Source organism: Pteropus medius, unplaced genomic scaffold (genome assembly GCF_902729225.1).
Source record: "Pteropus medius unplaced genomic scaffold, Ma_sr-lr_union100, whole genome shotgun sequence".
Lineage (NCBI taxonomy): Eukaryota > Metazoa > Chordata > Mammalia > Chiroptera > Pteropodidae > Pteropus > Pteropus medius.
In genome coordinates, this window is record NW_024354875.1 from 42702361 (window position 1) to 42931908 (window position 229548).

At 37.9% G+C, this 229548-nt stretch overlaps 4 protein-coding genes, 2 non-coding genes and 2 pseudogenes across 8 annotated transcripts; 3 read left to right on the forward strand and 5 right to left on the reverse strand.

Annotated features, from left to right (window-relative positions):
- Positions 1-5778: 5778 nt before the first annotated feature.
- On the reverse strand, positions 5779-103246 carry USP13 (ubiquitin specific peptidase 13). The gene is made up of 21 exons (XM_039856004.1): positions 102997-103246; positions 81312-81437; positions 75375-75435; positions 67497-67618; positions 62485-62627; positions 61004-61188; positions 54620-54714; positions 53351-53538; positions 49037-49108; positions 48567-48660; positions 40386-40511; positions 39124-39277; positions 36925-37099; positions 31257-31345; positions 28861-28983; positions 27470-27496; positions 24110-24253; positions 22529-22695; positions 20786-20939; positions 10425-10509; positions 5779-8728 (listed from the first exon to the last, which is right to left on the reverse strand). Exons 1-21 carry the CDS (start codon positions 103162-103164, stop codon positions 8635-8637), a joined length of 2592 nt encoding a protein of 863 aa, XP_039711938.1. The 5' UTR covers positions 103165-103246; the 3' UTR covers positions 5779-8634.
- Positions 84418-84592, forward strand: LOC120597522 (small nucleolar RNA SNORA81). The gene has a single exon (XR_005651404.1). It is a non-coding gene; the product is annotated as a small nucleolar RNA SNORA81 (small nucleolar RNA).
- Positions 103247-122064: 18818 nt separating the features above from the next.
- On the reverse strand, positions 122065-134929 carry NDUFB5 (NADH:ubiquinone oxidoreductase subunit B5). Its single transcript, XM_039855843.1, has 6 exons — positions 134761-134929; positions 129190-129278; positions 128107-128173; positions 127246-127307; positions 126144-126250; positions 122065-122734 (listed from the first exon to the last, which is right to left on the reverse strand). Exons 1-6 carry the CDS (start codon positions 134882-134884, stop codon positions 122614-122616), a joined length of 570 nt encoding a protein of 189 aa, XP_039711777.1. The 5' UTR covers positions 134885-134929; the 3' UTR covers positions 122065-122613.
- On the forward strand, positions 123325-123443 carry LOC120597267 (uncharacterized; annotated as a pseudogene).
- An 88-nt stretch (positions 134930-135017) lies between the features above and the next one.
- On the forward strand, positions 135018-150087 carry MRPL47 (mitochondrial ribosomal protein L47). 2 transcript variants are annotated; one of them, XM_039855841.1, is made up of 7 exons: positions 135018-135174; positions 137860-138005; positions 138546-138606; positions 141653-141749; positions 144858-144988; positions 146179-146274; positions 149748-150087. In XM_039855841.1, exons 1-7 carry the CDS (start codon positions 135077-135079, stop codon positions 149869-149871), a joined length of 753 nt encoding a protein of 250 aa, XP_039711775.1. In that variant the 5' UTR covers positions 135018-135076; the 3' UTR covers positions 149872-150087. The 2 variants fall into 2 exon arrangements, with proteins under 2 accessions (XP_039711775.1, XP_039711776.1); XM_039855842.1 differs by lacking the exons at positions 135018-135174; positions 137860-138005 and having other exon boundaries at positions 138546-138666.
- A 220-nt stretch (positions 150088-150307) lies between these two features.
- On the reverse strand, positions 150308-171434 carry ACTL6A (actin like 6A). Of its 2 annotated transcripts, none has more exons than XM_039855838.1 (14): positions 171244-171434; positions 163857-163933; positions 163521-163695; positions 161572-161672; positions 160601-160698; positions 159011-159105; positions 158627-158733; positions 158443-158532; positions 157260-157321; positions 156851-156965; positions 156620-156700; positions 154705-154800; positions 152129-152215; positions 150308-150792 (listed from the first exon to the last, which is right to left on the reverse strand). In XM_039855838.1, exons 1-14 carry the CDS (start codon positions 171266-171268, stop codon positions 150712-150714), a joined length of 1290 nt encoding a protein of 429 aa, XP_039711772.1. In that variant the 5' UTR covers positions 171269-171434; the 3' UTR covers positions 150308-150711. The 2 variants fall into 2 exon arrangements, with proteins under 2 accessions (XP_039711772.1, XP_039711773.1); XM_039855839.1 differs by lacking the exon at positions 171244-171434 and adding an exon at positions 170603-170752 and having other exon boundaries at positions 150309-150792.
- A 13907-nt stretch (positions 171435-185341) lies between these two features.
- LOC120597346 (uncharacterized) lies at positions 185342-185460 on the reverse strand (annotated as a pseudogene).
- An 18834-nt stretch (positions 185461-204294) lies between these two features.
- LOC120597520 (small Cajal body-specific RNA 1) lies at positions 204295-204460 on the reverse strand. The gene has a single exon (XR_005651402.1).
- Between the last annotated feature and the right edge of the window lie 25088 nt (positions 204461-229548).

Sequence of the window (229548 nt, forward strand, 5' to 3'; positions counted from 1 at the left end):
ACCTAGGGGTGAATTGTGGCTCCTCTATCCCTTGCATAACTCAAACATTTATGTTTCCTATCTCCACTTTTAAATGTGAATTACATTAATTTCCTCAAACAGCTGCTTCACTCTATGTGGAAAAAAAAAAGCAGCCCAAGGTTTGAAAGGTTCTTTGCATTTCATTACAAGACTCCATAAGGTAATATCTTACCTATCCAATACTTTAGGGCTCACAAAGGATTTACATGGTTTCCGCCACCCCCTCCCACTCCCTTACATCTCATAATAAATCATGCTGCCTGATAGTCATCTTAATGAATCAGAACTTTGGGAACTGATAGTTAATTTCAGTATTGTGCCCTGTAGAACTAAACTACTGATTCTCAGTAGGCCCCCTGCTTGAGTTTGCTCACCTGAGTTTAGAAGAGTAGAAACCAGTCAGTAGAGCCTTCTGAGCCTAAGTTCTTTGAAAGAGAAACAGAAGGGAAGCTAACACTTACTGAATATCATGTGCCAGATTTCTAGACCAGAGGTTTCTACTCTGCCATTTTAACCCCAATGGGCACCTGGAACCTATTCCTTCACCCTACTACTAATGTATCCCATCCATAATTAATATTATTTTAAATAATGAATACAATAGCACAACTGTGCCAGGTGGAAAAAAAATGTCTTATAGATTAAAAACTGACTAAAGATCACATCTAATACTAAAAATTGCAAAAACTGACCCTGGAAAAAAGTAGGCTTGAGATATGTTATCAAGATGATGGCTAACCCTGCTCATAATAAAATCTGCCACTGATTAAAAATTGACAAAAGAATAAAATCTTGACAAAACTTGGATTTGTATAACTTGGCCTGTGGTAAAACTGGACCCAGTGGAAATAATGGCTGAAAAAGGGGAATCTGCAATAGCAAAAGTTATAATAGGGAAATTTTACTGAAGACCAAAAACTAAAAGATAATTCGGATTGTTTTCATAACATTTACAGAATACCAATTAAACTAATTTCATTAAAATAGAACAGAAAATGTAAAAGCTTGGGAAGAGTTCGACTAGATTACAATTTCATACCTTCCCTCTCCTCAAATCCCTAATCTCCCCATGCTGATGATATTGCTTCCTTCTTCCCTGAGAAAATTAGAGCAGGCAAGAGAAAATTCTGACTCAGTGGCCCTCTATCTCCTCACCACTACATCTGAGCTCCAGGTCTCTGCTTCCTCCCATTCCCGTAGATGGGATTCTCAAGCCTTGTCTAAAGTCAGCTCTGACTTTGGCACCAAATCCCATCAAGTCTTCCCTCTCCTAGTTGATTGCAGCTCCATTAGTTAGTTATTCAGAACAAAAACTTTAGAGTCAGCCTTAGCTACTCTTGTTCCCTCACACTCCACATCCTATCCATCAGGAAATCCTACTGGCCTTACCTTCAAGTGTATTCAGAACGACCATCCCGACTACCTCCACTGCTACCACCTCATCTATTGGAGCCATCATCCCCTCGCACCTTGCTAATCGCAGTAGCCCCTACTTGTATGCCTGCCCTCGTATCATCTAGTCTAAACAACGAATGATCTTCCTGAAACTTTGGTCAGATCGAGCCACTGCTCTGCTCAGGACTCTATAAAGGCTCTCCATTGCACTCTCGTGTCAAGTCCTTCCGATGGCCTCCCAGGCTCAGGCAATCTGGCCCCTCTCTGGCGTCCTCTCTCATTACCCTCCCCCTCATTACCTTCTATCAAACCCTTCATCTCCTTGCTGTTTCTGACAAATGAGATATGTTCCCACCCTGGAGCCTCTGTTCCAGCTAGTCCTCCTGACAAGAATATTCTTCCCCAACGATGTGTTTTGATGACTCTTGCACCTCCTTCAAGTCTTGGTTCAAATCTCACCTCCAAACTATGCCTTCCCTGAGTACTTTATTTAGGACCGTCATCTGCACCTCCACCCATGCTCTACATTTTCTTTTGTTCCATAGCACTTAATATCTTTTAATATATTATATAATTTACTTATTTCTTATATTTGGTATCTGCTGCTCCCTACTGGAAAGTAAACTCAAGAAAGGCAGAGATTCTTGTCTAAACTGTTTAGTGATACGTCTAAAAAAAGCAATGCCTAGCACATGGGAGATGTTTTATATTCATTGAATGATAAACCACAATATATAGATTAACAAAATTAATTGGCTCAATAGAATTATCTCTAGCAAAATATTTTTGAAAAAGTCATCAATTCTGGTGTAATTCTTTAAAAAAATAATTTAAAAAATTTTTTAATTAAAAAAAAATTTTTTTTTTAAGTTTTTAGACTGAAACAAAGGGTCAAAACTTCCATAGTCAAAATTCTGATGTATATATATGGGTTAATATGGTGATGTAAAATAGCAGAATAAAAATATCCTGGGTCCACCACTGTCAGATGCTATAAATAATACATCTCAAATATCATCAGGCCCACTGCACAGATGAGAAGACTGAGTCTCAGGATATGAAGTGCTTATCACACTCACATAGCTAGCCTGTGTTGGGAACAGGATTTGAACTTGTCTATGTGCCTATACTCTCACCATTATGTCACCCTGCCTCTCTATGTCACTGACTTTCCCTCGTAGATCTTTAAATAATTATTTGTAGAAGGATGAATATAACCCACCATTTTCCTATTAAATTTCCCCATTATGACTAAAGTTTGTCACTGACTACACTTACAAAGCAGGACTGTAATTTCAAACAGCGCATACACACACACTGGTAAGGGCATGATGGGATATAGCAAATGAATGTGAGTGTAGCTGGCTTGTACACATTATTCTAAAAACTTTACCATTCTCTGAATCATAAATCTCAATCGTTTCCTTCTTCCCTTACCCCCTCCCCAAAACATACGGCACAACACTGAAGTTGGTAATTTTACTTGGATTTTAAAAATATATGTTCATTCTTTTAAAAATTGTAAGCATTAAATGAACATATTTTAAGTAGCAATTAGCATACTCTATATGGTAGGCAAAATAATGCCCTCCAAAGATGTCCACATCCTAATTCCTGAAACCTGTGTTATATTACATGGCAAAAGGAATATTGCAGCTGTAATCAAGTTAAGGATCCTGAGATGGCAAGATTATTCTGGACTATATGTATGGGTTCAATGTAATCATAAGGGTCCTTATTAAAGGGAGGCAGGAGAGCCAGTCAGAGATGTGACAATGAAAGCAGACCCTGGAATGATGCCAGTGCTGCTGGGAAGCCATCAGCCAAGGAATATGAACAGCTTCTAGAGGCTGGAAAATGCAAGGAATGGATTCTCTCCTACAGCTTCCCTGTTGACACCTAGATTTCAGACCTATTTTCAGACTTCTGACCTAATAAATGTATGGTCTTAAACCATTAAGTTTATGGTAATTTGTTTCAGCAGCCATAGGAAACTCACACAGTCTAGAAACATGGTATCATAGAAATGCTGAAATCTCTTGATGTAACTAGAGTCAATTCTGCTTATACCTGCATTAAGGAAGTCACCAGCAAACTGAGAGCCAGGGAACCACAGAAATGTTTCAATTGACTCCAATATTCAACTCGACATCAAGTAGAGAAAGTCTAAAAGACTTCAGACTTCTCCCTGCCTTGGAACCTCCCTCCTTCACAGAGGTTATGTTTGCCATCGCTGATATTCCACTGCTGATGGGAAACAGACAGACTTGGCGCCCACACAAAGAAACCCTAAAAAGAAATAAAATTAGTCACTATCTCAAGTTACCCATTCCGTTGATGAATGAGAACCTGCAAAGGACAGAATTAGTTTACTTGGCATTTTGGAAAAGAAAAAAGAAGAGCCATCAAGGGACCTCAGATTGTGAGAATAGCTTTTAATTTTAAAACAATTGAAGCAATAAATCATCCATCTCACTTTCCATCACAGGCAAATACTCTCCCAAAACATTAGAGATATTTTAAACAACAACTGTGACTAGTGCAAAATAAAATAAATACAAACTCTTTCAGGAGCCAACATCACAACCTGATGGGCAGGTGGGCGCAGGCGACAGGCTGAGCCTCTGCCAAGGCCAAGAGGAGAGGCGCATTTAGAGCAGCAAGATTTACAAAGTATTTCAACACGCCCTGCTCAACGGACTGAATAATACCTGGCGAGAGAAAACCACCAGAGAATGTTGCCTGAAGTGAAACGAATATGCCCAACACCTTCATGTGGGCTAACATCCTTGGCACCTGGAAGTTGCTTGAAAACTAAGTGCACAGTTAACAGTTTCTAGAAAAAGCTGAAGGAACACAGTTCAGGGCTTATCTGCTTTTATTTTTTAATTGGGGTCTTATACTGGTTTTTTATATAGAAAAATCCTCTGCTTTCTGGAAGGCATTCTGAGCCTCACAGTGCTCCCGATTCTAGAGAAAATATTTGTGTTGCTTCTATCTGGATGCTGGGAGAATTACTTTCCGTACCTAAGGCATTTTGCTGCCTACCCCACACCATTAGTCTAGAGCAGCACTGCCCAAGAGAAGTACAATGAGAGCCACATGTCTAATTTTAAATATTTTGGTAGGCACATTAAAAAAAGATAAAAAGGAGTAAGTGAAATTTTAATAATCTTATTTATTTAATATATCTAAAATATTGTCATTTCAGCATGTATTCGACATAAAATATTGATGAAATATTTTACATTCCTTTTTTTGGGTACCAAGGCTTTAAAATCGGGTGTGTATTTTATACGCACAGAACAATCTCAATTTGGATACGCCAAATGTCATGAGGTCATTAGTCACTTGTGGCGACTGACTACTGCATTAAATAGCGCAGGTCTAAAGAATCTTAATACAAACTCTCAGGATGATTTACTGAGTCGAGAATCTCTGTGGCACTGTGTAGGTCATCTTATACACCAACTTAAGAGTAGAGAACCTAGTTCTGTACCTAAGGACTTATAAACTAAGGTAAAGGACAGAATCACATTGTATCTAACCCTCTCCCCTGGTTCTGCCCGTCACCTGCCATCACCCCGCAGGTTAGGTGATTTAGCAACTGTGATGTCTATACAAGATGAAAAGACATCTTTCTGTGATAGACAACTTTCTCAGCACTGATCTGGGGGATCTTAGCTAGAACTGAATTAGAATAAGAAATTATTCTATATATGTGACAGATTTAGCTGAAGGTAGTTCTCAGGCTTTTCAGAGTGGGAGATGTTTTCAATGGATTTTTCATTTTTGAGAGGGATGGCAACAAAGGATCATCTTGCACACTGGGAAGTGCAGAGTTTTGGGGGTGGGGGGAAGGGACTGATAATTACCAAAGAAAATAATTATTCCAAAAAAGTCGGAACAGAAGTCAGAGTGGGGACACTAAAAATGAGACAGGTTCTAAACTGGAGTATTTGAGCTGTAACAAACCAAAAGCATAACATCTAACCTCTATGTGATCCCTCACATCTCACATGACTGACCCCAGTAGTAACCATAGGAAAATAAAAATAGAACCAACTTTTAGGGCAGGAAGGGACTTCTGAACTCATCTGGTCTAACTCACTCATTTTAAAGAAAAAGGCCAAGAGAGGTAAATAGACTAGGCCCCATCACTTAGAGGCAGAGTCAGGCTACAAATCCAGGTGCTCTCACCATGAACTGCAGGTGAGGCTCCGTCCAGTTCAGGTCAAGGGAATAAATGATCCTGGAAGTCACAGGCTCAAGCTACTCGCACTAGACTTCCTACAGCCCAAAGTGAGCACAGGGAAACCACAGGCACATTCTCTTATGGGTAGGAGAAAACAGCCAAGTCAATTCAAAATATAGAAGCAATGTTGATGTAAAATTGCACTAAAACATGATTCTTCCAATAGTCCATTCTACATACATTTTACTCCCTTAAAAAAAACAATTTGAATTTCCGATTAGTTATACGAGCATTTAGATAAGTTGACAAAATAAAAATTTTGATACATTATAGTTTCCAAGGACACATTGAGATTTTACACAAATGGATATCAAAAGATATTTACAGCAAAAAGTGCTCGCTTTCACACATACGCCCACACACAGTAAGAATTTCACAATTATACCACCACACCTCACACAGAGGACTCCTAACAGGCTGATAATCAGTTGACAAAATCCATACATTATTCCAGTTTTCAGTCACAAATAATCTCGTTTACATACACATGTAAAATGAAGCAGTATGTTCCAAACTTTTATTCCAGGGAAACCTGCCTTGTATATATGAAGGAAAACATATAAATACATTTTAAGCAAGAAAGAAATTCATTATTTGTTCTAGTTTTTCCCCAACTCTCTATCTGAAATAAAGAATAGCACATATATAAAATTCTGCCTTGTAGAAATAGCCCTTTGTTTTGTGAGGCAGGAAAAAAAAAAGGCAGCCATATTATACTTTTTACAATATGTTTAGGCATTTAAAGGGCTAAATTTATTTTTCTACTTAATTAAGTTAAATGTTATGTAGCCTATAATCTTCTATATTGATTTTACACCATTCATTTTGTAAAGTTTTATTATAAAATTATTTTGTTCAAAATACACATGCTATCTTTGTCCACATTTCAATCCAAATCCACAATCACTCCCCATCCCCACCCCACAAAAGGCCTTTATTTTATAATAGCATTGAAAACCAGTCACTTTTGATGTGTGTTTGAAATCATTATTCTATGACACTCACTCAGCCCTAAGGAGACAAGATTTTGTAAGGCTGCTCAGCGTGAGGATTTTATAGGAGTCAAGGACTCATGTAAGAGTGGGACTGCTTTAGGATATCCGAGTCAGCATTAAAAGGTGATATCAGCGGGCAGAGTTGAGTAGAGAATTACTGCACCATGAGCTCCCTCCTTATGCTAATCTCACTTGTTCCCAAATTGAAGAACACATCAGGTGAGAGAAGGGAGGGAGCACACCCTGCTAGGATGCACCCCAGCACACCGCCTGCCAGTCTTTAAGGCTCATCATATCAAATCTCACCTCAAAGCACAGTGGGAAAGAGAGCAGGTGTCATCACACCACTTTGCAGACAAGGACAGTGAGGCACAGGGAGGATGAGGGACTTGCCCAGCTAGGGAAAGCACTCACGTCTCTGGGCCACAGGCTTGGGCTCTGCGCTCCTCACTCACACTGCATAACTGATCTCTTGTGAGACAAGCTCCCTCAGAACTGGCGTCCTGTTCACGACTCACCGTGTATCATCCACCATCTGTGCTGCACTTCGCCCAATTGGTTCTACATTATTTTCCTACAGTTTCTAGAAAGATCCTTTCTACCAATCAGATGCATGTTAAGCAGACAGCAACAAATCCTTTTTCATTTGACTGAATAATCTGAAATAGAACTCCAGAGAGCTTGGAAAGGGTATAGAGCAGTAGGAAAATTCTAGAGCACTATTGTTCCACCTTTTCGTCACATTCGAAACTCTAATCTCAGGCTGCAACTAAAATGCTGAAATACCAAATGGAAACGATGGTCTTTCGTAATGTCTTGGAAAGTTTCTTTGCATTTGAAACCCCTAAAGTGCCCAAGATCACACCATTGGTCACAGCAGACAAGCAAGTCAGAAGTCAGAGATGAGACTCTGGCCCCAGAAAACACAGAAATGGAGGCAGGCAAAGAGCTCAGGGATGAGAAAAATCACAAATTTGGGGACTTGACATGATTCTAAGGAGTTTTCATATGTTAGGTTAAGAAGCTATAGGTTATTTTAACTAAAAATACACACTATACCTAGGGAGAAGGACTGCTGAGAAACAGAATTCATCTACCTTTGGCAAAGAGTAATACTGTGCTGTTATGGAATTCTGGCGTGGCACTGCCAAGTGTCACAAACCCAAATGAATTCTTGACAGCACTTAAAGGGACGGCTCAGCCCTTTTTATGCCTGAAAATCTAAGTGGGGAAATAATTTTTTAACTGCTCCTGAGTTATAGTTTCTTTAAAATATGTACTTGCTTTTTCCAGCTATGCTTAATGCCAACTGTTTTAACCTTTAAAACCCAACCCATCATAGATTTCCTCATTGACTATGAAGGTCTCAACACTCTCAGTCTCATTCTCACACACATCCGTACAATCATATTCTGAATTTTGATATGATTAAATTAAAAATATCTTTCATTGCAGATGCTCTAATCTACTATACATGGATAGGTCAGAAATTATTGTGTACAATGAAAACATTATGTCACAAATAAAGCCCAACCAAGTTACTGATTTTTGATATGAAACAAGAGTGGGCTTTTCATTTACTGCGTGTGAAGGCCACATCACTGGCCCCATTACTTGACTTCTCTGAAGGCCGCTACCACTGACCCCCAAAGCAGAACAGAGGGCTGGTGACACATTTTTGTTTTTGACGTGCCAGTGGGAGATCCCCCACCAGTAATAGGAATACTTTTTTTTAATTATCCTCTCCTTGAACATTTATAAAAAGAAAAATTATCTACAGTAGTTTATTATCACTAATAGAAATTTCTTCCCAGTTCTATTTCAGAAGACGTCAAATGATGTTCTTTAAATAAACTATAAATACCCCATGTACTCCTTCATGTCTGGCTGTCCCAACTTCTTACTTTTTTTTTTTTTTTTTTTTGTTAAAAAGGCGTATGGCTTCTCGCCGATTTGCACGTCTGAGGTTTAGCTTGGTATCCTGCGGTAAAAGTACATGTAGCCCAGGTCTTTAGGGGGTCTTTCTGAGGCACAAACTTTGTGGTCGTTGTAGATCACCCATCTGAAAACAAAAGACAGAAGCATTTGATGGATTTAAGTCCATTCTAGGACACCGTAGAAAAAAAAGTTACTGCACCATACTTAAAAGAATCAAGATGTTTTAAGATAACCAAATTCACATTTGTTGTATAAAAAGGAACAGAATGCTGGTGGGAAATTATAATTGCTTTTTTACTCTCAAGCTCAATCAAAAAATTGTTACTAAAAGACCCTCCAAAGATTTTAAACCCTTTGATCTCATAATTCTGTTTGTAGAAATCCTAGATACTATCAGAAATTGAGTCAAAGAATTATGAACAACGATGTTTGTTACAGCCTTAGGTATAAAAACTAAAAATCAGAAGTAAATGGCCATGCAGAAGTAAATGGCCAAGTAAATGGCCAATTGTTATACAACAATTAAAATGTCTTCAAAGAATATTTGGTAAAGTGAGAAAATAATCACAACATATGAAGTGATAAAAAGAAGGTTACAAAATTGTATGTACTGTGTACATACTTTAAGCTTTTAGAGAAGTTACAAGTACATTTGTATATTTATATGTGGCATGTATGTATATAGACATATATACCATCTCCCAATGAAAACCATAAAACAGAGAAATATATCAAAACATACACAATGTTATCTCTAGGCTTACAGAAGACATTTTTGTATGTTTTTATACTTTACCAATTCTGTATAAGTAATTTTATTGCTTTTTAAATTATAAACAATTCCCCTTAAGTATTTTTAAAGGAGCTATCATGCTTGGTAATAAAAAGAATTCACTATAAATCAAGTCCCTGTGCTCGATTATTTTTAATCAAGTGAAGACAAGACTATTAGGTACACCGAAAAGGAACACGATCAAGTGCTAAGTGAGAACTGATCACCCCCTGCCGTGTGAGGCACGGGGTGCGAAGTCAACATCCTATAGGAGAGGCCAAGGCTACATGTTTCTGCAGTGTCTGCATGGCCCGAGCACTGCCTCAAGCAGGAGTGCCAACCCACGGGCCACTCAGTGGGGTGCTCAAGGAAGGGAAACCAGGGGAATCTGTGGGGATCTAGCTCAGGGAGAAGGTTCTGGGGAGAGCAGCAGATTTACATCTCATAACTGTCTCATTCCCAATTCACCACACGTCTAACTATTCCACTCAAGCAGAAGGCTACTGCAAGGCTGCAGTAATGCAAAACACTGGATGCTCAGGGTTACCAGATAAAAGACAGGATACCCAGTCAAAGTTGAATATCAGGTAAGCGACAAATAAATTTTTAGTATAAGGATGTCCCGTGTAATATTTGATACATAATTATACTAAAAAATTATTCATTATTTATCTGGAATTCAAATTTAATAGGGCATACTGGTTTTCTTATTTTGTTGGCTAAATCTGACAATCTTATGAAAGTTCAAAATATGACATATCTTCTGCTGCAGAATACACCTTTATTTTGGGAAGTCACCTTGGTATGATGGTTGAGAGTGGCTCTGATTATCAGCTCTGACACAGCTACTTACTAGCTAGCTAAGATTAAGCTATTCAGCCTCCTTAGGCCTCAGTGTCTTGATGTATAAAATGGTTTTAAGAGTATATCCTACAAGACCATTGTGAGAATCAAATGAGATAACATATGAAGCACCTAGTAGAGTCCCTGGCACACAGTAGGCATTCAATAAAACACAGATATCATTTACTGTCTAAAAAAGACTCACCTTCCTTCCTTTTTGATATGGCAAACATAATGGCCACTCATTGTAGATGTTCCCATGTGACTGATGAATGCAAATAACTCGTACACTAGGAAAGATGAAACAACTCAGTTATGTGGCAACATTTCTAGAAATCAACAGCACTTCTTATCAGAACTGAAAGCCAACAATAGTGTAAGTCAGCAACTGTTTAGTCTGAAAAACAAAGTCTATTTACCTGCTGTGCAGAGAACACACATACCCATACTGACACCAAATTCGGCCTATAAATTCATATCAAAGCAGGACATAAACAATCAAAGTACAGTGGACATTAAATTCATATCTGGAAGGGTTTTAAAAATCCCATGGCCCAGTCTGGTGGCAAGTTCATGGGCCTAAAAGGGTAGTCATGGCTCTGTCACTTCCATGCAGCATGAGGGCTTGCATATTCATTTTTCTAATACTCAATCTTTATTGTATTTTCCAAAGTATTGATTCTAGACAGGCCCTTTCCCTTCTCCCTCCCTTTTCCATTCTTTCTCTCTCTTACTGTTCACCCGTGCTCACCCCACTTTTTCAGCTGTGACTCCCCAGTCCTCATCTTTCTCACCCTCAGCTCCTCCTCCTTCTTCAAATATTTGCCACCAGGATACAACTCTCTTAGTTGTACACTTGCCTCATTGGCTTCTTCTCATATCCCTGACCTTTAAACTTTGGTGACCTGGGGCTTAGATGTCAGATCTTTATTTTCTCTATCCTGACTCTGGGTGATATCATCCAGTCTCATGGCATTAAATTGAATTATTTTATTTCCAGAATGTTTATTGCTAATATATGGAAATACAAATGAATTTTGTATACTGATCTTGTTTCCAACAACCTTGTTGAACCTGTTTATTCATTCTAATAGTTTTTAGTGGATTTCTTAAAATGTTCTAAATACAAAATCATGTCATCTGCAAATAAAGACAGTTTTACTTTTTCCTTGCTAATATGGATGCCTTTTATTTCTTTTTCTTGCCTAATTGCCTTGGCAAGAACTTCCTGTTATAATGACAAGAGTGAATATCCTTGTCTTGTTCCTGATCTTAGGGAAAAAAGCATTCATTCAGTCTTTCACCATTAAGTATAATATTAGCTATAGGTCTTCTGTAGATGCCTTTAACTAGGTTGAGAAAGTTCCCTTTTATTTCTAGTTTATTGAGCAGTCTCCCCTCAGCCATATCCATTCACCCCAGTCAATGGTGATTCCATTCTTCCAATAACTCAAAAGAAAATCTTGACTTTCTCACACTCTACACACACCCAATCCATCAGCAAATCCTGTCAGCATCACCTTCAAAATTTATCCAGAATCTAACTACTTCTTACACTTCCACTAGTAACCCCTGACCCAAGTCAGCATTATCTCTTGTCTGAATTTTTAAAACAGCGTCCTAACTGGGCTCCCTCCTTCCTCCCTTACCCTCTACTGACTAGTCTCTCATATCGCTGTCAGAGTGATTTTTAATGGAAGTCAAATTTTGGTTATTACTGTCAAAAATGCTCCAGTGGTATCTTATATCTCGGAGTAAAATTTTACACCTACAATGGCCCAAAGGTCCCCCCACCTCCTCCCACTGTCCCCCTCACCCCATTCCAGCTACTCTGGCTTCCTAGCTGCTCCACAAACACACCCAGCATGCTCTGGCCTTCACAGTTACTATTCCCTCTATCCAAAACTCTTCTTTCAGATGTCACATGACTCACCCCTCACTTCATCAAGGTCTGATATCAAATGTCATGTCAGAGAGGACTTCCTGAACAACCCTCCTTTCCACCTCACCCCCACCCCTGACCTTGCTTTACTGTTGTTCATACAGAATGAAGTAACACCTGCCATTCCACATACTGTAATGTCTCTCTCTTTTTATTCCAGGGTAGAATATAGATCCACAATGACAAGAAGTTTGTCTGTTTTGTTTACTGAAACATTCCAGGCACAGAGAGCAATGCTTAGCATGCAGGAGGCACTTAAAAAGTAGTTATCGAACGTATAAATGAGTAAATGAAGGAATGACTCCTTTCATTCCATTTCTTGATTTGTTTTTATATCATATATTGTATTTTTATAAACCACCTACCAAAGTATAAATTGAAGTATAAGTTAGTAAAATAATTATTTTAAAGAGAACTGAATCGGGAAATTGTCTGTCCTACCATCAACCAGCTATCACAACAACTGACAATCAAAAAAAATCCCAGGTTTGAAACCAGAAACCAAGTAAAAAAATTGTCAGTGACAATCATTTTGCCTAGCACTGATTTTCTGAAATTGTGATTGAGGGACCCTACCCTGCTCTGGCCTCCTTTTTGCCCACCAACACAAAGCACTCACCTCTCACCCAGTAAGCAAGAGAGGATGTGGGCTGAGACCTCTTCAAGTTTCTTGACCCTAGCTGTTTTTTTAAAGCTCTTTTGAAATAATTCTATATTAAATTCCAAATCTTCAGTTTGAGAGATAAAGTGCTCGTCTCTCAAAATGCAGTTACTGTCTTAGAATTTTCATGAAAATAAAGAGAGGTCATGATACCCCAACCAACCCCTTCTGCTCTCTAAAACAATGACTTAAATAATTGCTCAGAGTATTTAAATGGGCACTTCCCACCATAAGCCAGGGTGACATCACTGAAACATTGCTCAGACACCAACACAGCAAATGGATTAACAAAACACATAGACGTACAGAAAAGGATAAACTCATACACCCAACACACTCGAACATGTCATTTAGCCCCCAAACACATTTTTCCCCTCTTTGGTTATAAACAATTCAAATGTATACTCAGAATCATAAAAATAAATTAGAGAAAAAAATTAGCATATATCTTAGTCCTACAATTAAAATTAACCATGTTTATCAATATAAGCACCCACCCCATGCATTATTCAAGACCTCCTGCTAGGTACCAAGAGCAAAAGAAAAAAATCTCTCGACACGCTTGCAAACTCTCAATTAATATTTTTTTCCAAAGAGAAAGTCAAGGTGAATAATCCAGAGCAGGAAGCTACTGCTAATTCTTCTCCAAGTTCCCAGAGGTTCCCGTCTAAAAATGAGCATAACTGCATTCGCTCTCAAAAAACGTACATACCTTTCTTCATGTAGATAGCAAAAGCAGTGTGAGGAAAGGTATATCATTTTTTAAATGTTGACGTTCAATAGAGAAACTTTCTAAGTGCCCAAAGAACCTAGACAAAACTGCTAACCCACTACGTCCAACATTCTGGTGAATGGTGTCCCTCTAAATAGCCAGAATTAAACAGTGTCTGAAATTAGCATCCTTCCCTCTCCCAACAAAACTTATCCTTCTTTGACTTAGGGAAATGTTCCCAATCTTTTTAATAAGAATTTTGTAACATCAAAATTTTATCACCAACACCTCCACCCAACATCATAGCAATTGTATTCTGATTTTATTCTTTGAGAAAGCAAAGTATATGAAAAAAAGTCAAAAAAGTATATGAAATTGGGAAGTAGAAGAGGTAGGCAGCATGCCAACTCATACGGAAGAATGGCCACCCAACGATTATTTAGGGTAGGGACCAGCACACTACGATGACCCATAAACCAAAGCCAGCCCAGAGCCTATTTTGTGCTGCCAAGGAGAAAGGCAAGAAAGAGGGAGATAAAAGTATGAGACGACAGGTATGGCCTACAAAGCCTAAAATATTTACTATCTGGTAAAAGAGAAAGGTTTGCTTGCCCCAGACTAGTGGAATAAACTTAGTTCATTTCGCTGCTTGCTATTGATTAAAGATGCCAGATTTAGTGAAGTTACTTGTTAACTTATAGATTTTGGTCTGGTAAAGATAAAAAAAAAAAATTCTGTCCAGTGGAATATATAACCTCAAGGATATATGGTCCTGATAGACGCTAATTTTATGTCTAATTCATCAATCAAATTATCTTTAAATATACTAGCTTCTCAAATGTTTTTGAATCAGTAATCACAGCTAACTGCTTCCCTTATTAATGAGTCAAATAAAATCTGGTATGTGCTCAGTTTGTATGCATCCAAGGGTCATAATCTTACCTTTTGAAAATCACGATTTGATAACACATAATGACCAAAAGCAACTCTAGATTCAGGAGTGCAGTTAAATTTATATTTTATAAACCATGGCAGCATCTCCACAAATCTGAAAAGCAGTAGTATCTCCTAAGAGTTAGAGATATTAATCAGTCTCAGAGAGTGCTCAAAATACAGAAACACCAAAAGACTCCTTGAAATAATCACCGAGCCCTGAGGGGCTCTGCAGTCTTCTGGTGAGAAATCCAAACTGAGTTTTCCGGCTGAATCTTCCTAACTTGAACAGTCTGTTTCATTACCTATCCTTCACTCCCTCTGTACTACAACGGAGAAAATATCATCCCCAGTTTACTAAAATTTCACTCACAAACACCCTATATCTGCAAATAATTTCTACCCCCACAGCTTGATTTAGAAAACTTCTCAGTTCCCAAAAAGGAAGATTTGAGTAAATTAATAACAGCTTAAAGCAGCCGACAACATGGAAAGACTCTTACAGGGTCTAGAATTTGCCTCCCCAACCTCAGCCTGCTCAAAATGACCAGTCCCCTTTGATTTCTCTTTGTTATACTAAGACTCCAAATAGCAAACACTTCCCTCCAAGCTTAATAGTTCTCAGTCATTCATACTTTAGTGTAAATTAGTTTACTCCACAGAGTGTCCTCCTCTTAATTTTCCATAGCACCACTGTGGGAGGCAGGGGCACAGGGAGTGCATAACTATAAACAGGTACTGGAATGGAATGGGAATTAGAGCTCAGGTGCATTAAGTGTGTGTGGCTTTAAAGTAGACCACTGGTGCTTTGCTACCCTGTGTGGTTGCGCCTCCTGCTCTCCAGACCCTATTCCTCAGGGAGCCCAGCAAGCTGGGGGCCCCGCCATCATGTAAAAGAAATGGTTCTCTGCTCCCCTTGCTGGAAAATCTCAGCTGTAGCAGAAGATGTCTGAACCATTCCAGCGACAAGACTAGAAGGTGCCAGGGCAAGTTTTGAGTAATCACAGTCTAATCACCTCGTGATTACATTGGCAATCAGTGAGTTCTTTTTTTAAAAAAATTAAACGCTCATTAAGTGCAACACAGAAACAAAAATGGTTTTGCAAATGGCAGAAGCCCAGATAGGTCAGACTGAAGGCCTGAATTCCCACATTTTTAAAATATTTAAAAATGCAACAGAAAGTGAGATGCCAGCCCTAAAATGACGATAGAGCCTTCTGAAAAACAGACTCCTGTTTCCATTCCAATATAAAAACTTTGAAATAAGGTGACTCAATAAGGGGTAAAGGAGAAAGTGCACAGGGCTTCAAAATCAGACAGACCTATATTCCAAGCTGGTTCTTGCACTAGAAGTCACTTATGGGAGCCACCATTTCTTCATCTGAATACCCTGCTATAAGGAGTAGAGGACACAATCAATAAAGGCCAGCTACTATTTCACCAAGTGTTAATAGCACTAACCCTTTTAAGCCAATTAGATAACATTTAAATAAAAGAGTTTCATGCAATGACATTACTTCCTCATGCAAAAAGATGGCAATAGTGATTTTTAATTAACATATTCCCTAAAGGAAGAATTTGATACAAATGCTTCTTTAATCCCTGTCCTTGTAATAGTCACTTTTTTCCCAATTCAAGCACCAAACTTGTTATTATTTTTAGTATTTACCTGGTTTAGTCATGTCTTAATAGACACTGTCCTCCTTCTTAAGACAACAGTAACCTAATCTTGCTTTTAAAGTGTGGTTCTCAAATTTAACCTGACCTAGAACCACTTGGAGGGCCTGCTGAAACACAGATGGCTGGGTCCGCCCCCAGAGGTCCTAATTCAGTAGGTGTGGGTGGGGCTCAAGAAACTGCATTTCTAACAAATTTGCAGGTGATGCTGATTCTGCTGGTCCAGGACCACACTTGAACCAGTACTTGAGCTTGGAAGGAAGATGTCTCTACTCTCAGGCTCCACGCACAAACTGTGACCAGGGAAGGGGTGGGCACATGTCTAAGTCTCCAATTCTCAGGACCTTTGCTGAAAACTCTGGGACAAGACTCTTTCTGCTGGATTTTAACCTGGAAAGATACAGCTTTGGGAGGTACTACCAGCCATCTTATGGCCATGAGGGAGAGCTCATTTGAGACTACAACCAATCCAGAGGAAGCAGAGCCAAGGGGTGCATCTAGATAAAGGGTTTGAGTCTCGTAGTCAAAGACATGCCTAGAGTCAAGTCTCCCTGGGACTTGCTAGCTTGTATAGTACAATACTTCTCTTTTTCCTTAGACAAGTTTGGCTCAGCTCTCCTGCCACTTACAACAGAATCCTGAAAACTAAGGTTGTTGGTTTTATTTGGTTTGTCTGTCTGTCTGTTTTGGCTCTCCATTTCGCTCCCAAATAGTAATTACCCTTATCTTTAAATTGTCTTCAATATACTCCATGTCAAATGTCTCAACCAATTCACCAACTCCCTCCTCTCTCCCCACCAAAGGTCAAAAGCAATGTCTTGGGAATGTAAACAAACAACCTACCTACACCAAATACACATCTCTCCAAGTTAACCTATCAATTCAATGTAATTCTAATCAAATCATGCATAACAGCCAATGACAAGATCAGGAACTTTCCAAAATTCAGCAGTATATAACATTTTAGAAAATACAATAGGGAAAATTTTATTCTAAGTAACACAGAAAATGTAATTCTGATAAATAACTAAATCGGAAACACATAGGACGTTTATAAAGAAAACCATATCGCTTTGCAGGGGTAGGAGAAGGAGGACATGAATCATAGGAAAAGGATAAAATGTTTCTGGCCAGAAAAACTCAATATTGTAAAGCTGCCAGGTATTCCCAAACTAATAGATAATACATGAAGCTCTCATATGGATCAATAAAAAACAACTTAAAAACAGGAAAATGGGTCAAAAGAAATGAAGAAGTGATTAACACAAGAGAAACAACTAGGTGATAAAGACATGGAAGAACGTAGAGTGCTCAGCCTGACAGCTCTGTTGGGAGGGATTGGGAACAGCAGAGCCACCAATGCTGCATTTCTGGGAGGTAAGGTAATAATCTGTATTAAAACCTAAAAAATATGCTGTTTTAACTCAAAAACTTCACTTCTAGGAACTTACCCTAAGGAAATAATCAAATGAGAGCCCAAGAATGTTCATTACAGCATTATTTTTAATAGAGAAGGAAGGAAGGGGAAAAAAAGAAACTTAAATGTGAACAAATGCCTATTACCTGGATAGAGGTTAAAAGAGGCATTTGTTATACTTCTATGAACAGAATACATCCTTTAAGAAAAATTTTTTAAATCATTAATTCATCTTCTGAATGTGCAAATAACACCATTATTTGAAACTCTTTCTATAATCATCTTTTATTTAAATAATAACTTAGTTGGCTTAGAATTAGGTATATAAATTATTGTACACTGATACAATGTTATATTAATATATATCAATGATCTAGACTTATATGTATGCCCATGGTTAGGGGAAAAGCAGGTTATAAAATAACATGTATAGAATAGAATGTTATATGTTTTATAAATATATATATTTTTATTCATGTTTATATATTTGCAGAGAAAACTCTAAAGAATATAAATAAAATATTAGCAGTGGTTACGACTGGGTAGTAGGACAGTTGAGTCTTTTTTATTTTCTTCTTTTCATATATCTATGCTTCCTCAAGTAGCTAAATTTATTATATATCCTTTTAATTATATGAAAAACAAACAATATTAATGTTAATTAATAAAAGATTGATATTAATGTTAATCTTTTTTAAAGAAGAAGAGAGAAGTGACTGATGTGTTCAGGCACTAATGTAATAAAGTATAAGAAATCATCTTTTTCCTTTTCTGTGAGGTATGCAATGTAACACAAGGCCAATACCTCCACATGGCACTTAGTGGAGGCAACAAAAAGAAGGAAAAAAAACTATCCCTATGACCCCTGGTATTCGTTTAGTTCCTCATTCATTCATTCATTTGCTGATCACCTTCCATGGGCAAGCACAGTGCTGGAAAGGTTACTTTAAAAACATCTGTTTTATAAAATCAAAGGCAAAATGCATTTATTGTGTTAGGGTGGTTTATGTTTTTTGGTTTTTTCATAACTAAATTTTTCACCTTCTACTGCCCTTAGATTCTGCACATCCTGTATGTGATCTCCCATAGTGCACCGCTGTCTCTTCCCCCACCCCCACCTACAAGTATCCTAAGTTCAGGGGCAGTGAGGAATAAAGCCACAAAGTTTGGTCCATAGTGCCTTTAAATTAATCATGTTGACATCCTATTCAAGGATGCAACTCAAAAACCAGTAGTGCCAGGAATATCTGCAGATCACTCTGAGTTCAGTAAGTCCAAGGAGGTGATGTGGCTGTTCCATATCATTAATGACTATCTAAGGGAGTGGCTGGCCCCTCCAAGCTCCATCAGAAAATGGAAAACTCTAATGATCAGACTCTCCCTCCCTCTGCAGCCAAGTATCTTGGCAGCTTTACAATGGCTCCATCTTGTGGTTTATCCTTCTGTGAAAAAGATTCACCATTCCCAAAGAAAAGTCCATTACAGGAAGTCAAAAAAGCAGTGAACTGATGGATGTGTAACATAATAAATTCTGCTCATAAATTATTAACTCATCCTTTACAGCTCTTAATATTTTAGGCAAGCCACTGATTTCTGAAAAGTAATACAAGACCCTTCAGATGATTATGGAAGTTAGGATAATTATACTTCATCCTTTCTTACCAAGACAGTGAAGAAGTTCCTATTTTATATAAAAGAAGAAAGTTTCCCTCCTATCCTCTCTTATCTAGAGCTAGATCAATATATACATGTTAGGTCTGATAAGACCATCACTGAGTAGAGCTATAGCCATATGATTATAGGAATAAATGCTGCTAATGTAAATTTAATTAAATCTAATTATTTTTTACTTGGTACTTTCCATGTGCTAAATACTGTGAAATTTATAAAAGTAAAATGGCCTCTGTCCTCCACAGGCTTCAAGTCAAATCGGAGACACAGATATTTACATAAATAATTTTTATTGCAAGATGAATTTGACACCCCTAATAACAGAAGAACAAATACCACATTATAGTGGCCCCAGGCACAGACTCTGGAACAGAATGCCTGGATTGGAATTCTGGTTCTACCCATCACTAGGAATGTGATCTTGGCAACCAACCTTCTTTACCTCAGTTTCTTCATTTGTAAAAATCCACCTCACAGGGTTATTGTGAGGATTAAAGATGGCACAAATGGAAGTATTGTTAACATTAGTATAATTATTACTAGCATGGATGGACTGATTATGACAAGGACCTGGGAAAGCCATCCAAAGAAACGGCATCTGTGGCCAAGTTCTAAATCATGGTGAGGATTTTACTGTGCAGTGCTGGGAGAGAAGAGCATTTCACAATTAAGGATTAACCTGAGCAAACACCTGGAAGTAGCAAAAAGAGGGTTGATGCCAGGTGAGTAGGCTAATGCTGTGACTACAGTACCAGGCATCTGAACTACAGGTGGAGGGGGAGGGATTCTGAAGAAATGACAGTGAGGATGAGGTAGGCTGACATCTGACTGGAGGATGTGATGAATGCCAGGCTAAAGAGCCTGAACATTATTCTGTAGGCAATGACAGTTCAAGAAACAGGCTATCACAGTGATGAACATGGACTCTGGATATGAATCTTGGCTCTACTTCATAAGAGCTGTGTGATGTTGGGCAAGGTACCTAACCTTTCTGTGCCTGTTTTCTCACCTGTAAAATAGGTATGCTAAGGATTAAATGACTTTATATGTAAAGTGCTTAGAACAATGCCTGGCATGTAGTGACATATATGTGTTGGCTATTAAAAGGTAGAACGTTGGCCTATAGTACCTCTTCCTGCAATCCTGACAGCCCTTCAGAAAATTATCCGCAGTTGGTATGGGTAATGATATTCAGAGTCAAGGGTATTCAACTGCTTTTCAACTGTTCAAAAAATAGCAACATGAAAATAAATATTCTCTTTTGGACAAAAACTCCCGTGGTCCCTGAAAAAAATTATCTTAAAGGATAGAAAAAGTCAAATCTGGCACTAAACAAGCACACACTCTCCTAGGGTGACAGGACTGAGTTTGTCCAAGACTTTATCAGATCACTGTGGCCACACAAAGTAGCAAAATGCACCATTTAGGAAAAGATGGGATTTGTGCTAACTTTTGAATGATGGCAAAAGTTTTAATATGAGCAGTGAGAGGGAAGGCCATGAGCCGAATGTATAGTCACAAATGTTCACACAATTGCTCAGGCAAGAACTTACTTCCAGATCCATCCTTGACCCTAGGTCCTTCAGGCTTGGCCTCAGAAATAATGTTTGCATTGGCATTATTCTCCATCTCGATCACAAAGTCACTGTCCTCCTCAAACTCAGGGTGGCTAAAGATCCAATCCAGTGCTCTTTCCAGGTTACTATTCTAATAAAATAAAACATTTTTATAGTGTATACAGTTCCCAGGCCTCATTATATCCTGACTGTTTGAACCAGGATGTCAAGCAGCTAGGGCGGGAGGCCTGAATTCATTAGTCCTAAGTGCCTCTGAGTAAGAAGCTCTGACTCTGCATATAAAATGTACTTGGCATTCTGCAAGTCTCCCAACCGAGGTCTATAACTAGATTCACTGGATAACAGCTCTGAGCAGCAGATCAGCATTCCAAAGTCCATATCAGTCTTAGCTCAGCGTTTCTGTACACGGATGCTGATAATGATGGGGTGCAGAATGCCAAAAAGTATGACATTTGTTTCAGTGCAGCCCTAAGGCCACAATAATTGCACACACTACATTCTCTACCAACTGTATATTCTGCAGATAACCATGCAAGGTAGAGGGGTGCCAACATGAATACTATCCTAGTGCCTGTTCTCCCCAATGTTGGCAGATTGGTTTAACTGCAGTAGAGACAAGATTAAAACCTTGATTAATGATGACAACACTAGTTAGTTAACATTATTTAAAACTGAACTCGATGAAGTTCAAACCAATTGACCATAAAAACATTTCCATCTTCCCCTGTTTGTGATATTACTGGTGGGGTAAAGAATTTGTTCAGACATAGAATCTCTAATGAAACAGTCAGATAAGTAAAACAGTGGGGCATGAGCAAGTTCCCCAAGTGAAACAAACACTGGTTTAGATTTCTCAAGCATTTTAAAGGGAAACATTGTTCCAGCCACATTCCCATAATCCAGTGGAGAGTCGCTGTGACCTCAGCAATGCACCCCAGCAGGCAACCAGTCAGGGCAGGCAAAAAGGAACTGGTAGCAGGCAACTACTCAAAAATGGAATATGGTGTGGCAAGGTTTTTATGGTCAATTGGTTTGAACTTCATCGAGTTCAGTTTTAAATAATGTTAACTAACTAGTGTTGTCATCATTAATCAAGGTTTTAACCTTCCTCTCAAAATTAAACAGATATCTGCACTGCAAAAGGAAGGCTTCTATCTATCTTCTAGTGTCATGGTCCCTTCTCTCCTGACAGTATCAAAAAGTTCATAAATACTGGAAGAATCATCTGTCTCTACGGAGAGAAACAGAAGCAGAGAATTCCAAGGAGCCATTCACTCGGTCCTCTATGAGGACTTTTGAGGAACATTTCTACAAGATCTTGGTATCAGAAAGGCATAATTTCTCCTAAAGAACTGCCTTACTGACCACAGAATCTCACGCACCCCTCTTTGCTCCAAGGACACCGAAAGCTCCAAATCAAATCTCTGACCCTCTAGAATAAACATTAATATGATACAGTATTTTTTTCAGTTTGGTCATCTTGCCCCAGGTGTAATATCTCCCTACATTTTTTACCTCCCTTTTCTTAAACTATCTATATAATTCCCTCAATCATTTATTTGAGCTTTATATATATACTATACGCAAATCTCTGTGGGCCATGGTGGGGTAAGAGTGAGACAAACATGACCCAAAATGATCAAAAGACAGTGGAAACTGTCAACTGCTACTGACAGAAATACAAAGAGGGTATCCACACACACAGTCTCTTATGCTTACCGTTGCTCGTAGTGCCTGAACAGCCTGATTTCGATGAAATCCCATGGAGGTAATGATAGCTACAATCTCCTCTGGAGGCTGGTTATCCAACCCAGTAGCACCAAAAATAGAGGCTCCAGCAGAAGCTGCTCCTCCATAACCAGACATGGTCAATGGTTCAGCAAAATCTGGGGAAAATAATCACACTTAGGCCTTTTTCTTTTTCTCTTTTTTTTTTTTTTTTTGTCTTAAAATAAACAACGCCTCAGAGTTAGGAAAGAAAAATATTTACAAAATTACAATTATGAAGACAGTCAGTATTTGGCATAAGGATAAACATATAGATCAATCAGACAGAATTGGGAGTCCAGAAATAAATCTATATATCTATGGTCAAAGGATTTTCAACTATGGTACCAAGACCATTCGATGGGGAAAGGATAGTCTTCTCAACAAATGGTTCTTGGACAACTGCATGTTCACATGCAAAAGAATGAAGGTGGACCTCTACCTCACACCATATACAAAAATTAACTTGAAATAAATCATTGACCTAAATGTAAGAGCTAAAACTACAAAGCTCTTAGAAGAAAATGTATAAGTAAATCTTTGTGTTTTGGGGTTGGGTAATGGTTTCTTAGATATGTCACCATAAGCACAAGTAACAAAAAATATAGATAAATTAAACTTCATTAAAATTAAAATCTTTTGTTTCCAAAGACACCATCAAGAAAGTGAAAACAACCCACAGAATGGGAGAAAACATCTCCAAATCATATAGCTAAGGTACTTGTAGTTAGAATATAAAAAGAACTCTCAGAACTCAACAATAAAAAGACAAATAACCTTATTAAAAACGGACAAAGGATTTGAATAGACATTTCTCCAAAGATATATAAATGTCATGTTATTTTAAATAACATGAAAATATGCTCTACATCATTAGTCATTAGGACAATGCGAACCAAAATCACAATGATACCAATTCAGATCCACTGGAATGGCTATCATAAAAACAATAGTAACAAGGGTTGGTGAGGATATGGAGAAATTGGAACCCTCATTCCTTGAAGGACAGGGTAAAAAAAGTAACTAATAATGTATACAGGATTTCTTTTGGGGGGACAAAAATGTTCTAAAATTAGATAATACTGATAGTTGTACAACTCTGCAAATATACTAAAAACCGTTGAAATGTATACTTTAAATTGGTGAATTATCTCAATAAAGTAGATGAAAGTAAAAGATAACTAAACAGCCCCCATTTTCTCATGTACATTTTTTTATTTCAAGTCTTCATCATCTCCTAGCTCGAAGTATATCCCACATCTTTCCAGTGGTCTTTCTGCCACTGAATTATATACTTTGAAAGGTGAATTATATCTCAATAAAGCTGTTATTTTAAATTTAAAAAAGAGGAAAGACAAACATTGTGACTTTGCAATATAGGCAAAAGTAGCCCTGCCCTCCTCCCAACTGCAGTAGACTATGAGCTAAAAAGTCATTTACTGGAACACATCCAGAGGACATGGAAATATCAAGTCTTAGCATCACTGAGGACTGCATCAGACTCCAAAGCCATTCCATTTTCCAACCACCTACCTGGCTCTTCCATGTGAACAATGATCCAGTTAAAAGCCACCTCAGCTCCCATATTTCCTGTAAAGTACACAGCCTTTCGACACGCTTCTAGCGGGAAACCCATCTCAGCCAACTGCATCACCGATGACTCATCAATGTCTGATGCTACAGAGGACAACAGGATATTTTGGTGTGAAAAAGTAAACTCTCTTTCTTCTTGTCTTAGGTTCTCTTCACCCCTTTGTCCACATGCTATCCACAGAAAGTGCTATTTTGTTTGGAGTGCAAATGGTGGTTTCACTTTTGTTTTGTTTTGTTTTGAGCCATCCAAATAAAAAGCTATTTGAGTTGACCTAAATCTTTGACCTCAATAAGAACCATAATAATTACCTGGACAATCCAAGTACTGAAAAACAATTCAGTAATTTTGTATGGGAAGAATTAGAATATTCCCAGAACCATTTCAGCCTCCCAAATCATATTCAAGACCTTTACAGCAGCCTCTCTTAAGACTGAAATTTGAAGATAAATTATTTATAGGCCAAAAAGGCTGTTCTTTACATCTCACAGGAGGTTCTAGCAGGCCTTAAGGTGTATCAGTAATCAAAGGAAGTAATCAACTCTGGGAAATGGAGAGTCTAAATGTCAAGTACAAAAGAAAATGTTTTTTAATTGTGTACTTTTTGTTTGTTTGTTTTACGCCAACAGCACCTGGTCTTCCTAGTAATTGTGTACGTTTAAGATAGTAAAATAGATAGCTTTACAAATCGAACTTGGGCTTAGACACTGAGGGTTTTGTTTTCTTTTCTTCTCATAATAATATATAGATATTGGTAGAGATGTGTGTATACATATATATAACTATGTATGTATAGACACGTATATATAGAAGCACATATGTATATACATGTACAAACATATGCCTATAAACCTACAGGTGTGTGTACATACATATACATATATTTACACATGTGTGAATGTGTGTATATACACATTTATAGGTTTGTATGTACATATTTGTACATGTATACACATGTATGGGCTTATATGTATATACTCCTACACGGTGCTCTCAAATTATAATAAAGGGGAAGGACAGGAGCACAAACATGTCTGTCTCTTATGTTTTCCATACCCTGAAGTCTCAAATCTACTGAAAGTTCTGTTGAAGATGGCAATTAGTAGAAGAATTGAGAAATAGAGGTATCTGTTCTACAAAAATTATATTGAAAATGTGTTTATCAAAGTTCTCTGTTATAAAGAACATACACGTAACATCCTATGAAGGCCAAATTTTAAGAAAGCAATGATGTAGAACAGCAGTGATTCCCAGACTGTCCTACGGTGTCCCGGAGTCATAGGAGAGAATCATTAAACCACAAAACAAGGGGTTTCCATGGTCAAATAAGTTTTAAACCTACATTCTCTTTATTCTCTCCTTAGTGACTCACGATGTGCATTAACATAGTGAAGACCCAAAAGTCCTGTAATAAAGACTCCTACAGTAAAGAATCTAAGAAACTTTCTACAGGATGCCTTTTAGTATCTTGTTAGACTCTAATGTTCCCTGGAATGCGGTTTAAGAAGTGCAGATCAATAAGACGTGTATGCATGTATAATAGCATATTAGATTGAAAAGACATACTTCTATTTTTGTAAAAAATAAAGTGACCCAGGCATAGATAAAAAATAGCAGAAAGATATATGTCAAATATCACAATGGTTACAGATGAGTGATGCAATCATAGATGACTACTATTGCTAACCCATAGTTCTTAAACATTGCTTTACTTTTATAATAAGAAAACAAAGTTCTTTCTTTTAAAAATCTAAGAAAGGTAGGGTGCAAATAATTATATTTTTCTCCTGCTGAATGTAGGCAACTGCTGATAAGACAGCAAGTTTAGATCCAGTAGGAAATCAATGGCCAAACCATTAAGACCGAAAATGGCTGAGTGCTATGGTCAGAGACGAAATCCTCTGGCACAGTCAGTTCTAACCACCCTTGGGGCAAGATGCTGCAGGCCAGCTCTCTGCAGGATCAGGAGCAGCCAGCAAACTTCTCACATTCCAGGAAAAGTCGAGTGGCACAAAAAAGCACACTTGACTCCTAGCCCTTGCTCTGGTCTTAACTCTTGGGTTTCTGAACTTTTCTAGGTCTCAGTTTTATCCACTGTAAAAGGCACCTGCCCTGCCCTTCTTACTGTGATAATGAAATGAGAATCTGAGCCCTGAGGCTGCCCTGTGGGATTGCTGGTGACAGCTGCATAAGAGGGGCATGCTGGGACTATCGGCACAGAGTTCTGTAATACTAAATTCTAAGCCTGAATAAACAGGCTGTCGAAAGAAAGAGAGAGAGAGAGGGAGAGAGGGAGAGAAAGAGGAATGGAGAGAGAAGGAAGGAAGGAGAATCTGGGCTTTATATAAATAGTAAAGTTCTATACAGGTAAAAGAATTTGTGGAATAATAAACGCAATGTGACTAATGGTTACCCTTCAAAAGTATTAACAGCCATTGTTATTATTACAATCAGATTATTCACAGACAATGGTTTTCCCAAGACGCTTGCTGACCCTAACAGCTTCTTGTAGCAATCAGCAAATCAGAATCGATCCAGGAAAGGAAGTGTATAGGTCTAAGCCACATGATCAGTCATGTGCAACATAAAACACTTAAATTTCTAATTAACAAGAGTTCATCTCCAGAAAGGCTTTAGACAAAAAAAATAGAAAGTATTCAGTGAGAGTACTTAGTGTTAAGCACTCCCTCTTCCTCCTAATTAATATCTAAATATTCATTATAAATAGTTAATTTTTTAATGTTCTTTTTAGAAGACCAAAGAGTATCAACTCCCACAGGATTAAGAAACTAAAAGGCTACCAAATTAACACAAAATCCAATGAAACTAATAACCTTGAGAGTATTAATACCACCACATCCTGTCAGTTTTGTGTCTTCAATATGTATTCAGCGTCAAGACTATAAAAAATGACTGGCCACAGTGCCATAACTGCAGAAAGAGTCCTCCTCATGTGACCAGAGAGGGAAGAAATGGCATCATTAGCCCACCCCCATTCACTCATGAGGAACTGAGGCTCAGAGAAGTAAATTATTCTAGGCCATGCAGTCATAAATGGCAGAGCCAAACTTCCAACAGGGCTGGCTGGCTCTCATGCTAATGGTCACTCTCCCGAGCTACAGGGCCAATTAATCACCATGATACTGCTTTACATTTGCTGCTAAGTCAACTTAAGACAAAGAATCATTCCCACCAAGGAAAAGCTGAATAAACACACATACAGAACAATAACCCTTTACTGAACCCCCACATATAAATGAATCAGACCAATAACAATTGTAGGACATGGGGAAAATACATACGGTCTATCAGTTGGTTCATCAGGCGATCTGGAAATCAAGAGAGGGCAGAAACCGAGATTAAACCATGGTAAAGTGTTTTAGAGGAAAAAAAAGAATCAATGCAGGGCACACCCTAGCTCTGTCACCCCTGGGGACCCCACACTGTTGTCAACCTCTCAACCCTCCACACAGACCACACCAGCCTGTACAACACAAAGTCATTACAGCAAGGAGGGAAGATACCAGGTGTCAGGCATTTACAGCACATAAAACATGATGCTCTGATTATCATCTTAATGAACTAAATCATTTCTCTCCCTACATTTCTAACAACCCTATATAATTACAAATGAAGGCCTCTATTATGAAAGCAGGAGCCGTGCTAAGAAAGCATCTTGTATTTCCCTGACACTCATACTGATCTCTCCTTTCTCAAACCCCTTTAATGAACCACCTGAACCACATAACCCAGACTGTGTCACAGTAGGTCTTAGGTCTCATCTCTACTCTCCTACTCTGTGCTTTAACATTTGACTTAACATTAGAGCATCATGTAACAAAGATGCCTACCTTGAATCCTATCTCGCTCCTCCTGGATTCACCTTACCCTTCTCCTATATTCAAACTAAGTCACCAATAATATTCACTGCTCAACTGATGGAATACCTTTGGGTAGAGGAGCCCAGAGTGCTCTATCAGTATTACTTATCTGACCTAATTAACTCCTGAGGAAGGTGAACAGAGAGCAGCTAAGCAAGCAAAGCCAGAAGGAAACTGACTTCATGAGAATAAATGAGCGAATAATGAAACCAAGATTTTTCGACACTGTCCTTGGAACGACAACTGGAAGGTAACTATTTTTTGCATGTCCTTATCCCTTAAAATGTTAAGTATTCTGAACAATGACCAATTTAGCATTCACAGAGTGAAAGAGAAACTCAAAGAGCTTTCGTGCTATAAAACAGTGACAAAGCTGGGGAGGTGAGATGTGGGCAAGTTTTTTAAAACCAACACTCTCTGTTGAATTTCCCCTTTTGGCTGCTCAGAGGTACTCCAGAATGACACAGCTCCCCTAGACTAAAATCCTTCTCTCCACAGGCGCTTCTGGGCGATGTACAGGGATGAAAAGAGGCAAACTAAGAGGCAACATAACCTGAAAACTTTCTGGAGATTGGCTGCCTCTGTTGCCAGTGATTTCCACAGGTCCACTTCAACTCATGATGGGTTTATGTCTCTTCCATGTCTATTTTAAGTTTATGGATGCAGCCAGGCCTCACTGCTGTGTGTCTATTGTGGGTTATAACACAGGAAGGCAGCCAAGGGACAACAGAGTGGTGGGAGAAAAGTGACTATTCCAGCAGAGGAGGGTGGTGGGAACTGGAAGAGAACATTCTCCTGGAAGAAGATGATACCTTTTGAGTCATCAGGAATGACTATGGGGGGGCTGATGTCCGGAAGTTCCTCCTCTCCCGGCTGTAACCCTCGAGCTCGGAGATGGCTGATATCAAGTAGATCTGGCATATCAATAGAAACATCTGCAAAGTAAGAGAGATTACATTCACTGAATCCTCCAAAACCCAACAATCACCTCTTAAAACCAGCACCACTAACTCTACGTGCATGTGTCTAGGCAGAGCTAAGGGAGGCTTTTCAATTCCCTGGAGTAATTAATCATTGGACCAGTAGACTCATAGAGACTGATTAGATTTTAATGGAGAACCAAGGGAAAGTACAGAGGTTGGCAGGATTTCACACTGAACAAGAACAAATGGAATAAGCCAGAGGTCACAAACTGGCAGCCCATAGAACATTTGTAGCCAGGACATTCTCTGTTTGATGTTTTTAAAATGTTAGCAACAAATTCCAATTTTTAAATCAGAAGATTTAATTTAAAAATCTAGATTTCCAGCTTATCTTGAAAAACAGAGAGCTGTAGCATATTCTCATATGTGTGCCTTCTGTCACAGACCCCACTGCTCCCTACTGCCCCCATGAACCTGAACATCATATTTGTGCTATTCTGATTCTTATGGTAGAAAAGTGTTTTCCTAACTCATGTCTTTCTGCAAAGTGACATACCTAAGAAAGATCAAGATAGCAAGCTACACATTTCTTATAGCCAGACCACTTCTTTAATTTACATTATCACCCTGTCCTTGTTAGACATTTGAGTTTGCAACTGCTAGTTTATGCCTTTTCTCAGATCATGATGAGTAATGTAATTTAGCTACGGCAATAAAAAAAAAGATTGACATTTTAAAGAAATTACTTGAATCTCGACTGTATTATTCTTGGGGTACATTTTTTTTAACTTCTCAGCTCAGTTGTTACTGTGCTGACTTACTCAAATATAAAATTTATCAGTCTAATATCCTGTTGAGATTTAGTATTGCATATATTCAAGCATAATAATAAATGGGCTCAAAGGTAGGTGTAGGATATGTCTCTTGGGCTAGCTAACAGAATCTGAGAACACTATCCCCCAAACCAGTTATGATGTCAGGTACATAAATCCCATTTTAAAACAACACTCCCAAAAAAGGCTAAGTTAAATATATTTACATAAACCTCGGAGACAGAAAAAACAAACATAATATCTGGCTCACCAAATCAATACTATTATTCCTTAACAGAAAAATTCAGGTTCATTAACGAAAGCTTTGGACTCCTTTAAATTCAACAAGCCTATGAAAGCTCATCTGAATTTCTGTTCCTTTATAGGAATTCCAAGGACAAAGAAAAATAAGAAAACTGTTTCCAAAGCAATTCAAAGCCTTAGAAGTCCGTTTTCTTCCAAGTACTTCCCAGGTCCATGAAGGAAAGGCTGAGTGATAAGCATCCTGCCCTCTGCCCTCCTTCCTGCCCACGAAATTATTTCCACCAAGAAGAGTGAAATTTGCCACAGAATCAGTCACAGCCCAGCATAATGTCACAAAGCAAACAAGTGCTGTGCAAACTGTTAGAGCTGGAGGCTTCTGGGAAATGGCTCCAGCCGATTTTTCATTCTTTTTACCTATCCCCTTCAAATGAACAGAGGAGTAGTTAATTAACCAGTATAAAACTTGAGTAGTTGTTTTTTAAATGCTCAGAAACATGAAAACTTTAAAAGACTGGTAAACAGTCTGAGGTACTTGCCCAATAACATGCTTGATATTAGATCACGATGGTGGGAAAAATGTTCTCATGTACTGTCTGGAATGTTAACCTCTAACAATGGTCAAGGGCCTTTAAAATTAGCAAGAAAGCTCAATTAAGCCAAAGTCACATCCCTTTTTTGTCTGTGTAACGCAACTGACTATACTCATTTTATTATTTATAAGATTTGTATAATTTAAGAGAATGTCATTAGCCACACCTGCCTGCTTCAGAAGCAGAGTAGAGATGCTAAGAGGAGAATGTATGTTCCATTACTGGACTTGCACCTCCAAGTGTGGTCTTTGGACTGGCAACACCAGCATCACCTGAAAGCTTGCCCCACCCAGACCTGATGAATCGGCATCGGCATTTTACCAAGATCCCAGGTAATGCTAATGTTTGGAAAGCATTGTTTATTTGATAATGTGGGGGACCTGTCTTCACTCCTAGAATCCACAAATTCCAGACTCCATTACTTCAGAGGTGGATTAGCATGTGGTAATTTTATCATCAGTGCGTACCTTATTTCTCTTCAAAAGAGAAAGGTGGGACTAATGGAAAAAGAATGAAATGGAACTGTTTTTGGTAGCCAACTACATGAGCTCTTTCACATGCCATGTTTTGTAAATGGCTAATTTGATGTTTTAAGCGAAAGCATGCAAAAGATACCTACCAAATTTTTTGGGAACCCAGTCAAGACCAAAAGTGAACTTCTTTATCTGCACTACCAAGTATTCAGGGAATGAGGCAAAGCGAGATGTTCTGGGAGACACAAAGGGATTATATCAATGAAACGAGACAATAAGAATTATGAATACAGTTCATGAAGCATCACAAGCTTTGTTCGAGGCATACCTGGCAGCTCCATTGACTTAACTGAAAAGGAGAAATATGCAGACATAAGCTGATACACACTCACCCACTCCTGCTCATTCATCCTGGCCTTTTCCTAAGAAATAAAATGTTTAATGTAGGAGAACGTTGTCCCTTGAAAATCATTTAGGGCCCATTGCAAAACTATTACTTTTACTTTACTGTGGCATTTTATGCTTCTGAATAGTGCTTTTCAACCCTAAATATTAGTTTTTTCTAAAACCCTTGCTGGAATTTAGTATATATGTTTGTAGGTGTGTATGGTTTTGTGTACATTATGTGTTTGTATGTGGGGTTTCAAGACTCTCCCCAAGCAATCCTGACACCTCCTCTCTCACTGAGAATCACAGAATTGGCATAATGAGGCTTTTATGGAACTTTGGTTGAGGCTATTAGAAATGGTCACATGGAACTTAAAGGTATATATATTATGGATATCTAAAATATCTAAATCTGTACCTTAAATTTTAAAATTAATACATATGGTCAATGTATTGAGTTTCCCTTCAAACTTTCAGAAAGGTAAATTGCCTGGACTTGAGTTTGACAATTTTACGCAGAGACTTTTTACTTTGTACAGCAAATTCATGCCCTGGTTCCAACCCATTCTGCATTTACTATCTTGGTTATAACAACCATTTCTATTTGAGTGTCAACGTGGGTGTGGTAAATATATGTAAAAAAAGAGAATTAGCTGTTACTAGGTACTATAGATACTTCTTAAAATAAAAGATTCTAGAAGCCCTCCCCCAAAAATCCACTTTCCACATCTAAGTTACCAACTTCTCCTTGGAATGCAGCCTCCCAGAATTCAGAAAACAAATGCACTGCTGCCCCCTACTGCGGAAAAGAAGTCACAGGACAGGGACAGAGTACCGAAAAGACAGAAATTTGGGTTTCAGATATGCTACTTAATACACTCCAAATCTGGTCAAATCACTGACCCTCCCTCACGTTCCATTTTCACATCTACAAAATGAATTTATTAATAATAGCTACCCTCCAGGGCTGTGCAATGTTCATGCAATTATTTGAAACACCTGGCACACTAGAATATACTGTTTATACTTAAGGAATTAGCATGATTATTTTGTCATGAAAGAGCTAGAGTCCATGAGGCCTTGGACACTGACTTAGTCTGTCGCTGACCTGTATTTTGCCCCGGGCAAGTGACTGAACCAAAATCTGTATCTCAAATTCTCCATCACGATGACAGTAGAAAGGTACAGGCAATAACATAAGGGAGTTCTTCAAAAAAACAGGAGCTTAACCACCTTAAGGAACAATCTATTTTGATCCTGGCTCACTCTCCAGAAGTTATGTATTATCTCTAATTAAGTTTTCCTATCTTCTGAGAAGCAGTAATAAACATCACTCTTACTTAAATATAATTAAGTCCTCGATTTCACCAAAACCCAGCGAACTCAATCTGGTATTTTCAACTAATGTAAAAATGTCACTTCTCTGACCTCTTCCTCTTACATTAGCTTAAAATCTAGAAAATAAATAACAGTGAAATCGACCAAAAGTCACTAGTAAATCAATGAGTTCCAAAATGTGATTGAGGAGCCCCAAGACTCTTGTGGTTGCTCTGTGATGAAGGCTGGGGTAGGATAGGGGAGGGGGGATAATTTAACACTTTCTTATGGGTAACTACCAATCTGAGAGTACCAGAAAGCAGTTAGCTAGCTATACAGTGCCCACATTGCATCTGCCCTGTTGGGTAAATATTTTTTAGTCATCTTTGTAACCTCTATAGTCTCAAGTTGAATCACACCTGTAGTAACTGTGTCATATATATGTGTTCATATCAATCTCAAAATACTTTGCATTCATTGATTGCAGGTTTGGGACATCAAGTTTGTTAGTTTATGAAGCACTTACTCTTAGGTTTCTAAAATTAATTCCTGAAATTACAATTTTTCTCGAAAAGTTATGTTTTTAATAAAGACCATTAGAATGTAAATCATTCAAAAAGGTCTAGGTAGACACACAGCAAATTTACTTCAAAGAATTGTTATGGAAATTAAATGAGTTAAGACATATAAAGTGCTTAGAATAGTGCCTGACAAAACAATTGTGTTGTTGATTATTTAAAATATGTCAATTGTTCATTAGTTACAATAAAGGCAAAAATACTATGAAAAAACTTATTTAAAGAAAACATACAAGCTGTCCCTCCCCCCACCAAATTAAGATTGTCCAGTCTATTAAAAACTGGCAGCTAAAAACAAAACAAAAACAATTCTATCCCTTCCATGAAATACGGTGAAAATAATTAATCAACCACTTACAAATTGCATAATCCAAAAAAAAAAAAAAGGAAAGATGAAAATAATGGTAATAACGATTACAGCATATATTTACTCTGTGCCAGACTCTATAAAAAGCACTTTACATGGTTTATCTCACCTTAATCCTCACCCTGACCCTACGAAGAAAGTATTATCCCCAGTTTACAGATAAGGAAACAGGGGTTTAGAGAAGTGAGGTCACTTGGCCAAAGTCGCATGCTAATAAGTTCTACAGTGGGAATTCAATGCTGCCCATCCACCTAAAGTTTGTGTTCTGAAATCCCACACTGTGCTTTTCTTTTCATAAATGATCAAAGTCAAGTAAAACTCTCTCTCTATGGACCCTTAATTTGTGAGCTGCTTGAGGACAGAAACTAGGTCTCGTTCAGTCACTGACTAGAATACACTACGCGAGCAACAATATTTGCCAGGTGAATAAAATTCCAAACATTAATATTCTTCTCAGATACTGTCTGTTTGAGAGCATTTAAGGGAAAGGTCTTTATGTCTGGTCCTTCCTGACCCAAGGTTTACCAAGATCCTTAGGGCACCTTTTGCCTCTTCCTGGCCTTTCAGGCTCTGGGTCTAACACAAGAAAAGTTCAAGGCCTCAAAGTAAGATAACAAGGAGATCATTTCCGAGTTACAGCCTAATGCTGGAAAAAAGAAAAAGAAAAAGAAAAAAGATCTTTTAGGATTCCACCAAACTGGTTTTCCCAAAACCAATCTTTGAAACATGATAAGGTACAATAAGAAATAAGTAAGGTTATTTAAGGATTATAAAGCTCTAAGAATAAGCAAATAAGCAAGCATGATAAGGAAGATGGGGCAACATATAACCCAGGAATTAAGAGGTTAAACTTTGAACTCAACTGACCTGAATGAGTACCAAGTCTGCTACTTACTAGCCAATTACTTCTCTTTTTATTTCCTCATCTGTAAAATGGGAAGAATAATGGTACCTACCTGAGAATAGTGCTAAAAGGATTAAATATAATTGTTGGGAAGTGCTTAATTGACACATGACCTGGAATGATAAATGTGAAATAAAAGGTAGTCACTTTATTATCCTAAAATATTGTTTTTTCCTTTCCCACAAAGACTGGTTTTCAATTATTAACAACTGTGATACATCCAGTATTGTTTTCATGTACATAAGAGCACCTGTCTATATAAAAGACAGAGTAAAAGGAAAAACATATTTAATATCTCCTGTTAAGAATTAGAGAAAACAGAAACCCTCTTGGAGAGTCAGATAGTGATGTCAACGCTGCCTTCAATTAAATATTTGTAACATTTGAAGAGAAAATCAGGTCAGCAAACATCATTCTTCCATTACAGGTGGAAGGAGGACACTGGGTAGTGACTTTGCCCCGGGAAGTGGACACGGGAGAAGAATCCAAATCTTTTGACCACTAGCCCAGGGGTCGGAGACTCCGTCTCTGTAGAGAATCAATGCTTTCCACCTCCATTTTAAAGGTCGGCCTTTTGCAGGTGATCAGAAGGCACCTTCCCGCAGGCCAGTATTAGAACATGTCACACCCTGTACTTCTAAAATACGAATCCACTTTTCTGAAGAATAGAAAAGGTGTGGCTAAGTGGACAGGCAAATGAAGAACACTGTGCAGAGCACACCTGATGCAGGAGGCTTTCTAAGCTGCCAGATCCCCAGATCACTCCCACCTCCCATACAGTATCGAAATTAAAGTGCAAAGAAAAAAATATATTTGAGGAATCTTCAGCTATTGTCAATACTTAAAAGTAAAAAAAATATATATATCAAATCAACACATCGCACACCTTAAACATACACAATGTTATATGTCAATTATATCTCAACCTGGAAAAAAATTTTTTAATTGTAATAGTGTGTAGATTTCTAACTGTCCAAGGATGTCTCCAAGTTGAAAGAAGCTATTCTCACATGGCTAACATGCCAACTCACCAACTATCTGCTAGGACACACGTGTGCACACGTACACACACACACACACACCCTAAAACTGAGCAGTCCTAGGATGAAAACTTACTCTGTGATGGATAATTGATAACTGAATGAACTATTATTAATTCTCATTTGGATATGAAGAACCATTTTTAAAAATTATTTTAAGAAAATGTGGTCTCTTTTTAGCTTCTAAAATAAATTCTTTTTGTTTTCCCATTTTTAACACATGAAGTCCATCACTGAAACAAAGAGGAAACCTGAGGGATGGCTGTAGCAGAGAATAAGTAATTTAGGTTTGACTATTACTTGAGGTTGATATAAAAAGACAGCAGTAGCTCTTCCATCCTTCTATCCGCTTTATATCAAGCAGAGCTCAGTTTTAGCCTAGAAGAAAAATGGCCAAATATCTAAAACTAGTGAAATTCGCAAACTTTCAGAGCCCCCACCCCCATTTTAAGTACTCTTTTTCCAATGATATGAAGTGTGTTGGCAAGGACTTGACTGTATGAAATCAATTAAAGTGTCGAGTGGAGAAAAAACAGATTTTATGTACCTGACAAGGAGGCTGACAATGTAGAAATAGAACATCTGCTGCCTAAGTCCCAAGCGGCTCATTTGAACATGCTCAGGAGACCTAATGTCCACACTGATATGCCCCAAGACCCCTGGCCTCCAGGTAGGAACACAGTCGACCAAGTCCTAAGCCAAATCTTTAATTATGGAGTTAAAATCTATCCCAGTGTAGTTTAAATATTGAAGACTATCATACATATTTTTGTAACTTCTTCATTAATATCATTCTTGCCATGGGGGTGCGGGTTCTTGGTTACATCCTCTGGGATGGATGGATGGATGGATAGACAGACAGACAGACAGATAGATAGATAGATAGATAGATAGATAGATAGATAGATAGATAGATAGATAGCAAATTCCTAATAGGATAAACCACAACTTCTATTTTTTTAAAAAAAAAAGGCATTTTTCTACCTAACATGTAATGTAGATTATAAGCCTGTTTTATTGAATAGGACTCACACAAGTGAGGTCTATGACAACCAGGGCTGTGTAAATCATAATCCCATCCTACCACACAGGAACAAGCACACACACTCTTAAAACACCCTGCCACCTCTACTCTACCCCAGTTCCCCTCTTGAGGCTTCCTCCTTACCCCATTACTACTGCACAAGCACACACACGTGCACACACCACACACACACTTACTTCACTCCTGCAGATTTTGCCTGCAGGGCGCTGCTCCAGAAATCATCAACATTCTCTGGTTCAGAAAAGGCCTGAAGGCAGGCACTAAATGGTATCTTCGCCCGAACCAACTCAGGAAGGGGTCTTCTGTTTGCTTCTGCTTCCCTTCTCGTTAATTCATAGGCGATCAGTTCATCTGAGTAAAAGAGCAAATGAATGACTCTGCAATCACTCTTACTTTCCTGAAATGAAAAACACCCCCTTCGGACAATCTTCCCCGAAGGCTTCTGGGCTGGCATAGGGTTGCTTGCTTGCTGCCCTTCGCTGATCCAGAGAAGCCTCCAGAAAGGCTGTTCTAAGGTTGTCTTTAGAGTGGCACTGACAGGCTGCATCAAGCCATTCAAACTTTTTGGCCTGTTCCCCTTTGCAACTGACAGGAGGGAACTACGAACTCTGACCTAGATGAGAGGCCAGAGTGATGTGTGTGATATAAGTTATGCATGAACCTGGTTTCTCATTTAGCCAGAGGTCAAGGCTGGTTTACCCAAACGCAATCACAAAGTCCAATCACAAAGTCTTCACACCAGAGAATTTCACACCAAAAGAGACCCAAGGGCTCACCTCTTCCCAGGCCCTTCACAATGATTAGATGTCATGGAGGGTGTGGGCCAAGGAGCAGGAGCAACTATAAGGGCTGTAGTTATCCACAGCACACAACCCGTGATACTGACACTGCCCAGACTTCAGGAGGGGTTGCCCAAAGCCTCAGATATCAGAGCACCCAACCTAGAATGCCTCCCTATACTATCCCTGTTCAAATGATTAACTACCAAGGGAAAAAGAAGTAAGTACACTGTGAAATTCCCAAGCGTCAACAGATCTGCTCTTGAAAACTACCTGTAAGTCAAAATTTTATGTAGGTTTTGAGTGGGCCCTTCTGGGAATTCCTTCTGTGTTACCAAAAAAAAGGTAAAAAAAAAAAATCACTCCTGATTCAGTTTGTAGGCAGACAAATGCAGTCATGTGTTTTCTTAAACACATCTGACTATGCTTTTAAAATTTATACCCAGTCCACCATCAGTTTATGTTGTACTTATATCTAGGATGCTAGCTAGCATTCAGTGTTCCCAATGATCAGTATCGGGAGACAAAATTGTCAATCTCCTTCCTGAACAGTTACCACTCATTAATAATAAATAGTGAGTTAGAAAGGATCATAATACTGAGCAGAACATGTAAGTCAGTGCACCCAAGGTTAGCAAGAAAAAGCAATTAAGCCTAGTTCTAAAAAGGAAACAAACCACAGACACTCTCCCTCGTTTCTATCTTGTATAAAGGGTAAGAATTTAAAAATTGGTCAAAAGCTTCAGGAGTTTATAGAAAATGGAAATCATTTTACTTCAAAATCATCATAATTATCACTTTCCAATTAGCACAATAAAGTGACTCTCCTCCCACCCCCACCCAAACAAAAAGAGGAAAAAGGGCACCCAGGGACCTTTGGACTTTATAGAAATGACCCATTCACAGAAAAGAAGCTACTTAGCAGATAATTTGCCTTTTTCTGCTTCTAAAATGTTAATTCTAAGTAAAATCGTTTCTCTGTTCTGCCTGGAAAGAACCAGATTAGACTGACCAAAGGAACCTTCCCTCAGACCCCGACCTGGCTGCAGTATCGGCCTTCCTCTCACTTCCAAAGTCCAGTCCAGAGACCCCTCTAATGGGTGTGGGGCCTATAAACAGCCCTGCCACACTTCGTCTGCAAAAGGCATTGGACATACTTGATTGCCAAAGGTGGGTTATGTTAAGAGATCTCTACTTGAATGGTTCACATCAAAAAATGCATTTCTGATCATTTCCCTCAGACTTTATAGCACAATCTATGAGTGATAATGTTGAAGAATTTTCCACACGAAGTATTACAAATATTTTCCCCCAAATTAAGCTGACTCCAAGCCAACCAGTTGGTCAAATTTATAGGCACTAAAATACGTTCCATCCACAACTCCTCTGCAGAAATTGTGATGGATTTGACTCTTCTCAAAAGAAAGTCATATGGGGACTGAGGAAAAGATGACAAGAGACATACAAACCAGACGCCATCCAGGCAGGGTCTACTGCTGATAGAACTGTGCAGTGGATTAATTCGTCTGACCTCTGCTTTGAAGGTTTTCACATATAAAGAAGCACACTGTTAATTTCCCACTTTTGAACTGTTACCTTTGTTAGTTGCTGCCTCCATGGCAACAGGTAACTGCATCAAGTAATCCACCCTCTCCGTATAGCGGACTTTTCGAGTCTGACAGCACTGAATACGTTCTTCCACCAAAAACCGAAAAACATCACTTGGGTTTTCCGAGCCAATGCGGTTCCTCTGAAGGTTGGATTATATCAGATTAGTGAACTTATAGATATTAACCAATACATAAAAATTAGCATAAAATCAAATATAACTCTCGTATAAAGACCTGGTATTATAAAACATTCTCCCTGGGCATGCCATTTCACCAGGGTACTTTAAAAGCAAAACACTAGTATTTACCTAAAGTCCCAAAATGGGGACTGGTTTAATAAGTTATGATTCAGCATATGAATTAATATTATGTAGCCATTAAAAGTCATAGGAGAGGGACTGACCTAGACAGAATTAGAAGAAAGGAGATGAGGGAGCCAAACTAAAGAGAAAGGGGAAAAATAAAGGACCACCCTAGAAAATTTAAGGCCAGGTATGATGTAATTATATTGATGCATTCATATAAATTACATACAAACAAAAAAAGACATCACTCTATATTCAAGTATGTAATTATGTGGCCAAATGTTCACAGCAGGTTAAGTGAAAAACATTGCTTAGAAATAGCATGTAGAGAATTAATAAGTGTGCCTGGAAAATGAAGAGTAGTCAGACACCCAAATGTTAACATTGGTTGTTTGTAGGGGCTAGTATTATTGGTGATTATGATTTTTTTCCTTTGTATTTTTCTACATTTTCCACAAAGAACACATATGTAATCAGGGGGGAAAAAAGTGGTTTTTTAAGAGGAGAGGAAAAGGCCTTTAATCATGAATTCTCAGTGGCTTTTAAAAACCACAGAATGTAATGTGATTCGACTCTGCTGTGAGCAAAATATGATCATCTCTGAGTGGTGGCAGAAGGATACCAAATACCACACAAGACTCTCAAAAAGCTCTGTCACCAAAAAAAAAAAAAAAAAAGAATAGTAAATGAAATAACTGACAAACACTTCTATAACATATTAAAATTAAAAAGAGAACAGGCGACTCAGAAGTGCCTAGAAAACATGGCATGGGGCACATCAAGTGGGCTGAGCAGAAAGCCTCGAAGGACACAGATGATTCTGATCAAGCTTGGAGATGTAGGTGAGGGGGCGGGGGCATTCTGGCCAAGCCAGAGTGAACTGCACTTAGAGGCTGGGCATACTTCTTACAACCCTTTTGAGCATTTTTGAAGACTGACTCACCTCTACTAAATTCACTAGGTGCAAGAAAAATTCCTGGGCATCTTGCTGTCTATTAGAGGAGAATTCCGGATGACTCTTGCTTACAAAGGCCTTAAACATGCGTGGAGAGATCCCATTCTGTTGAGGCTAAAATATAAAAATAAAATCAACTTGGAATATTTTCATACACATGAACAGCATGAAGTAGCAAGCAGAGTGGGGAGTACCACAAGCCCTAATTTTCAGATGAGAAAACCGAAGCCCACTGAAGGTAAATAACGATAACACTAACATGCATTGGATGTTTTTAGTACAATACCAGGCATCGCACTCCAAACCTGTTTTGAGAACAGGATGGCACTCTTCCTGTTAACTCGAAACTAAAGACTCAAAACTAAAAATCCCCTTTCTAAAGAGAAACACTAGGCCCATCCTCACTGGACTAACTACACAGTGGCCAAAAGAATATGAGAGAAATTAGGGTACTTGGAATAAAAGGAAATTACCTGCCCCAGGTAACCACTGCAGAGCTGCTCATAAGCACAGGGAGTTCTCAGAAGTGTGCCCCTCACCTGGAGAAGCGGAAGGAGGCTGGCTGCGGCTGCTAGGATGGCAGAGTGGAAAGAGAAGGCAGCGGGGACATTTTTGGCAGGACAAGGACATGTGAACTTTCCCCAAGGGCTAAAAGAATAGCTCAGAAGGCAGCCAGGGTCCTCCAGAAAGGACAATGCATAAGATGATGGAAGGTCAGCTGGCCAAGGAGTCTCAGGGCAGGATCTAGGGTCGGGAAGTCACAGCATCAGCTGGACAGGTCATTAGAAAAGATCCTTACGGAGGTCCTTAAGGGGACGAGTGGGGGCTGGAGGGCATATCTAAAGAACCACTAATGTGTCCTCACAAAAAGGTCAGCCATGACAGAAGACACACGGCAGTTAAGAGGGAGCCAAACACACTAGCCTGGTGAGAGGCTCTGCCTCCTCTCCAAACTTCCCATCCCTTGATCCTTGACTCTAGTGGAGCAAGGACAAAAAATTACCAGAGGACGCTGATGCTGACCCTGCTACACTGCTGGTTTCTGAGACTCCTGAACTTGGTAGGGGGAAGAAGCTTTAAATTAGCTTTGATGTGAACTGGACTTTTTATTGCTGGTAATGTGCAGGAAATCCAGGTGATCTGCCTGAGATGCTCTGAAGAGGCAGAATAGGAAGAGTTCACACGGCCCCTGAGGACAGGGATGGGCTCATGATAACACTATTTCCTGAGTCTCCTCCAAGTTCAGCCTATCTAATAATGGTGCTACATGTCACCATATTTAATACTCACAATAGCCCTATAAAGAAGGTACTACCGTTATCCCCATTTTATCATTAGGGGAACTGAGACTGGCAGAGAAGTGCCAGATAGGTCTTCAGACCTTACGAGACCAAATTACCACGTAGCTAACAAAGAACAGAACCAGAATGGACTCCAGGTTCTGATTCAGGTCCTGGCTTTTGGCAGCATAAATGACACAAACCTCACCTTGTCAATCAAGCAAAAGAAGTAATCCATATGCTCTCTGCAGATGTGTGACCTTCAAACCCCAACATGCTCAGCTTCCAGGCCATGTTCCCCTCCTCTGAAGTCCAGAGAACGTGCTATCTGGGCCATCACTGGGCACAAGGCACAAAATGCCCCCTACTTCCTTTCACTTTCAGCCTACCTCTGGCCTGTCTCCTCAGCCTGACTGCAGTCTGGCAGGCGGAGGCCATGTGTCACATGTCTTGGAGATCTCCTGGACATTCAGGTCAATGCCTAGGGTCTGGAGACCTAGACATGTGTGCACAATCATGCAGTCAGATGCCAGAGGTGATGAAAAAGCAACCATAGCCATCACCCTGCAGCCAAGGGGCGGCTCTACATAGAAAATCTCTCCAACGCACATGTTCTAAGCAATGTTTCTAGTAAAACTCAGGTGAATTTTCCTGTCCTGCTGGAAACAGATCTGATCTAGCCAACCAGTATTTACTGACCACCTACTTCCTGTAGAGCACCACTGAGGATTCTGCCCTCTGAGAGCTGACAGACAATGGAGGAGATAGGAGACAACACACGGACCTATAACAAATGTGAAAGAACATTGCAGAGGATCTGAAACAGTGCTAGCAGCTCTTAGAGGAGAATTCCCCAAAGTGGCAGCATTTGGGTATCTGAGGACTTGGGACCTCTACATATGACCAGCTTATACACACACACTTGGCTTTAGATGTGCTTCCAGCACTAGGTGAAGACCAATTTATACCTGTTAATAAATTTTACTACTTGCATACACGACTCTGAAAACTGTAAAATTATAACTTTCTTTGCTCACAGTACTGATGCATATCTAACATAGTATCAGCCAACACGAGCATGCAAAAATAATCCTTATATTTGTACATTATGGATAACATTCATTCATTCATTCATTCATTCATTCATTCATTCAATAGAAATTTACTGAGTGCTGTAAAATGTCAGACACTATTCTGGGTACTGGGAAGAATACTTACTAGGCCCAGGCATAGTTCTAAGCACTTTATATGTGAATCTTGCTTAACTCATCCATTCTCACAAGGTGATTAATAATATTATTTTCTCCACTTGACAGATGAGGCAAGTATTAAGTAACCAGCCCAGGATCACACAGCTAGAAAAGTCAGTCTTTCTCTGTTTCTCTGTATGTGTGTGTCTCTTTCTCTCATGTCCTAGCACTGCTTGTTACACACATGTGCCTAGTTCTCATCCCTAATTACCAACTCCATCTTACCAGGTGCCAAAAGAGAAGAAAATATGTCTTAGACTCAGGGTAAGCCCTCTTCAAACCCACATACCTCTGGAGCCAACATTACTGACCAGTCCAGAAATTATTTCCCCACACTCGGTAGTGTAGAGGCACCACCTGGAATAAATCTTTCACACTGTGTGTTCCTGTTTAGGTGTTCACCCGAGCACGCACTCACTGCCTGCACCTGATGCTGTTACTTCTTACAAGTTGTGCTTCGAGTTTGACCGTGGCTGCCAGTCACCACCAAAGCAGCTGTTTTGGAAAGTTCAACACGTCAGTAAATTCTGAAAGACCGCCTGTTGCTCTGTGCCACCATGTGGACATCCAACTGAGAAGAGACGTTTCAGGAAAAACCCTGGTGAACGCCCAGAAACCGTTCCCCAGACACTCAGAATGAACAGAGGCCCAGCTTCATTCATTCCCCTCTGATGCCTCCTCTCTTTCTGTGCCCATTTCATTTCTTTTCCCTCAACTGACCTTTCTTAATCCTTTGTTCAACAGTCAAGCTATAGCTTGAGAATTACTGATCATCAAGAAGTTATTTGAAAAAGCTTCCTAACCAGCCCTGTCCACTTGTTCCCATGCCCCACACCAGTGCTATCTGATTTCAGAAGGGAGGTCTAACAAATTCTTATGCTCAACTATTACTGTGTTCACTTCATATCTTGTATATTGGAAAGTTAGGCTGTAACAAAGTTGAGTTCTAATATGATTAAGCTTCCAGATCTAACTTCCAGCTTATAGGAAACACAAGCCAAACAATAGCTCAAGCAAGCAATCTTTAGAGCAATCCTGGGGCAAAGGATCCAGCTCCTTCAACAAATCAATAGCTTGCAAAAAGAAAAGGAGGAGACTTTTAAAAGATGTCTTTGATACTGCAGGGAAAAATCTAGATATGGACTGGGTATTAGATGTACTAAGGAACAACTGTTTATTTTGTTAGCATGCTTCTAACACTTTAAACAACTTTTAATGTGATATTTATGTTTAAAAAAAGAAGGTATTCTAGTTAAAGATGCATAGTGAATATTTATAGAAAAGGAGGATGCTCAGATTTTGTGTTAAAATAGTTAAGAGAAAGGAGAAGAAGAGAAGGAAAAGGGAAGAAGAAGGGAAGGAAAAGGAAAAGGAAGGGCTGAGTTTAGGGAGGACTGATGAAACCAAACTGGCAGAACGGTAATTGCTGAAGTCGCCCAATGGTACATGGAAATTCATTATACTTTGCTCTCTACTTCTGTGTATATATGCAAATTTAAATAATTTTTTTAAAAGATCAGGCTCTGGATAAGGCAGTTTCTTATTTAAAAGAACTAAAAGCCAAAATAAGAACCAAAAAACTAAGTCAAAAAACTACGTAGCAGTGGGTCGGTGACATTACCTGAGTGTCCCCATGGGCCTATCACCACATAAGATAAGAAAGACCGAAACTGACCAAGAGTCAGGCATGCCTTCAGTAAGTACACACTCTCTTACTGTGAGGTGGTTCTCAAATGCCTAAAGCAATGGCTAGCCTTGACAACAAACTGTAAGAGGAAGCCCCAGAGCGTCTCCAAAATAGCAACCACCTAAGGAACCTGTCATATTTATAGAATACTGTACTTACTTTCTCCATCAGCAATTGCAAAACAGATGAGCTAAAATTAAAGAAAAGACTGTGGTGTTCAGAATCTTTCCCAAATGCTTACACAGGATTTTCTGATGAACACAGCCAGACACTATTCAGTCACAGTCCCTTGAGCCAAATGCTTTAATTAATAAACAAGCAGCAAGGCTGAGGCTTCGTATCACATTAGAGCAACACTTGTGCAGATATTTACAATGTAAGACCATGAGAATGAAAAAAAGACCCATGGCAGCCTGCCCCCAATACACAGGTGTATACCATCTATTGATTTAAACTTTTAAACTTAAACTCTGGACTAGTAGTTTCTAACCCAGGTCCAAATCCCTAAGCTAAAGGAACAGAGGGCATTCCCAAGCTATTTTTCATATTTCAAAAAATGAATTAAAAATGTTATATCTGCCCAACCTAGGAAAATGGAGGTTAGTGAAAACAAAGTTTTTAGTTTGGGGCTAAAATTATATCACCTCCAAGTAGAAGACTGGTTATTTCATGCTGATTTAAAAAAAAAAAAATACTAAGACCAGCAACTATGTATCAACGATTATTTAGATGGAAAATCAAATGAATTGTCACTTAAGAAATATATTTGTTCGGAATACAGACTTTAGAACATGTTATCTTCAAAAGGAAAAATAAATTATAGTGTATTTAGTCTTAAAATGTGTGAAAGCACTCTTAGAATACATAAAAATCGGGAACAATTTTTGAAGAAAAAGTATCCTTTTATAGAGAAGCAGTTTTATCTAACACAGACACAATTTAATTTCAAAAATGAATTCCAAAATGTAAATAGAAATGGCAGTGCCTAAAACAAATACTGCAAATCTTTTTATAGATGAAAATGTATGTTAACCATGCATATATAAAAACTAGATTTCACTTTGGTCTGTAGCAGACCAATTTAATACCAGAAAGCATATATTCTAGAAATAACCCAAGATATGACAGAAACCCAAGTTACTGAGCTACCTGGTAATTCTGCAAACTTTAATAAGCGCCCCTTTTGTCACCCACCCACCACCATCCACACACAGAGGCAATGCAAGCCTGAAACAAGTACTGGAGCAACTGTTAGGGGAGCAGGATACTGCAGTGGTCACACACACAGACTTGGGCCAGACTACCTGGTGGAGAGCCCAGCTTTTCCACTCGCTGGCTTTGTGACTTTAGGTAGGGCTTCTCAGCACCATTTTCTGCATCTGTAAACACGCAGGAAGAGCCTGGCCTTTCATAAGCACTAAATGACGCTAGTACGCTGGTGGTGATGGCCCTGTAAAAAGGCATTCCTGCCACATGGCTATGACCCCTCTCTCACACTCTCTCCCTTCCACCACACATTCCTCTCTTAATCTGTTCTTTTCTCTGTCTCAGCACATCTTCTTTCCTCTCTTGGGGCATGTTAGGCTCATCTACAAGTTGCAAATGCCAGAGGCCTGGGACAAGACTAAGGGACTCCTGATACTTAAGAAAGATTCTCACAAATTGCTTTCTCTGACACCAATTGACTATGATAATCCTGATGGCCCATAAAGTAAAATTCTCTACTGTCAAGGGGAGTGAGGATTTTACTATAAATTACTTGTCTATTCAAGTAACAGTTTGAAACTGACACCTTCAGGACCATAAAGTAAATCATCTGGCCAATTCAAGCTCATTTTGAACAGTAAAGGGACCCTATGATCATGGCACCTCAGAGCAGGGAAAGGATGTTATACAAGTCATCTAGAACAGGGGTCATACATCCAGATACCCAGACCACCAGCCAGAGCATGAAACACAAAAGACTGGAACCAGCTGGAGATTGTGTGTCTTGTGAAGAAGGAAGGGCTGCTACTCAGCTATGGGCTACTGCTTTCAGGCCTGGAACTGCCAGAGGTTTCCACTGTTTAAAAGAAGCTGGAAATACAGATATTTATGCGTGAACCAAGCAAAACACCTGCAGGACATATATGACCCAGTGCTGACAGGTTATGAACCTTGAACCAGACAGAGCAGGGGTTCCCACCTGCAAGGCTCAGACCCCTGGTGGTCACAGAGCTGCACAACGGCCACTGAATCCAAAGGCAGGTAGGGAGCAAGGCCCCCAGTCACTGCTCGCAGGCTGCCTTGCTCACACAGGAACTACTTTTTTATTCCTAATGTAAAAGGGCTTGTGATATTACCGAAACCAAATTTTACTTCCAAACATTGCTAAATTGATAAATTTTCATTTCCCATTTTCTCAAATGAGAAGATTCCAAAGCACAACAGTCACGTAACGTACACAGAACTTATTTAAATTAGAGGGGATACCTTCACACTTGCAATATTCACAACCGCCACCTAGACCAATTCTGCCACTTGCTGAGAATGAAAGGTTACATGACTTGCCCATGGTCCCGCAGCCCCTTTCAGGGCCAGGAGAGGAAGCCAGGCTTCCGAGTCTAAATCCAGTCTCGGCTTGTTCTCTTTCACCAGGGAGGGAGGACTCTGCCCCAAGAGTGGCCCAAGAAGAGAGTGCCTGAATGAAAGGTTCACAGGAGCTCGGAGGTAGAAGCAGCCTGGATAATCTGATACCCTAGCCCTATACGCAAACCATCTCAACTGCATCCCAGATGAGGCTCTTCCTGTCGTGGGTGGACAAGGAACTCACTATCTTGTAAGGCCGAATAACAGTGCGACTAGAAAACTTGTCTTCGCGTCACCATTCTGATCTCCTGGCTTGTCCATTCAGAATGTCTATACCCTTCTCCACTCTCCTCACAACCTTCTGCCTTCTACCCACCCCCAAATACTGCCTCTACTCCCTCTCCCATTTGCTCCATTTCCCCAACCAACTGGCTTCATTACAAAAAAAGTTCGTTTACTTTCGATTCTTGCTCTCAGTCTGCAGGCATTAGTTAAGGATGACTGACTTACGATGGGGGCACAGAGGTCAAATACTTGAGAAACAGAGTTGGAAGAAGTTGCCCATGAAGTCAAGACAGGGCACTCTGAAGGCAAAGCAGGTGATGGGGAAGTGGGGCACACATTGCATTCAAGACACCTGCATCCATAGGAGTCAAGGCCGCCAGATGCAGCTGCACAAGCTGTGCACGGCAGAATTCCAAGAGCCCCACTCAAACAGACCAGGTTGTGTAACAGAGCAGCCCAGGGAGGGGTCAGTGCCCTATCCTACAAGCACATGGAAAAGCACGTCTGGCTATTAGGACAAAGCACATCATTTGACTACTCTATTGATTAATAATGACTGAACAGCCAACTGTGTTTCTCATGCTTGAGTGTGCTTACAAATCCCCTGACAGCTTACCAAAAATGTGGACTGCCCAGCCCTCCCCAGAAATACAGAATCCTCAGCTCTAAGGGGGCCAACGAATGCATGTGCTGTTTTTCAACAACCAGCCTCTTGAGAAACCCCAGCAAACAAAGCTGAGGATTTGCAAAAGAAAGACACTATAAGGGCCAAGATTGTGTTAGGGAAGATATTTATATTTTCATACAGTTTATTCTTTCCATCTCAGCTCTATGTTATGAAGAATAATGTTCCTGAAGACCATTAATGGTGGTCTTCATAAAATCCATGGAACAACTGTGACTAGAAACCCCACACCTGGCTATTCCTTACCACAATTTTTAAGGGCAGACGGACACCCTAGACTCTGAAATAAAATAGCTATTCTGACAGCTTGCTAAATTTACAGCCACCATTTGCCATATCATAGGAAATCTGCATTCTAGCTGGTGATAGTCCCTCCTCCCTACACACCAACGTGGCAATCACTCGGACACATACCTTATGTTCCTCCTTCATCACCTGTTCAATGAGTTCAGATTTCACTGGAGGCTTTGAATACTGGCCTGAGAGAAGGCCATGTCCTAACTTAGTCCTGGACAGGAGAGAGAAATAAAAACAAAAAGGTCATTGTTGTCCCTTCTTAGAGATACTAATATTATCTATGAATTTCAATAACTGCAGCTCAATTTCTCTCAATTTCTCACAAATAACATTTATTTGATTCTAATTGATACTGGTTCCATTTTCCAATTTTCCTCAAGTATTTTATAGATAATTTTATTTCTTCCTTCTTATAAAAGTAACATATGCTCATTTTAGAACACTTTTAAAAATACAGAAAGTAAAGAAGAAAAGAGAATTTCCTTTAGTTCTACAACCCAGAAAGAACCACTATGAATGCTTTATTAAAAAACTACACGTTTTTAGTGTAGGACACTACACTAAAATAACTACAATTGGGCACTCACATCTGTGTGTTGAAATCTTGTGTCGGATCTAAAGGAGAGTAGTCAAATATTCTTGGAAGATTTCCTACGTACCTAGAAAATGAGAAGTGACAGTCAAAACACAGAAATGGAGGGAAGTACAGAACCAAAATCATCCTAGCTAAGATCTTCTTACCTTTCTGTCAAAATTAAATCATCCACCTGAAGGAAAGTTTTTCTTGAGCTCCTACCTCTGCAGCTGCATTCCTTGCCCTCCCTAAAATGTTTATGCTTCTATCAGTGGGTCTCAACCCTGGGTGTGAGTTAGAAACCCCTAAAAGAGTTTCTTAAAAAACTACGAAAGCCAAAGCCACCCACAGATGTTCTGATTTCACTGCCTGAGGCTGAGGCTCGGGAATTGGACTCTTTTACAAGTTCCTCAAGTGGTTCTAACACTGCCAGAATCAACAACCACTGTCTTATGCCATCGCAAATGCCATCTGGAAAATAAATGGTAAGGTTAGGAACTGCTCCAATCATGTCAAAATAAATAATGATGATAATAGCAATGATAACTCGTTTCTTGAGGATTTCCTATGTTACTTGGTTGAATCTTCATTACAACCATACTAGGAAGTGATTAGTATCATTACCTCATTTGAGAGGTGAGAAATCAGGGTGCAAATTCATTAGGTACCTTCCAAAGTTACCCAAGGGAAAGACGGATAATGCCCAGAGTGGCTCCAAAGCCATGCTCTGAACCACCCTGCCGGCTGTACCTGCCCAGGCCACAACCCCTCCTTCTGACCAGTTTATCCTCACGACAATGCTAGCTTTACCCACTCACCTCTAATCTCAACATATAATCATTCCTTTCACTTAAGTTCATTTCCTATTCCACACTCTCTGCTTTGTTATTTTTCTTTCCCTGTTCAGGCTCTGAGTTTCTGAGCCTGAAATTTTAGGCAGAAGAATCCAGAAGCAGATCCCTTTCTTTGGCCCTTCATGCACCCTGCTCTGCCTGCTTCTCTGATCTCATTTCCACTCCTCTCCCCACCTACAATGCCCCAGCCACCTGCCCCAGGGCATGCCAAGCTCACTCCTGCTTCAAGGTCGGGCCATCTGCTGCCTCTTTCCCAGAACACTGTCTCCACAGATCCTTGCTCCTTTTTGGGTCTGAGTAAAAATCACCTTCCACCCTTCCTAATTCCTTGTCACCTGACTTTCTTCTTGGCATTCATCCTATTTGCAATTACATAACATATTTATGTTCTTGTTTATTATCTGTCTCTCTAGAGATTAAATAGAATTTCTGTGAAGGCAGAGACTTCATCTATCAAAATCACTGCATCTCTAGTACTAGAACAGTATCTGACATGTAAAAGGCACTCAATAAACATATGTTGAATGAATATATTTATAATGAGTAATCACATAACCCATTTCCATAATTTACTACCTACAACCCAACAGAAAAATCATTACTGCAATAAAGCCTTAGCAGAGAACCATGACACACTAGTAGTTAGCAATGACCTCTAATTAGAAACCTCAACTACTGGCACCTGCTGTCTACAAACTCAAAATTTGTATTTCAGACTACGTACCTACATCAAAATTAACAGAGCACACTTCTCTGGGGACAGTCCCATTCAAACAGCTTGTGGATGTATCACAAGGACAACAATTCCATCCAGAAATTTTCAACAGACCAAGAGCCAAAAATAGGGAAACCAAACTTTGGAACTAAACTATGCAGAGCCAGAGGATACAATGATGAATTCTTAGTAATAAACAACATGATAAAACTCACCAACTCTCTTACTATACAATCTTTATCATATCTCAAAACCTGACAGGATAAGGGGAAAAAAACTCATGGGGAAAATGAACATTAGTGAAAAGGCTTATGTTTTCAGGCAAGACTAGTAAAGAAGAATAAATTTAAACAGGGTGAATCTTTGATGTCAAGAAAGTCCACTTTGCTAGTAAAAAAGGAATTCATATTCCTTTTCTAATCAATGAGAAATTAAATTAACATGCAAAAGTAATGCTAGATAATTTTTTAAATACATATTATACCTTCAGTTTGTAATCTAGTGGTTCTCAAAGAAAAAAAAAAACATAGTTCTGCCATCTGAGAATCCACCTTAGTTGTCATTCAACTTGTATACCAGTTTATTGAGATACGATTTTTATCAGAATTATTTTGAAATGTAAACTGGGTCCAAGTGGCAGAGTATCAAGGAGTCAGGACAAAGTTTCCAAATTACACTGTGGTTGTGCATAAGTCATTTAATATCTCTGTGAGTCACTCTTTCTACTTACAAGAGGCACTGCTCCTGGACCAAACCCCACTAAGTTAGTCCCACTGGGGAAAAAGGAGTTTGAAGAGCAAACATTTCAATCCGGTGATATTTGGTAAAGAGCAGAAAAACAGGAGACGAGTATAAATAATAACTTGCTCATGTTCTAACATCCACTGTAAATGTTTAGAAAATAGATAATAAAATATTAGATTCTAAATTTAAAATTTTAAAACGCTTGAAACAAGACTGCGGTGAGGAATGAGAACCTTAATTCCAAAACACAGACGTGAGTTATATTTTTTCATTGAAGAAAATATTCAGAAAGGTAATTGTTTATCAAACTTTGGAGTGTAGGAAGAATTTTCAAAAACTAAAGATTATAAAGAACTAAAATTTTTGTTGGGCTTTATAACAAAAGAAAGCAAATTTCTTCCATTCTAGTTTAAAAGAAATAATAATTATATAATACCAACCATAAGGACATTCCTTCAATATTTAAAAAAAAAAAATCTTGGGGCATGAGACATATAAGATGAAGCAACACTGTTGCCCAATCAAACGATAATACAAGTATGACATATAGGTAAGAACTAATAAAAATAATAAGTTGTATAATGCATACCTTTCAAAAAGTTTTCTCATCTCAGAGCTTCAAATCTGTTCTTCCTTCTATACAACACCCTCTGTCCCCACTCCTCCCATGCATCTGTCCTGATGTGTGTCCCTGTGTGTCCTTTCTTCAGAGAGATCTTGACCACCTCCTTTCCTTTTCCTTCATAGAATTTACCATGTCTATAACCATGCACTTGTTCTTATGAATATTTACTAAATGTCTGTTTCACCAAGTGGGGCCAGGCATCGTAGCCCTTTGTTTTCCACTGAACCCCCGACACCCAGTACACTGCTGAGCAAGAGCAGAACCTACTCTTTCCTAGATGAAAATCAGACATGGAAAACTGACCATAAATTTCCAAAACCAGAAACAGGTATAAGTTCTCAAATACCAAGAGAGAAAAGAAAGGTATATCTGATGTACTTGTTATTAACCACTATTAAAGTCATTGGCATTTCAACTCCATTGGGTAAATTACTGCCCTGTGCTGCTACTAGTGTGCTGTCTGCCCGTCTGTCTGTCTTAGCACACATATATCCTATTCCATATTGGAACCAAGGTGGAAAGCTACCCACTCTGGAAAAGACAAGAGACTATTTTCTAAACTTAGGCAGTAGCTGCCCACGACTGCTCCAGCCACAGGTTCCGGTCTCTGTGGCTCCCTGTCCTAAGCACAGTCTTGGGAAGAAAATGGCCACAGAAACAGCTGCTCTGGCCCTCGGTGTGGAAGAGGAAGACAGCCTTGGACGTGCCCAGGTAGGAAGTGCTCTAAGTCAAGGTCTCCCAAACTATCTGAAGTGAAGGGCCAGCTTTTTTATTTCAACTCGCAGATGATATATTTTAAAAAATACAATAAAAATAAGTTATTAGAAAAATGAAATGCCACTTATAAAACATGACAATGTCAAATTGCTACAAAAATTTCTAAACGCTCACTCTCGATTCCCATCCTTATTATTCAGCAGCGTGAGGACCAGCACCAGTCTGTAAACCACATTTTGAGTGGTAAAAAAAGGAAAAGCCTAAATCCTCTAAGAAACTCCACTCACCAGAGGGCAACATTGACCAACGAGTTCATTGAATCTCTCCTAGCGCATCTATAGGAAGAGATCTGGCAGGCTTGCTGTGAAGATTAATGATTAATATTTTCTTGGCATAGAGGATGATGTTCTAAAAATAGAAGCCATTATTAACATGGCAGATCCCTGTGGGAGGTTTTTCAGTGTACAAAGCTCTCCTTATCTCACCTGATCCTCATGACACTTGACCAGGATTCTTGCCCAGCTTTAGTGCAAGAAGTCACACCATGGAAGATGTGGCAAAATGTCCTGCAGCTGATGAAGATCGGCTTCCCCATCACATACTGACTAGACTGGACCTGGAAGGATCGGAGGGCAGTGCTGTGCGCCAGGTCTGCTGGGAGAGGGGACTTACGCTCTCTGGAATTCCGGGATGCTGAAAATGGCCTGCATGACAGAACTGAGATAGCAGCTGTTGCCCAGGTTCTTGAGGCCCGTGTACCCCGGACCATACATGGGCTTCAGCTTCGTCCCTGTCTCTTGGATCACTTCCCATTCGCTGACTCGCGGCTTGATGTCATTGTCCCGGAGCCCATTCTCTGTCTGGGGCAAAGTCATTGTAAAAAAACAACTTTAGCTGTGATTATCATTCAATGATCATGTCCCATGAATTGTTTCTAACAGCAATGGAAGTTCCTGCCTTTTTCCTCCCCAACTAAACAGAAGAATAAACGACCCAAGTAAAAGACACTGAGAGAGAGATGGTTGCACAACAATGTAAATGCACTTAATGCCACACAAATGTACACAAAAATGGCTAAATGGTAACTTTTATGTTATATCTATCTTTCCACAATAAAAAAAAAAAACATATTTAAAAGATTTAAAAATAAAAGAGAGATTGAGAAAGAGATAGGAAGAGGAAAGAAGACAAATAGGAATCAAAAAAAAAAAAAGCAAGTAGAATAATTTCAAGAGAAGATAAAACACAACACAGCAAACAAAAAGGCAAGGTAGTTGGAGAGGAAAGTGGAATAAAACCAGGGGGCTTGGGAGTGCCTTGAAATAGGTGGAAGGCTTTAAGAAGAGCGGAGAAAATAAATTAACCTGTAGCATGAGTGAAAAAGAAGAGATAGAAGGAGAGCATGAGGAAAGGAAGATGGCCTGCGATGGGGGAAAGAACACAAAATACGCACATTTAAAAAGCTCAAATTTACACAGTCATGATAGCAGCTTGAAAACAATATTAAATGAAGCAAAGCTTTTCCATCAACATAAATATGTTGGCTTATTCTTTCCACCCCATAAGAGCTCTGCTTCCCTCCCTGAAATTAATTAAAGTGATGTTGGTCACAGATAATTTTAAAGGTTATCTTTCCGTACCTTCTCCCTTAAGTGAACAAAGAGTGATTCATGCAACTCTCCATCAAAGGAGATAGAAATTTTGCACATAAACTCCAACTAAAACAAAACGGTACTTGACAAGGTACCATTTTTATTATACCATAAAAAAATCTAAGCTGGTAATCAAAAGAAAATGCAAATTAATTACATTCGAGAAGTAAATGTAAACATTTAAGGCCTAAAACCTAAAAAATGAAAATTCATGTTAGAGGAATTCTATATTAAATAAACCAGTTTCCCCTAACAAGGTAAAAATAGAGACAAAAGTAGATGTTCTCACCCCATGCATATGGAGCATATCGATTCCAAAATGCGCTAAGTGCTTGGCCAAATGAGGATCCAAAACAGGCTCTTCTTCTTGAAAAGAATAAACATCTAGAGGGTGAGAGAAAATAAGCACTGAGATTTGTAACCAAGTCATTCAGTACTTAACATATAATTTATTGAGATCTTACTATGCACGAGGCTTGGATTGTGTCAACGAACAAAGCAAAAACCTCTTCCAAGTTACATTCAACTGGGGAAAGACAGATGATGAACAACAAACAATAAATGGGTATTTTTTGTAAATGTACCCATATATCAATTCTTTTGACATTTCCGGAAGTAATAAAAAAGTTTCTGAAACTAGAAAATAAGACAGCAGCGTCTAAAGTTAGAATAATTTAAAATTAGAAAAACGCAAACACCTGACAGTTTAAATACTAAAAACATCAACAAAAATCTCTGAACTAATAATTTAAACAAACATATCCGTATTTTCCATCTATGACAAGTGACAGAAAAATGCCACTCAAATACTGGCTGGAAGGTGAAAATGACATTCCCTAGACACTTGAACTTTGGTGATTACTAACTAGTGAGAGAGTTTCGAAGACACAAGACTTAAGCCTCTAATTATCAGAGCTCTGTTTGAAAATAATATGATTGCTAGAATTACATTATTGGCACTGGCCTAGAATTCTGAAATCAGTAAAAAATCACATAGTACCCTATGGTTCTTAACTCGTCAGATTCACGCCACATGGAAAAATTAACATTTCCTATCTCCAGTTATTAACTGCTCCAAAGATACAACATGATTGAGTCAGACATCACAGTTATTTCTTACCCCAATGACAAAAACAGTTTAGTGAGTAACATACAAGTAATCTAAAAATAAACTGTGATCCTTAAACTTGGCCATAATGAAAAATTTATAAATATGTCATCATAGAAAAGAAAATTTGAAGTGAACTCAAGAGGCTCAAAGTCCTGGCTTCTAAATTTTTTCATTAGGAAACTTACTTTATCTTCAACTTCAGCTCAGCAAAGGCAAGGCTTAGCTCAGAAAACTACTGTAGCAAACAAGTACTGCCTGACCAGTGTGACCCACTCCTGCCCCCTAAGGTGACTTTAAAATTTGGAGTCAAGAAGCACATTTAGGAAGTTTCCAGAGGGATCCTCCCAGGAATAGCCCAAGCAGTGCTTCACAAGTAACTACACTCACTTTAGAAGGAAACCAGTCATTGTTTTGTTTCAAGTTAAATAACAAACTAAACCATGGAGAATGTAGAGAGATCCACAGAAGGAAAAAGATAAAAGTTTTAGAGCATGAATAACCTATTGATGTAGTAAGAATGTTAGAAAATGGTACGTGCAGTAAGTTTTAAAATTAACTAAGGAAAACGTTAGAGAACAGAGATGGAGACTGACATCAAGACCGAGGATCTATAATGAATTACATCAAAATGGTAATAATTTGTTACCTCTAAATGAGAATGCTTCTTTTTTGTGGTTGTTAGTTTTTGCTTTTTTCTCAAAATTTATTATAATATTTTGATTGAAAAAAATTCTTATAAGCAATTCCCAAAGATTAAAATGATTCTGTTGGATGGTACGGTATTAGAGTACGATTGCTCGTTACTGTTCATCCACATGGGTTAATTTACTCATTCATTTACTCATCCAGTCATGTATTCAACAAATATTTACTGAATACCAAATTTATACAGACATTGACAATATGTTGTTAAATAAGTCAAGCAGGGTCTCTTCCCTCATAAGTTTAAACTTTACTATTTCAAACAGTCTTGGAAGAAATGCTGGTTTGGTATAAAGGACCTCAGCATACATTTTCTTGGATATGGTTCAGTCATGTGACTTTAGGATCTCTTCCTTAGCCCCCAGAAAATGTTAGAAGTCCAAGTCCTGCTCTCAGATTCCCACACAGGAAAGCAAAAGGGAGAGAGGGGTAAAGATGTACCTCAACAAGTTCTTACATCCAGAAAAAGAAACAAAACCAGGGAAGCCAGCTTTGCTATGTTCTCACAGCTCAAGTGGAGAGAAAAAGAGAACCTTTGGTCAAACACCAAATAATAAGTCGGTAGACGGATCAACGGGTCCGATCGGCACCCGACAAATCGGCATCATCCAGAAGGGAGAGGGAGGAGGGAGGAGGGAGGGAGGAGGGAAGGGAGAGGAAGGAGGTGAATCAGAAGCAAATTTTACTGGTATATCTTTCTCCATCTGTTTACTCCACAAATATCTACTAAGCATCTACTATATGTGAGTGGCCATGCCAGAAGGCAGAGGTATAATAGTGTACAACAAGCATGGTGCTTAGGCCCTGCTGTCCAATGCGGCCACCATTAAACAGTTACAGGATCTTGTAAAAACCGCTATGATGGAGCAGTACAAGGTGCTACAGAGGCACACAGGATGGGCACAAGCTAGGTCAAAACTAAAATGAAGCTGTCAATGGCTTGATTCCAAATCTTCAGGCTGTGACAAACTCAAGGGAGCTTAAGCCCAAGTCACAGAACGAAGATGACTAAAGAAGAAAAACCACCTTGAGATGCTATTGAGCTAGTGCAGGGCCAGTGAGACAGGCAATTTCACAGCTGTCTTGGGCATCTCTGGAAGACTCTCCTGCAATCACCCAAGGCACTGAAGCACATTCTTCGGTAAACTAGTTTCCATGATGGAAGAAAAAAAACATCCTTTCCTTCTTCCATCCCTTCTCACCCTCATCCCACCAAGAACCTCATCCTTGCTTTGCCAAACCAATATCTCGTCCCACAGAGGAAAGCTTTTTGTTTGTTTCTTTGTATGGTGATCTGTTTCTTGGTTTGTTTGTTGTTATACCCATGGGGACCGAATGGAATTTGACATGGGGCCCATTTTTACTATCCAGGCCACCACAATGGCCTAGCCTGAGGCATTAAGGCTTCTTGGAAGAACTAATTCTGAGTTGAGACCTCAAGATGAGTAGGAGTTTCTCACTGAACAGGTTATATCCTTACAGGGGAGAAGGAAACCAGGATAATCAGATCATGCTACCATTAAATATTTGACCTCACAACCTGCTTGGATTCCATGTTTACTAAGCAATATTCTAAATATAATTCAGTTTCCCATGGGGAAAGAATGTACTAGTCAAGCAGACATAAACATCCCACTTACAGGCAGTTGAATTTTTCATTATAAACTAAAAACTAAACACCCTGAGTCTGAGACTTTGTCTCCTGTAAGTTGGATCAGCCTCAATTAGCCTAGCGAGTATGGTAGACAGGACCCTCAGCGGTGGCACTTGCACCAAAAGGTGGCTACCCTGCCCCCAGACGAAGGGCACCCTGCCCTCCTGGGCCACAGCGTACACAAGGTTCATCATTAGATATTTAAGGAAACTTTATCTGTTTTCATTCACTTATTTGGCTTTTAAATAAATAAGTTACAGTTACCAATCTATTAAACACAGAGTTAAAAGAAACTAAAATACAATTGATGCATACCATAAACTTTTGTAAAATGATAATTAGACTGAAAATAATCATTTATGTTCAAACCAATTATGCACAAGATAAGCAAAGATCAACTCCTGATCCTTTTTCAAAAAGTGATCATTATTTCTTTCTTTATTTATTTCTTAAATAAATTCAAGAACTCCCATCACAAGCTGTATGATCCACACTGCTACTGTGAATATTTTATGCATCTATGAATAAAACAGGAGTATTTATTCAAATACTATCAATTATTTGATAAAGAAAACCTTAAAAGTTCTTCTTCCTCTAAAAAAAAAGACCTAACTATGGCAGGTAATGGGTTAATATTCTTAATAGCTAAGATGTTGAAAACCAATAAGAAAAAACACCTACACACAAACCTACTAGAAAATCAACCTAAGAAATTCACATTAAGAACTATGAACGGCTGAAAAGACTATGAAAAATATTCAGCCTCAGTAGTAAAGCAAATTAAAATAAGATACCAGGTTAGCAAAGGTTTTTTAAATTTTTTAATACCCACAGTTGTCAAAGATTTGGTAAATTCTTATCCATTGCTGGTAGGAATGTAAGTTACTATAACTGTTTAAAAAAAAAAAAAACTCAGCAATTGAAAATTTAAAAGGTTCAATCTTTTGTTCATAGGAATTTACCCTAAAAAAATCATCAGATAAACACCCAAAGATTTGCAAAAGTACAAGGATGTTCATCAGAATAGCAAAAAATGACATCAACTCACAGGGCACAGTAAAGTGATTTATGAAACTATCATGGGATACTGATGAACATTTAATGACAGAGAAAAGATAATTTAAAGTTAAATCAAAAAAATCAGGTATAAAACTTTATATAGTGTGATTCAATTTTTGTAAAATTATGGGGGCAGGGAGGATGCGCGCATTTGTATAAGGACTGATCAAGGCCTTCAAAAAGAAAAAAGGCTGAAAGAATATATCCAAGTTGTTAGAAGTGATTTGTCTGGCAGGTGGTATTACTAGTGATTTTTATTTATTTCCCTAAACTTTTCTCTGTTTTCTAAATATGTTACACTGAACATCTGCTTCTTGTATAATCAAGGGGCAAATATAAAACTCACTTCCTCGAGCTGAAAGGAAAGAAACTTCAGATGTACTCTAAATTGTAGTTTAAAAATAAGTTTCACACGAGAAAAAGGTTTCTGGAAAATTGAAGATGCGTAGAAAATAGAATTAACCTTTGCCTTTATTATTAGCATACATTTAAAAATCTAATTATTTAAATATTCATATACCAGATGGTTCATTTAACAAAAGTATGTGGCTTAATATGTGTATGATTTTGTATGGAACCCAGAGATAAGACATAGCCCAGCTTTCAAACTTTGTATATTTGTATACAAAGCCATGTATACAAATAGTTGTAGTCTTAGACAGGATTTGCTAAGAGTTAGACTTCTAATAACTGGTCTTATCAAAGTACTACATAAGACAGCATAGAAAGCAAAACAATTGAGTTATTCTCCCCTTATAATTTCATCCAACAGAATTCCTACATTACAAACCCTTCTCTCTGGTCCCCTAAAAGGACAAGGATGGTTTCCTAATACAACAGTCATTCAACACGGCAATGATCTGCAAGTACCTTGCTGTAACCCACATCTAACCACAGATCCTGAATTTTCTCTTCAGATTCTGGAAGTCTTAGGATTCAACCTGGCTTGTGTAGAGATTTGTATTTTTGTTTGTTTGGGTTGTTTTTGGGGCGGGGCTGGGGCGGCGTACAAGCACCTGAGACTCTTGCAGCTACTTTTCTCTGATAAGTTAAGTCCACCAACTTTGAAAGGAGGAAAATTATCCGATATGTGAATCAAAAGAATCTTGACATAAGTGCCAGCCCTCAGTTATAAAATAAATGAGAAACAAAACCAGTTTGATGGAAAAGGCATGGTTGACAAGTGTACCACATTTAGCAAAAACACCCTAGCAAATTAAGCAGGCTAATTCAGTCATAGAATGATAACAGAGAAAAGTCAAATGTCTTTCTATTTCTCCTAAAAAAAAAAAAAAATCACTTGACCTTAAAGTAAAAAGAAACAGAGCTTAAAGCCTAGAAAGATAGAGAAGATGAACCTAGATGTTGATCTGGAGTGACACGTAGTAAATATTTTCAATGAGGCTTAGATGATTTCTTATAGCCCGTGCTCAATATTTAAGTTTCTCATTACTTACCGTGATATTATTTCCCTTTTTCTTCACAAAATGGTAGAAAGAATTAACTATAAACACAACCAAACGCTAACATTTAAAGCATGCAGTATGAGAGCATAAAGGAAAAAAACAAAACAATTCTGAAGCTGACAGTACATATAGAAACCAATTCTAATCCTCGCTGCACATAAACACCATTGTTGCCAGCTGACAGCAGGGATTCTGAACACACAGTATCCCTGAAAACCCATCTTCTCCATAATGAATCCATTTGTTCCTAAAATGATACTAATCCAAATAATGAATTCTAGGGCTTCTGCCTACTGTTCTTAATGGTAGGTTTGTTTGTGTACATTCGCTTCACAAATCCTGGTTCCTACTTTTGCCCTCTTAGCCATACAGAGATATACAGAAAGATAATAATAAAAACAGCTAACTTTTATTAAGACCTTACTGTGTTCACTGGGCTAGAAGCTTATGCACTTAGCAAACCTATGAGGGAGGTACCATGATTATCCTCAAGATGAGGAACCTGACACTTAAAGGATTTGAAAACTCACCCAAGACTTGATGACTAATAAGAGACAGAATCAGAATTCAAACCTGACTGTCTGAGTCCAGAGCCCACACCCTCCAATCCTGGGATTAAGGCGCTAGTTAAATCTAAAAGGGAGGCATTGCAAGTTCCCAGAGGTGTACAGGCACACTCACCTGCCCCGTCAGGAGTGATGGTTCCCAGTTTCACAGCTAGAGGGTAGCCCATGTCTCTGTAATGCTCCAGTGCATGCCCGTTACCCCCAGAGCTGTCGAAAAACCACTTCCCACACAGCACAGAGCCGTCAGTCAGATTCAACCAGAGGTTTTCTCGCAGGTCACACCTGGCACACTTCCAACCACTGGAAAGTCATTAGAGAGCAGTTAGTACAGCTGGAATGCAAGGCATAATTAGAAAATTAACATCCAAAATAATGGAGTGTCTCAAGCTGGGGGCCACAAGAAACAGACACTGGAATGCAAGACCCCTCCCAGAGCAGCAGGACAGCTCAGTATCCTGCCTGCCACGCAGATGGGGACTAGCTCCTCCCACCTCCTCGATGACTCTTTCACTTTAGAAAACTGACACAACCTGAGGATGGGAAGGGAGGTCATTTTCTTAATATTCCTATGTGAAGGACAGTGGAATTTAAATAAGTTTAAAACATTAAGGATCTCATGTATATAAACATCTAAAGTTAGAAAGTATTAACCACACCTAGGAAAACTAGTTTAAACGAAAACCTACTACACAGCAAAGCTAAATTAAGTAGAAAGAAAATCACCTTAAGTGAAAGTTAAAAGTTGCGTATATGCCAATTACCTTACAGAAAAGTTCTATCACTTAATTCTAATAAATACCCTTCAGCATCAGTATTATCAGGCCCCCACTGCTAACAGGAGAAGCTGAGGTTGTGTGCCTTCGCTAACACCACATGGAATGGGAATGCAGTACAGTCAGGATTCAACAAGACTGGACACATCTCTAATCCATTTGCTTTTTCCTTCTAGCACCTGCCTCTGTAAACACACCAGCTTCTAACAGGAGATGCTAATGTAGCCCAAAGAGCATTCCAGCCAAAAATGTGACAACCAAAGACTGTTGTAAGTTGGGTTCCCCAAGAAGCAGACTCTGAAAGAAAGGTCTGAATGCAAATAGGGTGTTTGGAAGGTGATCTCAGGAAGCTCCATAGCAAAGTGGACTGGAAAGGGCAGAAAGGCACCATGGGCAACTGGGGCTCAGTCCAGCTGGGGAACTCCAGGAGACCGGTATCCCGCCTAAGGGGTAGGGATGTAGGGTATTTACCCAGCCCCTCCACAGTCACTGGTTGAGGGCTATTCCAGAAGGATAGGAGGGGGCATTAACTCTGCTATGTTTCTGACTGTCCCATGTACAGTCCTACCAAGCTCTCAAGAAAAGCATTACAAGTGCTTTCAACTGGAAGCCTTAGTGGGGAATGGGCTCAGGGGGATGGGCTGGCCATGCTCAGCACCTACTACAAAGGTACGAATAATTTTTAAGAAAATTTTTTAGCTTATTTTTTAAATCATCTGATACGAAAATATCTAACTGCTAATTCTGAGAAGAGGTAGAAAAGTTAAGTATCCCTTTGGCCAGTTTAGGGGGATAACGTTCCATTTCGCTATCCGATGCTCACCTTGGAGGAATCCTGACTCCGTTGTCCAACTGAGTGAGGTTATTGGCATACTTGGATACTGGCAACTCACTTTCCCATGTGTCTGGGTCCTGCTTTCTGTAGGGAGACTTTGAGCTAAGAACTGCATCACAAGCAATTGTTACCTGTAAGACAAACCCAGATGTAACATATTGAGTTTAAGAAAATAGCAACTTCTATAAAATGAATTTTAAAATTTATTAATAAATACAGCTTAAGCCAAGAAAATTCAAATGGTACAGTTATCGCAAAAGCAAGGTCCTGGTTTCCTGACTGCAACACATTCTCCCTGAATCAAGGTTTTGTCACTGGTCTGGAATTTGCAGTAGTGACAATGACACAAGGTAGCAAGGTACCAAATCTAGTTTGTAAGCCCAAATGTAGGAGTCAGATTTCACAATTCCTACCTCTTAGCAAGCAGAATGAAAGGTATAAGGTGAACAATTTATAGGGGTGAAATTAGCTACCAGAAAGCCTAGGATTTACTCAAGTGGTGTGTTTTCCTCCTAACAAATACACACCCAGATATCCAATATCCTCAACTCATCACACAATGGCATGTGGTCAAGGGCACTTGAATGAAATGCAAGCAGTGCAGCTCCATTACTTAATCTAGTGCAAATGTGACCCTGGATAGGGACATGCCTAGGTGTCTCTGTGCCAGACCAGTCCACATCATGAGCAAATCTGTGATGTCCAGCTTGGTACCAACTGACCATGGGAAAGGGAGGACAGATTCTCTGCTTTCCCCCAAACCCAATTGATCCTAGACATATGCCTATCACCACATTTGCTATTTGCTTAATCTTATATCTTATTCCTAGCTGTCTTTAAAAACATTTTCTAGTGGGAATGTAAAATGGCACAGCCACTTTGGAAAATAGTTTGGCAGGTTCTCAAATGATTAGAGTTACCATATGACCCAGAAATTCCACTCCTAAGTATATACCCAAGATAAATGAAAATATGTGTCCACACAAAAACTTATACACAAATGTTCATAGACGCATTACTTATAATAGCCAAAAACAACCCAAGTGCCCATTAATGAATGATAAATGGGTTAGTAAAATGTCATTTATCCATAAAATAGAAAGTTATTCAGCAATAAAAAATGAAGTACTCAAACATGTTACAACATGGATAAATCTTTAAAATATGTTAAGTGAAAAAAAGCTAGCCACAAAGAACTATGTACTGTATGATTCCATTTATATGAATGTCCAGAATAGGCAAATCCATAGAGCTGGAGAATGGATTAGTGATTGCCAGAGGCTGCGGGGGATGAGAGGTTGGGAAGTGATAGCTATAGAGTAACAAAATAATTCTAAAATGAGATAGTGGTGAGAGATGCCCAACTCTGAATATAATAAAAGCCACTGAATTATTTTTTAAAAATTTTTAAACAAAATTTTTATTTTACATCACCAACATCTTGCACAGTTAGCTGAACTTCATGCAGAATATTTTCCCTTGGGTAGCACTGACAATTGACTCTACAATTGATTAAGAGACAAGAGAGGAAGTTCCCCCAGCTGCTGTCCCACCCCTACCTGGCCCATGGGCTATTCCTATCAGTCCTGCATCCAAAATCTATTTGGAATCTATGTCTTCTCGATTTCAACCACACCTATCCTAGTTCCAACCACCATCACTGCTGCCCAGATGGCCCACAGCAGCCTCCTCACAGTCTCCTTTCTTCCAGAAGCTAGAGTGATCTGCTGTGAATATTAGATCTTATCCTTCCCCAGCTTAAAACTACAAGGTTATACTGAACACTACCAACTGACGACACTGGTCCAGGCATCATCAGGAATAAGGAAGAGGTCCCCGCTCTCAAAAAAGTTATACCCCATTACAGGTCAGGCACTCAAAAATATATTTTAAAACCTTTTAAAAGAGATACTCCCATTCATCTCTCACCAATAAACACTGTTACATAATTACTCTCTCTTTTCAACTATCAAAACTCATCTCTTACCCCTTCCAGGGCTGCCCACACCTAGAGAACAGAGCTGAGTTCACCACCAGCCCCTTCCTGATTTCATGGAGTTATTTATGCCACCTGAGCACTTCTGACTAAGCATCCAAATCTTTTTGGTCTGGCCTGTTATTACAACACCCTTATTTCATTGACTACCCTCAATCCCCTCCCAGTCCTCATCTGAATTTTCTCCACTCCTAATAGATCCTTTTTGAGAGTTCTGGTTTGCAATGCGCAATGATTTTGACCAAGATTTGCATATAATATTCTTTTCTTTCAATACCCTTCCTTGTGACACTCAACAAAATTTCCTTAAACTTCTGGACTACTAAAACACACTGAGCTAGTGTTTCCAGAATATCATCTAAAATCACTAGCGGCCTCTTTTATGGATCATAGCTGAAGGTTAGGATCCATCATCCTGTAAGTATACTGTGAATTATCTTTCCCTAGATTTGTTATCTGGAGTGAAGCGAGAGACCTTGTTACTGGTCCTGGCTCCACTCTAAGTCTCTGTAGGCCTCAAGTTCAATGGGGTTCTAGAACTAGCTCAAACTGGTTCACAGATTTGATTGTTAAATATTAAGAAATTCTACAATACGGTTGTTAAACACAGCCATTAATAAAAATTAAATTCTGTAAACCTACCATTGAATAAAATATATTTTCAAAGGTAACGAACATTAAAAATGCTTTGCAATTGTTTTACTATATCTCAGTTATTTACATCTGTGTTATATAAATGGTGGGAATTCTGTATAATGGTAGGCTACTGAGTGTCTCTTCCCAACACTGCATTCAGTGCCATCATGCTGTTAGCCTGAAACCAGCCATGGTGGTGGTATTTACACCACAGAAATTACCAAACAAAGCAGGACTTTTCCCTCAGGAAGCCAGTTGCCAACCATTTATACACACCACCACTGCCTAAGTTCCTGATGTTTAAAATGAAGCACTGGATTCCAGATTGTAAGATCCCTACTGAGCCCCAAATGCTATGTCTCTGTGAACCCCACGTTGCTAAGTGGTGGTTTAACTTTTTGGTAGAATCTAGAGAGTAACTACCTGAAACTGAATTTTTTCTGTGCTAAGATGCTCAAGAGATGAAGGAAGAGTCACCTGGTTGAGTGATTCTGAGCACAATAATTTTTGTTACTTAAAACTTTAAAAAGAGAATTATGAAACACCAAAAATGTAGCAAAAACATGAAAGAAAATATAGTAACTATCCTTTTTTTTATAGAGATAAAACCTATTGATTACCACCGGATAAATCCAGGCTTTTCTTTCAATCTCTCCTTCCTAATAATTCTTTTTTTTTTTTCATTCTTAAAGAATTTCTTAATTCTAAAAGACTCTTTATTAAAAACTATCATATATATTTCTGGATTCAGATTTCTATGTCACTGCACTTTTAAATAAAAGTATTCACACTTCGAATTATGTTCTGAAATATAGGAAAAATTAAAAGCATTTAAAAACTTTTTTGTTAACTTTTCACATAAAGACTTTTTCTTTATAAGTAAATAAGAGAAAAATCATTTCTCATGACATTTATTCACAACGTGCTTCTTTTCTGACAGCAGACCTAAGAGTTATATTAAACAAGGGCAATAAAAACTCTCAGTATTACTGAGATATAAGCTTTAGTATATAGTATCAGGTAATGAGATGAGGCAAGACCATTTCGTCCACTCCTGTATTTTTATCCTTGGTTACAGCCATATGGGTCAACACAGGGAATTGGAGAAAGCAGAGGTAATTTAATTCTGTATGCACTGCTGAAGGTGTGCACTTAGTACTAAAAAAGATATGTTACACCTAATAATGAGATGAAAAAGCTATAATACCTAAATACAGAACATTTTCACTTCTATGGTCTTATATTTAGGGATAAAGTAAGTCAGGGGCAAAAGAGGTTGAATTGTAGAAACCTGGCCCCTAATGACCTGGGGACCCCAAGCACAAATGTCCCCTCATGGCAGGGGCAAGTGAACAGGTAGCTGAGAGAGAGTCACCCAAAGTACTGAAGACTCTGGGACCTAAAGATCTGGCTTTGGTTCTGGCAGAGTTTGAGAAGGGAAAAAAAAATGAACTGGCATGTCCACACTCAAATCGACCCTGACCCCTGACTCCACTGCCATCCGTGGCCAGGTTCTGAGAACTCAGGCTATATACACTGGAAAAGAGGGTAAGAAAGGGAAGACAGCAAAGGAAAGAAGGGTGGAGTGGCCGACACAATACAGGAAATGAGGAAAGAACGGGAAAAATAGTTAGGGTCCCCGTAGGAACTCTGAGCCCATTTCTGGGATTTGAGAATTGAAGTGAAATAGAACCCGGCTGCTTCCCACCACCACTGCCACCCCCAGCTTCAAGTTGTTTGGGAAGATGACAGTCACTCTACAAAAATGAACTAAATTCTAAAACCTAGAAAAGAGTCTTAGACCTCATGAGGAACGAAACTGAAAAGTAGGTTTGCATTACCAGAGTTCCTGCAGACCCCTGATTTGTAAACGTTTGGTTATTTTTATAACGTGTTGCTGTTGTTTAGGCAAGGGGACTCTTATTTTTTCCCCAAACAAAATCTTACGTGGAAGGCCAACACGCAGAAGACATAAAAACAGTCACTCCTCTGATCAGAAGACAGCCCCTCTGCAACGGCCCCTGCACACCTCAGGGGCACAGGATGAAAATCTAAGCAACAGATGGTGAGTCACAGGCAGCAAGAAGCCAGCCCGCCTGGAGGAGGACAGCCTAGGGAGCATAGAAGCCCAAACAGCACCAGCAGTAACAGGGAGCGGAGGGTAATTGGCCTAAAGCTACTGAAATGTAACCCTGCAAGCCCTTTCACAGAGAAGAAGCGATATGCTTATGTTCGAGCTCATTCTTCTCCTCTTCTCTCATTCAACCCTTCCCCTCCCCACCCCCCAGTGCACACACACCACACACGCACACACACCTGACACAGAGAGTCACGCGCATCTAGCTAGCAGCCGTGCACACTCACTGACCAGGGCAGGTAACTCCTCAATATTTGGTAGTGCTATTTCATAGTGGTCTGGGAATATAACAAGTTTGGCTTCATCTTCATATTCATAATCGTCGCTATTTAAATCGTCATCAGTATCTAGATCTGAGGAGAAAACAAAAACAAAGAACAAGACATGAAGAAAGAACATTCCACACACTAAGGCAGCACTCACTGGGAAAGCAAGAAGTCCACAGGGATGACAAACCAAGGGTGTAACATTTACAAGACTTTCTCCTCGGACACGACCACCCACCTGCCCCAAATCGGGAGCAAAAGGCCTTTCTGCCTTGCCTAAGTTATGAATACTTATTTATAAGTGACAAACGTATAAAGAAGACTGAGTCATATCATACAGCTTTACAGTTAAAATAGACATATGTATGTGCCATATATTCAACTCTTAAAGATGTTTAAAGGACCAGACTATTCATTATGGTTGGCTGGATACCTGGTTCCTGATTTCACAAGAATGGGTTGGAATGTTTTTCACAACACTGTAATATGGAAGAACGTGCATGGCTTTGAGAGTAGATAAACTTAGGTGCAGTTCTGGCTCCAAACTTAATGTTACTTTGGGCAAGTCACACTCTTCAATTTAGTTCCCTCATTTGTACAATGGAGATAGTAACACCTATCTCCCACACTTTATATGCAGAATCAATAAGGAAGTGTAGAAAGAGACCTGGCACAGAATAGGTAGTCAATAATGGTAGCTATTATTTAAGAATAAAATTTCAATTTCCTTCTTTCTCTCTCTCCCCCTCTCACTCCTCCTCCCCCTCTAAAGGCTATTTGAGATATTGCATAGTAAACCAGAGGGGGTGAAACCAGGTAATATAAATGTCCAGTTGTCCTCAGTCTGTGAAGAATTTTCAGTAAGAAAGATGAGGTCCTCTGGGACATTATCTATCAAGTCATTGCCTCTTTGCTTGGCTAATCTCTGGTAAAGGTTAGGTGAAGGCTCAAGCAAATATCCTGTCATAATATTTACATGGACATTTCAGCCTCATGTTCACATGATGCCAGCATCCCAGATCATGTTTGTATATTTAGATGTTTGGAACTATGGTGACAAAGAGGTACTAAACCATATTCCACTCTCACACACAAACCCACACATAAACAGGTACACAAACATGAGCTCTGCAGATAGGAGAAAGATATTTTACTAGATGAAGCAGCCAGCTGAAAACCAAAGGATCTAGATTCTGTTATTGCCTTGTTGTTTGCCCCCAACCAAAAAACTAGTATCTTTCTGTGTATAGCACTGCTCTTGAATTCTCAAAGAAAGGCAGTTTTAAGTGGAAAATGAGATACGGCTAAAACACGTCTAAACATTTCAATGAAAGACTCTAAATAATAAGAATCGGAAATGCAAAAATATAGAAACAAAACTATTCTTAGATAGCTATAAGTGGTTAGTTTGACAAAAGACAATGTTAAAGGAGATTCTAAGAGTTTAAAAAGCCACTGAAGGCATTTACTTAAAGAAAGATACTTTACGTGTCATAAAAATTTAAATGCCCCAATATCTATAATGAAAAAAACAGAACCTAAATGTACAATGAAAATGGTGTTCAATTCAATAGAATGTTATTTAAATTATATTTATTTGACTATCTAGAAACATGGAAATGTTTATGCTATGTTAATGCTAAAAATACAAAATTCATCTTCATTATAAAGACAACTTCGTAGAATTTATGCTTATAGATAAGAACTAGAAGGAAATCCGAACAAATGAAAATAGTGAGTGGGTGAACTTTTCTCTATTCTTAAATTTTTCTTTATTATTGTATATAACAATTTTAAGTAAGCAAAGTACAAATTTTTTGTTTTCATGTACAGATTCGGCTTATACAACATATTATCTAGGTGTCTCTTTTCCGCAGAAAATATACTCATGTAATACTAATTCAAATCTTACCTAGCCAAAGACAACAATAACGTAAGTCCAAAAAAATCCCACTCTAACACTTACAAGCTATGTAACACCGGCCAAGTTCTTTTAAGTTCACTTTCATAATGTGTACGCTGTGGATAATATTATCTAGCCCCACAAGATTGTTGAGAGGATTAAACAAGATAAAGTTTTAAGGCACCTCGTATCAGACCAGGCAGATGTTAGGGGATCCATAGACAGTAGCTGCCATTACCATCGCCAACATCATCATCATCTTCTCCACACTCCTCACAACACAATCAGAAGGGCCTTCTCATCCCTGTGGCTGCCCCAGCTTCAAGGCAATCCTGAAGTAAGTTTCAGGAAGACCATGATATGACGTGGGGCTCTGCTATGTGATCTGAATGTGGAGAAGATATGAACTTCGAATTGAATGCTTCTTCATTGTAAACTCTAAGAGCAGGAAGCAGGTAGTTATTCACTTTCCATATCTCCGGCCCCTGTACAATACCCAGCACACACCACACACTCAGCAAATGTCTGTGAAAGGAGACTTCAGAATGTTAAAAACCCAATGTGCTAAGGACAACAGCAAAGCAAGAGCATCAAAAGGGTCATTATGGTTTTGGATTTTTTTTTTAATTAGTAACTCCATAGTGTTTTAAAAGAAGCAAGACTGCTGTCGTGCAAAAAAAGCAGAACTTCATTGGGCTTCTTATGATTTACTTTTATTTTTAACTCAATGGAATGGAAAAAGACCTTCATCTTTCCCAAATATCTTAATCCAAATTAGGGAAAGTCAGCAGAAGTAACCTATACTCTGATTTTAAAGGACAAATCTAAGTTTTCTCCAGAACATATATATGGCCCCACAATCCTAAGTATAAATCTATAATTCCAAAATTTCTCTAATTAGAATCTCACCACCCCAAAAATGTCTAGTTGAGGAACCTACAAATAACCATATGCTAGGGACTGCTAGGACTGGGACCCCCCAATTTTCCCATCAGTCACTCTCCATTGTGACTGGATGAGCTCCTTCTTTAAGTTTAAAAAAAAAATGTTTTTTAAATACTTCTTCCCCAACTCTACTTCAATGATCCTCTCAGATTCCTGGGAGATGTGGCTGGACCACACCCAGTTCCAAGCAGCAAACTTTCCTAACCTACGAAGCAGCACAGTGGAGGAATGGAGCGCTAAGGAAAGCCAGGGCTCTGCTGCCCACTTCGGAATTCTCTTGGCCTGATCAAGTTGACCTTAATTTGTGTGCTGGAGGTGAGCAGTATGGCTGTTTCAACGCTGTGAAATCTGACCAACCATTACCTTCAAAAGAAGTTACGGGAGGAACACCCCTTGAGCCCAGACCCTGTTGCACGACCTGCTTCAGAACAAAGGGCAAAATGGAGTTCGCTGGACCCACTGGTCATTATAGGCACAGGTGAGATTTCTGAACAGATACGTTCCTGGAACTTTCCACAACTGTTCTGTTTTCAATCTATTTCCCATCTAGAACGAATGCCAGGGCGAAAGCCAAAAAAGCGGAATTTAAGCGGTCTGAGGCTGAGTTCTCTCTTCAGACACACAAGACCCTAACTCATTCACTCTGATTTATGAACATTGGGGGTAGGGGTACTTAATAAAAATATGACTATTGAACACCATTTTTATGACATATCAAAGATATGATATGTTTTTGAGATCCGTTAGCAGTTATTTATACAACTATACACATTCATAGCTTTATTGTAAAAAATATATGAGATTAGGCCAGAATCACGTCAGAAGTCCTGAAGTATTTCCTTGAAGATCCTGAACTCCTTTCCATCCCCTCTTCTCTCCTCCTATCTCATAAAACAATACATTTCATATCAGCTGATTACCAAATTTCACAATCTGTCATATTGTTTTAAGTTATCTTTCTAAAAGACAACCTAATAGTGTCCTTTTCTAGCTTGAAACATTCACACAGAGCTGCCCACATGGTCTTGGGTCACAGTGCCCTGAAGCATCCCAGCAATTTCTACACAGCAGCCGGAAGCCAAAAAGGATGCCTGGCAGTTCTATTTATTTAGTAGTTAGGTCCCAACAGCTTAAGTATTTATGTTCTGACTACTTAAGAACCATTTTTTAAAAAATAATACATCTAAATTGAAAAAAAAAAATACTTTTTATTTCATTCTTAAATAACCACAATTCCTTACTAATAGAATGTGTGCACCTGTTGGGCTCTGCACAACTTCTCTTTGAGTCGGACTGGACATTGCCTCCCTTTTTCCTGTTCCACATTTATTTTTACATGGTTCTTGCCTTTTACCATAGAAACCACCAAAAAAACAGCTTCACAAAGAGAGGAAGTTATCAAAAGTAATACAGGATACTCTAATAGTAAAACTATATGAGCTAATGGTTCATGCAATGTTCTAGCATCACTGTGTTCCCTTGAAGACTTAAAATTCCCCAAGGTGTGCCTGTGAGTTCACTGCAGCACCCTGGGTGCCTTAGAGCACAGTTTGAGAACCAAAGTGTTAATGGCTCGCCATTGCCTACAGAAAAATATCTAAAAGCATGGCATACGTAAAGACTATCCTTGGAAAAACATACAAGATATATGAGGATGTATTTGTCTCAGAGGAGACTGACAAAGGAGCTGAAAGACAGGGAAGGGAGAAAAAGAAACTTACTTTTGCAATTTTAAGCTTTGTCCATGTGTTATATATTCAAAAAATATTTTTAAATTCTAAATGCAAAAAGAAGTATAAAATTTAAATGATTCGAAAGTTACCCATAACTGTCATGTTGATAAAAAAAATTATCAGCAAAAACTAGAGGGAAAGATCCTTAACTGTGATTTCACTAGAATGAACTTCAAGGTAAGTGGGAAAAAGAGTGACCTGACTGTTGAGGGCAGATGGTGCTCAGGAGACTTGGGTAAGCCATTCAGAACAAGCTAATGGCCTCAGTTTCCCTTACGAAATCAATATTAAAGGTCATAACTGAATGATTCAATGGTTTCAATGTGACTGCTGAGCCAGTGGAAGAGGAATTATTCACAAGTCATCAAGTGAATGGGCAGGGGGTTTCTATCCAGGAGAAAGCATTAGTCAGCTACATCTGTTCTATGAAAGGAAAGAAGGGACAGCATGACTACATTTCGATAACAATGAAAAAGTACTTTTTAGTTAAAGAAGCAAAAAAGACTGCAAGAGTGTTCTGAGTTCTCTTCCTCTTCATGAAGAAACAATCCCAGTGTCTCTTTTAGGGAAAGAGTCTGTGGCAGAGGCTACTAGCTGCCTCCAGGTATCCATTCTCTCCTTCTTCCTTAATAACAGACTTTATTCAATAAAGCCAGTTAACAGAATTTACTTTCCAGTCTCCTGAGTAGCACATGGTGTGGCCATATGACCAAGTTCTGACCAGAGAAATGTAAACTGAAGTGTTGCTCAAGGATCTGTGAGAAGGCTGACAAGAGGAAACTGACTCCACTGGGAGATTAAATTTCATCCTCCCCCTTAGTCTTCCCTACTTCCCAGATCTAGGGTGTGATAAGCGGAGTTCCAGCAGCCATTCTGGACCATGAAGAAACCATGAAGTTAGAAATCACAAGTCACCAAATGATGACCTGGATGTTGACTTGACTGTTGAGGGCAGGATGGTGCTCAGGAGACTTGGGTAAGCCATTCAGCACAAGCTAATGGCCTAGTTTCCCTTATGAAATGAATACTGAAGGTCATAACTGAATGATTCAATGGTTTCAATGTGACTGTTGAGCCAATCATTGCAAGCCAGGATAGAGGGCGAAGCAGAAACATGGGAAAACTCTACATCCTGACAGAACATGAGGCCATCCCATCAGCCTGGACTTGCTCTTTCTTTACATCCTCTACAGGAGAGAGAAATAAACATCTATCTTATTTAAGGCCACCAATATTTTAAGTTTTCTGTCATATAAGCCTAATGTTTTCATATAGTCCTCCACCGAAGTTAATTAACAGGCCACATCAACTTGAAATCAGCTGTGATCAGGTTGACAGGAGAAAAGTACCTGCTACTGGGAGATATGAAGCATCAGTTGAGGGGCCTGTAAATCACAATTTGCAAAACCAAATTCTTACTGGGATGAAGTAGCTAATATGAATTCATGAAGGAGCCAATATAAACTCATGAAGCATCTGGGTATAACACAATAGAGAGAAATGGACTGGGACACGCCCTAGAGTGCTAATGAGGCTCAAATTTAATTTTTTCAAAAACTGGTACAGTCTAAATACGACATTTTTGCTGGGCTGTGAGTTTTAGGCACACCCTGTGGTTTTCTGAGATATGTCATGTTCAGTGAACATTGAGAGCAGCCTGTAGAACACATCCTGCTAAAATGAAATGGTGGGTTAGTGCTCTCAGGGAGCAACAGAAGGGGTCCACTCACACTGTGTGAAGCACGGAACCTCAGTGCTTACCTCTGGATTAATTTCTTAAAACAGTTACATGACAACATCGTCTATTACCAAAATAATCACTAGAGAAATCATACCTCAAAGTCTTTTGAGGAAAAGGTTAACAAAGGTTAAAGGAGAAGGTGGAGAATCAAAGCAGGAAGCCAGCTGAGTTCCATGACTGTTTCCAATGGCTTCACTTTTCAAATAATGAATGTGCCTTTTTATTACAACAGTAGCATATGTTTGTTATGGAAAAAGTTAAAAACGGATATGCAAAAAGAAGAAAATAAAAGTCACCTCAATTCCACCACCAGGAAAGAACTACTATTAAAGATTTGAAGCATATTCTATCAGACTCTCAGTCATGTATATGTACATGTATATACATAATAGATATGCATGCAGATATATATATACACATATATGTGTACAAATTTTTACCAAAATAAAATCATAATATGCAAACAATTTTGAAATTCCTTTCAAACAATAATCCCAGGCATTTAAGGATTTAAAGGTGCTTAGTCAAACATTATCCAACTACTTTTTCTCCTGGGAAAACCACATCAGAAGTTTCGTATGAAATATGATCATGATAACATGATACAGAAACCAGTACTCATTTGCATAAGCAAAACTAGCTCTTCTGAATGAGGGAAACAGAAAATCACTGCTACTCAAACACCACAGTATAAACACTGCAGGCAAGATCCACTGATGGATAATAAAAGTAGCAGACAAAACTTTGAGGAGAAATAAGGTATTAGCATAGTATCGCTTCCAAGACATTTATTAACCATACTGTAACTTTACAGTGGAGGAACCCAGCAGACACTCCCTAACAAGTGACCAAGGTTAACATCACTAGTATGAAGACACAGCATAATAATGCCCCCTGACATCATACACTGAGGAGGGCCCACCACTCTGTGGTATTCTTGCCGAAAATGCAAAACCTCAGACTTATTATGAGGAAACATCACACCAACCCAAATTGAGATACATTCTATAAAATAACTGACCGGTACTCTTTAAAAGTGTCACAATTGTTAAAGACAATAAAAAAAGAGTGAGGAACTATCATAGATTGGACAGGATTAAGGAATCAAAACAACTAAATGCAACATGGGATTCTAGAGCAAAAAAAGACATTAGTAAAAAAAAATGGTGAAATCTGAATAAAGCCTGTAGTTTGGCTGATACTAAAATAATAAAAATGGAAAAACTATCTCTTCTTTAAAGGTAGTGAAAAAAGAGACAGAAGCAGAATTGCAATTACTCTCCAGTCACTGCAAGTATAATTGCTTCAAAACACTAACCCGACTAAGAGTGCTAAAAACATCTTTCACAACTAGGTAAACACAAAATAGAGGCAGAATATCTCAAGTTAAATTGGTTGTGATCGTCCTTACATCATAGAGCAATAAACAAACCTATTACTCCAAAACACACCCATGCACACTCACACATGAGTGTACACACACACAGAATCTGGCACGCTACTGATAAGTATGTACATTACCTAAAAAAATCTTGGAATTCCTTCTTTTTGGTAAAGCTCCACCAGATGCCCCTTTTACCTTCTGAAAAGAAAACAAGAAATTGTTAAAAATGCAGCATATGGAACAGGCAATTGGGGGGTGGGGGAAGAGTACATCTCAGAGGTTCTCAGTTTTTATAAAAGTCCAGAGGAAATATTCAACTTGGATTAGTGACTGAAGGATAAACAGGAACTTGCCCCAGGTCAATGGAGGTAAGTGAAGGACAATGCTATTGTTCCACCTGATTATTTTCACCGTTATAAAGAAAGCACTTCTGGAAAGGAAAGTGGAAGCAGGCATCAAAGTGAAGTAGATGCTTCAACTTCAAATCGGCACTTTCTCCCAAGAGGCTGGAGTCCACACCCAATGCTGGAGCTAGCTAGCTACTCTGGAAAGACGGTGGCAGCTCCAGGAGGGGAGGGAGGCTCTTTTTCCCCTACTACCTACTGGGTCCCTGGTGGTTGGCCCTGGGCATGCCCACAATTGTTGAAAGAGTCAATAAAAATTGATACATAGTCACTGATATTTTGGTCAATCTACACAAAAAATTTTACTCTCAAATAGGATTATAAAAATGTTTGTTTCCGATGGCCAAAACAACATTTCCACATTGTACGTTCTTTCAGCTGATAGAAGAGAGCACGTTTCCAGCACACTACAGGGTGAGACTCAAACCCTAGCAACTTTTCACATGGTCACATGTTATGGCAGCACCAGGTCTTGCTGTTTCTTTGGTTTGTCTTATTAGTCCCAAGTCTCCTTTCCCACATTTTATCATTCGGCATTGAAGGCTGACTCATCTATGTGCTTCTCACATTACATTTTTATAGTTTCTACTATAAGTTTACAGTTCACATCTTAGGAATGTGAAAATTATTGAACACTTTAGCTCAAGAACCTGTCTCTCCAAATACTAATGCCAAATTCATGTCACCTCTCTTAGAATCCTTCTCCTTCATGGTCTCAGTGACTCTGTTCCTCTCTCCTCCACTTATTTGCCTCAAAAAGGGATAAAATAAACCTGTACCAAAGGCAATTTTAACAATCCTGGCAGTCACTTGAAATCTCTCTACAGAAGTATATGGTATCCTTTTAATTGTTCTAACCTCATTGTCCTCTCCATTCTTGCCCAATGGTGGAGGGAAAAAGGAGATGAGCTACATGAAGACCTGCTAGAACATGAGGCTCAGTGATGTGAGATTTATACCTTAGACTTGAATTAGATCTACTTCCTCTCAGGAAAAAAAAAAAAAAAAGGTCTTCCTTCTAAGGACCATTACCTCTGTACCTGCGTTGGTCACCACTAGAAATCAACAGCATTCACAGAACCAGATCTCCTCAGTTAGCAAACATGATTCTACCCATGTGTCAGGCTCTGTGCTGGCACTCAGGCTGCAAAGTGAATGAAGACATGCTCTCTCCCTTGAGGAGTCCACCAACATAGTTGGGGAACTTATATGCAAACAAATAGCACAACAGAGTCCAGTAATGGTCCAATCCTATCATAAGGAGGAAATGAGAGTTCTTCTGGGGTGGAGGGTGTGGCCAAGGCCAGTCACATAAGAAGAGCAGCAAACCTAGCATATAGTAGCTGCTCAGCAAATATTTGTCGGAAGGATGATGGATGGATGGATATGCTGATTGTAGGAAATGCAACAAGTCAAAAAGGAGTGGAGATAGAAGCAGGACATCCCAGACAAAGAAAACAAGTATGAAGGCACGAAATCACGATGTGTTCCAGAAAGAAGTGGTTTGCTATGTCTGGAGCACAAAACTGGTGGATTTAAGAGTGAGGGTTCAAAAGGCGACATGGGCCAGATCATGAAGGGCCTTGTAACCACATACAAAAGAGTTTGGACTTCATCCTGAAATAAAGGGAGAGACATCAGAGCTTTAAGCTTCAGTGTGCCACAGATGAACAGATCTGTGCATTTTGAAAGATCACTCTGGGTACAGCAGGCAGACTGGGTGGGACTGAATGCAGCAAATTTGAAGGAAGTAAACCAAGCGGGAAAAAGGAGATAGGCTAGTCCTTTTGTGGGATGAGTACTCAGATAATAACGGCAGGGATGGAGAGGACAGGATGGATTTCAGAGCTATTTTGAGAGCCCCAGACAACAACACTTTGTCACCAGCCAGTTATGGAATAAAAGCAAAATCCAAAGGATGTCTAGGTCTCCAGAATTCAAGACAAAGGACAACTCTGAGAAAAAGGACAGACAGCTCAGTCAGTCTGGACGCACTCAGCATGGAGTACCTATGAGATGTTCGACTGGAAAAAGGTCAGAGGCGAAGGGGCAGACCTTCAGCTCCAGAGAGAGACTGATTTGGATTTCACCAGTTCAGAGATGGTTAAACAAAGATCCGGATGACACTGAAAGGGAAGATCAGCTTTCAGAGAAAGAAGACAAGAGGGTCAGATGCCATCCTTGGAAATGCCAATATTCAAGGGCTAAATGTAGAAAGTGATGCTGGTGAAAGTGAGAAAGGGTGGTCTGAAAGGCAGGAGGAAAGCGAGGAAAGAATAGTGCCCAAGAAGGCAGGGGAGGAGTGGTTCCTTTCAAAAGGAAAACAAGTTCAAACACTCAAAAAGTCAAGAAAAATCAGGGCTAAAACAGATCCACCAAGTGTGCAACCAAGAGGTCACTGACCACCTCGGCAGCTGTAGTGGATTAGCAGGAAAATCACTTGGACTGCAATGCTAAACTTAAAGGGAGGTTTAGAAGAGATAAGGAAAGTAGAAGAGTTCTTAAAGAAGCTTTAATTGAAGGGTGGGGTGACAAAAAAGGGACACAAATTAGAGAGACAGCTTTTGTGGTGCATTCCCTTTTAAGGTGAGACAAATAAGCCAGAAGAGGGAGAGGCTGGAGATGCTAGAAGGGGTGGAGTAAATGAGGGAGCAGGTTTCCCAGGACCATGAGGACAAAGAGAACAGAGCTTGCTGCTGAGAGGGAGGAACTGGATGCAGGTGAGTTCCCAGGAAGCAAGAAAGGAGTTCAGGAAGTTGCTGTCCGGGGGTCTCTATTTTCTCTGAGAACATTTTCTGAGAACCATGAGGGAGGTCCTGGTAAAGGCTCGAGGAAAGCATCCAAAATCTGGAGTGAGAGAGGGTATACACTAGGTGTGCTAAGCAGTGGACGGGGGAAGGCCAAGAATGTGACACGGTCCCAAACCCCAGGGCAGCGGGGGATTCCTAGCAGTGTGTGCATGAAAGCAGAGGATGCTACTAACAAGACAACAGGCTGGAATTCTGGAGGGTGGCTAAGGAGGCAAGACAAGGAGATAAAGTCAGTTGAAGGTATTGGTGAAGAGAATGTTTAAAGTCATTGACTCTGAGAAGCAGGCTGAACAAACAGGGGAAATGGCTGCCTGGACACGTCACAGGTCTGGAGGTCTCAAGGAGGGAGAACAACAGATCAGAATCAGAATAAATGACTGAAAGAGCTAAAGTGAGAAAGGGTTGTAGTCAAAGAGTAAAATATTTATCTCAAAATTTCAGAGGTAGAGCTCACTGTACAAGTTGGCCAGCATTTTACAATTCTGCCACTAGCTTTGTGACCACAGCGAGTTATTTCAAGTCTCTGGGCCTCACTTTCATTTTTCTCCCACCTAACACTACTAACGCATACTTGGGACAAAGCAGACTTCATAAGAATTGCTGTATCCCACCTAACAGCAGTAAATGTAAATCATATAATATTAGGCCAAATTAGATTATTTTAAAGCTAATCATTGGGTTTATGGCTTATCTGATCTCCTGGACTTTCTTCCTCTTCTTTCTCCTACTCTCTCCACTGTCCAAAATTTAAACAGAGAACATATTAGGTGGGCTAGGGTGAGAGATTAGATGAACTTCAAATCAGCATTGACGATTTAGAAGACCCCAGACAGACTACAAACTATTCGGACTAAAGTGAAAGTTGAACAGTGTTGCTAAATACAAAATCGACATTTGAAAATTAATAACATCCCCAAACATCATCAATAACTAATTAAAATGCTTAAAAAATAAAAGATAGATGGAGATCTGAATAAATAGAAAGGTATGCCATGTTAAATTCAATAAATACATATGACGCACTTACTATGTGCTGGGCATTGTTAAGTGCTGAGGACACAGAAGTGAACAAAACAGACAGAAGTCCCTGCTTATACAATGATATAGATTATAAATTAATCTACAAATTCATTGTACCATGATCATAATTCAACAGGATTTTTTAAACTAGATAAACTGATTCCAAAACCTATAGAGAAAAATAAGTTTCTAAATTCAGGAAAGTTCTGGGAAAAAAGTTAACGTGGAAACAGTGCTTGCTCTACCAGATATCAAGTTTCGTCACACCAATGCAGAAAAATAAGATCAACAGAAAAGAACTAAACCCCCAACGGACCCAAGTATGAAGAACAAGTTAAAACATAAAAAAGATGGCATTCTAAATCACTAGGAAAAACTGCACAACTCTAGTAATAGCAGGACAATTGGTTATCAATATGGGAAATAAAAAGTAGATTCCCTCACTTCACACAAATACAAAATAAATTATAGATGGATTAAAGATCTAAAATGTTAACATACACACACATGCACTTCTAAAAAAAATTAAAGTATTAGAAGAAATATCATTATGACCTTGAGTCGGGAAACTATTTCTTAGACAAGATACAAAAAGCGCAATTCATTTTCAAAAGTTTAGTAAATCTAACTAGATCAAAATTCAGAACTTCTGTTCTATAAAATAATTAACAAAAGTAGTAAAAAGTTTTTGTATCCACAATGTAAAAAGAACTAAAACTTTTAAGAAAAAGATAAAACCCATAGAGAGATAGGCCAAAAATATAAATAGGCAACTCAGAGAAGAGAAAACCAGAATGGCCAATAAACATAAAGATTTCAACCCTCACGGAAGGAAATGCCAAATATTTAGATGCCACTTCACAACCGTTATATTGGCAAAAATCAAAAGTCTGACCAAACGCTGGCAAGGCTGTGGGAAAACAGGAGTTCATAGTCACTGCAGATAGCAGTATAAATTGGTGCAACTACTCTAAAGAAGAATTTGGCAATATCTAATAAAAATTAAGATAAGCATACCCACAGCCGGCATTAGCACTTCTAGATATACTTCCTAAAGAAATCTTTGTATCCCCAGGAGAAATGGAAACAAATGTTAATTGTTGCATTGTTATGAAGCAAAAAAGAAAAAAAATAAACAATCTAAATGTTCATCAGTAGCAGAACAGAATAATAGAAATGAGGTACTCATAAAATGGAATACCAAACAACTATTAAATTGAATTAAGTACATCCAAATGCATCACAACATAGATTTCAAAAACAATGTTGAAAGGGAAAGCTTTACACAGAATTATAGATAACAGAATTTATCTACATCTTTAAAACATATAGTCATTCTATATATTGGTCATGAATACTTCAATGTAAATAAAATATAATGACATGCATATGAATGAGAAACAACAAATTCACATCCATGATTACTTCTGGGGAGTGAGGGAAACAAAAAGGACTTGAACTTTCAGGAAAGTTCTTTCACCAAAATAAAAATAAAAAAGTCTGAAACGAAAATATCCAAATAGTTTTTATATCTGATTTTTGGACTCGTGAGTGTTCCTGGCATGATTTTATGTACTTTTCTATAATTTTTATTTAATTTTTTTCAATCAACTTGTCTTCTTAACCCCAATCAGAGGTTTAGAGGAAGAGAAAGATAAAACTGGTTAAAATAAGGTTTAGAGAAGTGTATGAATTTCTACAAATGACCCTGTATTTATTTCTCATCATCAAAGAGAAGCAGAAGTTATGTAGGCATAGTAAAATCTCCATGTGATAAACACACTAAGACAACATTACAAGAAAGATATCAAGGCCAGTTCTCCAAAAGTGTATCTCTCACCTCTCGCACATGTCTTTTCAGGTGCATGTATACACTCTGTCCAGTTTTTCGAAAATGTCTTTCAACATGTTCCCTTCCAAAGGCCAAAAATGTGTTCATGCATACATAGAGTCCACCTTCTGAATTCTAGAAGAAAGAGACAGGTTACACATTAGCCAAGGACGCCTACCCAAGTAGTCTAGAGATAGAGAAAGGGAAGGGGAAGGGAGACAAATAATGAAGACGAAGCGTGGCAAAGGCCACCTGGCTGTCACAGTCATCTGCAGTGACCCTCCAAGGGCTCCACAGCCACCCACAGCGGCAGTGTCCGCCCCACCCCTGAGTTCCAGGTGCTCCTGGACAACTGAGCAGTCTCACTGACAGGCGAGGTACTCAGGCCCCCTGGGAAGTAAACATGTTTGTCTGACTCTCCAAACTGGGGTAAATGATGATAAGGGACAGAAGAAAGCTGGCAAATGATCCAAATACCATCACTGTAGTGGTTTATCAGCATTCATCCTCATTTGTCAGTGTATGTTTCCAGGAACAAAGTTTTTATATCCTTTTAGCAGGACGAGTTTCTTTAAAGATATCGTTCTCTCCCTTTGGTGACACATGATATTTGATGGTACACGTTAATATATTATAACAATATATAAATAATACCTTAATAAGTAGATACTAAAGGATAAAGCCCTATAATAATCATAGCTACATATTTATTGCATGCCTAGTAAGTGCCAGGTGCTTTACATATATTATCTCTAATCCAAACAACACTACAAACTGCTTCTTTTTATTTCCATTTTACAGTTTTTGAGAAAACTATGGATAAGTCACTTGCCCAAGTTCACACAGCTTGGAAGTGTCAGAGCTAAATTTGAATCTATTTCTCTTTATCCCTCTATGCAGTATTTCAAATATTATTTAATTACAGACATACTGCTACAATGAACAACCGAAAATATTGTTCACATTTTAGATACCAGATTTTCCATCCCAATCTCATCGCTCCTTTGACTCTGCCTAACATGCTTCTCTGTAAACTTAGCATCTAAAATTAGGCATCGCTGCAAGTGGATATTTATTAAGCTCCTGTAAGTCTCCCCACTCCAAACTGAAAAAAAAAAAAAGTTACTTAAATGCCTGTCAGAATTGCCAACAGACATCTATCAAAATTCCTCACGTTGCACTCCAGTAGAGCACAAAATTACAATATTAAAACAGATACTGATATGAAAAATAATTTTTAAAGTTCTAATAACTCAAGATTGTTTATTTTTTTAATTTCTAATAAAACTGTCTAACATTGTAACTGTGGTTTATAAGTCAGACACAATGAGAAGACTATAACAGCGTTAGTTAAAATATGTGCCTCTTACTGTAGCATATACATTGCATAAGGCAAGAAAAAGACATAAAAATCTCAAAGAAGGAAGTAAAATGCTCTCAGTTTGCTGATGACATTATAGTCTAAATGGAAAATCCTAAGGAATCTACACACTACTAAAAATAACTAGTGGAACTAATTTGTGACTTTAGCAAGGTAAATAGACAAAAACCAATTTCAATTTTATATTCTGGCAACAAACAAATAAAATTTCTTAAACTTGACTATAAAATAGCATACAAAAAGATCAGAATTATATAGCTTCTGGATAACTTTTTCCCCTTTAATGAGATCATTTGAATAAAATTAGGAAAGGTCTTCAACTAGAGGCAACACATTACATTCATTTGCTCAATAAATTAGTTAAATATTTTCAAAAGATTTTTTAGATAAACATGTTCTTTTGCATTGTCATAACCCTTAAGAAAAAATATTTCATCATTATAATGGTCAGTTATTCATTAAGCCTATTAAATTGAGCACTACATGTGATTTAAAAAGAATAATAACACTTCCATTCTTTTCCAATAAAATGTAATGGATCAAAAAGAATGCAAACCAGAAGAAATACTGGGGAAAATATGAGATTTATAACCAGAGGACCTGAACTACTACTAATTAGCTCTGTGGCCTAAGACAGGTTGTCACACAGTCTCTGATCTTCAGTATCTTCTTCTATGAACATGGCTGTACCTATAATCCTCACCTCACAGGATTTCATGAAGTTCAAAGGGTATGAAATACATTTTGTGCTGTAAAGCACTACATAAACATTGGTAATTATTTATTGTAAGCTAAAAGTTCTGTATGCTACATGCATCTCCCATTATCTCAATAAATTTATAATTGGAGGAAACAAGCAGAAGGAAGAGTAAGGTGAGTCTGACAGCCACACATTTGGGCCTAACAAATATTAGGCAACTAGTGGGAGAACCAAAAAATTAGCAAGCAGAAAAAGAAAAATGTTTAAGTTCAGATTCAAAGAAATGTTTTGAAGAAAAATATAGAATAGCTATATAATACAAAAGTCTATAATCACTAAAATAATCATAAAGTCTTTACTACTTCATTGCCAAGAGTTTTTGACTTATTAGGGAATTTGATAAAAATTTAATATACCAAACATTTGTTCTCAATTTCTAGAATCACTTGATATAGTCACAAAGTCCATAATCAAAGAGAAAAGTGCTTTGGCACTCACAGACAAATGGCCACACATAGAGAAAGATTCCATTAGAAATATCCCCAGGCATCTTCCATCAGAGAGACATGGGCTGACCTCTGAAGCAGCATATGCCCCTCCACTAGTAACTCTGAGATGGAGCACCATCCAGAGAATTGGCTAGTAATTCTAAAAATTCAGGACACACTGAGACAGAACACACTTTAAAAGCTACCCCATATAGAACAAACAAAAAACCCAGCCTAATGATCACTTTCTTCCCTCTTGTCTTATTAATGTCTAAATATTGATCCCATAAGACACTTTCACAAAGTCAATACTCCATGCCATGTCCAGCTTCTTTCACTAATGATGACAACTCTATGCTGACAAATCTCTCTCAATTCCTTTGCGACCGAAGCACAGAGAATGGTTTATCACATGGGATACAAGCTAAGATAATTGACTTTTAAGAGTTTTTGAACTCTCAACCTCATCCTCAAATTTACCAGCGATACTCCCACAAAAATCACCATACAGCACTTGCCACAAGTGCAGCCAAGAAATCGGGCAGGACCTTCTGTATAAGCACAATGCTAAAACTGCAGAAACTAGGATCACATCTTGGTTTTTGTGAAAATGCCAGCAGAGCACACACAAGAAGAAAAGTAACTGAACTAGACTGTAAAGACTGGAGTGGACCGCCTTCTAATGTCCAGTGTCCTTTGCTTAAGATTTGGTGTAATACAGCTTTAGAAAAAAAATGAAAATAAAATTTTTTAAATCAGGCAGGTTTAGAGAACTGCACCAACTGACAGTGAAATGTAACTTGAAGAATAAGAAGAATACGAAATAATACTTTTATCAAGTCATGGTGATTTATTAAAATAGATTATAAATGAAATTCATATATATTGGGTTAATTTTTTTTAAATGGTAACACAACAATGGAGAGTCCAAAAGGATATTCATTCTATGATAACTGCTTAATATATGTCAAACCGCAAGAAACACAAAAATGAGAGGAAAATCGCTAATAAAAGTTACTGGTGCAGTTAAACATCAGTATAGAAGAAAATTAACCTAGATCCACATCTTATAACAAACACTGTGATAAGGTCCAGAGAGACACAAGAGATAGCATTTTAAAAACTAGAAAAGAGCAGAATAACATATTTATCCCACTTATGAAGGGGAAAATAACTTCTGGCCAAGAAAATACAAAAACGCAAAAGAGATGGTATAGTTAAGTATAAAAATATTAACATATAAACACTAATGAACAAGTTTTATACCACAAAATATAATGAAATAAATAGAAAACCAAATATAACGGATTGGGTAAATATGTAAAGTATAATGAAGAAAAGTATATCCAAACTATGTAAAACTGATAAAATTACAAATGTCAACATTCAAGTTCAACTTGGTAAGAATTTTTAAGATTGTTTAGTTTTAACTGTGAGAAAACATTAAAATCAAATCATGACATCTTCTCTATCTCCTGAAGCAAACACATTAAAACTATCTCAAGGTGAGTATATGTCTACTGACATATACTAGCAAAAAAGTATTAAAATTACACAACCTCAAGTCACAGAGAAAACTTGTTTATCTGCTCCCACAATATAAATCGATTCTGTCTTTCCACAGAGCAATAAAACTGTGACCCTTTGATACAGTATTTCTCCTCTGGGTACAGACTTCAAGAACCCAAAAGAAAGAGGAAAGAAAACTCTAATTTGTACAAAAATATTCACAGATGCACTATTTATAATAGGAAAAAGTAACAATGGTCCCAAATAAAGGAGCTAAGAACCTGTGGATATACAAACACAACAAAATATTATAACGTTATTTAAAATGACAAATTTATAAGTTGTGTGTAATGTGTACAGAAAATATGTATAGAATTATGTACAATATCCATAGAAAAATAATGTTCATGAACAAAGAACACATGCTGATGACAGGAGGAAAGGGCAGAGAGGAAGGGAAGTCCATACATTGATGAAGACCTGAAATGAAACTGGAATGTGATCAATGATTTTGGATTTATTTAAGTTCTTGACTTTGGGGCCCACAGCCTCCCTCACCTCCCATTACATCCATGCCTGGTCTATGGTGGACCAAGCTATTGTCCTGAAGGACCAGGTTGTGTTGTTTTGTTTTGTTTTGTTTTGTTTCTATTCATTAGGGAAAGATACATAGCCCCCCTACATTTGACTAGTTTCTAGCTCCAGTCAGATGTAAACTTTCTCATGTAAGTCCCACAAAACCCAAATTGGTCTATATCCTATTCAAACAAACTAATTTACTGCTCATGCGTATGGATGTACCTGCAAAGTCAAATCACTATAGACATTTCTAAACACTTACTCTCAATGTTTGTACTTAACTCATGGCACCAATCAGCTGGCTATACTTTGAGTAGTACTGGTCTAGAGCTATGTGAACTGCCCAGTCCTAAGAGTGTCTCATTGTCAGAAAAGCATCACTTCAAGGACCTTCTGGGACACCAGATCAGGCCTCAAGCCTTCAGAGCAGCTCCATCAAAACTGGCTACTCATGTCAATGCCTGCACGACTGTCATCCTCCCCGGATCCCACACCTGTCTCCGTATCTACCCTGCCAGCCTCTGCCCATGACCAAGTCCCACATCTCCCCGCTCATTCCCCTGTGCTGAGTCCTTAACCCCAAACCAGCTTTCATTTCACATCTGTTAGCATCTTTCATTAAGGGTCACCACATTCAGAAGCTGAGCTCCTTGAGAGCAGGAAAATTGTGTCACATTCATTACTGAATTCCAAAAACAGTATCTGGTACAGAGCAGGATTGAACAAACATTTATGAAATGAATGGCAAGTTTTGTGTAGTTATTTGTCATTCAGTTACATAGTTTAGTATCTCTCTCAAACTCTCTCAAACTGGTCCTTAGTACTCTTCTAATCTGAATTTAAAATATTTCCTAGCACAGGTTCCATTTCAAGTCTTTGGCATAACTAAAGGATAGGAATCATCAAAAGAAAACTGATGGCCATGTATAGAAAAACAGCCTGAGACACCTGCAGGAATACTGGCTTTCCTGGTTTGTTTGGTTAAAGTCACGCTCTTAGCAGCTTGGACACATGAACCCCACTGCCCCTTACCTTCACTAACTTTTTGAAACCAAGCCAACCTCACATGGCTCTTCAGGACAGTGGCTGCCATCTCTACACACCATCCTACCTTGGACCCTATCTGGCTCTTACTTTGAGAGGCTACCCAGCCCAGAACTGTCAAAATGTGCTTCTCTGCGTATTGTTAGCTAAGTAAGACTCTAATTGTTATTTTCATGATGCACTAAACAGAAACTTGGCCAATATGCAAGACTTGATTTAGAAACCTGAAATCACAAGGAAATCAAGAAATACCACTCAGGGCTTTTCTGAGGTTTTATAATGATTCGCTTTGAAAACTGCTCCCACCCCATGATCAAACCATAAGAAAGGACAAGCATTAGAAGCCCACGCATTGTTTTGAAATGCATTCTTCAATGCATGTCAGTATAGATATATCCATAGCTATTCATCTACAACTTAACATTGTAGAATCCTACGTACTCTTCAGAAGTAACACCAAGGACGAAGTCACCTCTTTTTGTACTGCCTGCCATTTAAAAGAATATTAAAACAGTGGCGAATATAAAGGTTAAGGTTACAACATGCTTGAGAGTAGCAAATAAACAGTCATTTTAAATAAAAATACACCACACCGTCAATCAGTAGGTGTTCAGAGAACTTTGTTTACGATGGTGTGTTCTTGGAGACCAGCCTTCGCTGGAAGACAGGAAGGCAGAGTGAGCATGTGTGAGCAATGCACTCAGGAAACAGTCACTGCGTAACACTTGTTTTTAGAACTACAGAACAGTGTGGAAAACAAGCGGTCATTGCCCCAAAGAGAAACATGATGTAGGTAGATGGAGTCACAACAAATCCACGTCCAGGACAAATTACATACTAACACCCTAGAAAGGCTGTGACTCACACACTCGCGCAAAAGGGAGACAAAAGGGACAAGAACGCGGAATTTTCTAGAACACTGACTATTAAGAAAAAAGAAAAAGAAAAGAAATTCACTAAATCAGCTGCCTGTAATAGTGAAAGGAAATAATCTGGATGCTCAAGAATAGATCTGTTCAGTAATTTATGGTACAATCATAAAATGTAACATTTTTTGGTCACTTAAAATTGAATTGTGATGAATGTTTACTGATAGGTATTTTTTTATCTTAGTTTTCTTTATTTTTCCCCTTTACATCACATCGTATTTGCATTTTAATGGATTTGTCTACCACTAAATAGACAATTTTCTTCCTTTCTAATCTTTTTTTTTTTTATGGTGATATTGGTTAACAAAATCCAATCAGCTTCAGCTGTACATTTTAACGGTAAGGCATATATATATTTACACTGTGTGTTCACCTCCCATGGTTAGATTTCTTTCTGTCACCACATATTTGATCCCCTTTACCCCGTCTACCTTCCCCTTCCCCGTCCCCTCTGGTAACCACTAGTCTATTGTCCATGTCCACAAGTCTCTGTTTGTCCTGTTCATTTGTTGCTTTTAGGTTTATATCCCACATATAAGTGATATCATGTGATTTTCAACTTTTTCTGTATGGCTTATGTTGCTTAGCATGATTATGTCGAGGTCCGTTCATGTTATTGCAAATGGCTGTATTTCATCTCTTCTTATGGTTGAGTAATATTCCATTGTATATATGTACCACAGCTTCTTTAGCCAATCAGGTATTTTTAAGTAAGGAGAGCAGGTAACAAAACAGTGTGTAATGATGTAATAATATATGTGACACAAATATTATCTTGATGTTATCTCAGCATGGGAAGATAATGTGGAATGTTTTTTTATTCATGTTATCTTTTGGCATTTTCTAATTTATCAGGAACATGGATTCATTTTTTAATAATAAAACAATAAAATTTTTCTTAACTGAGTGTATTTAGAATCAAATATATGTATATGGAATAGAACAGGCAGTCATTCAAAATGTTCCCTTTTCTTAACCAAAGCTTTCCTTAGGCTTTCACAAGCCAACTGCACAGCTTTCAGGGGCTGCAAATTCACATTACTCAAAGTGTGGTCTGAAATAACTAAGAGATTATTGCAAAACTTGTAGCTAAGGAAATATGGGAATACACAAGTAAAAGAGAGGTCATAAGGAGTGTAATCTCAGGGAGGCAGACTAGAATGTGATTACAACAGAAAAATAAAACAAATCAAGGACACTGTGCCCCAGTTGGATGCCTTCCAAGTTTACAGAAGGGAGATGGTCTGTGTGGAGTGTGGAAAAGAAGCTGTGACAGAGAATGAGGCTGTGATATCTTCTCCAGGGGCAAGAGAAGTTGGTGGGGGGTATGGGGCAGCAGTTTATTCAACAGAGGGAGTGAGAGCGAGAGGGAGAGAGGCAAGTTGGTGCCCTGATGACATTCATATCCTAGTAAGAAGAGAGAGAAAATAAACAAGAAAGAGTTATAGAAGATAATTTCCAGCAGTCATAAGAGTGATACAGAAGCCTGAAGAAGGGTAGACAGATAAGAAGATTGGTGTCATTATACAGCTGAAGATGGGAGGAGAGAGTTGAGCGGGATCTCAAGGATGAGGAGCCAGTAAGTAAAATGGGAAGAACACCAGCTAAATGAAAAAGCATGTAAAAAGGCCACAACTCCGGAAAAAGCTTGGCTATACCCTCAAAAAAACAGAGAGAAAGTCAGGGTGCTAGAGTCAAGCGAGAGGAAAATGACGGCAGACTAAGAGGAGGTCTGCAGAGGCCAGCAGAGTTGGCCTCACCAGCATGAGAAGAGCTGGATTTCACTCTAAGTGGGATGCAAAGCCACTAGAGGGTTTTAAAGTGAGCAGTGCCACCAACTGATCTACAGTTTTAAAAGATCACTCAGGCTACTGAGGGAGAACTATGGGGAGGGGCTCAAGAGAATGTATGGCTATTACATTGTATAGACTTGCTCTATCCAATACATATGTACACATTGACATGAACACATGTCAATATTTAAATCCAAATTTAGTTAAATCAGGTTAAATTAAAATTTCAGTTTCTCAGTCACACCAGCCACATTTCAAGTGCTCAATAGCCACATGTGGTTAGGGGTTACCACTCTGGACAGTGCAGATACAGATCATTCCCATCATCATAGAAAGTTCTATTAGACAGCCCTTGTCTAAACAAGGCAAGATGGGGGAGGCAGCAGGAGGAAGAGGGAAGGGGGCTCAAGGCAAAGATGGGGAAACTTGGGTAGATTCAGGGTATAATTTTAGGATCGAGCTCATAAGCATAGAAGATGGATTAGATGTAGAGGTGTGTAGAAAAGGGCCGAATCAAGGACAACTCCTAACTATTTTGACCCATTACTTTATGAGACTACCCACCTCTCTCTGCTCAACTCTGGCTTTCGATAAGCAACCATCTACCTACTAATTCATCCTCTCAGTCCTTCCATATCTCAATGGTAGATGTGTATATTCTACCATCCCCAGTACATTCTGGCTTCCAGAGCAAAACAGACAACAGTTTTAAAATGCAAAAATTAAGTACATGCAGATGGGAAGCAAATATACAATCAGAAAGTAAAATAAGGTTCCAGCTCAAGTGCAGCAAGCGCACAACCCACAGAAAGGGGAAATATGGAGAAAAGCACTGTCTAAAAATAGGCTAGAGAGTAAAGAAAGACTCAAACAGTTCAGAACTACCAGATAGAATATTTGCAAAATCCAAAACTTTGGTTTCAACAGTAAATCCACTGAAATAAATGTGTCTGTATAAGCTAAGTAGAAAAAAGTAAATGCATATAATCCCACGATGGTATAGGCCTCTCTGCCAAATACTGATAATCCATGCTTGTGGCCATGAAGTGGTAAGAAGAAACAGAAATGTTAATGCAGTAATTGTTCTTCCAGCTTGCTACAACTTGGAGGTCTTCTTCTCTGCAGAGCACTCCTACACCTTAGAGCTGCACAGGCTAAACGCAAGGTCTGAACAGCTAGGCTTTGACATGCTATAAATTTACTATTGCACTGTGGTGTCATTTATTAACTTTTTTCCTAAGTGAAAAACCAAATCTTTGCTCTGTGTATTGAGAGCACTTGAGGACACTGTCACTATAACAGCTGAGGAAGAGTTCAGGAAGAGCACAAAGAGCAGCTACTATTACGCTCACAGGACGAAAGAGCAAAAGAAACAATGTCAGAGGATGAAGATACTGAGGTGAACATCAGTAGCAGTGCTAAACTGAAGCCATAATCCATCAAAGCTGTTCCCAGCCAATATCTAAAATAAGAAAACGTGAAACCACCTTGTCAAAGGTAAAAACCTTTTACGGTCATTTCTTATTATTTTCTAAAAGAGATGGTTTTCGTCAGGATGCATTTCCCCTGATAACTATATTAAACATAAGGATTAGGTGTCCAGGCTAACCCATAAAAGCCCATCACTAGGAGCTGAACTTGAGTATGAATAACAGCCCTGAACAGAGTTCCCCGCAAAAGAGGTCAGCACACTCATGCCCAAGGCTTTTCCCACAGGGCAGAGCCCCCTGCAGAATTACCAAGTATGGCATGTCTGGCAAAGCCAAGACTGTATAAATCCCATTTCACCTTCTCAGAGGGATCCCTCCCACTAAATCCCACTAAAGAGATGGAAAGCAGTAAGTAATGTTTTACAGGCAGCCATGATTACAACAACCCTGCAAGGTAGGTCCTACAGAGGGGAAAACCAAGGCTCAGAGAAATTCAGTGAAATTAAGGCACTTGCTGAAGTCACACTGCTACTAAGCAGTAAATGGATAGGGGAATTTGAACCCAGGCCAGTCTGCCCCCCAACACCATGCTGCCTGGTGCAACTGAGAAGCAGATGTCGTTTTGGTGGCAGGAGCTAGGTGGGCGGCTGTCAGCAAGCATATACCATTTGGGGATTTGGGGAAAAGAGCAATTTCTTCTTTTTTTCAAGGCTGTTTCATTCCAGGAAAGTCGAAGGGACAGGCAAAGAAGAGCCACTCAAGTAAGTAGCTTCTGCCAGGGGTTCTACCAGGCTTTCCTGCAGAGGAGCACAAGGGGTTCAGCAGACCCTACCAGTGCCACTCCTCAAACTCAAAAGGACAGCTGAAGTTGCTGAGAGGTGGTTGCGCCAGGCTGACAGCTCCCTGACAAAAACAGTGGCAAGACCCACAGTGCTGGGCTCCGAGATGCAGGTGAAGTAGCTGCAGGGTTTGGTGATGTCACAGTCCACCCGCTCTCATCAACTTATGTCCAGTCACTGGATCTGTCTGTGGTCCCACTCTGCTGGTCGGGGCCAGGAGAAACAGCGCCCCAACTGAGGCTCTTTCCAAAGCCTTAGCCTAGAGATTCAACGGAGACTCTGCCCAAATGGCAGGTCCGAAGGAGCTATTCAGCAGCTATTCCCAAAAGGATACAATATGGGAATTACTTTCACCCCTGCCCCTCCCACCCTCTCCCCAATCCTCACCTTCAGATCCATATGTTCTCTTTCCTCCTGGCCAATCAGCCCACTAATCCCACTAACAGACTGCCAAGCCTAATTCTAAGAACTGCTGGGGACAGAGACATCTATGTACAGGTCACAACTTTACAGCTACACCCAAAGAATTAACCAGGACAAAAAAAAAGCAACACTTAGCTTGATCAGGAAAAAGTTTTCATAATTGCAACTCACTTACTAGAAGCATCAGCCTCTTAGCCAATCACCCATGTGGTTAACACGGGGCAGATTTACTCAAGGCATTTTATTTCATGAAACAGTAAAGTCTACATGTATTCCATCTATATAACTACTTGTGCAACATGATTATCTGTTAAAATTTATAACTCCTGGAAAACATACTGCCCTGGGCTCTTGAGTTTCTTTGGAACTTGAGCCAATCAGTGGGAGGCCAAGAGGCAGTGCCAGTCACTGCTTCCTCCACAACTTGGAGAAAAAGATCCCAGGAGCAAAGGAGCAGGGCCCTGGGGTCCTTCAAAAGGAAGGGCTACTCACAAATCCATGGTCTCCAAGCTAGGGACTGCCAGACTCTGCAGTCTGAACCCTGACCTCTGAGCTCCATTCTGGTCCCCAGTTTTCTCCGTGGGCATGTAGTACTTGTCCACTTGCATCTGACCATCTCATCTTCCTAATTTACATCCTTGATTCACTCTTATCTCCCAAGCTACAAGCCGTGAAGTCATCTTTAACTCCTCTCAACTCTTTCACCCACTGTATATTCTGTCACTAAGTTGGGCTAAATCTTTCATCAGAATCTCTATTGAGTCTATTCCCACCACCCCGCCATCTCTATGCCCACTGTCATCACTCTACCGAAAGCAGACCCCTCCCCATCAATATTACAAGAGACTCCTAGTTGAATTCCTATTCGACGTCTCACCACCTCCCAACCTAACATTCCTCATTCCACTTTCAGAATAGTCACACCAAACACCCACTGGCGTCACCCTGCCCTCTTGCTCCTAACCAGCCAGCCTGTCTAGTCTTACCTGAGACCAACCTCCTTTGTATCCACAGAGGTTCCAGTCTTGTTCTCCAGTCTCCCCAGTGGCCTTCTCTTTCACAGTTAACTCTCTCATATACACACCTAGCTTGGTCCCACCACCTCTGTCCCCTCCTCCTCCAAAACTCCACGTTTTCAGATCCTACCCAGTTGTCCAGGCCAGTAACTCTTCTAGATTTTATTGAATATTCCAATGCCTGAAATCTCCATTCACACATTAGAAGTGCCACATTCTTTAAACTTAAATATCCTATAAGTGCCTCAGGGTCTAACTTCATGACACGCCAGGGCTAAGACCCATCTCTGTCACAACCAGTCTTAGAACAGGGCCTGGAACAAGCTAACTAATCTCTCTGACTCTTGGTTTCCTCTTCTGTAAAACGGGGCAACAATACCAATTATCACTTGAGATAATTATTACATGAGATAACATATATCAAAGTACCTAGCTCAGTGTTTGACTCATAATAGATATTCAAAATTGGCACCCACACTCCACTATGATAGAAAGATCCGTGTCATACTCTTCCTTCCTGTGGTCCTGTTTCCTTCCTAAATACTCACACTCTTCCTACCCCTTATAGCACCTAGAGCAATGCTGGGTGTAGAGTAGGCTCTAAATAAGTATTAACACTTGCTAATTAATACAAAACAAAATGTTTTATTTTCAGTATTATCACAGGAAGTGAATACTGCAGAGTGACATCTCTAATCTGGAAGTATGTTCAGATTCATTAAATTCTTGTCATTATTGCATTGTCCTGCTGTTCCAGTCCTAAAATTAGGTGCTTTTTTTCACATCTTCCCTGTAGATGTGACAAGGCGAGTCCTCGGCTGCTCGCCCATAAGGAACATGAGCAGCAGCACTGAGGCCTGGGCTGCACACAGAGTCCAGTCTTGTCATCACCCTGAGGGGCACCACACGTGATCGCTTCTATCAAGCCCCCCTCGGGCACCTAGAATCACGACACGTAAAATACTCAGCGAGTACCCAAGACATCTTTCCCTGGCTTTTCCAGAGTCAAGTTATGACTTTTCAGATAATATGATAAAATAAAAAACAGGATATTGGCTATTTTTAATAACATTTTTGTGCTAAAATACATGGTTGCAATTTTTTAAAAAATAGAAAAACAGAAAAGATGCAGCCTACTAGCACAGGCTCACAAACGGCAGTTTTCAGTCCTCTCCTTTTTTCCCTTTAATTCTTTAAGACCTCAGCTATTTCTTGGGATACTGTTTAACAATCAGTATCCCAACCATCACAGAGTTGTACAAAGTGCTTTGAAAACACAGGAAAACAAGTGTCTAACTCAGCTGAGGGTGGGGGGTGCAGCTCACAAAGAACATCTGAGCTGGAGTTTAAGGATCAGTGAGGTTGTCCCAGCACGGTAAGGGGCTGGGAGAAGGCATTCCGGGCCAAGGGAAGAGCATGGGTCAACACACACGGAGGGGTGAAGTCATGGAGCATCTGAAGAACACAAAATCCTTTGGGCCAAAAGGAATGTCACTAGATGCTAAGTGACAACACTGGCAAGGGAAGTCGGATCAATGTGCGCAATTAGGAACGCATGAATGGTGCCGTTGAAAATTTCTAGGCAGAAAAATGAAACGATAAGACCCGTGTTTCAGAAAAACAACTGCGATTATAATGTGACAGACTGGGAGGGAGGCAAAGTGATCAGTTAAGAGGCTTCTGCAAGAGTCCAGGCAAGAGATAATGAGGGCCTGAACCTTAGCAGTAGAGAAAGAGAGAGAAGACTATGCTGGAAGCTTGGAGCCTTGTCACTAATGAGATGTGATGTAAAAGAGAGGGAGATATACCCATGTTCATAGCAGCATTACTCACAACAGCCGAAAACTGGAAGCAACCCGACTGTCTGTCGACAGATAAACAGACAAGCAAAAGTGGTATATACATTCATGGAATATTATTCAGCTTTAAAAGGGAAGGAAATTCTGACACATGCTACAACATATGAACATTAAGATTATGGTAAGTGAAATAAGCCAATCACAAAAAGACAAATACTGTATGATTTCACTTATATAAGGTACCTAGAGCAGTCCAGATTCACAGAGACAGAAAGTAGAATTGTGGTTCCCAGAGACTGGAGAGAGGCGGAATAGGGAATTACTGTTTGACAGGGTTAGAGTTACGGTTTTATAAAATGAAAAAAGTTCCAAAGATGCACAGCAGTGATGATTGCACTACAATGTGAATATGCTTAATACCACTGAACTGTATACTTAAAAATAGTTAAGATAAATTTTATGTTATATATACTTCACACAATTTTTTAAAAGAGAGAGAGGGGGAGAGAGGTAGAGTGGATGATATTACATCTCTCAGCCTGGGACACTAAATGATGGCAGTACCTTCAACTGAGCTCCAGTCCACAGGAAGAAGAATGCAGGGGAGAAAAACAGAATTCAGAGTAGCACAGATGTCCAGATTCAGTATGAGCTGAGAACACAAACTTTCCCAAAAAGTCTCCCTGACGTGATCAACATCATCTCTTACATTCCAAAACTCTAAAACTGACACAATTTTAAAGGTAATTAACTGCTGCTAAAAAGAGACAGCAAGTGACTTCTTGATTATTAGTTTGGAAAAGTAGGACTCTAGAGTACATAGTACAGACTACACACATGTACCAATTTCACTCCTTTCTAAAACTGAAATAAAAGAACAGTAAAGGAATTTTTTAAAAAACATAAATCATAGCAACAAAATCTGGAACTTGGACTGCAGATGGATAAATGCTAAAAAGACTATGACAAGTTGACAAAGCTGAATCCTAGGCCTGCAGCAGGGAAAGCCCAAATAAAATCTGATTTACACCCCAGAATTTCCAAGAGAACTCTGAAAATGGCAGCTCCAGATAACTCTGGAAGTTGGGGTGAAAAACAGACTAAAATAAGGAAGAAGGTTTGAAAATCAGTCTAGGTAGCAGTCAGAGCCCCAGAGCCCTTCTTCAGTCCAAGTGGTCCCTCCTACACCAGCAAACCACTAGAGATTTATTCTCTAAAGAAGGTAAAAGCAAAAGACGCAGGTCTGTGAGACAATGGGCTCAGTTAAGAATAGGGGTTCCATCCTGAATACACAGGAATTTAGAGATATATGTGTAATCTAAGTGTATCAGTCCAGATTTAGTCAGAAAATACAAACTATTCTAAGTATTTCAGACAGGAAGGGATTTAATACAGGGAATGAGAGGCTTACAAAATCATAGGAAGAGCTGTGAGAACCAAGGTCAGAGAAACCACCACTCATGTTCAGGAAATCAGGATGCATATGCATCACAAAGAACTGCAGATGGTCCCAGCTCCCTCACGACTAAGCTGGCCTCGAGTCACAGAAAGACTAGGAAATCTCACATGTGCCATGTGCCATAGTTGCAATAGCAATAGTGGCTTCTCCACTTTTGCCTTCTAAATCTCTCACTGGCAGGATCAAAATCAGAATCCTGCTGTCAAGGGATTCTGGGAAATGTAGTATCCAGGTTTCCAATCCCTGCAACATGGGAAAAGGCTTAGCAAAACAAAGATAGGTAGGGTTGAGAACAAGAGACAATATCCAGCCAATACCAATATCCAGATGCTGAAACCACCTTTTCTTCTCCTGCTCAGCTCCCTGAGTGCTGGCAGATAGGCCTTCACTTTCCAGGCAAGAAATGACAAACGTCTCCTAACAAGTGGCCAAAGGAAAAAAATCAGGATGCTCAAATTTAAGATTTCCCAAGGAAACAGCCCAGCCAGATAACACCACAGTAAAGCTCACGGTCAACAGAATATAGAATTTCCACCTCTGAAAGAGCCAATAATTCCCAGTCCAAGTAGCTGCGATTTTTTTCAAAAGGAGTCAAATTCTCTACATTCACACTTGCTTCAAAAAGAATGTACAAGACCTGACATTTATGGTTAAGATTACAATGAATTATTCAATCACCACAAATGAAAATGTGAACCCATAAAAGCCACAATGCAGGTGGGGTACGTCACTGGAGTAACCAATTGTACTTTTCTTGCCTAAACTGTATAACTGTGGTTTTCAAAGTATGGCCTGGGAACCCTGTGATGTCCCCAAGACCCTTCAAGTTATCTATGAGGTTAAACTGTTTTCATAACACGAACTTATTTGCCTTTTTCACATATTCTCTCATGAGCATTCAGTGGCATTTTTCAGAGTCCGTATGACCTCTGATGATATTATCAATCTAATAGCTAATGGGATGAAAGTTGTTTTAAATTCTTCTGTCTTTATTTCTAACATGGTAACTAATGATAGATAGAAAGCTCACAAAAGCTCTTTGGGGTCCACAAAAATAAGAGTACAAAGGAGCCAAAGAACTTGAGAAGAATTGTTATGAAACAACTTTTCAGTTAGCTGCTTTTAGAAGGAAACTTTCGATATGTGAAACTAATTAGACTTAGTTTAGCTTTACATCTTCAACGAGAAAAAAATTTGTGAATTCCTAAATTTTGCTTTACTATCTTATATCTGTTTATCCATTAGGATGAGGATTTTCCACATAGATATTAAATTACTTTTTCCCCTACAAGTAAGCACCATGATGGCAAGTCTCATTGCCTGGAAGGCAGCATGCATAGCACAAAAGTAAAACGCACAAATTTTACAGGGTCTCAAACAGATACTTGTAAACCAGTGATCACAGCACCTTTATTCAAAATAGCCAAAAGGTAGAAACAACCCAAACGTCCATCAGCAGAGGGATGCATAAACTAATTGTAGTATATATATACACAATGGAATATTTTTCGCCCTTTAAAAGGAAGGAAATTCTGACACATACTGCAACATGGATGAACCTTGAAAATATGGTAGGTGAAATAAGCCAGACAAAAAAGGACCAATACTGTGTGATCTCTTATATACGAGGGACCTAGAATACAGACAGAAAATAGAAGAGTGGTTACCAGGGATGGTTGAAAGAAGCTTGTTATAAATAACAAATGACACCTTCATGGCTCCTGTCATTTAGGAAATTCCAAGAGTTTAAGGAGCTCTGTGCCAGAAAAAGGAGAAAAGTCTAAATACAAATCCCTTATTATAAATCACAATATCACAGAAAGATGGACTGAGCCCCTAATATGAAGTTTTCCTATAAGGAGATGACCTCAAAGCCCTTCCCAATAGATTTCTACTAGCCACTCCCAAGAGGCCCCGTCCACCTTTCCCCAGAGCAAAGACTCCCAAAGAAGGTGGAGAACCGACGAAATCTCAACATCACCAAGAGATTTCAGAGATGTGGAGAATGTGGGAAAAGCACCTTTTCACAAAATTGTTCTGCTGCTGTAAGGGAAGAAGAGATATGGGGACACTGCTTACGTTGGTCTCACATCCTCTCAGGCAACCCTGCTGGTATGTGCTGCTGCTTGCCACAGCAGGTGTGGCCTGATGTCCTAGCCCCACTGCACAGGATCCCTTCCTTCTCAGCTGCTGATGGCTGCAGGGAGCCTTCAGGGAGCCTGCTCAGTCTCTGCTGCACAAATACAAATCTGAAAGGTAAGAGCGTTTCACCCCTGGAGCACCTATGGCCAATGAGCCATGGGAACCAGTGGATAAAACTCCCGGAAACTTCGACAGTTCCTGAGAGTCCCCAGCCAGACTGGGCACCAGTGGCTATCGTGGTAGCCAGATCAACAACTCACTCTTGGATTGGCTCTTCTTCTCTCCCTTTGTCACTATTCCCTTGAACATTTTTCCAGTCCTGGTCCTTGGGATACCTTTCCAAAATGCTAAGCCAAAGCCCCATCTCAGTCTTTCGGTTGACCAGCTAAGACCAGGCATAGATAACACTACAAACCCAGACAGGTGGGGAAGGGGCATATTAGCACAAGAGCAGCCCAGCTCCTCCCATACCTAATGTTTGGTATGAAGTTTCACACACAGTTGATGTTCTAAAACTACCAGTTAAATGGGTAAAAGAAAATGAAAGGATGACAAACAATGGAAGACAGACTACAACTAACTGCTGTGTTGTATGATATAGACTCTAAGTAATAATGTAGGCTTCAGAGGAAAGGATGAAGTCTGAAGCAGAAAGGGATAGGTGAGGAAGAACTCTGAAAGATGATCAAGAAAGGAAGGTGGTCCTGGAAAAGGAAATGAGTTTTACATGTTAAAGACCCAGAGACTGGCCTCCCAGAGTTGGCGACCAGGAAAATGAGGAGTGGTGGGGCAAAGTACACTCCAGTGAAGGAAGGCGCTCAACAACCAAGGAGATGGAAGTAGATTTTACACAGTGGTCCGTGAAGGCTTGTGAGCAGAAGTGTTGGACCAATTTTTCCACTTAACCACACTAAACTTTCTGCATAAACCCTGACAACCACACACTCAGGCTTACAACCATAATTGACTCTTTACTGCTCTCTTTTCTTCCGCTAGTGATTATTAATTGGCCACTTTACATATCAATTTATTTAATCCACAAACCCATGAGGTAGGTTTCATTATTGTCCTCATTTTACAGATGGAGAAACTAGGGCACTGAGAAGTTACATAGCTGGTGACAGAGCTGGAATTCAAACTCTGCCAGTCTGGCTCTCTCTCTTTCACATTTGTCCCCCATAATCAATGAAGTCACCACATTCTATATGATAATCCTACATGATTTCTTTCTAATGTTTCCCATATGTTGTATCCTTACCATTTTCAGAACGTGTAACCACATGTAATTCACACATTTCCTAGATATTCACTGAGTTCCTGGTATATACACCAGATGCTGGGCAGATGCTGGGGACACAAAGATGCAGGGTCCCCACTCTCCAGGAAAGTCATATTACAAATCTTGCAGGATGAGCCAAGTCATGGAGGGGTGAACCTACAGGTCAAGGTGGTGAGGTAGGTCTGGGATGAAGCCAAATTGGTAGATGCAAAAAAACAAATTCTCACTCATCCCAGAACTTTACTGAGCACCTGCTATGTGCTAAGACCTAGAAAGTGAGAAGAAAATAAGAAGAAAGGACACTGAAATAAATCATCATGCCATCCCACTCAATACTCATACCCACAAAGGTGAAGAATAGCAAAGATGTTCACACCATGCCCTAGACATGGTAGATACATAATAAAAATTTATCAATTCAGCCTTCCTCTAACACCACTTTAAATCACATTACTTCCAGTAGCTTTCCATGATTGATTACATGTATATAAAAGCAAGATCTTGCTCTAGGTATTCAAGGATCTCATCTTCTACCCTACTTGGTTCTGACCTCACTTCATATTAAATCAATCTTTTTCTTCCAAATACATTATAAGCAAAGAAGAAGATAATATTCACACTTTAGGTGTTTACATGTGTGATTTCCCTTGCCTGGAATGTTGGTCTCCTTTATTTCTATCCATCTTTATCTAAGTCCCTTTTCAAAATATCCAAAGCAAGGATGACTATTCTTTTCACTCAAATGGTTTTAATATTTTCTCTAACACAGTCCTATAGCACTTGTGGATTAAAGTCTCTGGTGTATTTGGCACCAATGGATTTTACTCTGTATGGTTCAAAAAGGCATGCCTGTAGGAGTTGGCACACAGTAGGTGCTCAAGAATCCTTGCTGGATTCTTGATGGAGTGTTACGTAAGTACCACAGGGAAAAAGCTTGCATTATCACATACTGTACTTGAATGTAACTTGTTATAAAACCTTTCTCTTCCTCCTCTGAAAGAGATAATGAAATATACTGATTTATCAGCCTTGTAAATAAGCCCAGTCTTCCCCCAAGGAACTATTGTGACATGAATGAAATCATCGTTTTACACTGGACAAAATGCTTCTACAAGAGTGGTTGGCACACAGCAAGCTCCCAATAACTATTTGTGAAAGTGCATTAAAATCCTCAGCTTTTTTCACACCTACTATACCCTACATAATGTGGTAAAGATTTCCAATAACAAAGTTTATACAAAAAAAAAAACATTGAAGATCAACCTAGATCGAACACAGAAAAAGCAGTTTTACCCACTTGCCATGTTATACTCTCCTAAAAGACTTAAGCCACTTTCTTCTTCCTGGAGTTCACAGTCTCAGTTGCTTAAGTGAGGACCATCATCCTTTTCCACCCTTAGGGGCTATTAGTAGTGGGAACCCACCCAACACTGGACACAAAATCTGAAAATGCCATTTTCAAATACTTTGTGGATAAAAGAATTCAATGCCATTGCCGACAGTCACTTGAGATAATGTGATCATAATATGCTAAGTAGTAAATACAACCATTCATTCCACTCTACATAGACTTTTTTGAAAGAAAAAAATAAGTCATGAAAAAATAAGTGACATTTTTATCCCCCAAATGATCTGGAATTAGCATAAAAGAGAAATTAAATGTCACATAGGATACTAATTCTGGTGCTCCAGTGTATACCAAACAAAAATACTTTGAAATCAGCCAAACTAACTCACAAGATAACAGAAAATACTCTGGAAAATTTGCCACTCATTGGGGTTTTTTTCCTCCAACAGTACTCTACATAATATGAGTAAAATGTGTTAGACATTGTGAAATCTGCCTCAGTCCCTCTAATCCATGCACCTCCCGGTTGCATTGAGTCTCGCTGCATTGAAATCTACTGGGTGACACATGAGATCTAAAGAGGGTGGATAAAAATAACCTGGTCCTCAGAAAGACATGATAAACGCCGGACAGCTGAGTCACTTTGAAGCCCATTTTGACTCTTGAAAGGGACATTTACCCTCCTATTCCTTCTCACAGGTACACATACAACCTGGTAAAAACCAACACCAGTCACCCTAGGTGGATGGCAGTAATCAGTCTTAACTTCCCCCTCCAGCCTCTGAGGTCACAACTCGAGATTGAACTTTTAATAATTTATACTAGTGCATTTCGGTCTAAGTGATTCATTTAAAGGGGGAAGGGGAGAGGCTAAAGTAAACCATAGTAATCCAGGAGACCCCTTATTTCTGCTGCTTGAGTAGAGGTACCAGAAGGCTTCTTCCGACATTCTGATGGAAAGAAAAGGAGAAAGGAGAAATGGAAAGTGGAGGAAGCCAAGCTCAGAAAGGAAACCAGAACTGTCCAGGGGTGGGAATCCCAGGGCAAAGCAAATGGTCCCAGAGAAAGAAAGACTGGATGTCCGGAGGGAATCGATCCCGTCCATCTACCTATCCGCCCTCTGCTCTTGCCCCAAGGAGGACGAAACCCTTCTACAACGTGTAGTTCAGATCAGAGAACTCCGATTCGATCTTTCAAACAGTGGCGGGGCTGTGGGCAGGCGGCTGGGAATTGGGGCCCTGTCAGCCTAGGAAGGCTGGAGGAGCAAACGCCCCTGGCGACCCAGAGTGTCTGGCTGCAGCAGCCTTGGCGGAGGCAGCGCCGAGCACCCAGTAGGCACTCGCTCACGAAGTGTTTGCTGAACTGCAGTGCCCCTGAGCCAACTCCGCCGCCGGGAGGCGGAGGTCCCCGGCTGCCACTGCGCATCTTCTCCCCCCGCTTCACGTGCAGCCGAGCTGGGCGGCTCGCCGCCGCTCCAGGCCGCCCGCACCGCGACCCTGCCCCGCGGCTCCGCGAGCGCCGCCGCGCCTCACTCACCGGCGACTCGTAGGAGAAGGCGCACTCGTTCTTGTAGACGCGGTCCCCGGACCTGGGCACGCGGATCGTGGGCATGTGGGGCACCAGCAGCTCGCCGATGTCTCCTGCAGCCATCTTCCTGCTGCCGCTGCCGCCCGGCATGCCGAACAGGGCGCCCCGGCGCTGCATGGCCGCGGCGCGCGGCGGAGCCGAGCCGGGCCGGGCCGGGCCGGGCCGGAGCGCTGGGGCTGCCCGCGCGGCGCGGCGGCGGCGGCGGCGGCGGCGGGGGCGGCGGGCTGCGCGGGCGACCGAGCCGAGCGGGAGCGGGCGGCGAGAGCGGGCCGCGGGGCGGGCGCGGGCACCGGGGCCTGGGGCCGGCGGGCGGGGGCGGGGGGGACGCTGCTATTTTTAATCCAATGGCGAATCGCCGGCCCAGCTGCAGCGTCAGGCGGGGCGCTGGGGAGCGCCAGCCGCAGCGCGCCGGGGAGGGGGCGCTGGAGAGGGGCCCTGAGCCCGGGCCGGGCTCGGCTGCTGGGGGGCGGAGGGCGAGCTCCGGGCGCGTCGGCTCGGGATCCCGGAGCGGGCGGGGGAGCAGGGAGGTGGCGGGCCGCGGTGGGGTACCACCGTGGGGTTTTCTGTCCTAAATCATTCGGTTCAAGGGGGTAACTCCGAGGCTGCCAACACAAAAGAGCAGGATTTGGGGCTTTAAAAACCGCTTGCGTTTAAAACGACTGAAGGTAAGAGTGGAGACTTCCCCTGATTGGGTAGGGGTGGGACTCTGTGTACGAATCTGATCCCTATCGTCAGGCCCAAATCTAAATTTGTGCTTTGCACTTCGGTGTTAACCGCACTAAACCTTGTTTCTCAGTTAACACCCAAAGTTCATCAAAAAAGAATAGGATCCAGTGAAGATAGACTATATTTTGGCAATAATAGTTTCCTTACGTATCGTGAAGAGAATGTCACGGGCAGGGGGAGGCACTATATTTTTCTCTATCTTTGGAACATCCGAGTGATCTGAGGGCTCCGTGTTGAACATTCAGTAGCCTGATTTTGGGATGTCATTTGCAGGCATACATGTTCCTGTCCTGCACGTTCGGTTCCTCTAAATAAATAATGAATGGTTTGGTTTGGGGGTGGTGATGAATAATTTATGAACAGAGTATGCCTCACAGCACACTCGCATTTTCTCCAAAAAACAACTTAAAACACGGGTTCAGTTCCGTTGAGATTCGCTAAATGCGTAAAAGGTAGGGTATCCACTGAGTCCTGAAACGCTGTCCTGAGTTCACGAAAGGCGAAAGTAATGAATCAAAACGCCTGTCTCAGAGCAAAATTGTACTTAATTATTTTTTCTTCCGTTATTTCCTTGTTACTCTCCCTGATTCTGCAGACGTGCTGGTTCTGCTAGAGAGAAAGGAGAGGCACCTGGAATTTGATGTGAAGTAGACAGACAAGCCCTCTCTTGCTCTTCTAAATTTCCATTCCCTCAAGCAAGGCTCAAACACACAACACATTCATGTAATTCACAACTTCCTAATGCTACCTGATGGAAATGGAGAAGTAGAGGAGGCCGAAAGCAAAAACTTAAAACACTGTTCCTACCCCCATCATTGGGCAGGTACTCTCAAGAGTTTTAGCTTTTTATTTATTCTCAACAGCTTATGACCTTCTAGTAGTATCTATGTCTGTTTCAGACCCATGGATGATGCTTGCTTGTCTAATTACAGAGAATAACTTGATTCGAAGTGTTCAAAACTTAATCTTTTAAATATTTTTAGATTAAATGCAAATTAAATTGAGACACTGTTTTTCACCCTTCAGACTGATATATGTGGAATTGGCCTTGTTTTGGGGAATAGGCCATCATAAACGTTGGTGGGAATAAAAATCGTAAACCTTTTTGGAAGGAAATTAACAACACCAATTTTATATGCATATAGTGTACTGTTTTTCCCAGCAATTTCTCATCTAGACATTTATTCTAGATAAATTCATACTGAATAATGGCTGCTGTTGGAGCATTGTTTATAGTACAAAAGACTGAGAACACCCTAAAGATCCATCTCTAAGAAGTGGTTAAAATACAATACCATTGGAAAGAACAAAGTGTTCTGTATGTGCTGATGTGGAACAATCTCCAAATAATATTACTAGATGAGAAAAGCCAAGTGCAGATCAATGTATAAAAGCAAGGGATACATGTAAGGCTGATAATATGCACTAGGCACTCTGGCATATCCCGTACACTGTGTGCCTTCCTTCCAGTTGATTGTAAGTGTGGTGAGTATTTTTAATATTACCCCTAATATATAGATAGATAGATGCAATGATAGGTAGGTTGGTAGGTAGGGAGGTAGGTTGGTAGGTAGGTAGGTAGATAGATAGATAGATAGATAGATAGATAGATAGATAGATAGATAGATGACTGACCTTAGGAAGTCTGCAGAAGAATACATAAGAAACTTACAGTTGGACTTCGTGGAGAAGAACACAACACCTGAGGTTAGGGGAGAACTTATTACTGTTCATTATTTTTCCATACTATTTACATCTTTATTAGTGCAAGTATTGCTTTAAAAAGCAATTAAAACTCAATTGTAAAAAATTCTACGTTCTATAACCAGTAATATTAATAAAAATTGAAGATGATTACTACATTCCCACGAAAGTGCATCGCAACTTTTTTATGTAATGGCACACATTGAAAATGATATTTGTAGAGCCCACTGAAGTAGCCAGTCAAGGATGCTTCTTACAGCCTGAGACTACTAGTCTTAGGGCCCCAACCGCAAAGATCCCTACCCACAGCCTCCCAAGGACCGACAAGATCTCATCACACCTAAATTCCCATCTCTGCACACAAAAATGCCAATGGCACACCAGATGGAAAGTTCTAATCAAAACAACGAAAAATGGAAACCATCTAAACATGGAGGAATGATTAAATCAAGTACATCTACTCAAAGATGTTTACACAAATCTTTAAAACAATTGTTTTCATACATTTGTAGCATGTTAACATTTACAGTGCCCTTACAATATTATTGCAACTAGGTAAAAAATATGCATTTTTACAAGACTGGAAAGTCGTAATATTTAATTAGTTATGTGTAGAATTTGATTATAGGATTTTGTTTCTGTTTTCAAAATGCCTTCAACAATGTTACATTTGTTTTAAAATAAAAATGTATCAAGACGAAAAAGTGACAATGTGTTGATCTTGCTATTTTAGGAAAATAATTCTAGTTCAATTACTGGAATTGTTTAACATAATTTTACAGATTCTACATATGAATTTATAACTGGACTCTTTTACTATTGGGCCAGTTTCTGCATGTGGATCTTGATCAAAGAGCAGTAATAAAGTGATGCTGATTAAACAGTTTTAACTTCCATCATAAATTTAAAGTTTATCAAAGAGATTTCAGAGGCTCTAAGACTAAGAGATGACTATTGTCACACCAATAGTCACTCTACTGCCAAAAAGCTTCCTCTCAGAATGTTCACAGTGGAGCCCAAACTGCCTCAGCCTGATGTTCAAGGATCTCTTCTATCTAGTACTCCTTCTTTCCAGCTTTACTTCGACTCCTACACCTCTGGTGAACTCAATTTACTCTCTCCAAAGATAAATGTACTTGTCTCTTAGCCTTAGCCAAAAGCTCTCCCCTCTCAATTCTACCTTCTTAATTCTTTCAAGACTTAGTGTTTTTTTCCAAGAAGCCTTTTCCGACTGCTCCAGCTCTCAGAGACAGATATTTTTAAAATGGAAGCCCCTGTTGCCTGTACCCATTATTGGACACTGCCCTATGCCATCTTTTGTAGTGTTACTTAGTTTTGTTTCATATCTTGTTCCTCTATGTAGAAAGCAAACCTTCGAAAAAGTTATTTCTTGGCATCCTTGCACATTGTGGAAGCTCAGTATTTATGAACTATCGCCCACCCAAAAAGATACTACTCTTTATTTAGGTACTCAGTGAGTACCTACCAAATGAATGATTTACATCTGTGACCTTGTAATAGGTATGTTTTGCCATCAGTTTTGTGCCTTTTAGGTAAAAATTATTGCACAAATGTTGTTCCCAAAACTGACAGAGGTTACATTAAAACATGACATGAATATTAGTTACTATGACTAATGCAAGAAAAAAAAAATGGAGAAATCTACAGAGAAAAGAGATATCTTAATTATTTCAATTAATAGACTAGCTCTTGAGCTCAGATATGCTCTAATAATGTACAGTGATCTGGTAAAGCCATATATGGTAACAGCTTTTATATTCATAAAATTTTCTATACTGGTTGATATAGTCTCTGCAAGAAACACTGATTATTAAATGTAAAAAATTAGGTCACTGGTTAGAAAATTTAAGGCATTTTCTGTTTGAGGAAAGTGTATATAATCATTAAAAGTCATGCCATATAAGAATATTCATTGACATGGAAAAATGATCACTATAATGAAAACTTCCAAGAGCAAGTTATAAGTGAGCATATACACTATTATTCTGTTTAAATATATACACACAGATACACATAGTCATAGCATTAAGAAAAAGATTAGATTGCAATAGCCCATGTGATATAGTGGTTATCTCTGGATAAAAAACAAAACAAAAAAAAACATTATTTTAGTTTTTTTCTTTGTGCTTTTCTGTATTATCTAAATCTTTTGCATTGAGTATCCATTTCTTTTTGTGAATAAGGGGAAATGTTCACTTTTACACTACCACTGGTTATATCAGTTTTCTCATCCACCTGCTCCATTTCTTACCTGCTTGTCACCTTCGCCACCCATTTAAAAGTAAGCAGATGTCTGCTGTTAGTTTTGTAGACAGTCTGCCTAACTAGAAGGTAGGTTCACATTGGAATGAGCAAACTCTTTGAACAGCTCTTGACATCAAGATGAGGTAAGCTGTTATTCAGCTTAAGAGGAAATCTGAGATCTCTGTTCACCTTTTTGATTTTCATGATGTGTAATATTCACCACAGTCCTTCCAAGAGTTTGACTCATAAGTAACTCACAGAGGTAAGTAGGGAGATTACCTTTCAAGCCAATCTGACACCATCCCTACTCAGGTCCACCACCATTTTCATGCACACACAGGAAGATATGTCCTACATTCACGTGCAGAAGAGCCTTATGTGGACACAGTTTAAAAAAAAAAAAATTAACCAAGGGGCCACAGGCTGCTTCTCAGGTTTCATAGTAAATGGCAAAGCAAGTTACTTAAATATGGTACATATTGGCTCCAAAATCCAAAGAAAGTCACCCAACATTGTGCCTCATTCTTAGTGATAGGGTACTCAAGATAAAGAATTGGCCTTCACTTTTCTATATCATTAAAATCCTCCCTGGAATTTCACTGGGATGGCAAGACCCTCTATTTCCTCAGAATATATCTTCTACCTTCTGTCACAGGGCTCCTGATGCTTCCTCCTCCCTGGGTCCTGTCAGCACATCGTCATCGCTATAACGAGTAGCATAACGTCTTATAGATGTTGATGGTCAAGATCAGGAGTTGGCAAACTGTGGCCTATGGGCCAAATCCAGCTTTCAGCCTGCTTTGATAAAGTTTTGTTGGAACCCAGCTACACTCACCCATTTGCATATTGTCTATGGCTACTTTGGTATTACAACAGTAAAGTGGAGTACTTACAACAGAAACCTGTGGACCAAAGCCCAAGATGTTTACTATTTGGCTTTTTACAGAAAATGTTTGCTGACAGCTAGTCAAACTGCCTACAGGCTATGTATTAGGATCCAGAATTAGAGAATCCACATGGGCTACTTCTTAGACTTGGGCTACTTCTCCTCCAGGTGATGGTAAACCTGTTTATCTGAATGGAGAAAACGCTTTTGCCAGATCAGTAGCTGCAAACCATATACTGGGAGATCATCTCTGGAACATCAACCAAATTGAAATCACCACCTTGTTAACTTTACCACAGTTCACTATCATTCTCCATTCTAATGAGAGAAATGATGAGAAAAAGAATGGAAATCTGACAGGAATTGCCAAGCCTGTGTCTTCCTGGTCTGTGATGCTGGCACAACTTTCTGCGGTTCCTCTCCAAATGCAGCCTCGTTTCATACACACGATTTTGTTAGGGAGAGGGGACACCGATGGCATCCTTTTGGTCCTTCCTACCATAGTAATTATTACTCCATGAGTAATAGTAATTATTACTCCATGAGTCAGGGAGCCAATGTGGAGATTCTACACTTTTCTAAGCTTATATATTCCAGTAATACTTTCAGGAACTGGTGTACTATCCACAGGATGAGCTTGGGATCCCACCGGGCCTACCATGAGGTGAATGAGGGGCAGAAGCCTATTATTGTCTCCTCCCAATCACCCTCACTCTGGCAGATAGGAGTGACATTCCAACAGGCTATAGTTTTATTCAGAGTCAGTTTCAATAGCCTTTAAAAAGTTTGGCTATTTCCCTTTCTCCAGGGCACAGCCAGCAGAGGAGTGGCTGCAGGGAAGGCCAGGAGGAAGGTTCACAGTGTCCATATCTGATAATACTGTAGCATGTTTCCCAAGGAACCCAGCCTCCACTCTAATCAAAAAGTTCTGGGGATGCCAAGTAACTCCTAGCTCTAACCCTGACTAGCGTGGTGGCTTGATTCAATCCTCTGCTTGCTAAACTTGGAGCTGGAGAGGGCAGAGTATGATATCTTAGTGGAATGTGCATTGCTTACACTCCTGGGAATCCCATGATAAAATGTAGCCAGAGTTATCTGTGAATCACATTTGGACTACTGTCTCATAACCATGCAGGCTTTGCTTCTAGCAATGAATTACTAGCACCCAGGGTGTCCACCCAAGACTCCTCCAAGCCCCACAGGGATCAGAAAGCCCACTTCCTGGGCAACTCATGTCAACAGTATTCAGGGCTGGTTGGAACAATTAGTAAATCACCTTTGAAGGATACTGGGCCTGTTGGAGACATTTGATAAATCAAACAGCGTTTCTGTCTTTTGAGTCCCTTCCTCTACACTATGCCAAGGGATTTCTAACCCTTTGATATCACTTGGCAGGTGCCAGCATTTGGTACAGGTTTGTGCTGGACAATCCAAGTTTGCATTAGGGTCATGCCCATGCTAATGAAGAAAGTCTATTGAGTAAATCCATGTCGATCAATTTGACTTGATCTAGATTCATATTTTGCCCTCCTTAGTCAAACATCCTCAAAATCCATTCCCATGGACATTGCTTCATTTTGTAGAATTTGCTGATTCCTGTGACAACTTTGAGTGATAATTGGTGAACTCTTTTTACTCTGATTCTGCAATTTACTCTTGGAGACCATGTTGAATTATCAGTGAGAATGGTTATCAGTAGAAAACACTAAAAGGTTGAACAATGGAGAAAATGCTAGTTTGCTCCTGAAAGGAAGAATGGCTTCCTTAAAGAAGGAAGAGTGTGGGGAGAAGTTCAGAAAGGTTTCAGAATTTGGGATTTTCCAAGTCTCTTACATACTAGATTTCCCTATTTCAATTCTGGGGCCCCTGTTCTTTTCTCATTCATGCCATAACTTGGACATAAAAGTAAGATAGCATTTTCAACGGTAAGATTTGATTTTCAAGAATCTCATTCTACAGCTACAGGCAGGAAGTCATTATTTTATCATGGTCACATAAATACTTTGAGATTCATTCTATTCCTTGAAGACTTTAAAGATTTGAGCATGTCTATCCCTTGCATCAAATTATCCAGTATCTTGTAAAACAGAGTCCTGATGTTTCCTACTCCAAGGGGTCTAAGGCAGCTACCTTCCCCAGAGTTTTATGCCTCTGGGTACGCTGTCTCAAATAACACAAGGGCTAACTCGATTGATCTATTTCACCGCTGAGTGCCAGGGGCTCCTATTTTCTATCTTGAAATCTAAATAGAAGTCTGCCTTCTATCTGATCTACCTCCCTCATATTTCTGAGGATCTGCTACTTGCAACATGTTCTCTGAGACTGAAAAGGTCAGAGTTCATCTGTTTTAAGCAATAGAAACTATCTCTGACCAATGTAATCAATAAGAAGAGGTGTCTTGGAAGAGTCATGGATGACTCCTAACACCAAAGGGTAGGCTGAACTACCAGAAACTAAAAAATCACAGTAGCAGCCACTCATAGACCTTCTTTTCCAGAAGCTGCCACTAGTTGATGCAACAATAATTTCATTCCATCTCTGTGTGTCTCTACTCAAGATCCAGATTTCTGGAAGAGAGTCTGGTTGAGACTCAAATGTGTCCACACCTATGATTAGGAAGAAGCCATTCTGCAGGGAAGGGATGCTGATCAGACCAAAACTAAATAAGTAAATACTAAACTCACCTTGCAGAATTGTTACAAGTATGTGAAATATTTGTAGAGCATTTAGCAGAGTTCCTGGAAAATGCTAACTATTATTATTTCTATCATTATCCACAAATCTGACTCCCTCCTTCCTCTCCAGGCAAGTGATTGCAGGTTCCTTCGGGGAACCGATTTCCTCCATACATATCTCTCACCAAATCAGTCCACTTGATATTCACTGATCACTTCATGAGCATTCATGCTTTTATACTTTTCCTCGTGATAAACCCCAGTTGAAATATTCTCTCTCATTTATTCAACTTTTCTAACTCCTACTTGCCCCACGTTTTTCAGAAAGTCTACCACATACACTTTCTACCTATGGCACTCATTAGATACTGAAGTACATTTCTTAATCTTTTGTTTATGTACTCTGTCTCCCTAACTAGATTGCAAGTCACTCAAGGACAGAGACCATCATAATACATCTTCGTATCTTTAGACCTTAGCTATGCTTTCACATACAGAAGTTGCTCCAAAAAATATTTGTTTTTAAGAGGATTTGTTAGTGTGAAAAGATCACTAACTGATTTTAAATATCCAGTTCCTTTCCTCTCTTAGAAAAAGAAATTGGGTAATGTGCTCGGGTAGAAAATTAAATTTTCCAACTTCGCATTTATTTGCATCTGTTACATTCTGGACATCAAGATGTATGGAAAAGGGGAGGCTTGGCATCTGACTATAATGCCTGGAGCTCCAGCAGCCATCTCAGACCATGAAGTGACCCTAAGGATGGAATCCAAGTGTGGCAGAACATAAAGATGGAAAGACACCAGCCTCTGATGACATCTTAATGCTGCATGCTTGTCAGCCCTGGACTACCTACTTCAGGATGGTTTTCATAAAAGAAAAATTTCTACTGTAAGGATCACCTTTTCAAAAGAGGTAGTCAGTGGAGGATGCTCTGTTACAAGCAGGTCAGTACTATTTCTAACTGACATAATTACTATTAGAAAATACAGACCAACTTTTTAAAATTCTTAGTACTTAGTACTAAGTATCTAAGTACTCTATTTTTAACATTCTTATATGAAAATCTCTTTAAAATTCTTATGATCCCATGATGTGCATAGTAGGCTGGATATTGGGCCTCCAAAAGAAATTCATAGCCTAATCCCTGGAACCTGTGAATATTACACAGCCAAAAAAAAAAAAAAAAAAAAGACATGTGATTAAGCTAAGGATCTTGAGATGAGGAGACTATTCCAGATTATCTGGGTGAACTCTAAATGTAATCATAAATGTCTTCATAAGAGAGAGGCAGAATGAGATTTGGCACACACAGAAGAGGAGGAAATGTCAATGTGACCACATAGGCATAGATTGGAGTGATGTGGCCACAAACCAAGGAAGCTGGAAGAGGCAAGAATAGATTCTCTCCTGAAGCCTAACTTGAATTACATTTCTACTTTTCTTCTAATGAGGAAAATAATTTCTCCTACAAATTACCTATTATCTTCTTAACTTCTACCTCACGACATCTCATGCCTTACGCATCCTAGATGCCCAAAATATATTTGATAAATGTGTGAGTCCATGCCTTTTCCATTCAGCTACCTAAGATGCAATATCCCACAAACAATATACACATGATAAATCATCAACTACATGACACAGATAATAACTAGCATAGTGGGAAGAATGCACAAAATAAGTTTAAAAGACAGACTGGGTTGGACAGAATTAGGAATCCAGAAAGTTTATCATTGAAAAGAATGTGATGCTGAGGCAGGCTGAAATGGGCAAGGACTTGGGGCTTCCTCCTACAGGCAATGGAGGGTCACTGAAGGTTGCTGAGCAGGAAAGTGACATACATGAAAGTGACCTTTGAAGAAGATGAAGCAAATGGCAGTGTGTGCTACAGGCTGCAGGGGGATGGCTGCTATAGAAAGAGCCTGCAAGGGGAATATTGCAAGAGTACATGCAGCAAGAAATGACCAAAGCAGGGAGGAGACACTGGAAATTATGTTTTGTAATGGAGCTTGCAAAGTAAAAAATTGACAGGACATTGATATGGGAGATAAAAGGCCAGTGTTCTACTCTTAGCTACCCAGCTATACTTCCTAGTTTTTTTACCTGAGAGACTAAATTAAACTGCTCCACACTTTGATCTCTTCATCTGTAAAATGTTAAGAAGTAAAAAAAACAAAATTATTTTCACTGGATACAAAAATCATATAAGAATTGCACTTTTCCTCTCTTCTCACTCTCTCTTTTATTATTATTTTTTCTAACTCAGACATCTACTAAACCCTTCTGAAATGATGACATAACACTAGAGAAAAAGCTTCAAAGTGTATGAGGAAGTCAAGATGTGCTAATGAAACTTCTGACAGGTACATACTGTGCCACTCCTTATAAATTGTCTTGTATTATTTCCAATGTCACTTTGATAGCCCCATCAAATGTAAGTAGTTTACAAGAACAGTTTCTATACATGAATATTTCTCAAGAAAAATTTGTCCTGTGAAACTAACAAGAGATATTGGACAACAAAAGGAAGAGGAGGAGGCAAAAGGGAAAGGAGAAGAGAGGGAGAGAAATAAGAGAAGAGTAATAACTTATGGAGCTTTTACTATACCAGAGGCTACATATGTATTATCTCATTTAATCCACAACAAACCTAAAGGTAAGACCTATCATTATCCTCATTTTACAGATGAGGAACTCAAGACACCCAGTCAAATAACATGCTCAAGTTAACGCAGCTGGGAGACGAAAGAACTGGAATCCAAAGCCCTAATGCCAGCCTTCAAGAAGCTTATAGTTTCATAAAAGGGCAAAAGGTAAGTATGTGACACAAATGAAGAAATAAAAAAAGACAATATGGAATCAAGATTTATTCCTGTCCTGCTTTTCCTATGTTTATTTGTGAGCAGATCATTGTCATCAAAAGCTGCTCTTTCAGTCTCGATTCTTGGAAGGAGAAGACATGTGATACCAGCACTGCAGAACCAAAACTAACCTTTTTCCCTTAATACCAAGAAATATTTGTTCATTATTATTTGCCACTGAGATGTTGGGGCTGTTAGTTACTACAGCAAAAGCTGACTGATACAGACCCAAATGCAATACTGCTGCAGGCAGTCAGGATCCTGCTAAATTTTATTCCTTTTTCTGTTATTGCCCAGACAAAAAGCGATGTCCCCTTCCTCCCAATTTTTGAATAATATAGACAGAACTGTTTCTGTGTACTAAACATTACATTCCATCAAATAGAAATGATTCTTAAATTTTTCCGCCATTGTAGTCCTAACAACAGAAATAGTATAAAAACATTGAGACAAAACAAAGGTACAAAGAATAAGGCACACAAACCATCCAAAATTCTTTCACTCATAATTACTATCATTAATAATAGGTGAACTTCACTCCAGATATCTGTGCATGCTTATAGATTAAAAGATGGATGGATGGATGTTTGCTTCCCTCTCTCCCCCTTTCTTTCTCCCTCCTCTTCATCCTTCAAAGAATCGGAGGTCTTTCCTTTTCTTGCCTGTTTGGTCAGAACTTCCCTTACCTTTATGGTGGCTTTAATTCTCCCTGTTCTCTAGAGTTGTAGCAGTGGTATGGTTCCAGGAACACAAGATTCTCAATGGGGAATTTTTAAGAATCTACTTCCTTTTCCCAGGCATTCTCATGAGTGTGACATCATCTTTAGATCTCATATCATCTTTCGGTCAATGCTGATATACTAACATATCATCCAGAAAAGACAAAGCAGCCTAGAAATCCACATTCTCCTTAAAATGCATACAACTTTGAGAACATTGTCCAAAACCTACTATGGACACAGAAAATGTGGTCTCCAAGTGAATGCGGCAAATATACATTTCTCTCTAGGTCTAGGGGAAGACTCTGGTACTGATGGGCAAGAACACTACGAAAATGCAAAAACACGGAAAGGCACCTGGAAAACAACCCAGCTCTGGAGAAACTGTGGTCTCATATCCAGGATAAAATGGACTTTATGCTTTCTAAGGACTCATTGATATTAGAGATATGCTTCATGCCAAACAGGTGCCAACCACTGCCTGCAGTGATGCCACAGCTCCATGCAAAGTCACACGGTCACCCCAGAGCACTGGTCTGGACCTGGGAAGACCTTACAGCCTTGGGCATCACGACTAAGGTCTCAGAGACAACACCGAAAGCCTGAACAATGTGCCCCTGATTAAAACTGGAGACAAAGTGGAATATAGCAAAGCCATATTGCTGAATGTATTGAGTATCTCTACCTTTTTCTCAGGTCGATCACACCCAGCAGATGTTTGACCAAGGCAGCATTTACAACTCCAAAATGCTTGACACTCTTGCTTGCTATAGAGAATCCAAAATGCCGTCAGTATTTATCTCTGGATCGGTTAACCCAAATGTTGTATCAGCACCCCACCCTATCATCTGTGGGTCCCAGGGATACAATTGTGTCTGTGAAGATCGATTTCATCTTTAAAATGCTTTTGGGCTGGCAATGGTTTATAGAAGCATATGCAAGGGAAATCAAAAGCTTACAGTAGAAAAATAAGCATACGAGGAAACAAGGCACTGAGAACAGCTGAAACAACCAACACACAAAAATGTAGCTGCAAGATTTCAGATATTTGAATTCTCAAATACAGAATATAAAATAGCTGTGATTATCATGTTCAAAAAAATAAAGACTAATTTTAAAATACCTGCAGGGAACAGAAGACCACTTCCTGAAGAAATTCATTTTGTTGGCATTAATCATCTTTTAGTAAACAGAGTCAAATTTCCAAGATCAGGAATGCTGAGCAAAGGTATAAGGTCTGTGCTGAGTGGGAAATAATATGTTGAGAATTACACTTTTCACAAACCCTTGGGGTATTGAAAGAAACTGTCACAAAATTCTACCATCAAACTGACAAGAGACTTAAAGACGTTAAGATATTAGGGTTTGAGGAAATTGTTACCCTCTTATGCTGCCAATGGGAGTATGAATTGGTACAACATATCTGGAAGACAACTTTGAAACATGTATCAAAGGCCTAAAAATGTACTCTTTGGCCAAAATTTTTCTTCTGGGATTTTATCTTAAAGAATCAATTAAGAATGCATGTAAAGACTTAGTTATGAGATTAGAAACAATATAAATGTCCAAAAATAGAGAATTGATAAACAAATTATGCATATCCAAGGGAAAAGAGGAGAGCACTAGGCACTTAGATATGCCCCATGAAAGTCACTTTACAACGTACCAAGGCCTAGTCCTGTCACTTCCTCCCCAAGACTTGTGTACTTTTATTTATTTTTAATTTCTTTTGAAAATCTGGTATAACTTTTATTAGCTGTAACCTTCAGCTACTGACTTTAACCTTTCTGAGACTCAGTTTTCTTAATTAAATGAGGATAGTAAAATCTGCCCTGAAGCATTATTGTAAGAAATAAATAGGATAGAATACACAAAGTACTTAGTCTTTGTTACATATCAGACTCAAAAAATAATAGCTATTTTTATTTAAAAAGCGATGTAAAACTCAATAAAATAACATTGCAAGAAGTTGGACATTTGAGAAGGGAAAATAATTCCTCCACCTTGAGCTAACAATTTTATCTTTTTTGTTTCACTTTTAGATTTTGTTCATATTTGCAATTATGGTGTACAAGTACTAATTATATATATGTTTATTTTGAATTTGAAAGTAATTCTAAAGTTGCAAAATAAAAATAGTACAAGGAACTCCACATATTCTTTATCAGATTACCTATAAACTGTTTACTTTATTTGCTTGTATTTGCTCTCCCTCACTCCAATGTATGTATATGTGTGTGTGCATGTGTATAATTTTACATACATATACATACATGCACACACAGATATGTAAATATGTAGATATATACATACATTGTAATAGTCTAGTAGGACTGCCTTAACAAAGTACACGGACCAGTTGGCTTAAACAACAGAAATTTATTTTCTCACAGTTCTGAAGGCTAGTGATCCAAGATCAAGAAGTCAGTAGGGTTGGTTTCTTCTGAGGTGTCTCTCCTCAGCTTGCAGATGGCCATTTTCTCCCTGTGTCTTCACATGGTCTCCCCTCTGGACATATCTGTGTCCTAAGCTCTTCTTAAAATACCAGTCATATTGGATTAGGGCCCACTCTAGCCACCTTAATTACTTTAAAGGCTTTATCTCAAAATACAGTCAGTCATATTCTGAGGTACTAGGGGTTAGGACGTCAACGTGTGAATTTTGAAGTGACACAATTCAGCCCATAATACATGTATAAACATATAGATCTCTCTCTCTATATATGTGTGTGTATATAGAGATAAACACAAATATATATTAGAGATACATATACCCATATATGTATATGAACACACATATATATAAACGGTATTTTTTCTGAACCAATTGTGGATAAGGCACATTTCATATCACATACATCACCATTACCCCTAAATATGTCTATTTTCTACCCTTAAATATGTCTATTTCCTAAGATTAGGGATATTCTCTTATATAATCACAGGGGGTTATCAGCTTCTTACATTCACTCTGATATAACACTTTCATAATGTCCTTTGACATTCCCGTCCCCTCCAGAATAATGTAGCATCAAGTATTGCATTTAGATGCATATCTCTTTATCCTCTTTTTACAGGAAAAGATTTTGCAGCCTTTGTCTTTTATGATATTCACATTTTTAATAAATACAGTCCAAACTTACTGGATTTTGTTAACCAACGTCACCGTAAAAAAAGAATATTAAAAAATATTACTATTCCAATAAATAAATACATAAATACATACATACGGTCCAGCTTTTTTCTTTTTAATAGAATATTACCATTATTGGTCTCATGTTTCCTTGTGATTAGATCGAATTAGACTGAAGTTATACATTCTTGGTCCGCATACTGCATAGGTTACGTTCTTCTCGGGGCATATCCATATATCCCTTGTTTAATGTTAATTTTTTCATATGATGGTAATTTTGATCACCAAGTCAAGGTGTTGCCTGACTTCTCCACATACAATTGTTATTTAGGGTATAGTTTCTTTCTTATCCTGATACTTTCACATAACATTATAGATTGGCAGACTGCTATTTTGCCCTCAATATCCATTCTCCAAAATTTTTATCTGGACACTTTCTTGAAGCTGGGTATGGTCATTTGATATGGGAAGAGAAGTGACGTGATTTGCAGGCCTGTCTTTTCAGGGAAAGAGTATGTCTCCCTTTTCTATTTTCCTCTTTCCATTGACTGAGATTTGTCATGATAGCAGGAGCAAGACCAGTCATCTCGAACCATGCAGTGAAAGCTGCATGTAGAGAATGACAGAGCAACAGGATAGAAGGAACCTAGGATCTTGAGAATTTCATGGAGGAGAGCCACCATACTAGCTGAGACTTTTACAAAGGGAGAGAAGTAAACCTCCACCTCATTTGTGATATAATTTTGGATTTCTATAATAGCTTCTATACCTCTATCTTAACAGGTGTTTCCCCTCATGGCTACATAACTATTTTTACAATTATTTTTAGTGGCTATATCATAATACATCAAATGATATAGTGTTAATAATTAACAAACCATTCTCCTATTGTTAAGTACATATTGCTTCTTTTTTTCATTATTATTTATGATTAAGAGTTTATTATACATAGCTTTTTTAATTTTTGTTGATTGTTTCCTTAAGATAAATCCCTGGATGTGATTATGTAGGTTAAAAATAGAAAAGGGATCGTGACTCTAGGTAGGTTCTGCTCAAGTGTTTTCTAAAAAGAAATTGTGGTATGATTCTGATAAGAAATGCTGAATAACTAATACTTTTATAACTAATTAAATGCCATGCAAAGTGATATCCTTTAGCAATATATAATTTGAAAAACAAATAAAAATGTGAATTATTTAAGGAAATTATAATGGATATTTTAGAGGATAGTTTTTCCCATATTTTCCAATGTCAAAATCTTAATGAAATACATAAAATTTTTCCAAAATGCAGGCATGTACCTGGAGGATATGAGATAATTCATCAGATCATGACCAAGTTTTGCCTTTTCAATTCTCCATTTGATTACATGCAGAAAAGTCCCCATACAGTACTAGTATGTTATAAACACCAGTAATCTTTTAAAATTCTCCCTTTTTAAAGAGAGAGCCAGGCCTTAGGCTCAGAGCCTTGGGAAAGCAACAGAATCTAGGCAGAATATAAAACATAGTTATATTTGTGCTTACCTTTTATGACAAGAGACTGATTTTCTATTTATAGTAATGACACATTTCTTTTTAAAAAAATCTAAGTTTAAAAGGTTAATTTAAAGAACATTTTAAGCAAATATCATATGTGAAGGCAAAAACAGATGTAGTTAAAATTGAGACAGACTGAAATTTGAGAAAACAGTTGTTATAAGGAGATTGAGTCCAGGGAATTTACGGCTATCTCCTTGTGCTCTCCAGCAGAGTGTATAGAAGTATGGTTAACTTACATTGCAGTACGCTTGACTTTTTCCATGATTTGAAAGTTTTAAAAACCTTGCCCATTGGCTCTAGTCTACCTATAACTTCATTACTCCTTGAAATCAATAAGCCTAAAGCAGAGATAGTATGTGATATGTAATTTTCTTGAAAAAAGAGTGGACCATTTCAATCTTTATTTGAAAGAGAGAAGTCTTTATCACCTATTATGTACCAGTGTAGTAGGCATTTTACATATGTTGTCTCAGTAATCTTCACAATGGTACTGCTAGATGAAGAGCATAATCCCATTTTAGAGATAGGGCTCAAAGTAGTGAAGGGTTTTTCTTAAGATAGAAGGGAAGATTAAATATAAAGTTCCTAGTGTAGTGTCTGGCACATGTAGCAGATACTAAATAAGATGGTAGCCATTATTATTGTCATATAATTCGCAAGTTCAGGATTTAGTCTGAAATCTGCTCAATTCAAGCCTATGCTTTTTTATAGCACCATGCTGGATCCTGTACTGTACAATTGTAGAAAAAGACAAGACAAAGATAACCCAAAACAGTGTTAAATTCATGTTTCATTCACTAACAGATCTTTACTAGTGTCTACCATGTTTCAGATGTTATGAAATGAACTTAACAGCCATCACATGTACCTTTAGGCTGGCTTGCGATCCCACAGGTTGCTACACTGCTCTGTTCTTCCGTTTTCACACCCAAGGCATATAGTTTCTGATTTAATGTCTACCATCTATGCTAAAGCGTAAACTCTAAACTCTTTGGGAGGAAACATGTCTACTGGGATGACCGCTTTATGTCAGTATGTATCATAGTGACCAATATAATGAGCTTAAATATTTAAACTAGAAAAAAAGTTTGCATAACAATCAGTACAATCTAGTGACAGCCAGAGCAGAGGGGAATGGAAGAAAGGGGTGAAGGGTTATAGAAGTACAAATTAGTAGTTGATAGATGGTCATGGGGGATGGGGAGCACGACATAAGGAATGCAGTCAGCAGTAAAGTAACGGCTAGGTGTAGAGCCAGAGGAGAGAAAGAGCGATCAGGGGGATTGTTTCATAAACTATATAAATGTCTGAACAATGTACTGTATACTTGAAACTAATAATATTTTCAAAAAATCAGTATAAACATATGTATATAAACATTAGCTTTATTAACCTTTCCAAGAAACTTTCAAATTAAAAAAAAAACCTCAATTTTATACATTTGATCCCAGCTATGTTTAAAAAAAAAAAAAGACTGAAGGAAATTTCTCAAATTTCTTTATGGGTGGTGGGATTATCACTATTTCTTATAATACTTTCATATTGTTGTTTTTCTTACACTTATAGTAGTAGAAAGGAAAAAATAAAGTTAAATCTACCGACACCAAAAAAACTCTATAATAGTCTAAAAAGAGTGAACATAAACATACAGATGTAGCATCATTTACAATTACCACTTATAAGACCTATTTGCTTCCATTCTCTTTACCTCTCTTACAAAATTAAATGGTTTGTGCAAGCAGGGGCTTAGGGACGGCATGCCCTTCTCTCAAATCCTGTGGCAGAATTGAGGTAGTTATTAGATTGCACAAGAAATCTTCAGAACAAAATCTGGAGGTAGCTGGGCAAGGCTGCCCTCTTCTGGGGAAATAGAAAAATGTAACAACCCCAAAGGATCTTGGCTGGATCATAAAGGGCACTCAAAAGGTATTCACTGAAAGTAATAAAAGTTTAAAGCTAAAAGTTGATTTTGGAAGTTGAAGTGTAAATATTTATTTTTGTAAATCTTGAGTATGTGTTTAAAAATCTCTTTGCCTCAATTTCTTATCTGTGAAACACAAAAAATAATAGTATATCATGAGGTTATTTTGAAAATAACGTGAAAAAATGCAGTTAGTAGTGTTCAGCAGACAGTAAATATTTAATAAATAACAATCATTATTTTAGCTATTACTCATATTTCATAATCTTTGCAGTAATTACTTTACCTGTGGGACAACTTCTCTAGTGTTTACAAAAAAGGACTTTAAAGAATCTTAGAGATTGTAGGTGCCAGGTGACTACTAGGCTTATTGAAGGGATCAATTCATAAATTACACGAATGTCTATCCAGTATGCTGTACACCTGAAACTAACATAATAATATGGAATGTCGACTATAATTGAAAAATAAAAAATTTTAATTTAATAAAAAAGTTAAAAAAAATCTTAGAGATTGTACGTAAGAAAAATGTGAGTGTGTATGTGTGTGTTTTTAAAGAATGATGGCTAAAAACCAAACAGAGATTTGTTCACTGAAAAATTGTTTATTAAGGTGTTAATATTTTAAATAATTGGTTCAGTATTTGTATAATTTACAATTCTGGGTTGACCCTGAATAATCCAGATGTCTACAATACAGACATGTATATAAACTGCTTTATTTCCTGATACTTAACATAGACTTCCCTAACTTCCATTTATCAGACAAATAAAACATTAACCTTTCAAAAGAACTCCTTTAAGGAGTTCACAAATTTGTATTTCTCTGAGGTTTTTTTACATTTTAAACCTTCTTAAAAGAGGAAGCTGAAACCCCCAAATCAAAAACCTTAATCTGCCTTTCACAATGTACACATATATCAAATCATCATGATGTACACTTTACATATCTTACAATTTTGTCAATTATACCTCATAAAGCTAAAAAAAATTAAAATCACACACAAAAAAAGCCTTAATCTGAACCAACTTTGAGAAACGGAGCAACGAAAGAGGATCTTTTATTTACCACACTGAGCAAAAATACAGAATATATTTATTAATTCTATACTTTGTATTTAGAGAAATAAAAGATTAGTTGTCAGGATTTGCTTTTGGAGAATAATCAATAAGTTCCTTATCAATGGTTGGATAGTGATACCAGGGACCATCACCTCTCACACGCATTAATCTTCGTACTTCCAACTCCTTTAAGCTGTAACAAATGAAATAGCAATATTGTGATTCTAGCATTTCCAATGACAAATTTGATGAATTAGCTCCATAGAGAACCACTACTAGAGGGTCTTTTGCTTTATGTAAAATATAATGTCCCTCCACAGATCCATGTGTACGCATGTATCTGATATACACTTATAAGCAAAATTTGGGACTTGTTATTGACTTTTATTATTGTGCTTAAATAGTTAGCCGAAAATATTGTTTTTAATCACCAAAACATTATCTAAATTGTCCCTGCTCTTTATCTGATCTGGACAGATCACTTTCACTCCAATAGTGGTAACTGCCTGTCTTCTTGTAGCAGTCATTTACAGAATGCCCACTATTATGGCCATATGCTGTGCCATGTGTTAGGAATTAAAAAATGAACGAGCCTTCTTGGAGGAGCTCACATCCCCTTGTTTATACTGGCTGTCCATCACCATTAGGACAGAAAACCTCTTGAGAGTAAGAATGGTATCTTATTCACCAGCCACCAGCATTATACGGAGCCTGGTCAAGATCGAACAGACAATATTTGTAAAGAAAAGAAGAGATAAAAATCAGGATAAGAAAAACACTCTCGTTTATGGCCATGCTACCCTGAACAAGCCCAATCCCATCTGATCTCAGAAGCTAAGCAGGGTTGGGTCTGGTTAGTACTTGGATGGGAAACCACCTAGGAAGACCAGGTGCCGTAGGCGTAAAAAAAAAATTAAAAAATAAGAGATTGTAAGCTGACAAGGTCCTTGCAAGCTGACAAGGTCCTTGCAATCTATGAGGTCAACCAAGGTTCGCCTTGTCTAAAAAAAAAAGAAAAAGAAAAGAAAAAAGAATAAAAAACATTCTACAATTCTAAGGTCTGTTTACTTGTCCTCATCCTTCTTCACAACCTGAATAATCTCTAGTCTTTAAAGATACTTTCCTCTTCCACATCCAAACCTCTGTACAAACTACCATATACTCCTAAAATAGTCCCTCTATATCAAACTTTTAACTTTCCATTTTTACAGATCACATATCATTTTTTTTTCATATGACTGGAAATTTATCACAGTTAAAGAATTCACTTTATTAACCTTAACCAGCTTTCTAGTCCTATCTAGGAGAGATTATATACCTTTGTGATTATATATCTGAGAGAGCACATTTATCTCTTATTTAGGATTAAATATCATCCTTTTCCTTTTCTACTCTTTAGAATGTAATTATCCAAAAATGCAAGTAATTAAAATATTCATCAAAGGGACTGGTTAAATAAATTATGGTTAACCCATATGATGGAATCCTATACATCTGTTCAAAAGAATGAGGAAAATCTATAAATAGTAACAAGAAAAGAGATGATATATACAGTTAAGTTAAAAAAGCAAGGTAAAAAATGTGTAGCATCTTCTCATTTCATTAAAAAACAGTAATCATTTGTGACTATCTATATGCACAAGGTATTAAAAATCTGGAAGACCAAAAATAATAGTTATCTCTTGGGAAGTCAATTATGGGAGATAGTTCCTTTCTATTTTATATCTTTATTTTATGCTTGTTTTTCAAATGCCTAAACACATACTTTTTAAAAACTGTAGGTACTCCCAATTCCACACTCACATTGGCATCTTTCCTTTGGGGATAGAAGTCAGAGTTTTGTTTTTGTTTCGAAATTGTTTAGGATCTCTACATGTCTAAGGAATTCTGGGATCCTGTTTTTTAATTGGAACTCAAAGGTATATGTCTGAAGTTCAAAAAAGTCCAGTGTTACTAAATATGAGCCATATTGTTGTCCCATGCTCTTAAATGCATAATGACAGTTCTAAATATGGTAACTATACATACATATAATTACATTATCTAGAAAACAAGCCAATCATATGTTTGTTTAATCATTTAAATATTTTTCAATACCACAGCAATTTGCATAAACTACAAAGACTAAAACAGAATGAACAAACAGCAGATCAATGGTAGTCTGGGACCAAGACTAGGGGATGGGGATTGACTGGAAAGAAAGAGGCTCACTAGGTGACTGAGATGACCTTTACTGTGGTGGTAACACAGCTATGTACTTTTGTCAAAAACTCACTGAACTTAGATTTGATTGTATGTAAACCTCATTCCAAACACCAAAATACACCTCAGATAGGATCAAATTTAAAAGTAGCAAAAGGAAACATGAGTGACCCTATAAAAAAATAATTTGGACTTACAAATTTACTTATTTAATTACATCAGAGACCTATGTGTAACACAAAATCCCAGAAGCTAAAGAAAGAGACTGACAAATCTGACAATAAGTACATATAAAGTTATTAAAGCACTAATATATAGTAGTGTTCAAAACACATGAGCTACTACTACATTTTTGTTATCTGAAACATAAAAATACTTCTACGTTGCAAAACATTCTACACTGTCAAAAAACAAATATGCCAGGAAAACATTTACAAGAAAAACAAACATTAATTTAACTAATGTACAGATTAGTAGAAAAACGGGCAATTTACAGAAAAAGAAATATAAACAACCAATATATAAAAAAACCTCAACCTTACAAAAATACAAAAGATTAAAATAAGGAGATAACATTTTTCAAATACCTTATCAGCAAAAATGTTTAGGTTTGATAAATTCCATTAGTGAGAAAGGTATGGAGAAATGAAGATTATTATGTATTAGTGACAGAAAAGACAAGTGGTACAATTTTTTGGAAGAGTTTAGCAATACTCATCTAAAATTTAAAACACAGAATAATTGACTTATCAATGCCACTGCTAGAAATTTATATTCCAGATACATTTAATAAATATGTAAAAATATATGTACAAGATAGTCACCACAGCACTATGCGTAATATCAAAAAACTTGGAAAGAACCTAAGTACTGACAATAAGATGCTGTTTAAAAAATCAAGGCACATTCATGCAATGAAATATATGATGTAAACATTAAAAAGAATGGAGCATACACTATTACAGAAAGATCACCAAGATATATTTAAATGAAATGAAGACAAGGTGCAGAATTGTTTATAAGAGGATTCCATTTGTATTAATATATTTTTTAAATGATATATAAAACATTTTCAATGCACAAAATTTTTTCTAGAAACATATATAAACAATTATTAAATAGTAGTCACCTGTAAGGATGAGACTGGGTACAGAAGGAAAAGACATTAGGGGAGGGAGGAAGAAAGGGCTGCCCTGCTTTTAACAGAGAAGCATATTTTTAAAAAGAATTCTTTCTAATCTAACAGATATTATCTCCTAATAGTTTCCTAATCTTCAGTCTCTACTTAAAACAAGCTAATTCTCACCCCATCTTCATTCTTTTACATAGAGCATCCTATAGTGTTGAAATAGTTTTATTAAATTTTTCTTGTGATTTGCAACCATAGTAAAGGAACTAACCGTAATTCAGCCTTTTCAGCTTCAATTTGAAGAATAGCCATTGTTCTTTCATAATTCTTTTCAGGACTGTCATAGAAAGTTCGAGCAATCCATCTTGATATAGGATGCTACAAGAGGAAATTAGTTTAAAATTAGTTTCTGAATAGTATTTTGCTTTTCCAGTTTACTATTCTTTAAGATGACTATCGCAAGTAAGCCAAAAACATTTACTATGTGCCAACTACTTTACACACATTTTAAATAATTTTAATCCATTAGGTGGATACTATTTTTGTCCCCATTTTATAGATGAGCAAATTACACAGTTATACAGTTACTAAGTGGCAATATCTGGACTCAACCAGGTCTGTCTGACTCTAAAACCTGTGCTCAGTTTCTAAAGCAGCATTTTGGAACCAAACCCAGGGTCTGGTAATCCAAAAATGAAGCTCTTTCTATCAGTTAGGAAAGATAAAGTAACTATATGGCTTATCTTAAAATTTAATAATGAAGTACTGCTTTCCTAAAATATAATTCATTCAGACAATAAAACATGATAGGATATACTCTAATCAAGGCCACTCCCTATACCACTTTTGTAAAGGGTAACGGAATTAACTTTGGGTTTTAGTAGCAGCGACAGTGTGGTAAAATGACTAATTAACAGTGTAGTCTTTGGAGTCAAGACTGCCTGGGTTCAAATACTGACACTATTTCTTGGACAGGTCACTTAATCTCTTTTAATAGTACCTTTTTACATAGAATGAGATATCTGCAAAACAACACTGTGCCTGCTACACAGTTGGTGCTCAATAAATGACAGCTAGCACTAGTAATGGTAACATCTTTCCTACAGCATTGAACTTGGGATAAATTCTGATGTTAGTCTACTAGGTCAAGAACATACTTCAGTCATCCTTTAAAAAAACCATAAAGCTTAAAACAAGAAAACAATGCAAAAAATTACCAAAAGAAGCTGCATGTAAAAAGGGAGCATAGAATGTATTCATCTACTTGATATCAAAAAATTGAATATAACACGATATCTTAATTGTTGAATTAAGACATCCAGTGCATAGACAAGATACCTAACAGAAAGTAACTTTTGGTGACTTATACCAACCTTGAAATATTCCCAGTGTTCTGGGATATAGCCTTCTGGAATTTCTGCTAACTCAGCTTCACCTAGTAAGAGAAAATAGTCATGTTCAACTTTAGTACCAGGAGTATATAATATTGTCTTCACAATTTAAGTAAGAAATCAGCTTCTTGTGGTTTCAAAGGAACCTTTTATTTGTATCAGTGAAGATATCTAATATTTAAATTCATCTCATTCTGGTTGAAAATCCATTCATTAGATATTTTTTAGATAGCTTCTATATGTAAGGCATTGTCTATAGGTATTATACAACTTTCCCATTTCATTTTCATATAGTATAACAAGACATATTAAAAGACATTATTATTCCTTCTAGTTTTCCCTATACCAACAAGACAAAAACATTTTAGAATTCAAGATGGTACAAGTATTTTGAGGAGAATCTCCAATGAAACCTAATGTTTACAGTCTGTCGTTCACGATTCCATTCTTTGTTAGAAGATTACAATTTATATGTTCTAGGATGGATTAAAAAAAAAACCTACCGTTCCTCAGTCTCTCTTCCACCCCTCTTTTCTTTTCTTTTTTTGTTTTCCTTATTCTGCCTTGTCAGAGCTGGTTTTGGGAAATGAAGAGGAGTAGGAAGACAAAGTTTTCTGAAGCCTTTTATGTGGCCTCTACAGAATCAGTGACATAAATGTTTTAGAAGGAAAAAAGATGTTTAAAAAGTTCTATCGTATGCTATTACAAATTAAGATTTATTTTAAAATAAATTTCCATCCTTATGTTTATTTTTTAAAGAGCTTTTCCTTATCTATAATTTTTGTTTTATTAATGTATATAGGATTTTTAAATTACCAATTTGGTCAGAAAGGAGAGACTTACCAATAAATACATTCACCAGAGTTATGCCAATTGCTACTGGAACTCCAGTCAACAAAATGTAGAATTTCTGTTAAGATTAAAGAAAAAGTTTTCAGATAACCATTTCCTAACTTTCTTTCCCACCCTCAAATTGTCCTCATTGTATGATTTCCCCATATTTCTAGTAAAATAAACTTGCCAAATTGGAGATGCAGTATCAAATTATTTATTTGTGATTTTAGATGCCTATATTTAGCACCAAAAATGAAAGAAAAAAGGATTAATTGTACAATATAATACAATAAGCATTTAAATGATTTTTTACTTTTTGGCTAAAGCAATGTAATGAAAGAAATTTTTGTATTAAGAAGTGTAAAAACATCAGGGTGATTTCAACCACTGTACAGAGTTGGTCATGAATAGAAAAGTAGGAGTTCAACCAAGGAGATAGAGGGGGGCATTAAGCACAATGACAGAGCAACAGAAAATCTAGAGGACAGTCCATGCTCAAATGGTAGGTCACAGTTTTAGGAACTGCAGCTGAGAGTCCAGACAATCTCCCATCTTCTAAGCCTCTATTTTTCATTATAGAACTGAGTTAAAAATATACAGTCAGTATTCTGCTTCACTCTCTTAAGTCAATGTTCCTGAACAACACAGAAATTTTAAAAAAACATATCCCAAAATAATGAAGTTCCTTATTTAAAAAAATATTTCAATGAGTTCTTTGATAATTTAAAGAATATTTTAGTAATACAAATAATTATCCCCAAATGAATCTGTCCTTAAAGTTTTAGAATTTATAGATTTTGGGGGAGAGAGGGCAGGCAGGGAACACAGATATTTCAAAACACCATAATTTTGAAAAGAAAGAAATAGCTCAGTTTTTACCTCTAATAAGCAGAAATCCCTATTTTGAAGAAGGAAAAAAAAGGTAACTAATTTAAAAAGAAATTCAGTAACAAATCAGATCTTACTACAAAATCTCAGTATCTTTTGAGAAAAGAAATATGAATTTACAAAATAAAATCTTTTATAAAATGAAAGATGTTTTCTAAATAGGCTGAAAATTTCCTCCTATTTACATGAAAATTTCTAACTCACCAGTAAATTCAAAAAACGTTTGTCATAGAATCCAGAAGGTTTGATGACAAACAGTCTTTTCCCATGGTCTCCACTGTGTCGCACAGGAGCTGGAAATATTAAATTACCCTGTTTTATACAAGTTTCCGATAGGTATGCTGTTATATTGTGAGAATAAGTCAGATTGTAGGAAAATGCACATGCATAAATGTTTAATACGAATTAAGGTAAAAAAAAAAATGCATGCTTCCTTATTTAAGTACTAACAGCAGGGCAGAGAGAATATCTAATAGACTGATGTACTGTTCTAAACTTTAGTTTTCCTCACTTTTAGTCAACGTTAAAGTAATATCCAAATAATCATCTGAATTTGTTTCAACAGCAGGCAGGAAGGTCAGATATTCTTGGTGGGCTACTTTATTTATCTCTGCAACAAATATTTGCTAATGCTGCAAAAGAAATAAATTTAGATTATGGCATTCCATATGAAGCAATAAACACTAGAACTTGCTGCAAAATAGATGTAAAGATATTTATTTCTTCAACATATATCCAGCAGGAATTTGAAATCGTTACACAAGTAAACACTCTGCATATCTTGATAAAAACCCTTTTGTGAGCCATTTCTGATTACCAATGTTCTCTTTAAATCCTCCCCCAGATGATATTTAATTTAAACTTGCTTGAAATAAAGTGAGGCAAAGTTTCACTTCCGGATCTTATTTTTTACACTATTTCCATTCCTTGGAAGTCTGGAAAGATCACACAGGCATTCTGCTATAAGGAAAGGCTCTGACTGATACTGAGAAACAGGTTTACTATGTTTCGGCTGTGTTACTACACTCTATATCCTTTGTTCACACTTAAGTGACTAGAATGCCCTCTCCGCTCCTGGAATCTGTTCTTCAAGCCCAGATGACATCTTATCCTCCAGAAAACCAACATTCTTCCTGACTAGATGAGATCTCTCCTACCTATAAATTGCTGAATATTCTACAAAGGTGCACAATTGCTTTCGCTGCCTCCAGAAATAAAAATGTCTTAAAGGCAGCATCCATCTTCTTAATTTTGGTATCACCAGCAGCAGCTTGTAATGAATTTAGGAAGTTATTCACAAAAGAATTAGAAGTTGGCATGACTTTACTACATACAATTCATACTAAGGCTTTTTAAATAACAAGATAAGAGAATTTGACAAATTAAATAGGTATTTCAGCAAATCATTTGAAAGATAAGAAATATTTTGTAGACTAGATGAAAAACTAAGCTGGATAATAGTACAATCCGCTCATTAATTCACTAATATTTAAGTACCTATTATTTGAAGGTCCTATGCTAGGCCTACAGTCTAAGAGGGATATAGATCCTGCTGGAAGGAAGAGAAACTAAACAAATAGATAAACGTAATTACAAATCTATTAAGGACAAAGGAAAGAAACAGGATGCAGTGTCAGAAAAGAACAGGCCTAGAAAAAAAGTTCCTATTTAGACAGGATGGTGGGGGTGAAGGCTGAGAGGAAAGGCACATTATAAGCTTATTGAAATAGCAAGTTAAATTAATTTGAAATGGATAATTGATTGACTGATTACACTCAAAAGGGGACTGTTACTTAATGCAGTAACCTGCCAAAGAGTTCTCTCCATAGCACTTGACCCTCTCCATAGGGTCAAGAGTTCTATAAATGGCCTGGATGGTAGCATTCCTGACGAAGACACAGAGCTACTGCTTTAAAAGTGGCTACTACACTGATGATGAAATGGGATACCCCAAAAGTTTCATACACATTTACAAAAGGCTGAATCTAAAAGAATTAAATATAAGTGGAAAGTGGGTCAAAACTAGAGGAGCCCCTCACCTCTATCTCCTAACTACACTTTCAGAACTGTGTTTTTCCCAGGTATACTGTTAAACAATCTCCAACTTAAGCAACCAGGATGAAAAACAACTTGGAAACTTACATGTTAAAACTGAAAGAATTGAAGCCGATTGGCCCACAAAAAAGAAGAGACCAGATGAGTCTTTAAATAGCTGGAGGGCTGTCCCATGACAAAGGGCTTACACTGTCCTGTGTTGACCTGAAGGGAAGAACTAGGATCAATAGGTGAAAGTAATTTGAGGCTTAATACAAGGAAGATGTTTCCAACAATTTAATCATTGAAAATAAAACTGGGCCAACTCCCCAATTCCCCATTATGATGTTATTCAGGTATCAATCTTGGGATATAACAAGGATTAGCATACTATAGGGGTTTGGCCTAGGGTTTCTAAGGTCCTTCCCTTAAAATAATCTGAATATATGGCCTCTCTTAAAAGAAGGCTACCTTAGCACCTCATTAATCTCAATGGTTTCCTCCCAATCCTGCCTTCAGGTTTTTGCATTTATTTTCCCCTTTGCCTGGAAGCTTTTCCCCAGGCTCTCTGAATGGCTGCCTCCACAGCTCTCAGGGCTAAGATCAAATGTCACCTATTCAGAGGTGTCTTCTCTGATTATCCTACCTAAACTGGCCTTCCACTAACTCGCTTTAATACCGTCTGGTTACAGGAACCTTGTTTTATTGTGCTTCACTTTATTGCACTTCACAGACATTGCACTGTTTTTACAAATTGAAGGTAAGAGCTTTCATCAGCAAAGATTGTGACTTGCTTTATTGAGATACTTGCTTTAGTGCTGTAGTCTGGAACCGAACCTGCAATCGCTGAGGTACGCCTCTATTTCTTTTAGAACAATGAGCACTAAGCCTAATTATTTTGTTAAAGTCTCATTCAGTACTGTATCTCCACTACCCTTTAGTGTCTGCCACATGGTACGCGCTCTATAAATATTGTTGAGTTTTCATTTCTCAAGTTAAATTAAATGTTGGTAGGGGATCTTTCCTTAGTCCCCGAAAATAAATCTACTGCGAAGAGACGGTAAACTTCCCACTTTCCCTTTCAAAAAGATAGACGCGTACACAAACACTCACACACACGTACAAACAAGCCACATGGAGAGAAAGATAGAAAGACTAAACTTGATGTGGTTAGAAACAACTGATTATGAATGACACAAATAAATATGGAAAATGCAACAAACAAAAAACTATAGACTGATCTAGATGCATTCTAGCAATATTAATGCATTTTGTAATGTGAACTTGTTTTCTTTACATATAATTTCCCTATTGTTAAACAACAATTATTCATGACATTTAATGTGGTAGAAAACTGTAATTACCACTAACTGTTCTCAAGTACATTTCATACCACTAAAGTCTTCTAAAATATGAGCCTTCATGACTTGTTGATATAGTAGGGCCACACTGCTTACAAACGGGTGACTGCCAGAATTTCTGCAACTCAGACCCTCCTGCCATGAAAATAGGCATCTTCCACCACTCTGTAAAGCCTGGAATTGCTCAGTTTAGTATTTATTAATTACATGGAACTAGGTTTCAGTAACAATTTTTTAAATGAAAATAACCTCGGGAAAGTTATGTTTTTGACAATTGTGATCACTGAGGATCAAATTACGTACTGTAGGATTTCTTGTGTCTCCAAGACAGCAATCATTTTATTTCACTCATTCTCAGACTATTCCCAATTTAGGGCACCACCAACTCAATTAGCCAGTCTAACGGTCTCAGTCATCTTCTCTGCATCTACCACTCAATCATCACTTGTCAAGGCCTCTTGATTCTAAGTCTCAAACTTTCCACACCCTCTTTACCTCACTGGTTTAAGTAAGCAACATCCCCTATAAGCCATGCAATATTCAGAAGCATCTTCCTAAAACACACTACTGATGGAGCTCTTTTGCTAAAACACTCTGCTAACTACAAAATAGTTAAGATACTTTGGCTTTGTATTCAATCCCTCTCCTCCCCAACTTGGTCCCAACTTCCCTTTTAAGCCTGTTAACTATCCCAAGAGCCCCATATTCAGATAAATCAGAAAACACATCTTTTACTTTTCTGCTAATTGTACCTGTTAAAACTATCCCCAGAATCCAGTTAATCCCATCTTCTATGTCTGAATTAATTCCACATTACTTGTTTATATAATTTTGATACCATTCTGTTTTTTAAAACCAAAATATCACACATCAGTCTTGAACATTAAAGTTCCCTGCAGGTGAGGGAAAAACTTAAGCTCATGTCTGGAATCCCTTGATATGTGACATTTAATAAACAATTTAATTAAATAAAGTAAATACTTTTATCTGCTTGTATTCTGAGAAACCTTTACACTGAGGTAGATGAAGATAACATGACAGTACTAGACATTTAAGAAAGATGTGGCCACAGAGTTCTGTAAAAGGCTAATGCTAGGTGCTCTAGATTTTTCCCACTCACTCTTCACAATTATCTTATGAAGTAGGTTAAAATTATTCATTCATATTCTGTGTGTGTGTGTTTATGTTCTTATAGAGACAAGTTCATTTCAATATGACATTTCCAGAAAGATGCAAAATTGGGTAGAACTCCTAATCCAAGGGTTCTAAATACTCTTCAGTAGGAAAGAGATTATTTTTATTTCCCAGTCAACAGAATATAAGCCCATTTGCAATAAACATCCTCTTTTTTACAGATGAAGTAATACAGGTTCCAAGCAATTAAGTGTCTTCCACTTAGCTTCCAAAATGTGATGAGCCAAGGTCAGGCAGCTACTGAACTCTGGAGCCAGGATGTGAACCTAGTCGCCTAACTCCAGAGGAAACAAAACAAGTTTCTCTACTCTGCTGGAGCTCACATTCTGAGGAATAGACAGAAACGATTACAGATTAAAACCTTTCACTGCACAGTGACAGATAAAGCTTCACCTGCAAAACACCTTTGAAAGTAGGTACACAGCTGAAACACAGTGACCCTCAGCACAGCTATTAGATAGATCCTTTCCTGCTTAGAAGAAACGGCACAGATTATCTGCAATGATCCTTTAGAAACTCCAAGAATGGGAACAGTGTATAAAAGGGATCTGGGGGTGAATTTTTACCTCAGTTAATCTCCAGCCATTCATGATTAAATACTATGCCAAGGAGTATTTGAAAAGGATACCTGTAATCAGAAATGGCTTACAAAGGGATTTTAACAAGGAATGCCGGCAAAGCGGTGTTTTAACAGGTTGAAATCCCTGCTTGAAATTTGGTGAATAGCACTGATCCTTTCTATCATAGTCTCAGCAAGTCCCTATGTATAATGCCCCATCATGAGCCTTTTCACCTATCTATGCATTCCTGAGTATCAGTGGGCTCTTCAGCAACATGGCTTCATATCTTGTGGGACCAGAACCTAGTGCATGTGGGAAGTACAAACTGGTACCCAAGAGAGACGGGTCTCAGCTCTGTGCTTTTCCAACCTCAGTTTCATTCTCAAATTAGCACCAATTGGGTTGGCTGAATGTAGTGTTTCACAAATGCTAATTAATAATTTAAACTCGATCGATACGAGAACCCTTAATCTCCTCACACAGCCCATGCTCCAGCTCTCTTCTCAAGCCCCAAGCCCGCAATTTCTCTTGGCTCCCTTCGGGTCCCACCAAGGTCACTGGGGAAGAGTCCTCTATCTCTCACCCCGCTTCCCCTGATAGAGCTTTCTCCAAAAGCCAGCACCCACCGACAGTCTTCGGAAAGCCTCGCATGAGGAAGCCCCCTAATCCAAGGCGAGTGCCAAGGCGGCGGCCAGTCAGAGCGGCCACCGCAGTGACCGAAGCCCGCTGCAGTAAACTCATGGCCGCCATGGCTACGACGGCACTAGGAAGAACCAGGGAAGGTAACGGAAGCCGAGAGAGCCAATTTACCAATGAAAGCGAAGGCGGAAGTTAGCCATGTTAAGTGAGGGCAAAGGCTGTTCCTGTTCTCTCCTCCCATCGACATGAGATATAGGAAGTGACGCCATTAGTGGCGGAAACGCGGTTTCCTTATGCGAAGCGATGGCTGCGGGCAGTTTGGCTGTTCTTTGCAGAAAAGTCTCGGGCGCCCTGAAGACTTTCAGGTCGTTAATAAGTCATCAGGTCCCTGCTAGTACTGGGTAAGTGATGTGAAGAGTAGGTTTGTCCACCTCTTCAGTGGATCTTGGTTGGTTGTCCAGATGCTGAGAACAGCTCAGAGATGGAAGGGCGCGGGGTTGGCTGAGCCCGAACCCACCTCTGTGAAGCATGAATGACCTTGAAGAAGTAGCCCACCTGCGACATTTCCGTTCCTTCCTCAATTATCTGATTGCCACTTACTGTGGACTAGGCAGTACATGGGGGTCTTTGGGTGCCCAGTATTGAATTAAACCTAGAAATAAAAAGCATCTTATGTGGCTAAATCAGTTGGAAAAAACTTGACTGAAGAGCTTTCGGCTATGGAACTGAAGGCTGTGTCTGGTTTGGAGGATAAAAAGGAAGGGGCCTTTGTACTTACAGAATCTATCACGAAGAGATTGTTTGGGAAATATTGCGTGAATACATGAAAGTAGCCAAATGAACGAAGAGTCGCTCTTGCAGTTGCGAGAATGGAACATGCTGGGCATGGTGTTGATCATTTCTGGAAAATTAGCTTGTCTTCTGGACAGACCTACCTTTTATTGGTTCTCATCTTTAATGATTTGAATTTTATAAATAGTTTCATAGGTCAGATCTTTTTTTCCCAAAAGTAAGTAATCTATGTGCTCCTAAATGCAGCACAATTATTGAGCATCTATTTGTGACAGTATTATTAGTTATACTAACTTCACAGAGAAGCAATATTTTTTTCATTTTGCAGTCTCAGAGTTTGTAACTTGATCAAGGTGGCAAACTTGGATCAATTGTCTCTTCCATCTCATCCTTTTTCCTTAAAAATTAATTTTAGATGATTATAAAATGAATATCTGTTCATTTGTAGACACTTTGGAAAATAGGGTGAAGTATTTGAAAAAGAAAGTAAAAATCAACTGTAATTCTACCACTCGGAGATAAACAGATGTCCTTTCCTTCTTTTTAACTTTGCATATGCGCACATACATGAATTTTAGAAATAAAATCAGGGTTATATTTACATATATGCATTCTGTACTCTTGTTTCCCAAACTTTTTATTTTTAGAAGTTTCAAACCAACAAAAAAGTTGTAAGTTGTTCAAAGAGTAAACCATATACTCTCCATCTATATTAATCTTTCTCATTTTGTTGCATTTTCTTTCTTTATATCTATGCCTTTTTTTCTGAACTATTTGAGGCATGTCAGAATTGCAAATATGACACTTTATTATATATTTCCTAAGAACAGGAATCTTGTCTTAATAACCACAATACTCTAGTAATCACACTGGGAAATTTAATTTTGTTACAGTACTATTATTGCACTATTATCCAGCAGAGAGCCCAAATTTAGATGTCCTCAATTGTCCTGGTAATTTTTTTCTTTCTTAATATTTTATTCAGGATCCAGTCAATAATCATTGCAGTAGTTGTAATTTCTCTTTAGTCCCTTTTTTTTCTTTTTAATTAAGTTTATTGGGGTAACATTGGTTAATACAATTATATAATTTTCAGGTGTACATTATCATTTGACATCTGTATATTCTATTGTATGTTTACCGCCCCAAATCCAGTTTCCTTCAGCTACCATATATTTGATGGCCTTTACCCACCCTCCCCCTAAACCCTATATTTGACCTCCTTTACCCCGTTTACCTCCCGCTTCCTCTCCCACCCCACTAGTAACCACTACTCCATAGTCTTCCGGTAACCACTAGTCTATAGCCCATATCCCTGAGTCTCTGTTTGTTTGTCCTGCTCATTTGTTGCTTTTAGGTTTATATCCCACATATAAGTGATATCATGTAATTTTCAACTTTTTCTGTCTGGCTTATTTTGCTTAGCATGATTATCTCGAGTTCCATCCATGTTGTCGCAAATGGCAGCATTTCATCTCTGCTTATGGCTGAGTATTATTCCATTGTATATATGTACCACAGCTTCTTTAGCCAGTCATGTATCATAGGACACTTCAGTTGCTTCCATGTCCTGGCCACTGTCTTTAGTCCTTTTAAATACAGAATGGTTCCTTTTTTTTTTTTCATGACTGACATTTTTGATAAGATCATCCTTTTTAGAATAACCTTTCATTTGGATTTGTCTGATTGTTTTCTCATAATTAGATTCAGGTTAAGTATTTTTGGTAGGAATATGCTTGTGACACACTTCACTATTGTGTTTTAAATATTCTTTAAAAACATGATTTTTAAATTAACTGCATAAAAGATTATCATACAAATGCACAACAATTTTTTTAAAACATGCTCCAGTTGCACATTTATGTTATCAGTGTTTTTATATCATATATAATGCTTTGATAATTTATCAACTCCCATCGATAATTTCTTTAATTGAAATTTCTAAATGTGGAATTAATGAGTTAATAGAAGAAGCATTGGGGCCTTTAATACATGTTGGAAAATTAACTTTCGGAATGTTTTTAATCTAATCATATACCCACTAGCAGTGTATGAAGGACCTACTGATGTTACCTTAAAATATAATTATGTAAATATGAAATTGTAGGGTATCAATATTTACAATGCAAAATTAAAAATAATTTCTAAAGCATTTTGTAAATTTATTGTTTGTGTGCAGAAACACAAGTACTTTTTTTAACATTGTAGTAGATGAGGAAATTATTCCATTTATTGCTTATAAAATCTAAATGTTATAAAATATTAATCACTGGTTTATTTGTGTTCAATTGTAGTTTTTCTCTTAATCTGTTGCTTAAGAATACACCAAAAGTCACATCTTTACACAAGTGTAGACTACTTCATACCACGTTGTCAAGGAAAGGACTGGAAGAATTTTTTGATGACCCAAAGAATTGGGGGGAAGAAAAAGTGAAATCTGGTGAGATATTTGGGTTGATTGATATTAAATATGTTATTGAATTGTCCATCATTTTGGGATTGTTATCCAGTTTAGGAATTACTTGGGCATTTTCTTTTTCAGTTTCCTATGGGAATGTCTTTAGCAAAAATTAAAAGGATGATATAATAGTAAATTGTTTCTTGGCAGGTTGGCAAAAGATTTAGAAGAGGAGTGGGTTGAAATTATTCACTAAGTTGTTTGGGGTTTGTTTTGGATTTCAATTTTTAGAGATAATGAAAATTAATTTATAATGATATAAAGAATTTTGACATGAGACTGTGAAAATGCATTTAGTAGTAATACTCACATTTTTTTAATGCTATTGCCAGTTTCATTATTCATATTTTCATGTGTTATCTAATTTATACAAACTTAATCCTAATTATATATTATACTGTAATATAATAAAGCTATTATACATTTTACAGATAAGGAAACAGGTTTAGAGAGGTTAAGTAATTTGCCATAGGGCACATAGCTAGAAAATTACTCATATTATCAATTTATCATTTTTAATAGGTGCTTCGTGGACCTGTCAGCAATTAAGGAACAAAAGTAATGAAGATTTACATAAACTTTGGTAAATATACTGAGTACATGAACATCTAGGTGTTCGAAGCAGTTACAGTATAACAATGAGGTATAAACCTTGATATAAGAAACTGAGTAAAGCAATTTGTTTTATAGTATTATAGATGATATGTAAAATCATTGAAGATTTTATAAATATGACAGGTTAAATTACATTAAGACAGATGTATTAGAATTATCAAATAGTTGGGAGTTTAGAAATGTTTACTGTAACTGCTACCAGTCATACTAGTACCTTTAAACTAACAATTTCAGTATACTAATGAAATGAGGAAAAGTTGGTCACATTTAGGCCTTTCTTTTTATTACCTTTTGCATCGTCTGAAATCTTTGTCTTCTTTGCTTTGGGGAACTGTTTTGGAGGGTGCATTAACTGGGAATTGAGGTTGACTTTTCTGGCAGTTTCTCCTGATGAATTAGAGAGGGTCAAGAGGATTGACATATAATTGACATAACATTAGTTTCAGGTATGCAATATAATGATTAAGTATTTGTATATATCGCAAAATGATCATCATTGTGAGTCCAGGTTAACATTCATCACCATACACCGTTACAAATTTTTTTCCCCGTGATGATAACTTTTAAGAACTACTCTCCTAATTACTTTCAAATATGCAATACAGTATTATTAACTATAGTCACCATGCTGTAAATTACATCCTTATGACTTACTCAATTTCTATCTGAAAATTTGTATGTTTTGACCTCCTTCACCCATTTCACCTATCCCCCCATTACCCATCTCTAGTTTACAGTAAATTCTGCACGAGTCACATACCCACTTTATGTCAGAATTCTGTTATCTTTCACAAGGATGCAAGAATAATAAAAGCAAAGCACTAAAAAATAAAAAAATAAAAAAAAAACCTGACTATATTTAGCCCAAAGATATGTTATGTTTGGACTTTACTGTTTTTCAAATTGGGAAATTTCACACAAAAATAAGGATTTCTGGCTCCTCTTAATTAATCAGACCTCTGATCTGGCAGCACTGGACCTGCATTCATACATGGCAACGACTGGCTGGGCTTTGTAGCCACTTTCCCATCTAGATGGAGCAGCACATACCACTTCTTACCCATCCTGTTCTTTCACCAAGCCCACTTCACTCATAATTGTTATCTGGCTATATACTCTATAGTGAGCATTTAAAGTTTTATCCACTTATTTAAAGGATTATTTATCTTTCATGGCAGATTAAAGAATTGTAAAATGCTTATAAAAACCACTAATATTATATGCTTATCATGTGATACAATAAGAAATATATATTTGGTCTTCGTCTCCATTTACTGATACACAGCTCCTAAATCCCTTGTTATTTCCTGAGTGTCTTATGTTCTAATTAGGCAGCTCTTGGTGGGGGAAGGTGCTAGATAGCTTCAGAATGGAGACTGTCCACCAGAAAGATGAAGACATGATTCAAGGATGGCACTTTCACCCTCACTATCACCCTCACCTCTGGGGAGGGAAGAGAGGTTCACTAGCAATCGATGAGTTCACTAGCAATCGATGATTTAATCGATCGTGCCTGCATAGTGAAGCCTCTACCAGAAAACCCTAAACAGTTGGGTTTGGAGATCTTCCAAGTTGGGGAACACACGGAGGTGCTGAGAGGGTGGTGTGCCCTGAGAAGGCATGGAAGCTCTGCACCCCTGCACACACACCTTGCCCTATGCACCTCTTCCATTTGGCTGTTCCTGAGTTGTAGCCTCTATAATAAATCAGTAATAGCAAGTAAAATGCACTCCTGAGTTCTGTGAGTCGTTCAGTCAAATTATTAAACCCAAACTGGGAGTCATTGGAACCCCTACTGTTGAGCTGGTCAGTCAGATGTAAGGGAGCCCCAGAACTTGCTATTCATGTCGAAAGTGAGGGACAGTCTTGTGAGACTGAACCCTTAAACCTGTTTAATCTAGTGCTAATTCTAGGTAGTTAGTGTCAGAGAGTTGAAGAAGTGGTGTTGGAAAAGACAACACATATTTGGTGTCAAGAGGGAAGAAACCTTTCATTTGCTGTCAAGTGTTATGTACAAAACAGCATAGATTCATTATAGAATTATAAGTTATATTAAAAATAGATTGTATAAGTTGTGCCTAAAGACTGTTAGTATGAGTTATTGGTAAAAGTATAGTTAGGGCTGTTTCAATATTCATCATGGCAAAAACCAATTTATCTTCTGCCACTGCTTTCCCCCCAAACTGTCTTCTTGCGTAGCATAAAGTACCCCAATTCCTTCGTCTCCTTTTCAGTGCCCTCTTCATTTATTTCCTTTTTTTCAGCTCCAATTCTTAGTCAAATAGTTACTCACAAAAAAACTTACCCCCAGTTCAGCTTTGCCCTTCAGTATCTTGGATTATGTTTGCTTTGCTTTCTTTTCCAGCCTAATAAATCCCATCTCTGTGAAGTTTTCCTTGATCATCTTAGCTAGAAAAGATGTCTCCTTTCTCCCACTTAATTCTTCTGCTACTAGTTTCCTACCATTCAGTGCACCGACCGCATCACATTGTGGTTTCGGAGGCAGCACAGTAGAGTAAAAGTAGAATGGATTTTGCATACAGGGAATCCAGGGTTTGAATTTTAAATTAGCTATGTGTGCCAGGATATCCTACTTCTCTCAGCCTTAGTTTCCTTATGTAGAAAGTGAAAACAATACCAACTTCAAAGGATTGTTCTCAGAATTAAATGAAATAATGTATATGAAGTATTTAACACATTGCCTGGCACATAACAGACACTGAATAAATGTTATTTATGATCCATCTTCTCTCTCCACTTGGAATATAAGAACTATATTTTATGCTTTATGTCTCCTGGCACTTATACAATATATAGCACATGGAAAATTTATTGAACAAATGAGTAAAAATAGATGCAGCTCTTTTTGAAGGATTATTCTTTCTAAGGATATTATGTATATTGAGATTTCTAAAGGATTTTTGAGAACAGATCATTAATTTCTATGTCAAGAATCACAACTTTATTATTGTTATCACAGAATAGCATCACAAGCTTTGTGTTTTTTGATACAGGTATGTCCTACTGAAAGAAAGAAACATGCTTCTAACTCTAGAGCAGGAGGCCAAGCGACAGGTATTGCCAATGCCAAGTCCTGAGCGGTTAGAAAAGGTAAGGCTTGTGGGAGGCCTGGGACTGTTGTGTGGGATAAAGTTTGCAGGAGTGAGTGCATGGTTCCTATATTTCTTGTCAAGTAAGTTTCTTTTTTTTTCCCTTTTGTATTCTATTTCTGCGTGATTTTTAGTAAATTTAGAGAGTTGTGTAACCATCACTACTATGTAATTTTAGAACATTTTCATCACTTCAAAAAGGAATCTCACATGCATCTGTACTCACTCCCCATTCATATCTGCGACCCCCAACATGTGTATAGACATATGTTTTTATTTCTCTGGGTAAATATATAGGAGTGAAATTGCTGGGTTGGCTGTTTTAAGAAACAGCCAACTTGTTTTCTAAAGTAGCTGCACTATTTTACAGTTCTATTTACAGTTTAGCCACTTCCTTGCCAACTAGATCAAATTTTATTTATGCATTTTTTAATTATGATAAAACATAATGTAAAATTCACCATCTTAATCATTTTTAAATGTACAGTTCAGTAATGTTAAGTATATTTGCATTGTTGTGATAAAGTCAACTATTTTTTAAATTTGGTTTTCTTCGTTAAAAAGAAAATCCCTTGGGTTCCTTATTTCAACACCAAGAGGTAACCAGTTGTATATATTTCCTATTTATTCATCAGAATTTTTCTCTGCATGTACAAGAGTGCCTAATTATTTTTATTTTCACAAGTTTGGTTATATTTTGTATACTTTTCTGAAACTTGCATTTTCCACTTACCTAGTCTATCCTGGATATCTTTCCATATCATCAATATATGTAAGTCTCCCTTTTTTTCATGACTGTACATGCTTAACATACTTCTTCCATGTGGGAAGTTTTATTTAGTTATATGTATCAGTTTTTTTTTCCTACATTGCTTTTGAGATCAACTCTTTATTGATTTTTCCATGCCATAGTTAGTAGTCAGTGAGAACTGAGCTCAGCTTTTTGTAGTAGCTTTAAGTCTTACTTCCTAACCTCAGCTGTGTTAGTTTCCTTTCCCCACACCACTCACAACCATTATTGCCACATTGCCGCTAAGAAGGAAAGACAATGTCCCTAGAGAGAATCAAAAAGTACAGAATAAAATCTCAATTATTTACTCTAATTGCAGAGAAGTTTATTCTGTGAAAATTGAGTTACATAACATTTTTGTTTTTTTAAATGTTATTTTGATATAACATGAGACTGACAGAAAAGTTATGAGAATAGTACAAAGAGATGCCCTTCACCCAGGTTCCTCATAAGAATATTTTACCACATTTACTTTATCTTTCTCTGCTTCCTTCTCTACATAAATATATTTTTTCCTTAGCTGTTTGAGAGTGATTTATCTACATGATGTTTCTTTTTGCATAAATACTTCAGTGTATGTTGCCAAGAAAACAAGGATATTTCCTTACATAACCACTGTACAATTTTCAAAGCAGGAAATTAACATTGATATAATACTATGATCTGATCCCACAAATCTTATTCAGATGTCATCAGTTATCCCAACAATGTCCTTTAAAGCAAAAGAAGATCCTGGATCATGTATTTTCGGTTGTTGTGTCTCTTTAGTCTCCTTTAATCTATCCAGATTCAGTCTTTCTTTGTGTTTCACGACTTTGACATTTTTGAAAGGTGTAGACCAAATTGGGTTTGTATGAAGTTTCTCATGATAATCCTGATGATTGGCAGAAATATCATAGAAGTGATATTTTATTCTTCACGGTGCATCGTATCAGGAGGCATGGGATGTTGATGTGTTTGTTACCAATGTTAGCATTGACAGTTCGGTTAGTGTGGTGTCTGTCAGGTTTCTCCACTATGTAGTTTCTCGTTTTTCTTTGTATTGAGATCATGTAAATATCCTGTAACTCCTCAAACTTGCACTCACCTGATTTAGCATCCATTGATGATTCTTGCCTGAATCAATTGTTACTATAATATTTGCTAAATGTTAATTTTTTAAGGCCATGATTCATTTTACATTTATTAGTTAGCTTTCTTCTATAAGGAAGGGCTTTCCCCTTTCCTTCCTTCCTTCCTTCCCTTCCTTCCCTTCCTTCCTTCCCTCCCTTCCTTCCTTCCCTTCCCCTTCCCTTTCCCCTTCCGTCCTTCTCTCCTTCCCTACTTCCCTCCTTCCTCCTTCTCTCCCTCTCTCTCTCTCTTTTTCTTTCTTTCTTTCTGTTCTCCTTTCCTTTCTTTCCTTCATTCCATCCCTCCTTCTTTCCTGCCATTGTGGACTCATGGATTCCAGTTTTAAAGAGTTAAAATCCTTTAATATCATTTTTAATTCACCACTGTGGGTTCCTCCAAGTTGGCCCCTGTGTACTCATCCTTCATTGATAAGGCACAGCAGGAAGTTCTGGATTCATCTTGTGCTTTTCCTACCCAGCCCTGGGATTCAACCATTTTATAGAGGAACCCTGATTCCTTTTAATGGATAATGGTATATTTAGAAACTAGATCTAAGTGGTAGTTATCTTCATTGCTACATAACATTTGTCAAGTAATATGATTTTATTTCAGGTATACTTGTTAACTCTGCTGTTAAGAACAGTTATGTTTTAGAGATCCTTTTAAGTGTATTGGTTGTTTATAAAGAGCATATTGTTTATTTAATGAAAAGGCTTTTACTAGAACAGTGCTGTTAAAAGTTTTAAATTTCAATAATAGATTTATCCCCTCTCCCTGTTTTAAAATATATATTTAAGAGGTGAACTTGAGCACAGTAGGTCATATGTCCTTGCGCTTTTTGAATTAGTAGAATCCAAAACAATAAAAATTTTCTCCAGATAAAGTGACCACAATTTTTAAAAAATATATGCAGTTTTCTTGGTGTTTTCTGACATACTACTAAGGAAAATTTATTAAGAAAATATTTTTTAAAAGAATTATTTTCAATTTAAGATAGAAATTGAACTTTTTAAAAATTACTAAAAGCTGTACTGCAGACACCTATGTATGCATACCTGTGCCAAAAAGATTTTTAGGAAATATTTGACAGAATGATTCTTTTACAGAAATATTAATCATAGGTTTTCTGTAGCATGGTCTTTACATGTTTTCTTTTTCTAGAATTCTGTTGTAGGTGATTGTTGAAATTGTATCTTTCTGTTCTTTTAGGTAATAGAATCTATGGATGCATTAGATAAAGTTGTCCAGGAAAGAGAAGATGCCCTAAGACTTCTTCAGACTGGTCAAGAAAAAGCTAGACCTGGTGCTTGGAGAAGAGACATCTTTGGGAGAGTCTTCTGGTACATAGCTTATATTGTGGCTTTTCTGAGATGAGAGTGGAAAGCTTGTGCCTCTTTCCCTTGTCCAATATCTTTTGAGAAAACTCTCACTGTGTGAGATGTATTAGATATATTAGAGAAGTATCTAATATAAGCAGAGGTCCTCAAACCTTTTTGGAACTCCAGGATATGAACAAAGGTAGCCTTATCTAATAGCACAGGCACTGCTTCTCCATGATTCAATTATGTATGGGTTCTTTATAACAGTGGTCCTTAATCTTATGTCCTTTTATCCTCTTAATGTCCTTTATGTCTTCTTAATCTTAATCATATAACATTTTGAGAGTTTGATGAAAGTTATAGATCCTTTTCCTAGAAAAATGTATATGTATACATGTAATTCAGAGAGTTATAAATGCTATGAGGCTAATTTTAGGACACATACCTGTCTTCTATGCACATTAAGAACCTGGGACTATTAAAAAGATGTTTTCAAGGAATAAGGCCACACAAACCAGACTTAGTTTGCTCTCATTGCCATCAGGATAAGCCCTAGTCCAAGTTAGGAGACAGTTTAATCTTGTCTGCTATGTCCAGTTCCCAAAGTCCTGTCAGACCTCAGGAAAAGATCTGATAATAAACATTTATAGTGAGGTATAAATAATAGAGAAGACCCAGTATATTCTGTCTCTGCCAGGGGTTTATTTACATTTGGGTTGAGCTGCCAAAAGGAAACATCATTAACAGAATTTTAAACATTGGTCATCAAAAGGGGGAAGACATTTTGGGTGGTTAGAGACCTTCCCTGTGCTCTTGAAATTATATCACATAATAGTGCTTACCATTTGATGGGTTCTTTGATGGAGTTTGAGGTAGTGGGGCTGCTTGGAGCCACATTTAGGGGAGTAGCTATGCTGTCTTTAACCATGTAATCCAATACAGAAAAGAGAAGACTTGCCAAAACATCTGACTAAATACTTTGGTCTGTTTTATTTTCTACTCATTCTTATTTGGATTAATATAGTTGAAGTCAGTTAGGAAAGGGATGAGATGAGGGAGAAGATCTGTCAGTTTTAGAATGTGTGAGAGTACTGTTCTCTTATAGGGTTTTTGTTTTGCTTTTGATTTATTGAAGATATATTTAGGCCAAAGAAGGTTAAAACTCTGTATCTGTGTAAAAAATGTATTAAATGTGTTTACTTTCTTGGCAGGCACAAGTTCAAGCAGTGGCCTATACCTTGGTACCTGAATAAAAAGTACAATAGGAAACGATTCTTTGCAATGCCCTATGTGGAACATTTTGACAGGTGAGCAAAAGTACCCTTGCTAATAATGAAATATCTTTACATTGGATGACATGCAATAAGCTTTTGTAATAAATAAATATAGATTCATTGTAGAAAAATTAAAGAAAAAAAAAGTCTTATATAATCTCACCATCCAGAAATAGCTTTCTATTAACATTCTAGTGTAGGTCCTTTCACAAGTTTTACTTCTTTCTGTTCATCAGTCTATATGTAAGTAGGTGATAAAATCGTTCTATAATGTTGAAAAGAAGGTCCAAAACTTAAGTTGTATAAAATGTGAGCTCAGTTTATTGCAGGGTTGATGAAATGAAAAGGGGCTAGAGTGAGGAGAGGAACCTGTTGCATTATATCTGAACTCGTGTTGTCCTGCGGAATAGTGATCTCCAAATATTTTCTATGGCAAATTATTCCCTGTATTAAGTATATTACTCTATAGAGAACATAAGTCTTCTGTTAAAGTAGAGGAGTGAAGTCGTCCCATGAACCCGAGCTAATAATTCTAAAGACTAAATTTAAAAAAATTTAATGGCTATTTTAAAACACTAGATCCACATCTAGAAGCAGACAGAAGCCAAGGGAGAGTTTGTTCCCCAAAACTGCAATTGGAAGGGAAAAGAATTGCAAGTTTGTGGTTTCCAGGGCAAAGGTGCCATTCAACTCCATGTGGCTGTAACTTCTCCCTCCTCCCCACCCACTAACCCCAAAAAAAACCAAAAAACAACAACAAAAAAACAGGGATGAGGAAACTGCAGGGTTGCTAGCTAAAGGTGCTACAGGTCAGAATTCAAGGCAGGAAAGCAGCGGGACATTTAAAGGGAAAATCCCAGTAGCACCAGCACCACAGCTTTTAACAACTGCTTTGGATAGGACATTCCACTTTCAGCAAGAGTTTAACAAAAACTGATATTCTCCTCCAGAAGCTTGTATCTATACCAATAATCAAGAACACTTTTAAAAAACAATTTAAACAGAAATGAACTATATCTTTACACTGAACTTTAAGAAATTTTAGCATGCTTTAGAATCACACTTAACATTTTTTATTTACCCCACCAGACCAGCTGCCTCTCATTTACAATTCTAGCTAGTGTAATGTTGTGATTTATAATAAATATATATTTGGTCTTTGTCCCTGTTTCTGTCATAGAGCTCCTAAAACTCTTGATTCTTAAGTGATGAGAGCAAAACAAAGATATCTATTCTTATATTAATGATAAGAGTCTGGAAAAGCACTTAAGAACAGTGGCTGATTGCCAGGGGAACCAACTTTGAATAGCTGATTGAAACTTTCAGTCTCACCCTGTTTTCTGGGGAGGGGAAAAGGACTGGAGGTTGAATGAATTGCCAATGGCCAGTGATTTCATCAGTCGTGCCTATAAGATTGAGCCTCCACAAAATGAAAAACCCAGAGGACAGGTCTTAGAGCTTCTGGGTTGGGGAACACCTGAATTTGGGGAGAGTGGTATGCCTGAAGAGGGCATGGAAGCTCCACGTCCTTTCCCCATACCTTGCCTTCTGCATCTCTTTCGTCTGGGTTTTCCTGAGTTGTATCCTTTTATAACAAATCAGTAATCTAGTGAGTAAACAGGTCTCCTAAGTTCTGTGAGCCACATAGTAAATTGTTCGAACCCAAGAAGGGGGTCATGAGAACCTTTGATTTGTAACCAGTTGGTCAAAAGTTCAGGTAAAAACCTGGACTCGTGACTGGTGTCTGAAGTCCAAGGAGGGAGTATGTCAGAAGCTCAAGTGACAACCTCTAAACTATCTCTGGGCAGTGTCAGAATTGCCTTGAATTATCGGACACTCTAGTAGTGCGGGATTGCTTATGGGATTGGATCCAGAACACTTTTAGCTATAATATTTCCATCCTAAGTTGATACTAAATGTCATTCATTTTTTGATCACCTATACACCAAATCAGTGAGTCCTTGATTGCATTCTTCCTGCAAAATGTCTCCAGGAGCTGTCCTTCCTACTTCTATTCTCTCTGCCCTTGTGCAGTCAGTCCCTCTTCATCTAATTGAATTGTTGAACATCTTCCTTACTCGAGTCCATTCACATATTGCTTTCTGACCAATTTTCCTCAAACCTTTTTATCACATCAGTGCTTTTCAAAGCTTAAAGCAGTAGCTTGTCTATAGGATAAAATCCAAACTCCTTCCGACCCAGTGTTCCCACAATTTACTCCTAGCTACTTACTCGTCATCAAAGTCAGACCTTTCTCCTTGTTTCCTAAACATAACTTGTTCATTTTCTCCTCTTTTGCAGCTCTTGTTGCTAGAGCTGTGAAATCTCTCCACCTACACACATTTTAAGACCCAGTTCAGATGCTAAGCGACTGAAAACTCTAACTGCACTGGCTGCTTCTCTCCAAGCCTAATTTGACCCTTCTTCCCCTTAGTAAGGTGAAGCTATAAGTAGCATCCTTTAAAATAATGAATGAGAAATTATGAATCAGTTGTTACAGGCCTTATACATATTCTCATTATTTGATACTTTAGCCTTACCTTCAAAGCATACAGCATAATCTTCTGAATATTCTTTGGAATAGCAAACCTTTATTCTTTGAGATAGGCTATTTCTTGTAAAAGGCCAAAATTTAGTTGGAGCAAAGATTGATGAATAGAGTGGGTAATCTGATTTCAACCTTGTTTAGTCTTAACTTATACTTAATTTACAAAGTCGTTTGTTTTTTGTATATACACATATTACTGTTCTCACCCAAATATAACTCCTTTCTCAAACTTCTGTGACCTCCCCCATGGCACTGGCATATTATTGTTGTTCAGTACATGCCTCTTGTATTGCTAAATTTTATATACACTTATGCTCACTGATCAATAAACTATCCTCCAAAACATCAGCTTCAGCACTGTAGAGGCTTCGCATCCATGAATTATTATTCAGTCTCGACAATTCCTACGTGACCCTAGAAGTCAGCATAACTTAGATGAGGCACAAATGCCTCATGTCCTGGAATGCTGATGGGTAGAAGCAAACTCACTTGAGAGAGTGTGAGCCTAACTAGCACCTAAGCATCATCTTTAACCATGGCTTTATTGTCTCTGTTGTAGGGGAAATAATATGCTAGACTGAGTGCTATTTGAAATTAGGGAATTCCCCAGTCTCAGGATGTATCTCAGGATGTCAGACATCTCACGTTCAGTAAAATTACTGCTTCTACAATAAGGTAGGAAGAGACCAATCTGTTACAGGTTTCCAAGATCTGCTCATTCTTTCCAGTCAGGAAATAGAGGAAAATTGGTGCAGGGTTACATATGCTTTGGATTTCACTTTTATCTTTGACTTGTTCAGGTTTACAGTGATTATTCAGGTTTAATATACATGACACACCTAAGATGGAGTCTGGCGTGATTGAGGCCTTTAAGTCATTGATTTGGACATATTCTGATAGTATTGAGTAACAGGGAAATACTTGTGTATAAATCGCTGTTCTGCTTTTATTATTCTAGACTGAGACGGGAGAAACAAGCCCGCATTGAAGCTAGGAAGAAAACTTTACAGAAAAAGAAAGCAAGACTTCTTCAGGAAAAGTTCCCACATCTTTCTGAAGCTCAGAAGTCAAGTCTTGGCTAAGATGTCTGAACTCTTAATTTACCATTTTGTTTTTCTTAGATAACAGTCTGGATATGATAGTAACTGTATTAAGTGGTTTATAAAGAAACTGTTTTTAGTCAAACGTCTGTTTTACGTGTTAATATGGCATGCTAATTCTGGAAGTGGTCCTGCTTCTACTAGATTTTTTAAAAATCAAGTATAAACTCCAGATTAAATTCTCATTTTATAAACTGATATTTAAGCTGACTTTAAAGCACCTGCATCTTAGAGTGGGAAAGTAATGTCAACTACTAGAGCAAAGGCAATTCAAGTCACATTTTACTACTACTGTTAATAGGGTATGAAAGTGGTGTGGATACTGCTAATAATAAACAGTGAGTACTTTCACTGAAAATAATGATAAATACATTTAATACTTGAAATTATCAAGTCATGACACAACAGTCCAAAAAGCGTATTTCTGGAATGGCTACTAATTTTTATTTAATTTTGCAAGCCTAAGGTAAAATGCATAGGCAGTAAGTTTTACTTGTCAATAAAAAGCAATTTTACCAATCCACTGGTAATTAATATTAATATACTAAACAGAGTTGGAAAGCATTTGAATAAAAAGCAAAATATTTAGACAAAATAGACATTTATACAAAATTATAAAATGCTTATAATACGAATAAGTACATTTCAAGGAGAGCACAAACTTAATTTATAAAGCCAGTTAAAGCCTTAAAAAATTTAAGTGGAAATTGAAATATGCAAAAATGTATAAACATTCTACAAAAGATGGTCATTCTTTTCCTGAGTATACTAAAGCTATGACACGTAAGGTGACACAGGAAGGCAGAGGTGTGGGGACTCTGTTCAGGGGCATTTCCTTTCTACACACTGCTTCCCTCCTTCTTCATATTCTTGTTTGGAAATCCACATCTGTTGAAAGGTGCCCTGTAAAATGGAAAGAAAAATTATATATATTGTGCCTTTTTATTAGAAAATACTTTTTCTTTAGTATATCTATTTTCACGTCTAACCTTTGAAGAAATCTTAAACCCTCCTCGAAAATAATTTTCCATTACTCCCTTATGACTGCTCTCCTCCAGAACCCACACGTTATTTAGGGTTAGAAAGAATATTATCTTTCTATACCTGTTACACTGTCATGAGGATAGAAAATGGCTGTGAAAGGCAGGCAGAGGGTCTTCCTATGATGACTTGGTGCCAATCTAAGGCAACAATAGAAATTGTTGGAAGGCTTGATCCTAATATAGAATTGAGGGGAGATTCTAGAACTTGATTGATTAATGGTAACGTGTAGAATTCAAAAGTACTCATCAGAACCAGGATGAACATTTGCAGGCGCTCATACAATAGCACACAAGCACTTTACCAAATAAACACAGAGGGTAAAAGGAGAAAAGTGACCAAAGGAGGAAGGAACCAGGGCTACATTAATAAGACATGCAGGAGAAATCCACTCCCTATGAGTGACTCTACTCAGGTGGGTTCATACATGTGATCTAGTTTTGATCGAAGATCTGATAAAAGATTTAAATAGGTAATAGATAAAAATTATGTATATATACACGCACATACACATGCAGTTACAAACATTTCATGGCTTTAAAAGTTTTAGCATAAGTACTTGGTAACATTTACTTTGGTTGCTCTGAGGCAAAGAGAAAATTATCTAGTCAACAGTAAAGATAAGTACAAGGACTTTTACTACTGATTCAGGGCAAGGGCAAGCACCATTCTAAGCAACGTGCGAAACCCAGAACCATGATTTCGTCATTTGCCTGAAGAACCAAAACCTGACTTCATCTACCTCACCACCAGAACCTGAGAAGAAATAGTTTAATTTTCAAGTGCGCTACAGTTAAGTCCAGTGCCAAGGAGAGTACTAATACAAGAGGCATGAGTGAGTGAACAGATTCCCACCTCTGTTTAAGAGGAGAAACTGAAATTAGGCTGAAAATATCCACTAATAAGACAATGAAGCATTTTGTTATTTAGAACATGTAAAACTGGTATTATCAGTTCTTCTACTCATTTGAGAGTTACAAAATGCAAAGACAAATGATACACTGGAATTACTTTTAGTCTTTTTAGAAATAGAGGATTTTCAGTGGTATATATTTTTCAAATGTCCCACATTTATTTACATATGAAATGTATTTTATGCCATTATAATGGATGTAGTATATAACATTCTATGGTACATTGAAGTTAAATCAGTCAATAAGAATCTTTAACTATTCTGCAAAGTACTTCATCTACTCACCAAAGAAGCTAGAATGGAGCCACCAATCCATGAACTAAACCTCCGCTCTACTGTTGTATTATTTGCAATCAGTTTCAACCGCATACTCTAAAATAGAGAAGAATAAGTATTATTAGTATGAACAAGTAAAACGGGTGATGCAACTTAGAAGTCAATTGTGACTATTTCTTAATGACTCTGGTTTTAAACACTGAATATACATAATTTTGCAATAGCTAGCCTAATTGTAGACATAGGTTGAACTGTATAGTAAGATCTTTTAAAATACTTTAATTATGGCTCTTAATGACTAATATTTAATAATAAAATAAATTATATAAACCTTACAGAACTGCATACCAAAGAGTATAGCATTCACCATTTATATCCTATAACAGCAAACATATACTTACCACTACAGTAAGTCAGGTATGGTGCTCAGTGCTTCAGCTATAACTTCATTTCTTCTAGCATCAAGTACAATTATGATCCCAACCTGCCACCCATTCAGGAGTCCTCCTTACTTTCTGACTTCTTTTTTAGGCCTTCATGATATCCTAACTCCTCCCCATCCCCCAAACGCTCTCTCACTTAAAAAATAAAACACAGACATCAGATCTCACCTGAGTTTTTTATTCGTACTGCTTTCCTTCCAAATCAATGTTTCTGTTTTGAACTCACACCCTCTCTCTTGATAAACATATTTTTTTTGCCTCAGTAATATTCTTTTACCACTTTCTATATAAAGAGATTTTACCCCCTACCTGGGAATTTCCTTCTGGGGACAGTTCTCAAATTGCTGATACCTTCCAATTATTCTATAGACGAATACATAGTCTGAGTCTTTTTCACAGTGAAAAAAATGTGTGTGGCAGGTGGTGCTGGGAACAAGAGGGATGAACATGGGTTTTTGTGGGAGACTGGTTGGTATCTATTACAATGGAATCATTTCCCTCTTATATCATTAATTTTTTATTGCCTCCTAAAGGACACAGATAGTAGCTAACTAGTCTTGACCAGACCTTTGACAGCCCATGTCTATATTCAGTATCCTGGAACTTTCTATGAACTCTAATGATTCATGCTACAATTAAAGTATACTCTAGATCAGACTGTATCTCCAAGAAGGTAGTAAACACAAGGCAGGTGTCAATCTTGTGCCTATCTCAATATTTAAATAACACAATTATAAGAATGTGGCATAATATTTAAATAACATAAGAATGTGGCATTTGTAAAATATTTCTTTATGTGAGAAACCAAAGAACTACCAAATATACAAACTGTTAGGGCCTATGTAACTCCTAGTAAGTTTTTTTAAAAAGTAACATTTAGTGCAGAATACTCTGAAAGAAACTACTTGTTATAAGTTTTAAAATCCAAAGGTTATGACTGTTACTCTGTTATCAATGTCACATGTAAGCCACCTGCCCCCAAACCAAGTTCTATCCTTTTAAAAGTTATTAAAACGCATCTGTGATCTTTTCCAAACAAACATAGCTCTTCAGTTCTCTGCCAAATCTGATGCTGTAAGTTCGCTATTAATAAGTGACATGACATGGTACTGATTTTGTGACCTGTACTGTGTCCTCCAAAGATATACACTGAAGTTCTAACCCTGGTTCCTGAAATGTGACTTAATTTAGAAAAAGGGTCTTTATAGATCTAACAGATATAAATTAAGACGAGGTCATACTGGAGCAGGGTGGGCCCTTATTCCAATGATTGGAGTTTGTATGAGAACAGACCCAGGAGGGGAGAATGACACATGACGACAGAGACAGAAACTGAAGTGTTGCAGCTGCAATCCAAGACATGCCAAGGATCGCTGGCAAACCCTCAGATACCAGGAGGAAGGGAGGGAGGGTTCTCTCTGTAAGTTTCAGAGAGAACATGTCAGACTTCTAGCTTCCAGAAATAAGAGAATAAATTTCTGTTGTTTGAAACTGCCCACTTTGGGGTACTTTGTAACGGTGACCCTAGGAAACTAACATCCATCCATCCAACCAGCGTCATCGCTCTCCCCACTTCTGGACATGATAAGCCAACTACTTTGAGATATTAGAATATGACATCTTCCCTTCAGATTTTGCACATGGTTCCCCCTCCACCTAGATGTCCTACTGTCAATTACCAACCAGCTGAACTCCTATTCAGACAGCTTCGTGAAGCTTTCCTGTGATTCTCCTAGGGAGTTAGGTGCTTGCTCCTCAGTGTTCCCACAAGGACCTGGATCAGACATGCTGAACCATTTTACACATTACGGTCATAATCTTTTACATGTCTGTCCATCCTAGCAGACTGAGCCCTTGGTTGGGCAGGGACTATATTCTGCATCTCAAGTGCCTAGAGGACTAAAGGTACTTAAGTATAGAATCAATGAATAAAATGAGATTCAAATAGTACAGGAGTAACAAGTAAGATGTTATATGCGAAATGTGATTAATATGGGATATTAACTTTATTGAAGTATACTGTACCAGCACACTCAAAACATCCTCAATTTTTACTGAAAAGCGAATCTTATCTATAAAATTACACCAGTGGCGAGGATTCATGTGACTGAAGAATACCACCAAAGAACAAATAAAACTTACTGGGGGAGTTTTCTGAGACAGCTCTCTATTCAGCCTGTCAGTAAAGCTCTGTATTAGCGTGTTTCCTCCGGCCACTATCACACTGCCATAGAGACCCTGGGATAAAAACAATAAATGAGTTCCAAAGGTTGCCTCCAGGTTTTGAACACACACACCTACAGAGAAAACCATGTCCAACACTGCAACTTCCCTTTCTTTTTTCATTGTTTTACTTTTGTGTAGACCTAGGAGCTTAGTCCGGTGGTTCTCCATCCTGGCTGCAGATGACAGTCATTTAGGTAGCTTCTAAAACACCAATGCCGGGGACAGTTAAATAACAATCTCTGGAAATGTGGCCCAGCAAAGTCTGATTCTTTAAAACTCTCCAGATGATTTTAATAGGTATTTAAGTTCAAGAACCACAAACCTGAAGCAATTACTCTAAAACCCAGCATAAATTCTGGGCACATAGCTGTCAATATTTAGTTAGGGATATATTTTATGATGACTTCGGCTTAGAATGCTTATCTAGAAGTTCTAGTATTTAAAATTAGACAACAAGATTATTCCATGACTGTGATAAATGACGCACACTCTGACAATATTCCTGCAAATTACAGCTGCCTTTCTCTTTTGCACAGGTGTGCATCAGAACCACATGGAGAGCTTTTTCAAACCCACATGCTGAGGCCTCTCCAGATAAATTCCTACTTAAGGAATATATTCACCTCCAAATTGCACATACGCGTCATAAAGTTAAACGTCAGGCTGCTTTTTCAGTGGATAAGTTCATATTTTTAAAATTTGTTTTCTTTCTTTTTCAAGTGGTTCTTTTTGTTTTATTTGTATATTTCTTTAATTAAAATTATTGGGTGTGATGTTAGTTTTAAAATTTATATGTTTCAAGTGTACAATTAAATAATATGTCATATGTATATTGCATTGTGTTCACCACTTAAATATCCATCTGTCACCATATATTTGACCGGTTTACCCTTAAAAATTTCTTACAAAGATCTAAGTCATCTAACTTTTGAAGGATAAATTGGAATACAGTAGCATCACTGCAATCTACATTAGTTAAAAGGAGAAATCTAGCTAAAAATAAAGGTATCATTCTCTTACAGTAAATGTACTTCAATTCAGTTGCATTCCTCCAAAAGAGGCCTTGAGTTTGCACTAAAAAAGTCCATACATGTATTCTTATCATTCTAGAAACATCACATGCATCCTAATGTCCAGCTGAAATGAGAAATATTTTCATAGTCATCTAAACATCTTTTTTAACAGCATAGTTTTTTAATACACCCTTAGCTTTTGGCCCTATGTTCTAACCTAAGCAATGGATTTTGGCTACAAATTAAATTTGGAGTTTAAATATGATATAATAAATAAACTAATTAATATAACATATATTATGGAGTATTAAAACTTAGAAAAGCATGAAAAAATATGAAGCTAAGAACATTTAAACAGCACTCCATGTAAGTTACATAATTTAAACCTCATCTTCTTGAAAAAGTAAAACTACTACATACAAGAAAAATCAATAATATATATTTTGGTTTGTCACATTTCAGGAAATCTCTAGAACAGTGCTGCCCCCAAAGAACTCTGTGATGATGAAATGTTCTCTATGTGCACTGTCATACAGTAGCAGCACTTATAATATGACTATTGCAACTCAAAAAGTAAATTCAAAATTTGTTTCTATTTAATTGCCACATGTAGCGGCAGCTTCGACACTGGACACCACAGCTCTAGAGTTTTGCATTTTTCCTTTCCTAGTACTTCATCTTTTTACACATTCTGTTGTAAAAGGGACTTCAAAGTCAACGCCCAAACCTGCCAACTTAAACTTAAAAATGATTTTGGCGCAGCACTCCACTGCGCTAAAAGATACCTTTATATCATCTAACAGGAGACTGGCACTTACTGGTCTGATGTCAATATCGCACATTCCAACACTCGTAGTGACAACATGACTGACTCCCAACATCGTGTTTCCTGATAATCCCTACAACAAAATAAAATGAGTAGTGACACAGAAGAATATCAAACAATAAAGTACATATAAAAAAATTTAGTCAGCATTATCTAGGCTTTAAATTACAAAAGTACATTGCATAGACAGAAAAGGCCAGGCTTTTATGAAATGCTTTCATACCTTTACATTGGAAGGGTCAAATAATCCTTCAGGAATCTTTAACCGCTCTGCTCCAAAATCACAGTTGTAGCCATTAGGGAATTCGTAATGAACGGTGGGCATCTGTGCAGCCACCCTGAAAACATATTAAACACAAGGCAAAAACAATCCTCTTCAAAATTTTAAACTACTAAGGAATCAAATTGTAAGAAAACAGAGTGAGAATGTTTTACTTCCCTTTAAAATGTTACTCAGTATTTCTAAACGTAACTTTTTTCCTTTAGACTAGATAAACGTATTCTGATATTTTTTAACTAAACAAATCAATTTCTTTCCTCATTTATGAAGTATACAGTTTTGTAAGTGATTACTATGAAGGTTTAATGTGCTATTAAATTATAAGTCTCGTAGACAAAATAAGAAAACATACTGTTCATCATAAGTTGAATCTGACACTTGAAGTACTGAAGCTTGAAAATCCTGAATCACACACTATGGATTGAAAAAAAAAAAAAATTTTTTTTAAAACAAGATTATTGAGATTTCTTTTGCAATCTATAGTTGTGTAACATAAGATATAAATTACTTTTCTAAATGCAATTGGACCACATTCCTGGATAAGCAAGTCATTCAAGGATATAAATGTCTAGCAAGGACACTGGAGAATCAAGAAACCCATTTCCAAACATCTGCATTAGAAACTAAATGACAAAATATTAAATGTTTCACTTATGGAACACTGATGGGAGAAAAACAACTAGGAACCCTTGTACCACGGTCCTGCATTACAAAACTGTTTTCAAAACAGTTTTAAGAATAAACTTAGACTTAGAAGCAAGATTTCGTTACCTGAATATATATATACATGCACTATACATAGCAATTTATGTAAGTTTAAATGATTGCATTTAGTGCAAAACAATTTAATAATCTGCTCTGAAAAACATAAGACCTCTGGCTTCTAAGGGAAAATCTTGTCTAATATCTTGGTAAAATTATTAATCAGATTCACAATTTTTCCTTGTACTGAACACTCATAAAAATCTTTATATTTAGGTACAAAACACTGTCAGATAGGGGATATCCCTGCCATAGTAAATTATGACTTTCACATCCTTTTGCTGTGAGAAATGAATGTATACCTGTGATGTAAGAGGTGGTTTTACTAACCTCTCTTCTGTCAGTAAGTCGTATGTTCAGAAATGGGTTTTTAGAAAAGAGACTCTCATTGGAACCTAGCTATGAACAGTACATATTTTTTGCATGGCTAACTGATGTGAGAAAAGAGAACATGACTGAGCAATACCAGCAGATCTCTACAGGTAAAAACTATTTTCTCCACCAAAATATGTCCACAAGCATAATGCTTGTTTTTACCCCCAAGACAAAGTTCATTCTAGGTCTCACCACAGTCATCTAAGAGAATATCTTGTAGTTTGTTGACCTATTTGTTTGGCAAATATGAAAAGCACCCCCAACCTCCCCTCTGAAAAATCTATTAATTATGTTTGTAAAATACCATTAAAAAGGTAACATTTGAAACTAGTGCTCATATTGCATTCAAAGACCTACAGCCTGTAACTCTTTCATAAAGAGAATAAGGGTAAACTTACGTTACACATATAATTGTGCCAAGACCTTGTCACCTGAGGCAACTTCTCTTTTCTTTTCCAGTTTGCCGGAGATCCTTCCCGCACAGGTTCCTGAGGACCAAAAGCATGTGCTAAGTTAACAGAGCTCACACATGGGGTGAAGAGGTGGAATAACTTCCAAGAAGAAAATCCCATCATCGCTTACTTTTGATGCAATCATATACGGAGGAATCAGTTCTATGTTCATTTCTTGGAAGAGTTCTCTGCATTGCATAGTAATAAAGTCTCCAGCAAGAGGCGATTTCACAATACCTAAGAAACGGATTAAACAAGGCTAAGGAAGCATTAAACCCAAACTCCTTGGGACAGAGTCCCTCTTCAGATTTAAACATCAATAATTTTTTCAAGTAGAATTAACTGAACAATCACTCAAAGCATGCGTGAAGCCATGCAATGGTTTTAAATATGCATATATTTTAAAGATTTTTTTAAAAGACATTATTTGGAAACTGATCTCTTTTGACAGTCCGTTATCTGTGTGCTCACGACAGCTCCCGTCGTCTCGTGCACTCTGGGTAAACACACGTACCTTGCTGAAGGACATAGCCATCGTGAACTGGAATCGCAGTGGTATGAGTGGCTCCACTGTCCAAAATGAGCCCAGTAGAACGACCATTGGCAAATCTAGTTTAAATCATTAAGGAAAAGTAAGAATCAAGGCTCCTAAAGTGTTTATTGTAAAGGGCAGGATTTATTAAGGTATCTGTAATCATGTGTATTATGACTTAAAATGTGCTCACGGAAATCTAGGGATGAAAACTGGTATCAAATAATGAGTCTGGTTTATAAACAAATGACAACAGGCAGGACGAACTTCCAGAGTGGAGGTGTGAGGAACCTGGGAAAACCTCTCCCAGAGTGAGACATCTGTCAAGGTGGTCAAGATTAGCATAATCATTCAATCTCTGCAGACTGATCAAAGGGCTTACAACAAATTGGGAAGCATTTATTTAACAAAATCTACCCACACTTGGTAAGAACAGTGGGAAGCTGTGCACTCTGAGCTAGGAACTAAAACCATTCTCACAGGATTTAGAAGAATCGTTTCAGCAGTGTAGTAGCTGAGTGGCAGGCAGTTCCCATCTCCCCCAACTCAATGGGAAAAACTATTCCAGATGGATTCATCGGCCAGTGAATATCAGCAGGTCCCATTTTCCACAGCTTTGTGCCACAGAAGGCCCACACTACATGAACATCATAAACCACTGTTTAGGAATGGGGCCATTCACTCAGGCATCAAATATTTACAGAGCATCTCGGATGCGCCTAGTGATGAGTGTGATGTTTAACAAGGGAGAGTAGGAGAGAGGTCTGGCCCCAGCATTCCCTAAGCACAGAAGACACATAAAGGTGACCCGACTGTCTCTGCCCCCAAGCATATCCTGTTTAGTAAGTACAGATCAGTAAGTAAAGCTTAAACAGAAAAGTGTGGAATGCCCTGGGGGTATTAAAGAGAGACCACTTACCCAACCCCTGGGAACTTCCAAGTATAAGGTGGGGAGGGACACAAGGGGAAGAGTAGGAACCTATGAGGTCAGGAGGCAAGACAGCAGGTGATGCCAGGGCAGCGCAAGTGGTTCAGTGCAGCCTGAGAGAAGAATGAAGGAGAGAATGTGTGGAAGATGGTTCTGGCTTAAAACAGGCTGGCAATTAACAAAGATTATTAGAGTTGCAGTGTGGAGAATGCGCTACCTAAGAGGAAGAGTGGCGGTACTTCCAAAACAGCTCCCACCTAATACTGTGGTAGGTAAATTCAGAGCCAATATCTGCTTGTCTATGGTGTTGGAGGGAGGAAGGAAATGGCAGTCCTTGAACTCATTTAAGCCAACTGACCTAGACACTGCCTTCTATACACAATTCCCTTCTAACAACAAAATTTTAAAATACCTGTTAACGAGCAGGATTTGAGTGTTCTTTCCTACTACCCGCTCATATCTTCTGGCATGTCAGTTCCACTAAGAAATACTAACAGACAGATAGCTAAAATGCAAAAGAGAAAAACACCCAAAACTTCTGAACAAGGGAGAATTGGCTCATGTCTTCCTGGGAGGGCATGCATCGTCTTCAGTAGCATCACTGACTTCTAGAGAAAAGCTGAGCATTACTCTTTCAAGGATACGCCGTCAAAACTGCAGTTTTGCAAAGGAAGAATGCAGGGATGTTGTAGTGTTCGAACATTAACTCAGTCAGTTTCTCTCTCTTTGCCCTAGTGTTCCACTTGAAATGGGGAAAAAGAAATGTGAGTTATTTATTGTTTAAAAACTAAACTGTTGACTGATCAAGATTCATTACAACACTATATTAACAAAGATGTAAAACATTAAAAATAGAATACCATGGAAAATAATCTTCATAATATTTATTTCTATTTATTTGTACATAGATTTAATAAATAAATGAAACGTAAATTAAAACTTAGCTATTATCTAATAATAAGTAAAGTTGTTTACCACTATGAATTCAAGACATCACGGATTTTTCAATTAACGGAAATTAGGATTCTTATAATGATAAAGTATTATTAAATATTATGAATGAATCTAGCAATCGAAATCTTAAGTATGAAAAAAAAATCCTAAGTATGAATTTTAGACCTCCAATTCTCCCACCGATAGCTGGTACTCATAAAGGACACTAAATGTTAGAAACAATAACCGAATATTGGTAATTTATGTATTTCACAATAAGAGACTTCAGTCTAGCAATATCCAACCCTAGTTCAACATTTGTCTCTCCTGGAAACTTGAGGATACATGCTGCCCTTGGGTCACAAGGCAGATACATGCTGCCCTTGGATCACAAGGGATAACTGATTAACCAAAATAGAAAGCAGTCCAAGGAAATCAAATGTAAACTAAATCTCTGGAAAAACAGATAAATAACCCAAGAACCCATTAGGGTGCTTTGGTATTAATCTTTCAATATTTTCATTATTGAAATAATAAAAGTTGCAATATTTTTCTTTAAAATTAATCTCTTTTGCTATTTTCAAAATTCAAAATATAAATGTCTATGCCTCTTTAAAGAAAAAGGAAACATTCTTCAAATGAATGGGAAAAAAATAGAAAACTTGGAAATTATTTGTCCTACCGGTGCCTCTGACATGAGAACAGGATGCAGGCTTGGTTCTGATTTGACATGCATTTTGTAGGTATGATCCAATATAGCCTGGAAACTATCCCAGTCTTCAACTAGAATATAAAATTGAAAACAATGCTCAGTTGAAGATCAGCACAGCATCTCTTGAGAGACGGTCTCTATGATTTAGCGCTAAACACTTTAATATACCTACTTGTGATCCAGATCCACTTCATAACATACTACTTTATACAGACATCATCTTTCTCTTCTACATATAGAACCTCTTTGATTCCTCCAGCCATAAAGAGTATCACAACCCCAAGACTTGTCCCAATGTAATGAATGTATCTAACACACATAAAATACCAAGCATATATTTTCCAATAAGGCCCAGTGTTATCGGAATGGTAAGAGGAAAGAATTGTATGATCTAAGGGAACCTGACTGGTAAACAGTTCTCGACGCTGACATAAAACTTTCCCTAAATGATAAGAGTAGCTCACTGTGCCCAAACTGTTTGTACAAACCATGTGGCTTATGATGAACACCTTTCCCGCTGAGAGTCTGGGATGTGGGTACATGCCAGGTGCAGGGTACCTACATGACCAGCCCCAGACAGAAACCTCGGGTATTGAATCCAGAAGGAGCTCCCCCAGGAGACAACGCCCACACTGTTACAACTCCACGCTGGAGGAATTAAGCACGTCCTGCAGGACTCCACTGTGAAAAGACTCTTGGAAGCTGTGCACTGGTTTCCTCTGGACTTCGCTCCAGGACCCCTTTTTCCTTGGCCAGTTTTGCTTTGTATCATTTCGGTGTAAAAATCTTAGCCATGAGTACAATGATATGCTGAGTCCTGTGACTCCTTCTAGTGAATAACTGAACTTCAGGGTGATCTTCGGTATAAGCAATACGATGACCTTTTAAGACCATAAAACTTGTTCCTTCATCTCTATTCCTACTCCATGCCTGGTACTCTCTATTCAGCCACCCCTATCAAAAATCTAGAAAACTTTCTCAGCTCTTCTCCGTTTGTCTCCCAGATATTTCTGAAAGCCATCTCTGAATCTCTGCCATCAGTGTTATCATTTAAAACCTCTTCATTTCTCAACTGGACTCTCACCTCCCTAACTGACCTTCCTGTCTCTAGTATCTCCCTCCACTCTAGCCTACATAGCGTTGTCAGAATGCGAGCATTTCCAACTGGCAAATGTGAGCATTTCACATCTGTTTAAATTCCTTTCAGTTTATCTTTCGGTTGCCAGCTTAATACATCCTGGCGTGGTTTACAAGCCTTTCTGTGATTGCTCTCTGCCTACCCTCCTGCAACGAACGGCCCTAAAGCACCTGATGTTACAGCCATACTTAACTGATGACATTTCTCAACATGTAACTTTCTTCTACAAGTCCGTCTCTTTACACATGCTGGCTGCTTTGCCCTACTCCATCCTTTCATTCAGGCTAATTCTTATTCATTGATCGAGATTCTGTACCAAAGTTACCTCCTCCTTTGTGAAAACCGTCACTGACCTCCAGTGATAAAGTTAAACACCTCTCTTCTCTAATCACAGTGCTTATCAGACATTGCTATATTACACCACTCATCCTACACATTTGTATACATACATCTACTCCCCTACCTATGAGTTTCTTAAAGAAAAGGAATGTGTTTTACACATCTTCATAGTCTCAGTACCTGGAACGTCAGCTCGTGGAATAAAAACTAACAAAAAATACCTCATATAGCTATTAGGTATAGAGGGTACCAGGCATGGAATAGGTATAGGTATAGATATAGAGGGTATAAGTTTTATGGTCTTAAAAGGTCATTGTATTGCTTATACCGAAGATCACCCTGAGGTTCAGTTATTCACTTATAAGAAGCCGTGGCTTTGTATCTAAAATGTGCCATGCCTACTCTCTATTCATAATCAAGTCACTAGAAAAAGACATCGTACCCATCCCATTTTTGAGTGGTGAAATGGCCTCCGTATTCTCCCTCGGAACACGCAGGGCATTGGTATCTATGTAATAGGTGGGGCCGCCTTGTTTGCCTTTATCGCCATCTATTTCCATCAGTGTGCTTCCATCATCTCTTTCTAGCACCATTCCGATAGCTGTGGGGAAATCCACCTGTAAGAATCAAAAACATGACATACAAGTTTTACCTGCTTTAATCAACAAGTCATTTTTACCCCAACTAATGTCTTTTATCATATATGAGTGAGAATTTCTGCACCAACTTAATTCTGCATGGCCTTTACATATCCAATTAACTCTGACGTAACACTTACCTTGGGACAGTCCTCACCAGCATAACCGGCTCTCACAGTATAGGATCCAATGTCAAAAACAAGGGCTCCAACTTCATCTGAAAAACATGAAACAATAATTAACATTAACATCTCACAACTTACATATGAAAATTAAGAGCATTAACATGCTTAAAATGATAACATGTGAAAGAAAGCTCTGTAAAAATTAAAACAGGCATTACATTCATAGTATTAGTACCTTGAACCTAGTTGTAATCTATATACACATTAAACTAACGATTTATTTAATTTAAAAATCCAGTGTCATACATGGTATATCAGTAGAGGTTCACTCAGGAAAGAGGTGGTACACTAAACTTTAGTAATTTGAGGAGACTTTACTCATTAAAAGGACCATTTACAAAGACAAGGGACTATTTAGGAAAACCAGAAAAGAGAGTGGGGTACCCGAGGACTAACAGTAACAGACATATATTGCCATCCGTAGAATTGAAGAAACAGGGAAACTTCTTCCAGAACCTGGAAAGAGCTGTGCTGGGAGTGCTACCTGACAGAACCTGTGACTTTCAGTTGAGGGATGCAGTCAGTCTTGGCTGACCCTGAGGAGAAGGAGCTAATAAATATGCCAAGTTTTCTCTTTCCCCTCCCCATGGGCTAGGGTTATCTTGTGATATCTCATCCAAACTGGGCAACTTGTGTATATGAAAGGGGTCCCTACTAAGAATTGTACCAGGACAAGAGGCAAAAAGCAGGAAGTATGGTTACCCTATCATTGGCCAAACCAGAGGTCAAGAGAGCCCGCTGATGCAGTCTACAAGGGTCAGTCTTCTAGGGCACAGAGAAGATGGAGGTGGGTGGAAAATGGATCTGGAGGGCAAAGGGAAGAAATACAGTACACTTAGGTACCTTTTTTCATATGTTAAAGGAAACTGTATTCCATGCTATGAGGGAAAAAACTGAGCAAAAGCCCCTAGAAAAACAGGGACCCTGAATAATAACAAGCCAAGTGACAATCATTAAAATGAAGGTATCATCGAATATGCACAATTCAAAGATTTTTAGGAGATAAAGTTATACGCTGAGGAAGAAAGTGGGTAATTTTTTTTCACATCCAAATTCAGAGAACAGCCTCTAATTATATTTAAAAAAATTTTAACCCAAAACAGCACACCTCCTAATAAAAGCACTTGGGTTTGCAGGAACCAATTTTTCAAAGGAGGATTTACTCAATCATTAAAAATAATAAAGAAATACTACTTACCCCCATTAAATTGGCAAAAATTAATAAGTTTGGTAATACTAAATGCTGTCACAGATGTAAGGAAAGAGATTTTATACATCTGCTTATAAAAACCGTAAACTGGTACAACCACTATGGACAATATAATCATATCTACTAAAGCTCAAAATGTGCATAAACAGAAATTACACATATCTTCTCTAGCAAAACACTCTTATATATACTATAAAAAGAAACCAGAGAAACCTACCAGAATGCTCACTACCTGTATGACCTTGGATGATTTACTAACCTCTCTGCTTCGGTTTCCCCATAGGTAAAATGTATATAATAATTCCTATCTCACAGGATGGCATAATGATTACACGTGTTAAATGCTGTAATGTATATAAGCACTTAGCATAGTGCCTGGCACATACTAAGCACAATAAGTAGTAGTTACTATGATAATTATTATTGTCACACTGCTTTCCATGAGAAAAAGGCAGAAATAACCTAATCGTCTTTTAGGGAAACAGATAAACTAGCTTATTAATACAGTGAAATACTATACACCATTTAAAATGAGTAGTCTTGATCTATATGTATCAACATGGATAAATCTCAAAAAAATGATCATTGTAAAAAGTTAGTTACAAAATATATATGTATATACATTATGATATTATTTAATGCATTATAAATACATATACACTTAGTAGAACTATAAAAATATGCATGAAATCTGGGGATGTTATATACCTCTATGGCGGGAGAGGGGACTCCATATCAATAACATTATACTTCCTCAAATACTTGTGGCAAATATAGCACAATATTACATCTATTTAAACTAAGTAGTGAGAACAGAAATATCAGAAATGTACATATGTTTTATTTTTTAGTATGTTTAAACTATTTCAAAATTTTTAAAATAAAATTTAAAATAAAGGAAAATTGTTACACTACAAATATTCACAGTTGAGAAATGGTGTCTTTATAGAATAATGATATTTTTGTTTAAATAAAATAGCCACTTATTTTTATTTCTAATTTGAGAGAAAGTTTCTGCATTGTTACATTTCCCAAAGTAATTAACTTTCTTTATACAAGTCTCTGGTCCAGATTATTTTGTCTGAAAGCAGGGGTCCTTAAAAGCAGATCACTGCATTTGTTTTCACCATATCATATAACCTCAAGTACAAATCGTAAGTAAAGTATACCAATGAACATGAATTAGTAAACTTTAACACTCTGATTAACTAGAATGCCAGGTAAAGAAATATCCTAACTAAATAAATTGTCTGCTTAACCAAAAATTTCAAGTCTTGATCTTCAGAATCAATCTTAAAATTTTCTGTGTCATGGACCCCTTTGACAATGTTCTAGGCTAAACTGTTTCACCCTAAAATTCATATGTTGAAGTCTTAACCCCTAGGATCTTAGAATGTGGACTGTATTTGGAAATAAGGTCTTTAAAAATGTGATTAAATTAAAATGAGATCATTAGAGTGGGCTCTAATCCAATATGACTGGTGTCTATCCTTACATAAAGAGGATATTTGGACACATGTGTACACAGGAAAGACCATGTGAAGACACAGAGAGAAGATAACCATTTAAGCCAAGGAGAAAGGCCTCCGGTGAATACAACCCTGCAGATAGCTTGACCTCAGATTTCTAGCCTCCAAGACTGTAAGAAAATTAATTTCTCTTGTTTAAGCCACTCGGTCTGTGGTATTGTGTTATCACAGCCCTAGCAAACTAATGGAGACAATTTTGGAAATTCATGCATGTCTTAAAATAGATTACACAAGAAATTAGTTATAATAAAATACAGTTCTATCCATGGACTCCTTGGGGAGGCCAAGGACCCCATTTTTACCCTAATTTACCCTTTCTTAGGTAATCTGCTCCACTCCTACAGCCTCAACTTCTACCTAAATGCTAATAATTCCAATCTCAGATCTCTCTTTCAAGCCCTCAACTTTGTCTAGATCCAGAACTCAAATTTTTTACTGTACATCAACATCATTTCCACCTGATGTCCCATGGGTACCTCAAATTCAATATTTCTGAAGCACTGTCTTTTCCCCATCCGGCCTAACCTAATCCCAGCATTGCTTATAGGTTAGTAGCCCCAGTCATCAGAGTCAAAAACCTCTGAATTTTTTCCAAATTGTGAACACCTTCATATTTCCTACCAGTCATCAATTTCTGCCAAATAATTCTGTTAAATATTTCTCAAATCCCTTCCTCTTTAATACCATTGACACTGCCTTCAGTCAAGTTCTTTTCCCAACAGGTAACTAATAACTACAATTTCCTACAGGTATTACACTTGCATCTCTTAACCTTCTCAACCCTTTTAAACTGCTGCACTGTGACCTTTCAAAATTGTAACTGTGAACAAACTCTTTCAATAAAAATAAAAGGAAGAATCATTCAGTATTTCTCATCACCTACAAGATAAAATTCAAATCATTCTACCCAGTTCCTATTCAAGGCCTAGCATAATCTGGCAGCAGTCTCAATTCCCACCACACTAGCATTACTGAATAATATGTGGTCCCTGAAAACACCATATACTCACTCAGCTAACCTTTGCATATGCTGCCCCTCTCCACTCCTCTTCCATTACCCCCAGTGCCTCACTTGTAAAGTCCCGACTGCCCCACACTGAGTTAATAACTTTCTTGTCTGTTGCCTTTATATCTTCTACATATTGTCATTACTTAGTATACTTCATTGAATGAGTTACCCTTTCACATCAATATAAGAAACTATACACTACAAGATGCACCATTATTTCATGCACCACTAAGGAAAAAAACATGCTACCAATTAAATTTTGCCATTCTATCAATATTAAAAAATATTCCAACTTCAGCTCTTTTACATGTGTGGAACAATGTACAACTAAAATAAAATATGGTGTCTATTTACTTAACTCACTCACCTACAAGACTTAGAGCTTGAAGTCAGAGGTACATAACCAGCACTCAAAAATTTCTTTTGTTAAACAATAAAACCTAACAAATCAGTTATTTTCCTGTCTTAATTAGTATGGTAGACTGGGAATAGTGGAATTTTCATTTGAGTAAGATGCTTTATTCTTAGAATTTTGCACAGCTGATTTTCCCATTTTTCAAGGATGGGAGATATGTCTATTTCCTGCATCTTGTTTTGTTAAAAACCAAGCACCAAGAAATCTCAGAGAGGAGAACGGCGAATGGAAAACAGAGGCTTAACATTATCTCCTCAGAAGTCTAGATATTTAAAAACGAGGATGCAAACTAATGGACAAAAACTCTCAAGGGTTTATTCCCTTTTCTATTAAAAATGCTGCTGTTTTCATGTTTTTGAGGATTTTGATTTTTTCCCCCAGAAAAAAATGGCTTCCGGGTGTAGGGGTGATGTGATTTTTCTGAAAAAGCACAAAGCAATGGTCACAATCTTTTAATCTGGTCTTAAAGCATTCCAATATGCTAATGAAGGCTAATGACTTTGGAAAGAGGTGGGGAGATTTTTTATTATTATTTTTTTTTTTATATGAACAAGGGTGCCCCGATTTATGGGGAATGTGATTTTGAGAAATTTTTAAGGTTAGAGATTTAGGGATGCAGAAATGATGAAACTGACAATTTATCAAAATGGGCGGGTAGTATACCTGTTTATTGTTAACGTTATCATGCAAAGGAGTATGAGGTAGAGGAGTACCATTAAATGTGATCGCAGAAACAATGAAACCAGTTAGACCCAGAAACCAATTAGAAAGTACAGAAATCTAGATGAATTATGGATTATACCTAAAGCTAAAGATCGGTGTCAGATCCAGTCAGAAATAATCATTGGAATAAGAAAGCCATAAATTAAAATTTTTAAACTACGAAGTTCTTTTTAATAAGCATACAAATTAAAAATACACTTTACAAAGTTAATTACACAAAATTTAGGTGAGAGTTTTGGTTGCTTTTCATAGTAAACCCTTTGGAAAATGTGACCTACTATAAATACTGGCCATACAGTGGTAGCTCAAACACAAAATCATATACTTACTTTTGTGAGTTTTAAATACTTCACATGTGAGATTGGCTTTAAGACCTACTCCTCTACATAAACAAATGAGAAACAGGATGTTAATTCTGAATACCTAAACTATACATGAACATGTGTGGTTATATACTTGAAAAACAATATATAGAAAAACAACCCCGATACCTTTTTTTTAAACAGTAAAAGTTTTTACTGAAATGCCTTTTCTTCATTCGAGATTCTTATTCTCCACTTACTAGGAAGTTATGCAACTTTAGGCTGGTTACTTAATCTTTTCTATATCTCATTTTCTTCTTCAATAAAACGGGGATAATATTATCATCTCCTATGGTTGTTATAGATTAACTGAGTACATGCGTGTATTAAATCCAATGCATTAAAAGACTCTGTAACAGTTCCTGATACATAGTATACACTCAGTAAATGTTAATTGCTGGCATTATTAGTATTCATTTCTACCTTAATCACATTAAATAATGTCTTGTAAGGAAATACTCAATGGACAGCCTCTAGGTCCTTGGATGGCTGAACCCGAAGGTCAAAACAGAGTCAACAACCTCCAAGAAGTAAAGATACACATATCCAGTTTTTCTGTCAGGATTGCATCTTCAGATGGGGAAGAGGTAAATCATGAGGATCCACTAGGCTTTGTCCAAAGTAAATGGGAAATTACCGATTCTCACTTTTAAGAAATCAAAACCAAGACATAAATGGGGGTAGAGGGTGTGAGGGTCAGCCTACTGTCTCAGAAGAGATTCAAGCTATACTTCAAAATCTAACAAGTTTGAAAACTTTATTTTTGTCTCCTACCTATAAAATGCCATCCTCTTCAGAAACAGCATCCTTACTAGTTAACAGTAACGACAGCAACACTTTGGATTTGTCTTATTGTTCTCTAACTCATCAAACACGAACACAAAATTTGAATCATACACATCCATGCTTTATCTAGGTAATACGTAAAAATGGAGGCTCTGATTCAGTAAATTTACACTGGGGCTTAAGATTCTGCATTTCTAAAAAGGTTGCTGGGGATGCCAAACTGTTGATTCCCAGACTTCACTTCGAGTAGTAAGGGAGGTATTATCTCATTTAGCCCACACAACCACCCACTGAGTAGGAATTATCAAGAATAACTTTCTCGTCTGTGCTACTAGTGTGCCTTCTATATGTTGTCCTTACTAAACAGTTATTAAATGAGTTACCCTTTCTCATTTACATAAAACGTTATAAGATGCACCATTATTTCATGCACCACTACTGTGAGTTAGCAACTATAGCATTATCTCATTTAAACTTCACAACCACCCACTGTGCAGGAACTATCATTCCACAAATGAACAGCCTTAAGTTGAGAAAAGGAAAGTCACCTGCCCAAGGCCAAAACACTAAATGAATGGTGAGGCTGATATCACAACCCAGGTCTGCGAAACTCCCAGGCCATTTTTACCACACCACAATCTACTCAAGGAAAGCATCCTTAATCTACTTGTGTTCCTAAATGAAGCCCAAATAGTCCCGAGCACGACTATCTTGGAGAACCCCCAGTCAACCAGTAGGCAGGAGTTACTGAGAGGTGAGGCAGCACGAGCCACGAGCGCGGACGGAGAGGACGCTGCGTCCTGAGTGGCCGCCACTCTTCCAATCGGTTCTTCCTCTCGCGCTCGCTCTGCCGTCCACGCGACTTTGCGGAAACCCTTCACCCACGCATGCAAACTGCTGGGACCTCCCAAGTTTAAACACGCGCGCGCACACCGCGGCAGAGCCGAGTTATGGAGACACTGGGAGAGATGCGACCCTGGGACCGGTCACTCCAGCCGGGCTCGGCGGGCCGGCCCCCTGCACGGAGCTGCCCTCCCAGCCCCGAGGCCGGCGCGCTCCTCCGGGGACCCGGGCTGGACGGGGCCGCAGGGGGCGGCGGCCCCGGGCGCCCCAGGCGCTCGGAGAGCCGGGTGGGCGCTGGGGGCAGGCACAGCGCGGGGCGTGGATGGGGCGGGGAGGCGGGCGCGCGGAGAGGGGGAGACCGGAAGGGACCGCTGCGCAGGGGAGGGGCGAGGAGGGCTGCGGGCGGCGGTTACAGACCCCGCACGCTGAGACGGCGCGCGCTTTCGTCCCGCCGCACGCACTCACCTCCCCCGTACACGCCGCCGCTCATGGCTGCTGTCGGCGCGATTCCCAGGATGAAGGCTACGGGGCGACGTGACTGCGACGGCCGCGACTGCAGGTCCCGAGAAGCGCTAGCCTCTGACCCCCTCAACTTCCACCGCGACCCGCCTCGGGCAACAAAGCGGCGCCCACACACCCCGGTGCGCAGTCACACTTGCTGTCTGCTCTTACCAGCCAATCGCGGGGGCCCCGGCTCCCCTGCACCCAATCCCAGCGAGGCTGTGTTGCAGCCCGGCCGCGGCGCAGCCAGCTCAGCCAATCGAAGGCAGCCATGGGGGCGGGGAGAGGGGAAAGCGACGGAAGGAGGGAAGGAGTTGGGACTCGGAGCTGAGTGGGCGGGAGATCAGAGCGGTGGAAGCCGGACGGGGAGGGGAAAGTGTCCGGGCGGTGTCCCCATGTGTTGCTGGGCGTGGAGGAGCTTTGGGAAACCGCTAGAACAAGCTAAACCTCTGGAAACAGTCTGGAAATCGAAAGAAGTATCTCCACGCGGCGATTTACGGTTTTGGAGGGTGGCGAATGCAGATTCTTTTTTATTGTTTAGAAAAACTATTTTCAACTAACTTTTATGTTGAAAAAATTAAAATGTTATGCTCCACTTTGGAGTAAAGTACTCCAATCAAACCAGTGGGATCCCCAAATTTTTTAAATGGTTATTAATAATTGAAAGGAGAGATGATATACTGTTCCAACCAAATTTAGATAGTACTTTAAAAATGGTTTTTTAAAGTGTTATCAATCTTTTTTCCTATGAGACAGTTAAAAAAAAAATGTGATGAATCCTCATCCAAAGGAGTACCTAATCCTAAATATATCTCCAGTCTGTCTACTGTTCTTAGCTCCCTATTTCTGCCAGCTCAGTCGAGATCTTCATTTTCTCTACCTTGGATTACTGCAACAACCTGTAGCTTTCTTTACCCCTGGCGGTGCTCTAGGCAGTTTGATCTATGAAAACACTCAATTCTGTCATCTCTTTCCAACTCAAGCCCTCAAGATCAGTTGTATATCCTTGTAGTTGACAGCAGTTCTTAAGTTGGTTTGTCTCAGCTCTAGACATATAGGAGCGGCTCTTAACCTTAAGCACAATTGAATGAAGCACCATCAGGCCCACTGCCAAGAGTGTGGCAGAAAGTGACTGATAGTAGGGTGAACACCGAGGCTACTGAGAAAACTATCCCATTTGCTTGACAGTATAATCTCCATATATCTGGTCATTTAGGAAAGCCCCCTAACCCAATGAGATAATACAGAAGTCAGCAAACTATGGGCCCAGGGCCAAATTCAACCATTCTGTTTTTGTATGGTCTTTGAGCTAAGAATGACTTTTCTGTTTCTGGATGGTTTTTAAAAATATTTTTAAGAATAATATTTTATGACATGTGACAATTATATGAAATTCACATTTCAGTGACCAGAAACTAAATTTTATTAGAACACAGCCAACCCTATTCACTATGGCTGCTTTTGCTTTATAAGGGCAGTGGTGAGTAGTTAACAGAGGCTGTGGCCCCTAAGCTGAAGAACATAATTAGTATCAGATCCCTTCATAGAAAGAGTTTACTGACCCCTGAGATAATGCCTCTAACACATCTAGCACAGTGCCCCTGTGTTAACCATTGCTCCCATGATTAATATTTCCACTGTAGATGCATATCAAGTTCCAAAAAAGATTTCTATTTCCACCATGTTTTTGTTTTGTTTGACTAATAAAGCTGATACACTATAAAATATGTGCTATTTTGATAATAATTTAAGATTGAAGAGAATATTTTGTTTACAATACACACTATTGCATTTAAATCAATTTACCATTTAAATGTATAGTTTTATTGTACAGCAAATAGATTTTATATATATGTATTTCAGCAATACTATCTCTAACATCTTCCATGCATGTAGAAATAAGATATTATCTGGGCTGAAAAAGAGCAAAAATATTCCACTAATTCGGAGTTCATCAGAAAACAAAACAGTGTAGCAGGATTAATGAGGACCACACCCCTAGCCTTCAGGGAGGCTTGAAATACTGTGACTGTCTCCTCCCACAGAAAATACGTTAGAATGCAGAGGAATCTTCAGTCTGACAACACAAAAAAGACAGCTTGAGGAAATACTGGAAAGGTTTTTACTTAAAGTAAGGTTTTATTTCATTTAGTAATTTGGAAAAATATTAGAGAACATCATTCATGATTTCAGGTCAGCTTGTTCTCTTGATGTATCATTAGGCATATTACTTTAATAATAAACCATTGAAATGAACTTCAAACGAAAAGAACTTCACAGTACATCTAATGTATCAGGACTAATCACATGTTAATGCAGATAAAAGTGCACACTTAAGCCTATCATGAATTTTAATCAGCCAAAAAATGTAATGGGACACTAAGATTATTGGCCCTAAAGTACTTAATTGCTGGAGGAATGGACTATTGAGAAAGGAAACCTATTTAGCATCCTGTGAAAACATGTCAGAGGATTACTCATCCACAGTAACTGACATTGTCTTATTAGAGGAGAGACTTATACTATGGCAGTTCATTTTCTTCCAATTTTCATAAGTAGGAAAACTGGTAGAACATATATTAAAAGAAAAATATTGACCTAACACTCTACGAAATATAAAATATAAAATATCTTGGGTGGGGGTGTTGCATTAATATAATATTAATAATAGTCTCGCTGTAGCCTAACATTTTCTTTAAAGTCTTGGCTCAGCCTACATCAATGTAATTGATAGCTAGTCAGATTAAAAAACAACAAAAACACAAAAACTCAAGATTATTGTCTGTACGTCAATTCTCAAGGGCATAATATATCAAATCAATACGTACAATTTCCCCCTCTGAGCCAGTATATTCCATGTTAATCTAAAAATAAAATATAGTGAAGTAACGTGTATGTAAATTTATTTAGCCCACAGTAGATATTCAGTGGTTGACTCTGAATCCAGATATATAAAAATAAGTGCCCTTTCAGAAACACTCTGTAATCTGCATCAAGAATTTCCTGTGTACCTGAGTGTAACACTTAGTTTTGCCTCAAAGGGTCGCTGCTCTTCCATTCTTGTAATGTTGCACCAGAACTCGTATGAGGCTGTCTGTATTCTTACTCCTTTTTTCATCAGCTCTATCAAAATTCAGATCGTGGATTCACACAGAGTAGTCATTGCAAAATGTTACCGATCTTGTCCTCAGCCTTTATCAAATTCAGAGTTGAAAAAAGTTGCAACTGTTATTAATGCAAGCTAGGAAACAAATTCATGTTATCGTTTGTTAAGAAGAATGCAAAAATGTATGTACATTTAGAATTATTTTATTTCATACTGCAAAATATATGCCATTAGCAATTTTGAACATCAAATTTCATATAAAAATTTTTGTGTATATAAAGAATCGTAAGTACCATACTCTGTTATTGAAGTCCAAAAATATAACACTCAGGCAAACACCACTGAGATAAAGGATACATATCTGGAGTCTGGAGTTTTTCACTGGTAGATATATGATCAGTCAGAATAACACATCTGTTTTCCATTAGAGCAGTAAGAAATCTGCTAGCCATTTCAAATAGTATGACCTAGATGAAAAAGCAAAGGAAATTATATTCGGTCATAGCTGGTACCTTTTAACATACCAATAAGTTTGTTATACTATTAACAATGTGAAAAGACAAAAAATAATAAGATGATGTGCTATATGCTCTTGGATTTTACAAGTTTTTATTTTGTTATCACTTTAAATTTCTTTGTTCATTTAACATAGCTCTTGTGAAAAATCTCAAAACGAATAAGAAACATGAACATTTAATCAATCGATGCTGTAAAGTGGCACCATGACACCTGGGTCACTTTGGGGCAAGTCATGGGCTTTCCACTAATCTAAGTCAGTGCCGACCAACACCATTATGGGGCTGCTCCCCAAGGAGCAACAATGAACTGAGTTCAAGGTTCTTGCAGTGTAAGGCTTCTTTAGAACCCTTGAGACTGTTTTGGAACTGAAAGGATTTCATCTGCCGTATGATAATAATGACTACAAATTACTGACCTCCTAATAGGTGCTGTGGTAAAAAATGTGCTTTGTATCTAATATTTTCCATGTAATCCTCATAACATCCTCATGAAGGTTTTAAAAATGAGGCCCAGAGATTCAGCAAGTTGCCCAATATCACACAACTATTGAAAGAGTCTGGGTCTAAAACTAGGCCTGTCTGACCCTACCAAGCATGCTGTTCCTACTTCCTAAGATAACTTTTCCTTTTTGCTTCCTCTACAGTTCTAATAAACTTTAAAAACAACAATTTTAATTTATATATATATATAAATATATACTTCTATATATATACTTTTTAAAGTTGAACGATACAAAAAGATGTAAAGGAGTAAATCTCCTACCTGAGTCCCCAGCCACTCAATTCTCCTCATTAGAGATGGTTCAATGCTTCTACAATTATGTAGACATATACTGTCCCCCACATTTTTTCCTGATATAAAATGATAATTCACAGTATGCCAGTGAGCTTTTAAAAAGCGTTCTCCTTGGAAACTAATTTTAAGATGTTTACTTTTGAATGTTTTTGTTTAAAATATTTAGTAGACAGACAGTCTACACACATGGCTAGAAACTGAAATAATACAAAAGAATGAAAAGCAAGTCTCCCTCCCTCTAATCCTCGAAATTCTTCACTTCTTCCCTGAGACTGAACCATTGTTATTAGTTTCTTTTGTAACCTTCCAGAGATAATCTTTTCAAAAGCATGTATTTGCATCCCTTCCCTCCACTATTTTTGTTTTTTTACATAAGCCTAGCATACTAAACACATTGTTTTGCACCTGACTTTTTTCACTTAATCATAATATCTTGAAGATCATTCCATGTCAGTAAGTATAATTAATTCCATCTTATTCATTTTTAGCATCAGCACAGAATTCCATTATACGTATACACTACAATTTATTTTATCAGTTCTTTATACATGGATGCTTAAGTTGTTTCTAGTCTTTTGCTAGTGTAAAGAATGCTGCAATGACTATTCTTTTCTGTGTGCATATGTGAGAGTTTTTATGCGGATGAATTCCCAAAAGTGGGTTACAGAATATATGTATTTATTTTAATGGTCATTGCCAAATTACACAGATCGTACAATTTACATTACCCCGCTAACATGTTTGGGAGTACACTTTTTCCTCCAAACCTCACCAACACAGAGCTTTATCAAACTTCTGTCAAGATGGAGTTTTTACATAATACGTTTCGTTCATTCCATAGGTGTTTAGGTAGAGCCTGATTTACCGATTTACTCATCGTACCATTAACAGTGCACCAGATCCGGGAGTACATTTGCAGGGCTCTAGATTCTGAATGACAAAAGCAAGCAAAACCTTTGATCAGCTAACTTACCGAACATTTACTCTAGGCCAGGCACTGGGAATACAAGGAATAATAAGCCATAGTTCTACTCTAGGACCATAAGAGTTTCCACATTATGTGAAAATAGTTGCTGACACATCTCAGTTGCTACTTGCAGAATGGATCCCAAATGTTCTCTTAGACTTAGGCTTCCACCAAAGCTTGAGAAGATGTGGGTGGTGGTTACATGGTCTTTCCATTTACAGTTTTTTATCTCCACTGTGGCATATGAATAAAACAGTGACAAACAAAGGAGAAGGCATTTGGCACACCTTATAAGTGGTATTCACATTTTCATTGCCGTATGCACTATATCTCTTACTAAGGAACAGGGTATAGCCTTTGCTTTGTTTTGTTTTGTTGGCAGGTAGGGAGAACGTGTTTCTATAGTTCTGCTTTTTTGGGGAAGTGAGGAGGAGAACGTCAAATTTTTTTAAAAAAATATGTGAGAAACAAGGATTATTAATTACAAAACCAGCAGTTTTTGCAGATTATTCAAATAACTGCCATCTTCCAGCTTTACCTAAACCTACCGTAAGAAAGCCTGTATTTAAGCTTACCATTATATTTGTTGATTTCTAACAAAAATGTGAAAAAGTGCCCACAATCCAGATAGAAAAACCTAACCATTGAAGAATTTGAGCATTAAATTAGGTCATAATTAGCCTATTGTACTTAATCAATACTATGAGGTTTTGATTCTTGAGTTCAGCCTCTTGTTCCCACCCTTCCCTTTACATGATATAGTTTATAAAATCACATTATGCTACTATAAAATTACTCACCTTGGTTATCAATCGTCAGACTCTGATAAATCCACGCAAGTGTTAAAAAGCCTCTGATTTTACTCTTTGAGCTGTAAGCCGTGCACCAGATTCAGGAGTATGTTTTTGGAGCTCCAGATTCTGGATGACAAAAGCAAGTAGAATAATTTCCAAGCTGAACCTTTAATAATTTCATATCATTCTGACAGCTGTTGGAAGCACCAAAGTTGTCCCACTGTGCCCATTGGGCTATAGTAAGAAATACAGAGGTAGCAATCTCTGGAAATCTTTTTGGTCTCTATGCTCTGAGACATGTGAACAAAGAGATTCTGAAGGTTTCAACATGATATCCCTTCTGAAAGGTTCTTGAATAACATTGACAGTAACATTTGTGTTTGCAATTGCTGGTTTTCCCCAAGACATCTTAATTTAAAAAGTTACCTAAAATTGCTCTACTTCACATCATTATCACTATGGTCATAATTACAGCTATTAACTAATTGTCACTAAACTGTGTCTATTGCAAACTACTGACCCTCAGGACACAATAGGAATAAGGCAAAGAAAGCCAGGAAGAAACATATACTTTGACAAGCATGTAGTGCAGATAAAGATTGAAAGAGAACGCAAGAGAAATGAAAATGGTTGTACATAACTGGTAAAAACATGACTAGGGGAATGTGTACATTTTCAAATGTTTCTTTTTGTGTCATAAATTGTTTAAACATGATTGCTTTTTTAAAAAAATGTAGTACAAAAAATAAAAACACATCTAAAATTTTACACTAGGAAAATAATTTTCCAATCCTAAACTGAGATTTTAATCTCTAGGTTAACATTTTGGTACTCATTATTCCAGGCTTTTTTCTTTAGCTTGTACTATCTCTTCATCTATATAAAACATAATTTACATATAATTACCATATTTTAATATATAATTATATATAGTTACACGTGAATTTACAGAATTTTATATGTAAATATTTAATTAATTAATACACTATATATAAATAAATATTCAGTTCTGAAACATATTTTTTACTTACTATAAGTTTGATAGATTTCCACAATATTATAAATAGATTTAGCTAATTTTTTAAAAATTTATTATTCAGAACAGGGGTCAGCAAACTAACGTGTGGGCCAGCCACCAATTTTTGTTAATAGAGTTTTAAGTTGTATTGGAACACAGTTATGCTCTTTTGTTTCCATAATGTCCGTAAATGTTTTTATGCTACAACTGTAGAATTGAGTAGTTGCAAAAGACTATGACCCACAGGCCTAAAATATTTATTACCTGGCATTTTACAAAAATGAAAGCCTTCACATTTCACTGTGGGAATATTCATAATTTATTTAAGCAATTGCCTATTGATTGACATTTCAATCATTTCTAATTTTCTGCTGTTATAAATGTTCACATAGATTAAATCATAGTTTTGTCTTGTATTACAAATATATGTGTATGTCTTGCATATTTATAAATATTTATCGACATATAGAAGTTAAAATATTATATTGATATTAATACATTAATATTTTCCTTTATGATTTTTGCCGTTAGAATCATACATGGAAAGATGACTAGCTCACTTTTGTTAAAATATCCAACCCAGAGCAACTAGGAACTGGGTTTTTTGGTGTGTTTATTTGTTTGTTTTTAGAAAATCCAGCCCTCTGCTGAATTCTTTCATACTTGGATGGGTCTGATCATCCTTTTCCATTAACATCAAGAAAACTGTTTAAAATCAAAGCAGAAAGGGGCTGTATCAGCTGCCCAGGACTCTACTGAGTTCATCTCCCCGGGCTCTGGCTGAACTCCTTTATCTCTCTGCTAACTCTAAATTTTGATGAGCAAGCTGAAGGACACTGACTGGGAGCCTGCCTGACCTGGCTCTCCCCACTCACCCTTCCCATGACACTGACTGTGCCCTGGTTAGCCAGGCACAGCTGAGCTCTCAGAGTGGCTGTCTCACTGGGCTTCCCGGACTCATACTTGCTCATGCCTTCCAAACTAGTCTCTCTTTTGGCTGCAACTTTTTACCTCTTGGCTTGTCCTGTTTGTTGTGTGGTCACTGAAAGGCTAACAGAACCATTGCCAAATTAAATTCTTCTCCAAATAGTTCTCTGTGTATGGAATTTCTATAAATGTGTATTTGTTACTAAAGGAAAACAAATCCATTAAACAAGAAAAATCCTATTAGCCCTATGAAGATAATGCCTCACACATACTTTCAAGTGCTTGAACTAAATCACAGCATACCTCAAATACCATTCAAGAAGAGATTTGATGGGGAAAGAGGGGAAAGAGGCGGATGGACAGTGTCTATATGTAATAAAATTAACTCTTACCATTAACTATTTTTTTATTGAAAATAAGCTGATTCAGAAGATGATACTACAGCATAATAATTTATAGGACAATGTGGAATTTTCAATAAACTTTAACAATACTCTCTCAAAGTTTATGAAAGTTTATTGTCAAAAGGTTTTTTGTCCCTTAGGAATTAATTTTCTTCAAACTGCAGAATATCTTGGGAAAAGTAAATATATGAACTAGCTATTTCTAAAATGTGATATTTTTAAATCCTCTCTTGCTATTATCCTTTATAACTCTCTCTTGAAATTTTTACAGAAAGAATTTCTAATTCTCTTTACAGACTGACAAACAACTTCAAAACCCCACATGTGTAAGTACAGAGTCATTACATTTTTTTCTGAGAGAATTTAGCTGTTACTTCTATTAAATTTTAAAGACGAGGAATAGAAAAATAAATAAATACACACAAAAAATAAATAAAGATGGGGAATAGCAAATGACAATCCCTCATTGTTTTGTCACCTAATTCTAGTCCTCATTTTCTGGCCTTTTTCTAATATTAGGAAGTCAGAGCCTAGATTCCTCTTAATCATCCCCTTAGATGGTGTATTACTTTTCTCTCGATGCTGTAACAAAGTATCACAAAATTAATGGTTTTAAACAGCACAAATTTATTTTCTTACACTTCTGAAGGTCAGAAGTCCAAAATTGGATCTTAGAGGGGCTGAATCAAGGTGTCCACAGGGCTGTATTCCTTCTGAGCCTCAGGGAGAGAACCCCTTCTTAGCCTTTTTCAGCTCCCAGAGTCTGCCTGCATTCCTTGGCTCTTGGTCTCACATTACTCCAATCTCTACTTCTGTCAACACATTTCCTCTTACTCTCACCCTCCTGTGCCCATTTAATAAGGACCTTTGTGATTACATTATACCCACCCATATAATCCAGGATAATCTCCCCATCTCAAGGTCCTAACCTTAATCACATCTGCAAAGTCTCTGTTGCCATGGAAGGTCGTATGTTTACAGGTTCTAGGGATTAAGGTGTGGACATTTTGGGGGGGACCATTATTCTGCCGAATTCAGATGGAGTCCTAATCCAGTCATATACTGAGTCTACTTTATAATTTTGCCTGGATTAACATGCTAATAGGAAAACACCAATTAATATTTTCTGCCTTTGAAACTAAAGTATAAAGTCAACAGCTATGTTCATGAAACAAGACAAAAAATATTAGGGCAAATATATGTCTGTAATTATCTATTTCTTTGTATAACCATTTTCTCTCTCTTAGTTCTTTCCTTTTATACCTGGCTCCATCCATTCTCATATCTCCCATGCCTGCCTTTAACTAGGGTCTATTTTAGGGCATTAGGAACTCCTTGTTCTAGGCTCAATGAGTTCCCTTACATCTTTGAACACACTGTCTTAAGTACAGTTCATGCCTCCCTATGAGTAACATTTGGTTTTCCACCAATACGACTGTTACCTCCATTGGATGCTATTTCTCATTGCTTCTCATGTTTCCCCATTGCTCACAGGGTAAGGAGGCATTGGCATATTTTATTTCATAACTACTTCCCTACTTTTTCTCCATTACTCCTCTCAACACCACATCTGCTTTGGAATAAAACTCAAGCCATTCACTTATGCTCCCCGTTCCCCACTTGCCTCATTATTATCTATGCAACTTCAGGATACTCTCTGCTTTCTTTGATCATTTCAGGATACTCTCTGCTTTCTTTAATCATTTCAGTATCTCAGTCCTTCTCTCTACTGCCATGAACCTCAACAACCACATATAAACTTTCCAACAGTCTGAACTTACAATTCTTAGGACTAACGTAATTCTCTAATGGTCACATGACGCCTCTCCTTGACAGCTGAGTCCACTTAACCCTCACTCATTGATTAGCTCCAATCTTCCATGGCCTTTGAGAAGATCCGCATCACCATTCAGAGAGCTCAAAATCAGACAGTCCTTCCTGCCATTAAACTTTTCTGTTTCAGTTTTAGAAACTGGGCTTTGACACGGTATCAAAAATTGGGAGGAGGTTGGGGGGATGGGTGAAAGATGAAGGGATTAATAAGTACAAATTGCCAGTTTATAAAAAATAGTCGTCGGGATGTAAAACACAGCATAGAGAGTATAGTCAATAGTATTGTAGTAACTATGCATGGTGTCATGTGGATACTAGTGATCATTGTGGTGATCGCTTTGCAAGTTTTATAAATGTCTAATCAAGATGTTGTACATCTGAAACTAATATAATATTATATGCCAACTGTAATTGAAAACATTTACAATTTTTTTAATTAAAAAAAAAAAAAGAATTTGCCAAGGAATAAAAGTGGTTTTCATCTTCTTCCTCTGTGTTTAAATCCCTGTGACAATGTCCTGTCCCCATAGGCCCCCATGGGTCCTCGCTTCTCTCCTCTAAAACTTCAGGCCAAAGCTAGGGTTTTACCGGTGGCAAATTTTCCTGGTACCTAAAACCTGACTCTTTGCATTGTCTCAACTCTGAATATTACCTATATCTAGGTTCCAGCAGCCACATTCACCCTGAGTCTGACTATTCACTTAGACCCTGAATTTTATAAGGTCACATATTTTCTGACTATTATGTTCTGCCTGCTTGACTAGACATTCTCCCAGTACCATGACAACCAGGTCTATATCCCTGGCACTGCTCACCCAAACAGACTGGTCCAGCTTTAATTCAGTCTACTACGCTAAGCTGCAATGAACTTTTCTGTGACTACCTATGAAATGAAATGTGATAATACTCCCCTAGTTTTCTACCACTCTATCATGCCTATCAAAATGAATTTTTCTTCTCCTTTTGTTCTCCAGTCCCTTAATGTCTACTACCTCATCCAACAGGCTCTCTACTTTTTCTTGCATGACTTGCTTCCCTCATTGTTCTAGGACATTCCAACTATTTCAGGTTCTCCCAAAGGTAATCATTAGAACTAATTACAAAACTTCTAGTTCTCTTGCCTACAGGTGTACAGTAGAGTCTTACTTCCCTGCCCCTTCTGCTTTGGCCAATGAAATGTGAGCGATTATGAGAAGTCTCATTTCCAGGCAGAAGCTTTAAGAGATAATATTTTCTTTGCCATATTCTCTTTCCTTTTGCTTCCATGACCAACAATGTTCTCTGAGTGAGGAGAATGGCCCCGCATGACCTACAATGGGCATGTAGCAACAGAAAAAATAAATCTTTGTTGTCTTAAGTCTTTGCAATTAGGGGTTGTTTGTTATTATAACATAATCTAACCTGTCCTGACAGATACTGATTCTATCATCTATTTTCTCCACTAATGTTCTCCATCTCTAGTGGATTTGATTGTTTTGCCTGACCAACATTCCCTTGAAAAATCACCTCTTTTCCGCTTTGGGTCCACAGGACTCATGACTTCAGCGGTCAGTGTATGACCCAGACCCAGGCTATCAAATGATTCCATCCCCTTGGCCCCTTGGCACCCTGGCACATTACCCAAGCTGGGCCAGTTATAGTCTATGCTAGGGTTTGGGCTGGAAAAATTGGAAAAGAAGTGCTCTTTTTGTGAGGGTTTCTTGACGTAGGTAAACTGTATTCTTGGAACTGCCAGAGGCTATCTAGGAAAGCAGAGCCAAATGATGGTTAGAAACATATTTTTGGTGATATGTTTGAGGCCCTGGATTTAGCCATGCTTTAAATCATTGTAATCATTGTACTCTTTAGACTTCACTGTTATGTAAGCCAATAAAGTTCCCTTTTTTCCTTAATCTAGTCTGAATTGGAATTTGTCACTTGCAACTGAAACAGTGCTGACCGAAACAGCTGCACAGCATTAACAGAAATACAGAATTTTTTCTTATACTTTTATGCTATAGAATATCAACTGAATTCTCACTAGGACCAGCAGTCCTTCTGTTCAGCTTTATTTACTTCTTTTTACATCCCTCGCAGTGACTATTCCAAACACTTTCTAGTCTCCTTAATTCTTTTCCCTCTCTTTAAGGTGAGTTAGCCTTTCACTTCTCCAAAATCAAATTCATCTTTCTTGAGCTTCCTCTCCTTTAACCCATTTCTACTTATTTTCATCTATCCATCAATTTCTAAAGTTAACCACATCACTTGTTCCTCTGTCAGTGGCTTTGTGTCCTGGTTTTCCTTTTACAGCTCTGACCACTCCTGTGTCTCCACTTCCTTTTTCTGCAGTCCGGGAACAGCTATTCTCAGCCTCTACCTTTCTTCTCCTTCCAGTGAGGATCCTTAAATATCTCATTCATTCCTTTGGCTTTATCTTTCACTCATAGACAAATAGCTCTCAAATCTATATATTCCAGTCTTGGCCCGCTAGACTTTTGCATTCACATATCCCTATTGAAAATGTACCTCAATCTCAACACATTCAAAATTGAAATTATTTTGCTCTTCCAAAATTCAAACTCTGAGTTATTCTAGGGAACTTTAGTTATTCTCCTCTGTACCTTCAGGTCCAGTCTGTTACTGTGTCCTATTACTATCACCCTATAATACTTCTCCAAACTATACCCTTCTTACTACAGACACAGCTAACAGTTCTGGTTTTTATTACCTACTTTGTAGATTCATGCAATGATTGCCTCAGTTTCCTTTGAATGATCAGACTCCAGAAGGTCAAAATCAAAATGAAGTGAAAAGACACAAATTTAAGTAAATTTTAGGTTTCTACCTCTTGTCCAGGCACATTAGCTCAGGACTCTTAGTTGGATGCCTGCTAGAGATTGTTCACAAGTTGGGTGTCAGTATTTCATATCTCAAATGATATCCTTAGCACACTTGGAAATAGTACATCTTATGCTCATTTGCCATTGCCGCAAAATTCTTTTGTAGTCCTCATGGCTCCACTGAAAGTTTCAAATGTGCTTTTGTGAAAGGTTTCCAGAACACATGCAATATCACTATTTTGTTAGAGAGTGTTCTCCCGGGCTTGTCCCAGACCCTTTAACCCTTTTGTTCCACTACTGTTCCGAACAGGCTTTTGTATCAGGACCTAACAATACACAACATTATATAAGCCTCAAATATAGATGTATAAACCTGTAAGAATCAGCCCCAACAGCAATAATCTGCTCGGCCTCTGGTCTTCCCCCTTTTTAGCTCATTCTCTTCAGAGGATGGTTCCAGTTCCTTTCCTGAAGCACGGCATGAGGCACAATACTCCTCTTTAAAAAGTTCATTTGCTCACACTAACTACAGAATCTAACACAAACTTGTTAGCCTTGTGTCCATTTAGGTTGCTAAGGAAAATATGATTAACTAGGAAGTTTAAAAACAACTAGTTTTTAAACATAGTTCTGGAGGCTGGAAGTCCATGATCAAGGTGTTAGCAGGGTTGGTTTCTGAGGCCTCTCTCCTTGGCTTGGAGATGGCGTCTTCTACCTCTGTCTTCACGTGGTCTTCCCTCTGTGTGCACGCATGCCTATGTCCAAATTTCTTCTTCTTATAAGGACATGAGTCATATTGGATTAAGGCCCATCTTAATGACCTCATTTTAATTTAATTATCTTCTTTATTTATTTTTTATTTTTATTTAATTTTTTTTTACTCTGACAGCACCCGGTATTCCTAGGTGATCTCTCATCCAAGTACTAACCAGGCCCGATCCTGCTTAGCTTCTGAGATCAGAAGAGATCGGGCTCGTTCAGGGCGGCATGGCTGTAGGCTTAATAATCTCTTTAAAAACCACTCATCTACATGCTGGTTTTTGAAAGAGATATTTGACTTTGACATGCTGTCAGTGCCGAGAGGATCGAGAAGGGAAGATTCTATGGTGAGATGCCCAGTTGGAAGAATCCACAAGAGGCAGACATGAGAATGAAACAGCAGGCACCAACTGGATTGTGTAGAGAGCAGCTTTATTAGCAGAAGTGCAGTCTATTGTGCGGGGCGCGCAGTCTTGCGCGCACTTCCTCTGCTCCCCTTTCTCGTGCTCCCCTTCTGCTCTTCAGGGGACCGCATGGCTCCACACAGAGCCGAGTACAATAGTGGCATTCAGCCACACATGTGTGATACAATAAGCTGAATCGTGTTTATATATTTTAGGTGCAGGTACCCTACTACACTAATGTAACATTCTAAATCTGGGGTTCTATTCCTAGCCATGGGCCTGGATCATAGCCAGACCTTGGATTCAGCTGGGCCTGGTACCCACATTCCACCCCTACAGGATCACGGTGCAGGATCTGGCCCGGAGGATGCTACCTTGGGCCCACAATCCACTTGTCATTCTTGGAGTGGCTTAGCTCTACGGGGCATCAACCCTGGGGTACTCTTTACCCGCCATCTCTCTGGGTATTGCTCGGCACACCAGGGACATTGTGACACAGCAACTTGTAGTTGTGTCCGCATCAACGATAGCCCAATCATTTCACTACCTGTTCCATGGTACAAGCCATGTGTGTACCAGGCATCCTCAGAGATGGGAGTCCGACCTTCTTCATGTCTCCCATCTCAGCAGGCTCTGCCAGGAGCTCTGCTTAGAAATGCACTTGTCCCAATAGGGGGTGCAGTTGACTGGACAGGGGGCTCGCAGAGAACTGTGCCCGCTGCTCCAGGTAAACCCCCCATTTTGTCAGCTTGGGGGTCCGTGCAATTCCCATACAAAGAGTCTTCCTTAAGATCGCAGCCACTCCTCCGCAGGTTATGCGGACCATGCCATTACGGGATTTCACTGGCCAGCAGGCTGCATAATGGCAGCCAGTTGCTTCTCTATCAAGAGAATACCAGCGCTTTCGTGCTTTTCCATAACTTGGACCAGAAGCCTATTGGGACCTTCCAGGACCCGTACTTCTGCCACAAGTCCCATCCAAACCCTGCATCATCCACCTGCACCGTAAGCAGGAATAGGAGGGCTGGATCTATGACACATAGAGTTTGGGCTTGTGCTACAGCTTGCTTTGTAGCATTAAAGGCCTCTTCTATCTCAGGGGTCCAATTTCACTGGGCACTCTGTCACACTAGATGGTGCAGGGGTCAAAACCCCAGCAGTCTCAAATAGGTTTGAAGCTGCTTCACAGTCTCAGGTCAGGGATATGCCTGTATCTTATCAATCACTGCCTCTGGCATTACTTTTGTCCTACTCAACCAGACAACTCCCAAGAACTTGACAGAGAACTCAGATCCCTGGACCTTGTCCTTTCCAACTGCCCAACCCCAGTTGGGGAGAGCTCCTCACAGGCTGGTCACCACTACTTCCAGTCCTGCAAGAGAATCGGAGGGTAGCATTAACACCATCAATGCAATGATACAAGCGCACTACCGGTGGTCATTTTCACATGGTTAAATTGTGAGCCATGAGACCATGGCAAAGGGTAGGGCTAGAGAAAAAGGCATTTGCCAAGCCCACTACATAATGGTATGGTCCAAGTTCATGTGACAACCAGTCTATGATGTAGTGACATTCTGCACGGCAGCATGCAGGGGCAGTGTAACCTTGTTCAGCTCCTGATAGTCAATTGTCATGTGCCAGGAGCCGTCAGATTTCTTCACTGGCCACAGGTCAATCGGCTCTCGTGCCAACTTGGTGCCCCAGAGCCAATCTGGTGCCTCAGCCGAATTTCTAATCAAAGAGATAATCAGCCAGCCACACCTCATGGGTTGTGATTTTCTTGGAAATAGGAGTGAATTGCTGGTCAGAGCGCAGCTGATTCCTCAGCACCAGCAGCACTTCATTAGGTTGCTGCTCAGTCTTTTCTGCAGCAACCCCTGCCACGAGAAAATCAAACTGCATTTGCCTGTGGCTCACTCTCACAGCCAAATGGGCTGGGCGCTGCTCCCCTCTGCTTTTGGCCATGCCTCTGTCCGTGCACTGGCCGGTCTGGGAGTGCAGAGGGCAGTAGGTGCACACTGGGTGGGACGCTCCTTGCATTTCACTTCCACATCCTCCAATCTAGCCTTTGCGGACGTCACTTTGTGATTCCGCCTATCCATGTAAGGGGCCAACAGTGCCGCCATGGTGCCAAAAGCTCTGGCTGGGCCAGAAGGCAAAATCAAGTCCTTCATATAGGTTGTAAATACCTCTTCATCAGGGCTTGTATACTGGGTGCAAAACATCATCTGTTGCCTGTCCATTTCCTGAATTATCTGGAACAGATCTAAGTACGTGGCCCATCTGCTCACTGTCTCTGGCAGCTCCCTCAGGTCAGTCTATGCAGCAGACAAGAGCCAGTTAATGAAGGAGTGATTGCCTGCACCCCGCGCCGAATGGGCCACATTCTGGAGATGCTGCCTGAGGGATGGTATCACCATTGTGGAGGCCAGCTGAGCCATCTCTTCTGGATATAATTCAGTCCCTTCAGCCCCATCATCCCACAGCCGAATCAGCCACCCTGGAACCGTTTCCTGGGCTCTCTGTGGTACCTGTTTCATCATGTCCCAGAGTTCCACGGGGGTGTACTGGATCAAGGTGGTTTGCTTTTTAACCTTGTGAGGCACCATCAACTTGCCCCCTGCCGAGGCCAATGGCTGTTCCACTTCATCCTGGGGCCGTATCACCGGTCACGCCTGCCACCAGTGGGCTCCCAGACCCAGACAATGGCAGCAACCCGTTAGGGTCCTGCAAAATACGCTCCACTGCTGCCAGCTGCCTTTCTAGCACTTCTTCTTGGTGTAGCTGCTGTACCCGCTGATCTTGATCCTGAACCTCCAGGCTAGCCTGCCATAGCACTGCCAGGAACATCCAGGCCACCCGACCTGCTGCCTCCCGGTAAGTGGTCGGGACATTCGGCTCCAACATCTCCTGGGCCTTCCGGACGTCCACCGGACACAGCTTTACTCTATCCTCAATCCTCCACGGGCGTCCACGAGGCCAAATACGCGGCCACGGGATACCACTGGGAGGCGGGGGGCCACATGTCCTCCACCTGGGTCTCCTCCACCTGGGAACCATCCAGAGCGCCGGGGGCCATACACACCTCATCCCGCAGACTACGCCAAGTGTCAGTGCCGAGCTGATCAAGAGGAGAAGGTTCGATGGTGAGATGCCCAGTTGGAAGAATGCACAAGAGGCAGACATGAGAATGAAACAGCAGGCACCAACTGGATTGTGTAGAGAGCAGCTTTATTAGCAGAAGTGCAGTCTATTGTGCGGGGCGCGCAGTCTTGCGCGCACTTCCTCTGCTCCCCTTTCTCGTGCTCCCCTTCTACTCTTCAGGGGACTGCATGGCTCCACACAGAGCCGAGTACAATAGTGGCGTTCAGCTACACATGCGTGATACAATAAGCTGAATTGTGTTTACATATTTTGGGTGCAGGTGCCCTACTACACTAATGTAACATTCTAAATCCGGGGTCCTATTCCTAGCCGTGGGCCTGGATCACAGCCAGACCTTGAACCAGCCAGACCTTGGACCAGCCAGAACTTGAATTCAGCCTGGTGCCCACACAAGCAGAGATAGAGGATACTGTAAGGATGCAATATTACGAACAAAACCCAGAGACGAGGAAACCTTGGAATGACAAGTGGCCTGTGTGGCTGGCTAGAGAATCAAATATGGGAAGTGAAGTTCGATAGTCTGTGTCACGGGCTGAACTGGGTACCCTCAAAATTTATATGCTGAAGTCCTAACTGCCAATACCTCGGGATGTCAGTGTATTTAGAGATAAGTTCTCTAAAGAAATAATTAAGTTCAAATGAGGTCTTTTACATGGGCTCTAATCTAAATCCTATCTTTCATAAATTCATTGCAAACACTGAGTTAACCAATACTGAAAGAATGATTGTTCCTAAAGAAAGTACAGGACTAAGTTCCTGTGAGCCTCTGATCACAACATTTTTGTCACAACCTTCTTTTACGTGTGTTTCTGTTTAAAGCCATCTTATTCAATATGTTGTTGATTCTTTAACATTGAACTCATGGCCAGCAGCACTATAACTCATGCCTGAACGAAGCTTATCTAACACACTTATTTTCTCTGGAAGGCACATTACAGCTTTCTTGTGCTTAGATAGTATTTAGATAGTACTGTCTAGACAGTCCACTAGACAGTACTTCAGCACTACACTTGGGCCATTTTAAACAGCAAAATCACCAATAAAAAGCACAAAAATGCAAAAACGTGGCACTAAATAGACCATAAAAAGGTTACTTGTTTACAGTATTAGCTGAAACTAGAAGGCCAAGCATCACCTTATCTGAACTCAGCCAGGGATGTGCTTTTCAGGCTACTCACACTTTTCACTGCACTGCACATGTTCATAAATGGCTGCAGAATTCGATTTTGGGATTATAAATAAATTCTAGCAATGAGATGAATTCACAAATAAGGAATTTGTGAACAATGAGGACCAGCTGTACTACTAATTCCATTTTATAGATAAGGAAAGTAAGACTCAAAGCAGGTAAGCTTGTGAAAGTGGCACAGCCAGTATTGGAGCTCTACTTTGTAGAAGAGGGAGATTTTTTTCCACCTATATTTAGTCGAGTTGAGGAAATCAGTCAAGCATACTAATATGGAGGCTGCAAATAGAGAACAGCTTTTGCAAAAACTTGCCAATTACATGAAGCATGCTTTCTGGGAATGGCACCAAGATATTAGTGAATAGCAGTTTCACACTTTAAACAATGAGGATCATTGTAAGAAGTACAGTACTAATATATTTATCTGATGGCTCCAGAGCCCAACTGACCAAAATCTATAGCCTTTGTTTTTACAGTTTATGTTGTCATCCTCTCAATGCAATTGTTAAAAAAAAAAAAAGTACATTCACACTCAGGCATTACGTAGTATAGAAAAGCATAATCAGAGACATAATGTAATAGGACAATTCAGAGAATTAGTTGTCAAGTCTGGAAAGGGGCATTCATGTGCTAAAAGCATAGTATAACTATATCACAATACGCTATTTAAAAATTATTTATTCATCCAAAAAAATCTATTGAGATGCCATTATGTGCTGGATGTTTTGTTAGGTACTAAACAATGGTGAATATAAAATAGTTTCTGCCTGGCTATATTTACAGTACAATACCTGAGACAGGTTTTAAAATAATTGTTTGTGCCTATATATGTGTGTTTCTTGGCAGTTCCTCTCTGTTCCCCTCTTCATCCCTTCTGTAGATTTGCAAAGTTGCTGAAAGCCTCTGAGAACTTAAACCATCATCTCCCTTAGGGTTCAGACATGCACAACATATCAGCTGATATGAGGATGTCAGAAGCCAAATTACAAAGCAATTTTAAGACTCCTGAGAGAGAATTCACCTGAGGCAAGGAGTCAGGAATGATAAACAAAGGCAGTAAAAGGTTCTGGAAGTCCCAAGGAAAGAGAGCTCTTTCTTGGACCTACCTTTTGAGCCACCACCTAGACACCACATGTTCCTGATTTTCTTCCTGTTTTGCCAACCTTCCCTTTATGGAACCCACCTCCTCTTTCCAGCTTCTAAATATTAGTGTCCTAGTCAGTTCTCAAATTTCTTATCTTTTCTATCTCTTCTCACTCCCTGAATGATCTCATCCAATCTTAGGGTCTTAAATTCAGTCAAGGCCCTAAAAGGAAAGAGAATGCATACTTAAATTAAGATAAATAAAGTAGGGTTCACTAATGAGACTACAGTAGTCCCTCCTTATCTGTAGGGGATATGTTCCAGGACCCCCAGTGGGTGCCTGAAACCATGGATAGTGCCAAACCCTGTATGTACTATGGTTTTTCCTGTACATACTTACCTTTTTACTTAAAAGAAGCACTTTATGCTTCTTTTTGGCATATCTGAATTGCCAGCATCACTACTCTTGTGCTTTGGGCCATTATTAAGTAAAATAAGGGTTACTTGAACACAAGCACTGCAATATCACAATTGTCATCGATCTGATCACCAAGACAGTTACTAAGTGACTAACAGGTGGGGAGTGTTTACAACATGAAGACAAGCTAGACAAAGGAATGATTCATGCTCCTGGGCTGGATGGGACAGAGTAAGATTTCATCGCACTACTCAAAACAGCACACAATTTAAAACTTACCTATTATTTATTTCTGGAATTTTCCATTTAATATTTTTGAACGGTGGTTGACTACAGGAAATGAAACCACAGAATGTGAAACTATGGATCGGAGGAGACTACTGTGTTTATAGAGCTGTAAGGATAGAAGTACTCTGAGGCTAGGAAGGGGCGAGGATGTTACCACTCATGGACTCTAAGCGTGGAGAGGCATGGGAGAGAGAATCCAGAAGACAGACTAAGATACCCAGCACACTGTCATATGTTGAAGACTCCCAGTTTTTAAATATTTCCAACTCTAACCTTTCAAGTTGAATTATAATGGCGTACTGGATATCTCTACCTGAGTTTTCACTTCGTTGTCCCATGCCCTAGCCTGGTCCCTGCCTATCTCCTTCCTTCCTAACTCCTCTCCTAGTTTCACCCCCTTTCACTTGGTTGCTTAGATCCAAACCTAGCTTTCATCCCTGAATCCTTTGTTTCTCTTATTCCCAATCCACGAACAAGTTGTGTCAGCTTCACTTTTAACAAGTGTCCAGAATCTGGATACTCCTTACCACCTCCACGGCTTCCATCCTAGTTTATACCCACATTGTCTCTTGCTTGTATGACTGTGGTAGACTCCTAATTGGCCTCCTCACTCTTCCTCTTGCTTCCACTGCAGTCTATTCTACTTTGGCCCCAATAGGTGTACACAGTAGCCTAAGTGATCGCTCTCTAACCTCTTACCTTGTTTAAATTTTCTCTCCAGCAACTATTTCTACTTAAATGTCTATCATATGTTTATTCGTTTATTGTCATTTTATGCTTTAAAATTTAGGCTCCACAAAGGCAGGAATCTTCTTGTCTATGGAGTCGTCCTCTTAGTTGAATAAACTATTTCTTAAATAAAAAAATAAATAAGACCTCTATGAAAATAACTGATAAGAGAATTAGAAAACAAGCCACAAACTGGGATAAAATGTTTGTGAAAGATATATCTGATAAAAGACTTATCCAAAATATACAAAACAAAACAAAACAAAAAAAACCTTTAAAATCCAGCAATAAAAAAACAAAGAACTTGATTTAAAAATGGGCAAAGGACTTGAATAGTGCCTAACCAGACATATACAGATGACAAATAAGCATAAGAAAACATGCTCAAGTCATGTAGTCATGGCAGAGTGGTTAAGGCAATAGACTTGAAAACATGCTCAACATCATACATCGAGGAATTGCAAATTAAAACAATGAAATGCCACTACACACTCATTAAAATTTCCAGAATCTAAAATTTTGACAACATTAAATGCTGGCAGCAATGTGGAGCAACAGGAATCTTAATTGTTGCTGGTAGGAATGCAAAATGGTACAGCCACTTTGGGAGACAGTTTGATGGTTTCATACAAAACTAAACATGCTATACAATACAGCAATCACACTCATTGGTATTTACCTAAATGAACCGAAACTTGCGTTCACATAAAAACCTGCACACAAATGTTCATGGCCGCTTTCTTCATCATTGCCAAAAGTTGGAAGCAATCAAGATGTCCTTCACTAGGTAAATGAATAAATAAAGTGTAGTATGACCAGGCAATGAAATATTATTCAGTGCTATCAAGCTATGAAAAGATGTGGAGGAAACTTAAATGCATATTACTAAGAGAAAGAAGCCAATTTGAAAAGACAACATACTTTATGATTCCAACTATTTGACATTCTAGAAAAGCCTAACTATGGAAACGATGTAAAGATCAGTGGTTGCCAGAGGATAATGGAGAGGGAGAGAAGAATAGATGGAAAATGAAGGAGTTCTAGACAACTGAAACTATTCTATATTATACTATAATGGCGGAAACATGTAATTATACATTTGTCAACATCCATAGAATGTACAACATCCATAGGAAACCCGAATATAAACTATGGACTTTGGGTGATAATGTAGAATCATTGATTGTAACACATTCACCACCTAGTTCGTGATGTTGTTAGTGGGGGAAACTATGCATATGCAAAGTCAGGGGTGTATGGGAAATCTCTGTACTTTCTGTTCAGTTTTGCTGTGAACCTAAAAACTGCCCTAAAAATAAAAGTCTATTAAAAAAAAAAAAAAAAAAAAAAGAAGAATGTGTGGAGATCCTGGAGAAAAATGGACCATAAATCTAGAAAAGCTGCCCCACTAAACTCTGAAAGTAATCAGAATCCTGAAAAATCCTGGTTTGGTACTCTTGGTACTCTTACAAGAATGCAATAGACAGTGGGGAGCATGAGGGAGAAGGTAGGGAGGCACTGCTTCTGAAGTTCCAAATAGAAAAATCACAGAGAAGATCTCTGATTAATCTGGCTTGAGTTACAAACCAACTACCTGACTTACTCGGGAATATTCTACTAAGAAAGTCTGAGCCAGTTTTACCTGCCAGTCACCAGGCTGATCTTCAGCCATTGGACACCAGCAGTGGCATCCACAAAGATGAAATCCCGATACATCCATATATATTGTTATATAAGCACTATTGGAAACCATCAAGTGAGTACCTCTCTGCTGCCCACAACCTTGGCCCTTCACCATGTCTCCTGGACCTCCCCTCACCATGCAGCTACTAAAAGAGTAACTCTATAACTCAACCTGGCTTCTATGGCTGACTTGCAATTTGATCAGTTGGGCCACACCATAACAGTTAAATATTTTGATGGTGGATCAACTTGATTAGTGCAATCAAAAAGGCCCTGTGCTTAGAAGGATCTTGTACTTAGTTTAATGTTTGGCTGTCACCGTCTTGAAATTCTTAATAAATTTTGAACAAGGGTCTTGCATTTTTATTTTTCACTGGGCCTCAAAAATTATGTAGCCTGTTCTATTTGATTACATGGTTGAAGTCAGGGGAAAAGTTGTAACAGTGGAAAAGTAAATGCTGGAAACTCTGAATACTACATACACTGAACATGTACACTTGTAATTTGAAGAATGAATGAAGTCCTGGGGACAAGTCAAGGGAGGAGGCTCTTAGAAGTGATCAGCCCTGATACAAGGCTCTTAATAATACTGTCAGAAGTCATAAGAGTAGTTGCCTATGGAGGGTGGGTGGGGTGAGGATTGAATAGGTAGAGGCACATGGGAACTGTCTGGGGTGATAGTAATGTTTTATATCTTGATAGGAGTTAGTATGCATTTTTCAAAACTCAGCAAGTGTACATTTAAAATTGGAGCACTTCATTGTTTATAAATGTTATATCAAAAGAAAACATAAAAATATTGAACTCTAGGTAATGATATGCATGCTAAAATATTTAGGGGGAAATATATTCACACCTTCAATTTTGATATTTGAAATGCATAGAAAATGAGATGGATTAAGGTATGGATAAAGGATGGATGGACAGATGGATGTTTGGATGGATGGATGGATGGATGGATAGATGATAGATGATAGATAGATAGATAGATAGATAGATAGATAGATAGATAGATAAATGATAGATAGATAATAGGTAGATAGATAATGTGATAAGGCCAGTAGAGTACAAGAGTAATAGAAGGCTCTGTGTGATGAGTATATGGGTACTCACTATAAAATTCTTTTGACTTTCTATGACTGAACTTTGTCATAATAAACTGTTGGGAAAATTTACTTTCAAAAGAAAAGGGCAGCTTCCATTTGGTTTTGAGATTTACTAGTGCCAACATTTGAGTGGACTTAGCAGTTATTATGACACAGAACAACTAAGCTAATAGGTGAATTGTATTTTGCTTAAAATAAAAACTCAAAGATGCTCTTTTCAGATCTGCAAGTCCTTAAAAAATTTATGAAATATTTTTGTGAAGTAGGAGATTTCTTGTGCTCATCTTAAAGCCATTTGATGTTTGCATGTGCCTAAAAATTCTAAGTTCTCAGAATGATCTATAATGCATGGAGTGTATGCTCTCAGCAGTGCTTTTCCTCTGTTCTTGACGTCAGTTGCCATTTGTAAGGGTTGCCAAGGTGATGACCAGACCCATCTAAAGACAAGCCTACAAGAAAGGACAGCATACTTATTTTTTCTCCCTTAGCATCAAATATATTTAAAATTCACAACACATTGAGTTGGATGAAATTTTACTTCACAGAGAACAAAACTTCAGAGTACAGAAAAGACCCCCCTCCCCCACCCCTTTGCAGCCCTGATCTTAATTACTGGATTTGTTTAAAACAAAACAAAACAAAACAAACAAAAACTATATATAGACTTTTATATCTGCTACAGTTTTTTTTTTTTTTCCTGGAAAAAATTGTAAGGAGGTGCTGGTCGTATTACATATAATCATTTTGGTAAAGTCAATAGAAAGACTTGGTTTACTTTAAATGCAGGCCTAGGAAAAGTTGGGATATGCTCAAAAAAGGAATAGTTTATGTTTCTTGGAAAGTATGTGATTTAAAAAAATTAATTAAGAAATAATATTGGGGTTAATTGATATGTTTCTAATAGGACAGATCTGTCATGTTACACTAATGCCAAGTTTTATACCCATAAAAGTGTAGGTTTTACACATTAACAAATATGTTTTTATTTTGTGGCAGCAATATATAAACCATCATTACTTGAGGAGGAACTCCATCACAGTTAAGTTGAATTTCATTCTGTTTTGAAATAAACTCAACCTAATATTAGAAAATTAAATTCTGGCATACATCTCAGATACTCTCTTTCTGTTGGTGGCTCTTTTATTTCAAAATTAGTCCTTAATATTGTACACTTAGAAGAGTATATTTTGCATTATTGAAATTCATTTATTTCCTTTTCAAATAAAATTGGAAACATTAAATAAATGTTGTTTTCTAGGGAAACATATTTTAAAATGTTTATTCATTTATGTTCGAATAAGCATTTTAAAATATTTTATGTGAGATACAGAACTTTTTGTTCTTGAGCACATTTCCCTCCAGGATGTCAACTATAGAGCGTCAGGAATATATCTTCCCTCAAATGCCCTTAGATTTTCTTAATTACCCATTGTGGATTTCATGATACACCTTTTTTTTTGAGACAATTTCCATTTTTAACCCTAACCACTTCTTGGGCAAAAGATCCTATAAACTTAGTATCAAGTGTGTAAGATTCTAGCATACCTTTTTAAATGCATCTTAAAATTGTAAGATCAAGTTTCAAATCATGTGAGCTTTTGATATGGACTTTGATTGAAATTCTGTGTACAGTCACCCAGTCCACTTTTTTCCTGACTTCCTGGAACTGGATCATACCACTCCCCTGAGACTCCACCACAAGCCCAGGGCTCAGAGTACAAGCCCCTGGAGGTCATTTTCTCTCCTTTGGTTATTTTGGAATTTCTAGTTTGTAACTTCTTAGCTCCATCACGTCTTCTTTGAGAGTAATCAGCATTTCATGCCAGTTGTGCAAACAGATTTTAGTTTGATTCTCAAAACAAAGGAATGGAATAACATGTTGAATGGTAACATCTTCATGGGATGTAGAAATTGCTGGTGTGAGTAAAGGGCCGGGGAGGGAAATATTACAATTTGAAATACCCGCTGGTTGTGTTAGCTTTCTCAAATTTTCTGAACTTCTGTTTTGCTGGAATTTTAAGGGCGAGAGGCATCTATTAATGAATTTCTTATGGGAAACTTTATGACTGCAAGTTAGTCGCTATGCATCAATTGATCCTCTGCTTTGGTGCCTGGCTCTGCAATGAGATGTTACAGTACTTGTGCCTTCCTGTGACTCTTCCCAAGTATCAAGCTTCAGAGACCACCTAAAGAAAACCAGGATGCCCCTCAGATGCACACAATCTGTCCCTCCCTAAGTTCTCATTCCTCACAAATTCTCTGGCTTTGGGTTCTTTTTTCCTGTCTCTCCTTGCAGTGTGACCAGCTTAGACCTCCTGTCTAGCTTCGCCAATACCAGCTCTGCATTTCCACAGCCCACCTCCCTCTCACCTGCCTGGTTTGCTTAATTTCAGCAGACTGCTCCTTCTATAAAAGCCTCTCCCCACTAACTCCAACCTCAGGAATCACCCCCTTCCTCCTCCACTCTCTCAGCCTTCTCACCAAAGGAAAGGATTAGACATATTGACTTTTTCTAGATACACTTAAAAAGTACAGGGGGAGTTACTGAGCAGAGCTCACAGAACATTAATACAGGAGGCAATAGAGTTGAGAGCTGTGTGAGCTTGGGCTAATTACTTAACAATTCTGAATCTGTTTTCTTTTCAGCAAAATAGTGATGATAATGTTCACTTTATGGTGTTATTGGAGGGATTAAGTAAGACAAGGTACAGAAAGAACCTTACGCATAGCAAGGTTAAAAAGATGGTAGCCATTATTACTTTGAGATTATTTCTGAATTATGGCATGTAGTATTTGTGTGGAAGCCTGAACCTAGGTGTAAAGGCAACAACAAAACAACATGGGGAAATAAATCAGTTTGGACCATAGAAATTTAAAACGAAAGTGAAAAAATGGCCCAATGCTACTCTGTTTATTTAAACTTCTTATTTTTTACGCATACTCATTCAACTAACATGTTATTAAATGCTTTCTATATGCCAGGTGTTATTACTGCAATAGACAGCTGAGTAGATGTTCCTCTCCTCCAGGGACTTGCAATCTAGTTGAGAAGACAAACATATAAATAATCGTTTAGGATATGTGACAAATATTGAAAGGGTCGTATTGCTGTGAGAAGCCCTCGATCATGCCTGGAGACTTCTGGAGAGGCCAAACTCCTGTTCTCAGTTCCCGGTAGAAGCAGCAGGGCAAAGAGGAAAACTTTTTCACTGTGGAGCTAGCCAGGGTCGGAAACTGGTGGCCTGTGGGCCATACCAGGACTGCATATTATTTTTGCATTTTAAAACCCTATAGCATAGGGTTTTAAAATGCAAAAATACCTTACATAAAAGTCCAGAATTATAGGTTTTCCTGAAAAAAATTAAAAATCTGGCAATTCTGGACTGTAATCAACTGGATATAGACCAGCTGCTTTCAGTTTGTTTTACAACCAAACCACTTGACCTGTCATTTGACCCACCTAGGCTCAGTGGGCATTTGAAATTTCAACCTTTCAAGCAGGCACACGGATCCAAATCCAACTTTTGCTACTGACTAATTGTATTGCCTTCAGCAGCTGACCTTGTTACTTTAGGCAAATGATATTGATAATACCACCTTTCCACTTTTTAGGAAGTGGATTGGAACAGCGTTTTTTAACATGTGGTCAACAAATGACTTTTGTCAGTATTGCCTACAATAGTGCTTCTCAAAATTTACTGCTCATACAAATTCCCTGCAGACTGCACTCTTTCAAAGTCATAGAGCTGTGTCATCTAACAATACAATACAGTAGTCATTTGTCATATGTGTCCATTACAATTTAAATTACTTAAAATTTACTACCTCAGTCACACTAGTCACATTTCAAGTGCTCAATAAATGTTCCATGTGGCCTGTGGCTACCTTACTGGACAGCGCATCATGGAAAGTTCTTTTTGGATAGTGCCGTAGACAACATTGTCTGAGTCCATTTGAGATCACATGATAATCTGGGGGATGTCATTTTGTTTGATCTAGTATGTTTTATTGATTAGGGTTTCAAGTCTTTAAAAGTAGATGTTAATGTCCAGAAGATTAAGTCGCAAATTATTTTTATCCTACAGAGGTACAAATGATTTATGTCCAATAGAAAAGAACCCTTTCTGAAGCAATGGGAGAAGTTTTCTGAGCATTATCTGGCTCCAGTTTGTTAGAGAAAGTCTCTCAGGCTGAAAACCACTAGAAATCCTCCCCTCCAGGCACCCTGCTCTTCTCTCCCACCCGCTTCTTCTCTACTCCTTCTGGCCAACAGAAGTCATTGACTCCATACTTCCTGCCTTGCACTGTAAACACTCCCTCCAGCTGCTGCCTGCATTCACTCCAAGTTTAACTATGTAATTGCTAAAGACCCTTTTCCCAGACCAGTGCACATACTTTTAACATTCTTATCCTCTGGGTTAGAGAACTGTTCACAGAATTTTCCTCACCTTTCCTTTAAGCTTCCTTATGCTCCCTATTCTATGACATTTATTTGTACTGTTCATATATAAAACTAATTTTTTTTGTTGTTAATTCTGGGAATGGTGCCAAAATAATTTTTCTATAGCACAGAACTGTTTATTGAGGAGCCTCTGTGTTTGTAACACTATAATTTATTTATCATCTAAGGAACTACTCAACAAGAAAAAGGGAGAGGAAGATTTTGTTCTCTGGTTTTCAAAGTTTATACAACCAGACTAAGAAAACTCAATCTAGAGTATAACTTGACAGGGTCTTGGCACAGAAGTGCTGTTCAGACTTTTGTAATAAAGATAATAAAGACAGTGTTGAGTTAGGGAGAGAATAAAGTAGAAATGCCCAGGAAGAAAGAGATCAACAGGCCACTCAAACAGAGTTTTATAAAGTGGCTCTCCAGGGTCCAAAGGGTAACACTCAGATTTATGGGCCCAGAAGATCCATTTTTGGTTTAGACATTAGAACCTGGTGAGGGATGTTTGGTCAGATATCTGTAAATTGGAGTGTAATATTTTATCTTCAGTGATACTGGGGTGGAGAGGGCCAAAGAAAGCTTGAATTCAGTTGGAAACCAAATACTCATATCCTGTCTTTGACTCACATCACATATAGCACTTCGTTTTATTCCAGAACTTATATTCTATTTAAATTTTGAGTTGCATCTGAAAATAAATAAATTGTCCTTAACACATTGTCAAATGGTAACACTTCTTATTAGGATGTTAATAATATGGACAAATGTCTAGGTAAATTAGTTCAATTCCAGTTGTACTGTCATGTTGGGGCCTATAGGAGTTCAGTGTCGCCCCAACGGTAGGGGTCAGGGAGAGGGATAAGGACGGCACAGAAGCGTAGTTAGCATTTTCCCTCGGTTCTTCCTCTAATGAAGCAATGAAGAATCACAGGTCATTGAGATTTAATAGTTTTATTAAAAATGTTTCAAAAAGACAAAGAATGCTCCAAGGAGGCACATGGTCCCAGTGCTGTAAAGGGGCCAAAATGGCTACAAAAGGGCAAAAAGGCCACAAAAGGCCACCAAAAAGAGAGAGATCTCAGAGGGGCAAAAAGGGGAGCCCCCGAAGAGCAGAAAAAGGACCTACAAGCAAGAATGTCTGCCTTATATTTGGGCCGTGATGGGTGGGTCCAAAGGCATTCCCAGGTGATTGGCAAGTGAGGTCATTTTGATTGACACCTGTTTGCTATATAACTTCGCCTAGTGCACATGTGCTTACCCAGAATTCTACTACCATTGGGGTGTTCTTTGGGCAGTCTTTAGGCTGGGCTTCTATTCCTTTGTTCCCCTTGTCACTCATGTCTGACTAGCTACCTAACAGTATCAATCTCAGTTTTGAATTTCCTAGCTATAAAACCTGGGCAAGTTACTTAACCTTCTTGTGCCTGGTTTCTTCATCTGAGAAATGGGGATAATAATAGTAACTTCCTGACAAGATTGTAAGGATTAAATAAGTCAACATATGAAGAACATTTAGAATAGTGTCTATTATATTATAAGCCCTCAATATTAACAGCTATGTTCATTTTACCTGAAAAGAGTGTACTAAGATTGTGCTTCTGAATATTTGTATAAAAGTTAGCATACTGTAAATATTCAATCCCAGGCGGTCGTACTAAATAACAATAAAACACAGCAATAGGAGTTAGTCTCACTTTTTTAAATGGAGAAGCACATTTTGAAAGGGTAAGAACAATTTCATCATTTTAAAGTCTGTTCTTTAGTAAGAACCAAGAAAATTTCTAAACCAAATGCTAATCTCTGTGTATTAGTCTGCTAGGGCTGCCTCAACAGAATACCACAGACTGGGTGGTTTAAACAACAGAAATTTAATTTTTTTTCACAGTTCTTGAGGGGAGAAGTCCAACACCAAGGTGTTGGCAGGGATGGTTTCTGGTAAGGCCACTCTCCTTGGCTTGCAGATGTACACTCCTTGCTATGTCCTCACCAGTTCTTTTCACTGTGCATACACTCCTGATGTCTCTTTCTCTTTCTATAAAGACACCAATTCTATTGGATTAGGGCCCCACCTTTATGGCCTCCTTTAACCTTAATTACTTCCTTAAAGGTTCTATCTCCAAATATAGTCACATTGGGGGTTAGGGCTTTGACATATGAATCAGGGGTTGGGGGACAGCTAAAGCACAACTTAGTCCACAATACTCTGCCTCATCCCCTTGCTTTGAAACTTTTAAGGTCTCTTCACTGGGTTCAGAGAAGGTCCAACCTGAGTCATGATGACTAAGGGCTACTTCCCACCACACTTCCGCATAGGCACCTTCTATGTCTTAAGCAAAATTCACCATGCGTTGTTTTGCTTGAGGTATCTTCCTCTTTGTCTGTACTCATTCTTTTCCCTACTCCTAGAATACCTCTCCCCATGTCTGTATGTCCATGTCATACCTATATCTCAGAATCCAACTTAGATGCAGCTTCCTCCTGGAATCCTGTCCCAATCCTCCATGATGTATGTCTTCTGTTCTCAGCTCCCAAAGCAGTGTCTCTCTTTCAGAATTCCATTTTATATCAGTTCATGCCTCAGTTCTTCCATGAGTTCCTTGGGTGATGACTAGTTCTAATTCATCTGCCATAATTCTTCCCTAGACAGAGCCTTATTCTACATAGATGTTCCCCAAAAATGTTTGAATGAAACATCAATTGCATGCCAATGACAACCAGGTAGGAATAGATAAGAGTATGAGGGATCAGGAAGGATAAATACCAGATTTTAACTATGGTTATCTATAGAGGAGTGAGGGCTTTTACTTCATATTTTCTGTAATTCTGAAATGTTTGAATTTTTAAGTTATATATATGTATGCATTCCTTTTTTAATAAGAAAAAGTATCAAAAACTTTAAACATTTTTTTCAAAAGAGGTAGATTAGAGGGAGGAAGTTGATGTCAGGATGCATGGGTGTAATGCATTGTCCATATGGCCAAAACAGTGAAGGAGGAGGGCTTTAGAGGTACCTGATCGAGATATTCACCCATGCAGAAGATTTCATCCTAAAAAAGAATTTATAAGGTTTGTAGAATTGCTTGATTATTTAAAATATGTGCATGTTTAATGGATGAAAATGAAAACTCAAAAAAAGTTATGTATGATAAATGACATACTTATTTTCTGTGATATTAAAAAAAATTTAAGTAAATGTAATGCAATTCATTTTTAAATATAATTTTTTACCACATATCAAGCCTGCAACTTATCATTTCTTATTTTCTTCTTCTGGTCTTTATATCACATGGAAAATTATTACAGAGTTTCAGAGAAAAAAAATTGAGATTGTTTTTGAAATTATAAAGCACAGAGTCTTTCAGTGATGATTAAGAGAAAATAGATTTCAGCAGGGTAAATGATAACATGGTTAGAAAAATAGGAAGGTAAAATCTATTTTAAAACATACCTTCAGGGCTTATGCATACCTATAAGATTACCTACACAACGCTGAATTACACACACACATACACACACACACACAATTAAGCAAAGCTATGAATATTTATGCTTATTACACTTAACAACGCATATATGTAGAATCTAAAATTTTGGTTGGTTATATTTGCTCTGCTTTGAACACAAAGTAGAAGTGAGTCCAGAGAAAACATGAAGTGTGCTTTCCCAGAGTTTAGTTCTGCCATAGAACACAGTAAATGTTGTCCTCTGGGAGAGAGGCAAGCCATTTAAATTCAGAGAACAGAGTCTTAACACTAGCAAGCTATTTTTAGCTCAAGCTGTAGCTTAATTTGGAATCCAACCAGTTGAGGTCTTGCCTTTTCTTGGATTGACTTTTTTTTTAATGGCAGTAGGTATCTATACATATGGAGAAAGTGTTCTCCAAAAGCGGCATTTCAAATGTTCTTGAAGAATATATATTCTAAAACTGTTGAAAAAAATGGAGCTTTGAAAGTTGTTGTTTATCTATAGACTGTGCTTTTTTCAAATTTGTGGTATGGCTCTAAGAAAAAGAAAGATGCTCTTAATTTGTTTATTCAACCATAGTTCTGGGCGGGGAGTGGCATGCGGTATGCCAACCTGCACAGCTATCAGGTAGAACAGCAATACTGCCTTGATGCCAGGTGTCTGGCTGGAGGGCCTGATGAAAGTAAGGACGTGGGGAGTTTCTTGGCTTCCAGGAGAAAATGCTACTCATGTTTGAAAGGATCTCCCTGAGCTTAAAGGGTAGCCAGACACCTATTCTATCAGCCATGGTGACTTTGCTACAAGGGTCCCTGCTCCTGACTGTCCATCAAAATAGTCTGAATTTAAATTGTAATAAAATTTAAAAATTAGTTTTGTCAGTCACACTAGCCACATTTCAAGTGCTCAATAGCCACGTGTGGCTAATGGGCTACTCTAATGAATAGTGTAGAGCCTTTCCATCATGACAAAAAATTCTACTGGACAGCACTAGTTTATAACAATGACAAAATAACAGGCAGTTTTGTGAAAAGCACTAGATAGGGAGTTAAAAGACTCAGAACTTTGTTTTATTCTATCCTTTATTTTCATTTTCTTTCAGTTGTGCCTTTGAGTTATAACTCAGAGGACAACTTTACACACTGGGCTTGAAAGACTCATGTCTTTTGCTTTAATATTGCACTTCTGAAACCCAGCTATCACAACACATCAGAAGCTTTTGACACAGGACTAGGATATAGATACCTCAGTTAGTATCAAGCACTAGATTACTATTATTTTTGGTCAAACACATATATAGTGCTTACTGTGTACCAAGTACTATTTTAAGCACTTTATAAATATCATCTCATTCTCATGATCACCCTGTGAGCTGGTACAATTATCCTCATTTTCTAGATGAGGAGACTGAGGAGCAGAGATAGTAAGTCACTTACTGAGCGAGTAAGCAGTAGGGTCTAGATATGAACCCAGGCATTCGTCCTTCATAATCTATGGTCTTAAACATGCTTAATGCTGTCTTTATGAAAATCCACGTGATTTGAGAGAATTGCTTCACCTTACTCATCAAATGAGGAAAGCAAACTAAATGCTTTCTAAGATCCTTTCCACTGTCAACCGTCTAGGATTTATTCACTTACACAGTTGCCGTTGAGTGTCTAATCTGAGTAGCGGGTATATTAGATGCTGGATACACATTGACAAACAAAGCAGACATGGTTTTTGGCCTCACAGTGAGAGAAGCATACATTAATCAAACAAATACATGGACAATTGCAATGGGAAGCAGTGTGACAAAGGACTGACTTTCATTACTGAGAGTGTTTAATGACCCAGTCAGAGAGGCCAGATGTCGCTCTTTTGAGCAGGCAGAATGTGAGTAATGCAGCAGAGAGGAGGGCAGATCAGGGAGCCTCCACTGTCCTGGCTACTGCCGCTCAGCGCAGGTCAGCTGTGTCCGTGTGCCCCTGGGGTGGTGTGTTTACTGTGGATCTATGCGGGTGGGGAGTAGAGTAGAAGCGGGAGGTTGGAGGCCGTGGGTGAGCAGGACGACAGAGAAACAAAATTTGCCCTCCCTCAGGGCACTCTTCTCCCTGGCTTGCCCAGATTCATGTCTCCTGGGCAACCAGTGCATGTACCTACGTCAGAGTTAAAAATGGAACACAGGCTAACATCTGTAATGGGGGCCAAAAATAATTTGGGTTTCAGCCTGTGCACAGCTTACACACAGGGGATAGTTGAGCACATGCCTATGTCAGTAACGTCAGTGTGTGACAAGGCAGATGTGTGTAAAAACTCAGCTAGAGAATTGGGGCAGGAAACTTCAGGTTAGAAATTGATTTGCTTCAGGGAGTCTGATTAAAGAGACTTTGCTCCAGAAAGAGCATTGATTCTCAACTCTGTGGGTGGGAAATTTTGTTAAGGAAAAAAAATTAAAAGAAAGAAAATAAGAACCTCATTCCTAAGAGGCTTCTTTTCCCCGACCCCCCTCGTTTTTCTGCTGTAGATTTTCCCTAAGGCTCAGGCCTTGGTTTCTTTCACTTCAGCAAACTCATTCTATTTCATGGCTTTAACCAGCTCTTCAGTAGTTGATACAAATACAGACAAGAGGCTAACAGGGAGATATTCTTCTCTGGTCTTCAACCTGGAAACTAGAAAGAAGGATTGTCTACTAAGAATTAACTACCGAACAAGAGCAGTGGCTGAGAAGAGTGATTGATCCTACCGACATATCTTAAAATCGGGGTTGCAAACTCAATACCTACAGTGGCTAAAAAGGTGACAGAAACAAGTTACACAGCCTGGGCGGAATCCATGGTGAACTGGAGATTGTGTGCTGCTGCTATTACTACAGCCAGTTGTTGCCCAATTCCTTTTTTCTATGTTTCTTTTTATTAAAGAGAAGTCAGAGATCTGAATTTTTGTGTGAAATGTGGGCAACTAATGTTGTATGTTAGTGGCACAACAACATGTCTGCAGAGAGAAATGTGGTCTTTTGCTCCTAAGACTTGATAGTCTTATTATATCAAAATTAAAAGACTGCCTGAGGAGGGAAATGGCCACAAGAAAAGCATGGTGGAGGGAAAGTTAACATGTGAACGGAAACAAAGGGTCTCTAATTCTGCAATAACAGATGAGAAGGGCAGCAGAAGCCACTCCACATAGCAGGTGCATATTGAGTGACCAGTGTGGAGTTGTAAGCCTCAGATGATGATGGCTTGATAACATCAACCACTACGATTAACCAGCTAACTCGGTTCATCCTGGCTTGGTGCTCACCATACTACTTCTGCTTATGATTTGGTTTCTCAAGATCTGTCCACAGAGAGAGAGTGCAAATATGAATATCCACTTTATTTTGTAGTTTTACTTCACTTCTAAAATAATAAATGGGTGTTCTGGTTTTACAAATTTATCTCTTATAGTTAAATCAAGTGTCTCTGTCACTCAGGACCTCCTCACCTAAGACATGGTTGAAAATTAAATTTTTATGTGATGATTATATATATATATATACATATATATATATATATATATATATCAGGTCCTAGCTCTGGAATCACTCATTCCTCCAAAGAGCCTGGGCTTCTAGAGTGGGAAGTGGTATTTAAAGGCCACAGTCTGTGCTGTCATTACATTTAGGCCTTTTCAGTGGTCAGAGCTAGAAAATACATATTTCTGGAAATTTAAAAAAAAAATCACAGGCTCATACTCATATTTCCAATTCAAATTTAACATTATAGGGAATATTTATATATACCACTGTGGAAAATCTTGATTCCTAAAAACACAGTTATTTGCTTTATTCCGCAATATTAAAAAAAAAGTTTCAAAATAGTACTAATATTACTATTAACAATAAAACTATTTAATGCATGAAGTTTTTGATTTCTTTGCAGCTCTGTTTGTCCTTATATTCCACTGAGGCTACATAGTTAAAATATTGTATTAATAACTTGAATTATTTTCTATGTAGTTATATTACTAACTCGATATAGAGTTAAAAATGATAAAACATTTATTTCACTTTTTTTTAATTTTTAGGGATTGCTTCTTTTTGATATATCTTTTGAATATGTAATGTGTTAACAAGATACCAAATCTAAAACATGTTTAAGATAACAAATCTAAAATTGTATAACAAAATATACTCAGGAAAGAATTACTTTCATCTGCATTTTTATTAGTTTTGATTTATCTTTGTAGTGTTTCTCTTTGCAAATATAAACAGATAGGTAAGTATTTTAACCCTATCACTTTCTCACACATTACTGAGAGGAGGGGTGACCATGGGAGCCTCTCACTGCCTTGTATGCCACTCCTATGAGGGGTCAGCCGTGCCCACCTGTTCCCCATATTGTTGTATTTGCCATGGATTTGTGTAGGTTGAGAGTATTGTGGTTATATAGGAAAATACCTATATTTGTCTTTTCCTGTTGGATACTGTCAGTTCAAATTCATCATGTGGAAAGCCAAGGTATCAGCTTACTCCTTGAACTAATTCTGCCTCCAAACTTTCCTGTATCTGTTCTCAGCCTCTGTTCTCTTAATCACTCATCACAAAAACTTTGGTTAACTCAGACTTCTTTATTCTGTTTAGATTTTATACTCTATCAATCACCAAGACATTTGACATCAATATGTTTTGAGCATTGACTATATGCCACACACAGGATAACTAAGACATGACTGGTGATTCCAAAGAGCTTACCTTGAAGAGGGGAAGCCATGGAAAAAATAAATGATCCTGGTGTGGTATAAACTGTTGTAATCAAAGTAGTCAAGAGATGGTTTGGGAGAACAAAGGGAGTAAAGAAAATGCTAACTAAGGAGGACTTCCTAGAGGGGGTGATGCCTGAGCTGAATTTTTGAAGAAAGTGGGAGCAGGATTTAATCATGAGAAAAAAGGGATGACGATGGGAGAAAGAATATTCCAGGCAGAGAGAGCTCAGAGGTAAATGAGAGCAGATGTGTTCCAGGAACTACAGATTTTTTCAATATGCTTGGAGTGTCATAGTTTGGCAAAAGAAGAAAGAGAGAGACCTGATGGTGAAGAATTTTGTCTACTCATCATGAAAATTTTGTTTTTTTACCTGAACTCTGGGAAGACTTTGAAGGATTTAAAATTGTGTAGCGATGTAATCAGAATTGAATTTTAAAAGGATCATCTTGGAGATTTGCCAGAGAATGGCAATGGAATGAAAGAGAGAAAATCTGAAGGCAAGACTAATGCAATAACTCAGGGGAGAAATGATGAATGCCTGAACTAAGGGCAGTGGCAGAAAAGATGTTGGGAAGAAAACTGACTTGAGAGACATAAAGGAGACAGAACTGATGAGACTTGGCAAGTGGATTGTGACTCTAGGACACTCCTAGATTCTGGTTTGGCCAACTAAGTCAGTGGTGGCACCATACACTTAGAATAGAAGCACAAGAGAGAAGCAACAGAGTGGAAAATGAAAAGCAATGGTGAGGGTATCCCAGAGGAATAACACTATGATAAAAGTATTCATTCAACAAATATCTATGGAGCATCTACTATGTGAAAGGCACAATGTTTTCTAAGGAGTGAACAACAGATTGTAAGATAAGGGCAAGGATGTGCAGGAGTTTATCTACAATAGAGAGAGGATTAGAGAGGGTGACTAAGAAACAATGCGAGGGAAAAGAGCAGAGGGATGAGTGTTAATGGGAAAAAGAGAATGGAGCTTGCACTTGAGAATGAAGAAAGTAACTGATCTAAAGATCCAAACAGTGTGCTGACCTAAATGAATGCTGAAGCCTCAGAGAGTTTCAGAGGTTAATGAGCTAAGTTCTTTTCAATTCTTCTTCTATAAAGCCCCCTGTATCTTTCTTTTCATTCTTATTGCTATAACCACAGCTCAGACATCACCATCTTGTTCCTTTAATTTGTGTATTTCTTCTCCTTTTTGTTCATATATTTTATTTTAAAATGTTTTCCTTCTTTATGTTGTATAAGCAAAAAGAAGAAATTTAAATATTAGACTTATTGCTCAAAGATAAATGCTGTTGATATTTTAGGGTGATTTTTCTTTTTTTCCTAATGGAGGAGGGAGGAGAGAAAACATACTTTTTTAGTTTACAAAAAGAGGATCATATTGTATATTTTGATTTTTAATGTGCTTTTTAAACTTAAACAGCATGATATGGGCCTCTCCCTCTGCCCTTAAAGATTCCACTATACCATTTTTAATGACCTCATAACATTATACTGTATTCTATTAAATTGTTTCCAATTTTCAGTATTAAGAGTAACTCTGACCATGTCAACACTATGCCAACTTTTCCTTCTTCGAATTCATAACATTTATTGTCAGTGCCACTTTTTTTTTTGCCTCTTATTATAAACCACTTTATTATGCTTTTATATATATTTTAAAACTTTTTATAAGCTTGTATTTTGGTTTTACCAAATATTGTGTGATCAGTCAGTTTAGGTTAGTTATTCTGCAGTAACAACCAACTTCCAAATCTCAGTGGTTTACAACAACAAAAAATTTATTTCTCATTCGTATTTCATGTTGGTTAAAGGTTAGCTGTGGATTAGCTTCACATGCTCTTCACTTTTAGATCTGAGCTGAAAGAGCAGTCTCTATCAGGGACATCTCATCCTTTTGGCAGGAGGCAAAACATGATGGTGGAATCATGTGATGACTCTTAAAGCTTTTGCTTAGAAGTATTACACATCACTCCCACTCATATTTTATTGGCCAAAGCAAATAACATGGTTAAGCTTGATGTTTGTGGGTGGGAAAATATAATCCTCTCACAAAGAGAGACAGCCGTTCATTGGAAACAAAAAAATCCACCTCAGCTCTAAATTCCTATGGTTATGTATATATTTTACTTGTTTATGAACTAGCTGGATTTTGTGAGGCAAAATTATTAAGCAGCTTTATTTTTCTTACTATCTTTCAAATAAGCCTGAATGGCATTCCCTTCCCCAGCTATGAACATTATCTGAGGGCAGATAGGAAAGCTTTTCTTAAAACTTTGAGGTTTTATCCATCACACAGTCTTTTCTTCATGACTTCGAAGTTTAACTTGTTCGAAATAAAAATGATAATCCCTATTCATTTGAAAGCACCTTCTCTTCCACAACTCTTAATCAAATATAGCTTTGGACTCGTGCACTGAGAGGGTCTGCTTTCCTGTATTGTTCTACCTCTCCCCCTAATCACTCTGCTTGATTGGTGCCACAATGGTACAGGTCCTCTGTCTAATAGAAACAGAGTTGCTGACTCTTTCTCTCATGAGAAGATTTGTGGATTGCTTGAAAACTTCTTGCTAGAGCTACCTGCTGCACTATTTTCTGATAGGGGCAAGCCTCTTCCAGCTGACGCCCCACAACTGTTCCCATAGCTCCTGCTTCTGGCTTTATACTCTCCCTTAGAATTGTTTTGTCAGGCAGATATATCTCTAGAATAAAGATGCTTTAAGACAACTCATGCTGGGCACCTACTGTGGTGTCCACTCTGATTCACTTGGAAATACTCATATTTTTGCTTCACCCAATTTTGGAAATGCTGACTAAACCAACCCCGCTATAGCCTTAACTCCTCACTCTGTCATCAAGGGCAGCTCTAATCAGCTCTTGTATTAGGCTTTTCCAGGTACCAGTCAGTCCCCGGGCTCTCCAAACACGTGAAGACACATGGCAAGTTCTCTGAGATATTCTCTTACAGCTCCTTACCTCACTTAAGTTGGGGGTGGGATGGGAAGATTTATGCATAACTCCAAAAACTGTTTCCCAAAATGATTCTCACCTCCAACAGTCCTTATCTCATCTATAGGCTGGAGATGGGAGATTGGCTTAGAGTGACAAAGTGAGTTTTACAAACTCTTAGCAGGTCCTAAAAGCTAGGTCAACACCTCCTTTTGTTTACTACTTTGAGGCAATAGCCAAAATTAAGACAAAAGGAAATCATGTCTTTCAGAATATATATTGTCTACCTGTGACATATTTTATACCTAAACTGGTTAACCACAGGCCCGAGTGGGAGATAGGAGAAGGTGATATCTAGTTATATTTTTCTTTTAAAAAGTTCATAGATTTTATTAATGTGTAGAAATGAAAGAATTTTTGTCAATGTAAGTTTTATTGCAAGAAGAAAAAAAGGAAATTTAATGACTGTTTTTGAACATATATTGCTTAGATTAACAACACTGTAATTTAGATGATTTTTGCATTTTTGTTCTTTCCAAAATATTTTTTTTAAAGTGAACCCAAACTTTTCATATACCTCCATCACATAAACTTTAGCATGTACCATGAATTTCATTGTATAGCCACATGTACACAAGCAACTGCACGGTGATAATGTTGTTAATTTAAGATACAAGTGTTTACTAACACGAGTATTCAGTGGCCTGAAAACATCATGGGTCATAAGATTTCTGATTCACTGTATAAAACCACTGTTTCACATATGTTTTCATAAGATATCTAGTTATTTTTATAAAATTTTACTCCTTTCTTATATCTAAGATAGATGCACAAAAGAATTTCACCATTATAAAGAAAAGCACAGACTTATGAAACAGCAAACAAGACTAGAAATTTCAGAATTATGATTAATATGAATGAAAAAGATTATAATATCAAAGGAAAAGAGTTGTGAAAACTCACTTGTCCCATCCATCCCTGGAAACTGTGATCAGTTGGGAAAAAGATACACTTAGAAAAATCTGGGAGTTCAAAACTCAGCCATTTCCCAGTTCAGCTCAACTTAACTTTATCCGTTATTAATCTTACAAGCAAAAGAAAGCAATGCAGAGACCTGGGAGTAATATTTCAAATCTTGGCTGCTAGCAAATGAAAAACAGATTGAACAAATTTGACTTATGATTCATTCCACAATTTAAAGCCACGACCCTTTAATTTAACCCTTTGAATGCAACTGTAGTAAGATTGGATCCTTAGACTTGGATAATGAGCCAACCCATCATGAAGGCTGAAAGCTGTTTCTGGGGCTGTTTGCTGGCACCAGATAATACTGGGTCTTATGACATTATGCTCCTAACAGTGTTAGTTATAAGAGTTTAGAATAGAAACATAGAACAGAAAAGCAAAGATGTTCTTAGTTCACCACCGGTAAACAAATGGCAGGCCACGTGTGGCAGAGACTCTCTTTGTTGAGGGGGGGTCACTGAGATGAGGTGAGCTATTGAAGTACAGAATATTTAACAGACTATGTAGTTGATAATAGAATTTTTTTCCCTAACATTTAATCGAAATTTTCGAACATACCAAAATTTAATAAAATTATAGTAACCTTTCCTGTATTAATCACTTACATTCTATAATTAACATTTTGCCATATTTGCTTCATTATATAAATATATACTTATCTATTTATTTTCTATCCATCCACCAATCCATCTATATTTTTATGCATTTCATTGTAAGTTGCCGACATCAGTACACTTCACTTCTAAACACTTCAGCATGCCTATTATTAACCAGATTTCAATATCTGTTTATGGATTGTTTTTTTTTTTTTTGATGTGGTAAAATTACGTGCAGTGAAACACACAAATTTTAAGTGTACGATTTGACAAGTTTTAACAAATGGATACACTTGAAACATTGAGTTTTAATCTACGATTAAAATAACTACATTTTATTTTTAGGGTTGCGTAATCCATCTCATCAGATTTACTAAAGTTTGGTGTTTTTTTCATAAGTTTGAATTTCAAAGACCACCAGTAGGATAAATTACACCTACCAACACCTACTCAATTATTTCCTCTACTCATATAACGAATATGCCAGAAATAGCTGACTGGAAAATCAGGTGATAAGAATGATGCTCTTCACATTGGCATCCAAAATATAAAAATACCTCAGAATAAGTGTACAAGAGAAATGTGTAATGTAAATAAAGGAAACTATAAATCTACTGAAAGATAAAAGAAGGTTTTAACAATATGAAAAAATATACCATATTTCTGAGTGGAGAGATTAAATATTATAACACTGTCAGTTCTCCCTAGCTTCATTTATAGGCTTAAGACCATTGAAATTGAAATACCAGTAGGATTTTATCTCTATAATATAACAAAATAATTATAACACTTATGACAGAAAGGTCTAACATAGAAGAATAAGAGGTGACCTAACCCTATGAAATAAATACATGTGCAATAATCACAGCATAAGATGATTGTGCTTGGAATAAAGAGGACATAATGGAAGCGGTGAGAAGTGGTCAGATTCTGGATATTTTAAAGGTAGAAAAAACAGAGTTTGCTGATGAATTGGATATGCAACATGAAAAAAAGAAAGGGTTCAAGGGTAATGCTAAGTAATACCTAAGTGATTTACCGAGATGTGGAAGATGAGAATAAAATATTAGGAGGTAAAAGGATTTTAAGTTTTCAATGTTAACTTTTAGATGCCCATTACACATTTAGGAGGAAATACGAAGTAGATAATTGAATATTTAGGTCTAGAGTTCAGAGGAGTGAAGAAGTTCACGTCCAGGCTGGAGTTATAAATACGAGATAAGATCACCTAAGGAATAAGGGGAAGTAAAGAAAAGAGATCTGAGGGCTGAGAGCTCGGTAGACAAAAAGAGGTGTTGCCCAGACTCCCCTTCAAAGAAAAACTTGTGACCTAGCTGAATAGAAGCCAGTCAGCAGGTGGCCTCCAGCCATCAGCTCCTTCAGAAGCTTCCTCAGCTGAGAGAGTCACTTCACCCAAGGTCCCACCTTTACCAGGCAGTCCAAATCCAGTGACTAAGCAAGGCTGGGGTATAAATGATTGAACATTTTTGTCCAATCACAGGACAACTCTGACCAGTGATATTTGTTTCAGACACCTCACTGGGCAGATCACAACTTTGTTAGACCTGCACTGCAGTCCAACTTCTCTCTCTGTACTGTCCTGCTTTCTTCTCCTTTCTTTCATAAGTATTTGATTTTTAAGATACATCTTAAACACTAAATTCTGTCTCAGCATCTGCTTCCACAGAACTAAACCTGTAACGGAAAGATAAGGAGAAACTAGCGAGGAGGCAAAGAGAGGCCTTTGAAGTAGAAGAATAACCAAGAAAAAAGAGTGACTTAGAAGCCAAAAGAAGTTCAAAGGCTTACTCCATGAAGCTTACTGTATCAGAGATCTCTTAGTGCCCCTCAATATCAGTTCTCATCTTCTCCCTCAGTTTCAGAGCTTCCAGATTTCAGTTGGACCCATGCTGTCCAAAATCAAGACAAAAGTTCACAATTTCTCCGAAAGCTAGGTGTGGCAATGTGACTAAGTTCAGGCCAATGATATGTCAGTGGCTGCTTCAGGGGACTTTCCTTTAAAAAACAAAAACAAAAAACACACAAGCTGGACTAAAACTTTGTCCTTTCCCATCCCTTTCCTCCTACTGCTTGGGATATGTCTGGAATGGCTAAAATTCCATCCTGAACAGGGATGAAAAGGGCTGTCCCTTGGGGATGCTGGAGCAGAAAGCTAGGCCATCAGTCTGAGATCCAGACAATGGCGGAACATCTATACCAGCTCTGGCATGCTTCCATTAAGACTTTTATAGGAGCAACACACACACACACACAAAAACAAACGAAAAACAATTTTTTGAGTCTCTATCACTCTTGGGCCAACTGAATCCTAAATAACAGATCCACCCTGATCCTCTCCTCAACTTCCTACCTCTCCATCCACCCCCAGGATTGACCACTTCCTCTTTCAGGTCCTGCTGCTCTTTGTTCGTGCCTCTGTCACAGCACTTTCCATAATGTATTGTCATGATTTAGGTGTCTTTGTAGGTGCTCTCAATTTGTTGAAATCTGTGAATGGATTTCAATCTATTAATTTGGATCTTTATTCTTTTATGTATTACTGCAATTTAAAAAATTCCTTATCCTTCCAATTAGATTGCAGACACTTTGAGAACATGACCTTTTTTTATTCATCTTTGTAAAATCAACATTTAATTCTTTACAGTTTCTATTTCTTTGCTAAGAATTTTCATCTATTTGTTTCAGGAGTGTTTAGCCTTTCTTAGAGCATTTTTATAGTAGCCTCTTCAAATACTTTGTCATATAATTCTAATGTATATGTCGTTTTGGTGTTGACATCTGTAGTTTTTTTCCATGAGTTGAGACTTTACTGGTTCTTTCAATGCTGAGTAATTTTGGATTGTGTCCTGGACATTTTAAATATAATAGGGCTCTGGGTCTTATTGAAATCTTACGGAGAATATTGATATTTTTGTATTATCAGATTATTGAACTGGTTAGGTTCGGGCTACAAATTTTGACTACACCTCTGTGTTTGGTGCTGTTTTCTGTTCAGGCTAGAGGATGTTGGCGAGATAAAAATCGGAAAGTCACCACCAGCTCAGTGATACTTCAAATTATGATCTTCTTCAATCCATTTGCTACTATTTACTTTTCAGAGTCCTAAAATCCCTGTTTCATGTATTCTATCTAGATTTTATAGTTGTATTCAGTTGGTGAAAAAAAAAAAGAATCGTGCTTACTCTATCTTATCCAGAACAGAACCTAACTAAATCATTTTTTAAATGTATGTCCTTAATTTCTACAGAAGTTCAGTAGAAGAAATGACTATACAAAGAATGGTTATAAGTTTCTAGTAAAGTCCTTATGATGTGTCGGGAAAAAAAAAGGAAGAAAAGAAACAACAGGCCAAAATGATGTAAACAAACAAAGAGTCTCTATAATAAATCAATGACCAAAAGTAATTTCACAGAAATTCCTAACTGGGCAAGATATGGTGGGTAGTTATACCTCAGGCCTAGAATTTCTCTGGTAAAAGGTTATCTTTGCCTTAATCAAGCCCTGTCCATTGTTTTCGTGCATTTAGGTTAATACAGCATTGAAAATGCCTCTTTTTAGGAACTTTTTGAAGCATAACCACCCTCAAGAGAGCACATACTCATGTTAACTATTCTGTAATCCTTCCTCCTTAATTCCAAACGTGTAAAAGAAATTACAAATTGTCATTCTGAGAAGCATTTTTCTCAGTCTGTTGAGATCTTGCTTCCAGGCTTATCTTCTGTTTAGCTCGGACTCCAATAAACTCATACAAACTTTCTACATATTTGGATGTTCTTACATCGACACTGGAATCACTTTTGCTAAGTTATGGTCACCAAACCAAAATTTAATAACTAACTTAATTGCAGCTTCAGTCTCTCCCAGGAGTGGAAATTTAAACCACCCACTCTGGAATTTCCTGATCATTGCTAGTGAGGTAATCAGCCAGATAAGATGCCCTGCCTTCCCTTAAGGGAAGGTATCCTTGCCTAGAAGAATTCACTCTTTAACTTCTTGGTACCGTCTTCTTTCTGCCTATAGAAACCTTCCAGTTTGTACAACTCATCAGAATGCCTTTGTAATTGTTAGATGGGATGCTGTCCAATTCATGAATTGTTTTAATAAAGCCAATTAGATCTTCATATTTACTTGCTTGAATTTTGTTCTTTAACAGATGATCCATTACGGGGTTTAAAGTACTCTGTGCAAAGCTGTTGGGAACGTGGAAAAAACATAAACCTAGGAATTAAGCAGTCCTAGACTTGAATCTGCCTTTCATAGAATGGTAAGTGGATTAATATTAAGCTCACTGAGAGGATTAAATCACATGATTTATGTAAATTTCCAAGCATACATAAAATAGAAACTAAATGTTAATTCCACTTCCTTTTAGAATATAGTTTCACAGAAAAACAGCCTGAAGAAATAGTATACTTCTTTCAGTCATAAGGTAAGAATTATGTAACTTGTATTTTTCTTTATGTTTTGGCTGACAGGAGGCTCAGAGCTAAGTGTAATGTGAATCAGTATGTTCATTTGTGAGATTGGTATATTTGTCTCTGTAGAATAACATGATATTTTACTTTCCATTTTTTATCGCAATAGCCAAATTGTACAGTGTGACTTTTTTGGTAAGATATTCTAAGCTTTTTGGATGTAGATAGAACATAGCTATAAAAAAAAGCTACTATATATACTGCCTTTTAATTTATATGGTATTTCTAAATATTTTATGTTCCTTAATTGAAAGTTCGCAGTTATTTCTTTATAAAATAAATCATTTCAAATTAAAATAGAGATAGTTATTTCAGAGTCATGAAAACTTGGTCATAGAATAGTTACATCTTATAATTGAAGTTTATATTTTACAATTAGAGCTAGCGTGCTAGATTCAAAACTGCAATTGCTCCTATATATGACCTATTTTATATAAGGTGCTGATGATACGTTAAGAAAATTTTTCTAACAAAATAAAATGATGGGATAAGATGTGGTTGCATAATTTTCCATCTTCAAACGTTATTAGCATATTCATCATGGCTAACAGTATGCCTTTCTTTGTTAAACACTGTAGGAATTAGTTTATAGCCTAAAGACATTCATTCATAGTAAGCACATGTCACATTAAATGACTCTTATTTAAAATAGGTTTGGTTAGATTTTGAAATAATGAAGTGTTTCATGCTTCTGATGAAAGCGTTCTTTTTTTCTTTCAGACTTTCCTTAGAAGGAGCCTTTTTAAAATAGAAGTGTTTTCTAACTACCGGCCCAATTTCTCCAGCTTGATGTATGCCAATATGTTTTTAAAAGAGTTGTATGATTATGCTGTGAGGCCAGACGTATAAACAGTTTTTCTTTTTTTTAATTTGCAGGCACAAGCTCACTTTTCACAGGGCAACACAACTTCCTAGCTATTGATCGAGAACTGTTTCTGAAGCCTTAGATTTTCCCTAGTAATTCAGTTTATGACAGTGCAACACTATGCTTATGTATGCAGCTTACTGAATTTGAGGCAAAATTTTGCTTTTTAAAATGGGTGGGCCAGTTTCAACCTGCTCAGATCTGCCTTGGGTTTAAATGTGCTTATAATTTGCCACATCAAGTGAAATAGGATCAAAACCTGTCCTATATCACCAGGAATTCCTCTCAAAATTCATTTGGAATCCTGTGATGGCTCATTGACTTACTGCAGGAGATGTGAGGGATATTCTTGTCTTTTCTCTTTATATTTTCTTACTCTTGTTTTGCTGATAGATATACAAATACTCTTCAACTTTAGGCAAACATCAATGACTATAGCTGGGAATTAGAAAAGCTCGATTAAGAACTCCTCAAATTAATATCACAATTTTAAGATGGAGAGCACTACAAAAAAAATGCAGGGAAATGTTCACATAATAGGGGACTTATTAAATAAATAGACACATGATTGTGTTAAATTGTTTAACAGGAGAATGGCTTGAAGAATGTTCCCAATTAGTGGAAAGAAGGTAATTTCAGAACCCACACCCAATCCAGCCTCACCGTTGATCCCCTTGACATCTCCAGTCACATGGGGTTTGCAGTTTCTTGAGCCTGTTTTTCAGATGGGTCTTCACACAAGCTATTTCTTCTTTTCCTTTATTTTCTTCAAGTTTCAGCTTCAATGTTACTTCCTGATCTCTGGGAATAGGTTGGACCTTGTTCGTGTTATACACTTCTGGTGGCTTCCCATAATAGTGGGAGGTAAGCAAGATAGGTGTCATCAACTTCATTTTAGAGATGAGAACTAGAGATAAGGAAACTGAGGCATGGAGTGGTTAGATGGTTTACCCGAGATCACACAACTAGTGAGTGACAGAACTTGATGAAATATCTTCTGATGCTACTATAGTAAGTCTTCTAAATTAACCAAATGGCTTTTATCCTTAACAATACTTCCTAAATAAGGTCCTCTAAACTTCCAAAAACAAACAAACGTAAGAGGGTTGTAATAGTTTGAATCACCATTTTATATTTAAGTTAAAAGCAAAATATGATATCATAACTATATAAATGAAATATAAGTTTTCCAGAGTAGGAATAGCACAAAGAGATTTAAGAGTCAGTGAATAATAGTTTAAATATGTATTTAAAGTGATAATGTTTAAAGCATAGGTAACTGAATTTTATATGTTGGAAGACAATGCAATTCTAGAGTTAAAAGGGAGAAAAATGCACTCCAGTTAGCACTGGTCAAAGAAAAGTATATCCTGCTTTATGTTGTACAACTTAAGGAAAGGGCAGAGAACTTTAGCAGATCCATGGCATTTTGCAAAGCTAATTAAATATTACTAGAAATATTACTTAAAATATGGAAATAGACAAGAGATACCAGATGATCTTGCAGTGCAGTGCGACGCTTGACTTTCTAATTACGGGCCTATTCTATAAAACTGCAGAGGCAAAGATTAACTTGTAGATACAGCCAAGTCTCATTATTCCCATTAGCGATGTTCTATATAGTTGTCATGAACACTGAATTAGCAAATACTGACCATCGCTTCTATGGAAAATATTGGGTTAGGTTCCTGAGATCTTCTGGTCAAATTTCATTAACTGATCAATATGTGACCTTGTTTTACCTGTGTTTCTATTTAAAACACTTTATTTTATACATACATACATACATACATACATACATACATACATATATACATACACACACACATATACATACACATAGATAGTTAATTTATTAACTTTGAACTTGTGGCCAACGGCCACATGCTTGAACAAAACTTACATGACACACACCTAAGGCACATCACTGCTTTCTTGCATTAGAAACACTAGCCAGCACTTCAGCACTGTGATTGAGGGCCATTTTAAACAGTGAAATTGCCAACAAAAAAAAGCACAAAAATGCAAAAACCACAACACTAAATAGACTGCAAAAAGGGCACTTGTTTATAATGTGAGAGCTGAAACAAGAAGGAAGAGTGTCACTTTGTTTGACCTCAGCTGGCAACATGCATGTCGGGCAACTCAAATTTTCTGCTGCTCTATTCAGGTCCTCAAACGACTGTGAAAGCATGGTGAATATTGATTTTGGGGTACGAATAAATTTTAATGAGTAGACGAATTCCCAGATATAGAATTCATAAATAATGAAAATTGTTTTTATTCATTCTGTAGTGATCCAAATAATTTCTATCCATTGGAACAAAACCCCATAGGTTATGGTGTGTGACCCTGCTAGAGGGTTAATCAGTTTTATACCTATGACAGAAATCTATTAGATTTCCTATATAAATCAAGTTTTTCAATTGTTCTTTGAATTGTTTGTAATATGCTCCTAGTTCCCTCATTAATTAACGAGTCAAATAAAATCTTTGATACATTCATTTTTTATCTGAGTCATTTTTTTTAATTTGAAAATTGTACTTTATAAATTTTAGAGCCTAAGATACTGAGAAAATATACCCATAATAATTAATGAAAAGATTGAACTAGAAAAATTCTAAGGCCCTTTCTTTCAGGGCTAAATTCTGCAATTTTAAAAGACTAAACAGCTTTGAGAAAGAATGAATGAGAGATAATTCAAAATTATTTGAAGTATTTTACTTGTAATAAAATTTGTTAAATATTTTTACTTTAATTAGTTATCATTTTCCAACCTTAATCTTTACTAGGATACTATCAGAAAAGAAAAATTCTCTTAAAGTCAAACTGGAAGTAAGCTATCTAAATATACAGAAAGCAGCAAAAGATTACTTAAACTATTATCTGGTAAAAGGTAACAATTTTTTTCAGTCTTAATAATAGTGGTTATATTTAGCATCATGAGAAACAATTGCTTACTTGTCACAGGTTTTCTGGTATTTGTGATATCAATAATTGCTTCGTCATATAAATCTACCATATAGTCTCCCAGTGAATTACTGAAAGAAAATGAAATTACGATGATTATTTCTTTATTTTAGCTTTAATTGCCAGGCAGCTTAAAGTGAAATTTGATGCTCACCTACAGCTATACAGTTTTTCAAACTCTGTGCCTTTATATACAGAAAAATAAACAAATAAAAAAAGAGAAACATTAAGTTGTCTTTTGGATAAAAAGAGAATGAGCCTTTGCTTTTCTGCAGGTAGAACTGTATCTATGGCTTCTTATATATGTGGGCATCATCATTATTATCAAGAACCAGGGGTGGCCTTAAAAGACAATTGGTATTGGATTTCATTAACCAATGTCACCATAAAAAAAACAAAAACAAAAATAAAAACAAGAAAACAATTGGCCCACTGCTTCAGGCCAAAGTCTTCTTATACTTGACATAACAAAGAATAGAAATCATAATGGGGCTCAGTATCTTTTAGGAGCAGAAGGTGAGATACTTTATTTCTCAGGAATAATTTCACACCCTGAGGATAAAAACATCATACAAAAAGAACTAAGAGTTTTTCGCCTACCAGATGTTACTATGGGAGTTCAGAACGAGTCATCTCCAGATGTACCTCTGTGATATGTGGATTGTTTTGAGCTAGAGTCAACCAAGACCCTGTGGGCTCAAGAGAAACTTCTTCTACCACCTACCTACCTCGAACAATTTGAATTAGGTAGGGGCCATGTGCATTATAAGAGATTATCAGAGATAACCGTCTTTTTTTAACCTATCTATTGGGCAGGATAAACTTCTAGTTCCTAAACATCTGCTCTTCTCATCATCCTGAAACGATCCCTTGAAGCTCCCAAGGCACCTTACCTCATCCTTAGCTCAAAATGACATATATATTTTATTTTCCCTTTATAACTTTGAACCTCTCAAGAGTGTGGAGTGCCCATGTGTACATATGTATTAAATTAGGTAATTTTCTCTTGTTAATCTGTCTCATGTCTATTTGACTAGAACAGCCAAAAGAACCTTGAGGGTTCAGGAGTTTGTCCCCCCTCACATTATTCATATCATCTCCCTTGCTTCAAAAAGAAGGGTCCTGAAAAGCTTTAGAATAATGCCAAAATTATTCAGAAATATAAATTATTTTCATTTTTGAATTGCAAAATGAAAGATTAACTGCATTGTGATGATAAGCAGTAGAAGTGGTTCTACCCTTGAAAACAAGAGAAGAATAATTAGTGCTTCGATAGATAGAGAGGGATTGCAGCCTCAATGGCTCATGTCCTTGGTGGGAGTGAGGGATTATGAGGAGATCGAGTGGGAGGAGAAATCTGTCTGTTTTTTCTTTTAGTATATGTGCTGCTGAAGTGAGCACATTGAGAATTTGTCTTTTTTAAGGTCAATATTTTTATATTTCGAAAGCAGGATGTACTCATTTTTAGAACATTTTGAAAAATTTATTAAAGTTTACAGAAGAAAATAATAATCACTTGGCACACTACCACTCAAGAGATAAGCCATACTAACATTTTACTCTATGTCCTTTGTCAACATTGGAACATCCAAACCTGTAGAGAATTTTTATAAGAATTTATCTGAGCCAAACTGATGACAATGGCCAGGAAGCAAGATCTCGAATGCGCTGAAGAATGAGTTTTGCAGTTCTTTTCATACATTTTGAGTTGAGGAGGGACTGTAAGGAAGATTACATGAAAGTGGGAGAAAACAAGGCAGGAAGTATTCACGATTGATTTACAGGAATGTTAACAACATTATGTGCTCCCTTGAAGACAGTTACCTCCCAGAAGTCTGAAAATGAGGATTACTCTGGCATTTCAAAGATATGTTAACTTAGATACACAGGAACAATAGATAGGGCTTGCTTAAAGCAAAGCAAAGCTGTATACTAGGGAAGTCACAGGCCTGGGCATGACTACTCACCATGACCTACCCAGTTAAGAATTTATGATCAGATCACCCTGTGAGGTTCCATCCATAAAACCCTATTTTCGTCCACACACGTAATAATAAATTTTGATTCTTTACACAATATCTTATCTGTGTGGACTTGGATAATAAACACAAACCCCTCTGTACTTGATGACAGTATCGAGTAGTGTGGGTGGGGATGTGCACACTATGAAGTAGGAGCTGTGCAAAGACAAATTGTTTCCCAGCCTCCTCCTAGAGGAAGCTGGGACCTTGGGAATGACAGAAGCTGGTTTTTAGTGAAGAAAAGGAAAAATAAAGACAGTGAGAATTAAAGAGAGACAGCATCTTAAAGGTGTTCACCTGAAAATTGTCATCACTATTAGTACAGGGGGTCAGAATATCTGGGTTCAGCTACCCAATGTGTCCAATGCATTCAAGCAAGTCACTTCCATTTGAGGCACTTATCATTCCTTTCTAAAATGGGCTTCATGATCCTTAGGATTTCTTGTTTTTAAAATTCTGTAATTCTATGACCTGAGAATATACAATATTCTAAGGGATGCTTGAGCACTTAATCACATTTGAAAACTGTAATAATTCTGATATTTGCTATTTAAGAAGAGTTCATAGCTGAGTATATTTTTTCTAATACGTGCTCTTATACATTTTGCTTTTAAATGTTTCTTCCAGTTTTAATCAAACTAATTAATTAGTTCACAAGATGCCAATATTTGGATTAGGAAGATGTTCCTCCATTAGCTTGGCAAAACAGGGATTTTTTTTTTTTTTTCCAGTTTAGGCACTCTTTCCATTGTATAGATACTTGAAAAGCAATGGCCTTATGATCAATAATCTCATTTGATTTTCTCCCCCCAATTTTTTAACTTCTACATGAAATGAACATAAAAATGTTAAAATATATGAACGGTTATGGGAGACAAACACAAGTATAGGCAAGAAATTTGGTCAGTTAGGCACCTGGAGATGTGTGTTGCGAGAATTCCAACCATTTGAAAATGAACGGACACCAGAGATTGTATAGAATCACTTGTTAAGAGGCTAAAATTGAAGTGCACCTTGGTGTCTTGTAAATCAACATTATCGTAGTATATATGCAACTTTATACTAAAGAATTTTTGATTCCTAGAAAGATATAATCTACCAAGACTGAATCATGAAGAAATAGAAAATCTGAACAGACTGATTACTATTAAGGAGACTAAATCAGTATTAAAAACCTCCCAACAAACAAAAGTCCTGGACCAGATGGCTTCACTCATAAATTTTATTAAAGATTTAAAGAAGAATTAATACCAATCCTTTTCTAATTCTTGAAAAAATTAAAAAAGGATTTCTTGAATAATACAAGTAAGGTGGTTGGGAATTTCAAAGGATGTGAATTAACTATAATTTCTACAAGAGGATCATTGCTAATACTTCTTGAGTACCTACTATGGGCCAGACAGGTAAAGAAATTGAGGAACAGGAAGTTGCCTAGGATCACACAACTCATAAGTGCCAGAATCATGATTTAAATCTGGGCAATGTGACTCCAGAGTATCACATTTACCCATTGGCTCCTGTTGCCTCTGTGCTGTTATGCTGTTACCATTATTAGCATTTGTCTAGAGAAGTAGTCAGATTTTGTCTTTTTGTTTTGTTATAATCTCATTATCAGGCAGATGTCATATAATACGGTATTATTTTTTTCAGTTCTCAATATTTTAAGTGTAAGTTATGTTGAAGCCTCAACACATTAAAAATGACAGAGAAGTTTATATCAATCAAGACTGTCTCTTCTGCCCATTTTCTTCTCACCCCTTAGTTAAGCAGAGCAAAGTAATTACCAGTACCTGGTACTGTAATTCCCTATAAAAGAAGAAGCACTTCTGAACTGAAACTGCAACTAAGTGGTCACATTTAGACATCTATAAGACAGAAGAAAATATAACAGGCTGAGACTTCTTTTCAAACATCTACGACTACAAGTCAATCATGAGAAATGAAGAAAAAAGTTATTTCCTCGTTTTCGAAATAGAGAAAACGAAGAGATTAGACTTGCCTTTAGAACTGATGACACTGCTGCTCAGCACTAACCTCATACTATAAGAATAAAGAAATTAAATCCATCAAAAGTTCATGTGTAAAGTTGCTTCAAGAGGAAATTGTGTGAAGGGCACAATGGACCTCTTCATAATATCTTCGTTGGTTCCGGTGAATCATAATTATTTCAAAAAAAAAATTTTTTTTAAGTTGCTTCATTATGAGAAACTGATTTTTAACCTTGGAATAATTACTGTTATGCTCTTGAATTTAGCGGAAGACTAAAAAAAGGGATGTTTGTAGTCAGACCTTTGTTATTTTCAAAGAGTATATTCGGTATCCATGGAGGGTCCCTTCTTCTAAAGCAGTGGCAGTAAGTAGAAAAAAGTGATAGAGTGTTCCATCAAAAACACTCTCTCTTTTCCAACTCAAGACTTGAACTCAAAAACTGAAATCAGGGAATATCAAGTATATGATTTATTAATATGTTTTTGTTAAAAATTAAAAAAAAATTCTTATAATAGAAATAATACATGTTTGTTATTAAAAATTTGGTAAATATTAAAAATCATAAATAAATAAATAAACATTTTAAATTGAGCAAAAACTACTACTGCAGTTTTAATATATTTATTTTCTATGTGTAAATATTTTTGTATAAAATTTGGATTGTATATTATTTTTGGTGAGCTTACCTTTACCTTTACATTTAGTATATCTCAAATCAAAAATAAGATTTTATTGGCTGCGTATTATTCTATTACATGGCTACATCATAATCTAGTTAAACATTCCCATTATTGTGTTGAATACCTTAGTTTTATATGATTTTTTACTAACAAAATCATGGCATATACAAATTTTTTATTTATTAATCTTTGTGTGTATCTTTGATTATGTGTTTTAGATAAATTCTTACAAATGGTATAATTGGGCCAAAGAGTTTTAGTATTCTTAATACGTATTGCCAAATTGTCTTATAGAATGGGTTTACTAACAAACATCCACCTGAATTTGAAATTCTGCAAGCAATGGTCTCTCCGTTTGACTTCCTCAAAGTCTATATTCACCTGTCTGACCCACAACTGTTTTATGAGACTAACACTAACTCACCCCAAATGGTCATCTATCAGTGACTAGAAAAAATTACAGGCTGCCATTCCTTGGCCTTAGCATAGTAAAGGTGGAAAAGATGTCATTGCTTTTGGAACATTCTTGCCACCATGTTAACATTAGTATGTTTTTGCATTTTTCAAACCTATATTAGTCTAAATAGTTACTGGACACTAAAGAACCTCAAATGACTAAGACTGAGATAGAAAGAGGAAAAAAATGATTTTCTAATGTTAAGGATCATGGAGAGGACTTTACTCATCAGTGTTTCTCAAACTTTAAGTATTTATGAATTATCTGGCGATCTTTTTTTTAGTTGAAGTACAACTGACATACAAAATTACATTAGTTTCAGGTGTACAACATAACAATTCAATATTTGTATATATTTTGAAATGATCACTACAATAAGTCTAGTCAATATCCATCACCATACATAGTTTCAGAATTTTTCTTGTGATGAAATCTTTTAAGATGTACTCTCTTAGCAACTTTCAAATATGCAATCCAGTGTTATTAACTATAGTCACTATGTTGTACATTACATCCCTATGACTCTCTTCACCCATTTTGCCCACTCCCTAACCCCTACATCTAGAAACACCAATCTGTTCTCTTTATCTACGAGTTTGGTTTTTTGTTTTTAAGGATCCACATATAAGTAAGGTCATACAGTATTTGTCTTTTTTTATTTGACTTATTTCGCTTGGCATAATGCCCTCAAGGTCCATCCATTTGTTGGAAATGGCAAGATTTCATTAATTTTTAGGCTGAATAATATTGCATTGTCTGTTTATACCACATTTTTTTAGCCATTCATCCATCAGTGGACACTTAGGTTGTTTTCATATCTTGGCTATTGTAAATAACGCTGCAATGAAAATGGGGTACATATCTTTTTAAGTTAGTGTTTTCTTTCTTTCTTTCTTTCTTTCTTTCTTTCTTTCTTTCTTTCTTTCTTTCTTTCTTTCTTTCTTTCTTTCTTCTTTCTTTCTTTCTTTCTTTCTTTCTTTCTTTCTTTCTTTCTTTCTTTCTTTCTTTCTTCCTTCCTTCCTTCCTTCCTTCCTTCCTTCCTTCAACTTCCTTCTATTCCTTCTTCAGTCTTCCTTCCTTTCTTTCTTTCTTTCTTTCTCTTTCTTTCTCTTTTTCTTTTCTTTTTTTTTTAATAAATACCCAGAAGCGGAATTCCTGGGTCATATAGTAGTTTTATTTTTAATTTTTTGAGGACCTGCATACTGTTTTCCATAGTGGTTGCACCAATTTACATTCCCTCCAACAGTTCACAAGTATTTCATTTACATCCTTGTCCAAACTTATTTACTGTCTTTTTGATAATAGCTGTTCTAATATTTGTGAGTTGATATCTCATTGTAGTTTTGATTTGCATTTCTCTGATGATGTTGAACACCTTTTCATGTACCTATTGGCCATTCTGTATATCTTTGCAAAAATATCTATTCAGATCTCCTGCCCATTTTTTAATCGAATTGTTTGGTTGCTATTGAGTTGTATGAGTTCTTTGTATGTTTTAGATATTAACTCCTTATTAGATATATGATTTACAAATATTTTCTCCCATTCAGTAAGGTGCTTTTTTATTTTGTTTATGGTTTTCTGGAGATCTTTTTAAAACGTAGATTCTATTCTGTAGGTGAAAGACACCAACAGAATAATTATAATTCTGCATTTGTAACAAGCTCCATGGACCACTCTTTGAGTAGCAAAGTTATTTGACTATTAAGAAAAATAATAGTTTTAGGTACCAATTACTTAACAATCTTATTATTAACACTTGACAAACGTCTAAGGTTGTTATTTTCAACATCAGTATTAATGTGCTCATTCTTTTCTTCTCCTGCAGAAACCATAATAATTTATTTCAGGATATTTTCCTTAAAAATATGATAACTTTCTTCTCTTCTGGGAGGCAAAATAGCTATTATCCCAATTTATGCTGGATGGCACTGTTTCTTTTTCACATCTTATTTCTGAAAGATATAGTAGAGGAGGAATGAATTCAGAGAGAAGAGAGTTTGCCTTCTTTTTGCTTTCCAGGGACTCCATTGCTTTGAGTGACTTGCGATGTTACTTCCTGACTCAGTGAATATACAGATCAGTAATAAAACTCCAGAAATTGGGGGAAAAATCTATTCTTACACTTTTTCTTGCCTTAGCTAAACACCTTTATTATTTTTCTTCAAACTCTTTAGGTTTTCAGCATAAATTTTCTGTCTCATTTTCCTTCATTGGCCTCTGTTTACTCACTTCCATCTTTATCTTTATATATATATATATATATATATATATATATATATATATATATATATATATATATATTTACAAATATGGTTGGGCTGGGTTAGGTGGAAAGAATCTTATTTCTACTTACAACGATTTTTTGATAACTCAAAACATGCAAGACAGGGGAAGTGAATCAGAGACCATTTTATAGATGAAAAAAAAGAGCTCAGAAAGGTAGGTAGGTTACTTGTCCAAAGTCACACAGCTCATAAGTAACAGAGGCACTATATGAACTTAGATTTTTCCAACCTCATGTTCTTTCAAGCATGCCATCTTACTTGCAAATCTGGGAGATAAAACAAGTACACAGATTATTGTAGTTTAAGCCAAAGTTTAGTAGTGACATCAGCACACAAGAGTAGTAAGCAAAATGCTGCAAAGATCAGAAACAAGAAGAGATGTGTTCAGTTGAGAGATGGCTTTGTGGATGGGTCTTTCTATGATGCACTTAGTACGTGAGAATAACCTAAGAAAAATGGGAAATCCCAGGACTTCTTCTCAGAAATAGGAAGACCCAAGTTTCAGTGGAAAAAAAAACTCCGTACAGATAATGTTGAAAAGGACAGGTTAGGACCAGATCATGGATGGCTATGCATGCCAGATGAGGCAGGCAGGAGCCTATAATTCAGTAAACTACTAGAAATTGTTGTAGATTTTTATCCAAAAAGTTACTTAAGCATAGCTGAACTTCAGAAAAATAACTTTGATAAAGGACATCATTTAATAAGTGGCATTTGAAATGTATAAAATGCCATGGTAGTTTTAAGATGAGGAAGAAAAAGATCTGGAAAGTTGTTATGTTTTTAGTTAGTATATGATAAATTTGTTAGGCAATCATTGTCAATGCCGAAAAAAATTAGGTTTGATTTCATGGAAAAGAATTAAATTGGGAACATTTAAACTCCCTTGAAATTTCTATTTCAGCTCATATGTGGACCCAAACAACTAGCACACCACCCCAAAACCAAGCAATTCCTTCAAATGCTAATACATGAAGTCATTTTTAAAATTATATATTATTTAGGTTTGCAAAAAGGCAAAATTAGAGTTTGGTTTTTAAAATAAAAGAAAAAGAACAAATCTACAGTAAGTTTTATTTTTAGAGTTGCTTTATCAACTAAACCAAGATGGAACAAGTTACTCATTAGATGACAAAGTTGTTTTTTTTTTCCTCCTTAAATTCATTTTTGAGTTAATACAAATCTGACTCATTGTCACCAAAGAAGAGGAACCTTCTTGCAGAGACTTGTGCAGTTGCCCCTGGGTCAATCTCAATGAAAAGCATACTTCTTTGAGCAA

What these genes read in the sequence shown, in the direction of transcription:
- USP13 (XM_039856004.1), bottom strand. Translation starts at nt 103,164, where the DNA reads ATGCAGCGCCGGGGCGCCCTGTTCGGCATGCCGGGCGGCAGCGGCAGC. An exon ending in ACCTAGTGAATTTAGTAGAG is followed by an intron (nt 39,278 to 40,385) that starts GTGAGTCAGTCT and finishes TCCAACCTTCAG; the next exon opens with AGGAACCGCATTGGCTCGGA. An exon ending in CATTCCTGATGACTCAAAAG is followed by an intron (nt 27,497 to 28,860) that starts GTATCATCTTCT and finishes CTTGATTTCCAG; the next exon opens with ATCGCCTGATGAACCAACTG.
- NDUFB5 (XM_039855843.1), bottom strand. Translation starts at nt 134,884, where the DNA reads ATGGCGGCCATGAGTTTACTGCAGCGGGCTTCGGTCACTGCGGTGGCC. An exon ending in AACGTTTTTTGAATTTACTG is followed by an intron (nt 128,174 to 129,189) that starts GTGAGTTAGAAA and finishes TAATCTTAACAG; the next exon opens with AAATTCTACATTTTGTTGAC. An exon ending in GCTGAAAAGGCTGAATTACG is followed by an intron (nt 122,735 to 126,143) that starts GTTAGTTCCTTT and finishes CATTTGTTACAG; the next exon opens with CTTAAAGGAGTTGGAAGTAC.
- MRPL47 (XM_039855841.1), top strand. Translation starts at nt 135,077, where the DNA reads ATGGCTGCGGGCAGTTTGGCTGTTCTTTGCAGAAAAGTCTCGGGCGCC. An exon ending in GAAGATTTACATAAACTTTG is followed by an intron (nt 138,607 to 141,652) that starts GTAAATATACTG and finishes TTTTTGATACAG; the next exon opens with GTATGTCCTACTGAAAGAAA. An exon ending in ATCTTTGGGAGAGTCTTCTG is followed by an intron (nt 144,989 to 146,178) that starts GTACATAGCTTA and finishes CTTTCTTGGCAG; the next exon opens with GCACAAGTTCAAGCAGTGGC.
- ACTL6A (XM_039855838.1), bottom strand. Translation starts at nt 171,268, where the DNA reads ATGAGCGGCGGCGTGTACGGGGGAG. An exon ending in CGGCGGCGTGTACGGGGGAG is followed by an intron (nt 163,934 to 171,243) that starts GTGAGTGCGTGC and finishes CATGTTTTTCAG; the next exon opens with ATGAAGTTGGAGCCCTTGTT. An exon ending in GCGATATTGACATCAGACCA is followed by an intron (nt 154,801 to 156,619) that starts GTAAGTGCCAGT and finishes TTTTTATCCCAG; the next exon opens with GGTCTCTATGGCAGTGTGAT.